General features: G+C 36.6%; 1 protein-coding gene across 1 annotated transcript; it reads left to right on the top strand.

Annotated features, from left to right (window-relative positions):
• The first annotated feature begins 55,597 nt into the window (after positions 1–55,597).
• ZNF804B (zinc finger protein 804B) lies at positions 55,598–266,529 on the top strand. Its single transcript, XM_032234703.1, has 4 exons — positions 55,598–55,705; positions 231,162–231,305; positions 260,550–260,680; positions 263,046–266,529. Exons 1-4 carry the CDS (start codon positions 55,598–55,600, stop codon positions 266,527–266,529), a joined length of 3,867 nt encoding a protein of 1,288 aa, XP_032090594.1.
• The last annotated feature ends 21,829 nt before the right edge of the window (positions 266,530–288,358 follow it).

Here is a 288,358-nt window from a genome sequence, read left to right as displayed (position 1 = left end):
CTAGCTTCATATGTGAGAATTTAATCATTTATATCAGTTTTCTTAAACTTTGAGTACGGAATGATTGGAAACATGGTCCACAGGCTGCATTTGGTCCCAATAGCTGAATTGCATCCTCCTCACATTGGACCAGAAAAAACTGACAAGAAAATATTTTTATTTTCATCTCTCTATAAATATTTTCCTTCCAAAATAATGGGAATGCTCCAGTTTTTAATTTTAATATTCCCCAAATTGTGCCAAATTTCTATAATCAAATTTAACTACTTTGCTGCTGTGATTTTTGGAAATTTTTGATAACTTTTAAAGGTGAAACTGGGGGTGACATTGTCTTGCAGAGGAATCCTGCTCCTACTACTGCCCAATTCCCCCATAACAAATCACCAACAACCAACTAGCCAATCCACAAACTTGTATCATTACTTTTCTGGTGTATTACATACAGCTTCCAGCTTGGTAGAAACTGGTTGCATCTTTCACCTATCAGAAACCTCCCCACCTGTCAAATAAAAGCTCCAATTTTCCCTACAGTACTTTAAAGCCTCTTCAAATCTAATTTGGGAAGGATGGTTAAACCTCAATCTCTCCTCTTCCTTTTCATGCCGCATGCTTTTTTTCATCATTTGTGAGGGAATAACTATAGATTTGCTGTGACATAAATAAAGCACATTTGGAGAGAGAGAAAGAAAAAAAAAGCTACTTTCTGGATGATTACTGTACTTGTGCACCAGATTCAATGGGAGGGGTTTTTTTGTTAGAATTATTTCCTCAGAAACAGCAACTACTGCAGTTCTACTATTTTTGCATTTATAGCACTTAATGTTAAGTTCATATGAAAATCTTGGTCCTAATCCATTGCTGCAAACGACTTCTCTGGACCAGAGGATTAAGGCAACAAAAACTTAGTCATGACATAGAAGTTGGTTATCTGAGGGTCCATCTGTTGCTGTCCATCCAGTATGACAGAGATTTTCAAACTTGGCAACGTTAAGACTTGTGGACTTCAACTCCCAGAATTCCATAGCTGGCTGGAGAATTCTGGGAGTTGAAGTCCGCATGTCTTAACGTTGCCAAGTTTGGGGACCCCTGCAGTATGATGTAGCAGACTTCTGGAACTCATCAATTAAACTATGCCATCTTATGGGACAAAAAACCTGCAACTCTGGAATGATAATTTTCAGAGATTCATATGCCCTCATGCCTTATTTAAGCAAATCTTAAAACCTGGGTATCTCATCAACCTTGGGATAGAGTAGAGCAACTATGGGAATGATTGGTCTGTTGGGATTAGTTATATTTCCAGAAAGCTGCTTTTTTATTTTGCTTTGATAGAATTTTTATATTCCTTTTATCATTCTCTTGAAGTTATATTGTATACCATCCAGAGCTGCAATAGAGTTCAGTGGTCTATAAATTCACAAATCATCACAAATATTTAACAAACTTCCTTTATCTTTTAGACCTGGTTGATCAATACAAATGTCTGGAAAGATTCTGTTGTGGTGTTTTGTGGTTACCCTCAGGCAGATATTCTCTGTGATGACATATTTATTCTGAAATTCCATCACCACTGAAAATCATCTAAAGACAGGTTTTCTTTAAATCAAGATTGGCTGCTGACATAATTCATTTATTCAATTTGTAAAACTGCCCATCTCTCTCATACTTTGGATGGAAAACTATCATTAATTAAAGCAGCTAAAACAATAGAAAAAGAAATAAAATACAATTAGCAGGCAACAGATACACTAATCTTTTGGTGTAAACATAATGAATAAATGGGGCTCTTCGCACATTCATAAACTCAAGCCCAAAGACATAGCTAGGTATTCAATGCTTTCTGAAAGGCCAGCAAGATCAGTACTATCCTAAGGTCTGGAGGGAGAAAGTTCTAGAGAGCAGGGACTATGAAGAGGAAGTGCATGTCCTGGGCCCCACTAGCAACATTTCTTGGCTGATGGGACTTGAAACATGCCTATCCTGCCTCATTGGACTTGAAGATGGAAAGGGAGAAGATGGTCAGGTAACCTAGTCTTAAGTAATGAATGGCTTTACAGATGGCAACTTTGAATTGTACCCAGAAATATACTGGGAACCAATGCAGACCCCAAAGAAGTGGGGTTACATGTGCCAAATAGCCAAAACTGTTTAGAATCAAAGGACCTTTTAGTCACAGGTAGTAACTGCTCTTGCACCACAGGAACCCATCTGTAGCAAAAGTAATAGCACTTAAGACTTGTATATACCGCCTCACAGTGCTTTACAGCCCTCTCTGAGAGGTTTACAGAGTCAGCACATTGCCCCCAGCAACCTGAGTCCTCATTTTACCCACCTCGGAAGGATGGAAGACTGAGAAAGTTGAGCCTGGTGAGACTTGAACTGCCAAATTTCAGGCAGCTGGCAATTGTGGCAATGTGGCTCATATCTATATAATTATATGGACACATCCATATAATATTCTTAACAATATGAAAATAATTTTCTGTCTCAGAGTTGAAGCCTACACCTTGGCATTGGATAGTTCTCCATCCGAATATTTAAAAGTCCAATTCTTTTTATCTTCCAAACCAAAGCTGATCAGCTGCTACCTGCACTTTTTATTATATCTTTAATGTACTTCTTGAAAATATTTTTTTTCCACTGAGACCTTCTCTGTACAAATATTGGATGGCTTCTGTTGGGTGAATTTATCTCTCTTTTGCATACTTTTTTCATAAATACATTCTGTAAAATATTGTTTTAATTTATTATTTTATTAGTGTATTTTAATTTTTTATTATAAATTTATTGCATTCTACACAGTAGGCTTTGATGCTCAAATACAAGCATCTTGGGGAAAATTTATGTTTATTGCCATGTATATTTTTGAAAAGATGAATTCTCATCAATAATACTGATATTCTATGCAGTTATTTTTATAACCGCAGTGTACATTAATGTTGATAGCTGGATATTATGAGTTATAAGGCATACAAAAAGACAATTTATTTTTTGGTCACTACTTGCTAAAATATTTCTGTAATATATACTATAAATACATATAATTCTTTTAAAGTTCCAATCTAAAATAAGAAATATGCAATCCATGTATAAACCATTAGTATACTTATAACTGAATCTTGATTAGTCATGGCACAGTGGTTAGAGTGCAGTATTGAAGGCTACTTCTTCTGATCACTGGCTGCCTGCAGTTTGGCAGATCAAATCTCACCAGGCTTAAGGTAGACTAAGCCTTCTGCCCTTCTGAGGTCAGTAAATTGAGGACCCAGATTGTTGGGTGCAATATGCTGCCTCTGTAAACCACTTAGAGAGGGCTGTAAAAGCACCATCAAGCGGTATATAAGTCAAAGTGCTATTATATATTGAATTGCCACTGAAATCCATTACTCTGTTTTAATTGGAGCTTAAATGTGACTAACTTAGCATGGATCCAATGAAGGGAAAAAGTATGTGGAATTACCTGAAAATCAGAGTGGTGCAAGATACCCTTAATTTGTTATGGGGAAAAAGTATTTTAGTTTCACTTTTCCCTGACAAACAGCTAGATGAATATTTACTAGTTGTTTGAATGATGTATGTTTTAGTCCTATTTACCTCTCATTTTATATACAAGATTCTACAATTTTTGTATGTAATATATAATTCTATATATAAAATGACAGTTTTAATGTACATTTAAGGTCAAGCATACACAATTTTTGACATTTTCTAAGTTGCTTCCAGGAAGTTTTTCTGTGATGTTATCATGGTTTGGAGATCCTCTTTGGAGATCTTTTGAAATATATTTGAAATTGGCCATCATGTTGTGCTTTTACATGTTTTTCTATTTCCCGCGCCAGGCAGAACAATGTTAATTTGTTCAGTTTATCTTCATAGGATTTAATTCCCCAGCTTTCCTTTCACCAAGACTACTTTGTACTTTCACTAAAGTTGGTGGTGGGCTAACTTTCTCCCACTACTCTCTGTATTATGCTCAGAGAAAGAAGAGCTTTCCGCCTCTCTCCCAACTAACCAGTCCTTTATCAGATGCATTTCCTGGGCAGGCAAAGTGGAAAGTTGAGATTCTTTTACCTTCCCAGAGAATTGTTCAAGAGCATATTGGCAATTACGCAAATCATTACATAAACTTTTGATTCTAAATTGTGACACCACAAAATCTCACAAGTCTGATTCACCTCTTTAATAAAGATGGTGACAAACCACTTCAAGGGTTGTAATCTCTCCCCCAGAAATGTCAGCAATGTAGAAACTTGAAGTTTTTTCTTTACTCCTTTCCTCTCTCTATCCAAATTGTTTTATCTCCATCTTTTCTCTTGACCTATTTGAATTTTTATTCCATCTGAATCTCTTCCCAAACATTCTGTCTATTTCTCTGATTTCATTAAACAATAGCTATCTCCCTCTTTAACGGTTCTTAATAACTTGGAGAACTTATTAATGGGTGTGCATAAGTGCACCAGCATGCCTACTGTTCCTGTCCTATTCTCACCATTTATTTGTACTTATTTCTTTTGTTCATGCCCATGTTTACTTATACCTATTATCTTGTACATGTTTGACAAACTAAATAAATAAATAAATAAAATAAAAAGTTCTCAGATGATAACATAAATGGGCTGTCAAGAAGTATAATGTTCCTGTGATAATCTTGGTTGGTTTATTACAGAATGAAAGCTGATCCTGATCAGTTGTTAGCTCCACTTACATGTGAAAATGTGGAACTTACTAGTGACTGTTTATGATAGATAAACACATATTCTTTATTTAGCATTGAAGCCCCACTTGATATCAAGTGGTTTGATATCAAATATTTGCTTGAACATATCTTCCTAGATTAATATGCCAATATCTTAAGATCTGCCTCTTCAGGTATTATTTTTTGCAGAAAGGGAAGGTAGATAAGTTGACATGTAATGTTAAAAAAAAACGTGTCCATTCCTCAGCTGGGTAGATAAGCACAGGATGACTACTTCAAGTGGAAGTAAATTTATTTGGCAGCAAAAATGAATGCACAGTCCAGTTGTTAAGGTAGGCTATGGAGTTAGGAAATTAAGGATGGTAGTATTTTAAAAGAACAAAGATCTTTGACTGTGAAGTATTTGATGATATGCAGTAATATATAAATTGAGATGTTTCTGCCCTGGGAAACCATGGAGAAGAAGCTCCATCCCATGTCCTTAGATGTGACCTTAGATGTATCAGCCTTGGATCCCTTATTTTGAAGGGATTCTGTTTTAGGTTTATTTCCTGGTGTTGGCTGACTTCCAGAAGAGACACATTTAGGTAATCAATTGCAGTCTGAGTGTCTTATTATGGACAGGAAGAACTTTAGTTGGTTCTCTGTATCTGTATTTGAGGTTTGCTTGTAGATCAGAGATGCTTGGTGTTGATGCATGACCTCACCGGGCAAGGGTGACCTAATAATTTTCATTTTCCAGCAATGGGAAAGGAAAATTTTCTGACTACTAGTCTTCTAGCTATGAAAATTGCTTATATTGGGATTCTCCTTACAATTAATAAAAATGCTGCAGGTAGTTCTCAACTTACAACCACTATTAAGCACAAACTTTCTGTTGCCAAGAAAGACAGTTATCCATTTTATGACTTTCCTCATCACAGTTGTTAAGTGCTGCAGTTGTTAAGTTAATAACATGGCTATTGAGTGAATCTAGCTTCTTCATTGACTTTGCTTATCAGAAGATCACAAAAGGCAATCACATGATCCCAGGACATTGAAACTCATACCTGCCAGTTGCCAAGCATCTGAATTACATGGCCATGAGCAGGGACGTGCATTCAGGGGAGGCAGAGACTCACCACTGTCATCATGAAAAGAAAAAAAATGTAAAAGAAAAAAGGCTGAGCTAGTTGCTGCCAGAGTCACAGTGGATGACTCTGCTTAGTGCTTAACTGTTTAAAAAAGCCTCTAAAAAGTGCCCTCTACAGGAGGCTGCAGGAGAACGAGGTGCCTCATCTAGTCTGACTAGTCTGACTCGAGCAGAGCTAAGCAAGGGTTAAAAGGCAAAAAAATTCCTGACGTAATGAGGCACGTCGTTATCCTGCCTCCTGTAGAGGACGTTTTTTTAGAGGCTTTTTAAAACAGTTAAGCACTAAGCAGAGTCATCTGGCAGCAACTAGCTCAGTCTGACCTCAGCTCTTGTCTTTTTCCTTTTACATTTTCTTTTCTTTTCATGATGGCAGGCAAGAGCAGAGTTGAAATCCTCTCTGAAACAGCTGGAAAAGGTACATGTGTGGGTCGGAGGAAGGGGGAACAATTCAAAAAATTTGATTGCATGCAGAGCCATGTTGTCTTTTCAAACACACACACACAAACCTGGATAAAAGTATATAAGCCCATCTTCACTGATTACAAGTTTGAAAAGGCAATGTGGCTCCACCTGCAATCAAAGGCTCAGATCGGAAGGCAGCAGGGGAATTGGGGGGGGGGAGTATGGCAGAGGAGCTGCTTTCAAGCCATTGGAAAATATATCCAATCCAACTTCTGTGTTTGTGTTTGTTTGAGAGTGAGTGAGTGAGAGAGGGATCCAACTTCTCTCTCTGTGTGTGTCTGTTTGAGAGAGGGGGGAGGGAGGGAGAGAGGGAGGAGGGAGAGGGAGGGAGAAGAAAAAGAATGACAAAAAACTTTTTCGCAAAGGAGAAAAACAAATGCTATCGCTTTAAATTGGAATTGAGCATGCCTGGCTGTGGAATTCTGGGAGTTGAAGTCCAGAAGTCTAGAAAAAATTGAAACCCCTGTGTCAGTGCCTCACCAGCCATAAACCTCACTGCATGGGGGATTCTGCAATGGAAGAATGGTCATAAGTCACTTTTCAGTCCTTTTGTAAACAAATGGTTGTAAGTCAAGGACTACCTGTATTTCCTAAACTATTGCAATTTATAAATAAAACCTTTCTTTGAAATCAGCCCAACAATCCCCAGACTAAAAACTAGCAGCAGAACATAATCATTTGTTTGGTTAAGGCATCACATTTATTAGAACCCACACATTGTAGCTTCTTTAACATGTTGATTAAAAATAAGTCATAGATTTTAGAGCATGAAATGTTAATCAGTAAACTTTTAAACTTTTTTTTAAAGACTAAACTAAACTCCATTTAAAGTGATTATCTTTTTCTGTTAGCACCTTAGAAAGTTCAATCAGCATTGATATGAGCATATACTATTTACAAATAAAGCATTATGTTAATCATTAATGACTGAATTTTATAGCATGTATAACCCTAACCTAACCCTAACTCTTGTGTTCCATTATATACTGTGGATCAAACTGATTATAGAAAAAACAATTTTTAAAAATATGACTTCTTTAACCATGTAAATTACCTGTAATAAGCTTTTGTAAATAAAACATTACCAGGGGAAGAGGTAATCATATTCAAGTTTTTAGATAAAGCATGTTTGTTTCTGTTCTTTTTGCTGACATTTATACCCAAATTATATCTTCCTTTTTATTTCTAATCTCAATGTTACCTCATGGACCAATAATAAACAGAAATTGTAACATCCTCTGACAAAGGCTATTAGTATAGGACATTATTTGGACTTCATTTTTCATTATTGGTTGGTAACAAGGTGAAATATAATTGAAGAATTCTTTATTTTATTTCTTACAATATAGGGATATTGTTATCTAAGGCGTAATATTTTGAAAGATACTGATCTAATATTTCAAAGTTCTATCTAATTTTCTTACATACCCAAAGCAGCTTTTCTACCTTTCTTAAAAAGACCCAGGAACAGAAATATTATTTAATGGGGAGACAAGGTCTTTAAAAATGCAGATGTTAAAAAACCCCAAAATATCTACATTAACTCTTTTAATTTCTCTGTATTCAAGATATATAACTCTCTGAAAAATTTAGTAATTGTTGCATCTTGCAGGAGCATTGAATCATAGCTTTGGGGGGCATAATCACCTAGTATGATTTTTACATGGCATGATTTTCCACCTCCCATTTCTTCCAGGCAAATTCAAGGCAGGATATGACTTCACTATTGCCTCCTCAGAATGTAAAAGAATAAAGGATTTTATGAGCCAATTTGTACAATTTAGCTGAAATTGAAAATAGATACTGCTGAAAATGAGATTCAAACTACATCCCACTCACAAATTATCACCGCTCCCGTAGTTAAAACAACAACTACTCCCATTCCACATATACACAATAACACAAATTGTTAGCCATCTTTCCGTTAACCACCATTCCGTTAACCATCTTTCTGTTTCCTACCTCTTTGGGTCCCACCCTTTTCTGCCGAGTCTCCATCATGGATTGTACACTTTGGAAGAGCTCTGTAAAAACATTGATGCCACTGCAGATGCAGGACCAGTTATGTACCTATATTGCATGGCTTTTACCTGGAAATGCGTGACATTTTGTAGTATCACAATTCACTGTGTCCTCTCCAGAAATGGCACCTGCTTCCAGAGGGAGCCTTGCAGCCAAGGGATACCAAAGGGTGGATCAGTTCATCTTCTTTTCCACAACACAAGCTCCATAGATCTTTCAAATGTTAATTTGAAATCAGTAGTTGGGTGTGTAGGGAATCCAATGGGGTGATGGTAAGCACTGCAGGCAATCATAAGGGCGAGCAACCATGTGATGCTGTAGTGGCTGTAACTTCAGAACTAAGTTGTAAGTAGCTTTTTTAGGGGGAGGGTTGTAACTTTGTACAATCGCTAAGCAACTAACCATAAGTCAATTACTACCTGTATTGCATTGTGTTCTACTGTATATGGCTGTCCAGTTGGAAGATAAAGTTGATCCGAAACGCAATGCCATAAGCAGTGATGAGCAAGCTTACTATATCCAAGTAATATTGTTGTTATATGTATCACATTGATGGTGGTCTGGGCAGTGGTGGGTTCCTAAATGGTTTACTAGCAGTTTGCTTGTACTTGTGTGCATGCACATGTGACACTTCTGTGTATACCAAACCCTGTGCAGAAACATCTGGGCGGGTGGACAGAGCCTCCCACCACCGCCACTACTGGTTCGCCTGAACCAGGCCGAATCGGGAACAACCAATCTCTGCTGCTGGGTACATTTCAAGGTGCTGATTATTAGCTATAAGGTTCTACTTGGCATAGGGCTTACCTATTTGAAGGGCTACATTTTTCCCATACTGTCCACCCATTCTATGTATTTTGGCAGATTCACACGATCTGAGTCTCTTCAGTTAAGCTATGTCATCTTAAGGGCCTCTATTGCAGTATCTTCCTTTTGAACAATATCTCCAAAGATTCAAATGGTTCCCACATTAAAAGTGCTTTAAAAACTTGTTTTTTTCTTTAAAGTTTCAGCTGGCTAGGTGGATGGATTCAGAAAGTTATGAGGGATATGGATGGAGGGTTTTCCATCCATCCATCCATCAATCATCAATCTTTGCCTGGATGATGCAAATTATATAATGTCCATCTATGCAATGACATTGTGAATCATATGATACTGTGGTTTCTATTGGATGTCTGCAATAGTATGGAGCAAAGAATACTGGAATATTTTGTAGAAGACTATAGAGACTTACTACAATCACTTCTTTATCATTTACAGGTACCCAGAATCTTAATAATCTAAATAATTGATTCAGCATCTTACTAATGAAGTAGAAAATGGAAGCATTGAAGTTGCATATAGAGTGAGCTGTAAAGGTTATAACTAAGCCACCCTGGTTAAATAAAATGTTGTCAGCTATTGTATTTGAATCACTAAAATTATTTTTATTATTGCTAAAATTTATATGCTGCCTTCTGTTCCAATTTTAACAACTTATTTCATAAAACAATACAATCCATTCATAAACCCAACAAATTAAAAACAAAAGAAAACTACTGAAAGGTACAAGAAATCCATAACTGCAATCCAGTTATGCTTCCTTAAAGAGGACTGTTTTCATCATCTATCAAAATCATCAGGATAGGTCACACCTAACCCTTGATGCCAGCTGTTTCATAGAGAAGGAACTAAAATAGAGAAAGACACTCTCTGGGTATCACTCCTTTTTTTTTCAGGATGGGTACTTAGAATACCATTAACAAATATTTTCACTTTATACAGAAGGCTATTGGCAAATAGTGAAGCTTCTGTAAAATGTAATCTGGTAAATCAGCTAAATTGGTTAGCAAGTGCGGCCAGGGTTCTGTGCTAGTGTGTGTCAAACTCATGGTGTTACATTATCATCATGTGACATATTGCGATTTCCCCGTTCATTAAAATGGGGGTGGGCGTGGTCAGCACATGACACATCTGGCCCACGGCCCACGAGTTTGAAACCTCTTTTCTAAGATGTTTTTAAGGATAATGCCGCATACCGTATATACTCGAGTATAGGCCGACCCGAATATAAGCCGAGGCACCTAATTTTACCACAAAAAACTGGAAAAGTTACTGACTCGAGTATAAGCCTAGGGTGGGAAATGCAGCAGCTACCGGTAAATTTCAAAAATAAAAATAGATACCAATAATGTTTTTGAATATTTATTTCAAAGAAAAACAGTAAACTAGCAGTGTATTCAATGAAATACTTCACTCACCTCATGATGCTGATGTCCCGCTGTGATGATGATGTCCCGTGCAGCCGCGGGAGCGATGTCCCGCCTCCTATGACACACGGCACAGTGATTCCTATCATTGGATCACTGTACCAGAGGAGGTGGGACATCGCTATGTGGCTGCTTGCCATAACAAGGAGGAGGTGGGACATTGTTGCAGAGCGGCAGGAGGGGGAGGAAGGGGAATCGTAAGACAGCCCTGCATTACATTAGAACGTGAGGAGGGGGGATGGTGCGGTGCGCGCTGCGCGGCAAACTGACACAGAGGGAGGGGAAACTCACAGGGGCACTGGGCCATTCACGAGTGTCACCCAGCGGCATGGCCCCGCCCCTTTTTCTCCTCCATTTCGGGCAAATTTTTCACTGACTCGAGTATAAGCCGAGGCAGCTTTTTTCAGCCCAAAAAGTGGGCTGAAAAACTAGGCTTATACTCGAGTATATACAGTAAATCTAATTGAGGGATGGAAATAACACAGCAGTTAATGTACTCAGTGACACTTTGTTCAGGAAAGAAGCCAGCTGGCAATATTAGAGCAAAAGTTGTTTGAAAAGAGAAAAATTATTAGGATTTTTATTCAAGGGACATGAATAATTGCACTGATTTTTTTTCTTTTGGTTTTCAACAGTTAATATGAAATATGGCTGGGTGAGTTACCCCCCCCCCCACTCTCTCTCCCCAACTCATCTCACAGGGTTGTTGTGGGGAAAATAGGAGGAGAACGTTCACTTATAGTACTTATGACATAATAAAGATGGGATAAAAATCAATCAGTCAAGTAAAAGTAAACCTGAACTCATTTGTTTTTTCTTAAGGAAAAAAAAAACAACTCTAGGTTCTCACCAGAGGTGGGATTCCAATTTTTATACTACCAGTTTTGTGGGGGTAACTTGGTGGGTGTGGCAGGGGAAGGATACTGTAAAATCTCCATTCCCACCCAATTCCAGGGGAAGGTTACTGCAAAATCCCCATTCCCTTCCAATCAGTTGGGATTCAGGAAATAGATAATAGATGGGGCAGGGCAGTAAGAGGTGGTATTTACTGGTTCTCTGAAGTACTCAAAATTTCCCTACTGGTTCTCCAGAACTGATAAGAACCTGCTGAATACCACCTCTGGTTCTCTTTATATTAATACAATTTCCAGGGCAAAATCTTTGGAAGTTTCTATATAGATATTATTAAATATTGCACTGAGATACCTTCCCATTTCTCCTTATCCAGAAGATTGCAACTGATTGAATTTATGTACCATAATTCAATATAGGAAAGCTACAATTACAACAGAAAGGGTGAATTTCATTGGAAATAGTATATCACCAATTTTCTCACCTTCTAAACAGTATATTATGTTAAGACCTGAAAGTCCTGTATCGTACCACTTAATTTAAAGAACCTTATTATAAGCAGTAAACAATATCTTACAGATGGGGCACACTACTTCTGTCAAGTTTTTTTTTAATATTTTTTTTTCTTGCTAGAATATTTAAAACATGCAAATAAGTGAAAAGTGAACAATTCCTTCACACATGTTTGTTTTTCTAAATTTAAGTTGGAGAAGGAATTTCACTTTTGTGTAGCAAATTTAGTGAAGTTAATAAGTACCTTCTGAGAGAACTTTAGCAAAACCTGTAATTTTTAGGAACTGCTAAGAAATAGTCTGTCAGCTCTTCCTCAATTTTCCAGTCTTTGCTTAGACTGTATCTTCACAAGCGAGAAAATGAGATGTCAAATCCTGAGGGGCTTAAAGGGATTATACTTCTGTAACATTTTACTATTTTACCAACTGCAGAAGAACTCTTAGAAACACAGAAGACTGTCGTGAGTTTTCTGGTGAATGGAAGATCAAAGCCACCTTCTATTCTAATGTTTTCTATTTAAAAAAAACCCACCAGAATTAGATTAATAAAATTCAAAGTAATTTTCATTTTATTGCCATGTTTATAGCAACATGGGGATAGTTTCTAAATGTATAGAATACTTACCCTCTCAAGAATCCTTTTCTAGATCTTGTTAATTATAGTCTGTCACTCAGTACAGTTCATCCTTTTCTGCTGGTTTCTCTTAACTGTTCTACTGGGTATGTGGTGGGTTGGATATTCTTAGCCATAAACTAATTGTCTCCCAGATGACATATCTGCATAGAGAGAGACAGATGGCTGTTAAAGGAGCTGATGAACTCATGGGCAATTCTCTGTTAACTGGATTTTGCCTGCTATAGTGGCCATTTTATCAATATACTTTTGAGTCAATACAATTATATAAGTGTTTAGATTGTAGCTACTCTTTTCTTTCTCTGAGGTACAGTTAGTAACTTGAGCATTCTGCTACAACAAAGGGTGCCCAATTTTTTCCTACTCTTTCAACCCAGCAACTGCAAGCTTTTCCTATACAAGAGACATGTCATGTGCCCTTAGTAGCTATGTTCCTTATTCTTTGCGGATATTCAGTAAATTTCTTTCCTGTCCTTACCACTTCTTTTTTCTCTCCCTTTTCTTTCATCCACAGAATTTTTAAGACCTATTAATGCATTGGAAATTTCTACACAGTATACTGCTTCTTCCTTGGTTTCTCTCCTTGTAGATATGTAATGTGTGGTGTGCAGTGGTTAGAATGAAATATTGTAGGCTAATTCTGCTGACGGTTGGCTGGCGGCAGTTTGGCAGTTCGATTCTCACCAGCTCAATGTTGACTCAATCTTCTATCCTTCTGAGGTCAGTAAAATGAGGACCCAGATTGTTGGGGGCAATATGCTGACTCTGTAAACTGCTCAGAGAGAGCTGCAAAGCACTGTGAAGTGGTATATAAGAGCTATTGCTATTGCTATTACTAGCAATAGCAGATTTTTTTTTTTTTAGCAATAGCAGATTTTTATATACCGCTTCATAGGGCTTTCAGCCCTCTCTAAGCGGTTTACAGAGAGTCAGCATATTGCCCCCAACAACAATCCGGGTCCTCATTTTACCCACCTCGGAAGGATGGAAGGCTGAGTCAACCCTGAGCCGGTGAGATTTGAACCGCTGAACTGCTGATCTAGCAGTCAGCCTGCAGTGCTGCATTTAACCACTGCGCCACCTTGGCTCTGGTATCAAGTAGTTTATAAACTCTGTTGGACTACTACTCCCCAATTATATGTATTCTGCCAACCAGAATGTGAAGACAAGGTAGATCATGAACCTCATCTATCAGAAACCTACATCTAGCTCAGAGGTGATATTTTGTTGGTTCACCCCGGTTCAGGTGAACCACTAGTGGCGGTGGCAGGAGGTTCTGTCCACCTGCTCAGACATCATCACAGATGCTCTGTGCATGCACAGACAGTTCTGTGCATACACAGAAGCACCACACATGTTTGCTGCAGGTTCCGAACTAAGAACAAAGGTGAGGATTTCATGCCTGAGCTAGGTAGAATCAGAAGGGCCTTCTCTATGGTGGCTCCATCCCTTTGGAGACATGGTTCTGTCAGCGTACTTGGGGATCCCAGATTGACACAGAGATAATCAAGTGGCTGGTATGATCATGCATTCTGCCATTGTAGAAGTGTGAGTGAAGGTAGTTAGCAGTTTTTTACATTATAGGATTAATGGTTAATTGTGTAAGATACTTGGAGTTACCATTTGTTATTTGGGTGGTCATATAAATATGTTAAATAGATAAGTAAAAGAAATATCTCATTTGGGTTTGTGATTGCTTAAGTAAATTTCCATAATGCCCTGAAAAGAAATTAGGGAGATCTGGTCTATATTAGTAGCCTTCTGCATCAGTCTACTACCTTGAATAAAAAGGTTCTAGCCCAATTTTTCCCCAAGTACATTGGCTTTCTAGTCACAAGGAGTTATTAATACCTGGTCTTTCTAAACCTGATTAGCTACCTGCTGTTTAAAGTGCTTGAGGCACTTCAGCATTCTATGGCTTTATTCTGCTGCATAATTTCACAGGACTATTTGCTGAGAACGTAATGGGTGCTTTATCAGAGCAGAAGGGAAAACATAATAGCTTATGAATAATGCCTTACTCAAATTCTCTGCCTTTAGGTAATCTCCCAATTGGATGTTTACTGCTACCTGTTTAACATTTCTCCTAATCTTCTCATCCCTATTATATTAAATCTTGGCTGGGCTGTATGAATTCTTCAACCCACTGTCTCACCACTCCCACCCCCTTGTGTGCTCCTTGCAATTCTATACGTCTGTGCTATTGAAATGTGATGCAAAGTTGTATTCGCATGATTTTTGACAGTTCTGGCAGGAAATAGGATTAGATGCCCCAAATCTAGATGATTTTTTAAAAAGAAATATTCATCAGCTTCAATACACAAACAGTGTGGCATCTGGGTATTGTTCATATTGATACAAATATCAATAGTAACATTAATAATACTTACTACATTAGTCAATTTTTTGTAATCTTAGTGTTAATACATGTTTGTATTAAAATAAAATCATTCATTATTTAATTGTTCAGAGTTTCAGTGTGCTATTCTAATGCCAATCACAATATTATTTGACTATACATAGTAATATCATATTTCAACCTCTAGTCTTTCCATCTAGTTTTTTCTAGTTTGCTTTTATTCTATTATATAAAAATGTGTAATCTAATATTCCCCCTATTTCTTATTTATACATCTATTAAAGCTTCTAGTCAGGCCACTATTAGTAGTCCTAGTGTTGAAATACATATTTGTATTTAATATTCATTGTTTGGTTGTTCAATGTTTAATATGCCATACTAATGCCAAACACAATATTATTTAAACATACATAATAATACCATCTTTCAACTTCTAGTCTTTCCGTCTAGTTATTGCTTTTATTCTATTATGTAAAAACATGTATTCTTATTTCTTCCTCTATTCTAGCTTTTGGTCAAGCCACCATGATATTAAACAGTATTTCCTTTTTATTCATCATCTCTTGCTTGTTTTAATACTTCAATTCTTATTCATTTTTGGCTTGCCTCCCATATTCCTTTCTTGGATCTTTGTATCTGTCTGCATCTTATCTCTTTACTATTTAGTCTGAAAATTTCTCCCATCTTATGCTACCAGGCCCCCAGAGTATCTGCCCAAGCCCCTATTTCCTTTTCGAAAGTATCTTCCTCCTTTTCCAATTTCATTTTTTCTGTTGTCTCCTCCCTTTCCTGGAGATTTTGATCTTTATTCATTGTCCCTTGTGGAATATTTCCCATTTTCTCATCTGTGCTATGCATTAGACTCTATCTCCCTGCATTTGTTTGTCATAGTTGCATCAATGCTTTGGAACATCAATGCCATTTCTTTTAAAAATTCCACTCATTTCCTCCTGGTGGAGCATCTTGTCTTATTTTAGTAAGTCTCACTCTTGCTCAATATTACAAAAACCATATATTCAGGTCTAACATTACTCTCAGAGAGTACAATAATCATAGTTCTTTATATTCCAGGAATATTCAATTAGTTCCATTTAGATTGTCCAGGAAGCTTTCCAAATATCTCCTTATATCCACTCCATAGGTTTAGTCATTTATCTTAACATTCAAAAGTTACTTTACTTAGATATCTTCCTTGTTTCAGAGCTGAACTTCCAATAGATATCACCGTAGTCCTCCAGATAAATGCAGTTTAGTTTTCTTATCAAAAATTTTCACAGATTTGTAGGGGAAAGATACCTTTCATCAGTAGGTGGTGCCCGCAACCTAGGTTTCAGCATTGTCTCAGATCTCACAAGTGTTTAATCCAATTTTAATTCAATTTATGGAAGCAAAGTCAGTTATTAAGTAAGTAGTTCCACCACTTTAAAATGCCTTTCCCCAAAACAACGTGTACCTAGTTTAAAAGTCCAATTTTCTATGTTTTTTTTTTACTTTTGTTCCCTTAGTTTTTTTCTTTTTGGGTCTGGGATTTTTCTCTTGGTAGTTATTCGCTGCTTTAAAAGATAGCTCTGAAAGTCTCCTTTCCTGTTTTTTCTTTTTCTTTTTTGGAGTTAGGTTCTAGGTAAAAAAGGAATAATCTCACCCATTTCCAATCACTGTTCATCTACACTGCTCCTGCACTTTCTTTGTTGCTTCAACTATCCCAGCTTCATGGCAGCCATAATGTTTCTTCTCTTCATCATGAATGAGAGGGAAAAGAGCCCTGGGTCAAGCAGGACAGATGCGACTCTCTGCAACCTACAAGGCACTCCACTTTTCTTCATCACTCCTCCAGGATGGCTTTAGCTCCTTTTGGAGCCCTCCAATGGAGAACTCTGACATCAGCCAGACATCAGCCAGAAGTCCATCTGAATGATTTGAATCTATATACCAATATCCTCCAAATAAATAAATAAATAATCAAAATAAAATGGCTGACCAACCAAAAAAATGCAGAAATTTCTGATCCTGCTTCCAGCAGTAATGTGATCCAACTGTCACAACTTTGCCAATAAATTACATAATTAATAGAAAATGTATACCATAGATGCAACAGCGTTGCTTGATTCCTTTAATACTTAAGAGAGCCAGTTTTGTCTAATGGTTTAGGTACCAGATTAGAAATCTTGAGATTGTGAGTTTTAGTTCTGCCATAACTATGAAAGCCAGTTGAGTGACTTTGGACTAGTCACTCTCTCTCTCAGCCTAACCCACCTTCGAGGGTTATTGTTATGATGAAAATAGGAGAAGGAAGGTGTTGTTGCATATGTTTGCTTCCTTGAATTTTTAAATAAAAATAATAAAAGTGAGAAACAGAAAACTAACAAATATATTACCAAACAATACATATGAGCATTCTATGGTATTCAAACTAAGTTTGGAACTGCGAAAGTATTTCTAAACCTCAAATCAACAAGTTTATTCCTTTCCTGTCTGGTCTCTGGAAGTGGAAAAGGAGGAAGTGGGGGATAGTGGTTAAATAAATGTTTAGTTCTAGTAAATGAAGGAAAGTGAGACTACCCAAGAAATGGAGGCTAAATATTTGTTTGCAGAGGACAACCAGCAATAAGGTTGCTTTTCCATATTTCGAGGACTGAAAGCCATTCCAAATATATAACATCAATAACTTCCTTGCTAACTCACTGGTCATCTGTCTTTCAGAACCTATGTTCTGTCCATATTTTCATGATTATAGCTGTACCACAGCTACCAAATTGACAGCAACCAGGCTGGCCATGACCATCACTTGTGTCGGGGGCACCTGTGGTGGCCTGAGAGCTCTGCCAGTGAACAGCTCTCCCAAGCTCTATTTTCAGCTACAACAGCTTCCTATAATGCTCTGCCAATGAAAATTGAGCTAAGGAGGGCTGCCCCTGGGCCTCATGAATTCAGTTTTTGGCACTTTTGGCCTCCTGCAACCCTCTGCTGGCAAAAAGCCCATGGCCCTCCTGAACTCCATTTTCACTAGCAGAAGCACCATGGGCCACTCCTTTGCTGTTTCCAGGGCAGCCCTATGGGTCAGATCTAAGGATCTGGTCTCTGAGGTTTGAGTTTGACACCCCTGCTCTACCAGGTTTATTGTGCCATAGTTCATAATCCCAAAGGAGAACTAATGAGGACTATAATCCAGAGATCTGAAGGTACCAAATTGTGGAAAACTATTACAGAAATACACAACTTTGAAAAATTACACAGGGGGAAAGTTTCTAAAGGAGTAATAAAAAAAGAATGTTATATTTGAGTCAATACATGTAATTAACATTTAATTTAAAACTAAGTAAAATTAATCTAATTTAATATGATCACTTTACCTATGTCGTACATATTCTATCTTTAAAAAATTAGAATTCAGTGACTGTTTTTGGACAAATTCTGGGATCACATCAATAGAATTTGAGGGCTGCTAGTTGTGCAATTCTACTACAGATCATATAGTTAAATACCATTTGGTGTTAACGATCAGGTTTTCAAATGTCAAACATTAAACGTTGTTTCACATCAGATATTAAGCACTGACAGATGCCTAGTAAATATTGAATTTTCAATACACAACCTCTCCTTGGAATTTAAAGTGACATGTTTCATGATGGACTTTGACAGGCAAAGTTTGTAAGCCAATGCAGTTGCATGTAAATTGTATTACAGAACAGTGAAGACGGGGAATTAGATACACAGATTTTTTTTTTCCTACAGTAAATCTTGAAGGAGGAAAGAAATGAGGACAGTGGATAGGCTTGAAGAGGAGCTGGGGGGAAAAAAGGAAGAATAAGACATAGGAATGAATAGAATAGATTAACTTCTCAATTTTAAGATTAAGAACTCCCCCAACAAAGCAAAATATCAGCAATTATCCATGAAAATCCTTAAAATGAGTAAAATGTATGCAAAAAGGATCAAAACAGCCAATGTGAAGTATGAATTTACTGCCACAGAGATAATCCTCATTTCAGAATTTAGATTAATTAGTTAATGTTATGATAATATTTTCATTTCCCAGGATATTTTATAAGAGTAATAAACTGTGAGATTAAAATATGGCAAGGTGTATTAAGCCTTCATCAGTATATGCCTATTGACTGATGATATCAATATCTGATCGAAACCTTTTAAATTATGAATGTTTTCCCTTAAACCATAGTAAATTCATCCATCATAGCAAGGCCTGCTACATTTTGGGTCAAAAAGAAATACTTTAGTTTTTAATGGGGTTGCATATATAGTCACAGAGGAATGTAAACTGTATCCATATGGAAATAAGAATGACATATATTATTTAAAAACTGTGATACATAGCTGATATGTAATGCTGTTTTGGATGCAATGGCTCAGTGGCTAAGAAGCTGAGCTTGTCAATCAGAAGGTCAGCAGTTCAGCAGTTTGAATCCCTAGTGCCATTTAACCGAGTGAGCTCCCATTACTTGTCCCAGCTTCTGCCAACCTAGCAGCTTGAAAGCATGTAAAAATGCAAATAGAAAAATAGGAACCACCTTTGGTGGGAAGGTAACAGCATTCCATGCGCCTTATCATTTAGTCATGCTATCCACATGACCATGGAGACATCTTCGGACAGCGCTGGCTCTTCGGCTTTGAAATGAGATGAGCACCGCCCATTAGAGTCGGGAAATTACTAGCACCTATGTGCGAGGGGAACCTTTACCCTTAATGCTGTTTTGCTCCTAAACAATTGGAAATGACTAGCTCTTTCCTGTACAGATAATCCTTATTTAGTAACTGGCAACTTGATTGTTAAATGAACTAGTTGCTAAGTGAAACTTTGACTGTGGTTCTGACTCATTTCAGCTTACCTTTACTTTACAGCCCTGCAAATCAACAGTGCAGTCCTGTAGGGAATTTGAGGACTACATCCAAAGGATAGGTAGCTATCATTTAGCAGGATTAGTGAGGATTGTCACCAAGTTATTTTGTCATTGCTGCCGTAACTGCAAATATTTGTTGTATGAAGCAATTGCTAAATGATAACTACTTATCCTTTGGATCTAGTTCTCAAATTCTCTGCAGGGCTGCACTGTTGATTTTCATTCAGGGAAAACTAATATACCTTAGTGGGATTTTTTTCATTTTTAGTATGAAAGATGTATTAAGCTTTCATTAGACTGAACTGGAAAAAAAATCTCAATTTCTTCCTTCTCTTTCACATTAATTGCTCTCAGAAGTCTGAAAAGAAATAAAAAGTGAAGAAAAGTCTTAAGTATAGTTGCAGTTTCATTTAGGCACCAATCCATTTAATGACCAATTTGCAGTCCCAATTGTGGTTGCTAAATGAGAACTACTTTTAGTAGATTTATGGCAAATCTGATAAGGAAAATGCAACAGTGTTATGGAAACAATGCTATTCAAGAACTCCAATTAAGAACATATGTTTAATCTTGTCAACATTCCACTGGGTAGTAGTTGCACCCCTAAGACACATGGCATCATTGCAACTGCTCTGAAAATGGCACCACTTCTGGGATAGAGCCATGTGTCCCTAGTGGCAGAGCAGCCTACCATCCTTTCTGTATGTGATTTCTGGAGATCTACTGAAGTGTCCAGTTTCAGTCCAAACTTATGCACATGATAAGTTTAAGGGCTTTACTAAAATACCACAAGCTCTAATGTACCGTATTTTTCAGAGTATAAGATGCTATGAATTTTAAGACACACAAGCTTTTGGTGTGGAAAACAAGGGGGGGGGAATCTGCTTCTGCCTCCCAGCAATTTGCCTCCTTGCAACAAACAGCAAATAGTACAGACAATATACAGTATTTGTGGTGTTACATTTCAGACTATGCTTGTATAGATGCTGTTAAAATTGATGTGCATTCTGGAAGTATAGTTATTCTCTGCTATTTAAAAGAAGATACAATAGCACTGGGCCTCTTCATATCAAGCATTTATTTTGAAAAGCTTCTTCATTTTGTTAAAATGTCTAGAACAATGATAAAGCAGTCTTTTAAAAAATAAGTCTACTATTTTGAACATTCTATAGGCATTTATAGTTATTGACGTATCTTCTTACAGCAAATAGCCTGATTAGCACAAGAAAAAAAAATCTGCTTCTGCCTCCCAGCAATTTGCCTTGTAGAGCAAACATCAAATTTCACTTTCAGTTTAAGCGCACCTCCCAATCATCACCTGTTTCAGGCGGGAGGGGTTGCTGTAGCCTATTGCAGCCTCTGCAAGCCCCATTTTCCCCGTTTGCTGCAAGGAGGTAAATTGCTGGGAAGCAGATGCCAAAGGGTAGGAGACGGTGGGTGGGTGGAGCTACATTCAGTGTATAAGACGCCCCCAAATTTTTACCCTCTTTTAGGGGGAAAAGGGTGCATCTTTGAGAAATACGGTATTCTCCAAATCCTCTTTGTACACTTGCCTACAAAAATTCCTCAGAAAGTTCCAATAAAGCAAAGTCCCCACGTCAGGCCTAAAGTCACAAACCAAATACCAAAATATAAATTTAAGTATGAGTCCAAAAGCACAATATCCAAATCCTAGATACAAATGAAGATTCCACCCACAAGTCTATAATCCAAGCATAATGTCAAAAAAACCAAAGGCAGGAATCCACAAAGACACAACACACCCACGCAGCAGGGAATTGAACTGTTGTTTCCAGCATCATGCTATTCCACTCATCGGGCTATGTTGGCATGCACCTGCCTCTGTCCAACCCTGTGTGTCCTGAGATCTGGTGAAGAGTGAAATTCTTCCTCATCCCCACTGGCCAGCAGCAGTTGCATTATTTCTTCACTTGGACTTCTTACTAAGCCCCTTAACTGTCCAGCTGCAGCTGAACCTCTCCCTTTTCTTCTTCAGTCAGGCATTTGTCCAATTGCTCTTCTGATGATCTTTCCATATTCCTGGCTTCGCTTCCTCCTCTGGCTCCTCCACTCTTCTGCCCCACCCCACAAACTGGCTCTTCTTTATCAAGATGGCATCGAGGGAAGCTATCACATTAGGTAAATGTACAACAGGAACTGAAACCTGATAGGTGGAAAATAGATCCATGTCCTGTGCTCTCAGGGACAAGAAGTGGAGCACAGGGTCCCTTAAGGAGTGGGAGGCCTTGGGAGGCCTGGAGTAGGGGCTGGGCTTCTGAGGGCCCTTCACCCTTCCCTAAACACCTACTGCTCTGCTTAAGGACCTAGGTGAATGCTTAACACATTAGGAGAGTAGAGGTGGGAGATTGTTAAGTGAAATGATGATGCAGTCACCTTGTTTAATGACAATTACGACTTGCAACCATAATGGATAGGCTCCATTTCAGTCATGAGTTGAGAACCACCTACAGTAGAGATGGCTGAATAATAATAAGCTAGACCAGAGGTTATTGCTAGTTTACAGAAGTATCTAAATAAAGAAGAAACCAGAAGGTGATCCAACTGTACCCTAAACAGCTGCTCCTTGTGAGGAGTCAGTGGGTAGAAACTTTGTGGCTTTGTGGTGAATAGAGCAGCAGGGGATCAACAAATATCTTGCTTGCACTCACTGTGTCTTAAAAGGATACTAAATTGGATCAACCCTTGCTCTCCAAATCACTTAGCATATAATCAATTTAGAATTAAAAGAAAGTCTTTGAAAATAGAGGAACAAAGAAAACTTCTCAGTATTAACCCACCTTCTAGATTACAAAATGTAAAACAAAAGGGGAAATAATACTTTTACAAGACTTTAAAATAAAACCAGAGCACTTAATCAAGATTTTGATTAGGAAAGTTATAAATGAAAAACAGGGACAGTATAAATCTGAAAGGTAAATATTTTAGCTACAGTGCTTTTGAAATTAATTAAATAAATAGACTAGATGTTCCTGGGAATCTGATTGTTTGACATCAAACAGTAAAGATAATTGATGGAAGTTACAAAATAAGGCGATGTATTAATGTGACACAATTATGTCATCTGAAGTATGGAAAGACGGTTTGGACTAAAGCCTTGAGGGTATATAGAAAGTGAGTGGAGGGGGGAAGTAGGCATTTTTTAATCTTAATCTTTATAAATGTCTTACTTTTACTTTTGGATTATAAATTAAAATGTGTGGCCATTAGAAAAGCTGCAAAACAAGGTCAGGAAAAGAGAAGTTCATTGGAGCAACTAACAGTTCAAGAAATAACTCCAGAAATGTTACTAGATTTTAAAGTAAATTTAACATAATAATAAAAAATGAACATAATAAAAAGTGTCTGAATCTGTCCAATCTGTTAGTGAGCTGATTGTGCATTTCTGTTGAGCCATAATGTTGAACTTACATTCCTTCAAAAGTGATAAACATCTTGAAGCCAAAAAGGTGCTTGATTGAAATTATTGGGCTGCTGTAATCTTTCTGGAGTTAAACAGAAATAATGAGATAACTCACATATACTCCATACAGGTGTTTTTTTTTATGAGCAGAAAGTAGGAGATGCATTTTTGTTGTCATCTGAGAGTTACAGGATTCCATCATGTTTATAGCTGCTAATGTTGCCCCCATGGAGTCTAAGTTTGATTGAATTTGTCTCTTAATCACTTTGGACTTTATTGTTTTCCCCTTTGGCATTCTGTAAAGATTGAGAGCCTTTAGATTGACAATTTTTAATTAAATTGCAGAGTGAGTTTTCCTCCATTCCTTTTTTTTAAAATACAATTTAATTATAAATTTAAAGATTTATTTTTTAAAAAATACAGCAAAGGATGGTTATTGTTGGACTTAGAAAGTTTTAAATAGTTTTAAAGCTTTGATGTTGATGTAATTCTTTTTGTCAAAGGAAAATACTTCGTTTACATTCTGAGACTAATAACAAAACATTGAAGATTAGTGGCCACCAGATTTTAAAAGAAATATTTGATTTATGGTGACAGGAGTTTTTTCAACTATTTAATTGTTCATAGCATCAATCGCTGTTGTGGAAGAAGAACAAACATCATTGAATAAAACTGAAACTGACCTAAGGTAGAATTCAAAATTACAATTTGCAGGAAGGAGATTGAAATAATAAATTTACAAATGAAAGATTATGATTTAGAAACTGAAAAAGACTGAAATTAACACTGAAATTAAAAGATAAAGAAGAGTCGGAATATTATGAAATTTGGAACAATTGGTACAAATGGCTGCAAAACAAGAAAAAAATTAATTAAGCCAAAAAACTATATATAAATATATATAGAACTGTGTATAAAGGTGTGTAAATATAGAAGCGAAATATTATATACATGTACAGGTATGATGACATAACAATGTTGATGTAATGACTGTAAGATGTTGTAGAAGGGAAAAATAATAAAAAAATCTGCTAAAAAAAAGAAACTAAAAAAGAAATATAAATTACAAATTCAAAATTATTAGTTATTATGTCAGGAATATAAAACAGTCTTAATAAAAATGAAGACAAGGGATATAAGAGAAGAAAGTGTGAAAAAGCAGATGTTAGATTTTTTTTTTGAGGATTTTAAAGACTGTTTTTAGAAACCAGGAAAATGATTGGTATGTAAATTGAGGAAAGAAAAAGAGAAAAAAATGATATTAAGATTACAAAATAGAATCATTTAAAATAATGTAAGCAATTTGAAATCAAATTTAGCTTGCCTCAGCTCTGCCTATTTTGTTCTATGCTATTTCAACAAAGAAAACAAAATCTATAACTCAATTCAAAATATTTTTATATCCATACATTGCAATCCTATATATGTCAGTCAAAGATGGTATTTAGCAGGTTCTGACCAGTTCTGCAGAACCAGTAGTGGAAATTTTGAGTAATTTGGAGAACTGGTAAATACCACCTCTGATTTGTCCACTCCCCATCTATTGTCTGCTTCCGGAGTCTCAGCTGATCAGAAGGAAATGGGGATTTTGCAGATCTTCCCCTGGGGTGGGGTGGGGTGGGGTGAGAATGGAGATTTCACAGTATCCTTCCCCTGCCACACTCACCAAGCCATGCACACCCACCAAGCCATGCCCACAGAACCGGTAGTAAAATTTTTTGAATCCCACCACTGATGTCAGTTTAGAAGCACATCCGCTGATTTCTAATAGACTTATTCTCCTCATTCTAAATATTTCATATGTCAGATGTACTGTTGTCCAAAAAAAGGGAACAGAAATATTTACGGTAAGTTGGATTTAGTCTTCAAAGTTACTCAGCTTCTTCTATTAGCCAAATTTTAACACTACGTTTCCATTAACTGCTTGTTTACAATGTAGAAAGTTATTCAGTCAGTGCTGATTGTTTTTAATAGGTTTCACTCAATCTATCCAGCACTGAATTGGTTTTCAATGTCAAATCCTTGTAAGAAAAACCAGGAAGGAGATAATTATTTAAGAGAACAATTGCACAGTAATATCTTCCTCTGAAGTAGAATCTTTCAAATTGGCACTAATGAAAGAGCAAATTATTTAAAATTGGGTTTGTGTGTTTTTGACAGAGTAAACAGATATCCCAATGAAGAAAGTACTTCTCATTTACCAAAACAAGAGAACAAAACAAGTGTCCTGGGAAACACAACACGGTACTACCAGTAGGTATCCTGAGGAAAAACTTAAGTCTGGGAGATTTAAAACCATATGCAAATGTTTCCAAAAAGAGGAAGCAAAATTAAAAATTTCTGGAGGTTTCAAAGTTTTTATTAACTTGTTACTATGTCAGGCTGTCTAGTCCAGTTTAAATAAACTTCCCTTTGAAGTCCTGGACAGTATTAAACAAATATGAAATAAGGGTTGTGGGAAGCCCACCCACCCTAGTATAATGAAATATTTGGGGAAATATTAAAAAAGGCAGAATAGAATATTTCCCCCAAAGGAGAAATGGGAAAAAAATCTTAAGGGAGGCAGAAACCAGCCCCAATCTCCCTGCCCCAAAGCCGAAACTGAAGAGGCCAGCGTTTATAAATACCCTGTTTTCCCCAAAATAAGCCCTCCCCAGATAATTAGCCCAATCGGGCTTTTGAGTGCAGGTGCTAAAATAATCCCTTCCCCCAAAATAAGCCCTCCCTGAAAATATTGCAACACAGCAGCAGCCATGAGGTAACCATGCTCACAGTCTGGTGCACCTCAAAAATAATAAGGCCTCCCTGAAAATAAGGCCAAGGGCTTATTTCGAGGGTCAAAGAAAATAAGACCCTGTCTTATTTTCGGGGAAACACGGTATAGATTTGGTAATCCACTCAAGATAGGATATTTTGAAACTTCTTGGCAGAATGGCCGGATTAGAAAGCAGCCCTTAAGCCAAGACCCAACAAAGGACAAAAGCCATTAGACACAATAGGAATTGCCCAACAGCCCTTTCAGAACATGAGCACCTTCATTGCACCACCCCAGAACAGTCCAAACTTCAAAGTCACAGAAACCTTTAAAGATCCACTCACTCATTCAACCATTTTGTCAGCTGCAGCAGAACCACAAACCTTGGTGGTTCTGCTTCATTATTAAACTTTATTTCCAATCAGCCTCCAGCCTCCATTTTATTTCCAGTGCTTTTCTCCCAGCTTTGAACCAAACCAGATGGAGTTTCCCTCCAACAGGGTCATTATTTGAAGAATTGGCAGAAGTTTATCCTTTATATGAGGACCCCCTTATTTGAACAGCTGTCTAATTCATGAATCTAATTCAACTAGATTCAGGCAAAGAAAGAAATAGGGACTTGAAGTTGCTATTTCACAATTAGGGTAGAAGACTGTATGTCCCTTAAATATATAGCTTATCTGTGTAGCCTTCTTCACTGTTTGTCTATTGAATAATAGTATTAGAGGATTTATATATTGGCGTAGGATAAGAAAGTGGCTGGAAGAGATCACTGAACAGAGGATAGAGTTGAAGCTGGAACTGTTTCTCCTGGGTATTTTTGATGGGGAAATGGGGGAAAAACTACAATACATAACATTACATATTCTAACTGCAAGTAGAATTGTGTTAGCACAGAATTGGAAACAAACAGATATCCCTCCAGACCAGTGACATGCAGTGAGGATTATGGTTCGTGTGGCAAGAAGCAACGTCCCCAGCGCTGTGTCCAACAGGCCAGGTGTCTCACGTTTATGGCAGACATAAATGCGAGATGCCTGGCCTGTTGGACACAGCAGCAAGAACGTCCCTGCCGCTGCCGCGCTCCGCCGCCTCGCCCGCCTCCTCCGACCCCACCACTATGTCCAACAGGCCAGGCATCTCACGTTTATGGTGGACATAAATGCAAGATGCCTGGCCTTTTGGACACAGCAGGAGAACTTCCCTGCCGCTGCCACATTCGGCCACCTCGTCCCCCACCTCCTCCAACCCCACCGCTGTGTCCAACAGGCCAGGCATCTCATGTTTATGTCCACCATAAACGCGAGATGCCTGGCCTGTTGGACACAGCGGCGAGAACGTCCCTGCTGCTGCCACACTCCGCTGCCTCACCCCCACCTCCTCCAACCCCACCGCTGTGTCCAACAGGCCAGGCATCTCACTTTTATGTCCACCAGAAATGCGAGATGCCTGGCCTTTGGACACAGTGGGAGAACTTCCCTGTCGCTGCCACACTCCGCCGCCTCGCCCCCACCTCCTCCAACCCCACCACTGTGTCCAACAGGCCAGGCATCTCACATTTATGTCCGCCATAAACGTGAGATGCCTGGCCTGTTGGACACAGCGGCGAGAACTTCCCTGCCGCTGCCACACTCCCCCGCCTCGCCCTCTACCTCCTCCAACCCCACTGCTGTGTCCAACATGCCAGGTGTCTCGTATTTATGGCAGACATAAATGCGAGACGCCTGGCCTGTTGGACACAGTGGGAGAACTTCCCTGCCGCTGCCACACTCCGCCACCTCGCCCCCCGTTTCCTCCGACCCCACCACTGTGAAGAAAGAAACACACACACACACGCACACACACACACATTCCTCAAAATAAAAAATTACAAATTAAATTACAATAATTTTGAATCCCCCCTCCCTCCATCTGATCCACATACCTTTTCCAGCTGTGGATTTCAACTCTCCTCTTGTCCGCCCCCCATGATGAAAATGTAAAAAATTAAATAAAAAAGCAACAGGCACGATTTGCTGCTGCCAGATCAGGAGGCAGAGAACCACGTGCCTCCTTTGCATAAGGAATTTTTCGCCTTTTCACCCTTGCTTAACTCTGAGCAAGGGTTAAAAGTTGAAAAATTCCTTATGCAAAGGAGGCCCATAGTTCTCTCGCCTCCCCCTGCAGTTAGCACTAAGGAGACTCAGAGTCATCCACTGTGACTCTGGATTCTGGCAGCAACTACTTTAGTCTTTTTCCTTTTAATTATTCTTTTCTTTTCCTCATGACACTGGCTCTGCCTCCCCTGACTGCATGTCCCTGCTCCAGATCTGATCATAAGAAGAAAAAATTATGAATGTGCAGAAATGGATAGACTGTCTATGGAAATGAAGGAGAGGAAAGAAACCAAGAACTATTGAATCTGGAATAGATGGTATTCCTGGCTTGAGAGTAAATGTAAAACTTAGGATATAAAATGTTAAAGCATAATATATAGAATGTAAAAGGTATAGTAAATAGATGATATTGACTTGATGCTATTATAACCTAAATAAGGATATACTTTAGGAGAGTGAAATGGAGATAGAATTTTTGTAAATAGGATTGTTAGGAAATATATTGATACCAATATGGAAAAGCTGTTATAAGTGTAATTTGTGTTTTGTGCTTTGTCTTTTAAATGTCGGAAAATTCAATAAATACTATTTTTTTAAAAAGAGGATTTATATATTTAACAGCATAAACACATTTTATGAAAATCTCCATGTTCATTCAGTCTGAGAAGGTGATGTTTTTTCTATTTAGCAAGCAACAAATCTTTGTGTTATTGTTAAGATGAAAAATGCTGAGGAAGAACTTTAAAGATGAACTTTTTCTTTCAACACCTTTTTCTTTAAACTGGACTTGGACTAGTCAACTGTTCAAGCAGAAAATGCCTTGTAATAGAGAATATCTCTAAATACAAATATTCTGATAGTGAATTTAGCTACTTCAATGGCTTATGCTAACTAATGTCAGAGAAAAATATGTTGGTATCTCAGAAAAGGGCACATTTCACTTAACTATGGTACTAAGATTTAACTGTTTTTTTTTATGATGTGGAAGCAAATACCATATTTTTCAGAGTATAAGATGCACCAAGGATTTGAAGAGGCAAATTAAAAAAAAGGTTTTGCACTCTGCAAACCTCCCCAAACCGGCCTGTTTTTTGCAAAAACGGGCTCAGTTTTTTTCCTTCAAAAAAAGAGCACGAATAGCCCTTAGGAAGCTTGTAGAGTGTTACGGGAGGGGGGGAGGCAAAATCGAGCAAAAAACAGCCTGTTTTTTTTATAAGCATTAGGAAACTTATAGACTGCTCCTGGGGGCTAGGGGGAGGATAAAATTGAGCAAAAAATGGGCCGTTTTTTGCTCATTTCTGCTCTTCCCAGCCCCCAGGAGGTCTCTGAAAGCCTCCTACAAGCTATGGCATGGCCATTTTGGTGAAGGGGCAAGGTTTCAGGAAGCAAAAATGCTGTATTTAGTGTATAAAACACACCCAGATTTTCAGCCTCTTTTTTGAGGGAAAAAGGTGCATCTTATACTCTGATTAATACGGTAGGTTCAGCAATATGTTACCGAGTCACATTCGATAGAGTAGCAGTTAGGACCTTGGAAAAGATGTTCATATGAACCAATATGTTTATATGAACAAAGATCTACTGATCTTTGTATCACATAAGCAGCGGTTTTCTCTGTGACATGATATGATTAATAGTATTGAGGAACTTTAATCAGTGATGATAGATGAATGACAATGTAAGTGAAAGTTGGACTTGGAAGAAGCAACAATATTGACACTTTTGGTGTGGGAAGACCAGAAAATAAACAAATAGATCATAGAACAAATCAACTTGGAGTTCTCAGCTTGACGCAGAACTGATCACTCCCAAATTATTACACTTTGGACATCTTATGTAAAGAGCTAATTTTCTTGAGAAGTCTATAATGCCAGGAAAAAGAGAAGGTCAGAAAAAAAAGAGGACAAGCAGCATTATGGTGGATGGGCTCAATTATGCTAATGACAGATGCAATTCCTTGAAATTCTGGAAAAAAAACAGGTTGGGAACAGATTATCCTGGGAAAAAATCTGTGAGGAGTTGATATTAACTTAGTGGCATGTTATCATTATGTCCCACTCCATGGGACAAAAGAGATAATACTTTCTTAGGCTGCAATGGGTCAGGGTATCTGAGGAGCCATCTCACTCCAATGGGATTGGCCTATTAGCTCCAGGAAAAGAGCTTTACATCCCATCTGCCAAAAACTTTCTGCTAAAAGGGTCCAGGAGAACAGTCTTTTCTGCTGTTGTTTTCTTTGAAATATTCTTTCACTGACAATACTTGAAATATTATCTCACTGGCCTTCGGAAAGAGTTTTAAGAGTATTAGCCTCTACTGGCTAATATGGAGCCCTGATAGCAGTGGTGGGTTTCCATTTTTTTTTACTACCAGTTTGCTCGTATGTGAGCGTGCGTGCAATGCTTCTGCACATGTGCAATGCTTCTGCGCATGCGCAGAAGTGTCCAGGTGGGTAGGCAGAGCCTCCACCGCAGCCACTACTATTTCACCCAATCTGGGCCAAACCGGGAGCAACCCACCTCTGTCTGATAGGAGCATTCTCTGTTGGGGATGGCTGATGGTGTAGAGAAAAGATCCCCACCCCTGTGTCATTTGTCCTCTTGGTTTTTAGTTTCTTGTTTAATATTCTTATTTTAAATTGTTTTTATTATGATTTTATCATTCTGTAAGTGGTCCAGGGTCACTGCAACAGTAGTAGTGCATATAAATTTAATAGGTAAAAATTATATATTGTCTTTAATTTGAATGCATAAATTAGTTTGGAGGAGCAATAAGTAAAGAAAGAAAAGAGCTAGTTATTTCAACTATTGTGACTTTTTTTTTTTTAAAAAAGAGAAGCTTTTGATATTATAAACTCCCCTTTTGTTTTCTCTTTTCTTATAATTACGTATGTTTTCCCTGCTAAACCATTCTTCATCCAAGCTACTCTATTACTTTTAGAATTGCAGAAAGGTTAGTGAGTCTCCTGAGTTGTGATTACTTTTTCCAGATGACATTTATTGATCTCATTACCTTCATACTCATATTTCAAAAGTTTTTTTTCATTTTGTAACCATTTCAAAGATGACAGAGTTGCTTGAGGTTCACTGTATTAGAACTGTGCGTAATTAAAATTTGTACTCTGTGCTTCATCAGAAGTTCACTGTCAAAACCTCAGCATGTGTTGTTTACAACTAAGATTGCTATAATTAGAACTTAAATGATTTCTAAAAGCAATAAGAAGTTTATATTCAAAATAGACATTTCATTTTATTCCTGCTGAAATACATATTATGTATATTATGGAAACTGAATCTTACAGCAAACTATTATCATAGATCTTTATTCTGAAAATATTTAGGCTGGCAAGAAATCGTGATTTAATTAAGAAAAAGTTAAAAGAGAAAGTAGGAAGAATATAAGAGTGATTCACTTAAAACTATGAAAATCATAATAAATTACTGCGTGAAATAGTTTTCTTCCCATTTTTGCCCTTGGTTCATTCAGTTGTTTTTCAGTATGTTTACTTTTTGAATATTTAATTCTGCTTTCAAGATGCCTATGATACACTTCATATTTAAAAATTCATTCAAAGCAGTTTACAAACTATCAGGAAAAACTAATATAATATCATAAGAAACCACCATAAAACTACATTACAATTCCGTGCAACACAACTCTTCATTATTCTTCCAAAATATTATAATTTTGATTCTATTCATGGTATTTAATGTATGTAAAAATATACACTAAAACTGGGTGACTGTAGAGCCAAAAGCAAAGTAAAGCATTTGGGATTTAAAACTGAAATTCAAGTTGTTTGTTAACAACACTATATTCTTTAAAAAGCAGAAATAATGTCAACCCCTCCAAACCCAAACATCTCCAAAACTAACATGTAACAAATAAAAGAGAATAAAGTAGTTCAGGGATTGAACTGCTGAGTGCTTGGTGTTCTCTGGGATTGCTGCTTGGAGACATTTGATTACCCAACTAGGTAACACCATCAGTGCTAGAAAGTGTGAGGTTTGCTCCCTATTTATATACAGTAGGCTGTCTTACCAGTATTGATAATTTTTGTCCTTAGTACCATAGTTCTTTGTTGATTGATTTCTGCTTGATTGTTTGCTGCTTATGTGGCTGTGGAAATGTTCTATCTTTTTGTTTCCTCCTTAGCTTTCCCCCCTTTAGAATGATGTATAAATGTAGTTGGCTAATATCCTATTGATGGGTGATGTATCTGAATGCCAATATGCCTAGCATATTTGGATTTAACTTGGTCTGAAGTAACTTCAAGCTGAGTTTGACTACTTACATGGACACATTCAATGCCTTCTGGGCTTGATAAGGTATGGTTTGATATTGCCTTCTTCTATGATGTCTTCCTAATTTTCCTGCCTATACTTTAATCCTGTGTTTCAGGGTGTTTTTTCATGCAAGCACTAATCAGGGCTGATTCTGTTCAGCTTTCTAAATCAGCCTAGTTAGTAGGTTGGCTTTCATCTACTGGTCAACAATGCAAATAAATCAGCAGGAAAAAAATGTTCTGGACAAAATGAAGTGGTCACAAAATAAATAAAACCCTTACAAGCTTATTACAATGGCTGTATACAATTGTGCAAGTTATTCTACTGACAGAAGTGCTATTTTCATAGTAGAACAGAAGTGTGCAATGTTTCAAATGCTAGACATGAGTTTTGAATGTTGTACTACATTCCAAAAATTCCAAAAATAGCCAGAAGGAGGAATAAAATTGATTTAAATTAAATCTAAAGATATATCTGTGTGTGTGTGTGTATATATGTGTGTGTGTGTGTGTATGTATGTGTATATGTATGTATGTGTACATGTATATGTATATGTATGTGTGTGTGTGTATATATATATGTATGTATGTATGTATGTATGTATGTATGTATGTATGTATGTATGTATCAGGGGTGGGTTTCTTGCCCTGTTCCAACCGGTTCGGTTGGAACGGGGCCGGCAGCGTCCTCGTGCACACATGCAGTGCACGCATGTGTACTAGTGCCTGTGCGATGCTCCAGCTGCTCCTGGAGGATCGCGCAGGCACTGTATGCATCCTGCGCATGTGTGGAAGCGCAGAACTCGTCAAAACCGGGTAAGAAACGCGGACGGGCGGGTGGATCCTTCGGCGTTCCCGGAAGTTACTTACTTCCGGGTTCGCCGACCAACCGGTTCGCGGGGACCGCCGCGAACCGCCTGAAACCCACCCCTGGTATGTATGCATGTGTGTGTGTATATATACACACTCCCTCCCATAATTGGGCTTACCAGGGGTTGTAAAAATCTAATAGATACCTTTCACCCTGGCTTCACTGATAAGGGATAAGAGCCTGTGGCCTAATGGCTAAGATGTCTGCCTAATATGCAATATAGCCCAGGTTCAAATCCCAGTAAGAGTATGGCTAGCTGATGAGAGCTAAATAGCTTGAAATAGATCTATACTAGTTTCCCTTTATTTATTTATCAGCACAAATAAAAAACACAAATATAACAAAGGCAACAGTAAAAATATTGGGGTTCTGTCGTGATGGACTCAAAGTAAAAACATAAGTTTGGAAATGCCTGTAAATTTATTTTAAAAAATGAAATATCACATTGGCATAAGTATTCAGATCCTTCACTCAGTGGTGGGATCCTGTCAGTTTAACAACTGGTTTGGTAATCACGTGTTTCACTGTGCATGTTTACTTTCCACTTTAGTTCTTGGGGAGTAACACAGCTGAGGTAAAGCAATCCGCTCTGCCAAGCTAATCAGCTGAGAGGATATAGGTAAGTAAAGTGCAAGGGTGGGCGGGCCCACCTGATTGTCGAAGCGAATCAGTTCATTCTCAGATGATCATCGAAGCTACCGATTCACCTGAACTGATCCAAACCAGCTGAATCCCACCCCTGCCTTCACTAAGTCCTTTGTTGAAGCACCTTTGGCAACAATTACAATCCTTTTGGGCATGATGGTTGCTTTACAAACCTGGATTGGGGAATTTTCTTCCCTTCTTCCTTAAAATCGTCTCAAGTTCAGTCAGGATGGATGGCGACCATTGGGGGACAACCAATTTCAGGTCCCTCCAGAGATATTCAATAGAATTCAACTCAGGACTCTGCTGGGACATTCACAGAGTTGTCCCTGAGCCACTCTTGTGTTGTCTTGGCTGTGTGCTTAAGATCGTTGTTATATTGGAGAGTGAACCTTCAGCCCAATCTAAGGTCCTGAATGCTATGAAATAGGTTTTCATTGTGGATATTCAGCTTTCCCTCAGCCCTGACCACTTTCCCAGTCCCCACTGCTGAAAAACACCACCACAGCATGATGCTGCCACGACCATGCTTCACTGTTGGGATGATATCGGGCAGGTGATGAGTAGTGCCTGGTTTAGAATTAAGGCCAAACAGTTCAATCTTGATTTCATTAAACCAGAGAATCTTGTTGCTCATAGGCTGAAAGTCCTTCAGGTGCTTTTTTGCAAACTCCAAGTGGGTTTTGCACTGAGGTGAGGCTTCCATCTAGCCATTCTGCTTTAAAGACTATATCGATGGAAGGCTGCAGTGATGTTTCTCCTTCTGGAACTCTGTCCTATCTCCACAGGATCTCTGGAGCTCAATCAGAATGATAATTGAATTCTTGATAATCTCTCTTACTAAAGCTCTTCTCCAGTGGTGCAATTCAGCTGGTTCTATCTGGTTCAGGTGAACTGTTAGCATGGGGCAGAAGGCTCTGCCCACCTGCCTGAACATCATCATGTCCCATTTTTGACCCTCTGTGCATGCATGGAAGGTCCTGTGCATGTGCACACTGACATTTGCAAATCAGTAGTGAAGATAAGTTGATTTCAGCCCTGCCATTCTCTTCTGATTCCTCAGCTGTGAGGCCTTTTTATTTTTTCATTTTCATAACAAATAACCACATGTATACTATTACATAACCAACATCATATTATATTGTTAAATATTTATATCAATTCATCTTACCATCAACTCCCAAAACCAATTATTGGCTCTTCTCCTCTCCATACACCATATTTGTACCCTATCCATCACTTTCTTCTCCCTCTTTCCTCCGCCTCCCTATCTCCTTTCTTCCTTCTGTCATCCTTCTTTACTTCCCCTTCCTCTCTCCTTCTCTCCCTTTCCACTCCTTCTTTCTCTCCTCTCCCCCCACCCTCTCTCCAATCATCTCTTCTTCCCTTACCTCTCTCCTCTACTTTGTACTCTTCCTCTCATTTACTTGGTGTATTTCAGCCTCTGAGCAAGGTCCATTTTATGTTGATGGTATTTATAATTCTTTTTCAATATATATATTTAATTTTAACATATTTCTTCCTTCTCCTTTTTTTAAAAGAAAAAAAGTATACATATATAATAATTGTATTTTTAACCACCCCCAGCCCATTTTTGGCCAAAAGGTAGACCTGGTTACAATTCCTAGCTATTTTCATCATTATATTTACTTATGCATCCTTATAGGCCCCAAATTTGTAGTTCTGTCTTTATAATCTCAATAATTTCCCATTGTAAGTATATTTCATGTTCCCTCTCCATTTTTCCATATCTTGGCTTAGGTTACCCTTAATTGTCTTTAAATAACAATCCTTACTGTTCAATGTTCATTACAATTCCATTAATTTACTATATAGAATAACAAGCAGTACACATCTCACTTTGTTTATCATCTTAGAAGTTCTATATGTGTCCATATTTCATATATTTTAACCTATACTTAATTGTTCTTCCATTGACATATTCAATCAGTTAGCAACTCAGTTTTATTATCATGTATAAAAGTGAATCACATAACTCTACTTTACATTCACCACATAACAGTTTCATATTTGTCCATATTTTATACATTTTAACCTTTATTTAATTATCTTTCAATCAGTTAGCAACTCTGTTTTATTATCATGTATAGGAATAAACTACATATCTGTTTTATATTTCCCATATAAAAATTTCTAATTGTCTGATTTTTTCCTAGTAAGTCTTTTATCTCACTTCTCTATTCCTCTCTTCTTCCTTTTCTTTGTTTTGACATGTCCACCCTCTTCAATTTTCTTCAAACCACTGTCAAACCCAGTGAAACCTTTTGTGTTTCCCTTTGTTGGAGTGTAACCCCTCTCTTCAATTTTCCCTATGCCACTGTCAAACTCAGTGAGATCTTTTGTCTGTTTTTTATTTCCTTTTGTTGAGACATATCTGCCCTTTTCAATTTTCCCTATTCCACTGTCAAACCCAATGAAGTTTTTTGTCCGCTTTTTATTTTCCACTGTTTCTACCCCTTCATTATCTCCCCTCTTCTTCCTTCACTTCTTCCTTCACTTCCTGCTTCTCTTCAATATCTATATTCAAAATTCTATTTAGACTTGATTTTAATGATTTATGCATATTTTTTGTAATTTCGTGTAGTTCTTCAAATTCTCACCTTTCCATAATATCCAGTTCCAAAATTACAGTTAGTTATATAGTTCTTATTTCAGAGTTCTGGTCCACCTTTAGTTAATTCAGCTAGTTTGAAGAGGAAGAGAAGCAGAAGCCATCTTGATCTTTTGTTTTTACTACAGAAAAAACAACCTTCGTATTTTCTTGGTTCTTGATTTTATTATTATTATTATTTCCCTTGTTACTTTCCACTTCTCATTGGTTATAGTTGCTCAAAATATATTAACTGGAACAAAATAAAAATACAGCAAATCTCCAAGATGTTTCTCTTTGCAGAATTTCCCAAATTCTGATTTATGGCAATTGGTTAAATAAAACTTTCTACTCAGAGTTTCGCATTCCACTCGCCACGCAGGCAAGATTAGCTTTTCAGTGAGAAAATAGTGCTTTCTTCTTCAGTTTTTTTCTCCCTTGTTACATTCCATTTCTCATTAATTGGAGTTGCTTAAGATATATTAGTTAGAAGGAAACTCAAATGAAGCAAATCTCCTTGGTATGTTTTGGGTTTTGTTTCACCCTCCTAGTCTCTATTAAAAATTTATAGTTTGTGTTTGAATGAGTCTCTCACTTCTCTGCTTTCTCCTTTTTGTCCAAATTGTTTAAAGCAAATGGCTCACTTTTGGGTTAGTGATTCAACCCTCCATTTTTCCCCTTCTTTCTTTTTGCCAAAATCCAGATCTGTCCATCAATATTATTTATTTATACTCTCAAGGTTCTTTGCCTTTTCAAAATTCTAATTTATAACTATGGTGTCAGCATTCCAAATATCATCCAAAATTAAATCAGAATCCAAGGAAGAACTTTCCTCAAACTTCCAATTTATTAAGAGAAACATGTTGGCACATCTGTGGAAATCCAAATCTGAAAGCTTCCGGGGTTTCCCAACCAGCTCCCACACCCACAAGTCTATCACATAGTCCAATCTTCCACTGCCATGCTGGTAATTCCACCCCTCCACTTCCGGCCAGGTGCAGAGGTGCAGAGACAAAGAATGACCTTGGGCTTATAGAAAGGAATGTTTTATTTTGACAACAACATTCTACTCCTTACTATTCCCCCTGGCATGACAGGCAGCCTTTACTCAGAAGAAAAACATTTCCTGAAAAAAAAAACATAAAAGTTAACATAACAAAATTAACCACCTCCCCCCCCCCCAAGGGGACCCTTTCAGGAAACTTCTTATGGAATTGTTTTACTAACTTATCCACTTTTAGGTAGCTTCAGACAAAGGGTACCCCTTCCAATGCACTAAATATTGTAAGTGACCCCTATACAGCTTGGAGTCTAAGATTTTTTTCACCTAATAATATGTTTCCCCTTCTACCACTACAGGAGGAGTGGGAGTTTGGGTGGACGGTCTTATGCTGAACCCAATTACTGGTTTCAACAAGCTACAATGAAATACTGGGTAAATCTTCCCTAGAATTCTGGGTAGACTGAGTTGAACTGTAACTGGGTTAATTATCTTCACTATTGGGAATGGACCTATAAATTTGGGGCCCAATTTCTTACTAGGCATTCTTAATCTTATGTATTTTGTAAACACAAAAACTTTGTCTCCCACACGAAAGGGGGATTGGAGCGAGTGGTGTTTATCAGTTTGCTTCTTGTAGGCTTCTGCTGCATCTGCTAGAGCTTTCTTTGTATTTTCCCATCCTTTCTTTAGTGTGTCCATCCATTCATTCAGAGACATGGAGGAGGGAGGTTCTCTAGGCAGCTCAGGCATGGGAACAAATTCCATGCCACTGGTAATCTGGAAAGGAGTTAATCCCATGCTGTGTATTAATCCCGTGCTGTGTGGACTGCATTGTTGTACGCCACTTCGGCGAAGAGTAGCAAGTCTGACCAGTTATCTTGCTGATAGTCCACACAACACCGAATGTATTGTTCCACCATCGCAATGGCCCTCTCCACTGACCGTTCGTGCTGTGATGAAATGCTGAGTTGAGTCCTTGTGTGGACCCAATGGATCTCGTGAACTCTCTCCAGAACTTGGCGGTGAACTGAACTCCGCGGTCTGAAATGATCCTTTTGAGCACCCCTTGCAGGCGATAAATGCATTTCACAAACATTTTCAATAATATCTTTGTGGATGGCAACCCTGAGCAAGCGATGAAATGTGCCTGCTTGACCATCAACATGGGAAAATCAACCCAGCCAGCAGAAAGGAGCTTAGGCCATATCACCCACTAGTTAGCCATCAATGTTTGGGCTGCAACCTGTGAAACAAGCAAACCCAGAATGGGTTTTTTCCCCAGGTCATGGATGGGAGAGATGCCAGTGGGCACCTGCTCTCCATCAGCAGATGGCACCATGCAGATTCGGGTTAATGTCAGTGTTCCAAATATAATTCAAAATTAAATCAGAGTCCAGAGTTGAGGCAGAACTTACCTCAAACTTCCAATTTATTAAGAGAGACATGTTGGCACATCTGTGGAAACCCAAATCTGAAAGCTTACAGGGTTTCCCACCCAGTTGGAAGTTCATGATCTTTCCCCCACACCCACAAGTCCATCACATGGTCCAATCTTCCACTGCCACGCTGGCAATTCCACCCATCCACTTCCAGTCAGATGCAGAGGTGCAGAGACAAAGAATGAAATTGGGCTTCTAGAAAGGAATGTTTTATTTTGACAACAACTTTCTACTTACTATTCCCCCTCCCAATTCCCCACTAATGAAACAGCATAGTAAAATAAGAAAGAGTAGGCAGGCCAAAGATCCTAAAAAGAACCGGCTGCAGGCCTCACATATGGATTAATTAGATCTTCTTACCAGGCTTTTATCTCATCTTCTGCAAGCTATTATTCAGTTGCTTTTGCCTGAAGTCAGCTTGTTGTGCAGCCATGTTGCCATGCTGCCGCCCCCACGCCGATTCAGAGGACAAATCTCTTAACCTATGAGAGACCTGTTGCACTCCTTCTGGGTCTGATGAGTCATTGCCCCTTCTTCACCCCCCAGGGAGGTTCTGATCCAAAAGAATCTCAGCATTGGTTTGTCAGACAGAATTCATGTGAGGCTCTTCACACACTCCACATCTCTCCAGCTGAAAAGCTTCCAGTTGACTTCCAGCTTTAAGGTTTTCAGTAGAGACATGTGTGCCTTTCCAAATAATGTCTGATCAATTTAATCTACCATAGGTGAAAGTGTAGAAACCAGTCAAAGTGTAGAAACATATCAGCAACTATTAAGAGAAATAGGATGCACTTGAGCTAAATTTCAAGTGTTGTTGAAAAAGTTCGAATGCTTATTCCAATGTAATATTTCAGTTTTTTATTTTTAATAAATTTACAGACATTTCTAAAATCCTGTTTTAGTTTAAGCTAAACTAGCTTACAGCATGTGTTGTGGCCCTTTGTCAAGTGCAAGCAACATAAGATCCACATATGAAGTTAATTACTTTATTGCATTCTCACTATAATATTGGCATAATCCCAGAGTACTTGACTTCTCTTGGGAGGAAACAGATAAAGTTCATTGGAATTTAGGAAGGGTCTTTTTTGACTAATCAATGACTCAAAGCTAACACCTATGTTCCTAGCTGGTATGGTAATTTTCCAAAACTCTGGGTAACTGGGTTGAGTGTGGATTAAAAAAAAATGAAATTAAGTTGGAAAATGTCTTTCAGGCTATATTGTCCATGTGGAAAATTAAGGAAATAGAGACAGTATATCTATTGTCTTGCATATTCTATCTTCCACTTAAAGCATGATTGTTGCCTCTTTCATTAACATTACACTTCTACTATTTTCCCTATTGAAATGGAAGTAGTGGCATCTGGTAATTGGCTGGGGGACACTTTGTTATCTTATAGAAAAAACTGAACCAAGTGGCAATTAAAGAAAATTGCCATACACACATCAGCATTTGGTACACAACTATGCTGCAAATATATTTTCATTAAAAAAGTTAAAAAGTGTGATCCTCTTTTTTATGTCTAATTAATTAGACATATTTTTCTACCTGGAATTCTTTTGGCCTTTGGCTTGTCTTAGAATTAAAGATAAATACTAGGATACATCTGTGAGTTATTTTTTCCTAGGGCTTTCTTTAAAAGCCATCTAATTTAGCAGTCATCACCCCATTCTGGTGTAATGAATTCCATTGCTTTAATAAAGGTTAATTGTGATTGGAAAATATAGATTAGATTTTATAAAATATCCGGAGAACAGGCATTTGTGTATAACTTCATTCTCAGCATTTTCATTTACTTTGGATGCTAATGAAATGCTAAAGGCCATATCTCTCTTTTTTTTAAAAATGTATAATTTTGTATGGAAAATTTGAGGAAACGGGGAAACAATCCATAATTTATTTTATTGTTCCATTCCTGTACATGCTTATTGCTCTGAAAACTTATGATGAAGGCTTGGTCATGAATGTTCTAAATAATAATAAATAATAAAAATAAATAAAAGTGATTTGAAATCTTGTAATCAAACTATAACATTTTTGCCGAAGCAAGATTGCAAAGACGTTTGCCAGGTGAATTTGGAGAACACAAGTTAAGGTTGCCATGAAGAGATTATTTCCTGTACAAATTAGTGTAATTTTTCTCTTCTGCTGTTTCTTTATCTTTTGTTATGGAAACAGGCATTAATACGCAGCATATTTTAGCTGAAAAAACATTTTAGAGTTTAGCTTGTAAATTGTAGAGAATAACATTAATTTTATGCAATGAGTAGAATACTTAATTTATGAAGTTTATGGTAACAAATTCTAGAACTATGAATAACAGTGAAATAAAAACATTTCATAAAGTGTATGGGCAATTTGAAAAGAAAGTTATTATTTTAGGCCAGCCATTGCTGAAATGTTTAGCTCTTTCATTCCATGGTTGAAATTATTGCCCATGGTTTTTTGACACTTTTAAAATGTGTTGTGCATAGGTATTAGTAATAATGGTCTGGGATAGAATTCTGCAAAATTAGAAACATAGACAACTGATGGCAGAAAAAATGATCTATCAAATCTTTGTTTTGATTTTTTTTCTTTTTAATTTATATATTTATTTTTAAATTATTTTTATTTTTTACTTATTTTTAATTTATTTTTTTTAATTTTTGTTGCATGATGGAATGTGTTTATTCCAAGCATGTTTAAATTCAGTTACTGAAGACTGACCCAATATCTCCACTGGAAGTTGGTTCCAAGATTCCACTATTTTTTCCATGAAGTAATACATTAGAAACATTATTTTTGAACTTCTTTCTTGTCTGTTTGAAGATATCCCCTCATGTTCTTGATTTTTGCTTAATATTGAAAATGCCACCTTATAGAACCTTATTCACACCCTTAATGTATGTAAATGTTTCAGTCATATCCCTCCTTTCCCTTCTACGTTGCACAACTGTGATGGGTTTCAAATATTTTTAGAACCTATTCTGTAGGCGTGGCCTGTTTTGTGGGAGTGGCTCAGTGGTCATGTGACAGGGTGGGTGTGGCCTGGTGATTGTGTGACCAGTGGGTGTGGCCAACTTGAAAAATGTGGTGAAACTCACTTAACAATGCTCTTGCTTAGCAACCTCAATTGTGATCATAGGTTCTCTTTATTTTTCTTTCTTTCCTTCCTTCCTTCCTTCCTTCCTTCCTTCCTTCCTTCCTTCCTTTTGTCTCTCTCTCCCTCTTCCTTCTTTCTTTCTTTCTTTCTTTCTTTCTTTCTTTCTTCTTTCTTTCTTTTTCCATCTCTCTCTCTCCAAATTTCTTTTTTTCTTTTTTCTTTTTCTTTCTTCCTTTCTTTCTCTTTCCTTCTTTCTCTTTCTCTTTCTTTCTCTCTTTATCTTTCTATCTTTCTCTCTCTCTCTTTTTCTCTCACTCTCCCTTCCTTTCTTCCTTTTTCTCTTCCTTTCTCTCTTTCTCTCTCTCCCCTCTATCTCACACAAACATCACTTCCAATTATTTTCATAGGTATATTCTATGAACTAAAACCCGTGCCCAATAAATCCTATGATCACGGCATTCTTTATCCTACAAGCCAATTCATAGAGCACCCAATTCAGCCTCTTACTGCTCTGGGAGTTAACTGAGTATGGTTAGTTGTCCTGTTATCTCTTGGCCTTGGTTCCCGTCATTTTAGTGGAGCGGCAGAGAGGGCTAATTTCAAATGCCTTTTTTTCCTTTTGCCAAAGCCAGATTTCTCTGCTGCTCAGCGGGTGACCCTGTGGGTGTCCAAAGGTGTTAGGCATGCCACACAAGGTGCATGTGTAAGGGGGACTGGATCATTTGGAAGGCTAGCAAAAAAGAAGCCTCTGTTTTTCCACTGCTGTGGCTCACAGGAGAAGGAGGCAGAGATGCTGGCCAGTGCTCTCTTCACTTACCGCTTGCTCCTGTGGCCCACCGGCTGCAGCCCTGCCTGGCTGGGTGTCTGGCCAGGAAAGCAACGAGGGGGTGAGTGCCAGCCATCATCCCCGCCTCCTTCCTCTGTGAGCCATGGCAGTGGAGAAACAGAGGCTTCTTTTGTGCCCACCTCCCAGCTGATCCAGTCCCCCTTACACATGTGCGGTATTTGTCTGTCTGTCTTTTTGTCTGTCTGTTTCTTTCTCTCACTCCCTCCCTCCCTCCCTCCCTCCCTCCCTCCCTCCCTCCCTCCCTCTCTCTCTCTCTCTCTCTCTCTCTGTGTGTGTGTCTGTGTGTCAGCCACCTTGTTTCCAACTTTGGGGGGGAACCCCTGCAGAGGGAGGAAAAACACATGGATTTGTTCCCCAGCCCCACTGGAAACCAGGTGGCTATCAAAGACAAGGGACCACATGCTATATAGGCTTCTCACAAAAGCTGAATCCTCATCTCCTGTTCCTTCTTTGGCTGTTTAACAAGAGAAGGGACACTTGAGCTTCTCCAAATTCTCCACTCCGGCAAAGGAAGTGGGTGGGGCAAGCCTGGTGTGAACAGGCGGGGAGGGGGCAGGCCAGGGGACAGAGCATTCTGGTACGGGATCTCCGGAAGCTTAGGTACAGAAGAGCATGCTAAATTTCATGAAGCAGTATACATGTACCGGTGCGTACCGGCTGAAACCCACCCCTGCTGCACAAGTTCAGTTCTTCCAATCTCACCTGATATGTATTATCTCTCAGACTTTGCACCATTTTGTTGCCCAAAATTTATAAACTTGGTCTTATTCATTTTTTTTTTGACTCGGTCTTATTAGTACATTTTTAAAAAGTGACGTTTCCAGAACCAGATACAATATTCCAAATGGGGTCTGACTAAAATCCTAAGTAGTGGGATTAGGACCAATCCTTTTAGTGATGCATTCCAGGAATTTGTTTGCCTTCACAGCTATTTGGCCATATTGTTTCTTCATTTTGCAGTCATCTGCTATGTGAACACTTTAATCTTTTTCTTCTGTTGTTCTGTCTAATAATGTACTCCCGAAACCAGAGGAATATTTTTCTGTAAGAGCATGATCTTACATTAAGGAACATAGAACTGCCACATTTCCACATTTTTGACCAATTTTACATTAATGCCAAATCATATTCCATGTTACAAATACCCCAGCAACATCAACTCTATTACACACTTTTGGTCATATGAAAAAAACAAACTCACCTTACTTCTTTCATTACATAACTTGTACAATATATTGAGTTGTGGTGGCACAGCAGGCCAGTGCAGTACAGCAGGCTACTTCTGTTGACTGCCAGCAGTTCAGTTCTCACTGGCTCAGCCTTTCATCCTTCCGAAGTTGATAAAATGAGGACCTAAATTGTTGTGGGCAATATACTGACATTTGTAAACTTAGACAAGGCTGTAAAGCACTGTGAAGCATACACAAGCCTATGTGCTATTGCTATTGTAGTTACAGGATGTTTTTTATTTTAAAAACAGGTACTATGACACAACACAATATTAGCAAAGTATTTTATCATCCTGTCACAGTTATTGTATGCTTGATCATCTGGATTCCATTGGCGTCCTTTAAAAAAATTATATCCTTTAAATATGCTGAAATCTGGAATCATGATTTTATACTGAACTCAATCACAATCCTTTTTGTGGGAAAAAGTACTTACAGATTTCTGAGAATTACCTTTGGAAGGGATGGAAGGAAGGAAGGAGAGAGAGAGAAAAAGAAAGAAGGAAAGTAAGTAAGAAAGGAAGAAAGAAAGAAAGAAAGAAAGAAAGAAAGAAAGAAAGAAAGAAAGAGGAAGATGGATGGGTCAAAAGAAAGGGTTAAAAAGCAGTGGCATAATACAAACCCCTTGAGGTTATTACAATGAGTTATAACAGTTATTTTAGACCAGTAATACTTGAGTTTATATTGCCTTGCATTGAATGCCACTACAGTACAAAATGAGATTTTTTTGCTGCAGCAATTGCTGTAAAGGATATCAATACTGAAACATAAATATATAAAATTATAGCTAAAAAGATAAAATGTAGAATAAGTGACAATTACCTTATATGTATCCTTATATTTTATTATTTATGTCCAACCTCCCTTCCAGGTATGAAGGTCACTATCTGGTATTGAACCAGATAGTATTACTTAACCTATGGCCAATGTATTTTCTCACGATGAGTGAGGAATACATTTTGGCACCAATTTACAAATTCAATGTAGGACCAACATTCTTTCAACTACAGCAGAGCAACTTGATTATTATCTCTTCTTTCATAAAACTTTTAACCAACTGCAGAACAAAAACAATTGATTTGTATCCATAGCTATCCACTAATGCATGGGTGTCAAACTCAAGATCTGGGGCTGGATCTGGCCTGCAGGTGCTTAGATCTGGCCCATGGGGTCACCCTGGAAACAGCAAAGGGCTGGCCCATGGTGCCTCTCCCATCAAAAACAGAGGTAGGGAGGACCACTTTTTCATTGGCAGAGGGTTGAAGAAGGCTGTCGCAGTTGAAAATGGACTCGAAAGCCCATTTTCTCTGGCAGACCATTCGGGCCACCACAGGTGTCCCCAACATGAGTGATGTAGAGCTGTCCATTCCTACCCTACCACACCCACTCCAGCTCCCTGAATCATACCCAACCCTGATGCGACCCTTAATGAAATCCAATTTGACACCCCTGCACTAATGGGTCAAGCAGATTTCTCCAGCACTGCATGGAAGGGAATATAGGCGTCTGTCATTTAAGGATGGCTGCATAGGTATTCCGTTCATATTTCTGCAGATGTAATGTTTTGGCTAGGGGACACTCAAACAAGAAACCACCGAACAGGAAGTTGGATCAACCAATGCAGAATGTTTATCTCTGCACAATGAGAAATTGGGATTTGTGAGGTATGCATATTGGCCCATTTTCCACCTGTAACCTATGGTCACCCTTTATTTATTTATTTATTTATTTATTTATTCATTCATTCATTCATTCATTCATTCATTCATTCATTCATTCATTCATTCATTCATTCATTCATTAACCACATTTATATGCCGCCCAATCCCAAAGGACTCCGGGCGGCTTATAAAAATAAAGAGAAAAAAAATAAATCTCTTTACAGTATAGATATGCGACAATGCTTACATGCAATTGCGGGCAACTCTAAATCTTAACAGTATACTAGATGAAACCAACACAATTATTCATTAGGTTGCAGTCCTCTGTCCACTTAACTGGGAATAAGCTCCTGGGAAACAATGAGATGTACTTCAAAATAGGCAAGTATTACATTGCCTAGAAGTTAGTTCCATGAGATGATTAAATATGAATTCAAACCAATAATACTAAAATCATACCAGGTCCAAAACAGTGCAGTAAAATTAAAGTTTAAGAGTCATAAAAAATTAATGTTCAATGTATGATCACTGGAAATTTTTACCAAATCTATATCTAACAGACTGGGCTATTGCCTGTTACAATCAGTAAACCATGTCACATAGTTCTCCTGTAATAGGATGAAGAGGACATGGTCATCTAAAAGATGGGGTCATTTTTAACAGGAATGTCAACTTCATCTAACGCATTATCCCTCACTAATCCAAAATGGGTGGATATATATTGGCTAAAAGACTCATGTCAAATGATAAAATGTATCTCATATGTCTCAAATACTGTGCAAATCTTCCATACAGCCAATATTAAAGATGAGAATTCTAAGATCAAGAGCTTTGCTGAGCTAGTTTCTCATATATTCTTGTATTAATCAATCCTATATCTAGAATTTTAAGAGTGGCATACAAACATATGGCAAATGCATATGTATGGCCCTCAAATTATGACTGTTCATGTAATAGCTGTTCAGAATTATAATGGACACAGAATAACTGGTTTATGCTCATAAAGCACTTCCAGCCATTGCAAAATATTGCACCATCATCCCTTCAGTACGATTGTACTGAACATGATCTGGGTGCTTGGAAACCTGTTTTGCACTAACAACTGGTTACAAAGCTCCCCGGGATCATGTGATCACCATTTGCAATCTTCCCTGCGGGTTTCCCCAGAAAGTCAATGGGGAAGCTTGGAGGAAAGGTTTCAAGCTAACTATCATGGAATGGAAATTCTGCCCCAGTAGGCAGCTTTTTGAGAGAAAATTGGTTGCCTGCCAGGAGGGAATTTCAGCTCTATATGGGGCTCAGGTACTCCTCTGCTCCCCACCAAGACAGCTTTTTGAGAGCAAAAAGGGGAAGGGGAAATCTCAAAAATTTGAGCTCCATTCTGCAGCCATTAGAGGAAAGTGGAAAGAGGAAGGAGAATTCTTTCAAGTATGATTGCAGAAATGGAGGTCAGATCCTGAAGAACTTCTCTAAAGGGCTGCAGGAATTGAACTTAGGAGTTTCTTTCTACACATAGAGGGGAAGGAAATTCCTCTGCAGGACTGTAGAAATAGAGATCAGATCCCCAAAAATCTGAGATTCAGGTACCTCTTTCTCTCAATCTGTTTAGATCATTTAAAGGCTGCCACTAGGATTGTCGGACTTGATGATGTTGAACAAAATAGTTGTGTCAGTGTCTCGCTTAATAACTGCTTCACTCATTGACCAAGATCCCAGACCCAATTTTGGTTGTAAGGAGAGGATTGCTTATTGCAATGAAATTGGAGCATGAGAATAACAGCTAGATACCCTTAAAATTGTGCATGATATATACATTGTGGCCAGGAATAAAAGAGGAATAATTAAGTTTCAAGTACTAGCATCATATTATAGAATTGAAAAACACAATTCACTAGCATTTAACTTATAATTAATTGGGATTTCTAGGAACACAACACACATATGTATGTATGTATGTATGTATGCATGCATGCATGCATGCATGTATGTATATAATCTACTTTGACATTAAAAGAATGAGTGGCACAACCTTTTACATAATTTGTTATTTAGAATTCTAGTACTACTACCACATCCACACATTTTTTATTTTAAGGAGAAAACATGTTTTAATGAAATTTTTGTTTATGGTGGTAGTTTTATAATTATAAAGACACAGCTGGGAGAATGGGTTGCCTCCAGTTAATTACTAAGATGGGCGGGGGAGCCACTTTAAGCAAATTAGCTGAATATATGCAGTATTTACACTAGGGCTGCAGAGACATTGCTTGTGCATTGAAGAACGGAAGCTGAGTTTGCATATCAAGCTAAATGAGATTGATGGTGTATATACTCTGCAGAGGAGCAAAATAGCTACCTATTTTCAACTGCCTTAATGTCGGAAACATTTCATGTTTGCAAAACAGTACTAGCTATTCAGTCTGCAAATTATTTCATGTGAACAGACATCATCTTTAAAATGTAGGGATGTGAGAAAATTACAGTTACAATGCATACCAAACCCACTTGTCAAATGCAACCTAAAAGACATATCTATGCCGCAACAACACTTAGACACAAATATAATCTGAATTAAGATTTGTGTGTGTGCGTTGGTGGTGGTGGTCACTAAGCAAGCGAGTAACTGGGAATTTTGAGTTTGTGGGGTAGCTTCAATCAATTCAACCAGCAGGGTCACAAAAATGTGATCTACCAGATATACGCAATGTTTTTCCTGCTGAAAGAGAACAAAATTAACACTTTTTGGAAATACAAATCAGGGAATATGATAAGTTCTGAGACAAGGCAAATGAAGTGAGATGCCAGAGGCATAGTCTTATGAAGTTCTCTGGACTGAGTTCAATTCTGTGACTGAGGAGAGCAGACAAGGCCTCCAATCTGTCAGCTTGGCCATCTGTTTATTACATGCTGCTCACTACCAAGTTCTGAAGGAAGCCCTGGAGGTGACTAAGGATGGATCCATGCAGTGACAACCTCTTTGTTTATGGAGGTGGTGGTTCCTACAACCTTGAAAGAGGCGGCAGTATGTGTGATGATGGCAGTAGGTCTGTGATGATGTCTGGGTAGGTCATCTAGGTGGGTTGGGAGCCTTGTGCCACTGCCATTACCAGTTCGCCTGAACTGGCAGAATACCACCTCTGGGCTGTACTGTACTTGTTTCCATCATTGGTCTTGGAGTTGAACTTCTCCATTCAAGAATTATGCACAGCTTGTGGGTCCTCCTGGACTCACAGTTACTCCTTAAAAACAAGTGGTACCTGTGGCCAGGAGGACCTTTGCATAGGTACATTTTGCATGCCAGTTGCACCCTTCACTCAACTGCAGTGGTTATCTCACAACTGGACTATTGCAAAGGAGTCAAATGTGGATGTTCTTGAAGACCACCCTACAACTGGTTCAAAATACACAAACAGTAATAGACATTTCTCATTGTGGCCATGTGTCACCATCGCTACACAAGTTGCATTGGCTGCCAGTTGACTTCTGGATGCAACTCGCCCAGTTGACTTTGTTCCCAGGTCTGGAGTTAATGTCTTGCAGGGTGGGAGGGAGCTGCTGTGCTTGGGTTTAATGGTTGTTTTTAATCTGGGCTGTCTTCTTTCATTTATGTTTTTAATTGTTTATATTATTATTAAATTTTGTAAGCAGCCCAAAGTCCACTAAAATGGGTGCCTATATTAAACCTAGCAGTAATAAAAACAATAATATTCTAATGTGTTCTGGGACTTCAGAATTCAAACAGACAAGCATCTGTGACATAACACCCCAGACTTAGCCTCTATTGAGAAGAAAGACAAAAATGGATAGTGGATGTTGCACTAGCTGAAGGCAGCAGAATAAAAAAGAAAGCATTGGAAATAATTACAAAATACCTGCAAAGCAGAACTGTAGCAAAAGAAAGCAAAGATAGCACCAATAGTAGCATGTGCCTTGGGCGCAATCCCAAAATAATGGTATTGACCAATGAGTACTACTTAAATAATATCAACATTGACAACATCACTATAAGCCAGTGGCAAAAGATGGCTCCAATTGAAACTGCTTATATTCTGCAACAATACCTTTAATATCATCAGAGAACATATCCTCAGGAAAGACTCGATAGGGGGATAAAAATATGATATCCAATCTAAACATCTGGTGAACTATGTAACCAACTATATAATAATAATGCTCCTCAGAAAGTGGAAGGAAAATGAATGGTAGAAAATACAAACATGAGGAACACAAGTGGAATCTTGTGACCCACAGAAGGAGAACCAAGAGGCGTTCAGTTTAATGAAGCTCAACAGTCAGTATCAGACTTTCACTCTTGAAGACAACTCACAGCCATGTGAGCAAACCTGGCCAACTTTGACTTCACAGAATAAGGTAAAGGCAAAGGTTCCCCTCACACATATGTAGTAGTTGTTCCCAACTCTAGGGGGCAGTGCTAATCTCCATTTCAAAGCCAAAGAGCCAGCACTGTCTGAAGATGTCTCCGTGGTCATGTGGTCGGCATGACTAAATGCCGAAGGCGCACGGGACACTGTTACCTTCCCACCAAAGGTGGTTCCTGTTTTTCTACTTGTATTTTTACATGCTTTCGAACTGTTAGGTTGGTAGAAGCTGGGACAAGTAACGTGAGCTCACTCCATTATGCAGCGCTGGAATTCGAACCACCAAACTGCTGACCTTTCTGATCGACAAGCTCAGAATCTTAGCCACTGAGCCACCGCGTCCCTCTTCACAGAATAGGATAGGTTAAAACACACTTGGACCCTCATGGATCAAAGATATGCCCTTTGTTTGAGAAACAAGAATAGCAATAGCAGTTAGCAATAGCAGTTAGACTTATATACCGCTTCATAGGCTTTCACCCCTCTCTAAGCAGTTTACAGAATCAGCATATTGCCCCCAACAATCTGGGTCCTCATTTTACTCACCTCGGAAGGATGGAAGGCTGAGTCAACCCTGAGCCAGTGAGATTTGAACAGCTGAACTGCCGAACTAGCAGTCAGCTGAAGTAGCCTGCAGTACTGCACTCTAACCACTGTGCCACCTTGGCTCCTAAGAACACTCTGCATTGTGGCAATGCAATGCTTCTTATCCTTGGCAGCTTTAAGATATGTAGAGTTCAACTTCCAGAATTCCCTGGTCAACATGTGCTAGTAACTCATTACTGAAAGGAACTGGGGATGCATTTTATAAACTCGATACAACATTGTGGTATAGCTTTCCTAATGCCTGCATTCATGATATGAAATAGACCCAAACTTGATAACTATTTTTTCCTAGTGATTCATGTGAGATAAGTGACACTGCCCCAAGGGACTTTCAACAGGTCTCCAGAGGCCATAGAGTTCAGGGCAGGAAGCTGAATCTGGTAGGGCTGCAAATACTATTTCATTCTTTCTTCCTTTCTGATGAGAGTATACTAGAAAGAGAGAGAGAGAGAGAGAGAGAGAGAGAGAGAGAGAGAGAGAGAGAGAAAGAAAGAAAGAAAGAGTGGCAAAGGGCCAGAAACTAATATCCTGTCAAGGGGCTGAGGCTAAGAACAAGAAGGAAAGGATAAAGTGTTAGAATGAAGCATGAATTCAAGAGATTGGCTGAAAGCCACAATACTGAAGCCTGTGGAAATCTTGTTGAAACTGTATGGATAATTTTTTTAAAAGAGAGAGTGAAAAGCAACATTGTTATCAGAGTTTATCTGAAACTGCCAGGATAGATAAAAGATTAGGCCTTTCTGGATTAGACAACCAAAATTTCAAAAATATGTGACAGTGATAATGAGATACTTCAACTATCTGCTAGATATCTAATAGCAATAGCACTTAAACTTACATAACTCTTTATGGTGCTTTATAGCCCTCTTTAAGTGGTTTACAGAGTCAGCATATTGTTCCCAGCAATTCTGGGTCCTCATTTTAGCCATCTCGGAAGGATGAAAGGCTGAGTCAACCTTGAGCCCATGAGAATCGAACTACCAAAGTGCAGCTAGAGGGCAGTCAGCAATTTTGCCAAGAAGGCCAAAATAATAACTATTCTGGACCAACTGGTTTTATCCTTGTTCTTTATCAACAGGGAGGAATTGGTTGAAGAACCCAAGGTTACAAAACCCTTGGGAGAAAGTAATAGTATAGTATAGTATAGCCTTTATTGTCATTGTATAAAATAAATACAACAAAATTGGTTTTAGCTCACTGGTGCAATTCATGACAACAAATACAAACTACATAAATAGTATAAAGAATAATCCCAATGCAAGTAATTAGGGAAAAAGAAAAAAGAACAAGAAAGAACAAGAAAAACTAGTCATACATTTCCCCGTGTGAGCAGAGTTTTTGTAGTTGTGTCATGTCTTGATTTTTTGACATCAAGGAAAGAAGGAATTTTTAAAAATATCAGATTTATACACTGGATTTCTAAAGAGTGATGAAGATAAGCATATGCTGGATAACTTGGAGTGTCGATTTTGATAGATATAAACTTGAAATGCTGAAGAATAAATGTTTATGGGGGAATTGGGCAAAATGAAATAGTGAAGCCTCAATCACAAACGACCCCTACGAGATAGAAAATGGGAGAATTTTAGGGAACTGTGTGTGTATATGTGTATAATTTTAAAATACAAAATTTCTAAAATGTTTAACAGCCAAAGAAATATGTACACTATATGGAACAGAAGGAAGGGCACATAACAACAACAAAAAAGGGTCAAGCCAGGCACTAGAGGTTTTGCCAAAAAAGCTGACGTTTACAATGAGCTGAGATGAGTAAGAAATGCCCCAAAGAATGACTGCTTCTTTCAAAAGGAAAAGAAAACATTAGCTGTTCAGCACTGTATTTCCAAACAGACAAAGAGAGAAGAACAGTTAATTAATTTTAATGAGTTCAACTCTACAGGGCCACATGAATACATCTTACAGTACTAAAGGAAGAAGAGAAGGTGCTTGCAAATTTGCTAACTGTAATCTTTGAAAAGTCCTGGAGTGAGTTCCTAAAAAACTGGAGGGAGAGCATACACAGACACGGTTTCAAAAAAAGGGAAGGAGAAGAACCCAGAAAACTATAGAGCTGTCAATCTGACATCTATGGTGAGCAGGTTCCTGAAGCAGATTATTAAATGGCATATTGTTAGCACTTGGATAGGAATATATCAGTTAAGAAATACAAGCTTTGTTACAAACAAAGATTAAATTTATCTCCTTTTAGACAGAGCAACTAACTTCGTAGATATGGGAAATGCTAAGGACACAGTAGCAAAGCATTCAACAAAGCATGTCATGAATAATTTTAATAAAATAATAAAGTAGTCAAGATTAGGATTTTTCAATTTTTAGCTCCATAAAATGTATTTTTTTAAAAAAAAAAAAAGTCCTGAAATCTCGGCTAAGAGAGAAAGTTCTAATGATAGACAACTGGATTGTTTTGCTGTTTTTGCTCATATTCACAGTAGCATAGAAATTCATCAAGTACTTTACAGAAGAAAGCTTGGAAAACACAGGTCATGAGTGTTATAAATACAACTGTTATCAACATGCCTCTAGTATATATTCACAAATGGCTTCACACTGGCTTGGAAAATAGTACTGTATCAACTAGAGTGTCCAATTTATGTACTGTAAATTGGTCATTGAGATAATTAGGAAAAAAGAAGTTTCAGCTTCCAGTTTTTGGGGAATCTGGACTATAAACAACATAAATTGGTATCATGGTTTCCTACATTTTGTTTTTGCACCATGTAAATATGGACTCAGTTATAGTGGAAAAGGGAGACTTGAAGGAACAAGTTTGACGGGATGGTTATGGAGAAAAATCTATGCAGCTCCAAAGTGTTCCTTATGTGTCCCCTAATGACACATAATAAGTTGTGTTGTATAAACTTTACACAGATAAGGCTTTAAAAAAAGCCTCCAGCACTTGAGAGAAATAGACAAAAAGACACTTCTTTTCACTTTATCTCTCCCCTCTCACACATATTGACCCTGGAGACTAAACAGACCTCCTCAATTATCTTGCATGGAAGAAACATTAAATCCACAATCTACAGTTGGTATAAATTATCCTTAAGCCAGGTAAACTTCCTGATGTGGGTTTACTACCGATTTATTTTAAAACGACGTATAACCGGCACTTCGGTGTTGTTCCAGTCAGCATTTCCTTTCTGTTTAGGCTGCCTGCGCACCTACTTCCCCTCACCATCCTCGTCTTGCCACCTGCTTTTCGGGTTCTCCGGCCACCTTTTCAGCTTGGACACACTGAAGGGAAAGTCAAAGAAGCAGATTTTTGTGACTCGGTGCACCTCAGATAATGTGTGGGTTGAAGTGTGGAGCGTTTCAACCGGACCATTAAAACGGAGGGGGCCACCCAAGAGCGGCTGAAGGGGAGGCGAGTACCGAGAGGGGAGTGATTGTCCGCTGAAAGGGGGATAATTTCCACCTTGTTCAGCCTAGTAAAAGCGCGCGCCTCTTTTCGCACAACTGAACTTCCGACCCCAAGGACTTTAGGGACAAAAGGTTTCAAGCCAATGAACAAGGTCGGGGAGAGCACGGCGACTCACTACATACTTTCCTGCCCAACCTTTCAAGAAATACAATAGATACAAACTTAAGGTAAACTGCTCCAAACTCGATTGCAGAAAATACGACTTCAGCAACAAAGTGGTCAATGCCTGGAATGCACTACCTGACTCCGTTTTGTTACATCCTCAACCCCCCCCCCCAACTTTAACCTCAGACTGTCTACTGTCGACTTCACCCCATTTCTAAGAGGTCTTTAAGGGGCGTGCATAAGCGCACCAGCGTGCCTACCATCCCTGTCCTAATATTCCCTTGTATTCGTATCCATTTCATGTATTCATAATCATGTTCATACTTATATCTGTTATCTTATGCGTTTGACAAATAAATAAATAAGAAAGAAAGAAAAGAAGAAACAAAGAAACAAAGAAAGAAAGAAAGTGTGCGGCTGGGAGTGAGTGACTGTAATGGAAAGAAGAGATTTTCATGAACATTTGTTTTCCCTTTGCTAAGGCGAAGGCTTGTACCCTACCTAACCTTCCCTGCAGTGAAAGGAGAGACTTCGGCCAGTCATCCTGCACCGGTGGCTCCTTCTTCCCAAATGTTTAACTTGGGTGAGATTGGGGAAGTGCAGCTGGGAATGAATGCCTGGCTAGAGCGCGCGCGCGTGCGCGCGTGCACCCTTCCCCTCTCCTCGGCTCCATGCCCGCCAAAGGTGAAGCCAAGTGAGCCCCGGCTGACGCGGCTGAAGGCTGGCGGCGACTCGGCGGAGACATTTGGAACCGAGGGTCCCCCCCATTTTCCCTGCGTCTGTAGATAAAGACCGGCGAGAAAAGAACCATGGAAAAACGCTGTTCCCAAGATTTTCCCCTCAGGATGCCTGTGGTTTCTTAGAACCAGCTCGGGAGAAAAAAGGACAAATGCCGGGGTGAGAGGGAAGAGGGAGGGAGGGAGGAGGCGGAGGCTCAGTGTTGCCCCAATCCTGCCAAGTTGAGCGCCAACGCTCTTTCTCCCCGAATCTTCCAGCGAAACAGCATGTGGACTGGCTTCTCGGCTCCCTCCCGTGCGCTCTTGGCAGCTGCCTCCTCCTCTTCCTCCTCCTCCTCCTTTTACCATCCTGCTGCTGGCAGCAGCAATCCAGGCGCTGGATGAGAGAGGGGGAGAGGCGAGGGGTGGGTGGGAAACGGAGGGAGTAGTGACGGTGCCGTCGGGGCTTCTATTCCAAAGGGGCGCAGAAGCAGCGCCTGGTGACTTTGGTCGCGGCAGCCGCTGCACAAGACGAGTCTTCTCGGTTTTCTCTCCGCCCATCCCGAAGAGCCGGTACCTCGCGGGCTCAGCCACTTGCCAGTTCTTAATTGGGTTCGGACCCGCATGGCGTGCTACCTAGTGATCAGCTCCAGGCATCTCAGCAATGGGCACTACCGTGGCATTAAAGGCATCTTCCGGGGACCACTTCGCAAGAACGGATCTGACACCGCGGTAAACCGCTTATCTTTACCTACTTCTGTCGACGCTATTCGGGATATGTTAAACCTGGAGACAAATATAAAATTGTGGATAGATCTGTCTGGTCCGGACCAGGCTTGGAGGGAATGCATGTTGTGGGCTTACCTGGGAAGAGCTTGTTCCTTTCCCGCGTTCTGATCCTATTGATAGATCTTACTGCCTAGCAGCATGACTTTTTAAAAGCTACTTGTTTTGTTTTGCAAAGTTTATTCCTTCCCTCTTTTTTTTTTTAAAGTTGCTGGACAGCGAAGAAGGAAGGGTAGGCTTTGAGTTGGTTGGTTTTTTCAGGAGGGAAGAGGAAAAGATGATCTGTAGAGTGAAAGGTACCTGGTTTTGATGTAGTGGTTCTATATTGTACAAGCAGTGTGTTTTCCAGAAAAAGTTAATAGGGACTTTTGTGTATAGAAAATTGGGAGCAGAACTGTGCATTGAAAGACATTGAAACCAATAAGAGAATGTTGAGTTGGAAACCAGGTGGTCAGATAGGAGTGTGCCACTGAAAGATGAGATCCCAGAAAGGTAGGATCTTTTCAGAGCCCTACATAAAAACCAGGGCAACTAAAGTAAGGGCAACAAGTAAGAGCATGTAGGCCAGAGGGAATCACAATAAGATTCAGTAGAACTAATAGAAAACTAAACAGATTATTAAAGACCCACAGAAAAGCAGGAAAAAGATAATGAGGCAGCTGCCTTCTACTTCACAAGAGGATTTGATAATAGTCCAGAAACAATATACCGCCTTTTAAGATGTTTGCTGTTTCAGATCTGCCTCTTTTCTTAATTAGTCTGTTCTTCTCTTCCCCTTTTCTGGTGCTTTCTTCCACCACTGGTAAACTTTTTTTTTTTAACTTAAAATAAATTCTCTAAACAATTTTTCAAAAAGCTACCATTCAGTGATTTTGCCTCTGGAAAATCAGGACAAATTACCAGTACCAGATCAAGGTGTATCTTGCCTCTGTATCGTGACACAGAAGTAAGTCCTGTTAAAATCAGTGGAGGTTTTCTCCCACATAACTGAGTCAAGGATTGCTTTGATGTCCAGAATACAATAATAGCTATAAAATGATGGTGTCCACAGCAGAGAGACAGTTCATAAATCATTGTCCAATGTTTAACTAGAATAATTGCACTCATCTAAAAATATTTGTTTGTTTCTGTGGTTAATATGGCATTCCAATTCATTAGGATTGTGCATGTAAATTAATATAAAATAATAAAAGACATGAGTGGATACTGTTTTCAAGTGGACTGATTGCTGGATTATCACTTCATCATTGGAATCCCTGAACAATGATAAAAGGCTGTAATTTGTAGCTGCACCCATCATAATGCACCTTTGGGGGAACAGACATTGAAGGAATAAATAGTGGAAAAAACAATTAAGAGATTAAGGGCACTGACAAATTATGGAAAAGTTAAGGTGGAAGTCTGTTTGAATTTGGTTTAATAAAACTTTTTGGTGAGAAAAAAATAAGGTGGAAATAATTATAATGAAAAAGGCAAAAAAGAACAAAAAAGCTGTAGAATTAAAAAAAAAATTGAGGCTGTACTTATTTAGTAAATTATCAGAATCACCATGAACTAACACCAGGACAGTTAGGATTCAGTGCTAATTACAAGTAGATGGGATATTACGATACATTACAACAGATAACATATCAACATTCCATGCAGAATGCATAGAAACTGAAATAAATAAAAACAATATTATGATAATATAGTTCAATGGTAGGGAACATTTTCAGTAAGAATAGCAATTTTATGCTTTAGCCTAAAAATGCTTAACTTCTGATTTGGTAAGCCATTGTGTGGTCAAGTATTAAAGTATTAAATATAAGTAAAATCTCCTTTTAGAATAAAAAAGTAGAAATAACGTGAACACCAGTAAGAACCAAAACTGGAAAATATGTGAAGTCCAATAAGGCTATGAATATTTAACATCTGTAAATGGATGTGATTTATTCTCAGTTCCACTGCATTCTGTCTTAAGAACTGCCTTACTTTATAAAGTTAGTTTACTATCTTTCTCTTCTGAAAAATATTCTTAAGTATGTGTAGCTCTGGAAATTACTACATATTCAAATTCATGTGTTTCTTGAATTATAAAATAATTTAGAATCCCTACAAGTCAATAGCTAGATAAAAGGGTGGCTTAAAATAAAGAAAACTTCACAATATGTATTTGATTTCATAAAAAGATTTCAATGTGAGCGTATACAAACTGATTACAAATAATATATGCAATGGTCATTCCCTAATATAGTCAGAAAATAGTTCAATATGATACTTTTTAAATTTGTAGCCCAATATGGTTAAAAGTTCTGATATTCAATCTTATAATTATCATTGTATATATGAAACTTTGCAAAGTGGAGATTTAACAAGCTCTTATCTCAAGGATGAAAATGTTGTTATTTCTATTACATATGTTTTAGATTTAACTGACCATTTTTTTTATTCTGAAGATGTAAAAACAGTAGAAGCTCAATTCTGAAGACTTTTCCCCCCTAAGATTTGTTCTATGTTTATGATACTTTAGGGTAGTGTTTTCCAATCTGGTGATCTCTATCTCTCTTAGTTAATAGATAATAGAAGACCTTCAATATAGTAGTGATCAAGGCTGTTTTTCGTAAGTAAGATTTATCTTTGTCACGTTTCTCCTCCATCACATAGCTAGGATTATGTGAAGTGGCATTCACTGAAGCAGCTGGTTTTAAGGAGATACCACCTCAAAATATTGAATATGAATCTCCTAACCACAAGTGTTGAGGTATGATGCTTTCTCCAACTGTTGATTTGGCAGAACTATAGTGTATGTCTTCATTTAAGATTATAAAAACTCAGCAGTGGCTAGTTAATATGTTGTCTCCAATTTGGCATCTTGACTAGTTCAAGTTAACATCTTGTCTCCAATTTAGAGGCAGAGCACCACTTGGTAGAACTATATCAAAAGGATGCTAGGTGGAAACTTCTATCAAAAGATAACCCTGCCTTAAAGCTTGCTTAATGGCTATTACTTTAAAAAAGCAGAAAAATCCCTATAAAATGCTTAGTTTATACATATATATTATTTAGCTTGGCACTTAAATCTTTTCATAGAGACTTGACACATGGGTGCAGAGACTGGAACCAACTTAATGCAACTTATTTATAGATATACACATAAGGCATTTCAATGTTTTGCCATGATAATAGACATAAGGGTTCCTGTTGCTAGCATTATTAGAATTATCAGTGCTCAATAATTTTGGTTAAAAAATTTCAAAAGTCACTTTTGTTCTTATCCCAAGTACCTTTGAGAAGATTTCTGCTCTTGATTTTCAAGAAGCAGAAGCTAAATTTAAAGATGTCTGATGGTGATTATTTTGAAATGATATAAATACTCTTAAGAGGTTGCCTTGCAAGCAGAACTCAAGATATTTCAAATGTCAAATTGATCTCAAAATGTGTTTCTGATTACCACATCTGTATTTTTTTCACCACAGAAAATACAATGAATTGGACATACCTTTCTTTATGTGATAATCGCCATGAACAAACTGTCAGACATTTTAGGATTAACATATTTTCTTTATTACTTTTTAAATATTTTTTTGTTTTGCAAACTTTATCCTGATTTTATTTCATTGGTAGAGGTTGAAAAAAGGATTAGTGAGTTTTAAGATTTAACCTTTGAAATTTCAGTTGAATGGTCTGTATATTTTCACATCAACTTAAATGTTCTATTAGGACCATTAAACGGCCCAATTTTTATGCACAGATTTCTTCATATATTACACTGAATAGTTTTTTAATGTATAATGCATACTTTTTTTATATTTCAGGGGTTCTTTCATAACCGATCATGAAATGTCATTAGGCTTATGATTATGCTTTTAGATATGAGAACACTAATGAATATTTTAAATACCTTTATGAAATTTCATAGCTGAGCGAACAAAAAATATCCAACTGGATATTTATGTGTCATTTTGTTTCCCTGGCAAGTATTTCATACAATAGTAAAAAGGGTGGCTATGATTAATCTACGATTAATGGGATTTTTAGTCATTTTTGCAAATAGAAATATAAATATTTTCTACAAATTTCTAGAATTTGGGGCAGTTGGGCATTTTTAATATATATAAATCTGATACTTATTTGTTTAGGGAAATTGGTTATAATAAAGTCATATATTCAATAAAAATTTAATCAGTTAAATAATTTGATTTTCAATCTCCTTATAATATGAAAGAAAAAAAATCATATTTTGCAGAATTTTGAAGCATGCCAAGATTGGATTTGGATTGGATTTATTACATTTATATGCCGCCCTTTTCCCCGAAGGGGACTCAGGGCGGCTCACAATTCAGTCAGGGAAGGGGGTACAGACAGGGGATAAAAAGACGAACATAACAATACACGATTAAAACACACAACAACCATACCATTCGAGGAGGGGGGCAAAAGCTCTTTAGCCCCAGGCCTGTCGGAACAGCCAGGTTGTAAGGGCTTTGCGGAAGGCCTGGAGGGTGGTGAGGGTTCGAATCTCCACGGGGAGTCCGTTCCAGAGGGTCGGAGCAGCCACAGAGAAGGCTCTCCTCCGAGTAGTCGCCAGAAAATACATATAGAAAGTCTGTACATTAAAAAGTCGGTATGTATACAATGTCCTATGGCAATGTTATATATTAAAGTATGCAGTTATATAGTTTGTGAGAGGAATACATGAGAATGAATATATGTGCAATCTTTGTCAGATTTTAACAAATCACAAAAAGAACTTTGGCAAAAATAAAGGGAGAATCACTCTTCTATAGTATGGAACATGTAAAATTATGATGGAATGAATTTTTGTTTAAAGACATGAACATTAGTTAGGGTGGATATCTATGTTTATCAAATTATGAATTACTTTTCACTTAGGTTCAATAGATACCTTCAGATTATTTCTGGGATTGCTATGAATCCTGATTGCACATTGAACAACTGAAATATATAATACTTTAACATCTCAGTGGCATAGGCTACGGAATAGAATACTAAGCAAAACGGTTTATATTAGCTAGCATATTACACAAACTCTGTTCAGGAAGAAGTGTTAACTAATGATGTTATTAACATTCTAGAGTCATTGCACAATAAAGCCATAGATTCTTCTCTTCTTGTTCCTTCTCTGGCCTCCTGTTCCCCCCACCCCCAAGCAATCAGGAACATCTTTTGAGATCACAAAATTCTAATTTTAGAAGTCCTCATAGGTTATGGAGGAGGCTGAGCAGCATTTTGAGGTTCCAGTGAATCTTAAGGCACCTCCTCAGACATTTGTCATGTTTTCTGTCTAGGGTGGAATGTATTTTAAATAAGCGGTATTATAACTACTTTGTATCAATCAATTATTTAGTTTAAAAGACAATTCCAGGAAGGATGGGAAGAGATAAACATTTCTGTGTCTTCATTGATTTGAATCAAATGGTATCTGGTAGGACTGTCTAATAGTTGGGTTCCTCTGAGTAAGGATGTACTATCAACAAGTGAAATTAATCTGTTAACATTGTATCCAATATCCAAACTATGATTAGCTCAACCACAGTTAGCTGAAATGAACCAGCTCTATAACTCAGTATGTTTAAGTAATGGCAATTAAAGCTAACTTTTTTTATCTCAGGTGGGATGAATAGAGAATATTGCAGTGGCTGCAAGAATATTTGGCTAAATATCACAATGGTTTAGTTATTTGACAGCATCTTCAAGTACATGTTTAAGACAACTCTACAAGTTTAACAAGCATTCTCTTTACATTTAATCAAACAAGTTTATTTGAAATGCCTGGATTTTCAATGAAACATTACAAAGGATGCTTTACTTCTCTCTCTCTCTCTCTCTCTCTCTCTCTCTCTCTCTCTCTCTCCCTCCCTCCCTCCCTCCCTCCCTCCCTCCCTCCATCTCTCTCTCTCTCTCTCTTTCACACAAACATAAAATACATAACAAATTCACAGCTCTATTGTATATTTTTTGAATTGGGAATTAATTCAACCACTTTTTCTTTTGAATGTTTATTCTTACAGAATAAGAAGGATCACATTCTCCAAATCCAATCTCTGTATTTATACACAAGGCCCTTTCCTGAAACTAGCTCATGAATAGAAGAAGGGAACACTGAGCAGATATTTAATAGGTAGCTTCTTTTGAAGGAAGGTCACTGCTGCATCTCTGCATCTAAAGTGATTTATTAATGCAATCATATTTGAGGCAATGTTAGGGCAGCATTACCTCCTTCGGCAGAAGATGATTGGAAAAGACAAGCAGAGGTTCAGCAAGCATCACATTTAGTAGGTGTACTTATATTTGTCTAATTATACTCAGAACCACAGAATTACAAATTTGAAATATCAAATATTCTTCACTTTATCCATTACCTATGCATGTATTCTATTTTATTTTTCTTATATACACTGAGAATATATGCACCAAAGACAAATTCCTTTTGTGTCCAATCACACTTGGCCAATAAAGAATTCTATTCTATTCTATTCTATTCTATTCTATTCTATTCTATTCTACCCTACCCTACCCTACCCTACCCTACCCTACCCTACCCTACCCTACCCTACCCTACCCTATCCTATCCTATCCTATCCTATCCTATCCTATCCTATCCTATCCTATCCTTCTTAAGAGATTCCAAGCAAGAATCTTTTTCTGTCAGAAATTCCTGATTAATTTTGATATATTCATTCCTATGATTTAAACCTGTTGAGTTTATGTTTGCCCTCTGGCTCAGCAAAGGAAACAATTGTTCCATCTTTATGATTCATTACAGTAAACAGTAAAGTACAAAGACATTTCTGCTACTTTTAATTGTCTCTTCTCCAGAATCTGTATAATACTTATTGTCCTCTTTTGAATATGTTCTAATTTATTCAGCAGAATGGAATAGTATAATCAATAAAGGACAATATTTGTAGCTCAGGGTTGAAATAAGAGGTCCTTGGTGCTCTCTGAGCTTGATTGTCTTCATGCAGTCATTTCATTACCCAAACTAGGTAACATTATCAGAATAACAGTTGATAAGGTATCTTGGAAGTCTTCTAGTTCAACCCCCTGGTCAAGTATGAGACCCTATTTTGGACAAATGGCTTTCCAATTTCTTCTTTAAAATTTCCAGTGATAGAATATCTCCAACTTCTGGAGGCAAACTGTTCCACTGGTTAATTGTTCTCATTTGCCAGGAAATTTGTCCTTAGTTCTAAGTTGGTTCTGTCCTTGAAGGCTAACTGAATGCTAGTATGGAGTGGGCTTTTCTTTCAGTTACTTCAGTCAAGAAGTTTGACAGATGAAAATTGATGTCATCTAGTTTGAGTAATGAAACATCTGTAAAAAAAACCAAGGTCAGAGAGCATCAAGGACTCCTCAGAGTACTATAATTTCTTACTATGATATGATTATTCTAACATATTGTCATGTACAATACTGATTTCACATTGTGCAATATATAAGTTGGATTAGTACTGGTGAGATCTAGATTCAAGTCTATACTTAACCAATGTGTAATTGTGTCAATACTGCAATTCTGTTATACGTTAGCCACTTAAGACTCCTGGAGAAAAGCAAAATATATATCTAAAAAATAAATAGAAGTTTGTCTCAGTATTGTTTGTCTGATGAAAGATGGAATTACAGGAGATAATGGCAGAGGTCCTTAAATGACATGAGTTCTGAACATTTGAACTGAAAACTAAAAATGGAATAGTCTGCTTATTATATTGTCCTTCATTTATATAATGAAATGTATACTGCATTCCTCTGTATAAAAGTATTTCTAGTAGATGTCTTTATTTAGATGATGAACAAAAATATAATATAAAGATGACAAATGTCTATGGAGATTCTCAGTCATCCAGGTCATAGTTATCCCAAAGGTGCTTTCTTTCAAATGGCATTTGGACTTTCTTGTGAGGACTTTCTTGTCCTCAGAGTTGCCTTTTGAAAGAAAGCACTTTTGGGACTACAAACATGACAGTTTAAAATGTTGTTAGAAATTAAAAGGGTAAGGGAAGGAGAAAAATCGTGTAGGATACATATAAAAAGAAAATACACAAGACAGAAACCACAAGCAGATAAGCTAATTCTACTTTATTGTAAGGCTACACTAACAAATCTGAAAGTACAGATTTCCCATTTCTCCTTTACATCCCGAAATGCCAGAAGAGTTCCTTCTGAGCTTCAGCTGCACATTATCAGCTGAGGGCTATGCCTTCTGCTACCTGATTGTTCTTCAAGCAGCATCTCTTTGGCCTACCATTATATCAGGGGAAGAGAATTATTCTTACAAAAGCAATAGCTGTACAAAAGTGATGTTACTATGTACTTCTAGAATCTTCAAGTGCAAAGCATTCTAGAGAGTTGGTATCATGGCAAAGAAATCTCACTTTGGAATAGCTCAAGAAGTAATTTTGTAAAAAAACATGACTTTATCTGATCATCTTCCTGATTGTTTAGCTCTGTTACTAAAACTGTGAAGCTGTAGCTTTGCTGCCATTAAAATATACAGGTAGTCCTTATCTTACAACCACAATTGAGCCCAAAATTTTGTTGTTAAGTGAGTTTTGCCCCATTTTATGACCTTTCTTGTCACAGTTGTTAAATGACTCACTGCAATTAAGTTAGTAAGTTGGTTGTTAAAATGAATGTGGCTTCTCCATTGACTTTGTTTGTCAGATGATTATATGAGGACACTGCAACTGTCATAAGTGTCTGAATTTTGATCGCATGACCATGGGGATGCAGCAAAGGTCGTAGGTGTAAAAACAATCATAAGTCCCTGTTTTCAATGCTGTTGTAACTTTGAACAATCACTAAATGAATGGTTTTAAGTCAAGAACTATCTATTTCTGCTTTTAAGAACTGATTGATAGAAAATCTTACATTTCTTAGAAGGCCACAGCTGGGATTAAGGATCTCATATGCTTTTTGCTTGAACAATGATGAAACAAGAGGTTGGAAAATTATAAATGACAGGTTCATATTCAATGGAGAAGAGCTGTTTTGTAATCAGAGGACACACCACCTTATATTCTGTTCTTGATTTTAGGCATGCAAAATGTCTTGGGTCAATTCTTCTGAGTCACAACTAAACTAATTGGAAAGATTGCTGATTGTCAGAAGAAAGGTGATGAATGAAACTGAGTATTAAGACAAGTTGGATTATAATGACTGGACAAATATATATATATATATATATATATATATATATATATATATATATATATATATATATATATATATATATATATATATATGGAATGGAATGGAATGGAATGGAATGGAATGGAATGGAATGGAATGGAATGGAATGGAATGGAATGGTGTAGAATAGAATATTGTTCTTTATTGGCCAAGTGTGATTGGAATTTGTCATTGGTACATATGTTCTCAGTGTACTTAAAAAAATACATTCATCAAGAATCATAAGATACAACACTTAGTGATAGTCATATGATGCTAAATAAGCAATCAAATCATACTAGTAAACTAAATAAAATAATATAAATTGTAAAGATACAAGTAAAAAGGTTATAGTCGTAAATGGGAGGAAATAGGTAATAGAAAGGATGAGAAGAATAATAGTAATACAGTCTTAGTAAATAGTTTGACAGTGTTGTGGCGATTAGTTGTTTAGCAGTGTGATAGCATTTGGGAAAATCCTGTCCTTGTGTCTTGTTGTTCTAGTGTGCAGTGCCCTATAGCATCATTTTGAGGATAGAAGTTGAAACAATTTGTGTCCAGGATGTGTTTTTTCTGCAGTTCTGATTATCAGTTGAAGTCTATGTCTGCCTTGGTTAGTTGCAGAGCCAAACCAGACAGTTATAGAGGTGCAGATGACAGACTCAGTAATATACATACATACATACATACATACATACATACATACATACATACTTACTTACTTACTTACTTACTTAACTTACTTAACTTACTTACTTACTTACTTGCATGCGCGCGCACACAGACACACACATATATATGGTCAAGAATAACATTTCAGATGCTTGATTTTGTTCCTTTAATTCTGAGCATCATCCTTGCTGAATGAAACATGTTCCATATGCAGAACTGTAGGTTTTATAGGTTGTAAAGTTCTCGGAAGATTGCTTATGGCCATGAATTTATTATGTTGATCACTGGGTTATCTAGAACTGCCAAAGGCTTTCTCTCTTTTATCGGCAATGACTATATTTAATAGTGCCTTGCTACAAAACTACTTCAGCTAGTGATCTTGCCAAGCTTAATCAGTTTCACAGGAGTGAATTTGCTTGAGGTCATGCAGTTCTATGGATGATTCAGCAGATGGCCCTCCCTTCTCATCCCTTGATCTTGTGCTATGGGCTACTTGAGGCCTTTCCGTTCAGACGTAAAATGAAGTTGATTTTAGTTACAATGATTAAAAATTATTTCATATTTCTGATGGTATATGGAAAACTAAACTTGTAATTCCTGGCAGGCATAATGTATATTCTTTCATAAGGTTTTCTTAAAATTGCAGTAGAATATAGTGTTTGCCTCTTCCAGATACTTATTTTATGAATGATATATTGATTATATTCCACATCAAAGATAAGATTGCTTCAGTGAAGGTCACAATGTCGCCCTCCTGCCCCCCTTCAGTAAACTATTTCATAAAGGATTCATAAAATTTCCTGGGATTCTGTCCTAGGATTTCTAATAAGATTTTCAACACAAAAATTGATATGCTATCATTTATCAAGGGAACAATAGGTTTTTGTAGTGAAAGGCTTTATATCTATTTTTACCAGGTTGATTAGGCTGTAGATCTGATAATACACAAATAAGTGAAATCAGTGGTTTAGAAAATGATTAAAATGGTAAAAGAAAATACTTCTCCTGTCAAGTCTACGAGATGCCATTTTTCAATAAAAGTTATAAAAATGTGCACGAGTTAGAATAAGCTGATTGATTTCAAATGCATTTGAGTTACAGTACGATATGGATTAGGATAGCTCATTTTTTTCACTGCTATTTTATTTTATTTTGGCAATATCTATCAGTTATGGAGTTTATAGAGAATATTTATCCACCTGCAACACAAATCAAGTTGTAGAAGCTTTCATTTGAGGGAATGCTATTTGCCAGGAACATGGATTGGTTCTCGAATTTCTCTGTGTGCAGCCATATCCACTCCAGTGAATTCAGACTTTACATAATAGATTCAGAGCATAAGAAGACTCAGTGACTTCAGTAATCCACTCTGAATTTAAGTAGTAGTTGATTTATTCAGGTTATTTTACATAGTATCTTTACTAAAAAATTTATAGGAGCGGTGAACTATATTTTACTTCTTTGCTATTTTGTTCTCAATTCACACAACATTTCCTAACCTGTCATTCTGGCACAATATCTTTTATTAATTATTATTTTTTGTTTTCATCTTGCTTTTATGATTTTTATTTGGGAAAATTGTTGCTTTTTTGTGCTGCTAAATATTATTGTGCAAATTATTATGGACCATAATTCACACATTTAATCTTCTGGTAGCAGGAACTTCAGCCACAGGGACAGAAAATTGATCTGCAAGAAGACCAAAATAAAGAAGTGAGCTATGCAACAATCTTTATATAAAGAGGAAAAGATGATTTATTGATTAATCCACATCTGCTGTAATTCTTTAAGGAATCTGCAATCTTAGGTTCAGGTAACACAGTTGAATTATTATCTCCCAAAATGCATCTTTGTTTTAAATCAGAGGTGTCAAAGTCAAAGATTTCATTGAGGGCAGCATCAGGATAGTGTTTGACCTTGGGGCGGGCATGGCAGGAGTGGGCATGGTCAGTCTGATACCACTCGTGTCGTGGCACCTGTGTTGGGGCACCTGTGGTGGCCTGCGTGCTGTGCCAGTGAAAATGGGCTCATGAGCCCTGTTTTTGGCTGTGATGGCCTTCTGAAACACTCTGCCAGTGAAAATGGAGCTCAGGATTTGCTGACAGAGGCACCGTGGGCTGGTCCTTTGCTGTTTCCAGGATGGCCCTGTGGGCCAGACCTAAGCACCAGGAGTGTGACATCCCTCTATTAAGAAATGCTACACTTTTGCCCATGAAATAATTTCAATCACCTTTTACCCTCCAGGAGGAGTCTAGTTAACAAATGTTATTAAAAGGATATACACTTTTGGAAGCCTCCACTTAGTTTATCAGATACATGGAGCAGTAGGCTGGTGCAGGACTTAAACAGGGATAGGATGGGGCAAATATAATAAAGTGGTTAAGTAGATACAATATGAAAGGTAGAGGTAAAAAAAATTACAGGTATGTTATGAATTCAAACTGTAATGTATAAAAAATGGGTTTGTTGAGACCTGCTGAGGTAGCCTGAAACATTTGCTTAATCATATTGTTGAAGCTTCTTTATCAAGAATGGCTCCCTTGAGATCTTTAATGGAATGTCCTGAGAGGCTACATTGCTCTGATATACTTTGTTTTGAGTTTTGATCTCAAACTTGGGTTAATTAATTCTTTTGTACCTAGTCTTCCCTGTTTGTTCTATTGACTATCCAAAGAGACATTTCTGACAGATGATAGCATGTAGTTGTTCAGCCTTAAATTAGAATGACCTGGACCTGTTAAAAATTCACTGCAACTGTATGAATTAAAGGAGCCCACACAAGCACATAATGAATATTTTACTTTATATATTTTCTTACAGAACTCAGATTACTGCTTCCTACTCCCTTCATGTTTCTTTTTACTCATTGCCTTTCTCTTATTGAATGTTTTAAATTCCCTATGGTTGTTAACTGTTTAAGATGTTTATATTAGCTTGTAAACCACTTGATTAAATTATTGAATACCAAGTATTTTGATTGCCTGTAAGCAATTAGCCTAAAATACTATTTAACAAATTGAATTGATTGGTTATTTTTTAATATTCAGAATGCATTATTTCTTTTAATAATTGATAGTGTTCAGCAATTCTGTACAAGACTCCAATATATTACTTGACAAAAAGCTCACATTTTATATAATTAAAAAATAGTTCCTTTTATGTGCCTAAATCTCTCTACCTTTTAGTCTTATCTGTTAACATGAGGATCTTAGTAGCTTGTGAGAATAGAGAAAGGCCCCTTTATGTTCACTATCCTGTATATATATTTGTATATAACTATCATGTCTCACTTAATTTTATAAGTTCAACTGTTAACAAAAGTTGTTGCTTCTCTTCATAAAAGAGTTACCCTATTACATAGAGATTTTTTTTTATGGCTTAGAAAAATATATTGTAACAGTGGTTCCCCTTTTATCAAATACTATGTTTGTGTGAAAATTGCAGTGATTCTGATTTATTGAATTATACAAGCAATTCTTAACTTTTACTTAATGTGTTCTTATATTTAGTCACAAAAAGGTCAGTAAACATTGTACTTATGGCACACTTCAATATAGTGTACAAAGAACACGATAGCCAAAAAACCCGGCAGGATCAGATATTTTGTTAGAATGATGAAAACAGCATTGTTGTATTGAATCACAAATTCTGCTCTGATGTGTATGTGATGTCACAATGCACATACAAAAGGATAGGATTTATGTAGTATTAGTGTGATAACTGCCTTATGTATGCCTTTGTCTTAAGTCTAGGCTACATTAATTGGTTGGTTCCTAAGTTTCTCATAGATATGTGGAAGAGACACCTTTAATCATGTCTCTTTAACTAAAATGAATTAACTTGATTTTTTTAAAGAAAAATATTTTGTGTGTATCTCCATAGATCCTTAATTTCCTGATCCTTCTCCTTAATTATTTAGAAAAAATAGCTGAAAATTCATTCAGCAATTTTTCATCTTAAATGATATCTTGCATATAACAGAAATGACTGCTTATATATACCTGATGGACACACTATCCTAATGGGATAAACTTGGTTTAATTTCTTCATTAATAGAATCATAAGACATTAACAAGGCATGCTTGTAGAAATAATCTTTCTTGTGGTAGCATAGCATTGAAAAACTGTGTTTTATAAAAAAGAAAAAGAAAAACTGTGTTGCGAAAATTACTTTTTGGGGTTGTTGGACTGTGAATCTCTTTTAGATCAAAAATGTGTTGACAAGAAGTCAACTTTGCTGGTCAGAAATGAAGAAATATATCCTGTCACGCATCCATATTGATTACTTATGTTCGCAGGGGTTTTGGATAATCTCTAGCTAAAATTCTGTACAGTTCGGTGAACCCCCAAATCCAACTCTTGACAGCCCCCCCCATCCCACCCCTGCCAAGAGTCCCCATGTGGCCCGTTTTGGATACAGGTAAGTTCAGAACATGCACAGAGGCTCAGCGAGGATGAAAAATAGGCTTACTAGAAGTTTGGAAAGGTCAGAAACAGGCTCATTTCATTTCTTCCTCCCCTTTATGACAAAGAACAATATTCTGAAGTAATTTAGGAAGAAGAATGACTTTTCTAAAATTTCAAGGTGAGCTTCAAAATGGGGTAGATTTAATCCTTTCCCTTCTCACTTCTGGGCCACAGTGTTAAGCACATAAGAAATATTTATAAAAATAAAATATATATCTTTAAAAAAAAATTATAAAGAAAATTCAGTGATACTATATTTTCTATTGAATATACAATATTTCTAGGAATCTATATTAAAAAGATGAATAGCATGCCTTTCAATGAAATAAGATATTCCGAAAAAGCTCTAATAGATTTCTGATTTTTTTTGCCACCATAGACTAACATGACTGTGATATGATATGATATTATCAATAGCAAAGAAACCAGTTTTCCTATCAAAGTTCATCTTTCATTCTATGAACAGATTTATGAATATATAACTTTGACTGTGTTCACTGACATGTCTAGTGCTTTGATAGAATGATTTGTTTTAATGGTTTGTTTAAAAACCTCTAGGGGGAACCCCCCCCCCCCCAAAAATATAAGATGTCACAATTTAAGGCGCTGTTATAGGGCACTTTGTTTCCCACCGGAGGGAAAAAGAATGCTCTTTTTAAGATCACAAATGAGCATTCACATAGTTGATTTGTTGAAACGGAGCTTTCTAATCATGAAACTAATAGAGATACATTTTGAATGCAAATTGGTTTTTTGCAAAATCATTTCAAAGGGAAGGAAATGTCTGAATAGCTTTTGTTAAAAAAAAAAAGACATGTACATTAGTTTGTAATGGAAAGGATTGAAAATGCAGTTGTTTCTTAGATGCACATATACAAGATGTATTCATCCATCCTAAAATATATATTATTATTTTACTCAAGATATTTGGGTACCTAGGAAAACTAAATATCTTTCTTTTCTTCTGCAAAGGCTGTTGATTTGATCCATGATATGAAGGGAGGTGCAGTGGCTTAGGGCTAGGATGCTGAGCTTGTCGATCAGAAGGTCTGCAGTTCAGCGGTTTTAATCCCTAGTGCTGCGTAATGGAGTGAGTTCCCATTACTTCTCTCAGCTTCTGCCAACCTAGCAGTTCGAAAGCACATAAAAATGCAAGTAGAAAAATAGGAACCACTCAGTTTCATCCTTCAAAAAATCCATACAAAGCTGACTGATTTGAAATAATATCTCCCCCTGATGCATGCCCACTAGTGACATCCATTTACAGGCAGGGGCCTCACCTGCAATCCTTCTGCATCTAAGATGCTTGATCCTAAGCATGAAACACTTCAGTATATCAGTAAAGTTCAGCTTAGCCTTTTATAGTTTAGAAATTTCTCAAAAGGTTGATCAGTTCCATAGCAGACTGGTACATAAACAAGAAGTCCAAAGTCTGTCTCCTTTCCACCTATGATTACTTCTTTCACTCCGTTTTCAGATTTACAACAATAAGACACATCAACTTTTTCTTTACAGTGAGTTATTGCTCGAACTTCCAACTGGAACAGAAAAGTCAGATCTGAAATGAATTTGCTGTGATTGTATGGATCAGCCCGAAATAAGATAATAGCAAAAATCTCCTGAAATAGATATACATGTAATCCTTGACTTACAGTAGTTCATTTAGTTACCATTCAAAGTTACAACCACACTGAAAAAAAGTGACTTATGACCATTTTTCATACTTACGACCGTTACAGCCTCCCTATGGTCACATGATCAAAATTCAGATACTTGGCAACTGACTCATATTTATGATGATTGCACTGTCCTGAGGTCATGGGTTACCCTTTTGCGACCTTCTCACCAGCAGTCAACGGGGAACCCAGATTCACTTAACAGCTATGTTGCTAACTTAATCACTGCAATGATTCACTTAACAACTGTAGCAAGCAAGTTGTAAAATTGGGCAAAACTCACTTAACAACTGTCTAGTTTAGCAACAAAAATTCTGCCCTCAATTGTGGTTGTAAGTTGAGGACTACCTATACTCATGAAAGTCAAGGTTAACTCAGAAGAATATGCTCAGATTTCTATACCATTTCTCCTGTTTTAAATTCCTGATATTGAACCTTAGTTCCCTTTTGAAGTTTCCAGTCATGATGCTAGAGTCTACTTACTGACAGCTTTGTTTAACTTGATTCTTAGTTCCATCTGTAATAAATTGCCCTGCCCTCTGCCTCAGTAACTTCATCTCTACTCAATTATTTACAGTGTTGTCCTACTGGTTAAGTTGAAGAAAAAATGAAATAATAGATTTTCAAATTACATTTGGGATATCCAGTATATTGTATGGCTGTTGTATGTAAGAAAGTGGCATTAAAAAAAAGTTTAAAAAAATGAAACATTGAAAATTTAAGAGCCAGCATATGTTAAAATATTCCTGAAATATATACTTAATATGGAAAGTTAACAGGATTCATGGACATTATTGAAGAAATATCTCTTTTTGCAGGCATGAATAATACTTCTGAATATAATAGGGAAAGATGATTAAAGTTATTGCAGAAAATAAGTGAAATCCTTAAAAGTGAAAAGTTCTTTTCTATGATGGCTAAAAATGGTGAAGAATATACATTAACATGTTTTTTACAGACATCACAAATTCCTTTTTATATAGAACAATATGCATTTAGAACTACGTTATCAGTTTATTAGTTCTGATTCAGCAGTAACTGAAGTTTATGTAAATTCATCATCATTAAATGACTTCCTTTGAATTAATGACATAGGATTATACGGTATCTCTTTACCAAATCATTCAGTAAAAAGTGGATATTCTGAAATCTCAGCTTTAGGTAACAAATTCAGTCTGCTTCACCACAACAAAGGAGCTAAATACTATAATTTTCATGGTTGACAAAATATGTAAAACCTTACAGTATTTTTTTTAATAAATCTCTTTCTTTTAGACAGTCAGGATAATTCTAACAGTCTAAATTCTGTGAAGCAGAACAAAGAACCCCAAAGCATTAACTATTATAAAAGGCTAGCTTTTTTGATAGAAAGCTCAAGTTGGCAAACTACATTTTTAATAATTATGTCAAAAAAATTTCTCATGGCTAAATGCTTTTTCTAAAACATTTGGAAGGGGTTGCTTTTTCTCCAATAATAATTATTAGCAGTATTATTTCTTAATTTTTTTTAAAAAGAAAATATTTTGCTGACATTGCATGTACTGTTATTACCTTTTTGCCTTTTCATTTTGAAAAATTGATTCAGAAAAGTGCAATCAAGTTATATTTATAGTCCACATATTACTTGCTTAACAATCTTAATTGTGACCAGAATTTCTGTCACTAAGTGAAACAGTGATTTGGCAGAACATTTCGCAACCACCCTGCTTAGTGATCGCAGTCCTGGTCATTTAGATGAGGACTGCTGCTGTTATGTAAGGACCTCACACTTTTCTTGCTCTGCTGTTGTCATGGCCCAGTCAGATTCTGAATCTGAATCAAACCCGAAGAAGTTGCTCCAAGTGAGTTTGGAGAATGTGAGCCTCGGGAAAGACAAAGTCGGGAATCACATAAAGCTGATCAGACACAGGAGCCACCAGCTCAACTGGAAAAGTCCGAGAAGGATGACATAAGGCCTCCCAGTCCCCATCCCAGACAAGTAGAGTAGAATAATGAATGTTTATTCCTTGCCAATCAAAGGAGTAAGCTTATTTATTTATTTATTTATTTATTTATTTATTTATTTATTTATTTATTTATTTATTTATTTAATTTGTATGCCGCCCACTCTCAAAGAGACTCAGGGCAGCTTACAAGTAAAAAAAGGGAAGGGAAGGACATACAAAAACAAGACAATGATTTCTGATTAGTGACAGCCAGCTGCAGCCTTATTTAAGAAACAGCTCTCATGTAGGGTCTTTACTGAAAACAGTGTCTGACTTGAAGTTTCAGAGATGCTTTTTTTCCAAAGTCAGCTGGACTTTCTTAATTTTTTTCCCTTTGAAAACATTTGCTTCTCATCCAAGAAATTTTGAAGAAGCTTCTTGGATGAGAAGTGAAATGTTTTCAAAGAAAAAAAAAAACTCCAAGAAAGTTCCAGTTGCCTTTGGGAAAAGCATCTGTCAGAGCTGCCACCTCGAACCTATGCTCTATTGTTGCTTGGTACCAGTCTGCCATGGACCCTAAAGGGAGGGTGGAAGGGAAGGGGAAATGGAAAGTAATGGAAGTAAATGCATCCTTCCAAGGCTGCATTTCAAGGTCTCTCCATTGCAAGAAGAATGCAGCTGCAATCTAGCCTACGCCCAGAGGGATAATTTCAAAAAAGCATCTTAAAAATTGATTGGATGATTTGGGGGTGGGGGCAGCAATGGGAAATTCCCAAGAGGAGGAAAGTTACACTTGGGGATTTGGCACATGAATTACAGTTCTGGCTTTGCTTCATTGCAATTCACTTGACTTCTAATAAAGATATGCTTTTTGCAATACATGGAGCCAAGGATCATTTTACTTATGAGTCTTAAGATAAGGCATGTCTGACATTACCTCTGGGACTGCAATGACCTGGATGATTGAGAATCTTCATCAATGTCGGGACTTGAAGCTTGTGTGTGTGGATTCTAATCACAAATCCTTGACCTTTAGACTCCATGACAATCTTGATTCAGATTGTTAAAACTTGGACTGACTCTAGATGCAGCTCTTATTTCAAAGCAGATCTTGCAAGCAAGACTGATTCATTTATCTTCCTTTAATTCATTGTTAACTCTCCAACTTTGAAGTAACACTGATAATCTCCCAAAAAAATGCATGTGTAGGTGTGTGTATGTGTGTGAAGCTTGAAGCAGGCAGCCCACCTCCACTTCAAACTCTCCACTAACCTATCTCTCCTCCAACTCTGTCCTTTTGATTTCCCTGTACTCAGCTATAACATCTGAACTGACTGTTGTTTTCTTCCATTGCTGAGAGCCAATCTGGCTGAGACAGCAATAGTGTTTAATGAAGACTCTGTGAAAATTCAATCCTTATTCCTGAAAATATTTTATAAGATTGGGTGAAAACATTCTAAATAACATCCATATCCTCTCTTGAGAACAAAATAACAGCCAGAAAAATACATTTTCCATAACAATTTAGAAAACAATGGGTATCCTTTTGTTTTCTTTCTAAACTTTCCTGATTATAGGTTGCTCTTTTTGAAAGTAACTGATGCTTAAGAATCACTCACAGATACTGAATTTAACCTGAATTTATTTGTATTTTCATCCTATACTCATTTCCATTTTTTCATCTCAATAGAGCTGAGAAATACCATTGTTGGTAATAAGAAAAGCAAATTGTTTTAATGCAAGTTAAATACTACTTCCTAAAATTCAATATTGTCTGTGAGCATTTAACATAACATGATATTGTTTTTCACTTCATATTATGCAGTGATGATAAGTAAAAGCAGAACTAGAGCAAATTAAGGAATTCATGTTTGGATATAAGTATATAAATTCAGGAAGGAGAAGAGATCCGTATATTTTACAATCATTTTAGGTCATTATGTTGATCTGGCTGTACACAGGAAACCCATTCATGTTAAGTTATGAAGCAATGTACAAACTTACATAATATCTACATCTAAATTCTACATCTAACAGCAATTGTCACTATAGTTTTACAAAATTATCAAGAATAGTGACATGTCATACTGATTTGCAGAGGCACCAGACCGTGTAAATGCTAAAATTCTAGTTATTGAGCTACATTTGAAAATGTTAAATGGAATGAATATACCAAAAAAGCCCATAAGTCAAATGTTGAAAATGAGTTTTAGTACTAACTCTTATCTCAGCATACAAATATAAATTGCTCTCCAGGGAAGAAAAAAGTTTGAACAGTAGTGCAAGTTCATTAGCTTAAAAGTGCATCTACATAGGGCTCATCTAGGCAGTTGCTATAACATGTTATCTTTTAAGTCTAGGAAATTATGTTAACATAAATTGTACAAGCCCCACGGCTATACTTAATATGCCTCCACAATAAGACTGGGAGTTGTTGCTATCCTTGTACTTTTATTGCAGGACAGTTTCAGGGTAGCAATTGGTAGATTTCCTGCTGTCCTTTCCTTCCCACCCATCATTAGTTCCTTGTAGGAAAAACAATAATTAACTGAGGTCTTGAACATATGGCAGGATAAGAATGAGGTTAGAAGACTTGGAACAATATAGATTAATTATTTTCTTTAAAAAATCAGTTTTTAATATTTATTTTTTCCTAAACCAAGCATTTAACCATTGAGATTTGGAACATACTCTAGATACCTGTTATTCCCATAGCAAAACCCATCAAGTCAGCAGGATCAACACCAATATTTCATTCACATGTGAATGAAATGTTGTGAGAAGCCTAGCCTATCCTAGTATAGTATAGCATAGCCTTTATCATCAGATTCTGACAGCCTAAGGATAGAAACTACTTTTAAACCTATTTGCTCGGCTGACTATGCTTTGATGTCTTCTTCCCGATAGTAGAAGTGGGAAGAGACAATGACACTATCTTGCCACTAAATAGAAAATACGGTTTGGACAGGGGGCATTGGACTTTGCAAAATTTACTTCAAGGGAAAGGTGCAACTGCTTTGCAATTGATTGTTCGTTCCTTACTTGTAGCTAACAATATACTGTATTTTTAGGAGTATAAGATGCACCCTTCTCCCCCCCAAAAAAGAGGGTGAAAATCTGGGTGCGTCTTATAGACAGCATTTTTGGCCTACCGAAACCCTATCCCCTTTTCAAAAAATGACATGCAGAGGGTTTGGGAGGCTTGCAAAATGCTCCTGGAGGCTGGGGAGGGCAAACATGAGCAAAAAACAGGCCATTTTTTTTGCTCATTTTGGCCCTCCCAATCTCCAGGACCACTCTACAAACCTTCCAAAGGTCTGTCATTTTTTGGTCTTTTTTGCCGCCGCAAATCCCCAGGAGCACTATACAAGTCTCCCAAAGCTCTGCATGCCCTTTTGTTTTGTGCAAAAAATTTGTGCAGAGGGCTTGGGAGGCATGCATAGTGCAAAAACTTTTTTAAAAAATTTACCTCTTCAAAATCATGGTGCGCCTTATACTCCGGTGCGTTTTATAGTCTGAAAAATACCGTGATTTTTTCTGTTCTTAGACGATTAAACGAGAGCAAAAGAGAAGTGGCACAAAACATAGGAAACAGTGGGATTTAATTTAGATCAGAGATATTAAGAATGACTGCAACTTTTCCCACCTGACTCCCTTCAGATATGTTTGATTCTGCTTCTTGTGTATCCTCTGGCTATACTGCTGGGGAGTGATAAGAATTGTAGTCCAGCATATCTAGTGGGCACCTGGATGTGAAAAACTAGGCTGCAGCCATAATCTGTAACAAATGCATTATTGTTGTTTACAGTAAAAATGAACATCTGCTGATCATTTGGAATGGATAGCTCTGTTGCAATGAACCCTAATAAACTTCATTTTTTTCAATATGAAGCATGCTATCTTTTAAAGCAAAAATACAGTTTGTGTCAAGTAAAAATTTCACATTTCTGTCTTTTAGCAATTTTTGAGCGATTATGAACTTTGTTTAGATATTTTAATAACATTTGATGTTTTGTTTTCCACATTGTGTCTTTTTTTGAAGTTGCATGGGATGAGGTCAGCCATTTAATAATTTCCTACATGCCCTTCTGTTCACGTTACAATTAGAATATAGAACATAGAATCATAGGGCTGGAAGTGACCTTAAAGGTCTTTTAATCCAACCCTTTGCTCAAGGCATGAGACCTTATGGCATCCCAGTCAAAAGTTGCCAAAAGATTATTTTTGACAACCTCCTGTGATAGACCACTCACAGTTCTTGGAGGCAAGCTATTCACTAATTAATTGTTCTCACTGTCAGAAAATTTCTGCTTTTAGATTGCATCCCTTTTTAACAAGGTTCTACTCATTACTTCTTGTCCTCCCCCCTGGTGCTTTCGAGAATAAGTTAATCACCTCTTCTTTGTGACAGCTCTTTGAGTCCTGGAACACAATTATCATGTTCCCCCTAATCTTTCTTTTTGATTACTAGACAAGTCTAGCTCCTACAACCGGTTCAACTTATGATTTAGCCTCAAAATCCTTTATCATATTGATTGCTCTTCTCTGCACCCATCTCACTATTTTTTTTGTATTGTGCTGCCCAAAACTGTACAGCATTCTAAGTATGGTCTTACTAGTTTCAATATAAAGTAGTATTATCACATCTCATGAACTTGATGCTAGCCCTCTGTTGATGAACTGCATTGACTTTTGGGGCAGTTGCAGCACATTGCTGGCTCAAATTTAAGTGGTGGTGCAGTATGACTCCAAGATACTTCATAGAGTTAGTAGTAAGTTTAGCCAAGGTACCACCTATTTTGTATCCATGCCTTTGAATTTTCCTGCCTAAGTGCCGGACCTTACTTTTCTCAACACTGAAGTACATTTTATTTGATAAGGCCCAGTGCTTAAGTCTGGCAATATCCTTCTGAACCTTGAGCCTATCTTCCAAAGTGTTAGCAATTCCTCCAAGCTTGGTGCCATCTGCAAAATTGATTAATCCCCCTTTTATCCCATCATGCAGGTCATTTATGAAGATATTGAATAGTGTTGGGCCCAAGATAGAACTTGGAGGTACCCCATTGAATTTTTTCCTCCATGTAAATGTAGTTCCATTAAGGATTGCACTTTCAGTGTAGTTTGTGAACCCATTTGGTGGTGGTGTTATCTATTCCACATTTTTCTATCTCAACAAGAAGTAGGATGTGGTCTACTTTGTCAAATACTTTATTCAAGTATACTATGTTCACAGTATTTCTCTAGTTCATTCATTCTAGTTCATACACTTCATTTATTGGGGTTGAAGATAAATATTTTGTTTTAAAGATTTTCTTAAGATATTTGGTCCAGTTCTCATTAACGTTTGGGAAAAAATATTTCACTTTTGTATGTTTAGACATTTCCAAGACAGCTGGCAAGCTACATTACTTCCTATGTAGGAAAGGATATAAAATTGACTGCCATTTCTTGCTCAGCTGGAACACCGTATTGAAGTTTCAGACAAAATTTAACTTAATTAAATTGGCATAACTCTTATTTTTAAGATGGCAGGAATGAAATATTATGATGAAAAATATATTTTAAACATAACTAAAAGATTACATGTCAGTATCTTACAATTTTGAGATTTTGAAAAGTTAAACTTTTGTTTGATAATTTGAATTTGAAGATACAATATAAGAATTACACAAACTCCCTAAATAAAATTATGAAAAATTGAGAGATGGGGTTCTCCTATTCATTCTACCTGTTTTCCAACTATGGAAAAGCAATTCTTTCTATTCCATTCAGTCTTCTAAGCCTCCTAATTTATGTTTTTTATGAATATATTATATAACTCATAATAACATGATCTCTAGGATTATATTACCTCTGTTTCTACTTGGGCTATAATTCCTTAACACTGGCAGTTTTACTACATCAAGACTACAGCCTCTTTTATCATAAAATGCTATAAAATGTTTTCAGTTGTGATTCAGAGTGCTGGTTATGACCTATAATCCTAACATGTTATGGGAACTGATTATTTATGGCACTGCCTATCTCTTGGGTTATCTTCCTGGCTGGTACAAGCTTCAGAGCCTTATGGCTAAAGGTAAAGGTAAAGGTTCCACTCTCACATATGTGAGTTGTTCCCAACTCCATTTCAAAGCCGAAGAAACAGCGCTGTCCAAAGACATCTGTCTGGTCATGTGGCCAGCATGACTAAACACCGAAGGCACACAGAACACTGTTACCTTCCCACCAAGGTGGTCCCATTTTTCAACTTGCATTTGTATGTGCTTTCAATCTGCTAGGTTGGCAGAAGCTGGGACAAGTAACAGGAGCTCACTCTTTTATGCGGCACTAGGGTTTCGAGCCTTAGCCACTGAGCCACTGCATCCCTAGGCTAGACAGTGTCAATTTTCAAGACCACAAAAATATGCCATTTCTTCATGATACCTATCCTCTGGAATGAGGTCCTCTCGGAAATCTGTGTGGTTCTTTTCCTGATAGAAATCTGCAAGGTTTTAAAAACTTTTGGATGCTTCTCCCAGGCTTTGGACTAGGGTGGAGTGAGACATTTTGGATTATCCCCTCGCTTTATTATAATTCAAGGCGGCAAACATATATTGTATTTCTTCCTCTTGTCTTCCTCACAACAACTCTATGAGATAAGCTGGGCTGAGAGAGAGTGACTGGCCCACAGTCACCCAACTGGCTTCCACACCTAAGACAGGCCTGGAAATCATGGTCTCCTGGTTTCTATCTTGACGGTTACACTAAATTGGCTGTGTTGTTAATGGACTATCTTGTTAGTATTCTTTATTTTTGTATCTTATTCTTGGTCTTTGTTTTTGTTCCTGATTATTTATATTGTATTTTATAGCTGCTAACATGACGTTGCCTGGATATTTATTTATAGGGGGAAAATGTCCAGACCAAACATAATTTCTAATGTTGGATTTTCCCCCTTACCAGAGAGTGTCCCCTTGTGGAGTACTATGAAACTGTTACCATGACAACTCCACTGTAGAAGACAGTAGAAGACATTTTAGCAGAATCCATTTTAAGGCACAACATGCTGTATCTTAACAGAACACACACCTTGAGGGGTGCTAGGGATATCTTACCCCCTCAGTATTTCCCCCCCCCCAAAGTTTAGTTGAAATTGTACGAAGCGTTCCATAGTTATGCTGTAATACACACACACATTCATATATATATATATTCACATATGTATAAATTCCCCTAGAGATGTTATCTCTCAAGCTTTAATACTTCTTAATCAAAATAATTCAACACTTATACTGAGATTTTGCAAAGTGTAGAAGAATTGAACTATACTCCATTTTTTTAATTTCATAACTTTATATTGCTAAGAATTGGAGAAATATTACTTAGCATGACTTTACTGTGCTCATAATAAAACTTTCTGGTGATAGAGATCAAAGCTACCTTCCTCACATCATGGAAAGAGTATAATAAGCAAGCTTTTGAAAGAAAATAAGATATGTGAAGAATTTTGACGGTCAGTAACACGGCATTCTACCTGATAAAGCATTCACAGACAGACTACTTCAAAGGCAGATAGTTCCTTTGAAAAGTTGGATGACTGTACAACTTTTTTTTTTCAGTAAGAAAGGCCCTGATCTATCTAATTCATCTGGCTGGACCTTTTATGGAAAGTTTAACTCCCCATCTCCATGAAGTGTAATCTGAAAGATAGGCCTGCCATTTAATTATAAAAGTTTAGGGAGGACAAGTCTTTTTTAAACAAATCGCACAAATGAATAACGTCAAATTTGTGAAATTCATTTGCCCCATGAGTGATAGTTTCTTATAGACATTTAGAAAAATAAACTAAATATAAATCTATGCAGTGGTTTGATTAGTGGAATATATAGAAAAAGCCCATATATAGAAAAAGGAATATATAGAAAGAGCTCTCTGCAGAGATTGTAATGAATACAGTCTGGAAGGTGTTTGTATCTTACAGTTCAGAATCTTTGATATTGGAATCATTAAATTGGAACTGGGCCATTTAAAAAATAGTTATCTTATAAGGTTTCTCATTAATTTGAAAATTAAGATTTGAATAAAAAATACAGTCCTTTAAAAAATGCGATCGATTTGGTGGGGGTGACGCTATTTCAATTTATATTTTAGAATGTTATAGGAAGCATCCAAAATAAAGTTCAATAGTGTTTATAGAAAAGACTGGGGTAGAGACCCAGGCTCTACTTAAAAAGCATTACTGAAACAACCATATCATTTTACCTTGTACTGAATACATTATAGGATTTAAAAAGACCTTCTGCCAAAACAGCTAGGGTCCACTGATCATTAGAAATTGTGGAATAAGTAAGGGTAGGCACAAAATTCTCCACCAAATTCTGTGTCTATATATATTCCCTCTTAGCAACTACACTAGCACTACCATTGGAAAAGAACAGGGGAATTTATTATTTTTCCTTGATTTGGATGGTGTCTATGGATAAGAATTAGAAACATGTATCCCTATAGAAGTCTTGTGTTTTTTTAATTTAATTTACTTTATTGTAATTATATGTATATACAGTTTACATATTCAACGAAATTCACATGACACCCAGAGACCAGGCCCAACACACATAACAATCCCCAAATACCCCCCACCCACCAAAAAATTCCCCGCCCCTAAACCACCCAAGCATCCACACAACAGACCAAGTAGTGCTGTCCAATAGCTGCCTTTAGTTCATTGTTGAGTGCAATTGTAGCTCTGTGATAAAAGCTATTCAGAAGACATGTGGTCCTAGTTTTAATTGTTCTGTATCTTCTGCCAGAGGGCAACAGTCTAAAAATATTGCAAGCAGGATGGGAAGAGTCTCTGAGAATGTTATGCAACTTCCTCAGATGGCGAGATGTGAAGATGTCATCCAGGGCTGGTAGCTGGAGCCCTGTGATAATCTGGGCAGTTTTAATGATTCACTGTAGAACTTTTTGTCCACTGTAGAGCTGCTCCCATCCGTTGCAAGAATGCCATATGTCAAGACACTCTAAATAGTGCTGCAATAGTAGGACAGAAGTAGATGCTGAGATAGATTTATATTCCTTTGCATTCTCAGGAAGTACAGCCTCTTCTGTGCCTTCTTCACAAGCATGTTAGCATTCATGGTCCATGAGAGGTCCTCCAAGATATAAATGCCCAGAAATTTAAAACTACCAACCCTTTTCACTTCCTCGCCATTTATGTACAATGGTAAATGTACATCTCTCTTTCTCCTGAGGTCAATTATGTTCTTTAGTTTTTTTTGGCATTAAGTGTAAGATTGTTTTCTTTACACCACAATGTCAGTCCTTGTACTTCCTATAAGCAGACACATTGTTCTTATTAATGAACCCCACCACTGTCGTGTTATCCGCAATTTTAATAATTGTGTTGGTGTTATACAATGGGGTACAGTCATGTGTGTACAAAGAATAAAGGAAGGGGCTTAGTACACAATCCTGGGAGGCTCCTGTGCTTAATATCAGAGTAGAAGAATGGTGAGCTCCCATCATTACTGACTGTGGCCTATCTGTCAGAAAAGCCTTTATCCACAAACAAATCCTCTGATTTATACCCACATTTTAAGAAACAACCTATTGGGTAGAATGGTTTAAAAGGCAGAGCTATAATCCACAAATAGCAGCCTTACATATGTTCCCTGTTGTTCCAAATGATTTAATACAGTATGGACAACAATAGACATAGCATCATCAGTTGATCTATTATTCCTATATGCAAATTGGTATGGGTCCAAAGTAGATGGAAGACTAGCCTTAATGTAGTTCAACACCAGTCTATCAAAACATTTAATGACAACAGATGTTAAAGCTATTGATCTATAATCATTAAGAGATACCACTGCTGTCTGCTTAGGGACTGGCACTATAATGGATGTCTTCAGGCAAGTAAGGATAGAGCACTGCAACAGGGATAGATTGAAAATATCTGTGAACACTCCAGCTAGCTCTGCAGTGCAGTCCCTAACAACTCGTCCCATGATTCCATCTGGCCCAGCTGCCTTCCAGATGTTAACATTCTGAAAAGCATATCTCACATCAGAGATCTGCAGTAGAAGTGGTTGTCTATCGATGGTAGGTGTTAGTAGTCTACTATCAGTGATAGATGCTGAATGATAGTTGTTTCAAGCCAAATCTCAAATCTCAAAATGGCTGAAGAATTGATTTAGCTGTTCCACCAAAGAGTCATTATTGCTGGACAATCAATTTTCATTGTTCTGCCCGGTGATTTGTCGCAGACCTTGTCATACCTGACAAGAGTCCGAGTTCTCAAAAAGATGTTCATTCCTCTGTCTGTCTGTAGCTTTAGCATCCCTGATGGCCCATTTCAATTTTAGCTCTGGCCTTGCTATACTGTAGCACATCACTAGAGTGGAAAGCAGAATTTTCAGTTCTTGATAAAAGGCACACTTCTCTATTTATCCAGGGCTTGTGGTTAGAGAACATTCATATTTGTCTGGTGATAGTTACAATAACAATGCAGCTTTTGATATAAAACAGTACTGTTGAAGTGTAAGTATCAATATTGTCCTCCTCAAACAGTGCCCAATCAGTGCTCCTAAAGCCATCTTGGAAGTCCTCTGATGCACCCTCTGACCACACTTGTATTTCTCAAATTGATGGTCTAATTCTGTTGAAAAGAGGTCTGTAGGATGGGATCAAGACTAAAGATATATGATCTGACTGCCCCAGGTGGGTTAAAGGCATAGTCCTGTATCCATGCATGATGTTACTATATACCTGATCCAAGATATTTTCCCCTCTAGTGGGACAGTCAACGTACTGATAGAACTTAGGGAGGACAGTATTTACATTGACTTGATTGAAATTACCTGCAATCACCAGCACTCCATCTGGGTAGGCCTGTTGCTGTTTGCTAATAACAGTTAACAGGTGACTCATGGCTGTAGTCGTATTAGCATCAGGAGGTATATATACTGCAGTTATTATTACAATATTAAACTCACGAGGCAGACAAAAGGGATGGCATTTCACTGCCAAATACTCCAGATCAGGAGAACAGTGAGTGTCCCTTGTTTTAACATTTGTGCTTCAGTTGTTATTTATGTAAACACAAAGCTCCCTCTCCACTGCTCTTCCCGGAGGCAATGGTTCTAACCGCTCGATATACTGAGAGTCCTTGTAATTCAATAAGCTCCCCTGGAATAGTAGGGTCAAGCCATGTTTCTGTAAAGACTATAACACAGCAGTCCCTGATGTTTTTCTGCAGAGAGTAAGTTCCAGCTCCTCAATCTTATTAGGGAGAGATCTAACATTTGAAATAAAAAGACTTGGCAGTGCAGGCTTATGAGAATTTTTACCTAACTTTACATGTAGTCCAGCTCTACAACCTCATTTCTGCCTGTGTTTTCTTTGTTTCCTCCACTTCCTTTTTTCTATATCAGGAAGAGTAATCCACAGTGTCAATCTAACCAGCTCAGCTGGAATGTTATTGATAGATATAGATAGATGATAGAGAGAGAGAGAGAGAGAGAGAGAGAGAGAGAGAGAGAGAGAGAGAGAGAGAGAGAGAGAGAGAGAGAGAGAGAGAGAGAGAGAGAGAGAGAGAGAGAGAGAGGGGATGGAACAACTGTTGAAAGTTCTTTTTATTTGTATTTTCCAGTAGGGTTAAGAGTTGCCTCTTAGTATCCACTATATACTTAAGACATTTGAGGGATAGACTGCTTACATGTCTCTATAAATGGATGTCATCTTCTCTCTTGTAGAACTCATTTGAAGAAAATATAGAGAAATGAGGGGTTCTTGGTGTTTTCTGAGCTTGCTTGTTTTCTTGCAGACGTTTCATTACCCTAATTAGGTAACATCACCAGGGTTAATCTGATGCACTGCTGATGTTACTATTTGAGTAATAATAGAGTAGAATAGACTGGGGGGTAGCATAGAGCAGAGCAGAACAGAACAATGGAACGGAACAGAATAGAACAGAATTGAATTGAATAGAATTATTTATTGGCTAAATGTGATTGGAGACACAAGGAAATGTCTGCATAAAATAAGGAAACCCAGAGCACCAAGGACCCCTTATTTCAATCCTGAGCTACGAATATTCTCCTTTATTAGTAGAGAAATAAGCCCATGAGGAATCCCCAGATTTCTATTTTACAGTTGAAGATAGGGATTGTCAAACAGAGCTATAGAGACTGCTCAGCTGGTATTGATAAACTGAAAGAGCATCCCTGCATCCGTCCCCCAGAAGTCCTAAAAACTGAACATGTATAGTCAAGGATATATGGTCACTTGTAACAAAGACTTTGTAGGACTATGGTTTCCTTGTAGATTGTTATCAGTTATCCCAGCATGGAAGAATGTCTTAGCCTTTCAGCAATACAAGCATGTTATTCTGCTGACAAGTGAAACCCTGCCTGCATTGTCCAATTCCCTGTCTTGCTAGGATCTCAGGCTTCTTTATTTTCCTGCTATGAGTCCTGCTATCAGTCCCACTTTTGACTGATCTGATGTTTGCCTATAATGTACAATCTTTGGCTTTGTGAAATTGTTTTCCTTCTTGGTTCTTCATCTCTGACCCAGAAATTGTTTTTCAGCTGCTAAATAGTCCCTGAATATTTTACTATTAGCTTTAGGCAAGGAAGAAGGATATAGGAAACATGGGAGTTTGTGGCTGCCAGTAATTTATTCCACTATTTCCCATATAGAAACTAATGTTTATTAGCAGACCAACAGGTTTTAAATTTAGGCCATTCACAATTATAATTGATATATCATTTTGAAACTAATTTGTTTTATTCATTTCTGTTGAAAATGAAGTCCTGATTACTCGTTTTTATAACTACTATGCATTCCTAAATCCAATTTAAGAGTATATTTTATATAATGGATGATTACAAACCTTTTCCCCATTTACGTATTTCCCAACAAATTACTTGGATATTCATTTCTGGGTCTGTCTTATATGAAGATTTCATTGAATATGTCAGTCAGTAAAAACAATTTACTGCAAATATTTAAAAGACTGATTTCAGGGATTTCTTAGATTTTAGGAACGATCATGATTGAAGAACAAACTGGTGCTTTGTATATCAATGTAATATATTATATACATACATACATACATACATACATACATACATACATACATGCATATACGTATACGTATACGTATACGTAATATAATATAATATAATATAATATAATATAATATAATATAATATAATATAATATAATATAATATAATATAATATAATATAATATAATACAATTCAATACAATACAATACAATACAATACAATATAATATAATATAATATAATAATACAGTACAATATTGTACCGTACAGTACAATACAATACAATACCATATACAGGTAGTGTATTATTACCAATAATTTAGTGACAAAGTTCTAATGGCTCTGAAAAAATGGCCATTTTTCACACTTATGACTGTTGCAATATTCCCATGGTCACATGAACATGATTCTGATGCTTGGCAACTGGTTCATATTTATGATGCAGTATCCTGAATTCATGTGATCAGCTTTTGTGACCTTCTGTGAAGCTAAGTTCCCAAGTCAATAGGGCAGCAAGATTCACTTAACAACCTTGTTACTAACTTAACAACTCAGAGATTCACTTAACAACTATGGCAAGAAAGGTTGTAAAATGGGCCAAAACTCACTTAACAAATGTCTCACTTAGTAAAAGAAATTTTGGGCTCAGCTGTGGTCATAAGTAAGAACTGGAGGAAAAATAATCACTAGATTATATAATTTTCTTTTAAAATATAAAATGGAGGAAGAGATGGTAAAGGAGACAGTGATTAGCTGAGGAAGAAATTTTGGTCATAATATATAGAGTTAGAAAAATGGGAAAAACTATGGGAAAGAAATTATAAATTTAAAATGGCAGTAGTTTACAAAGAAAATTTCTATAAAATGTTTTATAGATGGCATTTGCCTCCAGCGAGATTTGCCAAAATGTACCCAGATTTATTGCCCAAATGTTGGAGATGCAGTCTAAGCTTGGAACATTCTATCATATGTGGTGGACGTGCCCCATCACAAGGAAGTACTGGTGCAAAATTTGGAAATGGTTGGAAGAAATTATTGAGCCAAAAATAGAATTCAAACCAGAAGCATTCTTATTAGGACTACTGGACCAAAAAATGGACAAACAATCAATACATAACCATACATATACTCACTGCAGCCAGGATTGCTTTCGCACAAAACTGGAAAAAAATCAATACAGATGAAACTATAATCAGGAAAATACTCAAATGCACAGAAATGGATAAAAAGACAATAAAACTAAAAGAAAGAGAAGAATAGGACTTCTATAAAGTATGGAATAAAATGTATAAGTGGCTAGAAATCAGAAGCCAAAACAGAAAATAGAAAATATAAATATATGGGGATACAAATAATGAATATTTTTATAAGTGATAATACTATGTTTGCTACATTATAAGACAAGGTTAAAATAATAGGAAGGCTAAATAGGAAGGGAGAATTATAAAAGCTAAGCGGGAAAGCCGATATAGAAAGCTGTAAAATTACTGTATATTGTTATGTATGTTCTGTATATCAATGTAATATATGTTCTGTGTTACTTTGTCTAGTATTGTAAGAGGTGATAGTATAGTAGGGTTTCTTCTACCACCATTTCTATGGTTTTGAGTGTGTTTAGTACAAAATTGTCCCAGCCACACCACAAGGCTAGTTGTTCAACTTCCTGTCTGTCTGCAGATCCAGACTCAGAAAGGTATTTAAAGGCCAATGCTCCCCTCGAAAAGCCAAATACAAAGCCACTGAAGATGTCTTCTTGAATGGGGATAAAACATTTGCACACAAATCACCAAGCTTGGAACCCAAACCAACAACATAACTAGCAACCCAAGCTACTAATATTCAAAGGCATTTTAAAGTCACATTTTTTAGAAAGGACATTTAATGGCTTTCAGGCTACACAATAACAATGGTTTACTAAACTAATTGTATTTATTTGTTTGTTTAGCTTACTAAATTAATTTTGTTATTTATTTATTTTTATCTCACTTTTATTATTTTTACAAATAACTTAAAGATAGTGAACATATTTGACACTTTTGTCATATTGTTTTTCCCACAACAACAACCCTATGAGTCAGGTTGGTCTGAGAGAGAATGACTATCCCAAAATCATAGTTGGTTTTCATGGCTAAGGCAGGCCTTCTGCTTTGTAGTCTTGTGCTTAACACTAAACCAAACTGGCTGTCTTAATTAATTAATACCCCATAGATGTTCCCATAGGGTTCTGAAGGAACTGGCAGACGAGATCTCAGAACCATTGAACTATATCTTTCAGAGATCCTGGAGAACTACGGAACTACCAGAGGACTGGAAAAGAGCTGATGTGGTTCTCATCTTCAAAAAAGGAAAAAAAATAGGTGTAGGAAACTATAGACCTATCAGCCTGACCGCAATACCAGGAAAGATTCTGGAAAAGATAATCAAGCAACGAATTAGCGAACACCTAGAAGCAAACAAAGTAATAGCCAAAAGCCAACATGGGTTTGTCAAAAACAGACAATGCCAGACTAATCTTATTGCATTCTTTGATAATGCGACAAAATTAGTGGACCAGAGGAATGCCGTCGATATAGTTTACTTGGACTTCAGTAAGGCATTTGATAAGGTAGACCATAACCTACTATTAGATAAAGAAGAATGTGGGTTAGACAGCATCACCACCAGATGGATTTGTAATGGGCTGACCAACCGCATTCAATGTGTAGTCCTCAATGGAACTGCATCTTCATGGAGGGAAGTATGCAGTGGAGTACCCCAAGACTCTGTTTTGGGCCCAGTACTCTTCAACATCTTCATCAATGATTTGGATAAGGGAACAAATGGGGAACTCATCAAATTTGCAGATGACACCAAACTGGCAGGAATAGCCAACACTCCAGAAGATAGGCTAAAGATACAGAAAGATCTTGACAAACTTGAACATTGGGCATTATCTAATAAAATGAAATTCAATGGTGAAAAGAGTAAGGTTCTACATTTAGGCAGCAAAAATGAAATGCACCGGTACAGTGTAGATGGTACCTTGCTCAATAGTAGTAACTGTGAAAGGGATCTTGGAGTTCTAGTGGAAAACCATTTAAATATGAGCCAACAGCAGCTGCCAAAAAAGCCAACACAGTTCTAGGCTGCATAAACAGAGGAATAGAATTAATATCACGTGAAGTGTTAGTACCACTTTATAATGCCTTGGTAAGGCCACACTTGGAATACTGCATTCAGTTTTGGTCACCACAATGTAGAAAAGATGTGGAGACTCTAGAAAGAGTGCAGAGAAGAGCAACAAAGATGATTAGGGGACTGGAGACTAAAACGTATGAAGAACAGTTGCAGGAACTGAGTATGTCTAGTTTAATGAAAAGAAGCACTAGGGGACACATAATAGCAGTGTTCAAATATCTCAGGGGTTGCCACAAAGAAGAGGGAGTCAGTCAAACTACTCTCCACAGCACCTGAAGGTAGAACAAGAAGCAATGGGTGAAAACTAATCAAGGAGAGAAGCAATTTAGAACTGAGGAGAAATTTCCTGACAGTTAGAACAATTAATCAGTAGAACAGCGTGCCTCCAGAAGTTGTGAATGCCCCAACACTGGAAGTCTTTAAGAAGGTGTTGGATTTGTCTGAAATGGTATAGGGTTTCCTGCCTAGGCAGGGGGTTGGACTAGAATACCTCCAAAGTCCCTTCCATCTCTGCTATTGTATTATTGTAAGAGATGTGTTTTTATGAATTCTTTGATTTTTTTAAAATATCAAAAAGACACCATAAGAAATGATAAAAAGCTCCAACTCTTCAGTTTTGATTCCAATGAAATTATGCACCTGAAGTCATGGTGATCATAGATAGAAATATGGCTTTATAAGAAAATAAAGGTAGCTTAAATTCATAAGATGGATGGCCTTTAGAATGCAATGGAGAATACAAAAGAAAAAATCACCCTCAGAATGTAGGTTGAACTTTCTCAAGACGATGAAGGTCTTTGTCCTGATGGATACATTTGTTTTCCCCTAAAAATGTGGAGGGCCAAGATTATAAATTTGAGACCCATTTGATAAAATGGTAATTGTTGACCTCTGGCTGTTTTCTAGGGTCTAAAGAATTTGAGCATTTCATGTCCCTGAATCTGAAATATTGCACCAAGTATTTGCATTGCCTTACTTGCTCAATAACTTGGCTATAAATCTGTCATGTATGTCTTTTTAAAAAGATTATAGCTTTGATTTTAGAGTAATTTATAGTAAGACTTTTCCTCCCATAATATGTGTGAAGGATTGCAGTATTATTATTATAGTGAGAGAAAGAATGATATCATCATAAGGGATTCATTTATTGATAAAAAAAATAGGAAATAGTTTGTGAAGTTGTGGAGTAAACATGTGGAGCTTAAATAAAAGTTGATCAAGAAAAGAGTCACTATCTTGTTCTGTCTCACCCCCTTATTTGATTTGTGTATGTGTGTGTCAGGTGTCCATGAACCAGGGGTGGGTTCCTGCCAGTTCTAACCTCTTCTATAGAAGAGGTTCCACAAATCTACTGTGCCATTTAGAACCAGTTCCAGCTCCCTTCCCCGCCCATCTGCACATCATCAAGAAGAAGAGCAAGAGGAGGAATTCTGGGAGTTGAAGTCCACAAGTCTTAAAGCTGTAAAATTTGAACACTCCTGGGTTTTTTTTCTAAAGGGTTAGGGGTGCAAGGGTCTTGTAACTTGACAGCTTTAAGACTTGCACACTTCAATTCCAGAGTTTCTTAGCCAACATGACTGGTGGAGGAATTCTGGGAGTTGAAATCCACAAGTCTTAAAGCTGTCAAGTTTGAACACTCATGGGTTTTTTTCTAAAGGGTTAGGGGTGCAAGGGTCTTGTAACTTGACAGCTTTAAGACTTGCGTGATTCAAATGCCAGAGTTTCTGAGCCAACATTTTGGTTGCTAAACAAGAGCGTTGTTAAGTGAGTTTCACCACATTTTACAAGATGGCCACGCCCTCCCAGTCACATGGGCGCAAGCCACTCCCACCCTGTCACATGGACAGCAAGCCACTCCCACAAAGCAGGCCACACCTACAGAAGAGGTTCTAAAATTTTTTGAAACCCACTACTGCCATGAACATTATATTGGACCTTATGAAAGTTAAGACAAACTAAGCAACACAGCCCAACAATGGTAACCCTTGGTTCTTTCACCACTTGACTGACAAGACATTAAGACTCAGTAAGCTCTGAAAATGAAAGTCAAGTGTGATAGTTTTAAAAAGTTGAGGGCCTGGTAGTTGGGAAAGAACTCAGTGCCTCGTTCCCTTGGTGCCATAAGCATGTGCTCAGTTTGCTTCTTGGTTAATCCAGGACAAAAATAAACCCTCTGATCTGTCATGAACTTTTCCAGCTTTCTTAAAGTCTGTCACATGTGATAGAATAAAAAATGATTCAATTAAGATAGCTTGAAGGGCTCAATGAGATTTGGCAATGTATTTTCTACCAGATGTTCAAGCACCAGGCAGTGGTACAGACTGGCCACTTCTAAAACCATTCTGTTAAAATATTTTTTTCAGACTTCTATTCACAATAAATAAATATTTAAATAAATATTTAAATAAATATTTAAATAAATATTTAAATAAATATTTAAATAAATATTTAAATAAATATTTAAATAAATGACCTAAATATAGTTTGCTTATTATGCTCTGCAGACTAATGGGAAGATAATGGCAAGGGTCTATGGAAAACTCTTACTTATTTTGAACAGAACTTTTTATTTTTCTTTAAAAAAAACACAAATATGTCATCATTTGTCAATCATTAAGACATTGAAGTACAATTTTTTTTTGTTGTGTGTACCCCTCCCTCCCTCCACCCCCCCACCCCCCCCCTCCTTCCCCCCCTAAACAAATATTTAAATAAATGACCTAAATATAGTTTGCTTATTATGCTCTGCAGACTAATGGGAAGATAATGGCAAGGGTCTATGGAAAATTCTTACTTATTAATGTGAACCATATTTGACAAAGCTTAGTCATTGGAGATTGTTGGGGAAGAATAAAAAAGTGCTGCTAAAATTGGTGCACACCAATGTTATTTTTTAAAAAGTTTAATGTAAGTATAATTGTATCCTACTGCTTTACCTGCTTTAGTCTATGTTACTAATTCCTTCTGAGATTGTAATTGGAGTCAAATTCATTTTTTATTTTAGAAATTTATAAGGCTGATTAGTTATACAATGAGATATGCAGAATTATAAGATAAGACAGAATTTATATGTGTCTTTCAGTTTGAAAACAAAGCAGTGAATGTTGCTAATGTATGACAAATAATGTCCATGACTATTGAAGTAGTGTAGGTCAAAATATGAACTCTTCAGACTGTGAATGGCTACATTTAACATAAAATATATTTAAATTTGGTTAAGCAGACTTTGTATAATTTGATTTTAAATGTTACATTAATGAATCAGCAGGAGATATTCTTCAAATCTATGGGACATAACAGTGAAATAAGAATAAAAGGCTTTATTGAAAGTCCCTAACCTGGCATTAAAACTTCCTGCTATGACAAAATCAGTGTGGATATAATGTACCCAAATTCGTAAATGTTCTTTTCTCACTTTTATTCACACTTGGCTCTTTGAGGTGGACTGAATGGCTTACAATGTACCAGACAATATAAAACAATGTAGTAGGAAACAGTAAAATTAGAAGCAAGAAAAAAGAAAGAAGAGCAATATGATGAACTTGGCGGTCACTTGAAGGCATCCCATCCACATCTGACTTTGAGCAGAAGGGACTCCAGATATCTGAGCCTAAAGCTTGGAGGAACAGCTTAATCTTTATGGTTCTTTGGAACACCAATGCAGTGTGAGTTCTCTGGATCTCAGGGGCACTTTATTCTAGAAAGCAGGGCATGCTTCATAGATCATGTTATTGTTTAACCAAGGGAAGTTAAATTATCGCAACCCTGCCAAATAGAAAGAGATATTTGATCCTTCAAGTAACCTGACCCTAAGTCATGTAAGGTTTTATAACCAGCACATTGAATCAGAGTTGATTCAAAATAACAACTGGTGCAGTTTATTGAGCAGATGTGTTACATGGCATTTTGAGGCATGCCATAACTGCATCCTCAATTGGACTAGTTGAGATTTCCAAGTAGTTTTCAAGGACAGTTATAGATATATTGCATTGCAACAATTGAATCAAGATGTGACTAGAGCATAAATAACTATCACAAGAACCTTCCAATCAGGGAAAGGGCACAAGTACCACCACAGATGCCAACTCCTTGTCTAACAGTAGATAAAGTCAAAGACTTGGTCATGATAGAACTGAGGCAGAAAAGTTCCTCTTTGTCTAGGCCCACACAGACCCCATGTTCTGGGGTAAGACCTTGACTTTCTCCAACTTATCTACATTTGGTAACCGTGCAGGGTTTTCCCCACCATTTTTGTAAGGGTATGCATATAAACATCTCTGAAGGGTCAATTTGGAATAACCTGAAAGCTCCTCAGAAATTTCCATTTTCATATACATGTGTGAAATGGTTGGATGCTTCAGTGCCAAATAAAATACTTTCTTCTACATTGGGCAGGTAAGTCTTTTCAAGTCCACATGAAAACATGGGAAGAATGAATCTGCATTAAGAATAGTGTTTTGTGACATGGATGAGGTGTGTGTGTGTGTGTGGTTTAATAAGTAAATAAATTACTTTAGTTTTTATTATGCTGGTTCCCTGAATTTTTATTATTCTTTACCATTTGTAGGTAAGAGGATTGGTGAATTATTGTTTTTGAAATCCTCTATCCTGTTCCTTTTGCTGCGTCTCAGCTGAGATAAGGATTTGCTATTGTTGTTTCAATCTGGGCTCTTTATTGCTTCTCTCATTTCTTTCATTGATTCCATATATTGTATTTGGTTATCTATATATGAACTGGGTAACTTCTCAGTCCGTTTTCTGTCATTAACTAAATTCATGCTTGAAAAGGACTCTTTAGGCTGTCTATTTGACTCCCATCAAGTTCTGCATAAATGATTCAAGTACCAGTTTCAGTTTGTCAGGTTACAGTTCACAACTGTTTAGCTGCTCAGAGATCAAAATTACAGTATCTGCAGAGAAGGCTATGTGTAGTCAGCAAAGAAGATTGTGTTTGCAGAGAAAGTTGTGCCTGATCAGCAAGACAAGATCAGAGTTGCAGACAGGTGGCACAATGACATTTGGCAGGAGTTTTTTTGCAGCAGATATAAAAACTGGGAGTGTAGCACTATTGATTTAGGTCTGTTTAATCTTTAGTAGTGTTGTTTTCTTCTTCCTCATATAATAAATTCCATATTATTCTGAAAAAAGGTACTGTTCTGACCTAGCCTTAGCAAGAAACAGACTTCTTGTTATGAAAAAACCCTCTTTATTTACCTCTTGTGAATTAATTACATGCACCTACCCAAAAGTCCAGGCAAGAATCCTTCAAGGAATTAACTGCAGTACAGACTTTATCAGTTTCTTGAGATAATTGCAAGGCTGTGAACTCCCAACCAAAAGGCTGCAAATCAGATTCTGGCAAGCAGTCTTTGTGGCACAAAAAACAATGAGCAAAATCTTCATAAATATGAACTGTTGTCTCCTAGGACAACCATTTCCCTTTCCTTATATTTATTCCCCAGCCAGGGAGGGGCCATTCAGCATCTACGTGTGCTTTGCTTCCCGAGTCGACTCATTGTCCTTTGTTGGTCATCTCTTCTAACTTCTTTGGGCATCTGGGACAGGCCCCAGTTGTTCTTCCTCCTCACTCATATCAGTCTCCAAAGGCAGCTGCCTTTCTGGTGGATGGGAAATGTCGGGCAGCCCTGGCTCTATCTCTGAGAGACCGCCTGCTGCCAATTACCTCCCAAAGACCCGTTAGATCTCACAGGGTCGGCCTCCTCCAGGTTCTGTCCACCAGCCAATGCCATCTGGCTACCACCTGGGGGGAGGGCCTTCTCTGTAGCAGCTCCGGCTCTTTGGAATGAACTCCCCGTGGAAATTCGGACCCTCACCTCTCTCCAGGCCTTCCGGAAAGCCGTCAAAACCTGGCTGTGCCGGCAGGCCTGGGGTTGATGAGTTCCCCTCCCCTCTCGACTTGTATGGCTGTGTGATTCTCGTGTATTTTAATCATGTGTATTGTGTTTATGTCCCCTTTCTCCCCCTGAGTTGTTCGCCGCCCTGAGTCCCTCCCGGAGAAGGGCGGCATACAAATAAACTAAATCCAAATCCAAATCCAAATCTGTGTCTGACACAGAGTATCCATTAGAGCCTTACCCAAACTCTAGCACTTGTCCAAGTTCCTCCCCAACCTTCTCATCCTCCGAGTCTGCTGCCAAGTCTGCTAATAAGTATATTTATTACCTATTGTAAATATCTACTAGGCAATCCATTCTCCATTTTATCAGAGTTTCAGATATATTTTGTCATTAACAAAACGACCAAAAAACAAACGAACAATGGAAGCAGAGGTGACTTCTGATTTTATGCCAGCATCCCTATTGCATTTCCTTGTGGGGAGCTGATAGGGAGGATCAGAAATCCTTTCGTTTTCCAGCAAGTTTATAAGTGGCTGCCGCTGTGTGTGGGGAAAAAAGCAAAGGATTGCGAGACGGGCTTGGAAATTGTCATGGAACTTTAAAAATAAAAATCACATGACTGCAACCAGTAGCACTGAAGCAGTCACAACTTTCCAAGTATTATTTCCTCAGGAATTATGGGCCTTAGATTTTGGATACATTCTGTAAATTAGATTATTTTGTTTAACAACTATGTCAATTAAAGGTCACAACAATGGGAATTTTAGTAGCATAAAGATTTGGAGATGGTGTAAAACATTTAAGACTAAGTGGCTCTTGAGAAACCACCTAACCTTCCATTTGCTGCCATTTTGAGCTATAGATTGAGCTGCTTGATGTCCAAAATTCTTTCTGCAACATTGTTTTGGCTACTCTTATTCAATCTACAAGTATTGTAGCTTGACAAATGTCCAAGTTTTTTTACCAGTGTGAGAAGGATAAGAAGCTTCTCAAAATCACAAGCAGACAGTCAAATACTCAGAGCACTATTTCTTTGAATGTAGAATCTGTTACAAAGGTGGTTGTACTTTACACTTTTTTTCAAGCTCTTTCAAAATTGCTTGGAATTTTACTTTAACACTTTTTTCCAAGCTATTTTAACACTTTTTCCCAAGCTCTTTCAAAATTGTAAAATAACGATTTAATATAGTTTAAATATAAACTATTTAAACTATTAAATATATATGGAACTACTGCACACATGTATTTAAAATACTTTAATTTTTGTTGGAACAAAATTCTGCATTTCGTTATTTTAACCCCCTCCAACATTTTGAGGTATGGCTATTAGATGATGCTTAAAGGTTAAATATTATTTTCATTCTGAAAATAGTTGCACAACTGTGAGTATTTTTTTCCTGTTACCCATAACCAAAAATGGTGCTCAAAAATATTACACATATCATCCATTCAACAAATATGAAACCATTGCCCATGCTTTAATATATTCCCTGTCCCAATGCAAAGATAGTGTGGGTAAGAATAATGCTTCTCTATAAATTTTTACTGCCATAATTTGATCCTGTCCTGCTTTTAGTAAACAGAATTCTATATCCCCATGGTAATCATATTCCCGTGAAAGTATAAATACAGAGGTGAAAAGGTTGATTTTCTAATGTAGTTATAAATATTGTATCTGCACATTTTTTAAAGTAGAGAAAACTAATAAGCAATTTCATGCACTATGAAGTCAAGGTTTCCTCAGAGAAACTGTGACCTCATCTTAAAGAAGGAGCAAGCTAGCCCAAGAAAAATTAGAACAAAACAATAGGTTTCAATTTTATGCAACAGCTTTTGATGCAAGGAAAATTCTCCTTCAAATTTGCATCAACCTAACGGCTTACTCAGTCTTATTGGAGTATGATCTATAAGAAGAGAGAGGAGTCTTCCTTATTTACATTACCTGTGAATACATCCATTTTATTTTCAAAGACACTGGAGATGATTAGTAATTAAGAAATTTCAAGAATGTATTTAACAAAATAAACACTTAAACCATTTCACTTTGTACATTTTTCATTTGCATTTAGGTAGAAATTGAAACATGGATAGTTATTTTGGATGGAATATAAATATATTGGTGGAACATAAGCAAACATCTATTGATATTATAGAATGTAGCATATTAATATTTGTGATAAATACATAGTAATATATTTCAATTATCAGCACGTTTAATATGGCATGAGTTTGAATTATTTCATGTTCAAAATATATTTAAGGACAATTTTATTTATTTATTTTTCTCAATAGATCAATGCAGAGTACATGGGTATTTCCCTTCTTTTTATCCCCATAACTGCAAAGTCAGAAGTTGGACTTGAAAAGGGAGAATGGCTGACCATGAGTCTGCTGAAGAGTTTCCATAGTGGAGAGGTGATCAATATTTTAAACATTTCAAGATGTTTTGCTTCTCCCCCAAGAGCTGAAGAAGCTTCTTGAATGATAAGCAAAATGTCTTCAAAGAAAAATAAGAAAGTCTAGTTGTCTCTTGAAAATCAATGACTATGACCTGCATACCGTATATACTCGAGTATAAGCCGAGTTTTTCAGCCCACTTTTTGGGCTGAAAAAAGCCGCCTCGGCTTATACTCGAGTCTACAACTGGATCCGGCAGTGCTGTTGCCTGTTGGAGGAGGAGGAGGCGAACCAGCCTGCCATCGCCAGCCACCGCTAGCCCTGCCGCTCTTCCCACCCCCTTCCAAGCCCCACAGTCCAGCGGATGGAGCAGCGAAGCCCCGGGGCTTCGCTACTGCTCCCCGCATTTTCTGCACGGGGATCCCTTGGAGAGGGGATTCCAGCCTGCCATCGCCAGCCACCGCTAGCCCTGCCGCTCTTCCCACCCCCTTCCAAGCCCCACAGTCCAGCGGATGGAGCAGCGAAGCCCCGGGGCTTCGCTACTGCTCCCCGCATTTTCTGCACGGGGATCCCTTGGAGAGGGGATTCCAGCCTGCCATCGCCAGCCACCGCTAGCCCTGCCGCTCTTCCCACCCCCTTCCAAGCCCCACAGTCCAGCGGATGGAGCAGCGAAGCCCCGGAGCTGCTTCTGCTCCGTCCGCTGGACTGTGGGGCTTGGAAGGGGGTGGGAAGAGCGGCAGGGCTAGCGGTGGCTGGCGATGGCAGGCTGGAATCCCCTCTCCAAGGGATCCCCGTGCAGAAAATGCGGGGAGCAGTAGCGAAGCCCCGGGGCTTCGCTGCTCCATCCGCTGGACTGTGGGGCTTGGAAGGGGGTGGGAAGAGCGGCGGGGCTGGCAGTGGCTGGCGATGGCAGGCTGGTTCGCCTCCTCCTCCTCCAACAGCACTGCCGGATATCCGCCCAACGCTGCGGGGGCGCCAGCGGGAGCTTTGGCGGCTTCACCTCAGCCGCAGCGCTGGGCAGCAAATGTGCTGGTGCTGTTGGAGGAGGAGGAGGCGGCGGCAGCAATAGCACCTGATGACAGGACAAGAAGCAATGGAAACTTGTCAGAAGGAGACTCAAGCTGGAAATAACGAGCAATCTGACAGTAAGAACAATTAAAATCCTAGGAAAATGTCCTTTCATGAAAAATTACTTTTTCAGTTAACTCTGCCTGACATTAGTTGGGTGAACAGAAATATTAGTTGGCCAATTCTAAAAGGGAGCACCAGAAAGAACTTAAAATATTTTTTAAGAGAGCTGGGTTTTTCATTTATATTATATGTATGAACAGAATTAACACAAATTGCAGATACCAATCAAACATAAAGAAAAAAAGGATGAAATAATGCTCATTTTAAAAAACTCAGTGAAAATAAAAACAATATACCAAGAAGGTGGCATACTGGTTGTGATTTGATCTCTTCGGGGGATCCCGGGGATCCCCTATACAAGTATTTTAATATTGCAGACTTGCAGTATTATAAGTCATACTGATATTATAGAACACTTTAATTAAGCGGGTCCCTTGAATAAACATAACTTTGAGTTTCAAATAACACTGATTTTTTATTTTTGAAATTTACCGTAGCTGCTGCATTTCCCACCCTAGGCTTATACTCGAGTCAATAACTTTTCCAGCTTTTTGGGGTAAAATTAGGTGCCTCGGCTTATATTCGGGTCGGCTTATACTCGAGTATATACGGTAATTGAGAATCTCCATAGACATTTACTAGACTCCACACTGACATTCTAAAATGTTATCCTCCATAGGTAGATTTATTCTTATGATCCTATAAAGGAAGTAAAGTAAGAGGAGAATGTACAGTAGTATAAGTGCAAACTTAATAACAGTATAATAATTCAGCAAACTTTGAAAAATATGTCCTATTCATAAGTGTTAGGTAGATGTTTTTAGGTACCCATTTAATTTTTAGTTAAAATCTCATAGGCCATAAATTGATTTAAGTCCATAAAAATTCACGCCATCTTAAAATCACTGGTCACTACTGTGTTTCATCTATAAATGCAAATCTCAGGCTTCATTCAACAGCACTTATTAAAGCTAGAAGCGGCTTTCTCTGCAGAGTACACACAGAAACAGGGTATCCTGCCTGTTTAAGTGACAAGTAGAAGACTTTGCCAGGCAATAAAACGCTTTGTTGAAGCATATCATGTCTGTTTGTTTTGATAAAGAGAATCAGATCATCTTTGCAGTACAAATCTGTCTGTTGAACTGCTTCAAATTTATCTTGCACAGGCCCAGTATCTATTTGGTAGAAGACATGACTTACATATTAAAGTTCCAGGTTTTATTCCTTACATAACCATGTAAGTTGGAAATAATTCTGTCTATAATACTTGTATAGTGAACATAGATACTATTGAGGAAGGTGGATAATTGTCTGATCAATGTTATATTAGAAGCCGCCACATATTAATTGTGGAGAAAAAAAAGTAAAATAATAGAGATATGTTTATTGCTTACATAAAATTAATAGAAGGAATCCATATTTTTGAGCTCATCTTTTACTTTATGAAGACTCCTGACAAAGTATGTTGTTATATCACAATTACCAAAAAAATATTATGTAAAACTGGGTGGGAGAGTTGATAACTCAAAAGACAGAAATAAAATTCAAAATAATCTTGGCTGTTCAGGGGAATATGCATTTAATAATTATACCTAAACTCCTTGGGAAGGACTTGATGGGTGGATAAAAATGCAAAATCCAGTCTGAATATCTGGCTGACTGTATGGTGAAACAAAACAACAATAATAACATTATTAGTTCAGAACTGAAGATGCTTCTTGGATGACAAACAAAATGTCATCAACAGAAAAAACACAGAAAATCCAGTTGCCTTTTGAAAAAGCACCTTTCAGATACTCAACAAACTATTAGAAAAAAAGAACTGGATGAGCAGTTCAAGTCTACTAAAAATAATCACCCAGAGAGGGGATTAAGTTCCACCATTGTGTATTTTAGGCTGAACTGCCATCTGTTTGTGATGTTTTCCTTCAAACTTTTGCATTGATTAGAGATTGGACTCGGTACCTTTTGCCTTTTGTCATATTTTGGCATTTTTGTACATAGCAATACGTATCTAGATTAACTAGAGAGACTGTAGAAGAATTACAGTTTTGAAAATTTTCCTGGTCTAAAAAGAAATGCTTGTTTTAGCAGATATGCTCATTTTTGTCTCTCGGGCTCATATCAGCAGAATGTGATTATTTTGTTTTATTTGGATTGACGTTTCAGATCATGTCAATGAAAACCAATTTCATTTTATTTAAGTACAATTACAATAAAGATTATACTTATACTTAAAAAACTGAACATCAGAACCACTTTCCTAGGCAAGTGCCAGTACCATGTATGCTTCTATAGCTATTTCATTGACAATGAATATCAAATACACACCTGTTGCATTGGCCAAAAGTATCAATTGTCTTGGTGATAGCTGATTTATTAGGAACTTCAGTCATAGACAATGTCTTTTTTTTGGCTTTTGACTTATAGATAGCAAAAGGAATTCTGTCTGAGTGTCTGATTATAGGTAGCTCGCTTTCTGTTATTCAGGATGTGCTATAAGAATTGTTAAAGACCCCATACACCAACTTCACAGTCTGTTTCTGTTGCTCCCCTCTGGAAGGAGGTTTTGAAGAATTTGTAATAGGACTTTTAGATTCTGTAACAACTTTGTTCCCATCTGATAAATGATTCATTTTTCTCGTGATGCACATGTATATATCTGAACTAAACTGTTTTGTTTCTCTGTGCCATAATATATGTGGGCATATACATGTCTGTCTGTCTGTCTGTCTGTCTGTCTGTCTGTCTGTCTGTCTGTCTGTCTGTCTGTCTGTCTGTCTGTCAATCCGTCCGTTCGTCCATCCATGCATCCATCCATGCATCCATCGATCGATCGATCCATCCATCCAGTAAAGGGGTGTCAAACTCAAGGGCCAAGGGCTGCATCCAGCCCATGGGGTGCTTAGATCTGGCCTGCGGAGCCTCTGTAGAAGCAGCAAAGTACTGGCCTGCAGTGCCGCTGCCAGCGAAAACAAAGCTTGAGAGGGCCACATGCTGCCCTCCCAAGCTCTCTTTTCACTGGCAGAGGGTTGCAGAAAGCTATTGCAGCCAAAAACATAGCTTAGGAGCCCGTTTCTCTGGCAGAGTGCTTAGGCTGCCATAGCCAACATGAGCTGGACACACCCACTACGCCTCCCTGAGGTCAAACATAACTGATGCAGCCATCAATGAAATCGAGTTTGACTCCCCTGATCTAGTGTATATTGGAAGTGTTACATATTCAGCTCTGTTTGATGACTTCTCCACGGGCAGGAGCTATGTTGGACGCTGATTGGCTAAGCCATCTGACAGAGAGGTATTTAAGGAGCTGTCAGACAGGGAAGCCTTGTTCGTTGTTCTAATGCAGTTGCGATTAGTTAGCAGTTGGTTAATAAAACTTTTGACTTAAAGCTGTCTCGCCTCCTTTGTCCATCACCCACCTCCAATGTTCACAATATTGAATAGGAAGTGGTGACTCTTTGAAAACTGCATGCAACGAAATTTCATTTAATGTATGCCGATTTGTGTACATTTAGAGTGACAATAATATTCTAAGTCTCTCTCTCCCTCTGTGTTAAGGCTACTCTAGGACTCTAGTACAACTTACCATTATTTCTGGCTATTAAGTACAATTAATTTTGGTCATTATCATTACATTGGTTTTGCTATCTCTTTTGCAAAGAAGATCTAAAGACTGGGGACATCTAATTGTTCTGAATGCTTAATGTGTATTTCACATACTGCATAGAACTTGAGAGCCACAGATTTTTGCTTTGATAACTCACAATTTCTGTTGAGTTATTATGCCCTTTTCTGCTTAAGACAAGCAGAAGAGGGCATAATTTGAAGTGGCCAGGATGTGTGTTTCAGATCATTAATTATTTAAACAAGGTGCATTTAGAATATTTTCAAAAAAAGGGTTTCTTTTTGGTTATCTAAGTACATTAACCCATTCTGGAGTCCCATGACATAGCAGTAATACTCTTATGTATGGCCTCAGTTTATTTTGATCCCTAGATAAGTGAGATGCATTCTCACTTGGTAACAAGGCAATCGTGATATTGTTTTTATAGACAGGAAGGAGTATCATAATTCTAAGGAATGAAAATTAATTAGTAAAGTCATTTCTATGTCCAACTTTTTAGTGAGTTATTCCTCATAAAGTTCTCTTTACATTTAATGTATAATTTAACACAGAAATATTTCAGGAACAGAATTTATCTAAAATACCATATGAATGGAAGCTAAGCATTTGCAGCATTTCAGCCCCAATGTTTCTTTATATTGGAGTTAAGCCCAAAAATTAGTGCATTCACTTGATGAGTAAGTATTCAGATTCTAGATATGAATGAAAGTGTATTATCACTGAGAATAGGACTATTTCAAAGGCTCTATTACAGCAAAATTTTCCCTCTTCCTCCTCTTGAATTTATTTTCTACTTCACCTGGCTTTCAAAAAGCTACATTTTATGTTCTGGACTCAGGTATATTGATAAGATTTTCTCTCTTATAAAAATGTGTCATCTGTACAAAAGTCACATTATTCTTGTTTCTATTCTTAATGCCTCACTGCATTCTCATGTTTGTTGAGAAATAATTAAATGTTTTGTTTCCTGACTCAGAATAGACATATTACATATGACCTGTTTTAAAAGCTTTGATCCTGGAGATATGAATATTGATACTCAGAACAAGAATTAATCTCATTCTCATCTAGACAACTATTTCTGTGATTTATCTACAGCTACACCTTATTCTTGATTAATAAAGGAAACTTCCTATGCTTTCCAACTGCAATCTCACATTCTTAGAAGAAGTTTATTTCAAATATTATGAGCAGGGACACAAGTACCATTGTTCCACATAGGATAAATAATAAATAATTGCAGTATTTTTGATGCACAAGGACTCATTTATATACCAAATGTAGGTTTTTCTAACATGAGTCAAACTGGCAATTAGAACAGCAGTAACACAGATTCAAAATGCATTGTTTCAGCGTTCTGTGTCTGGCATTATACATTTAACTACCCGTGTAGGTATACCTGATATTGACTGCACATATCCAAAGATTTTCAGGAGGAATTTGGGTTGAAGGACAAATTCTTTAGATATTGATTTCAGTATTATTGCACATTGTAATGAAACACAAAGACCTTAAAACACTGTCCTTGAAACATAGCATTGCAGTGAACACAATTTGGATTTGATAAAATGGTTTAAATTGATAGTCTAAACCTAGAGATTGGGAACTATGGCCCTTTAGGACTTGTAGACTTTAATTCCCAGAGTTAAGTGGTGGCAGGCTGCATGGTCACACGGGTTAGGGCGAGCCCTTAGGTTTGATTGCTGGCTGGGCCCGCCCACCCACCCTTGTGCTAAGCTACCCATTTATAACTAACTTTCTGGCCCATTTTCTCCACTCTCGCTGCCCAGCTGAGTTTCATGCCGCCCCTGCCTGAGTTCATTACCTGCTTCTTTGAAGATCCATTTGACTCCCAAAGGGGCACGTGCAAGCTCACAACCAGCAAACTACTTGTGAACATAAATGCATCCTACCTCTCCCAGAGTTCCTGAACCGGAATGGAAGTCCACAAGTCCCAAAATGGCCACAGTTCACCACCCCTGGCCTAAACTGATCCTGATGGCTAAAATTAAATTATTGTTTTGAATGTGTTCTTTAAAAATGGAATTTCTGTGCTGAAAATATAGATTAAATATTACAAGTAACTTGTTCCTTTGCATTTCTCCCATTTTGAACACTCAAAAGTATACTGAATAATAATTTGAAAATATTATTGTGGAGAGGAAAAAAGTAGAAGTTGAGGTGGATTCATAGATGACATTTTCTCACTTGCCTACAGCAACATATGCCTTGGCAATATCTTCACTTGTTTGTCATATTCCTGTGACATAACTTTTATTTTGCTTCTAGCCATATGTGATACAGCTTTAAGATGTCCTTACCTATTCAGTATTAAAATAGCCTTCTCCTTTTTAAGCTGGCCACAACACATGATACCTTGGCTATCAATGCAATCAGGTATTTTTCACTGAGCAGATGAATCAATCCTTGAGAAAGAAAAAGGAACAGCAAAGGAAAAAGAATCTTATGGTAAAAATTATAGAGATATGTAACCTTTTCCCAAATCATTTCACTGTACATATTTTAAAGAATTTTAAATGCACCAAACAACCTGAACATATCTACCCCGAAAGTTACTGCAAAAAAGTCTCTGTTCATGTTATAGTACCATGATGGCGAACCTATGGCGCACATGCCACCTGTGGCACGAGCCATCTCTGCGGGCACATGAGCTGTTGCCCTATGTCAGCTCCAGCGCACATGCACATGCCAGCCAGCTGATTTTTGGTACCTCCGAAACAGCTGGGGGGGCTGTTTTCGCCCTCCCCAGGCTCCAGGAAAGCTTTTGAAGCCTGGGGAGGGTGAAAAACAGGCCTACCAGACTTACTGGAAGTTCAAAAATGGATCATTTCCACCTACCAGGGGGCTGGGGGAGGGCGAAAATGGTCCATTTCTGAACTTCCAATAGGGCCATTTTTCGCTCTCCCCAGGCTCTGGAGGCTTTCCTGGAGCCTGGCAAAGATGAAAGTGGCATCCCCCAGCCCTCCAGAGGAAATAGCATGCTCAGCTTGGTGGCGAGCAGCATACCGGCAGTGCAGTGTGTGTGTGTGTGTGGGGGGGGTGATTGTGCATACATGCGCATGTGGGGTGTGCTATGCATTATGGGTGCTGCCACGGACACATGCTATCGCACGTGCACTCTCGCATTTTTGGCATCCAACAACAAAAAGGTTAGCCATCATTGTTATAGTTGTTATTCTATTAATAATATTCTATTATTAATAGAATAAATGGAAGGTCTGGCCAGGGGGGACTTTTTTTTTTTTTTTTTGCTTTATTTTCCAAATAACTTTGTTAGAGATTACAGTTAAAAAGAATATAAATTATATAAACTAATTTTTAAAAAATAGTGTTAAAAAAAGAAAAAATAAGTACCTTCCCTCTTTCATCCCATAGATTTATTGTCATCTCTTAAGTTATAATATATACTCTCTTCATCCCATAACTCATCTTTTAGCTAAAAACAAAATACTCATTCATTGTCTGCATAAGTCTAGAAAGAATGGTCAAAAATAGCTAATTATTTATTGATTAAGTAAGTCAAACTTGTTTTGTTTCTCATTCTTTTAATGGTTTTGATTCTTAACCCTTCGGCTTGAGTATTGCTGCTTGTTTTCTTGTCATGTTCCTATATCCTTCCCAAAAAAGTTTTTCAGTACTTTAGCAAGTCTGTTTTGTATATCCAGGAATTTGTCTTTTTCTGTCACTTCACAGTAAATCCTCCACAACTGTACAAATGTCTTTTATACATTCATTTATTTAAAAAAATAGCTCTGTTTTCTGGTTTGGTAGTTGTATATTCCCTTTAAATATCACCCGGTTTCATTTGAAAGTCCAATACATCCTTTTCTGCATATCTTATTAATGCCATTTATATCCATCTTCTGATTAATTTCAAAATTATCCAATGCCTTGTTCTTCTTCCATTGAATCCTTAATTGTCCATCTAAAACAATCTCTGAATTTAACATTTAAAAGGGTCTTTACATTTAATACATACAGTATTACTAAAAAATGCAGATCAGATTGCTTGGGATGACAATTAGGCAGGACCATGGCGTACCAGAAATTTAATTTCTGCTAAAAAAAACCTTTTGTATTATTGTTAGCTCCTGTAAACATTCAATGAATGAAAGTTGGTATATACATTGAATAAATAAGAAATAAAAGAAGAGTTTTGTATTAAGTACATAAAGGCATAATATTTAAAATAATTTTATAAAGAAAGCAACTTTCAGTTGAATATTGTAGTTTGTTTAGGACAACAAATGTACATATTCTTATTATTCACATATTTACATTGCAAGTTTCCTATGGGGAAGTGTTTGTAAATACACCCCCATCAGGTTATTTATCAAGTACAGAAAGGGAATAAATATGAGTAAACCAAAGAAAGATGTTTTGGTATATAGCTGGTCATTGACTTACAACCATTTGTTAGGTGACTATTCAACTTACAACAACACTAAAAAATGATTTAAAGTTCCTGAATTATGTGATTGCGATCCAGGCAATTGCTCACATTTATGATAGTTGCAGTACCTTGTGGTTACATGATCACTATTTGCAATCTTCCGAGCTAGTTTTCAAGAAGCAAAGTCAATAGGGGAATGAGGTCACAAATCACAATCAAGTGATGTCTTGTTTAATGACTATGACAAAAAAGTTGTAAAATTTCTGTGGTCAGATGATGGTTACTTAATGAATGCACTGCTTAAGGACAAATTTTCTGGTCCGAATTGGCATCCTAAGTTAAGTTCTATTCTAGTGACTAAGGCAAAACTGAGAGATTCTGATCTAGTCCCATTTTAGGCACAAAGTTAGAAGTGACTGACCTTGAGCCAGTCACTCCCTCTCAGCCCAAAAAAAGAAACCAATAGCTAACCACTTCCAAAAACATTTTCCAAGAAAACCTCAGGAACAAATCCTGATGATCACTAGGACTCACAACTCTCCTTCCCCAAAGAAATAAAGATTTAAAATATAAAAAAATATTTTTTTAGATAAATCTGGGTAAGTTTAGGTAAATTTATATCAGGGGTAATCCCTCCAGTTTTCTATATCTTTTGGTCCTTGCAAACCATTTTTGCCATAATTGTACAAGAATTCTACAGTTCAGGACTATTCATTCCATCATGCCTTTACTTTTTATAAATCAACAGATGTGCAATAAAGCTTCCTTTTCACATCCATAAATTTTTACATGACCTGGTGAAGTACAAAAATCTGGTTTTTACGCTCTCTGCCTGGCACAAAGTTCCTGTTATATTTAGTTTGCTTCGTAACAATGGGATGTTCACAGTCATAAAGCTGAACTGCACTTTCCAGATTTTGCTCATTGTCAGTTCTCTTACCCTTTTGATCATAATTCTGTCAAACACCCACACATGGTCAGGAAACAAAACCTCTGTAGATTTTGCATTCATTTCTCTCTGCTTACAAAAACATGGTCTCATTCTTCCCATTGTTACACTATGAACACCTTTTTTTTCCCAACATTCTCACGCCATTTTATTTTTTTCTTGAACACCAACATTTCTGTTATGATTTCTAAGATGCTTCTTCCAGAATCTCTCATCCCACATCATTTCAGCTAGTGCTCCTTTTTTAGCCATCCTCATCCACTCTTCGAACAACCTTTTATTTTAACTAAAAGTACTTAGCTTTTTATGACTCCTTGCTCTTCAATTATATTGCTTGCAATGATCTTTCTCTACCTTTTATATAAAAGGGACGCTGTGGCTCAGTGACTAAGATGCTGAGCTTGTCGATTAGAAAGGTTGGCAGTTCAGTGGTTCAAATCCCTAGCGCAGCATAACGGAGTGAACTCCATTACTTGTCCCAGCTTCTGCCAACCTAGCAGTTTGAAAGCATGTAAAAATGCAAGTAGAAAAATAGGAACCACTTTGGTGGGAAGGTAACTATGTTTTTATGCACCTCCGATCATGCTGGCCACATGATCACAGAGACATCTTTGGACAGCACTGGGTCTTCGGCTTTGAAATGGAGATGAGCCCCCCTAGAGTGAGGAATGACTAGCACATATGTGCGATGGGAACCTTTACCTTTTATATCTTTCTTTCATCCCTGCTTTTTGTATCAATCTCGTATAAACATTTTTCTACATCCCCAACATTTTTCAGACTACTAAATGTCTTTTTCATACTTCTATTTATGTAACGCCATATGTTTCTGTCTACTGGACCAGAAAATTCTTTTCCTTTGTTTCAGGTAAAGTGTTCTATTCCTGAATTTATTCTACTTTCATTCTAGGTCTCCCCTGAACACATATTTCTTTTTTTCCTAAATAAAATTTAATACACTGCATAGCTTCCCCTTTCAAGACAAAATAAGTTTTCAACCCCTAAACATTTATTAGATGACTGAAATAGTTAGATAAATGGAATATCATACTGTGTTTTCCCTTTTATCAGGAAAATAAGAGATAGATGTTCTGTTCAACTTCTACAATAGCCAAGTTAAAAAACTAAGTTTTCAGTCAGGCTCAATACATTATAAAGGAAGAGACAACATTGGCATACATAAAATATAACAAGCTCTTTTGGTTTCTGACATGAATAGGAGAATAAATTTGGCACAAGGGTAAGCTAAGTGGATATATTCTTTGATTTCAACCAAGCACTTAATATTATTTCAGAATCTTACAAGGGTAAGCTAAGTGGATATATTCTTCAATTTCAACCAAGCACTTAATATTATTTCAGAATCTTCAAAGAAATAAAATTTTACTCTAAAAAAAACTAAGTTTATATGCAAAAGGCTAGACTGCAATAGCAATAGCACTTAGACTTATATACCGCTTCACAGTGCTTTACAGCCCTCTCTAAGCAGTTTACAGAGTCAGCATATTGCCCCCAACAATCTGGACACTCATTTTACCCACCTCAGAAGGATGGAAGGCTGAGACAACCTTGAGCCTGGTGAGATTTGCTCTACCAAACTGCAGGAAGTCGGCAGCCAGCAGACGTAGCCTGCAGTACTGCACTCTAATCACTGCGCCACCATAGTTCATAAGTTAATTGGATATCTCCCAATGGGTTTTTACTGTTGGATAAAATCCTCACATAAACATGTGTGGTTAGAGTTAATAATGTGTTTGCAATGGATCAATGCTCAAATACTGGAAATAAAAGATGTGCATTGTAGTTGTCTTTATATAGTCTATTACTTTTCCCTACCCCTGTGCATCATGATTGAATAAAGCGATTGCATCCTTCCCAAAGAAAACTAGTTGATTTTGTAAGAGCTACCACCATGAATATTTATTATTATTATTATTATTATTATTATTATTATTATTATTATTATTATACAATTGTATCACAGCGGCCAGTTGTTTCGCTGGATTTGGCATTGGTTACTAGTCGGGCCCCACCCAGGGGCCTAGGACGTCGTAACGTATTTTCGTAATATGCGTGCAGATCCAAGCAGTGCAGCTTTTTGCATTTGACTGATGGTGATTTTGTCAATTTTTAACTGTTTTAAATGTAATTCCAGTGCTTTTGGAATAGCACCCAGTGTGCCAATTACCACTGGAATTACCACTGCTGGTTTGTGCCATAGTCGTTGAATTTCGATTTTTAAGTCCTGGTATTTTGCAATTTTTTCATGTTCCTTCTCGGCGACCCTGCTATCACCTGGTATTGCGATGTCTATGATTGTGACCTTATTTTTCTCAACCAGTGTGATGTCTGGTGTATTATGCGCCAGTATTTTGTCGGTTTGTATACGGAAATCCCACAAGATCTTGACCATCTGATTTTCTGTGACTTTTTCAGGCTGATGTTCCCACCAGTTTGTTGCTGTTTTAATATTATAATTTTTGCACAAATTCCAATGGATCATTTGTGCTACTGAATTGTGCCGCAATTTATAATCAGTCTGCGCGATTTTTTTACAGCAGCTGAGTATGTGATCAACAGTTTCGTCAGCTTCTTTGCAAAGTCTGCATTTGGCATCATCAGAGGATTTTTCGATTTTGGCCTTAATGGCATTTGTGCGGATAGCTTGTTCTTGCGCAGCCAGGATTAGTGACTCTGTTTCTTTCTTTAATGTACCTGTTTTTAACCATAACCAAATTTGTTCCCTGTCCACTTTATCTTTTATTTTTTCCAGAAATTGACCATGCAGTGCTTTGTTCTGCCAACTCTCCATTCTTGATTTTATCACATCTTTTCTGTATTCTTGTTTCGTCTGTTGGGCCTTCAGTAGATTTTTGTTCTTTACTTCGATTAATAGATGTTCTTGACTTTCTTTTAAATAATCAGCCAGTGCACGTTTTTCTTCTTCAACTGTTTGCTTCACTTGTAATAATCCTCTGCCACCTGATTTTCGGGGCAGATATAGTCTATCAGTATCACCACGTGGATGTAAACTGTAGTGCATTGTCATTAGTTTCCTGGTTTTTCGGTCCAAAAGGTCCAAATCAGCTTGTGTCCAGTTAACTATGCCAGCTGTGTATCTTATAACTGGTATTGCCCAGGTATTTATGGCCTTGATTGTATTTCCACCATTCAATTTAGATTTCAAAATTTTCCTAACTCTGTTGGTGTACTCTCGTCTGACAATAGTTTTTACTTCTCCATGCTTGATGTTATCCAACTGCAGAATGCCTAAGTATTTGTAGGCTTCATTTTCTTTGCATTTAATTAGTTGGCCATTGGGCATTTCAATTCCCTCAGATGCAGTGATTTTGCCCCTTTTTATGGATACAGTGGCGCATTTTTCCATGCCAAACTGCATTGAAATATCGGTGCTGAATACTCGGACTGTATTTGTCAATGATTGGATTTCTATTTCTGACTTTCCATAGAGTTTCAAATCATCCATATATAGTAAATGCGAAATTTTTTCAGCTTTTTTGGCTGTTTGGTAGCCTAATTTCATTTTTTTTAAGATTACTGATAGTGGGATCATTGCGATGATGAAGAGAAGAGGTGAAAGTGAATCACCCTGGAAAATTCCTTGCTTGATATTAACCATTCCGTAGCTCTCATTCCCTACTGCCAACTCAGTTCTCCATTGTTTCATTGCCTTTTCAGTAAAGGATGTAATATTTTTGCTAATGCCAGTTGTTTCTAAGCATTTTATGATCCAACTATGTGGCAGTGAGTCAAATGCCTTTTTGTAATCAATCCAGACCATATTCAAGTTCGTTTTTCTGTTCTTACAATTTTCTAATATCATTTTATCAATTAGAAGCTGATCTTTTGTGCCCCTGCTCCTTCTTTTGTTGCCTTTTTGCTCTACTGGCAAGATGTTGTTTGTTTCCAAATAATCCATCATGTTATCTGCAATAATGCCTGTGAGTAATTTGAAGGTTGTTGGCAAGCATGTTATTGGTCTATAGTTTTCAGGTGTTGTTCCTTTAGTTGGATCTTTCTGAATCAAGTATGTTTTTCCAGTTGTCAACCATTCATCAATTTGGCCCTTTTGTAAAATTTCATTCAGTTGCCTGGCCAATATTGCATGTAAACTGGTCAGATATTTGAGCCAGAAACCATGTAATTGGTCCTTTCCAGGTGATGTCCAATTCTTTACCTTTTTAACTCGATTTTTGACCATCTCAGTTGTTATTTCTAATACTTGCATTTGTTTGTTGCCAATGCTTTTCTCAAAGTCATGTATCCACTTTGCTTCCTTGTTGTAGTCCTTTGCATTTTCCCACAATTCTTTCCAGAATTCAACTGTGGCCTGTTTTTTCTGGTTTTTCACTTTTGGTGTCACCATTTACATTAAGACTTTGATAAAAACGCCGTTGGTCTGATCGAAATTGCTGATTTTGTTTATATTGGATGTTTCGTGCCTCATATCTTTCAATTTTTCTAGCTGTTGCTGTTATCTGCTGTTTTACAATCTCTACAGCTTCATTGATGTTTCTTGTATCCAATCTATATCTCCTGATTAGCCGATCTATGATTTTGTTGTTTTTAAGCCGTTGCTCATGCATGTTCTTTAAGTTACTAGCATCTGCCCTTAATTTTTTGATTTTTTGTTCTAAACGGATTTTCCACTTTGGCTTTGATGCTTTTTCTGTTGTATGACTAGGTACTTTAATTTTAATGCCTAGTTCATTAGTGACTATTACAGCTGCGCTGTACATTAACTGGTTTGTTTCCAAGATGGATCCTGGTTCAATTGTTGAAAACACTGCATTAACCATTTTCATGATAGGGGACAAAATTTTCTTCGGCACAGTTTTTAGTGATGGTAAACGTTGCCTTTCCTCATTAAGCATAATAATAATAATAATAATAATAATAATAATAATAATAATAATAATTATTATTATTATTATTATTATTATTATTATTATTATTATACAATTGTATCACAGCGGCCAGTTGTTTCGCCGGATTTGGCATTGGTTACTAGTCGGGCCCCACCCAGGGGCCTAGGACGTCGTAACGTATTTTCGTAATATGCGTGCAGATCCAAGCAGTGCGGCTTTTTGCATTTGACTGATGGTGATTTTGTCAATTTTTAACTGTTTTAAATGTAATTCCAGTGCTTTTGGAATAGCACCCAGTGTGCCAATTACCACTGGAATTACCACTGCTGGTTTGTGCCATAGTCGTTGAATTTCGATTTTTAAGTCCTGGTATCTTGCGATTTTTTCATGTTCCTTCTCGGCGACCCTGCTATCACCTGGTATTGCGATGTCTATGATTGTGACCTTATTTTTCTCAACCAGTGTGATGTCTGGTGTATTATGCGCCAGTATTTTGTCGGTTTGTATACGGAAATCCCACAAGATCTTGACCATCTGATTTTCGGTGACTTTTTCAGGCTGATGTTCCCACCAGTTTGTTGCTGTTTTAATATTATAATTTTTGCACAAATTCCAATGGATCATTTGTGCTACTGAATTGTGCCGCAATTTATAATCAGTCTGCGCGATTTTTTTACAGCAGCTGAGTATGTGATCAACAGTTTCATCAGCTTCTTTGCAAAGTCTGCATTTGGCATCATCAGAGGATTTTTCAATTTTGGCCTTAATGGCATTTGTGCGGATAGCTTGTTCTTGCGCAGCCAGGATTAGTGACTCTGTTTCTTTCTTTAATGTACCTGTTTTTAACCATAACCAAGTTTGTTCACTGTCCACTTTATCTTTTATTTTTTCCAGAAATTGACCATGCAGTGCTTTGTTCTGCCAACTCTCCATTCTTGATTTTATCACATCTTTTCTGTATTCTTGTTTTGTCTGTTGGGCCTTCAGTAGATTTTTGTTCTTTACTTCGATTAATAGATGTTCTTGAGTGTCTTTTAAATAATCAGCCAGTGCATGTTTTTCTTCTTCAACTGTTTGCTTCACTTGAACTGTTTGCTTCACTTGAACCAAATCAGCCAGCAGACGTAGCCTGCAGTACTGCACTCTAATCACTGCGCCACCATAGTTCATAAGTTAATTGGATATCTCCCAATGGGTTTTTACTGTTGGATAAAATCCTCACATAAACATGTGTGGTTAGAGTTAATAATGTGTTTGCAATGGATCAATGCTCAAATACTGGAAATAAAAGATGTGCATTGTAGTTGTCTTTATATAGTCTATAAGTATCAGTAGATTTTTGTTCTTTACTTCGATTAATAGATATTCTTGACTTTCTTTTAAATAATCAGCCAGTGCATGTTTTTCTTTTTCAACTGTTTGCTTCACTTGTAATAATCCTCTGCCACCTGATTTTCGGGGCAGATATAGTCTATCAGTATCACCACGTGGATGTAAACTGTAGTGCATTGTCATTAGTTTTCTGGTTTTTTTGGTCCAAAATGTCCAAATCAGCTTGTGTCCAGTTAACTATACCAGCTGTGTATCTTATAACTGGTATTGTCCAGGTATTTATGGCCTTGATTGTATTTCCACCATTCAATTTAGATTTCAAAATTTTCTTAACTCTGTTGGTGTACTCTCACCTGACAACAGTTTTTACTTCTTCATGCTTGATGTTATCCAACTGCAGAATGCCTAAGTATTTGTAGGCTTCATTTTCTTTGCATTTAATTAATTGGCCATTGGGCATTTCAATTCCCTCACATGCAGTGATTTTGCCCCTTTTTATGGATACAGTGGCGCATTTTTCCATGCCAAACTGCATTGAAATATCAGTGCTGAATATTCGGACTGTGTTTGTCAATGATTGGATTTCTATTTCTGACTTTCCATAGAGTTTCAAATCATCCATATATAGTAAATGCGAAATTTTTTCAGCTTCTTTGGCTGTTTGGTAGCCTAATTTCATTTTTTTTTTAAGATTACTGATGTGGGATCATTGCGATGATGAAGAGAAGAGGTGAAAGTGAATCACCCTGGAAAATTCCTTGCTTGATATTAACCATTCCGTAGATCTCATTCCCTACTGCCAACTCAGTTCTCCATTGTTTCATTGCCTTTTCAGTAAAGGATGTAATATTTTTGCTAATGCCAGTTGTTTCTAAGCATTTTATGATCCAACTATGTGGCAGTGAGTCAAATGCCTTTTTGTAATCAATCCAGACCATATTCAAGTTCATTTTTCTGTTCTTACAATTTTCTAATATCATTTTATCAATTAGCAGCTGATCTTTTGTGCTCCTACTCCTTCTTTTGTTGCCTTTTTGCTCTATTGGCAAGATGTTGTTTGTTTCCAAATAATCCATCATGTTATCTGCAATAATGCCTGTGAGTAATTTGTTGGCAAGCATGTTATTGGTCTGTAGTTTTCAGGTGTTGTTCCTTTAGTTGCATCTTTCTGAATCAAGTATGTTTTTCCAGTTGTTAACCATTCATCAATTTGGCCCTTTTGTAAAATTTCATTCAGTTGCCTGGCCAATATTGCATGTAAACTGGTCAGATATTTGAGCCAGAAACCATGTAATTGGTCCTTTCCAGGTGATGTCCAATTCTTTACCTTTTTAACTCAATTTTTGACCATCTCAGTTGTTATTTCTAATACTTGCATTTGTTTGTTGCCAATGCTTTTCTCAAAGTCATGTATCCACTTTGCTTCCTTGTTGTAGTCCTTTGCATTTTCCCACAATTCTTTCCAGAATTCAACTGTGGCCTGCTTTTCTGGTTTTTCACTTTTGGTGTCACCATTCACATTAAGACTTTGATAAAAATGCCATTGGTCTGATTGAAATTGCTGATTTTGTTTATATTGGATGATTCGTGCCTCATATCTTTCAATTTTTCTAGCTGTTGCTGTTATCTGCTGTTTTACAATCTCTATAGCTTCATTGATGTTTCTTGTATCCAATCTATATCTTCTGATTAGCCGATCTATGATTTTGTTGTTTTTAAGCCGTTGCTCATGCATGTTCTTTAAGTTACTAGCATCTGCCCTTCATTTTTTGATTTTTTGTTCTAAACGGATTTTCCACTTTGGCTTTGATGCTTTTTCTGTTGTGTGACTAGGTACTTTGATTTTAATGCTTAATTCATTAGTGACTATTACAGCTGCGCTGTACGTTAACTGGTTTTTTTCCAAGATGGATCCCGATTCAATTGTTGAAAACACTGCATTAACCATTTTCATGATAGGGGCCAAAATTTTCTTAGGCACAGTTTTTAGTGATGGTAAACATTGCCTTTCCTCATTAAGCAGAAAATGCTCCATGATCTTATCCTTCAATTCTTTTTGTTTTTGAGTTAGTTCATCAGTTGGTTCAGTGATAAGTAAGACCTTTAAATGATATTTGCTTCAAAATGCTTAAGAAACTTGGCTTCCCTACCTTTCAAGGAAGGCTTGGAGTTTAACTAGTTCTAATCCATCTCAGTAACAGATGATATTTCTTCAGGCAACTGGCAAACTATGATTTAGGTTTAAGGATTGGATTCTGAAATGTTTTGCTAAGATGGCATATCTGCCAAATCAAGGAACAAAATCATGCCCCCACCTCCAAACAATTTTGTCCTGTTTAGTTTTGTTCAGTTCTTGGTTATTTTCTGTGAGTTTGTATTTTATCACTTGAATAAAAAAATGGAAAAAATATGTGAAGTTACTTAGCCTAATATACTAATGTAACACATCTTGTTTACACATCATGATCAGTTCTAATCTATGGATTTATAAATCACAATTGCTGTGTTCATACAATAGGTTAAGCCAAAAACAAATCATATAGTTGATTGAGCCAAACCAATATGTCCCTTGATTTATACTTTATAACAAAATGAAGCCCGTTTGCTTCATGTTCATACATCTTATTCAGCCCTAGGCAAATGAAAGATTATTTCACTACTTGATATATGGAAAAGAGGAAGTCGCCATGAAGTTTTAAGACACATTAACTTGCTGTCAGGAATCTTTCCAATATCCCACAAAGAAGACATGATTTTTTTGTTAATTTGTTTAAGCAAACAGTTGAAATTCCTTCAAGTGTTTTGGAATAGATTCTTCTACATATAGCTCACATTTCTTATTTAGCTGATGACACTTCTGTTAACATTAACAGCACTTGAATGTTTTACCACAATCAACGCATTACATGACTGGAGTAAAGTTAGCAGCAGGGCGGCTTTTGCCTCTTGAAAGCAGGCAAAAACCACCCTGCCGCCCCGGCGCTATGTCCGACATGGCATCTCACCTCTGTGTCAGATATAGCACCGGGGCAGCAGAGCAGCTTTTGCCCGCTTGCCTCACCAGCCATAAACCTCATCGCACATCACTTATTGTATTCAATTTTGCATTATCTGACAATCTGATAAGTCTAGGACTGTCAATACTATTCCAGATTGATGAGGAACTAGTTCTAACTAAATGAAATATTATTGTGTATTTTATCAGATGCTGTGCTGGCATCAAGATGTGTTATACTCTACTCTATTGTGTTACACAAACTATTCTCATGATCTATTAAGAAAGCTACCGACAAAAAAAATGAGAAAAGATCAACAAAGACTTGTTCATGACATCTCCATGTTTATTTCTAGTAATTCTTGCATTGTTTTCAAGAGGCTTGTATGTTGCTTTCTTTATGATCTATTCTAAAGTTATCTTTTCTAAAACTTTCCTCCTAATACTTCATTCATTTCTTTCCCATTTCCAAGGTTTGCCCTGCATTATTCCATAATACATCCTAACCAAGTTTTTCTCAACATTACACTTCTGCCTTTTCATCCTCTTTTCACATATCCTTTCATTTTGAAGGAGCGAAAACACAAAAATGAGTTGAATAGATTCTTTGTGTTACCTTTACAGAGAAACTGATATATTGATTCTGTCCTTTTTCTCAAATTTTGAATATATCTTGAAGATAGCCACCATCGCCATTTTAAGTATATTTTGCCAACCTCATCTTATTATGAGCTTTACTTATCGTGAGGTGGCGCAGTGGTTAAATGCAGCACTGCAGGCTACTTCAGCTGACTGCAGTTCTGCAGTTCTGCAGTTCGGCTGTTCAAATCTCACCGGCTCAGGGTTGACTCAGCCTTCCATCCTTCCGAGGTGGGTAAAATGAGGACCCGGATTGTTGTTGGGGGCAATATGCTGACTCTGTAAACCGCTTAGAGAGGGCTGAAAGCCCTATGAAGCGGTATATAAGTCTAACTGCTATTGCTATTGCTATTGCTATTTTGACAGTTTTGAATTACTTACATGTTTTTAATCTTCCTATTTAAACCAAAAAGACAAGATTGATTATATTTAGTTGCTATTTAGTTTTGCTTTATATGTAATATTATAATATTACAATAGCATGCAAGCATTTATGTTTAAAGAAAATGCCAAATCAAGCATTGAAAATTATCTGTCTTGCTGTTATCTCAATCCAATCAACTTGTTCTTTGTTTAGGACAATTGTTTACAATCCTGTTTCTCATTGATTGAAAGTCAATAATTTGACCCACATATGTATGCTAAGAAATACTCATTCTTTCCCTTTCTTCAAATTATAAGAAGAAAAACCTTTATTTTATGTGCTTTCTGATTAATATTTTAGCAATGCATTTCTTAAACCTATATGGACAATTTGGTTTTTTAATTTAAAATTACTAGACTCCCCAATGAGGGATTTAAAAAAGACTTTGATCTAGGGTTGTTGGAAGGGAAGAAGCATTCTTTCTAGATGTTTGTGGTATTCAAATAAAAGCAGGCCAGTATGTATAAATCAGAGGTGTTATTCCGCTGTTTCTGTCCAGTTTGGGCAAACCGTTAGCGGCGGCTGTGGGAGACTCCGACTATGCACCCCAATGTAATGCATGACCTGCGCATGCACAGAGGGTGGTGTGCATGCACAGATGCGGCAGATGAGAGTGAAGCAAGCGCACATACGTGTGCATTCACATTTGTGAACTGGTAGGGAAGATAAGTGAATCCCACCACTGGTATGAATGCTCACCTTACCTGTCAACAACTTCTTAAGGATGCTGAATCTTTTCCTGGTCATCTCATGCAGCCATATGGTCCCAGGAAAATACATTTTTGAGCTAAGGAGATGGCCATGGATAAAAATAAGATAGCATTTGGATATCAAAATGAAATAATGTATATTTCCATTGTTGGAAAATACTTATAACGCAGACATATATGTCACTAATAAGTGAGTTCAATTGGGGATTGCAACTTCATTTTTCTGATTAATTGGGCCCTCAGCAACCACCTTTATTTCTCTAATGCCAGCCACATTGAATGAAATGTATATGAAACAGAGAATCCTCTTTCAGAAAGTGATGTTTTCTTATAAAGAATAGATAATTAGGGAGCTGTCTTAGAAGTGTTAAGAAGGCAACCTGGTGCAAAATTCTTTGGGGGAAAGGCACAGTAATTAAATTGGAATGAACGTCATCTTTTGCCTCAAATAACAGCTGTTTAAACCAGGAGAAGCTTTTTCAGTAAAGTACTACATGCAGTATATGTAGAGGAAAAAAATGAGAAGGAATTTATTTCCCACTTAGCTGGCAACGAAGACAGTGCAATGTAAGATTTATGTTACAGTTCAAGCAATTCTTTCTGATTGTGAAGAGAAATGTACTCTACAGTGATATGTTTTTAGTTTTGTTTGCAACGATTTATCTACATGGATCAGCTGTAGAATTTGCATTTCTTACTATACCATAGTTTCAATATTTTTCTATTTTTTAAAATTGTGTTACATTTTAATGTATTAATTTGAAGAATTATAGAGAAATTATAGAGAGGAACAAAAAAGGTAAAAAACGTAACCAGGCAGTTCTTAAATTTGTGCAAGATATAAATACATAATAAAAAATTAATGATGGCATTTTGTGTCAATTTTTATCATGAGAATATAGTTGTATTGAAAAAACATCCCATGTTGATTGACTATAAGACAGTTGGAACAAAATAAAGATTGTTTTCTACTTTTTACAGTTTTTCACTTGATTTTTTTTAATTAACTAATTTTGTTGTTAAAAACTGCTGACATTAATTTATCACTATGATGGTCAACATTTTGTGAGAGCCAGAAGTCACACTATGACTATTGTAATTCTACAACATACCAATAGTTTAATGAATGGTCGTAAGTCAAGGATGACCTGAATAAAGAGAGAGAGATTTTAAAAGCCACCATTCATAACAACTTCATTGATTATCTCTAGCAACTACCAATTTTTCCCCAATGTATTTTCCATATCTTATACTATTTTTCCTCATAGAAACATTTGGCTGGAAGAAGATAGAAGACACTATATTGGTACTATATTGGTACAGATTTCTCTTTTCACCAGAACTTTTGGAATTTTATTAGGTACCTTAATATTAAAATCTATCTGAAATTGCACACAAATTATCTGTACAAAAATTGTAATATTGCTCTTTTAAATATCTTCCCTTTATTAGTACATTTGCCTACTAAATTTACTAATAAGGATTTATAAATGGTGCCGTAATGACATTTTGCACACTTCGTATCAAAATTGGTTTAGGGCTGACCGTTTAATGATGGTCGGGAGTTACAATGGCTACACAATAAGTGCTTTATGACTTGCACCACCATCCCTGCGGTGACAGGATCTCTGTGTTTGGCAACCTGTTTACACTTTGGCAACCTGTTTACACTTGCCAAGTACCTATGACCATGTGATCTCCATTTGTAATCTCCTCTGCCAGATTTCCCTGAAAGTCAATGGGGAAGCCAACAGGAAAGGTTGCAAGCTGCTGCCACCTGCTGCAGAGCTGAGATTCTACCCTGGCAGGCAACCCTTCAGAAAGAAAAAAATGGCTGCCTGCCTGGAGAGAATTTCAGCTGGAAGGAAACTTCAGTTCCAAACTGGGCTTAAGACAACTTATTTATCTTTTGGGAACAGTAACATTTATTTTTATGGCTTGTGGATGGTTGTTTTATTGAAGACAATTTTTAATTATAATACACTGCTGTGAACTCCAACTAAAAAAACATATATAAACAAAATAAAAAATACAATATTTTTAAAAGAAGGATAGTAGTTGAGATGCCCTTAATATCTCCTCAATTTGCAAAACACAAATCAGCTATCACAGCAACACATAGGCAAAAATTATTTGACTCTCATAAAAGAAAAGTGTTTTGGTGATTCATTAAAGATTAAAACAGCAATTAATGTTACAAATTCAAAATTGCTATTTTGAGATACTACCTTCTATTTTTCATGATTAAAGTACAATGAAGCACATTTTTCTCTGTTATATCACTGTAAACCAATAGAAGCCAATGATTTTGTGCTCAGGTAAATATATTAATTCTAATTAAAGAGTAGCATTATTGGTTCTTCTGTGTCTATTTATCAGCTAATGATTTTGAAGATGTATTTTCTTGCTTTGAAAATATAAAAAACTAGCTGAAATGGGCCTGAAGAAGCAAAAATGCTAACTTTTACTACCTTTTCTATATTTTAAATTAGAAGATAAGTATTTTTTCCTCCATATAACGAAGAAACCTTTTATGTTTAAATTCTGAATTGGCTGACTGAAGTAAAAACAGAGCAAAGCCAATACTGAAAATATATATTATTCAGTGATATATATTGGCAGCAAGGATCTTGATGCAAGTTGGGGAAGGTTGATATTTTTTTATATGTAAGTAAAACAATCTCATTGGATCTTTCTTGAAGCTAAAGGAGAATCTTATATTTGAGTCAGGAGAAACTTGTGATGAGAAATTTAAAGAAAAACAGACAAAGAAAGCTAAAATTAAGAATCAGCAACTAGCAGAAACAAAGAATGTTTATCCATTTCTTTGCTCCTTTTTGCATTCAAAGCCTATCAATCTGTTGCTGAATGTTTTCCATTCTTACATGAGTTCAGAATATAATGTAAAAAAAGGTTTATTTCACCAGTTGCAGCTATGTAAGTCACTAAATCTCTGGTTCATAGAAATGGAGTTACATGCAGAGCCCTAAAATCCTGGCTAGAGTTTTCAGAGATCAATAAGAACTGCTATCAAATTTTAATTTTAAGTGTGACAGAGAGGACAATTTTTCATATTGAAAATATTTCATTTTAATTATACTTACATGTAACACAAACACACACTACATCATCATATTATGTGATGAACTGTGGGAATAACTTTGGGAGATAGGAGGAAGAACAGCCACCAGGATAATACTTAGTAAGGTGACCAGACATAACGCTTTTGGCGGGACACCCCCGCTTTTTGATGCATTTTCCCGCGTCCCGCCCGCTTTTTTAAAAGGCACGCTTTTTTGGGCGCTGGCAGCTCCCGCCCATCAGCTGCTGGGCTGGCTCATCGTTCTGTTCTATGCTACCTACAAATTTAAGCCAGCCCAGCCTGCCGCTCACTGATTTGATTGGCTGGACTCCAGCCAATCAGTGAGCTGGCCAACCAGCTCACTAATTGGCTGGACTCCTTAGCTGAGGACGCAGAGGAGTCTCCATTTTATTTTGTCTTTCTTGTTGGGGTTGCAGCTGCACTTACTGGTGGTGAGTAAAATTAATCATGTTTTGTAAAAAATTTTACTCGGGAGTAAATTTTACTTACTCCCGGGTAAAAATTTTACTCGGGAGTAAAATTTACTCCCGAGTAAAAATTTTACTCGGGAGTAAAAAGCGGCTGCCGGTCGCGCAGAGAACTTCCACGTGGTTCCATTCAGACTTGCCGCCCGTGCTGGCTGGGAACTCCGCAAAGCCAAAGGGGGAGAAGGCAGGGGGCTGTCTCCTCCTCCCAGCCCAGCAAACAGTCCTATTTTCAGCTGTGCAGACAACTTCCACGTGGCTCTCGCAGCCCGGCAGAAGCATTTTTTCGGGGGAGGGCTCTGCCTTAAGCAAGAATTGCATTAAAGACCAGAGCAACAGGTATTTCCTTATTTGCCTGGAGAGACAAATAATTCCTAGGGATACTTGCCATGTTCTTTCATCACCATGACGATCTTATTTTTTTGAGCTAAATGTATTTTTCCAGTTTGAATTGGGCATAATCTTTTTTTATTGATCCACTGTCAGGAAGAGGGATTATAATTTAAAACAGATGATTTCAGTGGCATCTTTTTTATTAATTTAAATTTCTTTCCGTTCTCCATACCCATCTTCTTGTATCAAATAATAGCTGTGGATTCATTGGTATTAAGTGTATATGTTTGAAGAAGTGCAGGAAATCTTGAAAACTTATGAATTTCTCTCCCCTCTGTGGCATTAGGCCTTAGTATCTGATTTGCTATATAACTTAGCAGTAGTTATTAGCACTCTTGGTGAATGATTCCCTTTTCTCAAATTATCTTGAACAATAGTTTGCAGTGTTTTCATATCTTGCACCCAGCTTTTTAAATTTATTATTAAATAATTTGTATTCTATCAGGGGCTTTCAGCAGTTTACAGCAACAAAAATGCCAAATAAAATTATATTATTATAAAATCATTGTAACAATTCCACAAAAACAATAAAAAGAAAATCCAGTGATAAAACCATATTAAATCCCAATGGCTCTAGAAGACAGAATAATTTGTACAGCCTTCCTGAATGGACAGCAGGTTAGGGCTCCCTGCTCTTGGGGGAGGTTTCCAAAGGATGGGCACCAGCTGAAACCTTCCTCCTGAGAAAGCCCTACCTTTGTCATGAATGGGATTACAGGGCCTCCCCAGAAGATATTTAAAGCTCTGGTAAGATAGCTTTGAGGGGGGTGGTCTTTAAATATTTGGACTTTAAGCTGATTTTGGAACATCTGTAAATTTGAAAGCACAAAAAATGCTATTGGCTTGGTTCCAGATGAGTCATTTACTGTAAGGAGTATAGGCTCAATGTATTTTAAAATAATATTTTATTTATTGTGCATATGATTTTTTAAAATAGTGGTATTCTGTGTTGATTCTTTTTTTAAATTGTCTTAGACTATTTAAAAAAAGATTCTATCCAAAATAAATTGAAACAAGCCATTTTTAAAATTTCTATGCACAATACTTTGAAATGGACTCAGGAGTCATGATTGACACTGAGTGAATTTGCACTTTTAATAATCAGGAAGATACAATGGCATTGAAAAAAGTGACTGATGACCATTTTTCACACTTAGCGACCATTTTCACACTTAGCGACCGTTGTGGCATCCTCATGGTTACGCGATCAAAATGTTGATGTTTGGCAACGGATTCGTATTTCTAATGATAGTTTGAAATGGTGACAGTATAAATTATTGCTGGTGTAATACTTAACAATGGTTTTTAAGGATTTCTTTTATTTATAGAATACCTTTTTTATTATTTTGGGGGGATTTTTACTTTTAAATTGTTTATAAAATGTATTTACTACAAGAAATGTTCCTTTTTGCAAATGTGATCTTTGCAAATCTTTGTGATGCAATATGTTCAGACCAGGTTTATGTGTCTCAAAGTGGCTGCTATTCTATGGGCAGGCCAGGTTGGTGCAAGGCTGCTTTGCCAGATTTGGTGTGTTTCACCCTCATTGAATTTTATATCGTATAAATAATGGAAGGAGGAAGGAAGAGAAAAAAGGAGGAAGGGAGTGAGTGAGGAAAGAAGAGGATGGAAGGAGGGAGGAAGGAAGGAAGAGAGGGAAAGAGCAGAAGACAGATAAGGTGAAGGTAGATAAGCAAGAGGAATGAAGTGAGGAGTCTCGAGGAGGGGGAAAACATTTAGTGACCAAAGTTACAATGGCATTGAAAAAAGTGACTGATGACCATTTTTCACACTTAGCGACCGTTGCGACCATTTTTCACACTTGGGGTGACCTTTTGACAAAAAATTTTTTTTTAATCAAGCCCCCCCCCCCCCCCAGTCAAGGGTGTCCCTCTTTTCCAATCTGAAAATCTGGTCACCTTATACTTAGCCAAGAAAGAACAAAGGTGAGAAAGCATCTGAGAAATGACAATCCTTGTTTTTCAGGAAGTAAAGGAATAGGCGAAGTCAGGAGTGGGCTGCTATGGGTTTTCCTGGGTTCGCGAGAACCTGTAGCTAACGTTATGGCCAGTTCAGAGAACCTTCAAATCCCACCCCTGCCTGGCCCCACTCACCCCGCCACTCCCCTCCCAGGAGTGAGGTAAGTGCAGGGCCCATGGGATGGGGAAAAATAGTCCTCCTGGAAATTCTGGAAGGCCAGAAACAGACCCGTTTCCAGTCTCCGGAAGGCCTCCAGAACCCAGGGAGGCAGTTTTCACCCTTCTAGAGGATCAAGGGAAGCTTCCAGAGCTTGGGGAAGGCAAAAATAGCCTCCTCACCATGGTGCAGAAGGCCACCCACCCAACAACTGGGCAGGAAATGGCGTTGCTAAAAATTTTAAAGCCCACCCCTAGGCAAAGTGTTTATAAGCTTGCAAGATACTGTCACTGTAATCTTTCAATAAAGATAGTGTTAGCCTCATAGTTTGAGTTTCCTCTGGTCTGCCTCAAAGACTCTTAAAATTCTTTTTCAGGATAACAAAATTATGCAAAAGTACAAAAAAGGAGTAGTAAATAATAAATATAATAAATTAAAAGCATGAGATAAGAGAAAAAAAGGGAAGGAAATCAAGTTTACAATGCTGCCATTGACAATATCTTCAGATCTCTTACTATCCTTGCAAAGTTTCTTTGCCTTTGGCTCTTTAAACTTATGATTTTATTTTATTCATTTTCCAGTTATTAGCAGAATCAACTGCTACTTTTCATTTATGATGGCTACTATAGCTTCTTTCAGAGCAAACTGAAATTATTTACTCTTTTGTAACAAGAAAACATTAGCTAATAATTAAAAACTTGAGGGAGTATTGTTTAAAATCATTGTTAATTTTTCAAGACTGGAGATAAAGCTTAGTATTTTTTTTTAATTGAAACTGAATAGCACTGTCCTTTTGTGTAAATAAATATGATTTCTATTAAATGTATACATTTATATTATTATTGAAAGCATATTCACCTTTTTATATTTCCAACACACAATTATTACTGATCAAATTGGAATGGATTTGTTCCAAACTGGAACTATTATATACAAGAACATGTGTGAAATCACCAGCAGTAGTGCAAGGGACAGAAATCAGCAGAAATGGATAAATGTTGAGTAGATGGGAGTAATTAAAAAAATGGAAAGAAATCCATTTCAAGGTATAATGATATGTCTTAAAGAAAACCTCATGTTATTATTGTGCTATAATTAAAAAGGTAATGATTTATATAGGCAAAGCTGGAATTTACTTTCTCTGGGGGGGGAGGGGCAACCAAGACAATGTGAATTAAATGTACATAAGGGAAATTTGGATAGGTGTAGTTGAGAAAATGAGCTGAGAAAATGAGAAACATCTGCTAATATGAATATATAAGAGTGTTACCTAAAGCATCCTCAAACTGCATTCAAGAGCTTTCACAAGAAGGTTAAGATTCACACTGAGTTGATAAAAAACAACTTCTATATACACAAAGAATCCAATTCTTTATCTGTGTATGACCCAAGGTTTCTAATTCTAATTTAATTTTGTTGTAAAAGTCTGCTTACAGCCTGTTTATCATTCTGGTCTCTTGATGGAAACTGCATGGCACTTAAAAATAGTTTTGCTTTGTCCCAAGTTCCTTGTTCCTTGTCTTGCTAGCTGTAGTCCTCTAACCTATGGGTCAAAATCAGGGATGGGTTCTGGCCAGCTTTACTGCTGATTCACTTGTGCATGTATTTCGCTTGTGCACATGCTTCACTCATGCATGTGCTTTATCTGTGCTGCACACGCTGGATGTGTGCTGCACATGCATACACAATTTAATTAAAATTGTTCTGCGTATACACAGAACTCAAAAACAAGATGGTGGCAATGGCGATGGGGGCACCAGTTTGGGGATGTGGCAGGCCTGGGTCGCTACCAGTTACAGCGACTCAGGCTGTCATACCACTGCCAGTTTAGCTGAACTGGGCCGAACTGGTAGGAACCCACCTCTGTCAAAATATGTCAAAATTGGCCTTGTTAGGAAATTCTGTATAGGTATAGTTAAGAGTAGTCACCTTTCTATACATAATCCTTCTAAAAATGATTGACTAAAACAATAGTGTGTGATCAATGTCACTATTAGCTATCTGGTCAGTAGTGGTATTCAAATAATTTAACAACTGTTTCACCCAAAGTCAGATTGGCAATTGTGGAAGACGTATCTCATCCTCCAACTCTGCCACACATGCGGGACAAGCCTCCCACAATGGCCAACCAGATGCTGGGTGAACCAGTTGTTAAATTACACACACACACATACACACACACAATCAAAGTGGATCCTGCATACGACAGGGAGAAATGCGACATATAAATTTGACTGACCTGAAAATAAAGTAGGTAATGCTTTTGGGGAAGTGGGGGCATCTGGTTGCCAGGTCCTGAAACGGGCCCGTCTTTCTCCAGCAGTTGCCCAGAGTGAAGTTTGCCATCGACCAGCAATTAAACATGGTGGCATTGTAGCTCTGACCAGGAAGGGGCAGACAGCATGCACACTGCAGGCAGGATGTCCACTAGCTTCAGCACCTTCCCCAACTTTATGGTGCTCCACCAGCACTTTGGCCCTGGGCTGCCATCTTATGCATAGACCTCGTGGACCAGACCGAGGCACCCCAGGCCAGAGAGATTGAAATGGACACTATTCAGATAGTTCGCTGAACTCCACAAAAAATTAGTTACTGGTTCTACCGAACCAGTGCAAACTGGTTGAATACCACTGCATCTGGTGATAGCCCTGACATATATATGATTGTGGAAGGCTAGAAGAGTAAATGGTAAAGAAGAAAATAGTACTAAATAAATCTGAATTGAACACTAGAATGAATACCAGTACAAGTACATTGAGGTTGTTCAGTCCTATAGAAAGAACAAATAAGAATCAAATTACAAAAGAAAAAAAATGAGAGAAGAGTGACTAGATTCAGAGGAAGGAAAGGATTGAGAATTTTGTTAGTGTTAAATTGGATAAATTGAAAAAAAAATCCTCATAGCAGAGTGGTATGAAATTTAAAAACTAATCTGTAATGTATAAAGTGATGTATGGCCTGATGGGAAAAAGACTGTTGTAAGAAAAGAAAGCTATGCAGCATTATTACATATGTTTTGACTACAGGAAGTTTCACATGGTTTAAGGATTCCAAAAATCTAGAAACTTTGAATTTTAAATACTGAGATTTTGAAATTAATTTTAAAATATAAATGTATTTGATGGGAAAGAAAATCTGTTTTTGATAACTGAAGATACAACAAGACAAGACAATATTGAAACTGTTTTTGATATTGATGATAAAACAAAAGAAGTAGCTTATAACAGTGTCCAGAGACATTTTTGAGGAGCTGCATTGGGATTTTGGATCAATAATGTCAGCTGTATTGTTTCTTTTTGGGAATAGTTTGTGCCCAGGAGAAAATGTTACAGAAAAAGATGTGCAACAAAGTCTAGCTAAGATCAACAATTTGAACGGGAATTTGTCGTAAAAAATGGATGAGGCTTCAGAAATAAAGAATAAAATAAAAATGACAATTCCAGAGAACAATTGGAACAATTTCTTTTTGCTGTTTAGGTATTGAAGAAATTTGAAACAATAAATCATCTGAATGAATTAAAGGGCAAGGTTGTTTTATGTAAAAAGAAGTAAGAAAAAGTTTATTTGATCAGGATAAAAATAGAATAAATGGTTGTTTTGGGTGGTTCTTTTTGGATCTCTTGACATCCGAACTGAAATATGTTGTGTATTGGACTTGCTTACATGGTTTTAAAGCTATTTTTCCCAATATTATAACCTGAGCTGTAAGAGAGACCAAACTGTGCTGTAAGAAAAACCAAGTGAACAATAGAAAAGAGACATAGCAGGCAAAGAATAGAAAAGATAAATGACCAATACATTTAAAAAGAACTTGGAAAGCAAGCAGATAATAACATGACCTAGCAATGGCTAAGAGCAGGAACATTGAAGAAAGAGATAGAGGAACTAATTCTGGCTGCACAAGACCAAACACAAATGCATACAAAGCCAGAATTGAAAAGACAGCAATAGACATTAAATGCCACCTCTGCAAAGAAGACACAGAAACAGTGGACCACATAATTAGATGCTGCAATATCTCGCAGATTGAGTACAAACAACACCATGACAAAGTAGCAACAATGGAGCACTGGAAAATCTGCAAGAAAACTATTTGCTTGGAAGCAAAAACCACTGTGACCATAAAAATAGAGGAAGTAATAGAAAATAAAGAAGTTAAATTGCTTTGGGACATTAGATATCAAACAGGCAGGCACATGCCACATAACACTACAGACTTAACCATTGTCATTTAACAAAAATTTGGAAAGTGGAAGTGGCATTATCTGTAGACAACAGAAAATAAAATGTTCTGGAGAAATTCACAAAATATAAAGACCTGAAAATAATGGTATAATGGCTCTGGCAAAAAAAGAAAAGAAAGGTAATAGTAATAGATGCCTTGGTCACAATCTGAAACATCTGAAACACTGCTGGAACACTATTTTCATGGACAAAAATTACTATTACTCAGTCGCAAAAGGCAGCTTTTCTTAGAATAGCTTATATCCTATAAGCTATATCTTTAATATTATTAAACACTTGTCTATTCCAGATCTTTAGGAAAGATAAAGATAAGATATGATATGTAAGTGGACAAAAATGCCAAATTGTATCTAAACATCCTACTCAATATATATCGCAGTCCTCAAGGCCATGCAAAAGACCAACAGAGTTGGAGTCATCTTTAGTTTTGAGGGAAGAATGTTCCAGAAGCTAGGGGCTATGTCAGAATAGGCATAACTACTAGTGTTAACCAGGGGAAACATTTTTTGGTTGACAGGACATGTAGCATCCCAACCTGAAAGCTTACTATGTTGATAATATATTCCAACATCCTAGGTTCTTAGAAAGAATTCTGTGGATGAAGGCCAACACCAGCTAAAGAACTAGCAGCTGTGTTTTCAAATTGTTCTGTAAATGACAATAATTCTAAATGCTGGCAGAGAAGCGTGGAGCACCCTGTGTTGGGGTTAAGCTGTTGGGGTTATGGTATACTTGTCCTTATGTTTAAAATTTATTCCTATTCTTCTGTGTTACAATTGTCAACTACACAGGCAAAAAAAAGTCTGGAAAATGTTGCTTTGAATAATCTTTAATATGCAGCAGAAAGAAATATCTCCAATGTAATGAATAATGCAGTAAATCTAAATGCTCTGCTGAGGTAATAACTATACAGAAATTACTACATTGCAACTTGATTGTGTAGTCAATGTCCTCCAAATTCCTCTAGGGATTTAAGTATTAAAAATATTGTATAATTCTGGAGGGGGAGGGAGATAAATGGTATTTCATTTTTATGTTTACCATATTTCAAAGTATTATTTCATTTAGGTGGGCTGCTATTGATTTTAAAATGTTTGGAGAGTTTTAATGTTCCTTTAATACGTTGATGACAAAAATGCAGCTTCCCTTTTTTCATTAATACTATTTGCTACACTTTATTTGCATGGATAGTTATTTCATTCAATTATACAGAAAATTCTCATGCTCATTGTGCCTCTGGGATTCTCAAAGCACTTAAATTCATATATTTCTCTCTCTCTCTCTCTCTCTCTCTCTCTCTCTCTCTCTCTCTCTCTCTCCCTCCCTCCCTCCCTCCCTCCCTCCCTCCCTCCCTCCCTCCCTCCCTCTTCCTGATTATCGAGTATAGTCTTGGCTTCCCTCTCATTAAAAAGAAAGCGATGAATTATTCCTTCTGTATGAAAACACATAAAGCTGGTATTATTTCATACACTTATGACAAGTACTAGTCTAAAGAAACAGATAAAAAGAATAAACACACTGACTCAGTAGAAACCGATAAAGTGTAGATATTGCCCGCAGCTATCACAGCATATAACAGCCATAATCTGTACATGAATTTTATCTCTTTCTGGGTATTTTCTTTTGCTTGCCTTTAAACTAGGTCACTAAGATATTCTGTGTTTCTGGAACAATTTCTGCACACCAATGATAAGCAGAGAAATCTTTCCCAATTTTCACGATAGTCTACAGCTCAGCTTTTGTTTGTAATGAGCTGTGGAGTATGGAGAATTTGGTGCTTTGGGGCTAGTGATGACAAAGCTGCAGCCATTGAATCAAGTTAAGGAAAGAAGATCTGTTCTACTAGAAAGCTTCTAATTGTGTGTTTACTGCATGCCTAAATGCATGTCTTTTTTCTCTTGGGAGTTAGGAAACAGATTTTATTTTAACAAATATTGAAGAGTACATAATGTATGAGTGCACTATGGAAAAAGTTTTACATAAAACACATGGGAAAAAAACCAAACAATTCCCCCTCTAACTATTAAAAATTTTAATTTAAATTCAGCTATTTAAATTTTGATGTCCTGAAATAAATCTGTTGACAGATTGGGAATTTTCATTCAGGTGATAAATTTGACATGGTTGTTCTAGATTTTATGATGAGTAAAACTCATTTGCTGGTCTTTTGAATTGAACTAATGTGTGACACGAATCTATAAATAGAACATTAAAATAAGGAACATCACAGAAAAAAATATTCCTAAGAATAGGAATTGCTTTGTAACTATTTTGTTTTAAGAGGACAGTGTAGATTTTAGGAAATGGATCTGGTAAACAGTGAAGAGATTGGAATTCATTTAAATTGCTGATTCTAGAACAAAATCAGAACTTTTGGGGTTTCTTCCACAAGAAATGATGTTTTTTAAAAGAACAAGAGGCTAATGGGATCTGTAGTTGTCCAAACAGAATTAATTGTCTAAATTCATACTTCATTTCCCATGAATTTGACAAGAAATAGATGCCTTTCTCTATTGACATTTTTCTGATTTAAATTTGTTTTTTCCAATTATACATCATTTTGAAATTTTTCTTCAAGTTCAAAATTTGATGCACGACAAATTCATTTTTATGCACAAATGTTGTTACATTGTACTTTTTCTACTTATTTGCATACTTTTTAATTCTAGGTTCCATACATTTTGCTTTTTTTAAACATGCCTTTTCACAACATCTGGAATTATGTAAAACTAATTCTACTCTAATTCTTGCATTGCCTATTAATTAGCAACATACAGATCTGTTCACTGTTGACATAGCAGCATCCTTCAGAAAAAAGATGCAGCTTATTTAGTTTCCAAGAAAATGGTTATATTTAAATTATTTAAATGCTTTTTTTCCAGTCTTTCAAAGGCTGTGAACTAGGCACCTAAGCCTTATTCAATAATTGCAGTTCTCCTTAAATAATAGATATTGGCAGTGATCCTTCTTTCTTTCATACTCTTACTGCTATTCTTTTTTTAATCCAGTATTCCACTTTTAATAACATTAATTTACCAGTAAATTAAATAGAAAATGTCATTCAGCAATAAAGTTTAAATACTTCTAATAGAGCCTCAAGAGCGCTGCAAGGAAAAAAAGCAAAAGCAAATAATAAAAAGGCCAGGTAATCTTTGAGCTCTCATTTAACTCTTATTAAAAGAAATATTCCTTCACACTTTCTGAAGAGCGCTTCTCTGATAGGTAAGAACAATCTCTTCCACTAGTTCTGGATAAAAAAATTTTAGAAGTACTTTTACATAAATTACATTTATGTGATAAGAGGAATTGCATCTTTAGGTCCCAAATATGTAGCTTTTAGGAATGTAATATGGATAGAATCTATGGAAAATCACATCCTTCTCTTATCTCTGCCCATTATTGAAATATTTGACTTGTGACTATTGACAATGTCATCACCCCATGTGCTTCCTTAAACCTCATAGAACCGTGATGGTGAAACTATGGCACACATGCCCAAAGTGGTACATGAAGCAATGTTGCCTGTCACGCATGGCCTTGCCTGTTTGTCTTCTGGGTTTCTGGTGCTCATGCATGCACAACAATCAGCTGTCATTCGTGTGCATGGCAGTGCTGAAAAATGGTGTGCGCATGCGCACCAGCCAGCTAATTGTTTGGTGCGCATGCGTACCAGAACCCAAAAGTTCAGCTTTTCCAGGGCGCGATCCCTTCACATGCATGGCAGAGCTGAAAACCGGCTTGCACATGTGTGCTGATCATCGGGCGCACATATGTGCTAGAACCCGGAAGCGCAGCTTTTCTGGAGTGCAGCCCTGATGAGCGCACGCACATGCAATGTTTCCATGTGACTTTTTCGGCACTCTGTGCAGAAAAAGTTTGCCATCACTGTGATAGAACAATGTGGAGTCTTTTCACTAGCAAATGCAAATCATAAGTTCTGAAAATGTACATGTGCTTCAAAAATCAAATTTCTACTTATAAAGGTTTCTCATATATTTTTCTATTTTTTAAAGTGAGAATATTTTACTTTTATACTTTATTCGATATTTAATCATTTTAAGCGTGGAATGCAAGCCTATCAAGAAAAGAATTATCCAAGAACGTTTTAAATATTCTACACTTAATTTTTATATTCAGAAAATACTATGCTCAAAAGAAGTATAGTGTACAGATCACTGGATGAGGCAACTCTATCTGATTTTTTGCAACTCATAATTTATCTTTAAAAACACATTTTGTATGCTTTATGGAACAAGAACTCTATTACACAATTGGAAGCATTTGATTCAAAAGTAAAATCTCATTCTAGTGTACATTTATAATCTTTTGCTTAAAAAGATGCAGAAAACAAAAAATGTCTACTGTGCATCTGTTCCCTGATGCAGGAATGTACCGTATGTATCCTTTTCTGGAAATGTATTTCACCCTGAACAAATAATATCAGAGTGACAGTCCCATATTGCTCAGAGCTTCTTTTTAAAGAATGTTATTGGTTTAGGTATCATTGATTTATAGCATTAACAAATGATTTATTTAATATGCATTATTCTGAGATCTTTGATTATTCTGAAAATTTGTGAAACTGGTTAATATAAAATTGATTACTTTGATGTAATAATTCAATGCATACTGAAATATAAATATTTATGTTAGCTTCTAAATTATTTTGGATTGTAGTTGGATATAGTTTGGTTATTATGAGGCACTATTGTCTTAATAAGGTAAAATTAGTCATTTTAATTAAATACCAATAGCCCTTAAAACATCCAACAAGAGTTTTGACATTGCATATGATTGAAGGAGCAGGAAAAAAGCCTGGTGGTCTTGTTGAGACATTATTTTTATTGTTCAAAAACCTAGAAAATTCAATATGTAGAACTCTAAAAGATGTTTATCTAAGCCTCAATGAGTCATATAGAGAATATTACTAGAAATACATGTAATTGAAGGATGCTGTGTGTTCAGTTATGTGTTCAATTGTGATAATATAGATTCTGGTTTTCTTGCTGAAATTTAAATATTGTTCTCGCATAGATATGATGATGATTTTAAAAATGAATTAAAAGTTCTTGTTTAATTGTATCCTATATCAAGTTGTTCCAACAAGTCTGAATTGTGTTTTCCAGGAAGATGATATAATATTACAATATATTTGTTTTGCTTCCATTACTTCTTACCCTACAACTCAACTCTATTTCTATAGATCTATTCTATCTAGCATAGGTTGCCCCATGCATAGTATCCAGAGCACAGCTACTTAAAGCTTAGCATCTTTTGTTGGTTACACATGCCTAGACACAACTTGATGCAAAGAAATGCCTAAGTTTGTCTGCATGTTACAAATAGGATTATAGGTTCAATGTCATTTTTGTTGTGAGATACACAACTCTTTTTTAACCTCTTCATTTGTGTATTTTCTTGCAATCTACTCATCCGTTTGCCATCTCACAAACTCTACTGCAAGGAATTAAAAATTGCATTTCCAAGATATCTGTAAATTGAAAGCCTTCAGACTGACTTTGCTATAAACCTTTCTGCAATGCTTGGATTAGGTGATCTGAAATGGTGGCACCAGATCAATTCCACTGTTTACATATGCTGAATTCTGTGTAAACAGAGCATAGCAGGCTTGAGAAAATTGGGTATATCCTTTCTATAGTAAGCTTATTCATTTTTATAAGCAGGTGTGCATTACATGCTCTATCACGCTTTAAGATTTAATACCAGGTAATTATAAAATATGAGATTAAAATAAGAAAAATACTCAGTTTTGAAATGTTATGTACCTTCGGATGGTGAGTACCTAACAATCCAGGAAATGAAAGCAAGACTTGCTTATATTTGGAAATTTACCATCTGGTTTTATATCTGTGATCTGAACTATAATGGCAGTTTCATCATAATGACGGAAGTCTGTGGAGTTTGAGGACAATGAAGAAATATTGTCAAATATGGGAGTGCAAGAATTACTTGCATAAAAATATTTAGCCATGGAATAAATCCTATTGAATAAACTCCTTATATAAAAGCTTGGGTTTGCTTTTCCAGAAATTATTTAGCCAGTGATAATGGTAGTGATTTTTTTTCCAAAAGGAATGTTAATGACAAAAACAATTGTATAATACAAACATCCTAAAGAGTACATTATCCTTGTCTTTTGCAAATGTGTTGGACAACAAAATGTATTTTAGCACATAATTGTGGAAAACTGTAAATACTAAAACTGTGAAACAGCAAATGACATAATTGAGCAGCCACCAGTCAAGTTGATGAAGATGTTGGACTGGCACCACAGAGGCTCGGTGCTAATTCATCCACAACTGGGGAAGTTCAGTGGCTAATTGCTTTCTCAGCCTTTTCTACTTCACCGAGTTTGTATTGTAGAGAAAAATGAGGAGTGCATATTTTGAATGATGTTTTGAGCTCCTGCATTAAAGGTAGGATATAAATCTAAGAAGTAAATAAATATTTAGGGACCTGGTATTGGCAGCATTATTTTTCAGAATGCTAAAAGGACATGACTATACTACACAGATTATTTATTTACAAGGAAAGCTAAACAAGGAAATATTATGTACTTTTACATATGCCCACAAGACTCAAACACTGTAATATTTCAGCTAGTTTTCTCAAAAACTGTGGTGATGAATTTGAAAAATTTTGCAACCTTTGTAGAGTTATGGGTAAAAGAAAATACAGTAATCTTCAAAATTATGAAAAAGAAAGTGAATTGATTTGTTTGCTCTCCAGCATTCTCCATTAAAAATGATGAGGTTAATGTTTAGCAGCAGTTAAATAAGATGATATATTGTATGCTAGCAACTAGATTCTGAAGGACCGTCTCTCATGGAAAGAAACTGATGATCATATTAATAATCAAGGTAAAAAAGGTTTTTACCCAAACAAGCACATAAAATTCTATAGAGTGCCTTTTTTGGTGTTACAAGAAACTTTGTATTTTGTTAATTCAATTTTAAATTGAATTAACAAAATTCAAATAAATAGCAGTAAATTCCTAGCTAATAAATAATTATATGTATGGAATACTATATGTCTAGACACCATAAGGTTAAAGAATATGATTTCTGTATTTCAGTAACTTAGTTCTTTAATTCCTATCATACCGTCTGCATGTTTTTGAGATCAATATATGATTTTTATTACTTTATTACTGGCTATAATATATGTTGCAAGGTAAGCCTAAATCACATAAGATAATTAAAGTTGAATAATGAGCAAGAGATATTCTGATTTCGTGTCTATCCTAATAAAAGAACACTAGCCTATTAAAAAGGAGTGGTTGTGGAGAAATGAAGGGCAACAAATTTAAAGTTTATAAAAAGAAATATTGAATTAAACTGGGGTTATGTAATAATGAATTGATAGTTTGTAGATAAAACTGTAGTAGAAATTTTGGAGCGCTTATGTGTTAAATACATGAAGTGATCAAGGATATAGAGCATTGAAAAGGTCAAAAGATACTACCTGAAATGCACAACAGTCTTTTGTTGGTAATAACTAAATATTTAAAGCAAGTTGACTGCATTTAAAAAAGAAAAAGTTTGTTTTCTTTTCTTGGAATGTTCTTTTTTAATTGAGATTGCTTTTAGCTTCTTTACTTGAAATGTTTGGGAATTAGTTAAATTGCTCAATTGCCTAGTACATACAGTGTCCCTAAAAAAACTTTTGATTTTAGTTGCTTTTAGCCAATGCTTACTTTTTTCCTATAGAAGAACATCTGTTTCTATATAGAAAAGCAGTATAGCTTTTATGTTGCTAACAGTTATATTTTAAACTCTTCTATTTTCTGTTACCAAGAAAAATAAAATAGTATAATTAATTAATAAGTAGCTTCTGTCTAGGATGCTTACAAGAAAAGGTTTGATTCACTCTATTTTAAGCTACTAAGATAAAAGGGAACATTGAGACTAATAGTCACCCATAATTACTCATGAATTATAATTCAGCTAGGTGCTTTTACCTGTCTGGATAAATGATAATGTTAGGTATGTTTTTACAGCTAAGGCCTTAATTAATTCTAACTATAATCTCTATGAACAGTGCCTAAAAACAGAAAAAGAATAATTTTAACCAAGACCTCTAGATCTCTGACAAGTAACAATTATTTTCATTTATAGCTTTTAGCTTTCTTCTAAAGACAAGAAATTGTCAAAACCAAGAAGAGCAACTCTATTACCATTTTCCCAATTACATTCAACAACTTTCTGCAACAAACAAAACCTTCCACTTCCAGAATTTAGTTTGATAATTGTGTTTAACTTTATTCTTCTGGTTTTCTTTTCAAGTTTTCACTCTCAATTTCCCCAGTTTGCTTCTGCATGCTTTTCTGTTTATAATCACAATGAGGTAAATATTTATGATTTTCAATTTGCAAGTGATAGAGGAGGAGGAGGAGGAGGAGGAGGAGGAGGAGATCAGGCCTTTGTAATCAATAACATACACTATGCAGGAAAAATTAAAACAAAAAATAAAAAGAAAGCTTACTACAGAAGTACCATTAAAAACCTAAACAGCCATAAATCCAATCAGCAATAGCCTACATACCTTTTCATTACCGGAAAATAATTTGAAGATTAAGTTGAAGATAGTAATCTTAGGCTGCTACAGTTATTGAACTATATTTGAAGATCATCAAAGAATGGTTATTTCATAGCAAGAGACAAGTTTTACAACCCAATCCTATCTTGAAATTCTAGATATTTAATCTCAGTTTATGGCCATTGAAATAATACTCTGTCAGGGGATTTGTAATTTTAAGGTATAAAATATAAAGCTCCAATGGCTAAAAGTTACCATTGAGGAATTACTGGTATTTAGTGTGAAAAAGTGATAAATCAAATAATGCCACTGGAAGGAATTTGCTGGAAAAATAAAATATTTATTTGAAAATATTGAAAGAATTTAGTTTATGGATGTCCTGAAAACAATAATTGATTTCCAGATAAAATGTCTAATTTGGCTTTAGGCACAGCTTTTAATAATTTTGACAGTCGTTTTAAGGTTGTTTTTTAAAAATGCAATATAATAATTGAGAAGTAGATTGGTTTTAGCAAAAACTCTATTGCAATATTTTGGAACTTAAATCTGAATAAAATTATAAATAAGATTATATATAAATTTGTGTGTGTGTGTGTGTGTGTGTGTGTGTGTTTGTATGTATGTATACTCCAAAGGCAAATTTGTTAATTTAATGGGTTGCTTTAGTAGTTCAGACCATACTAGAAATATTTAGCAGTATTGGGTTATTTTGTATATATTTATTTTATTTATACTTCATATTTCATTGTTCTTAACTTTATTGTTCCATTTATGTTAAGGAGAAATTGAAATAATTTGAATTATGTAAAGGTACAATATTTTAAATTTGTAAATAGACTGGAAAGTTGCTAGCATATAAATTATGAAAAGAAAAATAAAGAAAATGATACTGATATTACAAGGGGAAATCTATATTAATGGATAATATAGCAACAACAAAGCATTTCATTAGGATTGTTCTAATTTGTATAATATATCTAATTTACTTAACAGACAGTTACAGAACAATGTGAAAAATGTATTGGCATTGGAATATTTGGAGCAACATTATGAAAAATAAGCCTCATTTATCTTCTTAGATGCAAAAAAGGTCCTTGACAATTTGAACTCGACTTAGATAAGCAATCTAATATTATCCAAATATTAATAACTATGAGTCTTCTGTCCTTTGCTTTTGGCTATTGTAGATAAGGATTATATGAACAGAAAATTGAAATCTAAAACACATGGGTAGCAAATAGCCTATTCTCTAAAAATAATCATTCCCACATAGATACTGAATAAACCTTACCTTAGATGGGATTGAGACAGAGGTGGGTTGCTCCTGAATCGGCCCAGTTCAGCTGAACTGCTAGTGGAATTCAAGCCTGGGTCACAGAACCAGCAGCGACCCACACCTGCCTGAACCAGTTCCGTCACCACTGCTGGGTCATTGCCATTTTGGTTTTTATTTACTGCGTGTGTGCAGTTCACTGTAAGTTGTTCTGCGCATCCGTGAAGAACAATTTACATTGAACAGTGCATGCATGCAAGTTGCAAATCATTAGTAAAACTGGCAGCAACCCACCTCTGGATTGAGAGTGGTGACAATGTCAAGTATATTATATTTGGCACACTTTATTATTAAATAATTGCAATGATTTAATGAATTACCAATTAAAAAATAGTTATTTGGCATTATGTTTTAAAGAAAGAGAGGGAAGGGAAAGTTTAATCTTTCAATGTCGTAGTTAAAATTAAGAATTCTAACACAAGCTAATGTAATGCATATGTTGGATTGTTACTATTTTTATTATTATTTACTACAATTTATGATTCATTTATTCACCCTAATTTATACTTTGTGCTTCTCAGCAAGGGATGCTTAAATGGTAAAAGCTAAATTATATGTGCACATTATAAACAAATGTCTTTTAGTCTATATGCAGTTTGCTGTAAAAATGTCAAAGTACTTCAAACATTATAATTTTGACTACCATGGAAATCTACAGCATAAGTATTCTCTTTGATCAAGGAGCTTGCATAAATTCTAGCTGGAACCTATAATAAGATGAACTATTTTTGTATCTTAACAAAGATTATTTGAAAAGGAAACAAGTTTTCCATTAATGGGATGCCGTACCATGGACTCAATATTTAATTGTGTTTGTGACAGCAATTTATAAATCATTAAATGATTCACTGATTTACAAATATAACAAGTTTCTCCAGAGATGACCATTTACTATAAATTGCAATTTATAAAAGTCACATTATTAAGGCTTGTTGCACACAAAAACCACTGGGACAAAATAATTATTTTACAGTGTTGCATCAAACCACGGGGTTTTTTAATGGTATTCTTCATTTCCAGCAGATGTCTTTGGGAAGGTAATTAGGCATCCTGAGCTATTATCATTTCTCACTCCAATGACTTCCTAGTTGAAAGGTTCTGTTCCTCACAGCAAAGTACATGTGTAAAAAGCAAGATATCTTCTATTCAACCCTGGAAAAGCTTCTGTCTGATACTCTGGAAAAGTGCCAGTCAGAGTCAGCATTTAGATACTGTGACTAACTTAGACTATACCAATGGAAGAAAATATTTGTGGTTCAGGATTGAACTATGTAGTCCTTGATAGTCTCAGAACTTGCTTGTTTTGTGGCATTTCAATACATTAGGTAACATCATATTATTTATTTATTTATTTATTTATTTATTTATTTATTTATTTATTTATTTATTTATTTATTTATTTATTTATTTAATATTGCTGCCTATTCGCCCATGGCAACTCAAGGCGGCTTACAGAATATAAAACCAGATTTTAAACAATAAAACTAATAAAAAGAAACAAATAAATTAATATAGTATAATATAATAAAATCACCCTGTCCCTCCCCAGTGACAGCCAATCACACGAGCCATTTAATGGGCTCCATTGTGTTCTTGGTTCCCCAGGTCCCCTGGCAGAAGCATGCCTTCAGCGTCTTCCAGAAGAGTATTAGCATGGAGGCTGTTGTAATCTTTGGGGGAATGATGTTCCAGAGAGAGGGAGCCACCGTGGAGAAAGCCCTTCTTTCCAATCAGGTGTATCTCCTTCGGAAATGGGGCCCACAACATTCCTTGCCTCCCTTCTAGTGCTAGAAGGGAATGGGTTTGTAATTATTGCTGAAACAACAAAGCTCAGGGAACACTTTGTGGAGCTTTGGCTTTTTCAGTATAAGATGACTTCTTACATAGTGGTATTTGCACTATGTTTGTTCTATGCTTATTGAGACCAGTGTCAAATGCACTTTTAATGAGGAAGATCTCTTGGAAGTGTAAAGTAACCTCAAGTAAAACCTGGGCTAGCATGTCATCTATGCTGGTTACCATTTTGGGGAAGAAAAATTATCTTCCACTCCAAGGGGAAGGATGAGTGAGTTTTTCCTACGTTGCAAATATAAAAAGATGCATTTCTTTAGTAAATGGAAAATTGACAGGCAGTTATTGGGGAATGTAAAGACACACACTTTTGGAATAAAATCTGCTTTCCCCTGGTATTGTCAAGGTCTGGGTTACATTATGCCCAAGGAAGCAGATAAAGGATAAAATAAGATACACTATTAGATTTCAAAGGAAAAAGTTATGGTAGCTATTGTGTTATATTTATATTTCATTTAAGCAATCTGAAATGTGCCTTAAGGAAAACCTTTACAATCCCTAATCTACTTTTTCTGTTTCACTAAATTATCAGGGCTTTTTTTTATACATCCAAACTTTAATAGAGATCCAAAGTATAGTTATTAGCCAGATAGCCATTCCTAACAGAAACTAAATAACTTTTGGAATCCAAAAGAGCCTTCTCTGTTGCAGTGCCTGCCCTTTGGAACATCGTACATTCTAGGGTAAGATCTATTCTCACCTTCCTATCCTTTCCCAGGAGTTTGAAGATCTGCCCCTCCCAATTGGCCTGGGGACCAGATGAGAGAGTTCCAAGCTAAACGTGGCTGCTGGATTGATGACAGACTCCCCCCCTCCTCCCCCCTTGTGCTCTGCTGCCCAACCACCTTGTTCTGACCTAAGGTTTCCCAAGAGCATGAAGCAAATTCCTTGTCCTGGCAAAGATCCCTTTTATTAATTTACTGTGAATTCTGCTCATTCACATCCAGCAAAGTCTTTTAAGAGAGGATTTACAATCACAGACCTTTTCTTGGAGAGCTGACAGATCAATATCTGCAAAAGTTGGCAAGGAATCTCGGAGAGTCATGAACCAATTAAGTGAACTAATTGTCTCCTGCAAACTCCACTCTCCTTTTGCTCCTCTTTTAGTTTCTCTGGGAGGGGGCCATTCATCATCCACCTGTGGCCTTCTTCCCAAGTTGACCCGTGTTCCTTATCTGTTCCCTTTGTCTGCCAATTCTGCACATGCACACATTGGAAACAGGTTCCAGCTTTTGGTCTGCCTGATTCTGAAGGCAGCTGATAATTGGCATACGGCCCTGGCCCCTCTCTGCTTTCAACACAGAACCCTCATCAGAGCCTTCCCCAGATTCCATTCCCGGACCATGTTTCTCCCCAACCTACTCACTATCCGAATCTGCTGCCAGCTCCACTGGCCGCTGTTGGGCCACAACACATCCATCCTTTTGCTTATCATATTGATGTATTCTTATTGTAGGCTTTTTCACTGTTTATTTTATTGTTCTATTAGTTCATTTCAGATTTGTTTACACTCATAATTTCTTTTTTATTGTTGTAAGCCATGGTGAGATAGGCAGCAGACATATGTAACAAATAAATAACATGGCTGTTGGATTGATGACAGACTCCCCCCTCCTCCCCCCTTGTGCTCTGCTCCCCAACCACCTTGTGGTAAAAACTACCTCTACTGAATGTTTTTTATCAGTGTCTTTCCCTACGTTATGCAATTATTATACGATCACAGGAATACATAAACTGAAACCTAGGCTGCATATGGGCAGCAAAGCCTTGGTAGTTTCATCACTGAAACCTTTTTAAAAGTGTTGTACAACTGGGATCATTAATGAGCAGAAGCTATAATAATAATAATAATAATAATAATAATAATAATATATATATATATATATATATATATATATATATATATATATATATATATATATATATATATATATATATATATATATATTACCTTATTTACTTTGGGAAAGTAGTCCTAAAAACTCAAAGACAGAATATTTTATATCTATTTGCCTATACATAAAATAATAATAAACTTATTATTTGAGCATTGAATCCTAAATTGCTAAGATATTGTTATATTGTCCCTAATGCTGCTATTATTATCAGTGATATATTCAAGAATTCATGGATTCATTTCTACTCATGCATGATAGAGGAAGATCATCCTGGAAAAATGTTAAGAGTTGCAGAAATATATAAATTTTAATAATAAATACAAGAAGTAGGGTATGCTAAAACAAGACTAGTTAGGTATCAGCTAAAAATGGTGTATGCTAATATGCTCTATGTTTCAGTATGCTAAAATACTTCAGTGAAGAATAAGCATTTCAGGGATCTCTGAAATACTTGCAAACAAATATCAGAAAAATGTAGCAATGAATTAAAGTATCCTGTAAAAAGGTGATGGTTAAATATGCAGAATCTTGGATGGAAGCAATCCATAGCATAGAGTTTTTTTCTAGATCCAACATTAATTTTCTAACAGATTTTATTAATTCAAAGTTGATTTCACTGAATTGCATTGTACTGCACAGGTTTGAAAAAAAAACATTGTATGTTAGATGATACTTGATAGCTTCATTAAAAAATTTTTTTTTTTCAATAGTCACCTTAGACAAATGCTTGAAAACATATGCAACAACATTTTGGCTTACAAATCTGTAAGATGGGCTATGTTAAATGATATAAGCGGTAAATTACATTTTATTGAAGTCTAAAAGTGTTTTTCTTTTACTTGAATTAACTGAAGGTTTGATGTCGGTGAGGTGAAGTGGGGGATAGCTTGAAGAATTTTATTTTCTCTAAGGCTAAAGCACTGACTGATCATTTGCATAATGCTTTGAAGCTTTATCCTATGAACCAAGATCTTTAAGCACTGTGTATTTTATATGCAGAGGACTTTCAGTCTGCTCACCCTGAACATTGATGTCAGCTCCTCTGACTAAAATATCAATTCAGATTACTGCCTTCCTCTTGGTAAAAAGAATTTTTTCTTTTTTTAGTTTTAACTAGGAAAAAAAATCATGATATCATCAAACTTCAATAGACAGGTTTGGCCATAGTTATTAAATACAGAAGGAATAGTTTTCTTTGAAAGGAAGAGTTTTGGTGGTCCAATGGGGTTTAAACTACCAACATGATAGTGGCAGTTTATGTAAGATTGCAGATAGTACACAAGATAAACAACTGCAAAATTAGAACACATTTCTGATATATTTTGAGTTGTGAGTCTGGTTCAGTAGCCATTTTAGATGATTTACTAAGTGATATAGATTTTGCCTTTTTTACTACAGGTGACAGATAAGATCCTTGTTATATTGTACCTTGGATTCAAGAAAATATATAATATTTGCTTGGTTTCTATGCTGAAATATTTGTGAAGTATTATATCAAAGAAACCAACTAAGAATGTTATTCCATAAACTTCAAAAAGATGGTTCACATTTAACAATAACTTGTTTAGTGACCATTTGAAATTACAATCGCGCTGAATGAGTGGTAGTTACAACTGGACCTTATTCTTAGCATCCCAATTGTGATTGGTTGGGAAGCCAGCAGGAAGTTGAAAATTGCAGTCACAGGAGGTCTTCACTTAATGACTTGCCTGTTCATTGCACAAAATGGCAATTGGGACTGCCAGAAATGCTGCCACTAAGTGGCTTGGTTATGTTATTTTTTTAAACTTATGACTGTGTTGTTTAACAGCTAATTGCTGATCCCAATTCAGTATCATTAAATAAGATCTACTTTATTATCGGTGTTCATTCCTGCTAATGTATGACATAGTAAAAGTTGGTGCAAATGATGAATTACATCTACCTGAGGGATCACGGGAAAATAGAATACCCTATCTCTAGCTTTTCACAGAAAGATGTGTTTGGTGATGATTCACCATTGATACAAGTTCTGCATTAAGTGTAAGTCAGTGCTGATACAGTACAGACCTTAAATAGAGAATCTTTGTTAAGTTGACTGTATACCTCAGGAAGCAGATATCCAAATGACACGACTTCTAAAAAAATTACCATTTTCCATTCCAGCAATTATGTGGCATGTCATAATTATAATCATAAAAATGCAGAAATCATGATAACTTCCATTCCTGGAAAAGAACAAAGATGGGACTATAAGTGACTTTCAGATTAATATCTAATGTGCATACATCTCAAATCATAATATATGAGGTGTTATCATCACATTCCTGTCCTACAAAACTGCAAAGGAGGACAAGATAGATATATAACATTTTTCTGTACTTCAGAATGGAAACTCATGGGAAAGGGAATTTTATATGACATAACAGAATATGAACAGGAAATGTCCAGGCAGGTATTATGTGCAGAGAACCAAAAACTTTCACAATTTGATGTTCATAGTGACTCGGATGAAGAGCTTTGAACTTTATGTGAGAAAACATGGCCTAGACTAGAGAATGAAAGCTGTATGAATAACTATATATTGTCAGGTTTCCAAAAGATGTCCTAATTGATTTAGGAGCCTCGAGCCAAGTTTCAAAAGAAAACCAGTCATTTATTAGGAGCACCATTTTGGCAGTGTCCAACTATTTTCAGTTCAAGAGTTTAACTCAAACTATTTAAAGGTAATTTTAATTATTATAGCAAATATTTAAAAACAGTATATGTATTACTAGAATAAATACTATAATAAAATGTTACTCTTGCTTGCCATCTTCTCAACAATTTAAGTTTGGGAATAGCAATAGCAATAGCAGTTAGACTTATATACCGCTTCATAGGGCTTTCAGCCCTCTCTAAGCAGTTTACAGAGTCAGCATATTGCCCCCAACAACAATCCGGGTCCTCATTTTACCCACCTCGGAAGGATGGAAGGCTGAGTCAACCCTGAGCCGGTGAGATTTGAACAGCCGAACTGCAGAACTGCAGTCAGCTGAAGTAGCCTGCAGTGCTGCATTTAACCACTGCGCCACCTCGGCTCTAGAGCCTGAAATGATACTCATAAAAGAATGCAAATGTTTATGCTACAAATATTGATTAATTACATTGGTTAAACTGGGATGTATGCTTACAATTTAATGTAATATTTTATTTATTGCTTATTGGATTTATTTAATTACTACATAAAAATATAATACTTAAAAACTGAATTGTGGAGTCCTTGGTGCTCTCTGAGTTGGCTGCTGGTTTGCAGATGTTTCATTACCTGACTAAATAATGTCATGAGTGCTAGTGATTATGGTGTGAATTCCCTGTTTTATTTGTGTTCAGGATATGCCTACATAGAAAGCATAAACTAGAAAAACTGTTGGCACTTTAAGAAAATGCATCCAATGATAAATATGTGGAAGGACAACCTACTGGTTCACCCATGTGGAGAAAAGAATTTTTAATTCCATGCAAACTTTCTTATTCCTTGAAGATAGTTTGGGATCTCCTGGTGTGGGAACAGATGCTAGTCTAATAACTGTGCTGAAAAAAATGCAATTGACAGACTAGTTGGCATTTGTGCATGAAATATTCAGAAACTATCTTGATAGAAGATGTAGTAATAGGGGTAGAATGTATTTTGGAGGACTTCAGATGCAACCCTTACTCATGCACAAGATCCTGTATCATTCTGGCCAAATGGCAGTTCAGTCTCTTTTTAAAATCTCCAGTGATGGAGCACTCACAACTTCCGGAAGTAAACCATTCTATTCAGTGGTGGTTCCTACCGGTTTCTACTGAACCAGTAGTAGTTTGGTGGTATGAGTTGCTGGAACTGGCAGCAACCCAGGACAGCATGCCCCTGAACTGATTCTATAGGTGGCACCTATGGTGTTGCCATCTCGTTTTTTAGTTCTGTACATGCACTGAACAATTTTAATTGCATTGTGCACACACAGCACGCACACGAGAGAATCGGCAGTAGTGCCTGCTAGAAACCACCCCTGGTTCTACTAATTAATTGCTGTCAGGAAAAATTTGCTTAAGTCTAGGCTGGAACTCTCTTCAATAAGCTTTCATCCATTACTTTTTATCCTGATGCTTTGGAGATGCTTTGGAGAATAAACTATTCTTCTCTGTTACAGCCCCTCAATTATTGGAAGACTACTATCATGTCAGCCCTAGTCCTTCTCTTTGTTAGACTCTTTGTTAGAACTAACTGTTAGTTCTCTCAATCATTCATTGTAATTCTTTTCTGTCTTGGACCAATACTGACAGATCATTTACAGACTTAAAGAGAATTCAATAAAATCTCAGCTGCAAAAATCCTTTTGCCATTTGTCAGTAGAGCAAAGAATAAAAAGTGAGTTGAATGATCGACAAGCTGAATCTAAAAACCATGACAACTGTTCTATTATGGCATTTAATTTCTTACACCATGGGCTTTCTAATTTGGTTTTTCACCGTCCCTTAATATTCATATTCATATATCAAAAATCCCTGTAAGCTGTCAGGACCAGGGAATTTGTTTAGCAGAAAAGTTTGTACTTGCTGTGTTGTCTCTCAGATTGCTGCTGTTCCTAATTGCCTTGTTGATTGATTTTTTGGGGGAACGACTGATTATACTAATATATCTAAAATTGGCATATGACATCTCCATATTTTTATTTTATTGTACAAGTGATTTTTTTCTGATGAATGCACAAGTCAACTCAAGCACTTTTTTGGACATATAACTCAACACCGGTACATTAAAGCATAAATGTATTTATTGTATATATGTATAACCTGAATAAGACTAGCATTCCTTACAGATCATAGTATTTCCAACTTCAGGATATCTGTCATATGCAATAGCTTTCTAGGCTTTGTAATACTTGTAAAGTTCAGTACAAGAGACTGGCAGTCAGAGAAAATCTTCTGGGAAAGTATGGAAAACTCATGGCCCGAAAGCTGAACGCTATCACCAATTCAGCCTTCTGGTTTTATTTATTTTATTTATTTATTTATTTATTAGACTTATATACCGCTTCATAGGGCTTTCAGCCCTCTCTAAACGGTTTACAGATTTTTAGCTAATTGCATCAGCAAATTGCCCCCACAGTCTGGGTCCTCATTTCACCCACCTCGAAGGATGGAAGGCTGAGTCAACCTTGAGCCGGTGAGATTTGAACCGCTGAACTGCAGATAACAGTCAGCTGAAGTGGCCTGCAGTACTGCACCCTAACCACTGTGCCACCTCGGCTCCTCATAATTTTAACATAATCTTCCTTAAAATTTCTCCACTCTCTTTTGCTAAGTATAAAGAAACCTTGAAATTTCAGACCATTTTCAACATACCTTAATAGCATTACTTCCATCTGCCTCTATAATTAGAACATATTAGTTTTTTAAATAATTAGTAGGATTGTTTGAAAAACAACATTACTAATTCCTTGAGAATTATTACATTAGTAAAAAAAAAGTTGTCCTTTACTGATTTTTGTAACCATAATAGTACTAAAACACTTTCCTTTACATTTTTTTTAATTTAAAAAGGATCAGGTTACTACATATTTCTGTAACTTAGGTTCCTATATTGATTTAGCCAGAAATTGAATCATAATTATAACTTTGTAACAAAATACACACATAAATTACTAGAAGGTACCAAATCCAAAATTTTGGGAGCTTACACTTTAAATATAACATCACAGAACTGAGAAAACAAAGTGAAGCTGTCCCACTGAAATTTTAGAAGGACTCAATGAAGTCAGCATGTTAATCCAGGTGTCTATTACACTTTAAACAACATTATGAGTAAACTTCAAAAAAAAAATAGGCAAAAAGAGAGAGAAAAAAAGAAACATTCATATTTCAGACCAAAAACTGAATGATACAGATGAACAATAGTTCTGTAGGATGGAAATAATTTATTTCTGACTTCCGGGGGAGGTATGGGAGAGGTATGATGACACTCTGAAAGCGGGCCTGATGACTTCATCATCTACCAAGGAACTATTGAGTAAACTAGTTTCTTGGAATCTCTCCTGATAAGAGAACAGGAACACATATGTGCTCCAGAGGGATAGTTCTTATGATGAGATCCCAGGACAATGGTTTTCCATGGGTTGAATGCCAGGAAACAATAGGATCACCCATTTTGCTCACAATTGTGATGGAGGCTTTTAAAGGACACTAAGTTCCCAAATCCTGCTTTCTCTCACTTTCAGAAATTTCTTTTTAAAGGTATTAGGGCAACAAGTTTGAAAAGTCTTCATTAAATGAGTTTATCTTCAATTCTGAACAAAATAAATCTTAATTATAAACTAAGAACAAAGAGAAACACCAAAACCTGGATAAGATTTTGATTATAGAAATTTGTAAATGGACTAACAATCCAAATAAATTTGAAATATTGAAACTTTTACAATAAGATTTTGGCATTAATTATATATTAAAAATAGCTTCTTGTAGAAAATATATATGTTTTAGATTTTGGAAGACATAATAAAGATAAGTAATTTCATTATTTAAAAGCTAGAGGAGACTAAATATTTTAGACAGATGAAAAATACAGACCTATAAAATGCAAAACATTACAATTATGAAAATACTGAAGGAGACTTTTGAAGAATTGGAACAACTACAATACCAACAGTGTCCATAATTATATCTGCTTCTAGGACAAACAATGTCCAAAAGTTGTTGTTGAAGAAAATATAGATATAAAACTAATTTTATTTATCAAGAGCACAATGATATCAAAAGGAGACAAAGAGAATAGATTTGAAATGGCTTATAGGATGTAGATATAATTGTCTGTTAACCTTACACAGGTGGAGAGTCACTAAATAATTTATTTATACTTATTGTAAAGTCAATAAGTCAAAGAAGATTGAAAGTCACTTATTTATGTTTCCCTTCCCTAATCTAATACTTTGGATTAGATATTATTATCTAATTATTATTGTATTAATATATGCATTGCAATATTGTCTTAGTTTATATTAGATTTCATAATTATAATCAAAATTATTAATAAAATCATATATCTAAATGCAATAGATTGATAGTCAACTTGTCAACTTGTGAATTTTTGCAGTTCCTGCCCAGATCTCATGAGTTAGACTTGTAAAAAAATAATTAAACGGTCAAAAGGCTCAATTTGTTTTCTGGCGCAACTTCCTCATGTTTGTCATATATTCTGAATGTTTCATAACATGTTATCCCGAGGAGGAAAAAAAATAATAGTTATTATTTCCCCAAGAAAGGTCAAACGGGAATTCACACCACTATTGCAATCATTCTTTAATTTACTAGAGAGAACCAAGTATTTTTTCTACCTGTTTAAAAAATTGGTATTTAACCAAAGTCCAATGATCAAGTTCCAAGGTTAATGTATAATGTATCGACTAATATATTGTTTTTCATTCCAAAGCATGATTATTTTTTCTCCTTACAACACAAAGCCAGGAATAGAGCAGAATGAGAAAGAGAAAAAAAAGAGAGAAAGGCAACAAGTAGTTCCTAATATTTCTTTCTTCTTTCATCCCTTAATTCATTGAGTGATGTTTTTGGGTGGTTTATTTTTCACTGTTTTCCCATCAGCCATTGTTTTTAATTTAAGAAAAAAGAAATCCTTTATTGAATCTAACTACTTTCCATCCTTGAAAAACTAGGAAGCAGAAGTATTTGGTGTGCCATAATGGAATGGAGAAAATAATATGGGACATTGCCCATTGACAATTATATCAGTCTTTGCAAGCAATCAATTGGAATGGAAAATATTGAAATTGTTGTGGTCTGCCAAGTTTTGAGAGAAGAGAAAACATATAAAGCAAAGAGAAGAGAGGGAAACTGGGACAGGATTACTATTAAAATTAGGATAGATTTATATAAATGACTGAAGTTAACTAGAATATTTTTTTCAAACTTAAAGCATTGGGGCTGACAGCTGAACAGGTTTTTATGTATATATTTTTTGGAACATTAGTGGCTGGAAATAGCCTTCAAACACCAAAGACTTCATACAATGGCCTGGTTAAACAGTGAGACATGCCACTTGATCTGAACATTGAGCAAAATGATGTGGGGATAATATGAAATGACAGAATGAATTTTCAGTTTACCAAAATAATATACTTGAAAATTATATTTATTTAAAAGTTAAAGGGTTTTGTTAGGAGATGGAAAAGCATAAAAGAGAACAAAAGCAATTCATTTATACAATAAACTGTGCAACATTAGGATGCAGTCCTCTGCTTATGCTGAAGTACAGTGTATTTGTTTTTAAAGTGCAGGAAGTATTTCTAATTTGAATACCTTAATTGGAACTTACTAAAGTTTTGCAAATTTGTATCTTCTTCCTTCCTTCTTTCAATATTTTTTTTTTCTTTTGAGTAGATGCAAAAATAATCAGACTATTTTGATATATGACTTGACCACATTGTTGAATGAGATTTTGAACCAATTTGATGTATGTATTGTTTAAGACAGGGGTGTCAAACTCACAGCATCACATCACATGATATATCAGGACTCCCCCCCCCCACTTCACTAAACCAGACTGGGCATGGCCAGCATGTAATGCATCCAGCCCACTCGGGCTGGAGTTTGACAGTTGTAGTTTAAAATATCAGGCTAGAAATGGGAGACTACGACTTTAGGGACAAAGCCATTCTCCCTCAGCCCTAAGAAGGAGACAATGGCAAATCACTTGTGAAAAAAATTGCCAAGGAAGCCTCAGGTACTAAGTTGCCAGGAGTAAAAAACTGATTCGGGGCAAAAATAAAATAAAATGAATTATAATAGCTATTATGAGATCATAAGCGAGTATATTACATACATCATATATATACATCAGTGACGTGTGGAGAGCTTCACCGCCGCTGAGGCAACCTGGCAGGACCTCTATATTCTCCCCCCCCACCCCTCCAATCTAGGCAGGGTCCAAGCCACTCTGGAAAAAAAAACCTGCCCGCCTCTTGACTTTGAAGGAGAGGAGGAGGGCACCCACTTGGGGAGGGCGGTAGGAAAAGCTGCGGGGTTCATCTCCCCACCGCATAAAGATCGGACGGCTTGCCTCAGAGCCCACCTCTCAAAGCGCACGCTTGCTCACTATAGCTGGGTGAGGGGGGAAGTGGGGGGCTTTAAGCCAAGCGTCTGAATGCAAGAAATGAATAATCTCCCTGAGCAGCCTCGCACACCAGAAGCACTGAGGAGGGGCAGCAGTGGCTGGCATTGGCAGAGCCCCCTGCCTCTGCCCACCCTCACATGCCAGGATTTTCTTTGTGGCATTTCGCCTGCCGGAATAGTGCGCGTGCACATGCCATCCACCCCCTCATGCCAGCTGCACCTGAGGAGAGGGGGAAAATCCAAGCAGAGCCCCCCTTCCCACGCAAAGCCCCCTTAAAGCAGAGAACAAGCCCACTCTATGGCGGCCAGGCGCGCTGGAACTTTAAAGTGCATGCAGCCGCCCCACTGTATGGCCAGGGCGGCGGCATGCACTTTAAAGTGCCAGCGTGCCTCCCGGCCACAAACCAGGACATGTTTCGCTCTATGGTGGGCTGAGATGGCATGGCTTTAAAAAATAAAAAAATAAAAAATAAAAATAAATATGTCAGCCCGCGCGCCAGCAGAGGCGGGTAAAAACACACACACACACACACACACACACACACACACAATAAAAACAAATTACAATTACTTACATTACAAATAATTTTGAATCCCCCCCTCCCCCCTCCGATCCACATACCTTTTCCAGCTGTGGATTTCAACTCTCCTCTTGTCTGCCCGCCATGATGAAAATGTAAAAAATTAAATAAAAAAGCAACTTACTTCGGCAAGGCTGCCAAGACATGATTTGCTGCTCCCAGATCAGGAGGCGGGAGAATCATGTGCCTCCTTTGCATAAGAAATTTTTCGCTTTTTAACCCTTGCTTAACTCTGAGCTAGGGTTAAAAGGCGAAAAATTCCTTATGCAAAGGAGGCTCATAGTTCTCTTGCCTCCCCCTACAGTTAGCACTAAGCGACTCTGGAGTCTGGAAGCAATTACCATAGCCTTTTTAATTATTTAAAAAAATCTTTTCTTTTCCTCATGACACTGGTGAGGCCCCACCTTCCCCGCCTCTCCTGACTGCACATCCCTGATATACATACATATAGAATGAAGAGCTGTATGTCACCTTCACTATGGATTATTTTTAGTTTCATTCCTCCCCCTTTGAATTTATTATTTAGGTGACCTTACCAAAAACGTATATGCCTGCTACTATGTTAGGACTGCTGAATTACTAAGCCCTCTACCATTTCAAGATGGTAATTCTGTGAAGAGGTTTAAACTGCAATTGCAAGGGAAAAGATCTTAAAACAAAGTTGTGTTGAAGAACATGAATACATAAAATTGCAAATAGATAGAAATTAATATTAGTTACATTAGTATTCATGTACTTAAGTTCTATGGTATAAGGAATCTTTTCTAAAGTCTGAACCCAATCCATAGTGTAAATAATTTAAACGAGGAATAAAAAAGAAAAATCCACATACTGTGATTAAAAAGCACATTTGATGGTAAAAGGTGTAAGAGATGGGTATGTTTTACAAGATGTTAATACTAAAAGAGTTAAGGATTAATTAGTAATAAATGATTCTCTCTCTCTCTCTCTCTCTCTCTCTCTCTCTCTGTGTGTGTGTGTGTGTGTGTGTGTCTGTCTCTCTCTCTCTCTCTTTTTCTCTCTCTCTCTCTGTGTGTGTGTGTGTGTGTCTGTGTGTGTGTGTGTGTGTGTGTGTGTGATTTTAATTCCAGGTAACTCCCCTTTGAATCATAATAGAAACTCATATAGTGGAACAAATGGGTGGCAGAACCAAAACATGACAATTTATCTCATTCAATAACTCTTGTATCTTATAATGGTTATGCAAGCTGTTTTTTCTCTGTCATTTTTCCTTGCCTTTTACAAATTAGGTGTCTACTCAGCCAGTGGGAATATTGTTAAGTAGCTTCCCACCATGCATTAAACAGACCAGATCTCACTATAGTGCATTAATGCCAAGAAATCTAATTTGAGATGCGTTCAACTCCTTATCCACTCATGGAAACTGGTAAGAAATCCAGTATAACCTAGAGTTAAAACAGAAAGTGCTAACACAACATAAATCATTTCAATTTTTATTTCTTTTCAAGATCTACCTCATTCACAACAGATATTTAGAACACTTTTATACTAATCGCAAAACAACAAAGGCTTAGAGAGCTCTAAACATATTATTTAAAATGAGTTTTATTAAAACTAGTACAACCATTTGTTTTCAATATGTTTCTGTAAGTTTTTTGTTCAGTTTTCCTGGTCAGGGGTTTGAATATTGTCCAAATGAGTCTTCCTGTCTGTTAAAGGTACTTCAAAAAGTGTGTGAATATTGTGTGAATATTTTTCTACCAAACCAGACTGAAAATTGATTACAAAATTGTTAAAAATTAAAAATGGGAAAATCTTTTCTATACATGCACAAGTTAGCCTGCCTGCCTGCCTGCCTGCCTGCCTGCCTGCCTGTTTGTCTGTCTGTCTGTCTGTCTGTCTATCTATCTATCTATCTATCTATCTATCTATCTATCTATCTATCTATCTATCTATCTCCATCTATCTATTTGATTTTTATCTTTATTATTTTGGTACCTATTCCTACTTACATTCATTGTACATAATATACATACATAATATTCCTTCTTCCTATTTTCACTACAACAACAATAACAATAACAACAATCATGTGAGGTATACCCTAGGTTGAGCGAAAGTAACTGGTCCAAAGTTACCCAGCCAGCTTTCATATCTAAGGAAGGACCATAAATCACAATTTCCTATTTCTAAGTGAACACCTTAACAACTACATTAAACTGGTTCTCCAACTTTTTTTCCCTTCACTTTCTGAAAAGGGTTATTATCGCGTACTAAGAAAATAACATGTAAATCTTGTAAATAAATAAATAAATAAATACCCTCACAATATCACCAGTCGAGGAGTCCAATATGTACTGGATTTTGCTTTTAGCAAATAAGTAATTTGTGAGTGTTCATACTCCCACATGAAAGGCTTTCAATGTTCTAACTATGTTTACTAAGCAAAAGCATTTGGCAATTCCTGCTTTAGTGAAATATTTGAACATTCCCCTGTTGTGATTTGCAATCATTCTCCTAATCTTGTAATTTCTTATCTGAATATTATTTAAAGAAAAATATAATTGCACAGATATTTGCTTCATAAAAAATAAGAATGTTTTAGGGATGTCTTTATTTTTTCAGTGTATACTTAAAAAGTAATCCTTTCTTAGACAATGAACAGACATGTAACCTGTAACTTCATGTATTCATGAGATTTCTCTTTTTCAGCAAGTTGCTTGCAAAAGGCTAAACACTAATGAATGTGATTATTGTGCCTTCCTTTTTGAAATCCTTTCCTTGCACAATATCTTGACATTAGAGCAAATACTGTCAACATTTTACATTAAAAACTGAGTTCCATAATTTTTCATGCCTTAAATCTATGGATTAACATTTGCAAGAATAAGCTTGTTTATGAAAAAATCATTCCCATTTCAGCCCATATTTTAGTTCAGGATGAGAAGCATCACTGATTCCATTTTTTCCAAAATCTACTATATAAAATTGCATTATAATAGAACTTGCTAGCGTACTGAAGTTGAAATATATTTTTCCTATGGTTCAATAACCGGGATTCAATTACTCTGTATGTGTCTGAGGCAAGACACTGCTTGTTTACTTGTTTGTTATATATTTTGATTTAAAATCAGGAAAAATAGGAATAGGAATTTAAGCAAAATCGAACACATTTGCAAACCCTACATAGTGTAGATTGGTTCCAAGATTGAATAAAGATCAGGAAATTTTATGTAAACAAACTGCTGAAGTCTATGGAGATTCTCAGTCATTCAGGTCAAAGTTATCCCAAATCCTGTTCAAAATGCAACTGCACCAGAGGTGGGTTCCTACCAGTTCGCACCTATTCGGTAGAACCGGTTCGTCAAATCGGTTAGAAGAGGTTCCACCAGTGGACCCGTAAAGCAGGCCACACCTACAGAAGAGGTTCCAAAATTTTTTGAAACCCCCCACTGGTCCTTGGATATGATTATTCTACACTATCATGCTTATATTTATAAAACTCAGTGTCTCTGTGAAAGGTAAGGATGACTACTGCATTTGTGGTGCAATCAGAACATTGTGTGTGTTGAAGTTGTTTTAACGCAAACCAAAGATGCCTTTTAAAAAACAAGTTTATATCATATTCTTATGCATGCCAGTGCTGTGTGTGAAGTAATTTAAGGTGGTTCTGACAAGTGTCGTCGGCATTTTCATATCCAGTCACATGGGCGGCAAGCCACTCTCATCCGGTCACATGGGTGGCAAGCCACTCCCACAAAGGAGGCCACACCCACAGAGTAGGTTCGAACGATTTTTGAAACCCACCACTGAACTGCACTTTCCAGGTTTTTTTCCTTGAAAACATTTTACTTCTCATTCAAGAAGCTCCTTTTAAAATCTGAACTGAAGAAGCTTCTTCGATGAGAAGCAAAATGTTTTCAAGAGAAAAAACCAAGATAGTCGAGTTGCATTTGGACATGATCTTTGGGACAAATTGCTGAAATACGATCATAGATAAAGAGATCCACCTTCTTTCCATGGTAGTGGATCTGCGTACTTGAGAGACCGCCTCCTGCCAATTACCTCCCTGTGACCAATTAGATCGCATAGATTAGGCCTCCTCCGAGTACCATCTGCCAGTCCGTGTCGACTGGCAACCACACGGAGGAGAGCCTTTTCAGTAGTAGCTCCGACCCTTTGGAACGATCTCCCCGTGGAGATTCGTACCCTCACCACCGTCCAGACCTTCCGCATAGCCCTTAAGACCTGGCTAGCCCGCCAGGCCTGGGGATAAAGATAAGCTGTCCCCACCCGAATGATGAATGAATATTGCTTTTATTTTTATCTTTATGTATTATTTTGTGTCTATTGTTTGTACCCCCCCTTCCCCCATTTTATGTAAGCCGCCCTGAGTCCCCTCAGGGAAAAGGGCGGCCTATAAATGTTAATAAACATTCCAAACAAACATTCCAAACATTTCCAGCTCATATATTAGAAAGAAAATTAAAGTATATACATGGAGAGGGGGAAATGATCCTAAATGAGAAATAGGTTAATTGCTGGAGTTCTAATTCCATCTCCCTCTTTCTACAAATCTTGTTAAAGAAAACTCTCAAAATCATGTCTGGTTTTAAACAGTTGCCTGACATTGAATAGGTCTAGTTCCATCTTTAGAAGTGGAGCAGCTGTTTCAAATAATACAGTCCTTGACTTACACTTACATTTGGGAACAAAATTTCCATTGCTAAGCAAGGGAACTAAGTGAATTGCACCTGATTTTACAACCTTATTTGCCATGGTTGTTAAATGAATCACTGCAATTGTTAAGTGAATTGTACATTCATTAAGTGAATCCAGCTTATCCTATTGCGTTTACTTGTTGGAAGACAGCTGGAATGGTCACAAGTAAGGATCATTTGATCCTAGGACACTATAACCATCATAAATATATGTCAGCTGCTAATTTTGCTGATGTGACACCTGGGATACTACAATGAATATAAGTGTGAGAAACACTTTTTCCCCAGTGCCATTGAAGCTTACAAGGGTCGCAACATAAATGGTTGTAAATTGAAGGCTAACTGTAAACAGGATCAAAAAGTGAATTAGATTAAGCTGCTGCTTTTTTATGCAACCAACCAGAGCAGCAATGTTATTGTACCTAAATAAGTAACTCTTTGGAGCCATGCAGCCATATCTCGAAGGAATCCTTACAGCAATTCATTGTGAAATGCTGGTATGACTTCTAGACTTGTCTGGCTACTTATCTAAGTGGCTTGGGGCAGCACTGCCGATCCTAGAAAAACACTGCACAAGAGGATCACATAATAAAGATGAGAGGGGGAGATCTATTTCTGCCCCAAGTGATAGACTGGAGGCTGAATTCTAAAATATTGAAGTTAACTGAAAAAAAAATCAAGTTTTATAATATCCTGTATTAATAAGTTTCTGATTCTTATGCCATTTTTGGGTCATCTGTTTCCTGGACTATGTTTTATTATTTCTATGACTTAACATAAGGTCAAATTGTTATCTAGTGATATATATTTTTGCTCTTTTCTCTGAAATAACATAGAAAGAAGGAAGGCAGGAGGATTATTTTTAAGACCCGCTTGCAATAAGCATCCTTGAATTTAGCCATGACATTCCTTTACAGCTCTTTAAAATGAAATGAGTTTTCAAGGTAGGATTATAAAAAGAGCATTTGAAATGAATTTCATAGACTAGAAAGTCTTGATTGTGCAATATATCTCACTTTTTTCTATCGTTCTCCTTCTATGATATATATTTGTCCCTGTTGAGTAGAAGATATTTTTAAAAGGCCACCTTCATTGTGTATAATTAATAAGCAGGAACCATGATTGAGGTATAACATAAGCTGCATCAGAGATAGCAAAAAATAGAAAAGAAATTCTCATAACTCAGCAATCTAATGCGGAGAACAAAGGAGAAAGTTATCTTAAAATAACGGTTCCAAGATGTTGCCAAATTTCATACATATTTTTCCTGTGAGAGCAGAATTTACTTAAAGAATGAAATAGTGTATTATCAGATATTTCTCCCACCTGCAGTATAAGTAAAAAGCAGCACATTATTGTAGATAGTTTTTCTTAGAGGGGTACTTCCCCACCGCGCTTAAGACAGCGGTGGTAAGACCCCTCCTGAAGAAACCGTCCTTGGATCCAGCTGTTCTTAATAACTATCGTCCAGTCTCCAACCTTCCCTTTGTAGGGAAGGTTGTTGAGAAGGTGGTGGCTCTCCAGCTTCAGCGTACCTTGGAGGAAGCTAACTATCTTGACCCCTTCCAGTCTGGCTTCAGACCCGGTTACAGCACAGAAACCGCTTTGGTCGCATTGACTGATGATCTCTGGAGAGCTAGGGATGGAGGCCATGCTTCCATCCTAGTTCTCCTGGACCTCTCAGCGGCTTTCGATACCATCGACCATGGTATCCTTCTGCGACGACTGCGGGAGATAGGGGTGGGCGGCACTGTTTTGCAGTGGTTCTCCTCCTATCTCTCGGACAGGTCGCAGTCGGTGTTGGTGGGGGGGCAGAGATCATCCCTGAGGCCCCTAACTTATGGGGTGCCGCAGGGGTCGGTCCTATCCCCCCTACTATTTAACATTTACATGAAACCGCTGGGCGAGATCATCCGGAGGCACGGGATAAAATACCACCAATATGCGGACGATACACAGTTGTATCTGTCCGCCCCGTGCCAACTCAATGAAGCGGTGGACGTGATGAACCGGGGTCTAGAGGCCGTTAAAGACTGGATGAGAGCAAACAAGCTGATACTCAACCCAGATAAGACCGAGTGGCTGTTGTGTTTTCCTCCCAAAAATCTGACCAACATACCATCGCTCAGGCTGGGGGGACAAAACTTACACCCCTCAGAAAGGGCCCGCAACTTGGGAGTCCTCCTGGATCCACAGCTGACTTTTGACCACCATCTCTCAGCTGTGACCAGGGGGGCATTTGCCCAGGTTCGCCTGGTGCGCCAGTTGCGGCCCTACCTGAATCGGGAGGCCCTCACAACAGTCACTCGAGCCCTTGTGATCTCCAGGCTGGAATACTGTAATGTGCTCTACATGGGGCTGCCCTTGAAGAGCATCCGGAGACTTCAGCTAGTCCAGAATGCGGCCGCGCGAGTGATCGTGGGCGCACCACGGTTCGCCCACATAACACCGATCCTCCGTGAGCTGCACTGGCTACCTGTCGATCTCCGGGTGCACTTCAAGGTCCTACTCACCACCTATAAAGCGCTCCATGGTAGTGGATCTGGCTATTTGAGAGACCGCCTTCTGCCAATTACCTCCCTGCGTCCCATCAGATCGCATAGAGTTGGCCTCCTCCGTATTCCATCCGCCAGTCAGTGCCGACTGGCGACTACCCGGAGGAGAGCCTTCTCTGTTGCGGCTCCGACACTATGGAACAATCTCCCCGTGGAGATTCGTACCCTCACCACCGTCCAGGCCTTCCGCACAGCCCTCAAGAACTGGCTAGCCCGTCAGGTCTGGGGCTAAGCCTATTTTCGCCCCTCCCGAATGTTGAGTGAATGTTGAGTTTTATTGTTTAATTTATTTTTTGTTCACATTTCTTTTTGCACTGTCCTACACTCCCTTTCCTTTGTGATTGTAAGCCGCCCTGAGTCCCCTCAGGGAAAAGGGCGGCCTATAAATGTTCAAATAAATAAATAAATAAATAAATAAATAAATAAAACATGCAGTGTAATTGCAGCTGTAATTTTTCAACCTCAGGAAACATCTGTACATTTATATGTGCAATAAGGGGTGTATGTGTGTGTTGTGTGTTGTGTATATGTACATACACACTGTTGAGTTGTGTCTCATTCTCAGAGGCTGCCTGGACAAGTCCCTTAGCAAGACTTTTCAGTGATTTGCCATTGTCTTCTTTCTAGGGCTGAGACAAAGTGACTGTCCTGAAGTCATCCTGCTGGCTTTGAGCTTAAGGCAGGACTAGAACTATAGTCTCCCATTTTCTAGCCTGATGCTCTAACCACTGGTTTTCATACAAGTATATATCAAGCAGACTGCCTCTTTGTGGTGCTGTTTCTGCTTTCTTTATATTTGTCCTTGTAGTTGTCTAAATATGTCCACTAGGAAAAAGCACAGAATATAGTCACATAACCAAGAAAAAAAACACCAAGAAATTTGACAGCATGCAGATCTACTGTCCAACTGCTTTACTATGGGGCAGTGATGGCTAACCTTTTTCTAAATGTGTGCCAAAATTGGTGTGCCATAATCGGGAACAAACTTCCGATTTGCCCGTTGGGCCATTTTTCATCCTCCCTGATCTAGGATACCCCATGGACTTTTCATTCTTATTTTCACCCAAGCGAAACTTCGGTTATTAATCTGTACCTCCCACACTCATTGCAGAACCATTGGAGAGAAATCTGGTTAACTCTTTCAGCATTTTGTCAAGGTGGGGGCAATTTGACCTTACAAAATTCCTGGATAATGTGAAGAAATTAGTAATGATAGCTTTCTAAAATTAGAACAGATGCAGATTGAGGCTTCAGGAAAGTCTCCGGAGCATGGGCAGGGTGAAAAATGGCCCAATGGCCCAATTGGAAGTTTAGGAATGAAATTCTGGTTGGCCCATTGAGCTGTTTTTTGCCCTCCCCAGGCTCTGGAGGCTTTCCTGAAGCCTGGAAGGGTGAAAATGGCCAGCCCTCTGGAAATCAGCTAGCCAGTACGCATATACACACTGGAGCTGATGGCTGCCATGCCGACAAATATTGCTCCATGTGCCACCTGTGGCACGTGTGCCATAGGTTCTCCATCACTACTATAGGGAGTCATTCGGATATATTTTTTTCAGGAGTTTTTTTTCAGAGGTCCAAGACAGCTCTGGCTATTTTTGAGTTCAATTTTTTTAAATACCTTCTCCCTTCTGGGTCTTTTCTTTTTTTAATTTTCAGATAGTTAGCCTGATGAAGGACAGACAGATGGGCACAGGAAGAGTCCTGAGCTGCTTCATGCAATTTCTGTTCAACATTGCGTTTATTGGAAATAATTTAATGTTACTGTTTCCAGCAATGGCATAATAAATCTAGCTAGAACCAGCAGGAGCCTTGATGCATTCCAAATCATGAATAGTATATCCATGTAACATTAATATACATGATTTAAGTAATAAAGACTTAATGCCACATACCTGTTTCATTCTGCAATCATCTTGCAGATGTCCCTGATCTCAATCCATGAAGTTGACAAAAATGGCTACTATCTAAGCACAAACACATAGATGCAAACAGAAAAAGAAATATTATTGAAATTTTTTTCGTGGGATCCATGACTAACTTTGAATCAGAAGAGATAAGCTTCAGTTGTAAGAAGCTTGTATCCCTATATAGAGTCACAATGACATTGATTGCTGAAAAAATAACTGACAGAGGAACAAAAACCTAGAATTGCTAGTCCTCGCTATTACTTGTTTTTAAACAACTAGCCTAGAAGATGTTCTTCAATGAAATGTTTCAACTATCATTTTTACACTCTTTTTTAGTCAAGAGATTAATTGTTGTTCAATTGTTCTATGTTTTTACTGACACTTCTATTGGTTATTTCTGCTTCACAGTGTTTTTTTTTTTTAAACTGAGCTGATTTAATTTTCATTAGTTTATTTAAAATAAAGATGCTGACATCCTCACAATTCCAGTCTGGAGAAAATAATAATTTTAAAATATCCAAAGTCTGTATAATTAAAGTCTAGAATAATGTACTTATCTTACATCACTGATGCTCGTTCTTTCTCACCTCCTCTGAAGTTTTCTATGCACTGTATTTGGAGATCAAAAGGTTGTTCTGAATATCCTGTGATTATAATTTATGAAATCAGGTTATCATGACCTCTGTGGTTGCTATTTGTTGTTATATCATTTATGTCACAATATATTTAGGAAAGCACAAGGCAGAACCAGATCCAAACTAAGGCAATGGAATTGTGTAGTGGCCTTGAACTAAGTAGAGTGTACAGGATTAACATCTGTCTGCAACTCTTTAAAACAGCAGCATCTTTCTTGTGATTTCCTGGCTGTTCTTTACAATTATCATTTGATCATAGGCATAATTCCTTAAACATTAGCATGGAAATCCTATATTGACTTCCCCTGTTCACAAACCCTTTTTGGAATAGTTGTAAAAGACACCCACTAACTGTGTAACTGTGGAGGAGTAAATTATTTGAAATTTGAAAATAGATGATAAACCACCAGCTGTAAACTACCAAATATTTTAAACTATTATTTCCCACACTGCCATTGGGAATTGGAGTGCCCCTGCCACTAGCTTTCTGATTCTTTTAAATAAGAAAATCAGTGGGTTTTTTGTGGCTGTTATGGTCAAAGGCAGATTTGGCCATATCATCTAGCAGCAGTCCTGTAACTGATTTCTTTAAAAAAAAAACACTGGGAGAAGGATTCAGAAAGATGCATGCATGCCATCTGCTTCAGTGGTGGGAGTTAATTTTTTTTACTAGCGGTTCTGTGGGTGTGGCTTGTTGGGCATGGCAGGGGAAGGATACTGTAAAATCTCCATTCCCTCCCCACTCCAGGGGAAGGTTACTGAAAAATCCCCATTTCCTCCCGATCAGCTGGGACTCGGGAGGAGAGGATAGATGGGGGGTGGTCAGTCAGAGGTGGAATTTATTGGTTCTCCACACTACTCAAAATTTCTGCTACCAGTTCTCCAGAACTGTTCAGAACCTGCTAAATACCACCTCTGATCTGCTTCTCTATTTCCTAGGAATATTTTATAATAAGTTCCTTCATCTCCAACCAGTAAATGTGATAATGTCACCTGGAGAGCACCAAGTTTAGATATTTCATCTCTTATTGTTGCAACAGAGTCAGTATATTACTACAACAAAACCAGTGATTAAGTGACTTCCCAAATGTATTGGCTAGAGAAAGAGTCCAACCTTTTCTAACCCATTTCAAAGTTTTTACCCTTGTAAACCATTGAATCCACTAGAAAAATTAATTTATAGATTGACTTCAACCTTAAAAATAATAGAAAAAAGTTTAAATATATACCATATATGTATATGGTATAATTTACTGTAGATACTTTCCACATGAAAAGAATTATGTCATTGTTGCTTTAAAGTTTTTTTCTAAGCGACTCTGCAAACTAGATTTTTAATTTGACTAGCACCTTGTCTCTTCAACAATAGAAGCTGGTCTTGAAAGCTTCTATGTACAGAATTATTTGATATGTAGCTTTATCTCAGTAACAATTTTTCCGACATATGATTCAATAAAATATATTCTGGTGTCTTTTTAAAATATATAAACTATTTTTAAATAAATATCTTGGACCTATATAAAGAACTGAGCATGTATCAAGTTCTAAATCTCTTAAATTTTATTAAATCAAATTAATGTATGATACTTTACAGTAACCAAAATGTTCTTACAAAGCACATTAAAAAATACTCTAAAAGCGCAATCAGTTTTATTTCAGAAAGCATTATACTTTTTGCTTATTTTACATTATAATGACACGAATAGCTTACAGTTTTATAATTTTTACATTCAGTGTTATGTATTTATTTTTAAAAAAATGTTTAGACAGCAAGGAACATTTATCATGCCCTATACTAAGAAGTGATGAGTTTTCCAGAGAAGGTTAATGCAAGGGGTAAAATAAATCAATTTTCAGATTTCCACTAATGGCCTTAATAGTTGAACAAATCACTGTAAAATATTTCTCCAAGATAGCAGTTGTGGCTTGTGTGACAGAATGCCCAATATTAAGAAACAATTACTGACTTTAAAGTTCATCTTCCTTTAAAAGGCAAATCAAGGGACAATAAGATGTTATAAGTTGAATGGAAATGGGTTGCTTTCTAAATCAAACAATTTGTTTTGTTTGTGAATAGTTTGCCTTCGTGCACTTTGGCTTCACTTCTAGCTCAATATGATTCATGGGCTAATCCCTACATTATGGTATGTACAGTAGATATGCATGCAGTAAATCAGCTTCTATTTTTGTGCAATAATGTTTCACAGACTTCATGTTTATCCATAATGTTGAGCTTCTTATGTAAGAATGTGATATTCCCCAGTATAAGAAGTGGTATTGTGCATTTATTGCCATCACATTTGATATAAGGAACACAACCATGTCACTGTCAGTAGAAATTTGCTGTATATTTGTTGTGATGTAAAGCATCTGTTTTGAGTAACCCCACTGAATATATGCATCTCTAAGCAATGCGTTGAAGTTATCAAAACAAGCCTTCTCTCGACTTTTCAAAGAATTCCATGATTTAAAAACTCACTGGATATGCACAGCCCTATAAGATACCTGTCAAATACATTGTGAAACACCTATGTTCCCCAAATAATATTTCTGGAAAAAACTGTTAAAACTATTAGTAAACAAAATAAAAGCACATAAATCTATCACTCTGCAAACTCAAATAAAAATATATTATAACAATTGTTAATTGTTGCTTGTTAATTAAGATTGTTAATTGTTGCTTGTTAATTATGATTGTTAATTTTGCTTAACAACTTTTAAGCAAAACTCTCAAATGAAATAAAAGCAATATTAAATTCTATAAGCAAACTTTTGGCAGCAATGTAATTACAGAAACTAGAGTCCATGCACCTCTGATTTACAAAACAAAAGAGCATATAATAATTGCCAACATACACCGTAATTTTTCTGATTGGGGAAAATTATGGGGTTGATACAAAAATATGATTTGTATTTTCTTTTGGTTCTGTTTTTTGCAGGCAGTCCTCAATTTACAATAGTTTGTTCAGTGACTGTTCAAAATATTTGCAATTAAAAAAGTGCCTTGTGACTAATTTTTTTACACTTATGTCCATTGCAACATTTCCATTATCACATGATCAAGATTCAGACATTTGGCAATTGACGCATATTTATGCGTGGGTGTGTGTGTCATAATGAGGGTTCATGTGATTACTTTTTGTGACCTTTTGACAAGCAAAGTCCATGAGGAAGCAAGATTCACTTAATAACTGTGTTACTAACCTAACAAGTGCAATGATTCACTTAATCACTGTGTTAAGAAAGGTCATAAAATGTGGCACAATTCACTTAACAAATATATAGCAACAGAAATTTGGGGCTTAATTGTGGTTGGAAGTTGAAGATTATTGTACTCTATTTTATTATACATGACATTATTGTTCTTTGATATGACAGCTAATCAATAACATTTTATTATTATGGTTGATAACAAAGCCAGATGTTTAGTCTGGATTTTGTCATTTTTATCTGCCCATCAAGTTCTTCCCAAAAAACTGGGATAGGCAAAGATTGTGCTAAAAGTATCTTTGCAGAATGTAAATTGTTCCAAATAAAGCTGCCTTTTGCAACTGACTGATAGTGATGTTGCCAATGTCAAAGATATTCAATTGGTGCTCCAGAAAGTAGTTACAAATAGCAAATGGAGCAATGAAGCTGAAGAATCAGTGGACCATCAAGTTCAGCGGTCCCCATTATTTCTGGCTCCATGGTTCAATGGTGGTGGAAGCAGTAGAGTGGACAAGATGGTTTCACAAGAGCAATCTAGCTCCCATGCATACACAAATGAAACCTTACACAATTGTCTGCCACTTACATGACTAGTTTTCGAACAGTCTGTAGACCAGCACCAGAGGGGTTGGGGACCTCTGACCTAATTAACATTGCACCCCAAATCTTTATTGGGCAGCTGCACTAAAAACTTTGAAAACCCCTATGATACATTGTTCAAAATTTAATTAGTAAATAGCGGATGTATTTATTTCATGCATAACCTGGCCCTAATGAAATCATTTGTTTTATTAGTAGAGGTGGGGTGCCACACAAATTTATTCATCATTTTTAGCAAGACATGTTCTGCAAAGTTTGAGAATTTCCATACAAATCATAATTTTCTAAAGTGCAATTTATTGAATTAATTATAACTGATTGGATCTGCAAAAAAGACAAATCATAAACCATATTTTTATATTACAGTTACATCAGATTCAGAAAGCTGATAGAGAGGATAGTTCTGACAGTTATAATAAATAGTCAAAAGGAGGGAGTTAGATGTTTACGGATAATGAAGAAACAAAATATTTTGCTTTGAAGCTTGTCAAAGGCTTTAACGATGCTACATCACTTTCCCAGAATGTTTCCCTCTTCAGGATTCTTTAGAAATACAAGATTACATGAAGTCAAATGTGTTGAAAGGAAATGATATGTTTTAAAAATTAAATAAAGTAAAATGCTTTCTGTACAGCAGAACTTTTAGGAGAGCATCAGTGCTTAATAAGTTAGGAAATAATGGAAATGCATTAAATGCAATAACAATATGCAGAAGAAGGATTTAACTTACATAAAATTATAATGAATGTTTTTTGAATTAAATAAGTTGTGAAAGCAACATGTATCTGGTATTTGTCTATCAGAAACAAGAACACAATGTGTTCTTCATAACCATAAAAAGAATCCCCATGCTTCATTAATTTGTCATTTTCATTAGGATTTCTTTCTCCTGGTGCCAATTCAAAACATTGCATAACCCACCTAAAAACTGGTGAAAAGGGATTTTATTCAAGTGATAAAATGTGATGTGTTTTCCTTCTGCTGTAAGCTTTATTTCTTAATCTTCAAATTAGAACGCTTAGGTCCTTTTAATCTATCAAATAAAGTAGTAAGTAGGTGTAATCAAGCAGATTTTATTGCTTGTTCCTTTTTAAAGCTAAAAGTCTTTCAATAAATTGTGGCATGGTGGCAAAAAAAAAAGGAGTTTTGTAAGCTGAAATAGAAAAAGCAATCTATAACAACCTCCAAGTTAGAGAAACAATTCAATAAATCAAAACTTATTAAGAGTTTTTGCTTTTGCTTGTTGAATTATCATAGTAATTGTAGATCCAATATATCTGCTAAATAATTGCATACAACTAAGGTGCTGATATGAATAAACTTTAGAAAGCTTTGCTTTTGGTTCTCTACAAAAGGCTTACCAGAGGACTATTAGAAGACTCTCAGGCATATTTGGAAGAAAACATATTATAAACTAAGCAGCCAAGACTTGCTTCCAAGTTGATAAAAGCCATTGTAAGTTTTCCCCTTTCCATTATATCTCCCACAACAGTAGCTATATAAATTGACATGTTTAATTAATATTTATTTTTCAGAATTATATGCAGATGATTAAATAAATTTTGACCACAAACACTTAAATGATAATAGATTTGTTAGGTTTGAAAATCCTAAATAACCTTAATTTTAACCAATGTACACATCTTTATCAATTGAGACTGACCTGTTAGGGCAAGAATAGAATAGAATAGAATAGAGTAGAATTTTTTATTGGCTAATGTGTGATTTGTGATTTGTCTTTGGTGCATATACTCTCAATGTACATTAAAAAATATAATACATTCATCAAGAATCATAAGATACAACACTTAGTGATAGTCATAGGCTACTAATAAGCAATCAAATTATAGGTGCGAACTGGTAGGAAACCACCTCTGGTATATAGATATTTCCACAGCCCTCTTTTTGACTTGCGCAGTATACAAGTCATATAGCTGGGAAATTACCTACAAAATTCATCTACCCACAACCAGTCACCTATTTTCATCTTTACTTGTAAAAATAAATCCCTATCGCAGTCTTAGATACAAGCTTCATTTTCAATAATTCTTTCAGTGAAGTATTTATAGAGGCCCCCAGGACTTTTAGACACTCGAAGTTTTTCTATCAATGAAGAAGCAATGCAAGAATTGAGAAATCTGGGGAATCGGAGGACAAAAATGCAGCAGGGTCATATTGCAAAGTTAGTGGAGCTAATTTTTTCCAATAATTAGAGGCCTATTAAAAGCCCATTGAAGCTCTTATTTCTACTTCAAAAATATGAGAAATTGTGCAAGCTAGCTATAAAGATATAGTCAGGGGCTAAATATTGTCCCATGTCTATTATAGAAGATATTGATCGATTGTGGATTGCAAAAATCTTTGCTCTGGCCAATGAACTCATACCTGTTAGGAGCTGGTTTAGAACCAGAATCTTACTGGCCATTTTTTTCCTTTGCCTTACCAGTTCCAACAAATACCAGCTAATGTCTACTAAGAATAAATTAGGGGTGGGCTGCTGGGGGTTTGCAGGGGTTCAGGAGAATGTCTAGCTAAGATTTTGTGCAGGTCGGAGAACCCCCAAATCCCACTCCTGGTGGCCCCTGTCCACCCCACCCTGCCCCTCCCCGGAGTCCCCACGCGACCCATTTTGGATGCAGGTAAGTGCAGGGCATGCACGGAAGCTTGGGGAGGGCAAAAAGCGGGTCTACTGGAAGTTAGGAAGAGCCTGAAATGGGCACATTTTGTGGTCTCCAGAAGGCCTCAGAAACCTGGGGAGGCTGTTTTTGCCCTTCTGGAGACTTAAGGAAAATCTCCGAAGCCTGGAGAGAACAAAAATGCCCCCCTCCCCTGTTATGATACAGGAGGCCGACTAGGCCATGCCCACACCCACCCAGCAACTGAGCAGATAACTGGTAAGATGGACAGTTTAAATATGTGATAAAATAAAAGTAGAACTGCTACTGCTGTGCTACTTTCAGGAGAAGTGAGAAGAAGCACAAATCCACTTTTGAGTAGATAAGTCTCAAAAGCATAGAGATTATTTCCAGAATGTTATGCCCATCCCAATTGGAGTTAGGCTGGAAATGGGCCTGAATTTCCTGAACTTCTGGTAGGCCCATTTTTCACCTTCCCTGAGCTTTCGTGGGTGCCTTGCACTTACCTAAATCCAAAATGGGCTGCAAGGGGACTCTGGGAGGGGAGGAGAGGGAAGGGGTGGGAAAGGCCAGCCAGGAGTGGGATTTAGGCTTTTTCCAAACTGCACAGAATCTTAGTTAGAGATTCTCCCGAACCCCTGCAAGCCCCCAGCAGCCCATCCCTGCAGGTATCTTATGCCAACTCAGTCAAATAGGTCTCCAGTCTCTTTTTGAAAATTGCCTGGTGATTTCCTTGTTTATTGAGGGAAAAGGTAAGAAGAGAAGCATGGAACTATTGTTTGTTGTTTAATAAGAGACAGACCTCTGTCATTGTGAGTTATCTATGCAATGGAGCGTGAAGTCTGCTTAATATTTAAAAAGTGACCTACATAACGATGATGGAGAAAGAAATTATACAATTCTATAATCTTGTTTTTTGAGCTTGAACATATGTGCATGTATACATATATGTGTGACAGATAATAATATAGACTGAATGTATTCAGTAAAAATCTAACAGCAGGGAACTTCAGCAGAGGTGTCTACGATAATTCCTTTTAAGAGAATAATGGGTTTCTGTCAGTGGTGGGTTATGATTTATTTTACTACCAGTTCACTTGTGCATGTACGATTGCTCGATACTTCTGCGCATGTGCAGAAGTGTCCGGCGGGTGGGCGGAGCCTCTCGCCATTGCCACTACTGGTTTCTGGGCTAGAAATTCCAAAAGCAACCCACCTCAGCTAGAAAGTCAAATACTAGCAAATAATTTTTGGTCCTGAATAAAGCTTTTTGTTAGGTTGCTATAATACTTCTGTCTGGATCCAGAAAACCCTCAGCATACTTGGATGCCATAGATAAGAATAAATCCTCACAAATTTCCATGAATATCCTGTTTCGGGATTTAGCATCTTTTGGCTCTACTTTAATTTTTATGTTTAATAATAGTGCAAATTCTTGAAAGGAGACATCATTTCCAAGCGTTGCAAGGAGAGTGAAAAAAGCCAAAATGGCAGTGATGATACAAAATGCAGTAGCCATGCCCCTTTTGTGCAGATGCATGTAGAAAGACTACTGCAATCAGAACCCCATAAACCAGGGAAGGCCTCTTTATGACCTGTGGACTTCAGTTCCCAGAATTCCTGAGCCAGCATGGGAGGAAGTTGGCAGTTGATCCACAGGTTATAAATGGGCCATAGTTGCCCCTTTACCGCTGCCATAAACAGTGAAGCCACCTTTTCCAGCACTTCAGCACCCTGCATCATTAATAAAAATTAGAAGAGATTTCTGATCTGCAACAGCTGCACAGAAACTTCTCAATTTGTTTGTGAAGCTGACTTTTTTCTTTTTGCTACTTTTCTCTGTGGCTTGAAAATTGGAGGCAGAGAATATATTTGCAGCTCTCTTGAGTGCCACAAAAGCCAGAAGTAAAGCAAAGGGTTCCATCAAGGTAAATCAGATTGGTTTTTTTGCTCTGACAAAGAGAATCATGAGGGGAATCTGAGTCACCTTGTCTCAGCTAATAATAAAGTGCAGTCTAGCCCTCTTCGTGTTCTTCCCACCCTCTCAGTGGGCATTTAGCAAAGCCCTTCCTTTCAAGCTATTCTGGCTTTTTTGCTGTTCTCTTTTGACAAAAGCAGCAATGAAGTGAAATTCTGCAGGCAGTAACCCCGAACCAATCAGAGGGGAAGCCATATAACAGGAGATAGATTAAAAATATGCACTTGCTCAGAATATGACTTTAAAGGCACCTATCATCCTGTCATATTTGGAACCCATGATTGGAGAAGGTGTTCTTACTGTAAACTTGTTCTTAACCCAGAGTTTTCTCTGCATGGGACAATGACCTAATTAGACGACATAGATGGCTGGAAGGAGTGGTAGAGAGATTATATTTTTCTCCTCCATTGGAGGATTACCAAGACAGAAAGCTATTCAGTTAAATGATTTAAAAAATTGTACTACATTGTACTACAAGATTTCTTATCTTCTTGGCTAGGAAAGAAGATGGGGATAAAACCAATATAGTATGCCATTCTCCCCCCCCCCCCCTTTGCGCTATCAGTCTCAATAGATATTGCTTAATTCTGCAGGGAAGTAGAACCCATTTAATTTAATTGGCTTACTCCCAAATAAAATTGTATTCCCTGGTACCTAAAATTATGTTATTGCTTTGTTCTACTTTCTACTTACAGGAGTGATTGGTAGTGTACCATGATCACTATAATCTATCATTGGGATAAATTGTCTCCCTCTGTCCTAATTGACCATAGCCTATGGATTGGCTATGCTTGGTACTTTTTCTGTCTGCCTAAATTCCAATTTTGCTAATGGCATTTATGTTATCAGTCAGGATTGAATGTCAGAACTGAATTACATATAACCTCTGCTTTCCATTCTATCCATTATTTGCTATTAAATTTATCCTTCCATGCATGGTATATGAGTTATGATGTTTCTGTCCTGGTATATAATGTCATATAGGTTGGCACCAACAATCCTTTTAAAATCTTTTGTGTATGCTCATTTAGTTCATTGTTTTAAACCTTCTATAGCTATTGACATTTTTATTCTTGACAGTCTAAACTGTAAATTTAGACTGTCTAAAATGTAAATTCAACACAGGTATGGTACTGCCGTAAATTGTCATTTTCCCCACTGCAGCCAGATTTTCATTGCTTGTGAAAGTTCCATGTCCAACGCATATTTCTCCAAGCTAGACAGAGAAAACTTTTAGGACATTCATTTTATCCTAAACATTGAAATAAAATGTCTTAAATTCTCCTACTTTGATAAGAGTTGTTTTTCTCTGAAAAATACCAAAGCTCTTTCAAAATCAGAAAAAGCCCTTCCCAATCAGTCCTGCCAATCAATGGCATTACTTGCTATCTCCCTTACTATTCTCAAGAGCTACATAAAACAAAATAAAATGAACATCCCTGACAAAAAATATTAATAATCACTGGGCTCAATGGAAAACTAGTCTGTCAGGTACAAAGTTAAAATAAATGAAGGTGAATGAAGGTATCTCAGGGTAATGTTGCAGGATCCAATTTGGATCGGTTACCAGGACCAGAGCTTTTGTTTTTCAAACTTTCAGGCTCATCCTGGAGTCCGCTTTCAGGGAACTTCTCTCTAGTACAGTGTGTGTTGTCCTGTGTGTGGTACTTATAGTGCCTGTTGTAAGTGGCTTTTTAGATGTTGATAGGTGTGTGTGTATTGATGGCTACCTTTTAAATCATTAGCTATCATTTACTCCTGCTGCTGAGCCTTCACCTTCTAAGTACTTAATAGACTGATGGTAAATCAGCACTCCTGTTGACTTATGTGGGGCCTATTTCCCAGGATTAAATCACTTCCATGGCTGGTTTTGTGCCTGTTCATATGACATTCATGATAGTTGCAAAATTGAATGTTTGGGTTCCACCACAAATGTGCAAACGACAAAAGCGCGCCTGACTAAACCGCGCTGACAAAACCGCGCCGACAAAACCGCACCGACGAATGAGCGCTGAAGCGCGCCGACAACAGTGCGCTGACAGAAGCGCGCTGTAACCCTAACCCTAAACCAAACCCTAAACCAAACCCTAAACCAAACCCTAAACCTAATCCTAAACCTAACCCTAAACCTAACCCTAAACCTAACCCTAAACCTTATCTTAACTTAAATCGTGCTTCTGTTGGCGCACTTTTGTCGGCGCGCTTTTGACATCGCGGTTTTAGCGCCACGCTTTTGTCGTTCGCACATTTGTTGGGTCACGGAATGTTTGTCCTTGTTCATTGCAGTGTGAGGCTACCAATGAGTTCTGGTCTCCTCATCTGACTGCTCACTTGTGTTCTTATAATCTGAAGGTTGTACTCTCCTGATGGTGTGCGATGCCCACTTGCAGATCTCAGAAGCTGCATTCTGTAGCTTCCAAAAATGTTTTTGATATATGGCAGGGTATGGCATGTGGTTGGTCTTGTATTTTGATTCTTCCTTTTTCTCCCACCATGTTGCTCAGACATCTGTGAAAAACGGTTGTGAATACAAATGCTAATGGGGGCTTCACAAGTTATTTTTAATAGTTGAGCAGCTAAACCTAAAAATTGTTATAAACTTGACCATATGCAGCTTATAGTATCCTGCTAAACACTATGAAAAGGACTTTGCTAATCACAAGCAAAGAGTCAGGAGATATAGATGGAATAATAGGGAAAAATTGAAAAGGGGCATCTGTTTCCTGCAATAGTATTCTACTATTAAGATATTAATATGTCAGTTCTTGATGACAGTTCACAGAACCCTCAATCTTACATGTTAGACTGCACTGAGCCATCCAACCATAAAATCCCTAGAAAAGAAAATCAGGCACAGTGAGTATGCCAATGTGTGTCTATGTTTCTCTATATTTTATGAAATTACCAGCTCTTCAAGATAATTGCTCATATTCTCTAATTTAGCCAATTTCATTTTTATTGCTTTTAGTCAACACACATAATTTCCGCTTTTAGATCAGGACATTTTAAAAAGCAAATTTTATTAATTTCAAAAAGATTGACTCAGGAAGCTAAACTGCTACATTAAATGAATTGTGGTTGATTCAATGTAAAACCATTAGTTACTGACTTTTCAAAGTATTACACAGGGAGAATTCATATTAGCTACCGAATTAGAAAAGAATTGGAGTACTGTTGCTTTCATCAGTGTAACTTAACTTCTCTCCCTCCTATGAAGTCTATTGATCCAAAGAAAATTTAAAATATGACAGTTAATGAAAAGGTCTTTATCTACTGTCTCAAAGACTATTGGGAAAATATAAGACAAACTCTCTAACTTTAAGAAAGGAATTTTTTAATAAAAATATTCTAGGCTATTGCTGTTTGTCATCGTCCTTGGCCATGTGTTATGACATTTGTCCAAAGAGAAACTTAAGGTGTAAGCTATGAAATTACATGGAAATCTTTCCAAGCTTTAATTAGAGATCCTCTATTGGAAATTCGGTTTAGTGGATTTTGGAGATGTTAAATATATGATTTATTGTTGAGCTGTGGTCCTTTTATTCAACACAGACTTATTCCTGTTCTCACATATGCATACTTGTTAACTGAGAATAATATATTTCGGGATTCTATAAAATAGTTCTTCCTTCCCCACTCTCTCAATCCTTTTTGCAAAGTGTGGTTTAAGAGAAATCATAAGTAGGAAAGTTATAGTCTCTCTGAAGATTTTCATTATACTTTCAACATTTTATGCATATTAAATAATTGAAGAGTTAACTTAGTTGCATTCACTTCTGGTTTTGATCATGTAATTGTAGAAATGTTATAAAATATTGTAAAAATTGTTAAGGCATATAAAAGTAAGTTCCACTGAATTCAATAGAACAGTTGCTGTATTTTATCTATTTAGATAGATAATACATATATTATTGTAAGCTACTTTCAAACTGTTTGATGGAAAAAGATGGTGAATGTTTTAAAATGATAATAATAAATAAAAATAATAGGCTGGACCCATACTTATACACACATAAGCACAAACAATATACATACATACGTACGTACATACGTACATACCTACATACATACATTCGTACATAAGTACATATGTATGTATACATATATAATTTAAGTCCCCGTAATTTCAAAGTGTGTATGCAAATATATTTACACATGCATATTGAAATTACAGGGACTTAAACTTTAGTAGCTTTTGTTGGAATCTGTCTATCCTGAGATTCAATAATTCTTGCATTTCAGCCAATATAGGCTCCCAAAGGAGCCTATTAAGATCTGAACAAAATATACAACGATTAAGATATAATAAAGAAAAATTTACCGGCTTCTTTCTTTTCCTGGAATTTGTGTTACATTCTAGGTTCTCTTCAGACAAGGATAGATTACCAGATATCTATCTCTAGAGATATTTTCAAGTTGTGGTTGATATTACTGGGCTACTAATACAAACATACTTTTAGGTTACAATACTAATAAAAATTACAATAAGATCAATATAAATAATAGAATGAATTATTCTGGAAAGTATTTTGTATTTGCAGTTGATATAGAGTTTCATAAGAGCAAATAGTTGAAAACATTGTAAAACTGTAAAAACAGGAACAATGCAAACAAAGCGGAGGTGACTGCGACTGCATTCTGTGATAATAAAAGGAAATATTTCCTTTTAAATATATTTTATTAAAAATAATTGCAATATAAAAATTTATACAAATTAAACTTGGAACAGAAAAGAATTAAAAAAAAAAGTGCAGAACAGAAAAGAAGGAAGGAAGAAAAAAGAAAGGAAGGAAGAATTACTTCCAACTTTCATCAGAAGCATAAAAAATTTATAACTCTTTATCCCCTGTACAATTAATCATTTCTTCATCCCATAGCTCATCTTTTATCCATAAGCAAATCCATAAAACATTTTTAAATCCTGGTGTCAGCAAAAAATCTAGAACACTGCAAAAAAAAAAAGATTTATTGTTACTTTGATCAAATAAAACAACATTATTTTGCCTCTTTTTACTTTTAATACTTTCTGTAATCTTTAATTTCATCAAATATTGTCATATTTGGATTTGATTTCTTCCAAATTCTTCCTGATCTCATTCCACTAAAAGGCACTTTGATTGTCATAAGATAGAGCTTATCTGAATAAAATAAAGTGGTATTACAAAATTATGTTATTGAGGTAGCTGATGATCAAATCACAGTACAGTTGTGAAAATTTGAGAAATTCAGAAATCAACTCTAAGGAGAATAACCATGCTGATGATATTTAGGAGGCCTTTATTATTTTTATAAATAACTTAAAGCAGCTAACATATGTAACACTACCTCCCACTCCTGTTTTCCCCACAACAATGACCCTTTGAGGTTGGGTTGACAAAGACTGACTAGCCCAAAATCAAATTAATCAAATAGGCCAAAGGCAGCCTTTATGCCTAAGGTAGGATTCTTTTCAAATAAGAGAGAATTCCTCCTCCCCTCAGCAATGAGAAAGCAAAGTGTTTTATGTTTTTACAGAACTTCATGGCTACAAGACAAGAATATTAGAGATCTGATAACTGGCCAATTTTGGAGACATTAAACAGGCCTTTGTTGATGTGGCTCAGGTTATTTCTAGTGTTAAGCAAATCAGCCCTTTTAGAAGGATCAAAGTGAAGTCCCTTCTTAAAGGAAGATGAAGTGTTGATGTAATCAGGCTGAAACCATCATAAATACCTTTCTGTTGCCAAACATAAAAATTTTGATCACGTGGCCATGTGGATGCTGCAACAGTCGCTAAGTGTGAAAATGGTCGCTAAGTGTGAAAAATGGTAATCAGTCACTTTTTTCAATGCCATTGTAACTTTGGTCACTAAATGAACTGATTGAAAGCTAAGGCTAGCTTGCGTTATAATGCCTTATGCTAGCTTACATTTTCAAGAGAGAGAAGCTAAACTCCTTATTAGAATTGAAATAGAAATGAATAGAGTAGAGTAGAGTAGAGTAGAGTAAAGTAGAGTAGAGTAGAGTAGAGTAGAGTAGAGTAGAGTAGAGTAGAGTAGAGTAGAGTAGAGTAGAGTAGAATAGCTTATTAGCCAAGTGTGATTGGACACCCAAGGAATTTGTCTTTGGTGAATATGCTCTCAGTGTACATAAAGAAAAATAAAATAGAATACATTCATCAAGAATTATAAGAAGCACTCTAAGTCAATTCAGAATGATGTAGATGTTAATACAAAGAACTGAGCAAATTAAAATGGTGAAATTAGTCCCAGGGAAATATTTTTCAAAGAAACCTTGAGCTCCTTGCGTGCCACCATTTTTCCCACAGGAGCCGACCTCCAACCTCTGTGCCCCTCCCATCCGAAAAATCCAGGAAGGAACAGTCGCTACTTCTCTAGCCAAAGTATTTCCTGGAGCTCTATGGTACTGGGTCATCTTTTCTTATAAAAGGAAGTAAAAGGGCAGGGGGTTCTGTTTTCTTGCTTTAACGTTTTAATATCTTCAATGAAAGTACTGAGACATAGAGAGGAGTTAGACAGAGTGTCTTTTGTCTTGCCCTGGTTAGGATTTCTTAAGCAAATCCACTGCGCTTTCAACATGAAGCCAAAATTGCGACTTTTTTAAAACGCTGCGGGCCGTGGGACAAATTGTTAGAAATCGTGACTGTCCCGCTGAAAGCGGGATGTCTGGTCACCTTATGTTAATACCACTTTATAATACCTTGGTAAGGACACACTTTGAATACTGCATTCAGTTTTGGTGGCCACGATGTAGAAAAGATGTGGAGACTCTAGAAAGAGCAACAAAGATGATTAGACGACCGGAGGCTAAAACATATAAAGAACAGTTCCTGGAACTGGATATCTCTAGCCTTATTAAAAGAAGGATTTTTTTTTTACTTTTTGTTACATATTTTAACTTATTTTATAAATAAAGTGTTGTCTGGGTTTTCCCCCTTTACATTTTCTGTTTTGCATAGTTTATTTTACATCATATTTTCATTTCACATTTCAGTCATCTTATTTTCTTTCCATATTTTCCAGCTTAATTTTAATTTCTTCTTAATATATAAACAATACCATTATTTGCCTCGCCAAGTTAATCAAATTTATCATACCATCTATTATTCTGTTTTATTATCAATAACGTATATCCTCAAATTTAATTTTATATAGTAAAGATTTCATTTAGTTAATTATCTACCATTAATAGTATTCATCTATTTCCCTCACATCATATTGACTATGTATTGGCTATATTTACCAAATGTCATTCTATTCTACTAGTAAATCTTTTCCTTCTTTTCTCCTTTCAACCATTTTTCTTAGTCTGTCAGGGGGTAATTTCCCCTTTGTCTCCTTTTGGTGTGTAACTGTAAATCCCAATACAATCATCCAAGTATTTTTCTTTTTCAATCTCTTTTTTTCTGTAGTATCTTCTTGTTCTTCATTTAGTCCTTTTATTTTTCCTTTTCTTCTTCTCCTTGTTCTACCATGTTTTCCCGAAAATACAACCTGTCCTGAAACTAAAGCCTTGCCACATTTTTCACGTGGACAAAAATATAAGCCCACCCCCGAAAATAAACCCCCTGGACAACACCTCTCCCCTCACCTCCAGGCAGGCAAAGCACCACTCACCGACATAGCGGTATCCTGAAGGTGCCAAACTGCAGGAGCCGGGGGGGAGAAAGGCGCTCACATTGCTTGCCACCTTCGGGATACTGCTAAGTTGGGGAGTGGCGTTCTGCCTGGCCAGAGGGGAAAGTTGCCCAGCTCTCCCTGCAGCAGCCGCCACGGTGGCACTCCAAGCATAATGCCTTATCCGGTTCCAAAATCCCAAACTCGGCTGCCAAGTCTTCCAGCAGCACCTGCTCTAGGAGTGCACTTTATGGTTGTGGGCTGGCTGCTGGAAGACTCTGTAAGAGAGTCTTCCAGACAGAGAGTTTTCCAGCAGTCAGCCCACAACCATAGAGTACACTCCTAATGCGGCCACTTCTGGAAGACTCAGCAGCCAAGTTTGGAACCGGAGAAGAAGTTGTGCTCGGAGCACGGCGGCGGTTGCTGCAGGGAGAACTGGGCCCGGACATGTTGAGGCTAGGAGGCATGCCTGTTGGGAGCAGAACAGGTGCTCACACAACCCCCTTCTCCAGCCCGGCAGAGCTCCATGCACTAACCTAGGGGGTATCCCTAATGTGCTAAGCCGCAGGAGCTGGGGAGCGGGCAGAGCACCACATGGCTTGGTGCCTTAGGGATACTCCCTAGGTCAGTGAATGGTGCTCTGCCCGGCTGGAGAGGGGGTTTGCCGGACGGTTGCTCATGAGCTTGGGCACCTCATGGCTGCTTCATCCCTGAGGTTGTGCCCAGCTCTTCGGGAGCCAGTTTGCAAGGAGCAGTCGCCTGGCAACCCCAAAACAATAAGCCCTCCCCTATAATAAGCCCAAGGCTATATTTTGTAAGTAAAAAGAAAGTAAGACCCTGTTGTATTTTGGGTGTTTCTTCCAAGTTTCCCCTATTTTTTTTTCCATTTAGCATTTCCCATGCATTTTTAACATATCAAGTAGTTCATTGTACATCCAAAATTCCATAGTGTCTCCTTAGTTAATTTAATAAATTGTTTAGACTTTTTCTGCTATATCACATTTACTTAAACTTAAAGTTCATTAATTGGTTTCTTTTTTCCTTTGTTATTTCCAATTTCTAAAGTCCAGTTCCACTTTCATTTTGCTCTTTCTCTTCCACCAAAATAGAAAGCCCAATCCACAACATTGTTATAAAAACAAATCCTTTTTTTTTGTTTCCCACTGCTTCAAAGTGTCTTTATCTTGCTACAGTCAAGATCAGGTCTACAGCTGTACTTTCCCCTGTTATTTTCTATTGAATCTGGTAGTATCTTTTCTCACCATTAGATGTGAGAAAAGTACTAGTACTAGGGCCATAGTACTAGTAAGCTAGCTGTCAAAAGCTGTCAAAGTCTGTATTTAATCCACAAAAAATAGAAAAAGGTAGAAAAAGAAAGAAAATAATTCCCCCCGAGTTCTTTTATTATTTTTAATGTTTCCAAGTCCAAATTTGGGAATAAAAATCTTCTAGGGCTTTCTGTTTTAATCTCTGACTTTTCTTTCTTTTTGTCTATTAAATCGCCCATCTGCCAGATAATCGCTAATTTCCATTCCGGGTCTCTTTTTTAATCCAGTTTTAAAATTTCTTTACCTTGGGTTGATCACTGTTTCACCCAAGTCCAACACTTTGTTCCAGCATTGCTCCTGTTCAAGTAGCTTGGTTCAGTTGCCCTGACTTTGAAGTGGGCATTTGTGTGGCCACTGCCACTTTCACTGTTAGTTTGAAGAACTTTATCTCAGACCTTTTGAGAAACTGCCAGTTCCTCTTTGGTTGTCAAGATCTTTCTTCTTTTTTCCCTGTTCCTCTAGGACAGTTCTGACCCAAAGGTCTCTGGAAGTGGTTTGTCTGGTTGGGTTTTTATGGAGCCCTTCAGCGCTCCCCTATTTTTCTAACCGGTCTCGTTGTAGTGCTTCCAGCTTCTCGATATCAATGCTCTGATATCTCAGAAGCTGCCACAAAGAAGAGGGAGTCAAGCTATTATCCAAAGCACCCAAGGGCAGGACAAGAAGCAATGGGTGGAAACTAATCAAGGAGAGAAGCTTAGAACTGAGGAGCAATTTCCTGACAGAACAATTAATCAGTGGAAGAACTTGCCTTCAGAAGTTGTAAATGCTCCAACACTGGAAGTTTTAAAGAAGAGATTGGATAACCATTTGTCTGAAGTGGTATAGGGTTTCCTGCCTAAGCAAGGGGTTGGACTAGAAAACCTCCATGGTCCCTTCTAATTCTTTTATTATATTTTATAGAAGGCATAGAAAACCAATGCAGCCTCCATTTTATTTACTGAATCTATTTTCTCCATTATGCAGTCAGTGACCTGATTTCCTGTTGACAATCCACTATAAAGCAATAAGCAGAGAAAAGTCCCTCTCCCCCACACACACCCCTACAACTTTGAAAGGTTGTGGTCTCTATTCAGTTCATGGACCGATATCTCCTACTGCAAAGCCATAGTCTTCAACTAATTTTAGTTGAACTTTCTATGCTTTGGAGGGGAGGTGGCATATTTTATTTAAGTAAATTCATTTATGATATCTTGAATAATGCTTACAATAACACAGGGATTAAAAAGCCATTAAAATCTCCAATAAGAATATTCATGAGGATGATAACATAGAAATGGTATATTTGCTTCTACATTCTGATGACAGAGCGAGGTCTGGAGGCCTCTATGAAAATCATAATTCTAATTAGTCATGAGTGCAATCAGCCATGAAGGCTTCTGGGATTTGTGAGAAGATAATAGCAGCAACTTCCATGTCTACCAGTAAAAAAAGTGTTTTGCAAATCACATAAATCTGTACTATATGGGTAAATATCAGAGTAGGATGTTAAATATGCTAATTCATTTCTCTTTATCAGCATTTCTAAATTCTGACAATAATGTGTAAATTAAATGACAGGGAATAGAAATGTTGCAGAATGAGTTAGCTATTATGCTAAACTAAAAGCTTTCTCACTGGTGGTTTGGTTTTGACATTTTATTTTAAGTTTTTTCCCCACATTCTACCTCACAGTTCAGGCTCCCATGTTCACTCGGAGTAAGATTTCAAGAAATGTGATAGAATATAGTTTCTTAAGTTCAGCTAGAATTCATTTAAACTGAGTTTTTATTTTACTACAGCAATCCCCCACACTTATATTACGCCAGGCACTTATTGGGGAATTGCAGAACTCACCATATGATAAGATTCAAAGTTGTCGTTCCTGAAGCTAGGAAGGAGCATAACCTATTTCTTCTACAGTATGCCATTTATGACTCCCAAGTGGGAAATAGAGAACTGTCTTTTCAGGTAAATTTATATTTTCAAAGTAAATTTGCTATTTTGTATATTTCTACTCTGGCTTTTAAACTGTAAATCTATAGAAAAACGCTGAAGGTTAGACTGGAGTAAGTCAAGGATTTTAGGGCAGGGTTAAGGAGAGGAGAGAGAATGAGGGAAATGACATTCAAAGCATCCTTTCAGTCTTCTCAATAAGTTTAGAGAATAAATACCTCCTGGTCACTATAGATTATTTTTTTATTCTGGGAAAGCAAAATATAAAAAAATATTCATTTCAGGCAGTACAGTATCAATTTTGTCATAGATCCAATGCAAAGTATCTACTTTCTTTTTAATCCAGAATCCTGACTGGAAACATATCCTAAATTTGCTACTAACCATTGCTTAAAATGCATAAAATAACATTTTTTCCTGTCCTCAATGCATTTTTTATTTACTATCCAAATCCAACTTTGGACATGAGGGCCAGCAGATAATGAAACTGCTTCATTTTCTTTCCACATATGGTGTTTTCCCCAAATAAAACCATAACTAGAAAATAAGCCCTAGCATGATATTTCAGGATGCTCATAATGTAAGCCCTACCTCCAAAATAAGTCCCAGTTAATATTGTCAGCCAGCCAGTCGCATTTAGTACAGCATTTTCCCCAAAATAAACCACAACTGGAAAATAAGCCCTGATGCATCTTTTGGAGCAAAAATTAATTTAAGACTGGATCTTATTTTCAGGGAAATATGGGTATGTAGTATATAATTCCAGGATTCTGACATTATTATGCTTGTCATCCCTCAATGTGACTTCTTTGGCTGCCAAGCTGAAAATACTCATAGTTCGAGTTAACCCAGAATTCCTGAATTAATATATGTGGGATGATATATGTGGGATCATATAAATTCTGTTTACAGGGTTCTTATTCTACTTTTTAAAAAATCCCATTTTGAAATTAATATACATTTTCTTAAGATTGTCAAATCCAAACTTTTATTTTTCCTTTTATATTACATTTTCTTCAGATTGTTATTTCAAGGACATTTTTTGGTTCAGGACAAATACAGTTCACAGAATAAAGCTTCCTTGATAAATAGCCAGTTTTTAATGCTTGCATGGCTATATAGTATGTGTGTATATAAAATGTGCATCTGAGTAGTTTATGCTTAAGCCTTAAAGCAATCTCCTCTTCCAATATCTTGGTTTTGAACCACATTTCCTTTACTTTTGGTTTTCTTTGAGCATGAATAAAAGACTTCCAGGTTTCTTAGCCTGCACATAAAACAGTTTTGATTTTAAAAGACATAAGCTACTAAAAGTGATAGGGCCAGTAAGACTCACCTGTAATACATTTTGCAAAATATTTTTTATTTTATAATATGGTGCTTAGTTGTAACATTGTTAAGTCAGAAGAGCAAAAAGTCCTGTTTTTAGTTTTATTGCAAAGGATCTATGTTTCACGAAGATCAATAGCTACTTACTGTTCCATTCTCTTTGAAAAAGAAATCAGGACAAAACAACATACAATATAGTTTTTATCACAATTTATCTTTTTCAGTCATAAATCATCTGTTTGCAGTTTGATCTGGATCAGGGCCTCAACTTTAAACAAGAACATCTTTAATCCTAATTTTGTTCATGCAGCAATGCATCTAGGCTGGCCTTCAGTACTGAAGTCCAGTGTTCTGGAGTTAAGCAAATTATTATAACAGACAGGTGTTAAAAGAAATGGTCCCTATCACTATGGCAGGAATTCCCGATTGAAGGTAATTAATTGCAAAGTATAAATATATATATTTTACTGCATTTTATTTTATTTATTTTAAATAACAACAACCTAGGATTCTCCTACTGAGCATTTATATAATCTTTTAAATGCCTTAAATATAAATTTGCTACCTACGCTGAGATTTGTCCTCTTTTTCCTAAGCTTCCAAATGGAAGTTAACATTAAATTAACAGTAGATAAATTGAATAGAATAGTTTTGCATCTATTTTGCATCTATATATTAATTAATAAAATAATTGATTAATTAATTAATATATTAATTATTATTATCATTAATTATCATTATCATAATTCTGCATGTACCTTTAAATAAATATATTTTCATGGTATGCTGGACAGCAATGAAGAGATTTATTTAAACTTTTGCACTGTTTCTAATTATTCCATTTCTAATTATTTTAATTTGGAATTTCCTATTACAAGGAGGTATTTTTTATTGTTTAAATCAAGGGTGTCAAACTCAGGGCCTGTGGGTCAGATCCGACCCATGGGGTGCTTAAACCTGGGCCAGCCTGAAAATAGCAAGGGACCGGCCTGCAGTGCCTCTGGCATTCAAAATGGGCTGCGGGGGATGTGCATCTCCTGTGGGGATGTGCACCTCCTGCACACCATTTTTGGCCTGGATGTTCTCCTACAGTAAAGTGTCAGCAAACTGCTGCAGGAGGCCACACAGGCCGAAAACGGGGCACGGGGGCTTGGTACAGCATTCCTGCCACCTTTTGGCTAGAAGGGTGTTGCAGGAGTTATCCATGCAGTCTATTCCCCCCCCCCTCCACTCCCCAGTCATCCCACGGAGGAGAACTACAATGCTGATCTGGCTTTCAAAGAAATCCAGTATGACACTCCTGGTTTACATCATCTGCAAATATCCACATATATTTGAAATTTTGGGCTAGGTACAGATATATTTCATATTATGCTAAAATATTCATTGAAAACTATTCTTTAAAATCTCTTTATTTTCATGTGCTTACTTGCACTTGGTTATTGAACAGTTTCTGCTCATCTAGTAAGAGCAGAGAGAGGGAGGGGCACTTGAGAGCATGTCAACTAAACAATGTGATCAAATGGCACCACAAAAGCACACCTTCTTTGTTGGAGGATCTATGCTCTGTCTCAAGTTTTTTTCTGCCATGCTCTAGATAATTTTGTCAGGCCTTTGGTAGATTTTCTTTCGTAATGCAGTATATATGATGATTTGATCTAGGCATATATTTATCTCTCTTTCTCTCTCTCTCAGCCCTGAGCTATAAATATGCTCCTTTATTGACCCCCCCCCCTCTCTCTCTCTCTCTCCCTCCCTCCCTCCCTCCCTCTCTCCCTCCTTCCCTACCTCCCTCTCCCTCTCCTTTTTAATTACAAAATGTCAGCTGTTCAGAATCATTTTAGAATCAAATAGCCAGTGGAATGGGATGGAATGGGAAACACAAAGTTTCAATATCTCTAATTTTAATGTTTTGATATTATCTGCTATGTGTTTATATGAAAATGGTTTGGTCAAGATCTCCAACCTATTTTTTAACTAGAAGCAGAGGCCACATCAAGTGCAACTGGTTAAAATGAAGGCTAAATGAGAGAATGCTCTCAGACCTTTCTTTGTAAGAATCCCAAATGGCTGCTCTAAAAGTGCAATACAAAACAAATAACTTACTAGAATCCTCTGCCCAAAGGTCACTGCTATACTGGTGGACAAATTCAGTGATGGAAATTCATAGACAGTACATTTTATTTACGCAGGAAATTTTAGTTACTTAGGGACAGCCAGTGGAGTTTCTGTTACAGTAGATATATTATTTATTTAGCACATGATGAGAATAAAGATATATATATATATGAAACACACACACACATATATACACAGTCCATGTAATTGTAAGTAAAACCTCTGTGGGGACTTGGCAGTGGCATCATAACTATGTCCAATTCATGATGCATTCCTTCATTCAGATCTTCTAGGGAGCCAGAACACACATGTGATGGGAAATCTTGCATAGTTTGCATATCAGAACAGAGTGAATGTAGACACAATTTCAACAGGGGAAATTGTTTCATCCCCACTGATATAGGGTAAGAGGTACTTCTTTCAGTACCACACCTAATTCTATTAAATTTCAATTACACCAGGGGTTGGCAACTTTAAACACTCAAAGAGCCACAAAGGTTGTAATCTGAAGCCCCCCACTCAATTCTGAAGCCAACCAGAAGTCTGGTTCCCCTACCATAGAGTCTCCTTCTTAGCACAATGTCCTTTTTTCTCTCCTAAAGCCCAATTGTGGAGCCAACCGGTGACACGGAGCAGGAACAGAGGGATGAAAGAGCCACTTGTGGCTTAAGAGCCACAGGTTACTGTCCCCTGAATTAGACAAAGTAAGACAGGTTTGGCAGAAACATCACTAATGATTAGACCATAAGAAGGTACTTTGAACCATTCCTCTCTCCAGGCATTTTCAGAGTTAAGCTTGGAGGATGTTAAGTGAGTAGCTATTTTCCAGGTTAGTTTATGGGATTTCAATCCTGTGAGGGTTAGAAACACAGTAGATATGATATAGTAGAGAAATTGTTCCATTATGATTTTGATACTAGGGATTTCAAAGACAGTAGCAAAATTTTTTTTCAAATTCATGAAAATATTACTGTGACTTGTGCAGTCAAATTTGTCTACAAATTCAGCAATCAATATACTTCATGCTAATAACAGAACCCAAGGTATACCATTCAGAATATATACCAAAAAGAAAAGCGTGGAAAGGAAGAAACTAGATTTGCAAAGAAAACAATAAATACCAAGAGCTAAAGTAAAGTAGCAACTAAAAAATGTAAGTGGAACCATTTAAACTAGAAATAATGAAAAAGAAATATCCATTTAACTTTTTTTATAACCGTAAAATACTATGATCTACCCAAATAAATACTGTAGCATGAATGGCAACAGTGGATGGGATCAGTTATGTATTTGAGCTGTGCTTGGTTTCATTAAATTGTAGGATCAAGAAAGTAATTTAGAACAGCAGACGCCAACTTTTTGGTCTCCAGGGACTGGTTCTGAAGAAGGTGTTTTTTCCTGTGAACCAGAGGCAGTGGTGGGATTAAATTTTTTTACTGCTGGTTCTGTGGACGTGGATTGGTTGGCATGGATTGGTGGATGTGGCAGGAGAAGAATACTGTAAAATCTCAATTCCTAGCCCATCCCAGGGAAGGGTACTATAAAATCCCCATTCCCTCCCTAATCCAGGGGAAGGTTACTGAAAAATCCCCATTCCATCCCCATCAGCTGGGACAAAATTCCCATTCCCTCCCAATTAGCTGGGGAGGATGTTAAGTGAGTAGCTATTTTCCAAGTTAGCTTATATGATTTCAATCCTGTGAGGAGTAGAAATAGAGTAGATATGATACAGTACACTTCCGTCAGAGAATAGATGGGGGTAGGGCCAGTCAGAGGTGGTATTTACCAGTTCTCCAAAATACTCAAAATTTCTGCTACCGGTTCTCCAGAACTGGTCAGAACCTGCTGAATACCACATGTGCAAATTGGTCTTCGCTCGGTTGTTGATCCACAACCTAGGAGTTAGGGACCCCTACTTGTACACATACTAAAAAGTGCACAGAGTTCATGATAGGCATTGTTGTGAAAAATGAAGCAGCTGCTCTGACAGTGGATTGGGATAGGAAGGGATGGAATCTATTGATTTAGCCCCAGGACATTTTCTTCAGTTGTCCCAAATCTAGATACTGTCTGGAACACTTTGTTTTTCTTATTATAGCAATATACATAGTAGATGCCCATAGTGGCAGCATAGACAGATATCTGTTGTTTGCACTTCTCATTGTCACATTGTCACTAAGCCTTGTGGCTTAATGATGTATAACTTGTGGGAAAATGCATTCTTAATCTCTGTAATAGGAATTGCAGATTTTTAAAAAATCTACAAATTAGTGGAACATATTAGAACATTAGTGTAAGCTGCAATGACATGAGCTAGGTCTCCAATGATCTCTATTTATAAAATCTACCTTTCTTTTTTTTTTTTTTTTTGACATTTGCATAAGATTTATAGGGCTAACCCACACATGAATTCTTGTCTCCCGAACTTCATTTAATAAAAATGTATTTTTTAAAGTAATAGATAGCTTATGGGAACAATTTCAATTTCTGGATTTAATTCTTTCCTCACTCCGTCTATAGTCACTCTTTTCTATTCAACTAAATGCCATTTAAATTTGATGCATGTTGCAAATCTCCAATGCCCAAAGCATTTTTGCTACATAAATCTACTCGTCCCGCTTAGCTGGCTGTTTCTTTGAATTTCTCATATTCTCTTTTTACTTGCTTGTTTCATCTAAGTATAAAGTGCTTCCTAACTTTCCAAGACTTTGAGGACCAATGTAATCAATTTAAAGGAAATGTACTGAAACCATTGTTAATATTGTACTCATTTTAGTAGGCCATGCAATCTTTGTTGTTATGACTAAACATTTACAGGGCTCTAATTGTTCCCAGCATCTTCCTTATTGCTTGAGTGAAGCCCAAGCTTTTGGAAAGGTTCTCATCAGGCCTTTATTTCAGTCAGCACTTCCATATGCCCAGAGTGGAAATTTAATAGTGAAAATAATTTGTTAAGCTATAAACACAACCCCTAGGCTATGAAGCCTGTGAGAAATGCTTTAATTGCTGTGTCACAGGGACAAGTCTGTTTCTTTGAAAAGTTCAATTAATAGAGAAAAAGTATGTAAATTAATGCATCCTATTGTTTTTTCATAGGTATGTAAAAGTGGCATTTTAATTTTTAAGTGTATAATATGACTAGGAGTATTAAAATTATCTTTAATGTAGCATTGTATAATTCAAGGATCTCTGTTAGTGCAGATATTCTGAAATTCACAGTAAGAAGCCATTTAAAGATACCTGCTGGCATTTTAAGACTATTGTTTCAGCATCAGCCTTCTGATCTCTATTATAGTTATTTGTTTATTTAAAATATTTATATGACCGTAATTAGGGATTCTCAAACGAGGACTATGAAAATTACTGAACATAACAGATGTGAAGGCAGCAGCTGCATGTAGTAGGATCATAATATATCAGAAGAAAATGTAATAAAAGAGGACAATTTAAAGCCCTCAAGAACAATGTCAATGTAAACAAACAGTGAGAAATTGAAGAATGCCAGAACATCTACAATGACCTCTTCATGTCCAAAGCACCACCATTCAGATAAATATTTAATATTACCCAAAAAAGAAACCAGAATTTCTCCATCCAATTCAATTCAACAGTATTACCATATTAATCCTAAAAACTGGTGGAAGAATACTTATGAAAACTCCTTAATACCTGTCTAGAAGCAAAGAATGCAAAACTTCAAAGACAATAACAACATTTTTAAAAGGTGACTCAACCACATCCAAATACATCAAGGTTTTTGACAAGTAGACACAATCTCTTCAGAGTTCTTCCTAGCTGTTCTTGAATAAATTTTGAAAGAAAATTATCAATTGGGGAAATAATTGATGGCAAGAAACTTAATCCAGCTATTTTACTGGTTGAAGTTGTGATAATCAAACAGTATCCAAGAAACAAAGTTTAAAAAACCGCAATATGGTGAGCACAGAAATAAAGATCAACAAAATATTTCCTAATGCTTATAAATCCAGTTTTGTCCACACCACAAGCCAAATTAGATTATAAACCAAGAAAGGTTATTACATCCTATATGTACCTCACCCAATGTCGTATCCACAATTATCCAAGAAACACTGTGCTGAAAAGTATCAGCATGGCTCACCTTCAACAATATCTGTCTTCCAACTGATAAAAATCCCTATAGCAAGAATAAATGCCTTTAACACTATAGTCATACTAGTGATGAAATGTGAAATGTAAGAAACTTACAGCTGTGGAATTTGAAAATTGAGAAAATCAGAAGCAGAGAATAGCAATAGCAGTTAGACTTATATACCGCTTCATAGGGCTTTCAGCCCTCTCTAAGCGGTTTACAGAGTCAGCATATTGCCCCCAACAACAATCCGGGTCCTCATTTTACCCACCTCGGAAGGATGGAAGGCTGAGTCAACCCTGAGCCGGTGAGATTTGAACAGCCGAACTGCAGAATTGCAGTCAGCTGAAGTAGCCTGCAGTGCTGCATTTAACCACTGCGCCACCTCAGCTCTAAAGAGAAGATTGAAGAAGTAGAGCATGTAATGAAAAAGCAAACATTTATTTGCACAAGCAAATTTAAAATATTATCAAAAGCAGAACTATGAAAGGGTGGGCATACAAGGCAACATTTGGGCAAAAAATGATATACAGTAGACACTTGCAAATTGAATCATGTATGATATGAAGATACAAAATACTGAAAAAAATGGACTCAGATGCGACACTGCCACATTGGTCCTCATGCAGCACAAATAGCTATTGGTATCACTACAGTGAACCTATTCAAATGAATACAATGACTAAGGAAAAGTTAGTAAGACGTAACATTTCAGAACTGGGAAGTGTCAGGGAAATGGAGAATCAAGATAAAAATAGTATTTGATTTAATTAAAATAGAATTAATTAAATACATTTATTATTTGGTCTGTTTTAATGATTTTCCTATTAAAAATCCAAATTAGAGAACAAAGTTAGATAAAGTTGTGGCATGTCAGCTCAAGACTTTGGGAAATTGTTGACATGTCATAGATGATTCTGCACAAAACTCAATATTCCAGGGATAGGATGTTTCAAAGAAGCTTGCAGTTTCTGTTTTTCTTCCAGAATATACTGTTCCACAGATGGTTTTCATAAATAAGTCTTGCTGTGATGAAACAGTGTTCTAAAAGTGATCCAACACCAAACAACTATGATATGTTTTGCATTTTGCTAAACATAAGCAATATGTGCTGACCATATGATTTTTATTACCCCAAAAAAGAAGAAAACTTCATGTAGTACAAAAATATCAACTTTTTAAGGTTAATGAATCAGTGACCTGCTGCCTAATTCCCAACTGGTATTCCAATGCACAGGCTGGGTAAGAATTATGTGGTTGATTCTAAACCAAATCTCACACACAAAATAAAAGTTATTCTAAAAGAGAAGGTTTTTATAACATTTAAAGTTTCTGGATTTTCATGACTTTACACCTTCATGTCTGTCCACAATGTCTTTCTCTATATCAGTTTTAACTCTGGACAAGAATTATCTAAATAGGTTTTTGGAAAACCTATTTGGTGCCTTAATACATTACAAACCCTCAGGGTTTAAGGTCTGCCTATCGTTTCTGCCGAGATCCAATACATATATCATTTTCTTAGACATACTAAAAAATAAATTATATAGGATTGTGAAGGCTTCTTTCCAATTTAAATATGCTGAAAATCTTCATGACTTACCAGTTACGTTTATTGTTCACTCACATGTATTTACAAATACTATTTCCATGTTTAATACTATTTAATCCTCTTAGAGATTACTTAGCACTACAGTAAATACAATTTTGGTTTCAATGTTTGACAGTTGTTTGAACAGATATTTGTATAGAGAAAGGATTAAGTGCTGTATTCTGAGGCTGGTTGAGAATTCTCATAATCAAATTCCACTTCTGAGCATAATTTAAACCATTTCAAGTTGTTCTATATTTATCTTTGACATACATTTAAAATAATATAAAAGAGAATTTTTCCTATAGCTGTATAAACAGCCTTTATTGAATAGTTTCTGACAAGCTTTGGATTAAAGAGCTGTAATAACTGTGGTGATTTAATGACATTGGCTTCAAGAATTTAGGGGAGACAAGCAAGAAACTATCAATAAATTGCATAACTAAGGTGACCAGATGACCCAATTTCAGTGTGACAAGCATGCTTTATAACAATTTTTCCCGTCTCCCTCCGCCTTTTAAAAAAGTCCCAATTTTCTGGCTTCATGTTGAAAGCCCAGTGGATTTGCTTAAGAAATCGTAACCGGGGCAAGACAAAAGACACCCTGTCTAACTAACCTCTCTCTCTGTCTCAGTACTTTCATTGAAGATATTAAAAGTTTAAAGCAAGAAAACGGACTCCCCCCGCCCTTACTCACTTTTATAAGAAAAAATGAACCATTACCATACAGCTGCAGGAGGAAACACCCAGCTAGAGAGGGAAGCAACTGTTACTTCCTGGATTTTCTGGAGGGGAGGGGCACGGAGTTTGGAGGTCTGCTCGTGTGGGTGCTCTTCTTTTTTCTTTGAAAACTATTTCCCTGGGACTATTTAACCATTTTAATTTGCTCAGTTTTTTGTATTAACATCTATATCATTTTGGATTGACTTGGAGTTTCTGCCTGCTGGTAAGTGTCCTGGGTTTTTTTCTTTTATTTTTTTAATGCATTTTAAAATAATGTAGGTTTTTAAAATGTGCAGCTGCTGTTTTTTTATTCAAAACAATATGTGTAACACTATGATGTGCCATGGAAAAATCATTAAAAAAACCCTGAAAGAACAAAAGGTTTTTTTTAGGGTATTGTCCTGATCAAAATTTAAATTGTTTCTGCATGACACCCTTAATTACAAATAGCCAACTACACTTCATTCTAAATAGTTTTATTTCCTTTATTGTATGTGATTACTCAAGTCCAAAAACTGAGTTAATTGGATAACACAATTTACTAAATATACAGTTACAGTTTCATGTATAGTATGCTGTCTCTTAGGGTTTATTGAACATAGGAGAATAATATGAGAGGGATTTGATGTAAAATAAGCTCTTTTAATGAATTAAAAATCAACGCAGCAGACAAGACATGGGAGTGAACCAGGGGTGGGTTTCTCGCCCCGTTCCAACCGGTTCGGTTGGAACGAGGCCGGCGGCGTCCTCGCGCGCGCGTGCGTACTAGCGTCTGCGCGATGCTCCAGCTGCTCCTGGAGGATCGCGCAGGCGCTGTATGCGTTCTGCGCATGCGTGGAAGCGCAGAATTTGTAAAAACCGGGTAAGGAGCGGGCGCAGGTGTGCGGGCGCGCGTGGGCGCGGGGGGGGGGGGGCTTCACCGTTCCCGGAAGTGTGTCAGTAATAATAGCAAGACAGGCATGGGATTTTCCAGCCAGGTTAATTTTACTTTTTTATGGTTTTGATGTTGTATTTAATTTTATTTGTATTAGAAACTTATGAAGGCTGTGCAACATTTTGAGGTGATATAGAGTATGTAAACGCATGAATACAGTAGAACCTCTGGTCACAACCATCATTCGTTCCATAACTTTGGTCGCAAACTGATTTGGTCATGAATCAAACCTAATTTTGGAAATTTGGCGCTTACAAAAAAAATGATGCAGAAGGGGAAATCAGCAGCGGGGGGGGGATGTGAATATTTTGGTCAGAAGCATTCGTGACCAGAGGTTCTGCTGCATAACATCTTCACTTAAGACTTAAGATTCACTTAAGATATAACATCTTCACTTAAGATTCACTTAAGAACTGTGGCAAGAAAGGTGGTATAGTGACCAAAGTTACAATGGCATTGAAAAAAGTGACTGATGACCATTTTTCACACTTAGCAACCATTTTCACACTTAGCAACCATTTTCACACTTAGCGACCATTTTCACACTTAGCGACCGTTGCAACATCCTCATGGTCACGTGATCAAAATTTTGATGTTTGGCAACAGATTCGTATTTATGATGGTTTCAGTGTCCTGGGGTCATATAATCACCTTTTGACAAAGTCAAATGGAGAAACCAGATTCACTTATGCTACTAACTTATCAGCTGCAGTTATTCACTTAAGAACTGTGGCAAGAAAGGTGGTATAATGGGCTTAGTGACCAAAGTTACAATGGCATTGAAAAAAGTGACTGATGACCATTTTTCACAATTAGCGACCATTTTCACACTTAGCGACCATTGCAGCATCCTCATGGTCACGCGATCAAAATTTTGATGTTTGGCAACAGATTCGTATTTATGATGGTTTCAGTGTCCTGGGGTCATATAATCACCTTTTGACAAAGTCAAATGGGGAAACCAGATTCACTTATGTTACTAACTTATCAGCTGCAGTTATTCACTTAAGAACTGTGGCAAGAAAGGTGGTATAATGGGCTTAGTGACCAAAGTTACAATGGCATTGAAAAAAGTGACTGATGACCATTTTTCACACTTAGCAACCATTTTCACACTTAGCGATGGTTGCAGCATCCTCATGGTCACGTGATCAAAATTTTGATGTTTGGCAACAGTTACAATTTATATTTGTAAATTGTAGTTATGTTGAAATAAAAAAAATACAATACTATTTTTGCGTTGTATGAAATTTTTTGTTTCTCCGTATAAAATTTTTAATCAAGCCCCCCCCCCCCCCCGTCAAAGGTGTCCCTCTTTACCAATCTGAAAATCTGGTCACCTTATGCATAACTCATGCAAACCATATTAAAATTTTGGAGGAAGGCTGTACTTTAATTTTCCTGCAATGTTCAGTTCTTTCTGTCTTGGGCATTAAAAAAAAGCTTCCTTCACAATCAGAGCAAAACAGAGCAAATGAGTTGGATGATATCAACATTTAGGTAGCCTAAATAAACTTCTTCCACCTTACCTTAGCAGAACCCATGGTAACCCAGATTTCTACAGGATGTCAGTTTTCTTTTTTGCCAGCTTGAAAGACAGATATTCAAAGATTCATGATGTCATAGGATTATAGCCTGAAAAGCAGTTTCACCATTTCTCTCAGGAATACTGCCCTTTATCTAGTCATCTTAGAGAAGAACAAAAAAAAGTGTGTATTTATGATCTTGAATTCAAAATATTTCACCTCAGCTTGATTGTTTGAATATCACTTGAAATTCACTAGTGGCTTAATTCCCATTTTCTCATCTGGCCAAGCTGAAAAATTACTTCTGTAAAAAAAACCTGCTTCTTGACTATTCCAATATCGTTTTGAACACAAAAAAGAATTATGTTTATTTCTCCTGACTCATAACCATTATTTTATATATAAAAATAATAATTCTAAAAAAAAATGTCTGGAACTTTTTAAGCCATTGTTTACAATAAAATTTAGGAGTGTGCTTTCTCCTGTCTCATTGACCAAAATAATATGAAAAAAAACCATGAAATGACAAATCACTGGTACTTTTTTTTTGATTCACCAAGGAATTCTCCTTTAACATTCTCCATAGTAGTATAAAAGTTAGATTGAAGTAACAAATATTTCTTAGCAGTAAGCATCACCTCCATTTATATAAATGTGTCCATAATGTCCAGGTCTTAATAAATGCTATGTAGGAAATTCTATTGCATCGTTTTCCTGTCATTCTCATTTATGTAAACAATTTTTTCTTTCACTCTCTTTCAAAGCAAAGCAAAGCAAATTCTCATTGTTGAAAAATGGTTCTGCTCACATTTCAATCTTGAAAAATTAAAAGGAATCTGTATCAGTGTCTGTAGGCTTCTTGGCTTTTCAAACTTCAACCAGCTCTCCAAAAAGGCTTCTTGTGCAACCTTTTATGTCCGGTAATGAGGGAATCCTGAAAAACTTCAGGAGAAAGGAAATATAACCACCAATATATCAAAAAGAAGATGGTAGTACCTTTTCCACATTTAACACATTTGATTAAAAATTATCAACTTTTCAGAGTGGGTTTTTTGCAAGTCTGGACTAAAGCCTCTGACAAAGCAATAGCATCCTTGCTACCATTATTTTGAAATATTATTATTTCAAAAAACGTTACCCAGAAAAATTCAAGGATTATTTTGGGAATAAAATGAAATAAGTAGTTTAAAATGAGTAGAGAGAGAGATCCTGTTATGTGGTAAAGCATTTTTTCCCAAAGGGAGGCCGATATCTGCTTCATAATTTATTTAACTATTTCTAAGCATTATTTCCTGATGAATCAGCAAAGGGTCTCTGATTTACCAATTGGAAACCAAGACTATTATTTTCCTCTTTGGTTGCGTTTTCTGTTTCAATTCAGTGTTCATCTAAGGATAGCATCAAATGCCAAGATTAAAATAACACAAAATAAAGCAGATCTAAATATTAATAGGCAGGAACACCAAGATATAACATGATTAAAATGCAGTTACCTTAGCTTAGTTTCTAAATACATATAATTTGGATGTGAGGCAGACTTCCTTAGGGAAGAAGAGTACTGTGTAGAATGGGGAGAGGGGTGAAAATGCCTAAGTTTATTCCCTCAAGTCCACCATTTTTCCTGCCAAGTGTAACGTGACCTATGCTTGCCATTTCTTACATCTTCCAAAGTGTTTTTTACATGTTCAAAAGGGGTCAGAGAGCAATCTCACAGGATAACTTAGCATTCCAGCCACAACTATTTTTCTTATAATACTACTTCAGGGCACAAATGACCTTTCTTGCCCTCAGCACAATAACACTTTCTCTCAGTTCTTTTCCAGTCCAAACTGCAAGTCTTTCATGTTTTTTTTTAGCTCAACAATGATTACTTCTATGGGGACCTCAGTTATTCATGTTGCTGCTATAACTAAAAGCACAGAAAGCAAATTTGTGGATAATGCTAAAACTTGAGGCAGAATAAATAATGAGAATCAATGCAGCCAGTTTAAACTGATTTTATTTGGAGAAGAAAAGTTTGACAATAATAACAACATAACGAGAATTATGTTAAATGGTGGCAAATCTAAAATAATTATTATAGTTCTAAAGAATCAATCCATGTGACCTAAGCTAAAACCAAGAATCAATCTGAATACTGAATAGGATGAAAGATTTAAGGTATCAGAATAAATGGAACGAAAAATGGTAGATGAACCGAAATAATTGCTGTATCCAGCTAATTGAATCAAAAGATATGAAAACGCTTTTTTATTCTGAACTTAATTTTGTTCAGATCTTTGTTCGTCTGATTGAATTCTGAGGCATATTCTTGTTGCTTATCTTGCAACTACCCCAGTATATGATACAACAAAGATTTGTATCTATTCTCTGGCCATTTTGGTTGATATTCCCTGTGGAAATTTCAGAATTACACATACTACCTAGAACACCTCAAATAGTATCCCTGAACTGTAATAGAAAATGAGGAACTGTATTACTATCAATGGTAATAATCATGTAATTTTGTATGCAATTACATAAATATATTTTAACTATATTTAAATCAAACATTTTTCCTAAGCTCATGTCTTTTGATTGGCATATTATAAAATACCATCCATCAAGTTCCTTAGTTGAAACCCATTTTCTCATGTGAAACAAAGTACTGTTCTCTTTGCAATTCTGTTTCGAAGGTTTATTTAACATAATCTTTCATTGAAGCACATTGGTGCTTCAAAGTTTGCTCAGCCTAGGATTTTCTTTCTCTTCTGTTCAACATGTTATGACAGAACTATGCTACATTTTAGGATAAGGTACTCAATTGTTTTGTTAGAAGGCAGAATGAATTAAATTTGCCATGTTGGATAATATGCAATAGTTTTGTAGCCTACTTCTGTATTTTATAGTAAATATCATCATCATTCAAACCAGCATCTTCAGAAAAAACAAATTGTCATTTTGAATCCTTTTATTGTAAATAAGGGGGACAGAATTGTAATGTGATATTTGGTAACTGAAGAAAGCAACTGACTGTGAATAAAGTCTATTAAAAAGTCACTGTTTGGCTCAGATGGGTGAAGAAAAAAGTATGTTGCGCCAACTGGCATTTGAATGTTTCCTTGCATATGACATACCTGACAAAACCATTTCCCTGCAATATCATTCTGGTTACTTCCTTGGCCTTGGACAAGAAGATACCCTATGATTGCAAGTTTTTGTAGGGATATTTCCAGAAGGTGCTTCACTTTTAGGAGCACCACAAGACATCCTCGGAGCTAAGGGCCTTCCGTTTTATTTCTGTATGGTCTATGGAAGTACACTGCCAATATGCTACATGGGATGATCTAATGCTAAAATTATAGTGGTATAGGAAAAGGGTAGGAAAATCTAGATTAGCCGTGGACTTATATGAAAAGATAGCAAATATAAATGGCCTGGGAGTGAAACACTGAAATACTTGGCAAGAAGAGATATAGCAAAAAGACTTAACTTGGCTATTGTAGAAAAATGAAAGTAGATTGATGGCAGACCTGGCCTGCTTCCAAATCAAAAGATCCTATTCTCCAGACAAGAACAGGCAAGTTCAGTTGGATGAAACTGGATGAAAGTGTTAACTTGTCATATACTACAATTAGTATATGACAAGTTAACACTTTCATCCAGTTTCAGTACTAGTACTATTAGTGCTAGTGTTAGTACTATTAGTACTGTTACTACTATTAGTACTAATATGTACATGTAACATACATCTAACAAATTAAAAGAGGGAAGTTATCTCTCCCGGGAATAAACAGTACAAAAGGTTAGTATGGCAGGGCAGAGAGAGGAATCAGTTGTAGTGGCATCATTTTAATCAGATGTTCCATTCAACAATATGCCAATTTTATGTCTGCTTATGGCTGATACATGTAGAGATGCTATTAGTGTATGATCCATGTTCAGATCTTTTGGGCATTAAAAAGAGGAGACTCCATTTAATAGTCTCATTGGAATTATTTGAAGAATGGCATTGGATCACCCTTAGTTTTTTGTTTTCACCAAACCGACCCTCAAAATTTCATATCCACATCAAGTCTGTTTCAACTACTATCAAATTATCATTTGTATCTTAACTCTTGTAGTGTGTACTATATGTTGCTACCTTCATAAAATGTTTGTTGATCAGTGCATCTATAAGGATGAGAACTAAGCGCAATTGCCACTATAAGTCTATAAATGACAGGACCTCAGTATCTATCAGCACCTCTCTCCTGTTTTTAAAGCTTTTGCTAATTGTCTATGGAGATTTTCAGTCATCCAGGTCATGAGTGTCCCAAAGGTGCTTTTTCAAGAGGCAACTGGACTTTCTGGTTTTTCTTGAATGAGAAGCGAAACATCTTCAAAGAAAAACAAAAAAGTCTGTTGCTAATCTTTAAAATGTCCTTAAAATGTACAATCATTAAATTGAATTTCAGAAAAACTCCTTTTAAAGATGCTCTCATTGTCTGATATTTATTTTTCTAGTATGTGGGAGCAAATATTCTCCTGCGTTGCTCCCAGGGTATGAAATATTCCTTTGGGAAGTGCTCCCTCTGCATAGACATTATGTTACCATGTATCTCCTTCATTATATTTTAATATTAATTTTACTTTTCATCTTAATTTTTACTTTTAATATTTATTTTGTATTTACATTTTAGGTTTCTTTTTTACTTTTTTTTTTAAAAAAAGGTTTCTTTGAACAAGAATAGAAAGTTGGAATATCAATGAAATAAAATTATATATTTTTATGTAATATTCCTCAAATACAATGAGATAATAGTGTAATCTCCAATTTTCTCAAACACAGTCACAAGTTACCATTAATTTATGAGAGTAACATTTCATTGTTGCTTTCAAAAAGAAAAGTAAAACTCTGGATCAAACAAAATGGTTACAGTCAGTTTCAGTTGAGATGATAAACAACTTTCTCGGAAATCAGTGAGGATAGCACCAGTGGTGAGATTCAAGATTTTTTATTGTCAGTTTGTGGGCATGGCAGGGGAAGGATATTGCAAAATCCTCATTACTACAAAATCCCTACTCTCAAAATTTCTGCAACCGGTTCTCCAGAACCTGACAGAACTGGCTGAATACCAGCAGAGTTTACCTATTTTGCCTTCTTCTAAATGGCTATTTTGTGATTGGGTACTTTAACAAAAGAAAGTCTATGGTCAGTCATTCTCAGATCTAATCTTCTATGGTAAAAAGATTTGTTGTCTCTGTTCCAAAATAACTACTCTTAAGAGTTTAAATATTTGGCTGTCATGTTTGCTACTTAGATGATTCAGTATATGTATGTTGCTAGCAACCATTTATATTTAATTGTTACAATACAAACATTACACATGGAAGTGTCAGAATATTTTCATTCCACTAATTAAATATTCAAGAAGTTTCTGTTTTTGTGGCTATAGTGTCTTATACAAGTCACATTGGCTTTATTTTAGCTCCCACTGAAGAGTTCTTGATTTAATTACTGCATATGGTGCAATTCATCATATAAAGGTGAGTTATGAAGGCAGCTGACATTGCAATACAGCATTTGGAAATACAATGGGCTTCAAAATCCCTAATTTTTTATTAGCCAAAATGCTGACAGAATTATTTATTTTATTTTTCTCTATTTCTTGTTTTTAATCTAAAATAAAAAAAAATGAAAGATGCAAGAATGCTTTCATGTACCTAACTTTCTATAATATTCTGTAGCATACAAATTTAATAAATAAAATATATTAATCTTATTTTTGCCCCAGAGATGCTTTTTCAAAAGGCTGAAACAGTGGGAAACAGAGGGCTGAAAGCCCTATGAAGCAGTATATAAGTCTAATTAATAAATAAATAAACTCGACTTTCCTTGTTTTTCCTTGAAGATGTTTCACTTTTTCTCTAAGAAACTTCTTCAGTTCTTCAGAAACTTCTTGGATGAGAAGCAAAACCACTTCAAAGGAAAACAAAGAAAGGCCCGATGTCTTTTGAGAAAGCATTTTTGGGACAACCATGACCTGAGAATCTCCATAGATACTCAGGTTTAGCTAATACTCTCCATTACAAGAAGAGATTTGCACCTATGTTATTATACTAAAATATGTCTTCCTTACATCCTTACTTAGCTAAATTACAATTCCAATCTTCTCTCTGTTGGTCATATTGGCAGGGGCCAGTGGGAATGATAACCACCAATATATAGAGAACAAATATTCACTAGCTTAGGAAAAGGGGTTACTTGAAATGAAAGGTGCAATCCCAAGCACCACATAATGTATTCAACACACTTTAAAAAAAATGGAATTTTAAATTATAATTTTAAAAAATTGGAACTTCAGTTATGATCTTTTAAAAAAAATCATATTCCAGACATTCTGTGTGAGTGCTTTTCTGAAAGGACTTTTTGCCCAACTGGGCAATTCTATGCTTACCTTATATGAAAACAAATTGATTGCTATTCAATGCTTTTGATAGCTAGCTAATTGAAAATCAGAAGTTTTGATTTCTAAAATAATATTGACAATCAGAAATGATTAGGAACAAGATCAGTTGAACTATTTTATAAGCTAAAATTTGACTGCAAAACAGAGTGGGCTGTTGTTGCCCAATCTTGGCATATAAATTAATATATTTAAATTACTTCATCATTTGTTAAGACATCAAAAGCAAGGAGTAGAGGGCAAACATACCTTTCAGAGAAGTGCATCCTGTAACTTATGAGCAATGAAAAAGAAAACTTTCTTACAACAGAGAGCATTCCAGAAAGGCAAATTATATGTATAAAAAAATGCTTATAAAGTACAACCAGATTGTGAAGGTGTTTTTGACCCCAGCTTCCAAAAATTGGTTATCTTAGCCGAGGAGCTGGAAAAGAACCCTTGCAGGGTAGGGCTGAAGAATTTGTTCAGTATCTGCAGGATAAAATCGCTCAGATCCGGACGGGCCTGGACTCTGACTGGGTAGATTCGGGCGAGTCGACGGGGATGAATCTTGTGGAGACCATCTGGGATGAGTTTGATCCTGTGACCCCCAAGGGCATGGACAGGATTATGGGTAGACTCAGTGCTGCCACTTGTGTGCTGGACCCGTGTCCCTCTTGGTTAGTCTCGGCTTCCTGGGAGGTGACTTGAAGCTGGCTCCAGGCGATTACCAATGCTTCTTTGAGAGAGGGGTTCTTTCCCACCGCCTTGAAGGAGGCGGTGGTGAGGCCCCTCCTTAAGAAGCCTTCCCTGGACCCAGCTTCTTTAGCCAACTATCGTCCAGTCTCCAACCTTCGCTTTGTAGCGAAGGTTGTTGAGAATGCGATAGCACGTCAGCTTCCCCAGTCCCTGGATGAACCTGGATCCGTTTCAGTTGGGTTTCAGGCCCGGATACAGCATGGAGACGTCATTGGTCGCATTGGTCGATGATCTCTGGCGGGCCCGGGATAGGGGCTGTTCCTCTGTCCTGGCCCTCCATCTCACTGGGTGAGATCATCCATGGTTTTAGGTACGGTATCATCAATATGCTGATGATACCCAACTTTTCATCTCTACCTCAAACCACCCAAATGATGCCCTCGATGTGATGTCCCGATGCCTGGAGGCTGTGCGGATCTGGATGGGGAGGAACAGCCTCAAGCTCAATCCCTCCAAGACGGAGTGGCTGTGGTTTCCGTCATCCCGATTTGTGCATCTTGTTCCATCTTTGATGATAGGGGGAGAAATTTTAGCCCCCTCAGAGGAGGCCCGCAATCTGGGTGTCCTCCTGGATATGCGGCTTAGTTTAGAAGAACACCTGATGGCCGTGACCAGGGGGGATTTTTACCAGGTTCGCCTGGTATGTCAGTTGCGCCCCTTTCTGGATCGGGATGCTCTGTGCACAGTCACCCATGCCCTCGTCCTTTCTCACCTGGACTACTGTAACGCTCTCTACATGGGGCTGCCCTTGAAGAGCACCCGGAAGCTTCAACTGGTCCAGAATGCGGCTGCGCGGGTTGTCATGGGGGCACCCAGGTACTCCCATGTTACACCCCTTTTAGGCGGCCTGCACTGGTTGCCGGTTGTCTTCCGGGTGCGATTCAAGGTACTAATTATGACCTTTAAAGCGCTCCATGGCTTAGGTCCAGGGTACCTGCGACACCACCTACTGCCACCGGTAGCCTCCCATTGTCCAGTGTGATCCCACAGAGTTAGCCTCCTCAGGTGCCGTCGGCCAGACAGTGTTGACTGGTGACCCCCAGGGGGAGAGCCTTCTCTATGGGAGCACCTTCCCTCTGGAATGAGCTGCCCCCAGAGTTTCATATAATCCCCGACCTCCAGTCCTTCCGACGTGCCCTAAAAAGTTGGCTTTTCCAGCAAGCCAGCCTGGCCTGAACAAAACAAATCAAAGTATTGATTATTGTTAATTTTAATTTTAATTCTTTTTAAAAAAATGTGTCATTGTTAATTTTAATTGGGTTTGGGGATATCCTATTTAATTTCTTTTTAACTTTTGTAGTATGTGTTTCTTTTAATGTTGTATGCCGCCCTGAGTCCTTGGGAGAAGGGCGGCTTATAAATCGAATAAACCTCAACCTTAAACCTATCTAGCTTTATATTGTTTTGAAGGGCAAATTATACCAAAACTAAATGTCATGTCCTCAGATCAATTTAACAGAATTTTATAAGCAGTGGTGGGATTAAAATAATTTAACAACTAGTTCCCTACCCTAATGATTTCTTTCAACAACTGCTCAGAAAGTTAACAACTGGTTCTCCTGAAGTGGTGCGAAGTGGCTGAATTCCACCACTGTATAAGCCAAAGACTTTCACCTTTCCAGATCTATTCTTGTTTATTTTTTTATTAGAAAAAAATTCAAATCTGCAAATTAGATAATGGTTAAAAACAGTGGTCTCCACTGAATTATCTAATTAAACCACATATAATTTATTTCATTTTTCTTCTTTTTGAAGAAGTCAAGCATTGCATTTCCGTTTTATTGAATGTAGGCTACATCTAGAGTGTGTATGGCCACAACTAGAGTTTCCTTTTATTGTTATCCTTTTCTCTCACATTAGCTTTCAATAGTTCTCTAGTTCTCCAGAACTGATATGGAGGATGCTTAGTGGAGGGAAGAATTATTTTAACAATTTTCTATGATAACGTTGTTGGTAACACAAAAGTTTATGCTGTGTGCAAACTTTCACTGATGTAATAAAGATACTACCGTAATGCCAATTCTGATTTTTTTCCCCTTAAAGTCAACACATTAGTTTTTGCTTTTTGCTAAAATACATTAGCAAACAGTATAACAATTTTTTTCCATGCATCATTCATTTATTTTATAATAACAAGTTATGCTGAGTGAACAATTTAAGTCTGCTGCTGCTGTTATATTGTCAATGCAGCTTCTGAAAACTGCACTTCAAACTAAACAAGACAAGTAGTTCACCATAACTTGGTTTTGAGGGTACAGAATAATAGATCTGAAAGGGACTTTGAAGGTCTTTTAGTCCACCCCCTCCCAAGCAGGAGACCATATAGTATATTATTTCAGACAAATGGCTGTTCAGTCTCTTTTTAAAAGTGCCAGTGATGGAGCATCTACAACTTCTGAAGGTAAGCTGGTTAGTTGTTCTCAATTGTTCCTCAGTGGTCTTGTAGGCCAGCTCTTACACTTTCTACTATATGGGTCTTCTGCCCTTCAAAATAAGCCATTGGCCCTGAGTGACTTCTTCCTCCTCATTTAGCAGTCTAGCACAATGTCTGTTCCAATAACTATAAATCCAAATAAAAATGAAGCATTCAACATGCTGCTCTTTCTCTGAATGGCAAGATCATTGAGCTGTCAAATAAATGTTCCAAGCTGAATATTTTTTTTGATGAAGAAATATTGAATTATCACTCACTGGGAATATTATTACAATTTTGGCAGCTAGTATAATTCACCTTGGCCAAATAATTTCATTTGACCATTCCTCAAATATTATTACCTATCATTCAAAAATTAACTATTTATGATTGCCATATAGGACATGAGAAAAATATTTTATCACAGTGTATGTATGTGACCTCAAGTGTGCAAATTGCCCTTGTTCCCATTTGAATTATTAGAGTGGGATTGCTGAGATAGTTTGAGCTGAATCATTAAATCAATTCAGATTGAATCTACCAAATTGAATCAATTTGATACTAGTCTCTCTGTGCTCATCAAAACTCATTACAAAATTCATTCAAATCAGTTTGAACCAAATAATAGAATAAAGATAAATTTGATCTGATTTAGATCAAATTCAGAGAAATGAAGATTTATTTACAAAAGAAAAGGTCTAAATTATCTACCTGAAGATTTTTTTTCTAATTCCCAATTCTATCCCCAGTATTAGTATTTGATTGAAATAGCACATAACTGGTTCACAAGTACATGAGATAGGGTGAAAATAGATCTGCGTTTAAACTCAGCAGTAACCATAATTCAATGAGTACATGTTAGCAGTGAAAGTAAAAGTACTTAAGTAGATTTCACTGCCCAAGATTGCATCTATCAGTGTGGCAATTTAAATCAGAATAAGTAACTAAATTCATAAGATGTTCTTATGTTAATAGAACATAAAAATAAAATGACCTCCTAAGATAAGACGGTACATTTTAAGCTTTTAACTGGTAAACAGTACATAACACAGTTCAATGTTCTATGTTCCCTTCTTTTATAATGCAGCTGTAGAACTAAGCTGATTACAAAATACAATATAATTAATACTGTCTGATTAAGAAAGAAAAATGTCACGATCTTTTGTGATTTAATTCTTGCTAGCGTTAAATTAGAACAAATAATTCATTAATTTTTCTTGATGCATGTATTTTACAAAATACAAACAATATTCTTCTAATTGGATGTTGCTTGCAACTATAATCACAGGTATTGATTATCATTTAGATTGGCTTATGATCTCCATTATGCATTGTTATCTATTTCTCTTTGGATTAAGAAATATTCTCTGTTTCATGTCCTGTTGCACACAGACACTAGCTTGATTTACAAACAGTTTATTGAAGAGCAGCACTCCAGGAAGTTACAAAGGCTGGCAGAGTGCTGCCAGTGCAAATACATACAATGCTCTGGAAAATTCAGTGGAGTGAACCTTGCCTAGCAGCTAGGCGGTTTGAGATTTCAGTCCAAACAGAGTGTGGATTCATAGAGGCAACACAGATCATGACAGTCCAAGAATCAAACATTGGAAAGGTTAGTCAGCTGATGTGACTAGAGTGCCAAGAGCCAAGAAGCAGAGAAGGAAGTAAGGATACAGGAATACAGATGAGAAGAGGTGAGTTGTTCTCCACAAAGAGCTACTCTTCAACGGGCTCACATGCCACTGTGGCTCAACTGTGGGCAAGGGCACCTTTCTTCTTGAGCAAGTGCCCCCTTCAGCATTCCAAAGAAATTAAATGACTTCTCCGAAACCTATTCCTGCTCCTCATTTTCTGTAGAATCTACCTCAATAAACTGGCTGATTTTCTGCCAGCTCTGGTAAACTGGCAACTTGAAGAATTAGGCCCCTCAACCTCTGAGTCTGAGCAATGAAACTATCTCCTAACATTTCACCTCTGTTTCTTAAAAGGATAGGTATAAATGCCAAGTTGTTGTTAAGTAAACCTCTCTTTTGCACAATATTATACTATATGATAAAATTGATGGATTTGAAAGCTAAAAAAAGAGTCATAATTACCTAGATTATTGTAATTTTTAGTAAATATCAGCTATCGTTGGGCCTAGATTTGTTTGTTTCTCATGTAGACTGTTGAATTCCAGGTGACTCAGGAGTTCACAAAGTTTAAAAAATAACAGTTCTAAAAAAAATCCAAGGGAACAAAATCATCTTTTCCTATCTCTCCATCTTAGAGGGGCCAATGCTGCCATTTTAAACCAAGGGAGCAAGATCCAGTTTTTTAAAAAAAAGAATGCATAAAGAAGGGTGAGAAAGGACAGGCAATTATAAAATGACCAGTACCTGCACTGCTGTTGCCCTGTCAATTAAAGTCTCTCCTTAGCCAGCACAACAACTTTTGTCTATAAAGGTTGAGCAGAGGCAGGTGGCGGTGATGGTGTGTGGGAGAGAAGGAAAAAGCTATATGGTCTTCCATGGAAATAAAAAGCCTAAAGCAGATAGAAAAAGATACTGTTTGCCAGTAGTAGGACTCAAGGAATAATAGTTGGAGGAGCAATAGGAGAATGGAATAGAGAGCAGTAAGTACTATGTTTCAGGGCTTGGGTATGTGTTGCCTAGGAATCTGTGTTGGCTTTCTTGGGCTTTGGAGCCAAATAAGTTGGTCATACATAAAAAGAACCCATGACTTTGGGCAAGATGGGAAGCATTCCATTCTCTGTGGAGATATTACTCTAAAAGATGGGAGCAGAGCCAAAAAATGTCAGTAATAGAGAAGAATTTAATAGTACTTAGATAGTATTAGCACACAAATGTGCTAATTAGCCAGCAAACTCACATAAATTTATGAGCTAATGGCAGCTTATAATTTACACTGCAGTGGACCACTAATTAAGAAGTAGTCATTAATATGAACTTTAAGCATTTGCATACTACAATGCCTTCTTCAGACCAACATGTAATAGATTAGAGCTATAAAGACTATCTTTATCTTGTGTTGATATGTATGTGTGTATGTATGTATGTTTCTGAACTTAAAAGCTTTTTCTCTGATTTGAGAATTCTTGAGTTCTACAGAATTTATATTAAAAATGTTAGTTTATTTTCATTTCGGTGATCTAGGTGACTGACATGCATATTTGTGTAAAAATTAAATAATGCTTTCAGCTTCTTACTATTGTGAAATTTGGAGATTTGTAAAGAAAAAATGATATAATTTACAGATAGTTTTTAGATTATGATTGGAATTTCTATTGTCATGTGGTTCTAAAGCATAGTTTCAAAAGTTTGCAACTGACTTTTGAGTGAGTTCAGCCATTATCAACTGAATAAAGAAGAAAAATGAATGTACTCCTTAACTTTTTCTACAAGAAGTCATTTTTCATTGTCATTGTCTCATTGAGAGCATGAGCATATGAAAGTTATCCACATTACAGGATTGCCCATAAGGAGTGTAACACAATCACATCTAAGAATACCTTTGAATTTTACAAACACTATTCTTATGCCAAATATTGAATGGAGTGGTGGCTATTTATGGCAAATTATAAAGTATAATCCATTGTAATAAAAAAAAATATGTTGTATTATGGGAAGAGGTTGTAAGATTTGTTTTAGAAGAGAATCTGTTTCAAGAGTGAATTACCTAGCAATAGATCAGCTGCTCAAAATGATGTGCACCATGTGCTTGCTGAGCCTCTACAGTTGGCAGCTTCATTGCTCTGAGGAACAGAGCTGTCAAAAGAAGTCATGGTTTTAGAGAGACAGATGGTCTCTATGGTAGACTGAAAACATGAACAGCTTTGAAAATTAAGATAAAAAGATCGATTTGTCTGAGTACTCATCAGGGAAGCAAGTAAAGTTAGGGAGAATTGCAAAGGTTTTGAGTTTTCCATAACCTGTGTCACAAAATAGACTGTCTCCTAAATACTAATTGTCAAATTTGTATTGTTTTCATTGCAATTTGTATTTTTAGGTGTTTTTAAGTGTTACTAGAGATTATTCAATCTGGTCAACTCCAGGTAGAAAAACAATGGAGTTTGGTATTGATTTAGTTTTAATAGATTTCTGATATATTCTAACTCTGCCTTACTTTGTATGAGTTGGATTGGATTAATTCAGATTAAAATATCTATCTGAACTTTGCAGTTATCTTGAGTGCAACCTAGCACGGGCGTTCACAGAAAATAAAGAAGTATCTAAAAATAATTAATTTCCATGGGAAGTAAAGCAACAAGTGTAGTCTAAAACCAAACTATTGTTTGTGGGTTTGTATATAAACTTTTATCTCTACTTTTTGAACAGTAATGAATTATTATTATTGGATTCTTCTACAACAAGGTTACCCAATCCTACATAGATGGATTGTCCAAAAGCTAGTTGAAAGGACTTGAGTCAAATCTTTTTGTTCTGCATTCAAAGCCTTTCTGGCTCAGTAAATGATAGTGAGTTTTTGTCAGTGGATTCAATTATTGAATTGAAACTACTGAAGTTGAAATTATTATAGGACTGTCCTCAATTTTCCTAATTTTAATTATGTGCCTTCCCTGTGGTTTTCTTTCTGGTCTTGCTGAGTGTTGGATATAATCTGCTTAAGTTCTTTCTTCATTTCACTACCTTGTTCTACCAGCCTGTATATTCATTCTGCTGCCATTTTTCTCTGCCAGTAGATCCTGAGGTCTCTTGGCAGAAGACATTCTCATCCAGCAAAAATGATTTCACTTTGCCAAACTACCTCATCCTAACTTCCTTCAAAGAACCTATTATTTTTAGTTAGGTTTGCACCTTTTGGCTGCAATCAACTGAAAACCCACCTGAATATATGCGTCATTGAACATGGCAGGACTTTCATTATTTGGCAACAATACTGATTTCATTTTCTCCTATCTTATTTGATTATAGGGAATCATGGCAAGGCAATTTTAATTTTGCCAGTTATTAGACAATGGAAAGTAGAGAAACGGCTTCCAAACTAATATTGTGAAAATGAAATGTACACATGAAAACAAGAGTCTGTTTCTTCCTTCCCAACAAGCACATAATTATAATTTTGACTTTTTAACGTATATTATAAGCGAAAAAGGAATGAAAAAGGAACAGGACACAGTGGCTCAATGGCTAAGACCCTGGGCTTGTCGATCAGAAAGGTTTGAATCCCTAGTGCTGTGTAATGGAGTGAGCTCGGTGTTTAGTCATGCTGGCCATATGACCACAGAGACATCTTCGGACAGTGCTGGCTCTTCGGCTTTCAAATGGAGATGAGACTGCTCCCCGGAGTCGGGAACAACTGGCACATATATGCGAGGGGAACCTTTACCTAAAATGAACGAATATTGAAATAATAGAGGCTTAACTAAGCTGGTCCACTATTTGCTTTTTACTACTCCTAAAATGAAGCTGACAAGAAAATTTGATGCTAAATCATGAAACATTCCATTGTTTCATATCAAGTCACTGGTTGGACTGCAACTAAAGAAAAAAGACCAATTCATAAAATAAGAAGCTGCCATTTCTGATATATCATAAGCAGGCAAAGTTTTCATCCCCAAAACGTGTATCAATTGCCAAGTAAATCTGTTGGGACACATATTTATTATATATCCATCAAACATCAAATTGTTTCACTTGCCAAAGCTTTGGAATTGTGTCCCTAGTGTCTGGTCGTAAAGGTGGATATAACTTGTGAAAATAATCTTCTGTCTATTTAGGGCTAGGTTTTATTTCTGTCACCATGTCAAGAAGATGGGAAAGTAGACTGGACAAAGCTGAGATATTAAGATCTATGTTGAACATTAGTAGTAGGATTTTGAACATACTGAAGAATAGAAATATAATCTGTAACAAGGATTTACATATGTGGCTGTAAATTATTAGAGACTACAATATAAGTCTGAGCTGCTTTCGGATTCTTCCAAAAATGTTATTGCTTGCTTTCATTCTCATTTTCAAATATGAAAATGAGATACAGTATATGCTAATATTCTACATTAAAAAAAAAAACCACGTATAAAATAAAACTTCCTAACACTTAAAAAAAAATATGTCTAAGTTTTTAGTGTCCTTTCCTGTCCTTCACTTTAGTGTTTCCAAATCAGGCAGAGGGAAATCAGGTGTGTATGTGTCTGTGTCATTGTTTGTGTACAACTATAATCTTCCAGGAGGAAAGGTTATGTGAGACCATGGAATAAGCACTTATGTTTTTCTATATTTAGACTGAATGGAATGCAATGCAATGTTATCAAAGAAAATCATCTGCTGACTGAAAAAAGAAAACCTATAGATTTTGATCACTGCTTGTGCATGAGGTTCAATGTTTATTGAAGGAATTACTAATCCCATTCCACAGGTCAACTTTTATCTGCTTAACACTTGCTAAATGTCATTCACTACTTCTTCCAATACTACGAGGATAATTTCTTAGAAAATGGAAACATAGAAGCCTTAATCAGGCACACAAGTAAGAGATAATACTTCACATGTTCTGAATGCCAATTATTAAAATAGCTTTTGTTGTTCTAATTATGAAGAACAGTAAGAATTCATTAAACTGAAGATTATTTAGCGAGAACTGGTATAATGGCTGTGCCTGTAAGATCAAATTAAGTAAAGATCTAGCAAAGTGTTTTGTGGCTTGAAAAACTGTTGGATAGAGATATATAAATATATCTATAAATATATAAATATATCTCTATTGGCAAGAGACAAAGAGACAAAGTCAGCATCCTTGGGATAAGGGAGAAAATTAGAGTTACCATTCATTCTGTTAACACTATAAACTTCTTAGACTAAGCAGTTCATCATCAATTGAAAGAAAGTACAGAGTTACTTTAATCAAATTAAAAAAACAGGACTATTGGCTAATATTTAAAGTGGCCTATTATATTATTGAATGCTATAAAAGAACATGGATACTAACATTTCCAAAGGTATGAATGGATTTACAATGTGTTGATTGGGAAGTGGCAGAGGGAAAAAAAAGAGGGTGATTGTTATGGAACAAGAGACAACAGTGGCAAAAACAGATCATTGACTAGAAAAACTCCCAGGATCCCTTATTCTAAGCCATCCTGACATACTGTTGGGAGAACATGATCTGGAAAGATATCCATTCCATATCCCTTGTTTTAAATGTTATAGTCTTTGTGTTCTTCAACTTAAGATACTTTGGCTGAGATGTTACTCTTAAGTATCTAAGTTGTTGTATCAACCCAAGGTTTAATAGGGCTATCCATTATTGTTGATATGGTTGATCTCATAGTCATTCATGATGTGTTTGTCCACATAATTAGTCCTTAGGTAAAGGTCCCCCTCACACATATGTGCTAGTTGTTCCCGACTCTAGGGGGCAGTGCTCATCTCTGTTTCAAAACCAAAGAGCCAGCACTGTCCAAAGATGTATCTGTGGTCATGTGGCTGGCATGACTAAACGTCGAAGGCATACAGAATGCTGTTACCATCCCTCCAAGGGTGGTTCCTATTTTTCTACTTGTGTGTTGTTGTTGTTTTGTGCTTTTGAATTGTTAGGTTGGCAGAAGCTGGGACAAGTAATGGGAGCTCACTCCATTACCCAGCACTAGGGATTCAAACCACTGAACTGCCAACCTTCTGATCAACAAGCTCAGTGTCTTAGCCACTGAGCCACTGCATGCTATATAATTACTTCTTCTTAATATTATTATTCAGAGTAGTATTTAAAGTTAAAGGGGTATTTATTAAATTATTTTCATATCATAACTGTTTGGGGACTCAATGAACAATCTGAAACTTCTTGAAGGGGCCAAATAGGTAAAGAGTTTGGGAACTCTTCATATGACTGCACTTCATATTAGGATTGATCATGGCTCTATATTACAAGGAGGGCAGTATGTCGGTTTACCAACAAATGCGCGCTCGACAAAAGTGTGCCAAGAAACCGCAGCGAGAAATCCATGAGTTCGAAAGTGCGCCGATGAATGAGCGCAGAAGCGCGCCGACAACAGCGCGCCGGCAAAAGCGCGCTCTAAACCTAAACCTAACCCTAAACGTAACCTTAAACCTAACCCTAACCCTTACCTTAACCCTAATCGCGCTTCTGTCAGTGCTCTTTTGTTGGTGCGCCTTTGTGGGCGCGCTGTCGACATCGCAGTTTTACCGCCGCAGTTTTGCCGGTGCGCTGTTGTTGGGCGTGCATTTGTCGGGTCACGAGTATGTCATCTGAATATAGTAAACATTGGAATTACATAATAATTGTAATTCTAAACCACCTCCCCAGACAATCATGTTGTATGAAATCTTTTTCCTTGCTGCTGTCTTATAGAAAAGTATATAAAAGGAAGCTTTTGTAGATTCTCTTGTGTCTCTAATCTTTTGTATTTAACCCTATGTTTCAGCTCACAGAGAATTGTTGGATATCGAGTACACACAGAGTATGATGTGTATTTTAACAATAGTGGCATTTACAACTGTTTTTACTTGATGTTAAATCAGTTTTCTGTCCAGAATCATTTGTTGAGATGGGTAGCTACATAAACTGGATAAACAACCAAACAGGAATGGAAGCAAAATTATTTAATGGAGTTAAATAATTCCTTTCTGACCTGAATAGTTGCCTCCGCCATGTTTTGCTTTTGCAGAACTAAAGGTAGGAAGAGGCCATACTGTGGTGGCTGTTTGTCTGGGACATTCATGGTGACCTTCCACAGTTCACTAGTATAAGTGGTTACCCAGCAGAGCAGAGCAGAATACTCCCTTAGTTATATCACATGGACAGTCCTTTCCAAGAGCAGTTCACTTTTAATTGTCTTTGCAATTGAAATTAATAAAGCAGTAATTCAGAGAACATTCTATCAATTAGCCCTGCATTTGTTATTAAAAAATTAGAAGGTCAGTTAGGAGCAAGTTATTGGGATTTTAAAGGTGATAAGGTTGTAGCAATTTATAAAATTTAAAAATAGCAAAAAGCAAGCAATAATCATTTTTATTCTATTTTATGCCCATTAGTTTTCCTTTGTCAATTCTTAGAATTCTCCCTCCAGAGGCAGGTGACACAATCTGCCCCTCTGCCTCCCCAAAAAACCCATTTGTTTCCTATTTTTCATGCAAGTGCCTTCACAATGCAAATATACTAAAGAGACTGGCAAAGCAACTAATAAAATATGGGAAATTATGTATTATACATGCATAGCTGCTATGTTTATTAGCTATTGGAATTGGAAGCCATTGGCTGATGCATGTTTTATATCTTTGTGATAAGAGTATCCAAAATTAAAATATGAATATTGTGGAAATTATTTATTTATTTATTTATTTATTTATTTATTTATTTATTTATTTATTTATTTATTTATTTATTTATTTATTTATTTATTTATTTATATAAATGTAAATTTAAGAGCTGACTAACTACAGTGGACTCTGTGTAAGAAACAAAAGCAGAAAAAAGACAAAGACAACTAAAAATGAAAATCAGGCAGACAACCCAGACTTAAACAATAAACAACAAAATCATCATCAACAACGAAGTAAAACAGGTGCCTTAAACAAATGATAAGTGTCAACCCCAGGCCTGGGACCAAAGTCAGGTTTTTAGAGCTTTCTGAAATCTTCAAAGATAGTTATATAAAATCAGAAATATATACATCCTGAATTAGACAAATTTATAAGTAACTTTATTGTTATATGGTGTATCATATTATATCATATTTCATTTTATATTGTATTTTTGTTGTATTTTTCACTTTTTTTGCTATAGTATTCTTTATGTGTGTGTTTTCTTTAGCAATATATCACACAATCCCATTACTTATATATTTTGATTTTTCTTCTTTTCTACTATTAATATAAAAGTTATACAAACAAACAAACAAACAAAAAAGAAATAAATTAAAAGCTTTATGAAATAGCAATAACACTTAGACTTATATACCGCTTCACAGTGCTTTACAGTGTTTTGCAGAGTCGGCATATTGCCCCCAACAACTATCTGGGTCTTCATTTTACTGACCTTGGAAGGATGGAAGGCTGAATCAAGGCTTGAGCCGATGAGAATCAAACTGCCGAACCGCTGGCAGCAGAATTAGTCTGCAGTACTGAATTCTAACCATTGTGCCACCACGGCTCAGAATTTTATTTCTGGGCTTTATTTCTTTGTTCCAGAAAATGGGACTACAATAGACATGGCATGTATTAGTATCCTGCAATGTTGCTATATTTAAAGAAGATGTCCTGGAGACACAAGCTCTGCTGGAATATACAGGAATATAAGAATAATTGAAATAGAAGAAATTTTTGGCTGGAATAGAATAGAATGAATTGATGGAGTGAAATAGAATTTGTATTTGTTCATACATAAATTCAGCTTAAAATACATTTTGCCTTAGATCTGGTAGTCATTATTATCATCATTAACATCATTATTAACATGGGGCTGTATTTTGAATCAGGAAAGGAACATGAAAACAGTATCCCTACTTTTTATAATAATTTAAGCAGACTAGTTTTATAAAATTAAGAAAAATGTAACAAAATTTTATTTTGATAATGTAATTTATTTCTATATATAATACTTATTTAAATTAAACCATCTAAAACAATTTACTTAGATCTATATTTACTGCAATATTTAATAATGCAAATTCAGTTTTTTTTAAAAAAAAATTCATAAAATTCAGCTCTCCATTCCAAAGCAATTCCCATAAATTCATATTAGCATTCTATTTCATTTCATTGATTACATAGATATTTGCCCAATTTTTGTTAGAATTCTCATTAATATATAAATCATCAACACCATATATATTGGTATTTATTTAATACAATCCTATTACTATAACTATAAAAAATATCGCTGACAGTATTTATAAAATGGTAATTTATAAAATGGTAAATTTGATTGAAAATTGTGTTTATAAACTTAATTCATAAATTATATAAACCAGTGGTGGATTTGTACCAGTTTTACTACTGGTTCATCATGTGCGCGCGCTCTTGCGCTCATGTGACGCTTCTGCACATGCATAGAAACTTCTGTGCACAATCAGAAGCATCCGGGTGGGTGGGCGGAGCCTCCTGCCACAGCCACTACTGGCCAAACTGGGCCAAACTGAGAGCAATCCACCTCTGATATAAACCCACTTAATGATAGTTAACAGATGCATTCATTCATGGTGCAATCATATTTTAGAGCATTGATCAGAGAAAATTAAACCATTTTTATCAAATTAAAACCAATGATTTGTAGTAGCATCTTATAGTAGAATTGGTCTTATTATTGGTGCCAATTGTAGGAGATGACCAGGCTGAGCTTGAAGGTGGGATCAAACGTCATCGGTTAAGAATCCTTATTTAACCACAAGAAACTGAAGTCCAGTCTCCTGTGAATTTTGTGGGCTCTTGTCTAGTGCCAATTTGACTTGACCGTTAGTAGATTGGATTCTTGGGCAGTATGAGTAGTATGTAATAAACTTTTAGTGCTTTGAATTAAATTCCTGTTCTTGGTTACTTGCTCCTGACAGCCACTCCAATAGCTACTTAAAGATAATCGTAAAGCTTTGGTGCATTTCTTTATTGTAGACTTTCATTTTCAGACATTTTCCCTCAGTAAAACTATTCTATCAATAAAACTTAATAGTGGGTAAAATGACCTAGAGCAACTCATGTTGTGATCACAGTAACTGCTTTGATATAAGAAAGAAGACTGATCCACGACGTTTTACTTTGTTACAATCCCACTGAGAATTTAATTCATTAGTCACAATGTCTAAGAGTTTAAATAATTTGAACAATAGAGTTTATTTGGCCCGGCATTGATTATTGTTACTTAGATTCCAGGATGTTGTTCGCGTGTAGATAATCTAAGATACATTCTGCCACTTGTTTACAACTGTAAACTGCAGATCTTAAATAGTCCACTTTGAATAAAATAGGCTATAACAGCATCAGATACAGCTGATTTGGATCTTTTTCACAAGGAAAAAAAAAACCCAAAACTTTCCATGCAGTTTTTATGCAGATGGTTTTGCATGTGGAAAAAGGAACTTTTTATTCAGCTTTCTCCATGTAACATGATTTACTTGAGTGCCAGTTTGGCATTGTTTATAGAGCTATTGAAAAGGTTATGGTATTGTTTAATATTCCTAGGAACATGACACAGCATAAAATTCCACAGTTTCATAAGATGCTATGGAATCTGAAATGTGTGCTTGTGCATTTAGATAGCAGGAGTTCTAAAATGAACTCACAGATGGAGGTATAAATCTAATATGTCTGTAGCTGCTTTTTAAACTCTCTTCATAAAATATGTGCAGTAGCTCTAGCAAATCTTGTCATGCTATTTTTGTATAGAAGGCTATGTGATTTTTAATGCATGAGAATTTCTGTTTATATATTCAATAGAATACTAACTCAGAAGCAGACAAAATGGCTCTGTTTTATATTCATCGTTATTAATGATTTTTAGATATATCATGTTCAATCCAACTTTTGATAAATTCATTTATTTGCCATAAATCAGTAAGCTTCGAGTGAGCATATATTTGCATACTTTCTTCCCATCTAAAATCAAAAGAAATTTGATTTTCCAAAATAAAAAAGTAATTTAGTAGAATTAATTTTTTTTAAAAAAAATGTGTCACAATGATATTAATATACTAGCTGAATACCTGTGCTCCGCTACAAAACTAGGTGATCAAGCTTGATAAATCAACATTTACAAATTGAAAATTAATGAGTAGTTACGATCAGCTTCTCCTTTCCTCTTCTCTCCCTTAGGCTTGCCCCACAGAAGCCTCCTCTATCTTATCCCTTGTTCCCCCTCAGGCTTTCCCCACAGAATCTTCCCTTTCCCTCTCTCAGCCTTGCCCCACAGAATCCTCCCTTATCCTTCTCTCCCTCAGCCTTGCCCCATCGAATCTTCCCCTATCCTATTTCTTTCTCTTCTTCAGGCTTGATACCCAGAATCCTCCCCTATCTTACCCCCTTCTCAGGGTGACCCCATTGATCCTCTCCAAACTCTCAGCCCACAGGCCAGATAAGTCACATGCTGGTCACACCTAAGGGGCAGTTGGAACAGAGATCTTTTCAGGTGAGGAGATGGGAGTAGAACTCCTTAGCATCAGAGCATATTAATAATAATATAAAATATTTAATATCAGAAATATATCTGGTGGTTAAGAGGAACCACCAGATATATTTCTATATATTATAGAAGCTAAGAGGGACATACGCACCATATTTCAAGTTTGTAGGTTTTACAGTTCTGGAGATTTTATGATCACAGCATGAACAGTTTATGCCTTTAGATAGATAGATAGATAGATAGATAGATAGATAGATAGATAGATAGATAGATAGATAGATAGACAGACAGACAGACAGACAGACAGACAGACAGACAGACAGACAGACAGACAGACAGACATCTGATACACCACAATCATTTTCTTCTTTCTTTTTGTCTTCATTATCTGATAAACAAAGACCTTTATGTTATCTTTAAAAATATATATAGTTGATTTGAAACTAAGGTGGTGTTATACCTAATAGTACAATAGTTTACCTAAATATTAACAAGTTTTTCAAAATATTGTTTTAATGAGAATTACATAATATCAAATCATTCTATGTGTAGTTGTGCTTTTTCTATTTATCAATCAAATGATTATGTTGCTTTAAATCTAAATAAATCAAAAAAATTTTAAAAAAGAAACATCCAGACTCAAGCAGTACATTAGATGCAGCAAAGTTGTGAGGGATTAATGATATAAACATAATTGCAGCCAAAAATGGGGGGGGGGAGCCAAACAGAATATTTGAATATCATAACTATGCTATATTCATACTCCATTATTGATGCTGTATCACAACTTTGAGAATTCAAGTGCTGAAAACCTTGGACAAACTCTGCAGGTCACTGTATTGGATGTCTGGTTAAGGAATGAAGGAAGAAAAGAAGGAAGGATAGATTTTTCAACCTTGTTTGACCAGGGCATTTCTCCAGCATCTACTAAGATGTTTGAAGCCAGTCAGATAAATGGCAAGTCTATAAGTATTTAATAAATGGCAAGTCTATAAGTATTTAATGCTAGACTGAAAGAAGATCCAGTCTTCCATATTCTCATGATTTCAGTACTGTTGTTTTATTTTTTGCTCAACTACAAGGTCATTGAAAGTATTGAGAATTTACAGTTGCAAGAAAGGGAAGAGATTGTTCAAATTATATGGCTTTCTATCCAATTGGAAATATGGCTTCATCTCCACTTCCACTGTCTTCCATGCTCTTGAGAATTCAGTTCCTGTAAGAGATATGTTAGTGTGAGATTTTTGTAGCTGTCCCTCAACAGTAAGGACAGAAGAAGAACTGACATTAACAACCGCTAGGTCTGTTTTCACATGGAATTAGTTGGACTGCTGTAGATTTAGTTATGGATTGTTCTCCCTCACTCCCATATTGTTCTGTGGTGGAATGGATGGAAATCAATCAAGGGAAGAATCAATCTAGAACTAAGGAGAAATTTCCTAATTATAAGAACAATTAATCAGTGGAACAACTTGCAAAACATCCAGAAGTTATTGGGTGTTCCAACACTGGAAGTTTTTAACAAAAAAATGGACAGCCATTTCCTGATTGAGCTTCCAAGGCCCCCTCCAACTCAGTTATTCTGTTATTTTATTTCTGAAATCCTCTATTTTTTCATTACTGTATCTTCTCTCCCGAACTTCTTTGTTTTCCTGGCCATTAAGCGATCTAAAAAGGAAAAAGGGTCTAAGTTATTCATAGAGGTGAAGTTTTTTTTAGAAATCAAGAAAGAGCTATATGTGTGTCCAATGTTTTCAATGTTTATTTAATAAAGACTTATATTTATAAAAATGCTACTAAAAGATAGGCAAGTAGCTTTAGGATCATAAATGTTCTGCAGTAATTTCAGATTGTATTGAAGATTCCTCGAAGGCTGTCTAGGATAAGAAAATGTGTGTAAATGTATTTCCAAATCTTGCTGAAAATATAAAGTTGAGTTGTTATTTAGAGCTGTAAGTATTTTCACAATAAGTGAAAGTTAAGTTATTTCTGGACAAGGGAATGACCAATAGGAGTTATTACTTCAATTATGTTAAAGAATTAAAACTATCTAGTCCAAAATGAATTAGTTCAGTGAAATGAAGAAATCCACAGTGGAGGGATATAACAATTCAGTAATAAATAATTCAATGTCAATGAGTTTTCACTTGGGATCTTAGCTATTTATCTTTAAATTCTATTAGTCTTTTTTAATATGAACTGTCTTAATTTTAGTCTTTTTAAAAACTGTTAATCAATTTCAACTAATACAATAGCTTAATACAAAGCAAACTGATATTCGGAAATTGTCACTGACAATAATGAAAATCACAGAACATTTTTAATCAAAGGTTCACTGATAAAGGTAGCATGAAAAATAAATTAGAAGATATTGGAATTATTAATCATGACATAGCACAACATTAAACCATAAACCTTTCTGCTGTTATGGTTAGGGACTTCTAAGTATTAGGTGCAATATTGCATGCATAGATGTGCCAATGGTTTGGCATTTAAGTAATCTAACCATATTAATTATAATATTAATATCAGTTGAGAAAAGTGAGTATGCTTGGATTTGCAACTATTTCCTTATATTTATAAAGTCTAATTAATGATTTGTGTTAATATAGTTTTAAGTGTTCATGTTTTATGAGAAAGTCAGCCTTAGATAATCATAAGCACAATCAAATCTTATTGTTTAGTTGTGCATAAGTGCTATACACTCAAGATATGTATAAATAATTAATTTCTGTGCAGTTAGTACTATAGACATTATTTAGAAAATGATTTTATACATTACTGAATCAGAATTTCACTATATTTAAATCCATATCTTTTGGCTATGTTCACATAACAGGCTTACCATAATTAGCCATTAACACTCTCTAATCTAGGGCCACAAATCTGACCTGCAGAAGTTGGGTCATGAATGAAATAAATAGAATAGAATAGAAAAACAGAGTTGGAAGGTCTTCTAGTCTAACTCCCTGCTTAGGCAGGGAGCTCTATACCATAAATATAGGGCTATCATATTCTTTTTATATTTGGTCTCTGAACACAAGATCTTAAAAAATATTATTCCAATTGACTTAGTTATACTGGTCATACATTTCTACTACACAGGGATCAGTTAGTTTCTTAGGGAAGTGCTGTCCCAATCATATTACAGTCATGGACTATCTGTAATAGGCAAACTGATTGAAGAAGAAAGAAAAGGATGTAATGTTTTAAATTAAATGATATAAGATTAACTAGTATGCAAATTAAAGGAACTGACAATAAATTAAAAGCTTCTATTATAATCAAGCTCAAAAACTCCCTCCAGGAAATTAAAATGGATAGAAAAGAGACAGGAAGAGACAGTACTTAATTCATTATTACAAAATCAGGAATCCCCTTCTGGATTGCTATGTGTTTAGGCTGTTCTTTATCTTTAGAATTAGTTGCACTTGTCATCTGTGGTCATCCTTGATGGCATGTTTAATCATTTATAAATTGCTTGTTGATTTATGTTATTATTTGCATGACATTCAGAGCTAGATTCTTCATAGGATACCTTACAAATTAAGCATTTAGAATATAATAAGTATACAGCTACTCAACAGTTTCAGGTTTTAAAACATAGGTCCAAGTTGAATAAAAGAATTTCAGAAGCTTTTGAAAAACCACTAAATGCTAGCTGGGGTAATTTTGGGGTAGTACCTTCTAAAAGTAGTAGTTTTTCACCTGTTTTTTAAAAGATAGTTGTCTTCTTTTTCTTCTTCTTCTTTCCTCCTCCTCCTTCTCCTCCTCCTCCTCCTCCTCCTCCTCCTCCTCCTCCTCCTCCTCCTCCTCCTCCTCCTCTTCTTCTTCTTCTTCTTCTTCTTCTTCTTCTTCTTCTTCTTCTTCTTCTTCTTCTTCTTCTTCTTCTTCTTCTGCCATATCTGTCATCAGACATTGGTGATCATGTTGGCAATCCTATTTTTGTCAACAGCCTCATGAAAAAGTGCTACTGAGTTTTGTCCAAACCAGTTCCTTAGCTTATGAAGCCATGATGTTATTCTGCCTGGACCTCATTTGCCTTCAATTTTTCCCTGGAGAATTAAGTGGAGTATGCCATATTTTTCTGGATGTTGCATCACCTGTCCAAAATATTCCAACTTTCGCATAGTTGTCTTTGAGTCAGAGGTATCCACAGAGAGGAAATCAAAAAGTCAAGATAACAGCCAACCAAGCAGTTGAAGCCTTGTCCTGTTTTATATGCATCATACTTTATGTAGAACAGATTGGGGCTTTGATTATATGACCATCTTCATGCAATTGACACTTCCGCAGATATTCCTGCCTTAAATTAAGTGTGGATTACATAATCATTTAATCTCCAGACAGAATTGTATTGAATAATGAAAAAGTTCTCTTCAAGGGCTATCACCACTTTAAAAGCTAAAGCCTGTTATTTATTGTTTAGTAGAACACAATATAATTGATTTAAGTTAGATAAATTACAGTTAAATATTAGAAACAGTTCCATAGTGGACACTATTACTTCCCTTTACTGATGATATTTAAGCTTGTTTATTTATTTAATTAAAAATGCATATGGCTCACCCTGAATAAATCTGCGTTTATATCAGTTATGCTTTAATTTAGTGAGGCATGAAGACAAAAATCTAAATAATCCCACTTAGGATAAATAAATATTTATATGTTCATATTAAACTTAAAAGTTTGGTTTGTAATCAAATATAGTATGTTACAATTTGAATCAGTGCATTTCTTTTGCCAGTTCATTTTACTGCTGGAATATACATTCCTATAAAAAAATAAATTTGTAAGTATATTTATTAGTAGTTTTTTTTTCTTTAGTGAAAACTACTAATTGAAATATAAGTCTATATTTATTTCTTCTTTGAATATGAACCCAGTTTACAAAATTATATTCCAGATTGCAAGGCTCATAGTGTCTTTAAGAAAACTAATCAGAAACTTGACTTTACATTGGATGTCTTCAGTGGAAAGTCACTATATCTAAATCTATAGAAAGCATAGCACTTTTTATGTACCAGCATGTTTATATGAATAAAAATATAGGCAATTAGGAAATCCAATCCACCAGTCTAAGAGTCAAAACTTGGAAATCTGACTTCTGAGTCACAATGTGGGTGTATCTTGTGCAATTTTGGTTAGGTTGACTGACAAGAGGCATGCAAGAGTTTTCCCATCATCACCAAATCCGGACGAAAGCCAAATCTGAGATCCTGTATTGGTTAGATCCATTTTCTGGCAGTAAATTGTAATAAGCTTCTAATTTAAAATTACATTTGATAATACAAGAAGTTCTCTACATTAAGAAACAATTGAACAAACTCCACCTGACTGATAGTCATCTTTCAGCTATTGAAAATAACTTATGAAAATGAAAAATGTTCACCTTTTTACAGTAAACTTTTAGTACAAATAAGATTTTGAAGAAAAAAAGTGGGGGAGGAATCATTAGGCTATTTATTTGATTGTATCCATCCAGTTCTTGGTCAAGTGACCTATGTGCCCACTTCAGCAGATCAGGAATTCTTAATTTATGGAATCAAATGTCTTTTGTTTTTGTCTCAATCAGCATATTTTGATGGCTGTGCAATTTCTTAAAAATCTCTAACAAATCTCCATACATGATTTCTGATTTATTATGTATTGCAGCTACATTTGAGATGTTACGTTTATTATATTTTTATCAAATAATACAATGTCAGAAGTCATTAGTGATATTATCACTATAAGGACATAAAATAAGAATGGATATAGAAAGCAAGTGTTCTTTCAAGCAAGAATATATTTGCTTATGACAATACATCAATGTTTACTGCAGTGGCATGTATCTTTAAGCTAAATATAATATCTGTTAATTTAATTGTCTTTTTTATAACTTATGAAAAATATCATTAACAGGAAGTTATATTAAACCTTATAATTGTCTGAAATAATATATGTAGGCCAAATAGCCAGGAATGAGTAAAATACATTATAATGGACAGCACATAAAGAATATCAAATAGATTGTATTTTAGACAGGTGGTGCCCATGGAATTTTTATATATTTGAAATTTCTCACATCATGACTGTCAGCACTCCTTCATTGAGTAATTAGGAAAGAAAACCACGAGACTCCATTGATAGAAATCAAGTGTACTTTTACTAATTATAAATGATCAGAAGTGTAGCAAAGCGAAGACTGATTATTTAGGCGCGAAAGCGAGTGATATATAAAATAACCCATTCCCCACCCCTTGGCATCCCAGTTGCATCCAATCATAATTCTCCCAAGTGTCAGGTGTGAGATAACTTCGAAAGGCATCACCAAGATGGAATGTCGGTGCCGTTGGCCTTGGCGGGAACCTCCTCCGCATGCGCAGTCCGACAGGCAGCAGAACTCCAGAAGCTTCCTCCAGCACAATTAGTAAACCCCTCCCAAATACCATGCCCACCCTCCCCATTTCAATGGCAGCTGAAGCTGCAGCAAAGCAGAGGCTGACAATGTCTTTCTGTGGTCTTGTATCACAGCACTGGAGACATTCCAGGATTACTCAGCAAAATACTAATATGTATTATGAGATAAAAGATATTGCTTTGAGATTTCTTTTAAATAGCTGGATACGCTGAAGCAAGTGTGGACTATGCATTCTTCATTGTCATGGGACCGAGAATCAAATCATATCATTTAAGAGAACCTGAGCATGCCATCAGAATATTAGTGATTTCCAATATACTGCAAAATATTAAGATTCCTAGAATTTAAATCTGCTAGAAATGTGGAGAGCTTACAGTGCTGTTGTTGAATAACTCAGCAGGGAAAACCATTTCAGACTTCTAGGAACTGTATACTATATTATGTAATGATCATGTCAGATAAATAAACAAGCTTAAAAATATGGCTTTTCCCTCCCATAACAAAACAAGCATAATTAATCCATCAGGCAATAGAGGTGGTTGTTGATTATCTTTAAATGCACATAGGAGTTAATTGGTTGATATTTTGAACCATCTGTATAGAAAGCAAGGTGTGCATTAATTTCAGAAAAAGATAAGTTATGGAAGGATAAGGTGCTTTTGAACAAAATATTCCAGTTTAACTTGTTCATTATAAAGTATATATTGTTTATCCTCATATAATTATATTTTTGTCATCAATGGAATGCAATAAACTGTAAACACTTAACTGAGCATTTATCAACATTAAAAAAATGATGAAAATATCAATTTTATGTGGAAAATTAACAGTATGATAAAACTTCCCTTTTTGACCCGTTTTCCCATGGATCTGGCATATGAGGAACCACTAATGCAGTATGTGTCAATACTTCACTAATAATATTACATCAACTGAAAGCTTTTAAAATGCAATCAGCAAGTTCAAACATGGTTTTTTTTTCCATGTAAATCAGGATAACTTAAAAACAAAAGCAAAATTAATCATTTCATTACATGAATAGGGGTTTAGATTATAGGGTTAACAGTCATCAATGAGCAATCAAATGCATAGTAATCATTTATATTTTGACATGGAATATTAAAAACTCAAAATACTCAAAATTAAATGGCTTTCTAGGGAGTCTCATGGACATTTACTGAGAAATCAAGTCAATTGGTTTCTGTGGAACGTTGTCTCTAATACATGTGATATATAACTCCGGAGTTTTACATGGCTAGAATGGGACTTCAGCAAAATCGTAAAATATATTAGTAGAGAAGGGATATTGCTTTGAGATTTCTTTTAATGGATAATAGGAAGCCATATAAAAGTGGTATAAATAAGTAAACTACTGGAGGGAACAATTATATGAAAATTCAAAAAGCTGATCCTATTCCTTTCCCAATTAGCAGTACATAATGACACTTTTTTGGTCTGTGAAATAAATACCAAGGTGGGTTACAGGAAGATTGCATCAGAGATTAAATGAAAGAATTCTATAAAGTGAATTAATATGGCAGGGAAAAGGTTTGTGCTTCTGGTTTTATATGCACATGCACCCATACAGTTGCTATGATAATTAGCAGTTCATTCAAGATCAACTGATAGCAGCAGACAAGGAACACAAGCCAAAACAAGAATTCCTTAAAAGAGACTGCCCAAAAGGTTAACAGGAGCATGCAGAAGAATATTAATCCTGAGAACTAAGTCAAAATTGTCAGTAAGTACAGAGGCCAGAAATCCACAAACAGAGACCAAACAAATATTACACAAGAGCCAGAGCTCTGATGATTTCAACAAAGAACACAATTCAGAGCTGTCTCTTAAATCAGACTGCAGCCAGCTGTCTTCAATCAAAGGATTTACTCCTTTGCTTGGCAAGCAGCCTCATAGAATATCTCCACTCTGCTCTTTGTTCTGCTAGCTGGGTGCCTGGGTTGAGGTCTCATCATCTGATTGTTCCAGTTGTGGTACCTGTGTTTGATCAGTCTCGGTATTTTCTTGGCTTTGTATCTCCTGATGCTAACATTCAACAGGTTGTGTTGCACCTCATTCACATTCAGAATCAATTTAACTGAATTTTTATTGTACGGCATCTACAGAAGTCATGCAATCATTGACATACAAATTTAGTTTAAATAAAGCATCAGCAAATACATGAGAAGGCTAGATTCAATAAGAGCCCATCAATATATTATGTATACACCGTATGTGCTATTTCTGTATTGCAGGGATTTCCAAATTATGTATCACAAGGAAGAAGGAGGAGGAAGATTTTATAGATGCAGAAAATGATTGTTCCAGCAGAGTCAATCAGTTCTGCTTCTGAAACAGAATACTTCAGTAATTATTTAAGTTATCAGAGTCTGAACTTATTTTACTTAATAGCCTCCTTTAAAATTTTCAAGGGAAATGAATTCTGTAGCAGAAAAATAAAATAGAATAATACTTCCAAATTTCTAAATATGTGAGATTGAGTGTATGAATCCATCAGAAATCATTAAGAGGAACAGTAAATTTATGCTGAATGTGGAGAAAATTCTAAAAGCCTTTCCACGAAACTTTATCAAAATATTAAACAGATAAAGTGTCATATGAAAAAATACTGAACTAATTTGACTTATTTACCAGGTTTCTTTCATGTCTAAAATTTTATGATTTTTAGCTCATATCCTTAGGAGCAAAGAATATACTGTATTGTTTCTAAGAAATATATATGCTTGTTATGCTGCTCCAATTCATACATAGATTGATGCTTCACTTTGTACCCATTTTTACAGCATCATTCAGATATTGTTATAACCTGAAATCAGGACAGAGAAGAATGATGGACCTCTGATGATGATGGTTCTCTAGTGCTTCTCCTATAGCTTCCTATTAGCCAGGAAAGTCTTAAATCTCACCCATATTCAGATGTAGTCTCATTCTGTAATCTAGGTAATCTAGTAACCATGTAGAGTCAGACTTCCCTTATGCAAATGTCAGGGCTGGATTGAACAAGTCTTTATTCCACACAAGACTAATAATAATTGAATAAATTATAGTACGATATATCTTCACTGATTTTTCAGTGCTTTAGACACTTTAATTTTTTATGTTTTAGACACTAAGGTTATTCTTTATTCTATTCTTTATTCTCTATTCTATGTAATTATTCTACAATTTTCCTCATCAGTGAAAATGTACAAAATGGCAGACTGTGCTCTACGTGGGACCTTATGAGGATGTGATTATATTGCCCATACATTCATCACAAGATTCATCCAACAACCAGACAAGAATTTGGGGACAATGGTACTGACTTCTGGCAAATGGCAACCCCACTCAGCTACATTAATATTACTTTAACAAGCTACCTTCTTGAGGGAGGAATGAGGCGGGTTTAAGGAAGGACAGTGATTTATTAAAGACTGATGCCAAGAAATACAACCACAAAATACTGTTTTAAGTGGAACATATTTTACTTATTGTATGTGTGTATTCAAGGCAGGCTACTAAATAAAATGAAATGGGGAAAAAATAAATGAAATAAAAGATATGAAATAAAAAGTTTAGTATTACATCTAAACGGGTTTTAGAAATACAGTGCTTATGTAAAATGTGTCCTAAAGTAAGCCTGTTAACCTTTCTAAATTGTTTCACTAATCAAAAAAATTCTGCAGTAATGGAATTACCCTCTGACATTACATCCTGGAATTCATATTACAGGCTTAAAACCACTGAAAACATGGATAATTACTTTGATAATTGTAGTTGTAAAGGAAAAACATTACTCAAACAGAAGCAATAAGTAGCAGTAAGATTATTGCTTAAATTATCATGCTCTTTAACCTTATTGTAAATATTTTGAATTTGGGTGGTGATGCTATAATATTTTTGACAAGACTTCAGAAGTGCTTTGCCATTGCTTCCTAAAGTTGAGAAAGAGTGACTGACCCAAAATCTCACAGGTTGCCTTGTGCCTAATGGAACAAATAATTAGAACTTACAAGCTTCTGGTTTTTAGTATCATGACTTTAACCACTACAGCTGCGTGCAAAAGTCCTGCACGCTTTACGGTTTACGGTTTATGACATTTTTGGGATAGACCATTGATTTTATGATATTTTATGCTAACTGCTATGCAAATATTGTTATATTTAAATAAATACTGGTAGTTTTTAAGTAAAAAAAAACTGGGGTGGGGATTGTGAATTTTCTTGCCTGCTTACAATGACTATGAAAACAGATTAACTGATGCACACCCAGTGGCATAGGTGTTGCAATACTAAGGCCGATTCTAGTGTTTTGTTAACATTTTTATTGTTTATGGCCCTGAAAAGGACCGTTTAGGTAATCAAACATGGTTACTAATATGAAATTGGCCAGCCCTTATTGCTTATCACCAATTGGCATTGCTTTGGCATAGATTGTATAAGCCTTTACACGTGATCTTTGGTGACAATGTGGTGCCAGGCTGTAATAATGGATTCAACCAGCTCCTGCTTGGTCTTTGGATGCTTCTTGCTTATTTCGTAACCAATCTTGGCCCACAAGTTCTCAATTGGGTTCAAATCCAGGCTCTGAGCTGGGCAATCCAGAAGTTGAACACCATGCTTCTTCATCCACTGCTGGACAGACTTGGCTTGATGAAGTAAAAGTCCTTCCCTACAAGTTGCTGAGCTGAAGGAAGCATGGTCCAGGACTTCAACATACTGTTTGGAATTCATGATTCCCTGCACTATTTGTATCCAACCAATACAAGAAGCAGCGATACAGCCCCAGATCAACACGTGCAATGGATGCTTCACAGATAGATTCAGGAATTACGGCCTAATTTCTTCAGCTGGAAATCTTCTGACATACTTATTGCACTGAAGTTGATGACAGCACAGCTTGTCATCAACTGAACCAGTTATTTGGTATTTTTCTACTACTCTACTCACTGTGGTGCGATTTCACTCTCTTGGCTATTTCTGTACAGGAGTAACCCTCTTCATGAAGCACAATGATGAGATGCTGCTGGTGAAAGCAAAGGCCTTCATCCTTGCCCGCAGCTAGAGCTAAATTAAATTTCTTTATGCTTTTCATGCCTATTTATAGTCAGAGAGTATGACAACATTGATTGGCTCATAGATTTAGCCTCTGTGTATTTTGATTGGTCAGCCAAAGCTCGCTGCTAATTGGCTACTTTCGATCCTAATATTCTCGAAAATTCAAGTTGTGTTTGTTTTAGCACATAAACCACTCAAAACCTAAAAAAGACTTTGATAATATTAATAAAAATTATGCACCTCAATCCGACTACAGAAATTTTCATCAAAATACTAATTTTGTGTGGTTTCTATGAGTGAAAAGTTGATTAAACATGTAAATACATGTTTTAAAAATGAAAGTGTGCAGGACTTTTTCACACAGCTGTATATCTATATATCTGTATAACTATCATTATTTAAAATTGCCCTCATTAATGGCGGACAGATGGGTGATATGTTTATGGTTGGTCACAAAGTCAACCAGATGATTAGACTGGCATTTTGTCCACCTACAAGGCCTTTCCCAAGGAGCTGAGATAGGCAAATGTTGTGTTTTGATAGTGGCAAATGTTGTGTTTGATAGTGTTTGATGGTATTAAAGGTATCATTGTAGGGTGTAAACTGTTTCAAGTAAAGTTGCCTTTTGCAATTGTCTACTGGTGATTTTGTCAATGTGATGGTATTCAAATAGTATTCCAGCTTTTTTTTGGAATTTAAAAAAAATCTATTTGAATTTGAGTTACCATATTTTTCAGAGTATAATAAGCACCGGCGTATAAGACGCACCAAGGTTTTGAAGAGGCAAATACAGTAGGTAGGTAGGGTGGGGGAGAGAGAGAGAATAGGTAGGTACATAGGTAGGTAGATAGAAGGGAGAGAGGAATACAGTAGGTAGGTAGGGAGAGAGAAGGGGTAGGTAGGTAGGTAGATGTTTCCAGGTGTAGTTATCCATGTGCTGGAGAAGGAAATCACTGACAATCTGCAGCACCTAAGACTTTGTTTCTGCTGGCACAGCACTTGATCAATCTATCTTTCATCAATCAGTTAAAGAACTTTCCAAAAGGAAAAAAAAACAAATGTCCTTAAAAAGGCCTGTTTTTCATGAAAATTGGCCTTTAAAAAAAAAAAAAAAAAAGGCAAGAATAGCCTTGCTCCTGTGAGGGTGGGGAGGCAAAATGACAAAAAAACAGCCCATTTTTCATGAAAATGGGCCTGATTTTTGTCAAAGAATTGCATGCATAGCCTTATGGGGGCTTATAGAGTGCTGCTGGGGGCTGGGGGGGGCAAAAATGACCTGTTTTTTGCTCATTTCTGGCCTCCCCAGCCCCCAGGAGCTCTCTGAAAGCCTCCATAAGGATATGCATGGCCATTTTGGTGAAGGGGGTAGGGTTTCGGGAGGCAAAAAATGCTGTATTCAGTGTATAAGATGCACCCAGATTTTCAACCTCTTTTTTGAAGAAAAAGGGTGCATCTTATATTATGAAAAAAATGGTAATTAATCTAGCAGTTTTAATCCATTTGTTTAGTTTGTATCTATCATGTGTTATTCAGAAACCTATCTGCCAGCTGCCTGCAGTTTGTCAGTTCAAATGTCACCAGGCTCAAAGCTCTCAGCCTTCCATCCTTCAGACGTTGGTAAAATGAAGATCCAGATTGTTGAGGAGAATATGCTGACTTTGTAAACACTTAGAGAAGGCTGTAAAGCCCAGTGAAGTGGTATATAAGTCTAAGTGTTATTGCTATTTAAAGGAATCCCTGACTCAAACTACTGTATACAAGATTACTGCTTTAGTCATGACTGATTTTGAGGATGGCATGGCCAGAAATTTAAACTTACAGTATACCATTCTGCTTGTGGAATTCTATATTATTCTTTTATATTTAAAATATAAATTCAATCACTTGAGATACAGTCACGAAGAGCAATATATGCTTAGAAAAACCTAACATACAGTAGCTATCAACACTTCTAATATTATTAGCTGATTTCAACCATATACGTGCTTGGTCCTTTTACTGCCCTTAATGTATAAACTGCAAACAGGGTTGGGGCCATGATCCCTGTACAGTAATTATTATGTTCTTATTATTATGTTCTTTTGCACTGTCAGCTGCAGTATTTAAGTATGGCTGGAGCAATAATTAAGCTAGGGTAATATTTTTTTAACATGCATGCATAGATTTATATCTAGTAAAACATCATATTAGATAAGTTTTTCTCAGCCTGGACAATTTTTGTGCAGACTTCAACATATAATATTCCTTAGAAAATATGGTTGAGAAGCACTGCTTTAGATTACCTAAGGAACATATTTCCCATATCGTAATGGTAAATAATGAATCTCATTCATTTTGAGCTCTTCATCACACTTTACAATTTAAATGCTTTTTATTGCTGATAAAAGCTAGCAGAGACCTTTGGTCCCCACAGAAAAGGGGGTACTGCCTCTTTCTCAGACAAGGTGCATAGAGCCCAAATAATTAAATGATTGTGACACAGCATACATTCCACAGGTTTATCTTCCCTAGATCAAAATTAACTATAAAAATTAACAAGAAACTTGTTTGTACCATTCTTTTCCCTATGTGTTGTAACAAAAGCACTGTCCCTTCATACATAGAAAATTGTGGGCAAAATTTTTTGATACTAATCAAGTAATACTCATCTGCTTTTGCCCTTGCAGGATTTTGCTGAAAAGGAGAAGGCAGCAGCAAGGGCTTTGGAAGATGTGAAGGCTAACTTTTACTGTGAATTATGTGACAAGCAGTACCATAAACACCATGAATTTGACAACCACATCAATTCCTATGATCATGCACATAAGCAGGTAAACCTAAAAAGCCATGTCAAATATTTTGCTTTATTGCATCAATCCTGGCAAACCAGCCGTGTAATCAGTTTGTAGGAGGTGATTATTGTGTATGTTCAAGTGCTGTTACATAACTTGTTATACTTACACCAATTCATATAATCAGTTCAATAGTTCAGCCTCAAGTGAAATGACTTTTTAAGATTACCAAGGCTCCCATATCATAGTATCAATTTTTATTATAAAAGAGGGAAAGTTTAATTACAGATTTCTATTGTTCCTATCGCAGCATAACTTTGGAAATAAATTATGCAAAGGAGTTCAGGATTATATCTATTTGTCCTTCAGCAGAATAACTTTATAAACACTGAACTGACAGTGATCACAGTTAGTATACTGGGAGAAACCAACAGAAAAAAGGTGAAATTTGAAAGTAGGGTAGGTCCTTGCCTTCAATGGCCTCAGGGGGATTGAAAAAAAAAGAATGTCCAAAAACTATACTGATAATGCTTTCCTCCTTGCAACCAATGAAAGGTTGGAACGAAAATATGTAATTGAAATTGCAGTTCACTCCATATTTCTGTCAACACACATATAGGTAGAATCTCAACTCCAATTACATAATTCTCCATAGCTTGATCAGAATGAGATAAATTGTGTATCTGTGGAAAATAAGTGACAATAACAACAAGAATAAGATTGAATTTGAAAATAAATCGAATCAGGACAAAGGTTGTGGAACAGAAAAAAATTAAAGAAAAAAAATTACATAGTCAGGTAACAGTAGGAAAGTTGCTGATTTTTTTTTGCATCCTCCCAACCATATGACCCAAAACAGACATTTTACTTTGTGATGTCTTTATTGCTGCAAAAAGAACTGCTTCTAAGCACAAAAGAACCAAGATTTCTTATTGATTTAATTTCATCTACTGGCATTAGGTGATTTCAGATTGCAATGATCCAACAGCCATAAAATTTTATTTTCCTTCCCATGGCTGCCTTTTTTTTTATCACCAAGGAGACAAATTTAAAATAAAAATATAAAACATTTTATAAACGTATAAAACCATGTTAAACAGATTATTCTTTTTTAAATAAAAAATATAACTACTTAATTGATCCATAAAAGGCTTATAATGATATAAAATTCATTTTATATTCAATTTATATGAAGGTAATCCTATAATCTCCCTTTTATACAAAAAAAAGCATGTATTTCCAAAAGTAACTTTTTCTGTTAATCAGAATTGTTTGCTTCATATTGATCGAGTCCAAGCATTGCTACTCTTTCCTTTCCTTTGCATATACTTCCTACATAGACAAATATTCTAATATGTTTCTCAGAAATAGTGATTTATTTAAAAATAGAAATGTCAACTTGATGCATCAGTTGTTTTTTCTTGGTTGCTTTTCATCATAAAAAATCATAGTTAAAAGCAATAAAACTCTTTTTTAATTTTAAAGCCTGCATTTAATGCTATAAGAGAAAATGAAAAATTAGTAGTGAAACAAATGGCCTATATTTTTAATCAGACAACATAAACCTCACACAGGGTAGGAGTACATGTTTTTTACAATGCTGCTCTACTAGGTAAAGTATAGCTGAACTAGCTGATCCATAGTGAAGGAATAAATATGAAAAAGACATATTCAATTATCCAATTCTACCAACCATTTAATAATTACCAAAGTTATTACCAAATTACCAAATGTGTAAATAGTTTAACCTTTAATTTGGTATAGCTGATGACCTATTTTTCTTTATTGTAAAATTATAATTAGGCATTAAAAATTTCCATTAGATCCACATATCAGGTGTAAAATGACTGCTTCCCTGGGCATAGAGAAGACTAAGTAACTTATTTGCTGACTGAAATTCATTTTAAACACAGCCTGAATGAGAAAATTAGTATAAAAGTTCATGAGAAAAGAAGCAATTATGTACTTTTACTTAACTCCTTTTAAAAAGTATATTACTGCACAATGTCCCTTAAAATTGGCATAAGTAACCTGCAGTTGATATTTTCATGCTGCATTATAATCAGAGAAGATAGCAATCTATAGTTCTGCCAATATCTTCTTTCTAGATATTTAATTAAAGACCACTTTCAAATAAAAAAGTAGCATAAAGGATTTCTTCTCATCAACTAGAATACTGTACTTTTTAGTTAAATTGTGCAGTTCAAGATATTAATCAAAATTCAACTGAACTTGTGTTCTTGGGTAATATCTTATTTGCATTAACCAATCAATAAATTTCCCACATAGATGTCATATGATTTATTAAGGTTAATTAGCTGAATGAGAGGCAGTTTGAAGTAGTGATTAAGGCACCAGGCTTAACATAGGGCACTGAGCTCTAGCCCAATCTTAAGCACACAACCAGCATGATGCCTAGGGCTTTCAAGCCTAAAAAGAGAGAGGTAAGCTACTTCTGAAGAGTACAACCCAAAAAGCAACATGGATTTGTTCTTGACCTGAATAATTAAGACTAAATAATTTCATATATAGATGTTTCCCATTTTTGACCACTGTGAAGCATTAAAATTCCTTAAACTGATTTCAATGGAAAATATTTTAAAGATTTTAAAGATATCATAACATTGCAAAAAGGAGAAATAGTTGTTCCTCTCATAAATTGTACTTTGATTATATGCTGCCAAATTGTTGTTGAGTCTTACAGGGACATAGAACTTCTTCAGGAATATCTGCTCTTGACATAGTCATTTAAGTCTTCCAGCAATTCATCCATAATTCCAACAATCAGATGGTTCTCCTCTTCTTCTCATCTTTCTCCAGCACCATACAGTTTTCCATAGAAATAAGTTTAAATAATATGTCCAAGGTGTGGTAATTTAAGCATGGTCATTTGTGCTTTGAATGAGAATTCTAAATTGAATTGTTCTGGGATCATTTTGTAATTTCCTTAGCTATCCATGATATGTTTATTCATTTTCACCAACTCCACTACTCAAAAGTATTAGTATGCTATCTATCTTGCTTCTTCAAAGATCACTTTTTGCTTCCATGAGGTACTACAGAAAATGTCATTCCATGCACTAGCTCCGTATTTGTGAATGTGGCCATACCATAGTATCTAAATTTATTTTCAAGACTTTCATTGCTCACCTATCAAGAGCTGATCTGAAGTACATTTCTCAACAGCTGGCTCCTTCACTGTTGATAATCAATTAGAAAAGACAGCATATTTCTACCAATTCACAATTTTCATTGTCAGTTTTAAAGCTACAAGTTGTATGTGTCATTATTTTGATATTATTTAAATTTACTATTAATTCCTTTTTTTTACTATAGGCATTGACTTTCATTACTAGAACTAATAGAACATTTGCATTTTCAGAAGTTAATGTGTCATCAGCAGACCTACATATATTTAGCATGTAAATTGAACAAATAAAGAGAAAATATTATATATAACTTTGTCTCACTCCTTTGCTGACCTGGACACAGTCTGTTTAACTTCTGTCATATGGATTGCTGTTTCCATTCCTACTTATGGAGTTCACATGAGATAGTGAGCTGTTCTCCCATTTTCCTAAAGACATTAACAGGTTGACATGATCAATATATGGAAAGCTATTATAATCTCTATACTACTAAAACTCTTGTCATGATCTTTAACTGGGTGCATCAGACAACCATTTTTGAATCAAGGAACCTCTAATGGTTCAATTTGTATACAAAATCTAGACACATAACTCCCAAGGTAATACAATTTAGAAAAGTTGTGGCTTCTTCAATACTATTGCCTGCCGCTGCATCATATGATCTTAATTTCAATGTTCTGTGACAGTATCCCAGCCAGCCTCACAATCAATTGCTCCCCCACCTTGTAGCAACCAATTACCTGTCTGTTTGGAAGGAAGGGAAGGAAGTTTTGTGATGCTTATAAATCCTTATAAGGTACCTTGGATGTTGAGATCTCTGCTAACCATAATTTTATTTACACTCCTTCCATGTTATTTCATCATCTTTAAATAAATTATTATTGTCCATTGTATCTTTTTGCATGCCAATTCAAGAGTGGAACTCCTTCTGAATTAAGACAACTTTGGAAATGTCTGTTTCCATATTTTATAATTTTAGAGATGTGGTAATATTGATTCTTGTGTCTTCTATCATTTGTCTGAAATTCCGATAAAGAAAGTATTTGCGCTCAGCATTGAAGTTAGGATCATTGTTGATCTCTGAACTTGATGGTTTTCTTGCAGGTGTTTCATTATTCAAACTAGGGAATATCATCATTGCTAATAAGGAATGGGTTTGCTCTCAATTTATGTACTAGTAGCTTGCCCTGTCGAAGTTGGTGGGAGTGATCTTGGAGTTTCTTTTGCTGGGTTGTTTTCTATTAGCGTGTCTGACAGTTCCTTGGTTTGAGTACTATTTATGTCTTGATTGTTAATCTGATGTTAATTTGAGTGTTAATCTACACTTATCTGGCTGTTGATTGCTGGTGGGGAGGTGTTTTCGTCTTTTTGTTCCCTTCTTGGTTTGTTGATTGTCTCCTTTGCACACTATCTAAATGTTGTTTATGTCTCTGTGTCTATTGATGCCAATTTGTCAGAGTGCCAGGTTTCCAGGAATTATCTAGCAAATACACAAAGATTAAAACACCACAATCATGGATTTTGTCAATCTCTGCCTAACCATATACTTTCAACTCAACAAACCTATTTGCCTATTATAGAAGCTATTTTGAAGTTTTGTAGGCTAAAAGAATCTTGAGGAGGGAGGTTAGAATGTTGTTGTTAAGCTGGAAAGTATGAGGAAATGTGGGTTTTGTCCCAGATGTTTCTGCTGCTTTCCATAGAGCTAGCACTAAAATTCCATGTCCCAATTTTCATTTTCACTAAAAGCCAGACTTGCATATTTGCCACCACACATTCAGATTAATTATAGTTAATTATTTAGTATGCACAATGTATTGAAAATGTTAAATGAGTCTCCAGAAAGAGACACCTTGGTTACTTATGAAAATTAAAATCAGCAGTGATTGAAAGAAACAGAGCAGCTGTTTGTACAACATGTTCACTTGTGTATGAGGGCAATGCTGAATGCTAATTATTCTAAAGTTTGGGAAATTGATGTTTTATACAGAGATGCAGAGATTTAATCTGTGATGGTAAACATTTCTAATGGAGAGTTAACTTTTTTTAAAAAATCTTTCACCTATCTATGAATATTGGGGTGTCAGGAAGGGAATCTGGCCAATAAATATTCAGTTCAATTCAGTCATCCTGACTACATTCAATGCAAGGAATTACAGGGTCATTAAAAGAAAAAAAATCTATGAATCTTGTATACAGGCATATGTATTCTTGTACAACGTATAGATATAAAACCTTTCCACAGATCAGATGATTTCAGGTGCTCAAATTTTTGAATGGGAAGCATATAAAGAATGTAACTGAATTATTGGTTAAGCATTATACAAAAACAAGATTAAAGATAAAGGGAAAATAATTTAAAAGATTAACTGAAACATTTATTGGCACAGATTGTTAGGTGCCTATCTATGAAATATATAATAGCAATAGCAGTTAGACTTATATACCGCTTCATAGGGCTTTCAGCCCTCTCTAAGCAGTTTACAGAGTCAGCATATCGCCCCCACAGTCTGGGTCCTCATTTTACCCACCTCGGAAGGATGGAAGGCTGAGTCAACCTTGAGCCGGTGAGATTTGAACTGCCGAACTGCAGCTAGCAGTCAGCTGAAGTGGCCTGCAGTACTGCAATCTAACCCCTGGGCCACCTACTATTCATAAGTAGTATGAATTAATTTGTGTAATATAACAGCAGGCAGAATTCATGCTAACCTATTTATGATGCTGAGAAAACAATGAAAAACCCAGTTTCTCAGCTAATAAAAAATAGAGCAATTATTCTAATTATTAGACCCGAAAGAGATGAAACATATAAAACTTCAATGGATTTGAGTAAAATAGCAGGATACCCTATTAACTGGTCCAAATCAAAACAATATTAATACAGTGAAAATTTGGTTACCCATCCATTTAAGGAATGTCAATTACATATTTGTATCGAAACCATTATACATCTAGGTAAATGTATACCAAAAGATACTATAAAACTCAGCTAAATATGTAATATAAATAAAATATGTAGAGATGGTTCTTCAAATATCAGTAGTTGGGTATCATTAAAATTCACCCTTTGGATATAGGTAGGCCTTCTCAAAGTGAGTATTATTCCCAGATTTTTATATTCTAAGAGGAATTCTAGTTCATATATCTGGGAAATATTTTCAAAAAAAAAATTCCCAGAAAATTTTATAGGGTTCATCCTGTTTTGAGAATATTTTTATAGAAAGTACAATTACCAATTAATGAGAAGATTTGGTTTTTTGAATCTGGAGTTACAGCAACATGATATTAAATATTAAAAGCCAACAACTGAAAATAATTTTCTGATTTGGGCAATTATGGAATATGCATATTAGTGATCTTTCATTTTATGGATATTATTTGTACCTCAAGAAACAATTGTCTAAATCAACTGTATGGGGATCCCAATTTTAAAAATTGGGAAATTTGTGAACCAAGGAAAAAAAATTATATGGAAGCAATATATTGACTTTGGATGATAAATGATGATAAATTTTGAACATTGGCTGTGTTAAGATATAAATATCATCCATCAGATGTTACCCAATGGCATATTTATAGTTATAAATTATTCTTTGGACCAATAGCATTTTCAGCTTGGCAATATCTGTGATACTATAACAACTTGTTAAATCCTTTAAAATAAAAAGCTATTATTTTTATAGATATTTGTTATCAATAAATCAGTTTGATACGCAGATAATAAGTGAATAAATAGAGGTTCCTGTATTTCCTATAAAATGGGAGAATGCTTTAAAATTTCAGAATATTCTCTTGAACATATATTTTACAACTAGAAAATATAGTGTAAGTAGATTCTTTGGGCCCTTATTATGGCCAAAACTGCAGCATTGGAAAATTAAATATTTTTATTTGGATTGAGAAGTTGCCATTTATGAACAGATTTTCTATAGACATAGTCCTTGTATAGGCAAGTATAGTGAAATGTGGGACTCATTTATGTAAATACAGTAAGTTTAAAAAATGTGATAATTGAATAAATTGGAAACATCCGTACTTGGATATTTGCTTTAGATTAATTTAGATTTCTAAATTAATTGCTTGATAGTGTTTACAACACTATCAACACCATTATTATCTTATCTTTATTCTCAGAGTTCAACCTGGCATAACTGCATCCCCACAGCAACCATGTAAAGGGAACTGGGTAGAAAAACAATGTTTGCTGCCATCCCTCAAAATTTCAGAACTGCATTTTAGAACTGTATGTTCTGGAAGTTCTAGATCTAACCAAAGCTAGAATGATTGATCCTGTCTCGCTTCAGGATCAATCCTACCTTGCCAGAATCTTAAATAAGCCAGCTTGATATATGGACCTTAACTGGCTATTATACAACTCTGCGTATGAATTAATAAGTTGACAAAAGAAATGAAAGAATAAATGAGATAATATATAATCTCTATATGCAATATAGGTCCTATATTTTGAAATTATAGATAATGAGATGACCTAATGTAGCATCTCATTAATGAATTCTATGTTTTATTTTCTTTATTCCAATATTATTTTGAAATAGAAATCAATATTACATCCTATTCTATAATGAATTTCTTTCTGAAATATGAATTGATTGCCTAGTTCTGCCAAAATACTTAATTTCTGCATTAATACAATCACATTTATGAAATCAGTGCTTGGGCAAGAGGAATGAAATTATCAAATGCCACTGAACACAATCTTCTCACTTGTTATGACTTCAGGCACTACATCCACATTTTAAATGTCAGTTTATACAAGTCTTTCTTTTAAACTCATAAATCTATATAGCTAGATGTGGTTTATTAAGAACCAATATATCTTATGCAAAAGACCTCTGCTGATACTTGTTTATTGTGCAAATAAATTAGCTGAAGTCATTCTTAAAGAGACAGGTTGTTCAAAATAATAGGATTTTCTTGTCATCAAGCCCTCAGAAAGCTCTAGCAAGAAATGAAAGAATCTTTAGTCTGTAATGTCTTGATAAGCTTTATTGTTAAATGTTTGATATGCTGTGAAATTATATTTACCACTTTTGAGACTGAATTTAAATTTAAATGATAAAATAGTAGTTTAGTCTTCTTGGAATTAGAGGCAGGAAAACCCGCAAGATAGTTCATTTCATGATTAAGGAAAGAGCCTTCACTTTACAACAATTTGATGTATTACGTTATACACAGAAGTACAGAATTCTATTATCTGATTCTAGTATCTCAAGCTGCTGTGTATGTCAGGATGTGATCAATGTTAACATTTTCACTATCCTCCTTTCCCATTTTTCTTTAGATGTGCACATTTTTCAAAAAGTAAATGTACTGTGCATCACAAGAAATTAAAAATGGAGCCATTAACCCATTGCAGTCAAATGCACAACTTGTGTAAACTATACTTTAACAATAAAATACCTATGTTTATTAACAATGGTGGCAAAAGTGCCAGTAGGAAATATCTGCCTTTTTATTTTATTTATTAAATTTTTGTGCCACCCATCTCTCCTGCTCTAAGTGACTAAAGACCGTAGAACAAATGAGCAAGTAACAGAGAACACAGAAAACCTGGTTTCTACCTCCGAGGCCAAATCCCCATACCTATAGTGGATGTAATCCAGATTTTATTTTGTAGAGAGAAAAAAACCCAAGAACAGTTCAAAAGTCTGGAACAGATGATGGACACCAAGCTATGGATGCCTCACCTCAATTCAATTAATAGAAGATAAACATTAATCAAGAGAATCTTTTTCCTGGCAGAATCTACTAGTGTCTTTCATTTGAATGGTCTAATCATGAACAAAATTAAGTTTACGTTGATATTGAGTTAATATATAAATGTATTGAACTAGACCTATAGAACTCAACACATCTGTATTCCTCTGGAATGAGCTAGCAACAGAAGAGGTAACAGCATTTTATTAAAGCCTAGCTGCTATATATTGGTCAAGGGACTGGAGTGATCCTCTTTATACTGGTGAATGTAGCACATATGAATCATCTGAAGACTAGTACACCTAATCCTTTTTAAATATAGTACACAGTCAGTTTGAGTTCATGACTTCAGAATGTTCTTATGTTATGCTTTGGAAACCCATGTTGTTTAAGTTCATTTATCCTTTGGGAATTTAGGGCCTTAGTTTGGGTCAATCACTTACACCCAGTCCAACCTACCATATAAGTTTGTAGTTGGTGGCGCAGTGGTTAAATGCAGCACTTTAGGCTACTTCAGCTGACTGCAGTTCTGCAGTTCAGCTGTTCAAATCTCACCGGCTCAGGGTTGACTCAGCCTTCCATCCTTCCAAGGTGGATAAAATGAGGACCCGGATTGTTGTTGGGGACAATATGCTGACTCTGTAAACCGCTTAGAGAGGGCTGAAAGCCCTATGAAGCGGTATATAAGTCTAACTGCTATTGCTATTGCTATTGTTATGAGCAAACAAGACAAGAGATCTTGGTATAAAACTCTAAAGCTTCTGAAGGAAAGATAGAACTGAAATCTAATTAATAAATAAATTAGGTTCTTTGCAAGGTCATTTCTGTTCTGTTCCATTCCATTCTGTTCCATTCCGTTCTCCTTCTTTGTAACTTCTAATTTAATTTCCCCCTGATCAAAAATCTTCCTTCTTCCACTCATCACCTGTAATACCAGTCATACATATACATACATATGCCAAAAGTTAGGTCCTATAACCAATGCTTTAGAGAATTTAATAGAAACCATCATACAAGAATCTTCAGTCATCATAGAAAATGTTACTTTAAAAACTACTTTAGTTTTTTACTTCTTACTGTAGTTAGAAATGTTCAAAGGTCATGCATCAAATGTCAGGAAATATGAAAATGGTTACCAATTCAAACATTTCATGTAATCTATGTAATAAATTGTCTATGGCACCTGACATTTGGTTTGTGTGCACATGGATGTTTTGTGTGGATGTGGATGTGTCATGAAAGTTATATTTAAAACAAACCTTCTCACCCTTATGGATACTCTCTGACTTCCTCAATTTCAGATCTTTCTATCAGAGGTCTGTCACTTTGAGGGATCTGCACATAATGTGAGCTGTTTCTAGCAGTGCATTATTTTAGAAAGAGTGGTCTGATATCATTTCTGGGATCTGTTGAAGCCACTCTCTCAACTTAGGGGTCACAGACCTGAGTGCTCCTACCACTAATGTGGCCACTTTGGCACTTACTTTTCACATCCTCTGTAGTTACTCCTTCAGACCCTGGTATTTGTCATGCTGCTCTTATCTGCTGTTGCTGTCACATGGTAATGCTACATCTATTACCTCACTGCCTTCTGGTCCTTGTTTACTACTGTAATGTCTGATTGGCCAATATCTGCCTGAGTGTCTGGATCTGAAAATATCACAGGATCTTAGCCCTCTTATTTTCCATAATGTGGTCCCCAATGTCAGTCTGCATGGAGCTTAATGCTAGCTGCTCATTTATCTGTGTTGCTAGGCATCTATGCACTGCTGTTAATTGCTATAGCCCAGGGATGGCGAACTTTTTCCGGCACCAAGTGCCCAAACCGAAATGCACATGCATGTGCATGTGCCTGACTGCTGAAAACCTGAAGACCAGCTGGCCGGTGCGCACATGCCTGTTTTTTGGCTGGTTTTTTGGCCGTTTTCAGACCATTATTGGGGCTGTTTTCAGGCCATTTTAGGGCCATTTTTCAGCCTGAAAGCAGACCGAAAAACATCCTGTTTTTTAAATCAGATGAGCAGCTGGCGACAGCATGCATGCCCACAGAGAGGGCTCTGTGTGCCACCTCTCCCGCGGTGTGCAGAGAAGGACCCTTCAGGTAAGACCAATGGTCGTTCGCCATCATGGCTATAGTCAATAGGTATGGATCAGTGGTGAGTGGCAGTTGGTACGTCCTGGTACGGGCATACCAGATCCTGCCCAGGGCACTGGGTACCATTTTAGTACGATGCTCCAGAGGGCCCACCTGCCCCCTCTAGCTTCTTACCATCTTTTAAAGCTGTTGGTGCTTCTGCGCATGCGCATGGTGTGTACAGTGCCTGCACGATGCTCCGCTGAACAGCTGGAGCGTCACTGAGGTTTGCGGAAGCATTGTTTCCAGCTGCAACACATGCACGTGCCATGTACTGGTTGGAACGGAATCCGGAACCCACCACTGTATGGATCATGTGTCAGCCAATTGCTGTCCAGCTTTTCATGTTCTTACACCCCCACCCATCCACCCATTGTTGGATATCTGCTATTGTGATGATGACTGTTTCATGTTCTGGGAGATTGCTGTGGTTTGCTCTCAGCTTTTGCAGCCATTTTGCACTAGTGTTATATGTCTTCTCTTTCTCTCATCTATCCTTCCAGTACCATTTTTGCTGTTGGTGGCTCTGCTGTTACTGTGTTATTGCACTACAGTTGGGAGTGTACCTTGGATAATTCTTTGGAGAACAGGGCATTTATCTTCTTGGCCTTGACTTTCCTATGTATCTCGTTAGCCTAGTAGCCACTGATGTCAACCTTTGTTTAGCAATCTCAAGGACTTCAGATCCAGATTCTCTTGCCTTCTCTATTTATGGTTTGTACCAGTTGTTCACTTATCATCAGATTGTGCTGGTTCGTCAACATCTGATGAAGACCTAATTAATTTGGGCAACATCCGAGCCAGCCTGATCATCCTAGTTTGTGCCATTCTCATATTTTGAAGTAAGCAGATGAAATATTGGGGGGGGGGGGTGGTTCATCTAAAGACCTTTGCCAAAGAATCCCTAAGACCTACCAACCAGGATTTAAACCTCAGTCTACAATATCAAAGGCTGTGCTCTAATCACTCAGATTTGTATATAAACCTTAAACAAGTAAACCAATTCCATATTTCTTTATTATATACAGTAACTTATTTTCTCTAAAAATATAACAAAAACATTTTCTTTCCATGTCTTAGATGTACTGCATAAACAAATCTTTAAAGCATAATTCAAGCTTAATCAAGAAAAAGTCTATTAAGAGCTACCAGAAACAACAACATATTGAATTTTTTAATCTTTAATCCCTTCACATAATATACTACAAATTAATTTCTTATCATCTTTTCTCTTCATCTTTCTCTTTTGCAATTTTAATACTTTCTTCCAGTTTTAACACCACAGCTTATCACTTCCTCTAAAACTACAACAGAAATTCCTTCTTACTAAATCTTATCTACAAACTAATCTGTAAAGCCTAGTTCAGTCCTGATTTTTAAAAAAAGATGCTAGGAAAAAAGCCCCATAATTTATATGTAAACTTTGATTGAATAAGTCAAATTTATTTTAAAAAATTACTTTAAAAACGCTTAATGTTTATTTCTTTTAAGCAAGATCGCCAAACCTGATTTCATTTCATTTTATCTTTATGTTTTCTCAGGAACTCCTTGATAAATGTAACACATCTTTTTTGTAAATCCAAAATAAGAAAGTTCTCCAAGTAATTCTTCTGAATTGAAACTCATATATCTAAATACTCCTCTAATTTATAATTTCTGTGTTCCTTTCAGTTATTAAAATATTAACTGGTATTAACTCATATATAAGTTCTGTAAAACATCACTGTCGGTGTCATTATGATATCCTGTGAATTTTAAATCCACATCCAAAACAATCTGATTCTCAGTTTTATCCTCTTATATATCCTGTTTTAAATTCATTTTTTAGTAAATGAATTTAAAACATTTTTAAGAAAGAATTCCAGGAACATTGTTGCCAAATATCCTTGATTTCTTCCAGAATTAAATTATACCTCTCCATTCTTATTAGTGGGTCTCTTCTTCCTTCATTATAATACTTAGTTTATTTTCTGCCTCTAGTTTCCAGTATCCAAACTCTCCTAACCATATTTTCTCTAATTCACATTTTCCCAATGAAAATGTCTTACTCTCAAGTTCAAAATCATATATTTTAATAGAATTGTAAGCAAACCACAGAAACTATTCTTATATTTATTTCACAATTTTATTTCCAGTTAATCTAGTCCTTTAATTTGTTATGGAAGCGAAATAATAATGCTTCATCCTCACTAAATTAAAACTGGATCAAAGTTAGTACAAGACAATACTTATAAAATTTATAGGATGCTCAACTCATATATGTTATGGATTCAGTAATGTTACCAAATTCTGGTTTTCTAATTAACTGTAGGAATGTAAATTGCTATAAATCTATTGGCTCAGTGCAATGTGGGCAGGGAGGAATTTTTATGGGAAACCCAATTTAGAAAGCCATGGTCAGATCTCCTAAATATTAATGTGTGTAGCAATTAAAAATAATGACCTTTATTGCTCAAAATGGAGGTCCCTTGAATGCTAGTACAGGTGGAGGAGACATCAACTTTAAAAGGCATATGTGGTGATAAGGATTGTAACCATAGCAATAGCACTTAGACTTCTATACTGCTTCACCGTGCTTTACAGCCCTCTATAGAGTCAGCATATTGCCCCAACACTCTGGGTCTTTATTTTACTGACCTTGGAATGATGGAAGGCTGAGTCAACCTAGAGGTGGTGAGTTGAACTGCAGGCAGCTGGCAGTCAGCAGAAATAGCCTGCAGTGCTGCATTCTAATCACTGTGCCACAGAGTGGTGAACTTCTTGCAGATCTCTACTTACTCAATAACAACTATGGACCACTATGGATAATTTCATGCAATTCAAAGAGGCACAAATCTCATTGGTCAACTCTATACCACTCTTTCAATGCCATGTAAGAAAACCACATTGACAAAGCATGTAGGGCCAGATTTTTTTTTATTAAAAATGGATGATATATCTCCTTTTAATTAATTCAATTATTAGATGGCCATATTTTAAACACTTATCATGACCCCTATCCATTCCCTATCCCCTACCATCTTAACTGATTTAGAGGTTTAATACAAAATTAACAATATGGGTTGCAAGTGAGTTTCAGATTTTGCTTTCAAATGCCACTTATTGACCCTAAATTAATATAAAAGCAAATATTATTCAATTTGAACCCCTATGATCTGGCATTGTATCTGAGCCAGCTCTCAAATCTTTTATAAACTCCTATCCATGGGCACAAATGGTTTGACGTTCAGTTTTCATTTCTGTCATTCAAATTTCAGCTAACTTGAAGAGAATGTTATAAATTTAACACTGATAATGCTATTCTGGCAGCTATTTGCCTTCATATTGTGGATCTAATTCATTGCCTCCTTTTTACTGCCATTCTGTGCATTTTAAATGTATGCACTAGTTATATCCTCACTTTTATTCTGAGTAAAGATTTTTGCCATCTATCTGATTAATATGCACAATTTAGTAACGTAATTAAGACCAATGGAGTTTAAAAATCTTGCTGATCTTAATGCTGTAAATAAATGAATTACAAATCTTCAAGGTATGCTTGCAGCAAAACAAAACAACACAGCAACATAACACTTTGTTATAATGCATGAATGATCTTTTTTGTGTTTAATGAAGGCTGCAAGGTGGACATTTTTTTTAAATCTTCAATGTGCTTCGGAAGTATTAAAATCTTTTTAGGTATGTGTTCTGTCCCCCCTCGTCCCACACCAACACACACTCCGAGCCAAATATAAGTTATGGCATTTAATTAACAGACAGACAGGTCCTTGGCAGGAAACTGGCACAGACAAGCTTGGGCAGCAATCCAACACAGATAAGGCTTGGCAGCAATCCAGCCTACCAAGCTCACAATAATGTTCTCCGACATTAATTCCTGCGTTGACTTCTGCAAGAGGGGCGTGTGCACAAGCAATCTTTTTATAGTCTGGAGAGGAGCCTAATGACCACCAGCTGAGTGCAATTACCTCTTGTGCTTGCGCAACTGTTCCTGATGCCTATTAGAGTTTCTATGCCAGGCATCCAGGAACAACTTACTGCTGGCTTCTGGATCACTCACCCTTGTCTCCTCCTCACTGGCACAGGCGCCTTTTGGTGGCCAACCAGTCTCTCTGCGCCCTGCTCGGAGTTGGAACCCTGTCCAGGGTCCTCTACATCCTCCAGAGCTGACTCATAGGCCCCCTCACTGTCAGAGTCTGGTGGCAGCTCCAACGGCTTCTGCTGGCCCACAACAGGTATGCATAAATACAGATTCAGAATGGGTCAATATGGTGCAGGTAGTTAGGCATGGACGGTCAGTGTGGCTAGTTAGCCACTGCCAAGTTGCCTCTGCTAAGTCACTTGGACCAAGTTGTTGCAGGACAACTCAATATATCCAACTTGCCCTGGAGACAACTTGCTATGGGCAGCTGGAGGAAAACTGGGTAGATGACAAAATAGGTAGGCAGAGTGCAGCGCATCAGTTTCCCATTTTCACCCCAGTTGCTGCCACCACTATAACCATTGCTGCAGGCTATTCAGCAGTGGCAACAGTGTTAGGGCCATACAGGGTGGAAGCGGTGGACAAGGGGGATGGTAGGGACACAGTGGAGACTGGAAGCATTCCATTTTCACACACCCCGCTGCCACTTCCAAGTTACCATTTGGCTCAACAGCAGTGACAGTGGGGTGTGTGAATATGGAATTGGCTCAGTCCTCAGCCGAATGGCCTGCAGCAGTGGCAACAGTGGATTTGAGTGAAAATGGGACATGCCCGGCCAACACCACCACTCTGTGCTCTGCTCACCCACCCTGGTTCTCCCTCCAACTGCCTGTAGCAAGTTGTCCCCATGATCAATCGGCCATGTTGAGTTGTTCTGTGATGACTTGGCATTGGTGAGTTGGTAGAAACAACTTGGCAAAGGTAAGTTGTCCACACCAAGCCAGTTGTGCTGAATTGTCCTAGATTTATACATAAATACATTTTGATTCTTAGACTAGCAATGCCTAATTTAGTTAGATTCTTATAAGAAATGTTTAATGACTCTTGTGATCAAATCCACCATGGTATTTATTGCCATGATGGCTGTGAACTTGTGCCACTTCTTTCCTTTTAGATTATTATTGCATGTGCAAAATAAATGTTCATTGGGTAAGATAAGCAATATCATGCAGTTTCTTTCTCCATAAGATCTCAAGTGTAATTGGCCTTTACATTGCTTTAAGACATAGTTTGCTTTATAATATATGAAATAAACCATAACTTCCCATTTTCTGCTATTAAAAAGAAGTGAAAACACAAGCTAAAACAATGGTTGGAATCATATACCACATGAAGACAAAGCCAATCTAAGTGACTTCCTGAGATGAGGAAACCTAGTCATGCTATCTTTCTCTGTCAGAAAGCTTTTCAATATGTATACTTTTCTATGAAGTTTTTTCATTCTGCCTCATTCTTTTTTTTTAATCCTCAGTTTTCTCCCCTCTTATTATCATTCTCTTTCTTTTTACTTCTGTACTGCTTCACAGTGCTTTACAATCCTCTATAGAGTCAGGATATTGCCCCAACACTCTAGGTCTTCATTTTACTGACCTTGGAATGATGGAAGGTTGAGTCAACCTAGAGGTGGTGAGTTGAACTGCCAAACTGCAGGCAGCTGGCAGTCAGCAGAAATAGCCTGCAGTGCTGCATTCTAACCACTGTGCCACAGAGTGGTGAACTTCTTGCAGATCTGATTGGGAATCTCTACATACTCGATAACAACTATGGACCACTATGGATAATTTCATGAAATTCAAAGAGGCACAAATCTCATTGGTCAACTCTATGCCACTGTTTCAATGGCATGTAAGAAAACCACATTGACAAAGCATGTAGGGCCAGATTTTTTTTTTAATTAAAAATGGATGATATATCTCCTATTAATTAATTCAATTATTAGATGGCCATATTTTAAACACTTATCATGATCCCTATCCATTCCTTATCCCCTACCATCTTAACTGATTTAGAGGTTTAATACAAAATTAACAATATGGGTTGCAGGTGAGTTTCAGATTTTGCTTTCAAATTCAACTTATTGACCCTAAATTAATATAAAAGCAAATATTATTCAATTTGAACCCTTATGATCTGGCATTGTATCTGAGCCAGCTCTCACATGAAGACAAAACCAATCTAAGTGACTTCCTGAGATGAGGAAACCTAGTCATGCTATCTTTCTCTGTCAGAAAGCTTTTCAATATGTATACTTTTTTATGAAGTTTTTTCATTCTGCCTCATTCTTTTTTTAAAAATCCTCAGTTTTCTCCCCTCTTATTATCATTCTCTTTTTACTCCCACTGTAATTCACGGTCATATGGTGGAACATTCTGTCACCCTACAGTACTTTTTCCAAAAGAGGAAAACTTTAATCTCTCTGATCCTCATCAGCTACAAGATCAGGCTGTTTCTGGAGTTTCCAGAAGATTCATGGGAGCATCCAGTTTCCCCATTCCCCAGTTTAGGAGGAGATGTGTCCTGGCATTCATTGTCCTCTTCGTGTACCACAGACCCATATAATGAAAATAACTCAGTTTTGACTGCTTGTAGCGGACTACCTTTGGATTCTAGAAAGGCTTATATGAATACCATTACAGAGATTAGATGCTAAAATGGAATTTTCTCTGCATGTGGCTGGATTTATAACCAGATTGCTAAGAAACAAACGATGGACTCCATTAGAAAATGTATGTAGAGACATGGGTTTGTCCACATGAACTCTAATAAATATATGTGAATTCCAAAGTTCAGGTCACCTCATTTCAATTATAACATTCAGCTGCGCAGAGTCACTTCGATTACTGAGATAGGCAACATATAAACTTAGTAAATAAATAAAACAATAATTTTGGGGGGTGGTGAATGAGGAGGAAATGTTATTCATCACTCACACCTGCAAACCACTGGTACACATAGAAAACTTTATGATAAATTCAATACATTTTAGATAAATTCAAGGCATACCAAGTTCCCCAGATATCAATGATTTGACCATCAAGCAGCTGTAATCACATTAACTTCTTTGCAAGAGAAAGGGATGAAAAGCAATGTCTGCTTGTAATGCTGCTTCTAGTTTGCAGTAATTGGCTGGAGGAAGAACATGAAGCTTTGTGGACATAAAAATTGTTTGGGCACCTTCAACTGAAAAATTTCAAGTGAACATTTGGACATAATATTATCTTCCTGGGATTTTTTAGATCAGGACTTTTGACTAGGCACAGCCCTTTAAATAAATTATTTATAACATTACTAAAAAGGAATAGCAAAATAGTTAGAAAAATAAAGACATTTGCATTTATCTACTAATTTATCTACAAGTAAAATAATTAATATTTTGTTTTTTCATATATTACCATTTACATAGTTTGCATTGTTTCATAAGGTTATTCCTGAATATAGCAATACTGTTGTAACAATATAACAGTAATAACAAGAACATTGTTTTGTGTGTGTATGTATTTTAAATAAAGAACACTAAAGCTAATATAAAGTAAGAAAAAGAAAAAAATGGAAAGAAAGCTAAAGATGTGAGAGGAAAAAAGGAAAAAAATAAAAAAGAAGGAGAAAGATACAAGGAAATGTCCAATTACCAACAAAGCTAGAGGAATCCATGAATTAGAGGATAATACATCTATCTAATATGTAAGTAGCTCAATTTCGAATCCCGGAATGGTAGGGCTAGCTGACGAGAGCTAAATAGCTTGAAATATATCTTTATTAGTCTCCCTTTATTTCCTTATCAGTAAATATAAATTTAAGAAATACAAAAAAATGGCTTCCCAAGTTCTCTAAAACAGTTATAGGTACAATTACAACCTTCTATTCTATGTTACAACGTAATGTTCTTCTTTCTATATATCTATCCTGTCTAATAATAATCAAAATCATAAATTCATTTTTATTGTTTTATGAAAAAATTCCATAAGAGATTTCTAGACAGCAATAAATATGAACATTAACTTTAAGGACACATTGTTTCCAAAATAAAACAACAACTTGAAGAGAATTTAATTCCCTCATTTCCTCTTGTCTTTCAAAATAATGCTACTTTGGTTTGCCTGCCCACAAAAGATATTAAATCATCCTTATGTTGAATCTGCGGCATTGAATATTTTAAAAAGATCATAGTTCTGTTTTGATATTTAAACTCAACAAACTTTCCTTTTAATCCAAATAATTCAGATTCTAGGTTACAAGGAAGGTTGTATATACCCTGGGGGGGGGGGGAGATGTTCTGCTTAAACAAAAGATTAAATTCCAGCATTCAAAAAATATTTTCTACATCACAAATTTTCAAGGAACAATTAAAAGATTAAAAACTCATTTGTAAGCTAATTAAATCCAGGGGAGCAAATTAAAAAGAAATACATATTTTAAAAAATGCGTTGCTGTCCAACTAGTATAAATGGCAGTTTATAAATTCTTTGAAAATCAACTGGTTTCTAAAACTCAACTTTTAAATGTTTCCCTATTTCCCATTAACTGTAGATGCTTTCTTACATCTATATAATCCTAATAAAACCTACTTTTCTCTAGAAATACAAGCATGGGCCAAAAGTAATATAACCTAACACATTTCAGCAATATAATGCAATTTATAACTGATAATTTGTATTTCAAATGTTCAATCATTAAAAAAATTGATAACTTTCAGGTGAGGACTGATGACAGGTTGGATCTTCCATGAAAGGTTACGTGAGTGAGACAGCACTGAGGTTCTAAACTTCCATCCAGGAGCATCTCAGTTCTGGCTGAGGAAAATATCTCTGGCGATAAGGAGAGATCTTTGGAGCACTTGAACTCTGGAAGAGCTGAAATTGTTTTTCATGATGAAATTCAGTTTCTTGTGGCTGATCAGGAGTTGAATGGCTTGGCAGCAGTGGTGGGTTCCGGGAAGTACGGCCCGGTATGGTCATACAGGGAGTAGCCAGGAGAAGCCGCCACCGTACCAGTATGGTGGCTCATTTGGCCCACCCGTGTTCCATGACTGTTTAATAATGCAACAGGGCCCATTGTGCACGTGCGCACAATGTGCGGCACCTGTGTGACTTCCGCCGGGAAGCTGGGTGTTGCAGGGGGGTGGCGTATGCATAAGGTGACCAGATGTCCCAATTTCAGCGGGACAAACATGATTTATAACAATTTGTCCCATGTCCCGGGGCGTTTTTAAAAAGTCCCGATTTTCTGGCTTCATGTTGAAAGCCCAGTGGATTTGCTTAAGAAATCCTAACCGGGGCAAGACAAAAGACACTCTGTCTAACTAACCTCTCTCTCTGTCTCAGTACTTTCATTGAAGATATTAAAACGTTAAAGCAACAAAACGGACACCCCCCCCGCACCCCTTTTACCTCATTTTATAAGAAAAAATGACCAAGTACCATAGAGCTGCAGGAAATGCTTGGCTACAGAAGCCGCGAGTGTTACTTCCTGGATTTTCTGGAGGGGAGGGGCACTGAGGTTGGAGGTCGGCTCGTGTGGAAAAAATGGTGGCAAAGTTTCTTTGAAAAATATTTCCCTGACTAATTTCACCATTTCAATTTGCTCAGTTCTTTGTATTAACATCTATATCATTCTGGGTTGACTTGGAGTACAAGCCTGCTGGTAAGTGAGCTGGGTTTTTTTCTTTTATTTTTTTAAATGTATTTTAAAATAATATTTTATTTATTATGCATAGGATTTTTTAAAATTCTGTATGGATTCTTTTTATAAATTGTCTTAGACTATTTAAAAAAAGATTCTATCCAAAATAAATTGAAGTGAAACCATGTTTAAAAATTCTATGCACAATTCTTTGAAATATATTGTGCATAGAAAGAATAGTTTGAAATGTTTTACTTCAATTTATTCTGTGTGGATTCTTTTTTTAAATTGTCTTAGGCTATTTAAAAAAAGATTCTATCCAAAATACAAAATACCACCTGCAGTTATTCACTTAAGAACTGTGGCAAGAAAGGTGGTATAATACCAAACATAGTGACCGTTGCAGCATCCTCATGGTCATGCGATCATGCGATCAAAATTTTGATGTTTGGCAACAGATTCGTATTTATGATGGTTTCAGTGTCCTGGGGTCATATAATCACCTTTTGACAAAGTCAAATGGGGAAACCAGATTCACTTATGTTACTAACTTATCAGCTGCAGTTATTCACTTAAGAACTGTGGCAAGAAAGGTGGTATAATGGGCTTAGTGACGAAAGTTACAATGGCATTGAAAAAAGTAACTGATGACCATTTTTCACACTTAGCGACCATTTTCACAGTTAGCAACTGATGCAGCATCCTCATGGTCACGCGATCAAAATTTTGATGTTTGGCAACAGTTACAATTTATATTTGTAAATTGTAGTTATGTTGAAATAAAAAAATATTACAATACTATTTTTGCGTTATATGAAAATTTTCATTGCTCCGTATCAAGCCCCCCCCCCCGGTCGAAGGTGTCCCTTTTTACCAATCTGAAAATCTGGTCACCTTACCTATGCATGCGCGAGCAACACACGTGCTTATCTAGGATGCCCAGTCCCATGCGCAGCATACTGGCTGTGCCGGGGTCTGGAACCCACCACTGCTTGGCAGCCACAAATGGACATTAGACCAGCACAAGCTTCACTTTCTTAAATGCTTTATGATTTAAACTCTTTACAAACTAAGGAGATATTTAAATACTAGTGAGGATTAAAGACTGCCAATGAATGCTTTCTTTTTTAAATTGAGGAGGGGGAATCCATAATCTTAAATGATTTTAATTTAAAAACAAACAGCTTAACACAACTGTGATCAAAGAGAGTTTTAAACAGATAAAAGAGACAGTGATTTTTTTAACAAAAGACTTTTTAAAAATGTAAGTGCCTCTGAAAATAGAAAAATTAATTAGACTAACAGACTTGTCCTTCCTATTGATGGTTTATTATCAAGAACAGTTGATAATTGGTGAATTTTTCAAAACAAAAAGATAAGGAAAATGTCAGCTAAATGTGAAACTGTAAAAAAAAAAAAATCGACCACTTACTTTTACCATCATAATTGACAGACTTCCAAAGATGTGAAAGAAGTTAAGAAGATTGTGGAGTTAAAACAACCTAGTGACAATTTTCAGACAGCTTTATCTGAATGACTGGGAATCTTCATCAACATGTTGCAATACATTTTGGGAAGAAACCCTGAGATTGGTGCAGAAGGACTTGGTATATTCCAAAGACTCTCTGCCTAACTTTTTCGGACTGATAAATCTGCTGGGATGAGCAACAAAACATCTCAAATTAGCAAGAAAATAAGTGCAGTTCAGCGGTGGGATTCACTTACCTTCCCTACCGGTTCGCAAATGTGAGTATGTGCCACATCTGTGCATGAGCAGTGCTCGTGCATTACATTGGGTGGGGGACGGAGCTTCCTGCAAGAGCCAAGGTGGCGCAGTGGGTAGAGTGCAGTACTGCAGACCACTTCAGCTGACTGCTATCTGCAGTTCAGTGGTTCAAATCTCACCGGCTCAGGGTTGACTCAGCCTTCCATCCTTCCGAGGTGGGTAAAATGAGGACCCAGACTGTGGGGGCATATGCTGACTCTGTAAACCGCTTAGAGAGGGCTGAAAGCCCTATGAAGCGGTATATAAGTCTAACTGCTATTGCTATTGCAGCTGCCACTACCTGTTTGCCCACACCAGAGAGAACTGGTTGAATACCACCTCTGGTGCAGTTGCCATATCTTAACTTTCAGATAACCTCCCAGGATATTTTCTAATGCGTCAAATTACTTTTCCTTTCCACCCCAAAAGCTAGGTACATTTCAAAGCACTCCAGCAGCTTCCTGCCATTTTATCTGTAAAATAATATTGATATTAGAGATAAGTGCTTTGCTTTTGGAAAATGCCAGCTTTCAAATTATATTTTTTTTTAAAAAAGTCAAAGAAGGAGAAGTAACAATTACATAAAATATAAAAAATGAAAAAAAAAACCCTTTCTTTAAAAATTAACAATGATACTGGTAAATGAATGGAAATTAATCTGGCTTTTTAAACAATATAATTAATCTTGACCACATGGAGTCATGGTAGCCAGTCTTTCCTTTGCAACAGTAAAGAGCCCATTCAAATGCATTTATGCATATGGTGAAGCAATTTGGCACGCTGTCATAATACAATATTATAGTCACTAGATTACAATCAGATATGTATATATATTTTTTTATACTAATATCAGAGTTTTGTTGTCCAAGTTAGCCTGAGGCCTCAATGGAGTATCGTGTACTAGTGGCGGTTAATGAACTGAGATAAGACGACTCCTCCAGCCCTGAGCCATCTTATGTTAATTTTAAGTAAATTTTAATGTTAATTTATTATTTTAATTTTTCTTATGTTTATTAATATTTATTATTTTATTGCTGTCACTTGCTTGTAAGCCACTTAGAAGTCATGTCCAGAATGATGGCAAATGAATGAATGAATAAATGAATGAGTGAGTGATACCTTCCAAATAAAAAAAATGTTCCCCCACCCCAGATACTTACCTGTGATTTGTAAGTTTAACTTTTCTGAATCTTATATTTGCTGATGACAATAAATGTTGAAAAAAAAGAGAATGGGTAAAGGTAAAAATGGCAATATTTTTGCGCAAAAGTAAAGTTAACTTTGAAGATTTGTCATTGTTTCTGAAAGTCTACTCTTTTGGCATCTATTAATTTTTGTGATGGCTAAACTAGAAATTGGTCATTTTCTCTTCTTTGAACCCAGCTATTTTTTTATTTTTTCCTTTTGTTCATATTTTCCTTTTTGTTGCTGCTGCACCTTTAACCCATCTCATATTCTGTCTGTGCTGTTTCCATCTTTGTTTCTGTTGGAAGGAAGAGGAAATTGCGTTTGTGTGTATAAGAATGATATATGAGAAAGAGATGGCTGGCTGGTATATGGAATTGCAAGATCAGTTAACTCTATAATTTTATATTTGGAGGCACTTAATTAGTAGTATTAATTCAATAAATTGTTTGTTTAAATGTGTTATATCTATAGTAGGCTCCAGGTAGCTTTAAATACCCCGAGGTCAGCAAAAACAGTTGAAAACAAACAATGCAAACAGCCAGAGTAATTTCCAAACACATTAAAGCCGCATCTTAAGGGCTTTTTGGAACTCTAGGATAGAGATGCTGTTCATATCTGTGAGAGCCATGGTGGTGCATAATGCAGTATTGATAATTCTACCAACTGCCAGCAATCCGATTCTCACTGACTCAAGGTTGACTCAGCCTTCCATCCTTACAAGGTCGGTAAAATGAGGACCCAGATTGTTGGGAGCAATATGCTGACTTGGTAAAGGATGGATGTAAAAAGGGATATAAAGTACTGTGAAGTGGTATATAAGTCTAAGAGGTATTGATATTTTGGGGGGCATGTTGCTTTGGGGGAGAGATGGTCATGGGAAAGCATATTTCCTTAGTCCTGCTAGATGGCAATATTTAATAAATAGGATATGGAAAGCATGCATTCTGTCAGAATGTAGTGGGCAGGGAGAAACAATTAGAGATTAGCAGTCCTTTACCTATACCACAAAAGACTTTATATGTAATGATCGAGACCTTGAATTGCACCCAGAAGCCAACTGGCAACCAATACATCTCATGTAGCAATGATGACATGAAAAACAACTCTTACTATATGTGCCGTGGGATTGTGGATCACTGCAGTTTTCAGATGGTCCTCAGAGAGAGTGTGATGTAATAATCCAATCCATGATATGACCAAGGCATCAGTAATTGTCTGAAGAGTTTACCAATTAAGGAAAGAGTTCAGCTAGCAGTTAAGATGAACCAGAATATAGATAAATCGACTGACCAAGAGACCAAGAGATAAAGACACATTGTCTTGCTCTTATGGGATGTATGTCTCCTGGCCAGTGGTGGGTTGCCAATTTTTTTGCTACCGGTTCGGGAGCACAACGCTTCTGTACATACACGGAAGCGTCCTGGTCAGTAGGCGGAGCCTCCTGCCACCACTACTCCAGTTTGTTCGATCCAGGCTGAACCAAGAGCAACCCACCTCTGCTCTTGGCCGGCAAGGATATGTACATGCAAACTTTTTTAAAAGGAAATTCCGAGGAAAAGATTCAGCCTGAGGAATAAGAAAGTTGAACAATGCACAAAATTGATTGTGTGTGTGTGTGTGTGTGTGTGTGTGTGTATGTATGTATGTATGTATGTAAAAGTAGAAGTTTCCCTTGTCCAGTCATGTTCGATTCCAGGGGGCAATGCTGAAGAAACCAGCATTGTCTGAAGACATTTCCAGGATTATATGGTCACCATGACTATACACCAAGGCACACAGAATGCTGTTACTTTTCTACCAAAGTGATACCTATTTATCTACTTGCATTTGCATGCTTTTGAATTGCTAGGTGAGCGAGAGCTCGGCGAGTAATAAGAGCACACCCCATTGCACAGCACTTTGGAATCAAACCCCAGAAAGCTGTCTGCTTTCAAGTTCAGTGTCTTTAACCACTGAGCCACTGTGCCCCCTAATTTGTGTGTATGTACGTACGTACGTACATACATACATACAGTACATACATACATACATACATACATGAGTATTTCTACTTTTTCCTTTTTTTTTTTTGAAGGGATCATCTTTAATTTAGTATTTTGTTCCTTTTAGATAAATATATTATTATTACTGTGGTTACTTAAAACAAATCAAAATGTATTGGTTTAAGTTAAAGTTACCTTTCTCATACATTTAATCCTGAAAAATAAAAAGCTTTTGAAGTTATTTTTAGAATATCAGTTACCATGGTAAAAGCAATTTCTCGCACTGTTCTCTTCACTGATTGCTTAGATGGCTAATATTGTATGCTTCAGTAATACATCCAAATTATGTTTTTTAATAACTTTATCTTATTCTTTTTATGCTTTGGATTTCTGCTTAGAAAAACATTTTTTGTTTTGTATCTGCACATCTAATATACTGTGTTCATCATGTAAACACAGCTTGTAGATTCAAAAAAACACCTTGAAAACCTAAGGCATTTATTTAAAGGAAACTTTTGCTACTGGGACTACAAAATGACCCGAGCTCATTCACAAAGGTACTTAACTCTTCGCATCAGCTAGCCTGCCTGTCAAAACATGCTCCTTTCCTGGTATGATTTTCTGTATATTACTGCTCTTTGAATGTACTAATGGCCTCTAACTCTGGCAATAGGATATTGAGGGCTTCTTAGTATTCTTGCTGGTTTAATACTGCTAAGATAAGGCCACCCACTGATAAGATCCAGATGACTTTACAGCTCATCTTATACATCTTTTGACCAATACAATGGTTTTTTCTGCAAACATCTTGCTATTTTTATTTATAGAAGCCAAAGTACAAGCAGTGGGATTCTATAAAATAAATAATACTTTGGCACATTTGACAAGATTTATCCACCCAGTTAGGTACCCTAATAGCATGTAAAATGTAATTGCACACTTAGAGCTATGTTAATCCTCAAGTTCCTTCTCTTGGTTGAGCATCCTTATGAATGAGCACAAGTATTTTAATGTTGTTGGCTTGCTGCCCACAATACCAAGCACAAATGCTTAGCTACACAGATACTATTGTTGTGTATTTTGTTTGTATGTTCTACATTACAAATGGGCATATAGTAAATATTGTTATTGTGCTGAGCTACTTTTCTGGTGTTATTTAATTAACACTAAAGGGTGAGTACATTTCCAACAATGCAATTCATTTCTTGAGTTGCATTCAGTCGAGCTATTCTGAGTACAGCCTTGTAAAGTCTCATCAACAATTATATGGCCAATTTATTGTTGTGCAAAGCAGGAAGTTTCAAGCTTTTCAAGTTGCATAACATGTTTCCTGGAAACCCTGATCAAGAGACAAAGCTCTAATGACAGAAAATTGGCTGTGTTTGAATGTGTTTTTTTTTTTCTTTTCCTCCTCAATTCTCAGGGGATTTGGTGGTTTTGTGGAAAAAAGTTTGGAAAAAAATCTGTGCTGCAACATGGAAATAACCATAAGATTTTTGGTAGCATAAAATACAGACGCGAATGTGTGTATTTTGTATCTACAGTAGGTATACAAATAGTCCTCAAAGAACGGTCACAGTTGAACCCCAAATGTTTGTTGCTAAGCAGGACATTTGAGTGAATTGCATCCCATTGTATAACCTTTTTGTCCCAGTTGTTAAATGAGTCATAGTAAATCTGTCTTCCTCTATTGACTGCTTGTTGGAAATCATCTGAGAAAGTCACAAATGGCGATTAGGGGATCCTGGCACAGTCATAAATGTATGCAGGAGTGCATGCGCTTCTCATTTTACAGAGAAATCACCAGCCGCAATACTGCTGGGAAGGAAAACAGCTGAGGTGTGGCAATCCACTCTGCCGTGCCTATCAGGTGGGCTTCAGAAAAGGGAATATACGTGAATATAGTGCAGGGGCAGGCAGGCGGACCCAGCTGAAAGTTGAAGCGAATCAGTTTGCTCCCAACTGATAGTGAGAGCTACCAGTTCCCCTGAACCAATCAGAACCGGTAGAATCCCACCCCTGAATGTAGGCCAGTGGTTGAGCACCAAAATTGAGATCACATGTCCACAGGGATGCTGCAGTGGTCTTAAATGTGAAAAGTGGACATGTCACTTTTTTAAATGCTGCTGTAACTTCAGATGGTCACTAAACAAATGATTGTAAGACAAGGACTACCTATACTACATTAGAATAAAACCAGAGGTGGGTTCCTACCAGTTCACACCTATTCGGTAGAACCGGTTCATCAAATCTACTGAACCGGTTAGAAGAGGTTCCACCAATGGACCGGAAAGCAGGCCACACCTACAGAAGAGGTTCCAAAAATTTTTGAAACCCACCACTGGTCCTTGGATATGATTATTCTATACTATCATGCTCATATTTATAAAACTCAGTGCCTCTGTGAAAGGTAAGGATGACTACTGCATTTGTGATGCAATCAGAACATTGCGTGTGTTGAAGTTGTTTTAACGCAAACCAAATATGCCTTTTAAAAAACAAGTTTACATCATATTCTTATGCATGCCAGTGCTGTGTGTGAGGTAATTTAAAGTAGTTCTGACAAGTGTTGTCAGCATCGTCATATCCGGTCACATGGGCGGCAAGCCACTCCCATCCGGTCACATGGGTGGCAAGCCACACCCACAGAGTAGGTTCAAACAATTTTTGACACCCACCACTGAATAGAACCATATATAAACTGTGCCTCACTAAGCCTGTTATAGAGCACAGTTTTCTTCCACATCATCTCCGTTTGCCAGGATATGCAAAACTTCAGATGCTTCTTTTTCCTTTTCTTAAAAAAGAAAAATAGCCAGGATACATTTCTTTTTCCAGATTTTAATCATTAATCAATTTTGATTTTTAAAAAATCTATGTATTTTTAACAAGTTCCCGTTTGTATTTTAATTCTTGTCTCAATGTGGAAATGCCAGAGTTCAATATAAGTCTGCAAATGTTGTGCTCAAGTCAGTTATAAGCTTCACATTCTTATGATGTCCACTGTTTGCTTTCTGCATACTTGAGGGAAGAACTTTTGGCATTTTTAATTACTTAAGCTTCGTGAAGAAAACAGTTTCTTAAGTTTAGAATACACAGAATCTTGTATTTGCTTTGAGTACTTTCAGAGTTCCTGTAGTCTTCCTCTCAGTGTTTCTTGACCTTGGAATCTGTAAGACATGTTGATTTCAGCTCCCAGAATTCTGGAAACTTAAGATTGTATGTATTAAAGTTGCTAAGAAACACTGCTCTACCAATGGCGGGATTCATTTTTTTTTACTACTGGTTCTGTGGGCGTGGCTTGCTGGATTTGACAGAGGAAGAATACTGTAAAATCTCCATTCCCTCCCCACTCCAGTGGAAGGATACTGAAAAATCCCTATTTCCTCCTAATCAGCTGGGACTCAGGAGGCAGAGAATAGATGGGGGCGGGGATAGTCAGAGGTGGTATTTACCGGTTCTTGGAACCACTCAGAATTTCCGTTACTGGTTCTCCAGAACTGGTCAGAAGCTGCTGAATACCACCTCTGCGCTCTACATAATGTAGTTAGAAATACAATTTTGTGTCAAAATAAATTCTCCCCCTCAAAAAAAAAAACTGTTAAAGTTCTAACTTATTTATTAAATTATACTTGCATAGAATCAGCTTCTCATCTGTATGTATTGTTAGATTGAATTTATGAGTGCTTGGAGCCATATAGGCATGCTAAGAAATGCACCATCTTTTTATTCTTTATCTCCTCATATAGAGATTGAAAGAGCTGAAACAAAGGGAATTTGCACGAAATGTGGCTTCAAAATCCTGGAAGGATGAAAAGAAGCAGGAGAAAGCTCTCAAACGACTTCATCAGCTGGCTGAGTTGCGGAAGCAGTCAGAATGGTGCGTCTTTGGAACTAATATTACATCTTAATCTTGTCTCTTTTTTTCCCTGATAGTCCCAGGAGAAATCTTCATGGCTTTACTTCTACTTTATATATCACAGAGAATTTTCTTCATCCTTCATGCCAACACCCTTATTGTACAAACAATAAAATTGGAAGCCCTGCAATAATTCCTTGGCATTTGAATGTTGGACTTTTTACCCTCTTTCTAATCTCTATGAAATTACTTTAATAGTGCTGTGATGAATTTTTCAGAATAAACATTTTATATGCCACAAATAAAGGAGAAGACGTCTGGCTAAATATTCCCTCTCCCACAATAAACTGTTTTACTCTTAGAAGAGAATATTTGTAGCTCAGAGTTGAACCTAGGGGTCCTTGAAACTTTCTGAGTTTGTGGTTTACTTGCAGATGTTTCATTACCAAACTAGGTAACAACATCAGTTTTGAAATAAAACTTCTTCAAAAACAACAACAACAATACTACCACACCCAAAGAAATCTAAAGATCCCAATGTTTTACTCTTCCTGTTCCTGTTTGTAGCCCCTCTCAATAAATTTTTTGATTTTTTAAAAATTCTTCTTGCTTTCTTGTCTAGGCAAGGATTATTTCCTTAGTGATGATCACATAGCTAATCAGATTTGATTATGTGATGGTCACAGTGAAAAGCCCAGATAGCCCATTGCTTAGAGATGGGTAATCAGTTTAATAAAGAATTTTTATAAACATCATTTACCTTCCTAAATGGGATGAAAAGAAAAAATCCTAATTATTTCAAATTGTAGATAAGATTAATGAGTTGATACATTCTTCCAAAGAGGCAGAGGATTTGGAGTGTTTCATTCTTCAATTAGCTTGACACTTGTCATATTTGTAGTCCTAGATTTACAGTATGGGTCTTTACAATCTACGAATCTTTAATAGCTACAAGTGGCAAGTGGCAATAACATGGTCCCATCCATGCTGAACACACTTGATTTGAATATTATTTGTTAAGATATTATCAATTTTTACAAAATTGTTACAAAGAGACAGAAAGATTTTGATATTTTAAACAATTTTGATTGTTGTACAAAATCAAATTGAATTGTTCTCACCGAAAATGTAGAGGAAGAAAGGAATACATTGGGCCACCATCTTGTCTTCTTCTCCTAATGCTGTGCTCCTTATCATAATACATGTCTATAATATTTCATTTCACTGAGCCATGATGGCGCAGTGGTTTAGAATGCAATATTGCAGGCTAATTCTGATGACTGTCAGCAATTCGATTCTCATTGGCTGACTCATCCTTCATCCTTCTGTAGTCAGAAAAATGAAGACTCAGATTGTTGGGGACAATAGGCTGACTCTGCAAACTGCCTAGAGAGACCTGTAAAGCACTGTGAAGCAGTATATAAGTCTAAGTGCTATTGCTACTAGTGCTATTTTCAGTGCCCATCAAAGTAGCTCAGCTTGGTAAGAAATACTGGATATACTGTTTCAGCAATGGGGTGATTTATTATTTATATCACTGACAATCAAAACAATCAATTGGCCATCATACCTCTTACTGCTTTCCAAAGCTGATGTTTCCCGAATGGCTTTTAGTATAATTCCCAACAGTCATAGCCAATGTATCTGAGATGAGATCAAGAGGACAGAATGTATAATTTTACAAATGTGAAGGATACCATATTGGAAAAACATATGTATGTATATTAATAAACTATGATTATGTTTTCAAGTCATGAAATGTTAACTGAAGACTGTAAAAGGTCTTATAAGATATCATACATGCAAAAAAAAAAAAGATTTTACAACAAACCAATGCCGAGTTAAGTATTAAAATACAGACATAATAAAATTCTGATCCAAAACTTCTTCCATTTGCAAAATTTCTACAAGTTTATAGCCTCTTAGTTCACTAGTATTAGAGATATGGATGAAGTTATTCATAGTACTATAATAAAAAGCAAACCTTTGTCTGTAAAAGCAGTGAGGATAGTAATGTATGTAGATTTCTGTAGATTTGCACATTTCATTTTCGGGCACATCTTTACTTAACTATACATGCCTATAGTTCAGCTCATTGGGCTGCACATCCTATCTACTACATTAATTCAGGCTTCAGTGAACCTTCATGGCATGCTGTGTTCATTAACTACCTCAAATGGAATGAGACCGAAGACACCATGTTTATGTTGATTGTGATCAGTTCAGCATGTTATTATTACATTCTTTCCAATGACATATTGGGTCCTGATGGTGATGAATTCCATTTCATTATCCTAATTACCCAGGCTAATACTTTCTAACAGAGTATGCTGAAAATTAAATTCATTTTAACTTAAGTTGTTTTCATTATATTATTTATTTCTAGTGTTGCCGGATGCAGACCCATGTTTAAAAGTCCCCAGGTAGTTGTAGAACAACCACAGCAACAAGCACAAGACACTTTTCTCTTAGCTCAAGAAGACATTGCCAAGACTGCAGATGAAGCGAAAAGCTCCACCAGCCACCATTCAGAAAAGCTACAGGAACCTTTGCTAAACAAGGATCAATCGTGCATAGAGAGACACCGTTTGCTTAAAAACCATATGTCTCCAGCATTCCCCTGCAGCATGAACGCTTGTAACAGGACAGGGGTGTCCTTTTCCTTTTCTAAAAAAGTCCACTTGAAGCTTGAGTCATCAGCATCTGTCTTCAGTGAGAATGTGGAAGAAGCACATGACCACATTGGGTCACCAAAGCAAAAATTGAATCAAGCTGCCAAGGAATGTTACACTTGCACACATATGAGTAGCAAAAGGAAAACCAATGTGCAAAAGAGATTAAGCACACTTCATGACCAGCGAGACAGCCCGGAATTATACAGTCTGGCTGGAAAAAATAAACCACATAAAGAAAATAACCATAACCGTAACAGAGAATCATTGGAAACTCACCTTCCATTTTATAAGGAGAAACAGCATTCTCTAGATTTGGAATGTCCCAGCTCTCCTGACATAAAATCAAGACAGTTGGTCAAGACACGGAAATCTATACAAAGTTTCATCACATCTCAATGCCAACCTACCAGTGCTTGTCTACAGCAAACAGATTACAGACACAGCAACATCTTGCTAACAGAATGTGACTCTGAATTTTCAGGCCAACAGTCATCTGAAGGAGAACATTCATGTGCAATACACTTTAATCCCTGTATATTCAAATGCTCTCCCGATTCTTCAAAAAATTTGGCTTCAGATAACGAAACATCAAAAAATGATGGTTTGGTTCATGAAATTAAGCCTAAACCATTTCCTTTTCTTCACGTACTGAGTAAAGATGGCAGTAAAGCCTTCCATTGGCCCATAGAACTTCTTTTGTTTACAAAAACAGAACCTTCTATTTCTTATGGCTGCAATCCATTATATTTTGACTTTAGACTTCCCATATCCAGTAAAGACAATGGGCAGCATGAAGTCAATCCAGATGTTTCTATAGAGTATTCAAGAACTATGGATATAGATGAAAATCATGTTTTGGATCTTACTAAGAAGCAGCAATTGTCCATTAGAAAAGATAACATTTTAAAGCCAAAGAAGAACAGTGCTCTGTATCTCAAAAAGTGTCAGCCAAAATTATATAAAGAGAAAGAAAATAAAATAAATTGTACTGCTCCAAAATACATTTCAGATGATTTGAATGAAAATATACCCAATGTGCCTGCTCACCTTGATTGCTCACAAAGGCATTGTACAATAGCAACAAGTCACCATACAGAAATGTGTATGAGATCTTTAGCACAACACTTTCATAACTGTGAAACAACGATACAGGATGAAGTTGGTGAAAATGTTTGCATTTATCCTTTGGCGTCTAGGGCAAAAAAGGAAAAATGTGGAAAATGTGATTTAATGTATTCCCAGGAGCAAACCAATCTGGATTTGGTCACTTGTACAAGTAACATAAACGAAAGTGGAAAAGATATGCTTCTTGGTTGTAAGTTAGACTGCCCTGATGAATGCTTAGAAAAGGAAAACAATGTGAGTTTTGCTAATGATTTTTGGAAATTCTGCCCTTTGCAAAAACCCTGGTCTGACAGACAGTCTAATTATTCTGACATCTCCACCAATAGTGAGAGTAGCGACACAAGTTGCTACTGTAATCATAGATCAAACAATCATAGTAGAGGTAATCTGCCTTTTTGTTGCAAAAGGAAACACAAGTCAATTGGAAGACAGAAATGTAAACACCAAAAGCACAACTGCATTTCCTCTTCTGATGAAGCAGACGTGGACTGCTTTATCCACAAAAAAAGCCAGCGCCCTGCAGATTGTACTCAGAGGAATACAATAAAATGCCAGCGATATTTGAGATATGGGCATTTGCTACAAAGAGAAAGAGCAAAGCAAAGTAGAAATAGATACCCTGTCTGTAAACACAGTAGAAGCAGATGTACCAGCTCCCAAGGTTCTTGCATCCATGATTCAGGAAACAGTGACACATCATCATGTTCCACTCAATCTAGAGGTAACAATTCAGGATTGTTGATGAAGGAATCAGTGAATATCTGGAACAAACACAAAAAGACTATGAGAACAGGCGAAGAAAAAAAACCCTGCTCTGCTCATTCAGAGAATCAGAATGTGAACTGTTCCTCTAAGCATAAGCATGGAATTTGCTCTGTCAACTGGTTAGAAAAGGAAGCAGCAAGACAGAAGTCACTAACTGCCAAGCTACTTTTACAAAAGGTAAAATCCAAAAGAAACCAGGGGCAAATTGGAAGCACTGGGAGCTTTTCGGAGGCTTGCAGGATAGATGCCCCCTGTAATGTGCCTGGCACATCTTCCATGGAGAGTGAAACAACACTGCCTTCGCAGGAGAACAAACACAGTGCTGACATGAACTGTGTGTGGAATCATGAAACTGGGGAAGTGGAAAACAACAGAAACCAAGGTTTGACTCTAGATAATATTATGGGTGACACTACCTACAATAATTGCCTGCTCCAAAACTTAATTCAAAGAGGAACCACCTACCAAACCCTAAATATGGAAGCCAGCACAACAATAAAAGAGAAGACAGATCACTTAACCGATGAAACACAAGTTCTTCTGCCAATGACAGGTGATTTTCCTGGTGCTTTTGTTTCTCATAGGTATTCTCTTGCTCCAAATTTTACTGACACCAAAGAAGAATACAATGCAAGGGCTGACTTGCATCAAGCAGAAGAGGAGCTAAACTATTTCCCTGACAACACTATGCATAAATTCAATGAAACAGAATATGAGACTGACCTTTATAATAAGTGCATCTCCCCCCCTTTGTCACAACATCCTATAATATTTTCCCCTGATGAAATAGATAAATACAGGTTTCTACAGCTACAGGCCCAGCAGCACATGCAGAAACAACTTGTAGCAAAACATCTCAAGGTTCTGCCTACTACTGAACCAGCCACATTCTCTGCATCTCCAGCAGTTCAGCCTGTTCCAATCCAGCAGCACACTTCTGTTGCCACCCTCCACCAAACCTTTTTGCAAAGCTTGGCTTTGTCCAATGGGACTCATCCACACAGCAGTAATCTAACCCATATACATCCATTCTCACAGGCTCACCTTGCGCCCGTATCAATTCCGCCATTTGCTTCAACCTTCTTGCCAACTCACGCAGCGCTATTGTCTGGTTATCCTTTCCACTTGGTATCAGCCACTCCTATTCATCCTGTCACCCAACTGGCAATCCCATCCCTGCCTCCTACTGCCTTTATTCCTACTTGGTTCACTCCACCACTGAATGCAACTGCATCTTCCACAATGCATTTCAATCCTTTAATTCATCCATTTTTCCAGGGGCAGAAACTTCCACCTTATTCTTGAATGTGGCATGCACACTGGTTCTCTGAAATGAGGGGGGGGGGGGGGAAGTAAGTTAAAAAATATAGTTAAATAGCAAGGTCACTGTCCTACATTCCAAAAAGCAATTTAGAATGGAAAGTCCCATTTAGTAATGTAATTGTTTTCCGTATGAGAAGTCATGGTTTATATACTCCAAATATATCAAGAATGCTGAGCAAAATCAAAGTTGGGCTGACACAGCACATAAATTTGATCATTAAACTGTTGAGAAGAAAGTTATTTGTCACAAAGCCATGTCTACTTCTTACTGCAGCCTTTTGCAATTTGGCACAGTCCAGATACAATTTGACTGCAGCTTCCAAAATTCCCAAACTATTTGGAAGATGCCTGATTAGGAGGTATTGTCTGACAACTCCTTTTAAGGGTTAGCATGGTTTTTGCATCATAGTAGGTATTTTATTTTATTTTTAAATCTATATGTACTTTCAAAAAAAGATTCATGCAAGAATGATTAACCTTGGAAAGCTTTTGGAGTACATAAACTCCCTATTCTCCCATCACCATTCAACTGACAGCACATAACTGATCTTAAGCAATGCAATTTTTCTTGTTCTTTTAAAAAATGCAATAAAAATGAAATAAGTACCCAACTCGCCACAGAAATACAGGCTGGAATTTTTGCCCCCCCCCCTCCTTCAGGGACAAGATTGCATCCATGCTCTTGCTTAATCAAAGATGTGTGGTCCACAATCAAAAAATCAGGTCTCTTTCTCCACATGCTTGCATTTAAAAAATCAATAAAGACACCACAAAAGCAACCTTCACTGCTTATCATGAAATTGTGCACACATCTAAAAAGAGCAAAACTTTCCTGCTGAACACTTCTGTTTAGCTTCCAAGTCCGGAAAGATTACTAAGGTGTTTCCAGGAATGCTCAATCACTTGTGGCCTTTTATGCTAAAAGCAAAATCTAGTTTTTTCTTGTCCAGAAAGATTCATAATCACTGATTCAGATTAGCAGCCTGTGAATATAATTACATTACAAATGTACTTATACATTAAGATTACAAATGTGGTCACAGATTCTTCGACTAAACTATGCTTTTCAAACTGTGTTGGATTCTCACACACACACACCAATTCCTAGTTTCCAGTTCAGACTTTAAACAAAGATTATACGGAACAAATTTTGTGAGGCTTGTATCTATTAAAAATCAACTGAACCATTATATATAGAAATCATTTGTTATTTTGGTATGTTTGCATTTCTTTTAAGTTGAAGCTGTATATATGAATATATATTGAGATTATTAATTTAATTTAATTGTTTTTTAAATTATGTGGTTCAGGATGTTGCTAAGGACAGCTATTAGAAATTACCCCAATAGACTAAAAGAGTAGAATAGAAATATTTCATAGTTTTGTCCAATCAGAAAGAATTTTTCACTACTGGTAAGATCCAAAAGTAGGTACTGAGGATTTTTAACCAGATTCAAGGTTAGTTTATGGTTTTAAAAGACAAAAAATAGTCCTTTATATTTTATAATTTCCTTTACTTAAAATAGCCATCAAACTTATTATTTGACCATCTTATATAAGGGAAATTTAAAACATAAAGTGACTGAAATTTTAAACAAATCACCTGCCGCTAGATATATGTCCCTTCTCTTGTCATGAACTAATCTAACAATTAGAAGATTGAATGTACATTCAGCTATTCAAATTGGCTTGCGTTCTGATATGCTGAAAAATCTTGACCCCAGTGCAAAATGCAATTCCATGCTGATCTCACCATAAGTTGGTAGAAAATAATTGCTTTGTAGTGACATAAAAGTGATTAGATGAAGCTAACCAATGAACTATAATGGTTTTCCTGTTAATTAAATTATATACGTAATTCTGGACACAGCTATTTGTTATTGCAAAAAAGATAAAATATAAAAATCATAAATATGCCATTTGATTCATTTTTCAAGTATTTCATTTCTTTAAAAACTAGTTTTCTGGCTAAAATGCTATATAATTATTCTGTTTTTTTATTCTCTATAAAAGGTTTTATATTATACAGTAGCTATGTGAATTGCACTATTGAACATCAGATGCAGCTTTTTTTTAGTTAATTCAAGTTTTCTTGGGAATGTAGTTTTATGCAATAAAGTTTTTCAATAAAAGAAATGATATAAATAGCGTTGATAATGCATTTTTTAAATATCATATGTAACAATGGGACAAAGATATTTTTATTTAATTCAGGACTTGAATGCATTTTATTTATCCAAACTGTAATGTTGGTTATTAATGCTATTTCTTTTTAACAACAAAAACAACAACAATAATACTTGGAGACAACAGAATAGAAGAAAACAAACTGGAGAAAAATCATAAAAATACAAAGACCTGCAAATAGAAATAAAAAGATTTTTTTAAAAATTTCAAATCATACCTTGGCAAAGGAAATCAAAGGTAGCTCCAATAGCAAAGGAACCTGGAGCATCTAAAACACCATTTGAACACCATCAACGTTAACAAAGTTATCATCAGCCAATTGCAAAAGAAAAGCTTACATTCTGTGATGATACATTTAACACCATCAACCAATGACATCTACATTTCCTGGGTCCATTGGGGAAAAAAATGATAGTTGGATAAAAATGACAAATCAATCTAAACATCTATTTGACTGTGCACCCAACCATAATCATAACAATATGCTATTTGGAATGGGTATTATACATTCCATTGACACTAATAATATAGCCAATAAAACGCAGTTGTGTATAGATCCAATAATTATAGTATTACCTCCTGCCATATTCTCAGACATAATGATGAGCAGTATCCTAGAAAAATAATCCTCAGCTTGGTTGCTTTTCAACTTTGTAGACTTCAATTTCTAGATTTGGAGGGGGGGGAGTTCCTTTGAGTAAAGTTTTTTTATGACTGGTAACTGCCTGGGTAGGTCCCTGCAGTTTTCTTGGCAAGATTTCAGAAGCGGTGTGCCATTGCTTCCTTCCTGGAGCCTTCTTGATCCTTGGACACGCAGCCGGCTTTGTGCCTATAACGGGACTATAAATCATGATCTCCTAGTTCCTAGCCTGATGTTATAACTGCTATACAAAATTGTCTCCATCAACTATAATGTTCAACTACAACATACTGTCTGGCAATTATTGCAGTTAGAGGGCCCACATACCACAGTATTGACTCCGTGTCAACAAATTATCTCATTTTAGTTTCACAAACAGTAGATGTTAAACACAAGCAGAAGGAATATAGACCTTGAGGAACTCCATAAGGAAGGACTAAGACCAGATCTCTTTCCATTCAATGCCAACTGAAGGTCCCAAAAGTAGAAGGAGAATCACTGGAACATACTATCTATCCTTCTTAATTTGTGAACCAATCCAGAAGGACACTGGAGATATCAAGAAGAGCTAGCATGGATGGACGGTTCTACCAAAAGTAATCTACACATAAATCAATATCTTCTTGATACTGTACACCAGTCAAACACCTGAAAAGGATCCAGATAATCTACTTTTTCAGGCATTTAAAGCAACCAACTTCTCAACTTCTAAAAAAGAAGGTTGGAAATTCAGTGAAAATTGTATAACACTAACAAATCCAGGGATGACCTTCTTGAACAAAGGATAAACAACCACCTCTTCATAAACTGGAGTACCCCATCATCCTCCCTTCACAACATTGCATTCATCTAACTACGTGAAAGACCAATCATAAGTGACATTAATATAATATTCAGGTACTTGTATTTCCATCATTGAGAACTCTGTCATTCCTTTGGGACCAACAAGTTTAAATTCTTCCCCATAATTATGCTATAACATTCTTCAGTCAGCTCCAAAGGACTTGCACAGCCAGAGTCCAACTCAAAGTGGATCTAAATAACTTTCTCCACCAGTGGCATTGCATACACACACACACACACACACACACACACACACAATTGAATGGAACAATTGTTCTTATCACCATCAGGTAATCCTTATGAAATCCTAATGTAAATCTCTTACCTGTACTCTATCAGATTCATTTTTCAGATTCCTTCAGGCAAACTCCAGGCATCCCTGCTGCCATTTTGTCTCCTGGAATTTCTAAGGGCAAGGAAGTTCTCTGTAACTCAAAAGTGTGATATAATGATAACTATAAATGTTAATAGTATTTAGTGTCTGTTTAAGTAGTACTTGGCCAATTCACACACTTTCAAAACTCCAAGAAAGTTGGTATGTATGTATGACTATCAACTATTTATATTCAGAGTTCTTTGGTAAGCTTCATCGCTAATAAGGAACTTCCTCATCTTATATTATAAGCATTGATGTTTCTTTTTAATTTCAACAGTAAAATTTCAATTTCAACTGTACAACTGCAGTGAGGAGGCATAAACCTACCAGAATCCAAATCCTGCATGGTGGTTTAGGAAAAAATATTTATTTATTATCAGTCCTTGGATTTAACAACAGTCTAATGACCTTATCAGAAAGATTGGAATTGCTTTTCAAATATTCTCTAGCCAAACTAATGATAGTAAAGTGATTTTATGACTTGTATATAAAGTCATCAAAACAGAATAAAAATAAAATGTTTGATAGCCTTTCAGTGATGTGACCATGCACACCTAAAATTATATGGCATATTAAATCAATACTGAATTTTGCTAAACCATTAAGCTTTCAGTAACAAAGTGTGGCCATGGATTCTTTGAAAGCTTGGTGTGCATTTAGTATTGAAGAGAACAATTGTAACACATTGACAGAGACCGTGCAAGCTTTTATGGGTCTTTTACTATATCTAATGATTTGCAGAGACAAGAACTTCTATTTACAAAATGTCACTTTTGCAAACCTCTTTCTCAGTAAAAAGGTAAAGATTCCCCTGCACATGCATGCTAGTCGTTTCCGGCACTAGGGGAAGTGCTTATCTCCATTTCTGAGCCAAAGAGCCAGCGCTGTCCGAAGACGTTTTCCGTGGTCATGTGGCTGGCATGACTTAGTACTATTCACTAATAATTACTCTTTCTTTTGCTTCTTCAGTTCCCTCCCTTTTCCTCCTTCTCTGCCTTCCATGTCTTCCTAATAGGAAGGAAATTACTGCAGAATATGGTCCATGAATCTTGCCTTCTTGGATTTCATCAGTCAACTTTGCATTGATGTTGTGTTTTGCACCTCCCTCTGCCTACCCTACCAGCCATTTCTCTCCTATCTACCCTTGATCTTGGGAATTCTTCTATCTGGGATTTCACTTCTTTTCTGCCAATGGAAGCCTTGAATTGACTTTCTCATTCCCTTCTCCTTCTCAGGGTGAGAAAATCACGACTGCATGAGTAAACTCTCCCACACACTTAATGTGGTTTCTTTCCAGTCAAAATGTCTAAGACGATCTTTTCAACAATTTACAATAATTGCTGAAAGGGGTGATGTATATTTCTTTTTCTTTTCTTTGCAGGTCAGACCAACAGTATATTCCTCAAGAATAAAAATAGTGGCCTCCCCTCCAGGCCTTTATTCCCCAACACCTATGCTGTATATGGGGCATGACCAAAGGGAATCCTTTCCATCTGCCCCATAACAATCCTGGCTAGCAAATCAGATCAGTTCATAAATCATTGTGACAGCACACCTGCCCTCAAAGACCATATCTGGACTTCTCCCCTTTCTCTCTCCTTCTGCTGACTCATGACTGCACCCATAGCAGCCAAACCAGGCCATTAAAATCCATCATAATTCAGAACAATTAAAAATTGCATTTCAACTTTATAAATTGTATTTGCTTATTTTTATTTATGAAAAAGCTCCATATAATTGTATATGTGTGTCCTTAAAAAGGAAACCCGAGAACAAAACTAAATAAAAGTTTCTCTTTTTTGAAAATATTCAAAGAAAGGGAAAATAAAAGTAAAAAGAATGAGTTGTGTAATTCTGATGTGTAGTGTGCCACTATATTTTGCTTGAAAATAATCTAAACTCTATTCATAGCAATGCTTGAAGGAGAAACAGGAGAATTAAAACAGTAAGTAGCCAAATTTACACTGATAATAGAAAGATGAAGGAAGGAAAATCTATAGGAAACATTAAAGGAAGCTATTCAGGAAGGATATTTTGTCATATTTTTTTTAAAGGAATCCTGGTGGAGACAATATTAATATCCAGAAAAAAACAGATTAAGAAGATACTTTGCAGTGCTGAAGCTGAGAGACACCCTTAGGCTTTGGAAGAAGATACTAGTTCTGAACCTTCAGACAAGTAAAAAAGTTAAACAGGAAAGGGCACACAGTTGAATAGGATACAGGATATGGTATCCCTGAAGCAGTGGTGGGATTAAAAAAAATACTACTGGTTCTGTGGACGTGGCTTTGTGGGCATGGTGTGGCTTTGTGGGCGTGGCTTTGTGGGTGTGGCAGGGGAAGGATACTGCAAAATCTCCATTCTCTCCCCACTCCTGGAGGAAGATTACTACAAATTCCTATTCCCTCCACACGCCACTAACCTGCTTTCCAGCTCCATTCTCCTACTCAGGGCAACAAAAGAAGATCAGTTGAGAGGCAGCGGGGGCTGCGCCAGCCTATATTCCAGTTCTCTGAACTACTTAAAATTTCCACTACAGGTTCTCCAGAACCTGTCAGAACTGGCTGAATATCACCACTGCCCTGAAGTGATACATAGCTTGCTTATTGCAAACAGTTCAAAAATAACATTTCCAATTTCCCTTCCTGCTAATCCAGGCAGAGATGCATGTAATGAAAGAGTAGCAACAACTGATTGGAGTGGATTGTGAAAATCCAAAGAAGTTCAAAATCCTGGAAGTTTCTTTCTCATTCATCCTTCATGGTTCAGGAATGAAAGAGAAATATTAATTCTGCAGGTGGGTGACTGGCTGTGCCAGACCACACTTGACTTCAATGGCCATGATCTGAATCTCCTGAATAGATGACAGCTAGTACATGTTTTACTTAGCAATGTTAATTTTGCCCTCAGTTGTGGTAGTGACTCGAGAACTACCTGTATGTCATTGGCTAAAGCATTACAAACCTAATTTTGTAGGGATTAAAAATAAAAACCATCAGCTATAGAAGGAAGGAAGTGTGTTGTTCTTGTGAAAAAAATCAGAAAACATTTGGCTCATAAACATTTAGAGGGTTCATTATTTATGAAAAATCAATACTTCCTCTACTTAAAAACAGAAAACAAATGCATAGATGTAGAATTGGAAACATGGCTTGTTTCTTGCAAATATTTAAAAAGGACCCAAACAAACTGGAAGTGATAAAATAGGGCAGCAAGCATGACTGGGAACTATAAACCAAGTACTATGAAGAGAATCTGAATGCATGAAAAGATAAGATCGTATGGGAGTATAGTATTGTTTCTCATCTGAAACATTCTACAAATGAAAACCAAGACCTATTAATCATCTTTCTGGAGTGCAAGATATAAAATATTTAGTTACAGAAAGGCAGATCCCAAGTCAATGGTCTTAAAACTTCACAGAAAAAGTAATCTTAAGAGTGGAATCAATGATTCAAAGAGATGGGCTCTTGATAGAAATACTTAAAACAAAGTTCTGTTTGAACTTGATCTATAACTGATCTATATGTTCTTTCTGCCTTGAGTTTTGTCTCTTAAAGGTATGGGAAAATACCTTAATAGCCAACTGCAGGCCATCCAACTCTTTGCATATTTATAATAAATAAATAAACACACACACACACATTTACCAATATGTGAATATTTCAATCCCTGCTGAATGTTTATATCTTCTTTCTACATTTACTGTTCTGAGATACATACGCAAACACACATATGTAAGTTGTGAGATTTGATATGGAAAGTAGCTTATGGAAGCAGTGACTCCTTCAGCAGGTTCCTTACTTAACCTTTCTCACTGATCTCTTCATTGGCACAACAGAATGTCACATCTGGTTGCTTGTCCTATTCTTTGAATCATATGCCTATCTAGTTACTCTTTAGGGAACTGGAGTTATGGTATTAGTTCAGGCTACTTTTACATCTGAGTGATCTTGTTTATTTTAAGCTGGATGGGGCTGGCTGAACTAAACACAAAACTAGGCAGTAATCTATAATATCCATCTGTTTAAATTACTAAACCATCATATATTTATTCTCACACCCATCCCATAAGGAAGGCTGATATCATGAGAACATTTATATATTTATGCAAAGCAACAATTGTCATCTTGATCATTATAATCATCTTATTTTTATATGCAAGATAGAACCATCTAACTCAGGGGTGTCAAACTGGCAGCCTGTGGGCCAAATGCGCCAGTCACAGGTCATGCCTACCCCAGCTCCACGAAGTGGAAAAACATTGCATATGTCACGTGATGGAAATGTGAGACAGCAGGTTTGGCACCAGTGATGTACATTATACATTAACCTAAATATAAAAATAACTATGAATGAAAGGAAACTCATATAGTAATAGAAAAAAAACCTAATAGATAAAATGAAAAGAAAAAAAATAACACTATTTCTATATAACAATTATTCAAATTTGTTATGGCTACCCATTTAAAATCATAATTATATAACTACATCAGCAGAATAAGTTAAGCTTTCTTCTGAGCAGACTTGCATAAAAGCAATAGAAATAACTCTTTTTTAATCTAAACAATACTTTATTAACTAGCTTATGTGTATGCAGTTAATACATGCACAATATATTTTGTATTTTTTCTGTTTGCATTTTAATGCATTCATGTTAACCTCAAGAAGTACTTTAGAACTCTGTCATATTAACATAAATCCTGTTTTAGTGCATTTTTCTTTCTATAATTTAGTATAAAAGAAATCTTTGTAAAATAAATGTGCATATTTCAATGCTTTATCCACCTTCTAAATCAATAGTCACAAGGATCATCAAACACTTTGCTTGCTCTCTCTCTCTCTCTCTCTCCCTCCCTCCCTTCCTCACTCACTCACTCCCCCCCCCCTCTCAATTTTGCATCTGGCTCATTCAGATTTAAAGACCAGATAAATATTCACAGTAAATAACTGCATGGGGTCATTTTCCAAGGATAAAGAGTTTTAAAAATATAATTCACATTTGAGTCAATAGGATTTGATTATTATATGTGCTCTGGATATAAACTAGAGCACAGCAGCATTGGTTTTTTTTGTGGTGTTCACAAAATATAACACAAAATAATCTGGTATTGTAATAAAGAGCTGCACAGTCTAGGAATAAGGACCATATAATCTCACTGGTTATTGAGATATCCATATTTTCTTTGTTTCTTTCTTTTCCTGCCCCTATTGTATTCTGAAGCCAATGGCTTCTAAGAATTCCTTTTCAGAAATCTTACCATATGAAAATTTCTAAACTTAGCATGACATGACCCAAACTAAGTGACTCCAGGGATCAGTCTCTGACTACTAAGAGCCAAGGTGGCGCAGTGGTTAGGGTGCAGTACTGCAGGCCACTTCAGCTGACTGTTATCTGCAGTTCAGTGGTTCTAACCTCACCGGCTCAAGGTTGACTCAGCCTTCCATCCTTCCAAGGTGGGTGAAATGAGGACCCAGACTGTGGGGGCAATATGCTGACTCTGTAAACCGCTTAGAGAGGGCTGAAAGCCCTATGAAGCAGTATATAAGTCTAACTGCTATTGCTATTGCTACTAAGCCATCTTAGTTCTACCCAATAATGTCCACCTCCACCAACATCCAAACAGCCAAACAAATTGAACTACTTTAGCAGCAGGAGTAAATTTATTACTGCCTTCTGAATGCAATGAAAAGGTTTAAAAATAAAGGAAAGTAAAGCAAAGCTTCAAGGTTTGCTGGAACACTCTCATTTTGAAACACTTTAAGAAGGACTCTGATTGCTTTGCTTGTGACATTGGCTAAATTGCTTTCCTTCAGCCTTGCTTTACTGTATTTTTGGAAAGAGAACGCCTTACAATTTACAGAGCCGAAGGCCTGATTGCAACAAAAACAATTAGGTATTATTTTGAAAGAAAGTGTGAAAGCATTTATCAAGGTATGAGCAAAATTGTTCTTCTATTAAAGTGGGTGGTTTTTAAAGGTTGGAACGGACATCTCCAAATGATGTTTCTTCCCAATACTTCAGGTTTTTGACAGGGAAAACAGTGGAGTAAAGGATCCTCTTTTAAAAATTCCAAATAGTATCTCGCTCTAGAACAGTGTTTGGGGAATGCTGGTTGGGAAATTCTGGGAGTTGAAGTATGCATGTCCAGAAATTGCTAAGATTGAGAAACATTGCTTTAGAAGTCTCACAGTGCTTGGGAGTCAACTCATATTCTCTCAGCTCCCAATTTAACTCTTTGGAATCACAATGACAAATAGCCCTATAGATATAGCTTTTATGAACAACCTGTTCCATGGGTAGCTGTTTAGATCCAATCATGTAAGGGCAATGCCTTGTGCCATTTATGAAGCTCTCTGAGTGAAATGATTCTCAGTGTGATTTTTAACTATTTGTTTGTATTCTGGCTTCACTATTTTTGCATATAACTAAAGGTAGCAAACATATCCAACACACTTTCCTCCTCTTATTCTTTCCATAACAACCACTCTATGAGGTGAGTTGGGCTAAGAGAGAGTGGCCAGCCGAAGGTCAACTCAGATGCCTTTCGTGGCTGAAACAGGACTGGAACTCATAATCTCAGGCTTTCTACCCCATTGTCTTGACTACTAGACTAAACTGGCTTTCTTCCTTCCTTTTTAAACATTTGCATTTTTTTTATTTATATGTTATAATTGTTATTATGTTGGAAATCAGTTCACTTTATGGAATCCCTTTTGCCCAATCTCACTTTAAGTAGTCATCCATCTGAAAGTATTAAAGGCATTGATACAATGGTAAAAACAGAGTTTGATTTTTCAAATGATGGGGACGAATATCTCCTAGATTGCTCTAACACAACTTATTTAATTTAGTGTTTTCAATTAGTAATAATTAGTGGTAGTATGGTTACTGATTCCTGAGATACTTGATAAGTTTTTTCCTTGTAATCTATTTTTTTCCTAAACATACCAAGTAATATTATCTCTTCTTTTGCATTGTGATTTTTATTTTTCCCATTCCAAAATATAACTTTGCAATTGACATTTCCAGAAAAAATGACAGTTCTTTGTTTTGCTATTATTTTAAGTATCTATATTCTGTACTCACAGAAATGTTGAAGATTTAGGAATTGTTTGCAAATGTGCTTTTAATTCTTGGTGTGGACAGCCATGGCTATTAAAACTGGCAGCAAGAAATAGATTTTTCTTAAGCAAAGTGTGACCAGCTGGGTCATCTGTATCTCTAACCCTGCAGGACAGGCTGTCAGACCTCATTTGTCATATTTCCCAGGCAGATACTTTGCCTCAATTCACAGCAATTGGTCAACAATTATCTAAAGGCTGAAGAATGGATGGAGGGAAAGATTATTAATATATCCCATTTTGAAAGTCCTTCTCTCCAGATGTAGTCAGTAGCTATTCCCCAGGCCAGACAAATTTATTCCAGTTTCTAAATCTCTACACGTTAAATAATCCAGCAGGCAGCAGGCAGATTTCACTAATTAAAACTTAGCCACCTAAAGGTGGGGAAATGTAGAAATATTCTGAGATTCCACAGCACCTTTACATTTTGGACATATTTGAAAAGAAAATAGGTAATTTAAGTTAGATGGGGAAAGAGTATACTACAAGGAGAGAAACTAAAACTGATATTTTAATGACTTGATGTGTCATGTTTCCAGATGATTCCTACAGTACTTATTTATTATGAGTAAAACATAGTAAAATCAGGAAAATGGGATATGGTCATATATGGATTTAGGCCTGCATATTCCTCAGGATAGCCTTGGTTAAGGAAGGAATCTAAATTGTTCATACCATTTTTTTTCTCTTCCTGATTAAGAGCCCATCTACCTAAGGAGACCAGACGTCCCAATTTCAGTGGGACAATCATGCTTTATAACAATTTGTCCCATGTCCCGGGCCGTTTTTAAAAAGTCCTGATTTTCTGGCTTCATGTTGAAAACCCAGTGGATTTGCTTAAGAAATCCTAACCGGGGCAAGACAAAAGACACTCTGTCTAATCCCTCTCTCTGTCTCAGTACTTTCATTGAAGATATTAAAACATTAAAGCAACAAAACGGACCCTCCCCTGCGCCCCTTTTACCTCATTTTATAAGAAAAAATGACCAAGTACCATAAAGCTGCAGGAAACACTTGGCTAGAGAGGTCGCGAGTATTACTTCCTGGATTTTCCGGAGGGGAGGGGCACAGAGGTTGGAGGGCTGCTTGTGTACAAAAAATGGTGGCAAAGTTTCTTTGAAAAATATTTCCCTGACTAATTTCACCATTTCAATTTGCTCAGTTCTTTGTATTAACATCTACATCATTCTGGGTTGACTTGGAATGCAAGCCTGCTGGTAAGTGAGCTGGGTTTTTTTCTTTTATTTTTTTAATGTATTTTAAAATAATATTTTATTTATTGTGCCTAGGATTTTTAAAATTCTGTGTGGATTTTTTTTTAATTGTCTTAGACTATTTAAAAAAAGATTCTATACAAAATAAATTGAAGTGAAATTATGTTTAAAAATTCTATGCACAATACTTTGAAATATATTGTGCATAGAAAGAATAGTTTGAAATGTTTTACTTCAATTTATTCTGTGTGGATTCTTTTTTTAAATTGTCTTAGGCTATTTAAAAAAAGATTCTATCCAAAATACAAAATACCAGCTGCTGTTATTCACTTAAGAACTGTGGCAAGAAAGGTGTTATAATGGGCTTAGTGACCAAAGTTACAATGGCATTGAAAAAAGTGACTGATGATCATTTTCACACTTAGCGACCATTTTCACACTTAGCGACCATTGCAGCATCCTCATGGTCACGTGATCAAAATTTTGATGTTTGACAACAGTTACAATTTATATTTGTAAATTGTAGTTATGTTGAAATAAAAAAATATTACAATACTATTTTTGCGTTGTTTGAAATTTTTGGTTGCTCCGTATAAAATTTTTAATCACTCCCCCCCCCCCCCCGGTCAAAGGTATCCCTCTTTACCAATCTGAAAATCTGGTCACTTTACATCTACCCCTCATTTTAAATCTGGTTTCCTTGAAATATTTCATTCTCATCATGTGGGGTTATAAAACTGGCCTCATTCAATAAGCCATAAAAAGGGATCTTTGGGTTTTTTTTTTTTCTTTTCCCTAAATTAGATTTATAACAAACAGAAGTGAAAACTTTGAGTTTCTTCCATTTGGCTGCATTGCAGTATGAAAGGGAAAAAAGAGCATATACTAGGTGATTTATTCATTCTGGCAAATAATAGTTTATCATCACTTTGAAAGGGCCTTAAATAGTGACAGTGTGGGAAGACAAGAAAGGGAAGAAAAGGAATTAATCTGAGAAACAAAGCAGTAGATATGAGAAAAACTAAGTAAACAACACTTTAATTCAGTTGTCAATAAAGCTATGTTCTAAAGGTGCTTTCTTTGGTGTAAACCCTATTTAGCACAGCAAGTCTTACTTCTGAGTATGCCTTAAATATGAGAGTTTGACTGAAAGATCAATTCTGCATTTGAGCTTGGGAAGGCAGCCTTCCAATAGTTGGAGTGACAGCTGAGTTATCAAGCTTTGTCAGTATTTCCAGGAGCTAAACTTTTAAATAGACCTACAAATGTTCTCTTACCAAAAGGTCATATAAATGGCATTTGTGACTTCAAGGTTATTCTTTTTCCTGAAGTATTATAAAAGTTGTGTAAAATACACTTTCAATATTTAAATATCAATAGATTTACATGTTTATTACTGCAATTCTTTTAATGTATGTCACCTAATGAGAATGGATTATGTATTAAATATCTTATCAATCAATCTCATGTAAAGGCCATGCTTTAGATTCACAATTACTTTCAGCAACCAGTATACACACAGATCTGATGTGGGTGATTTTCTTCCTGCTTAAGCAGAGAGGACAGTAACATGCAGAACTGACCTTCTTTATTTTCCCCCCAATCGGTCAAGTTCATAACATAAATCATACTGAATATACATTGAAGGCTTCAAATGTCAGAGATAGAGACACTCATAGAATCAAAGTTCAAGCAGAATAATATGAAAAGCACCCATATAGTTTTTAGTTCCCTTAAGTCAATAGATTCTGTAGTTCCTGCCACTGTACTGACTCTTTAAGTTTTATTGTTTTAGTTGCAGCTTCTGATATCTTTCATGGACAGACAGCAGCGAAAAAAATTAGGGCATCTGACATAATAATGCTTTATCCCTATTCCTGTATCAAATGGTGTAGCCATAGTGGTTTATTCCTCATTCCAGCAATGCCTTCCAAATATCTACCAAACATTTTCCCCACACTCTATAACCATGGTGGTGAATCTATGGCAAGCATGCCGGAAGTGGCACGCAGAGCCATCTCTCCAGGCATGTGAGCCGCCACCCGTTGCTCTTCTGGTTTCCGACATTCTGGCCAGCTGGCCTTCACACGTGTGAAAGCACTAGAAACTGGAAGTCTAGGTGGCCGGTGGGCATGCATGTGCCGGCCAGCTGGTCTTCAGGTTTCTGGCATGCATGCATGCATGAAGACCAACTGGCTAGTGAACATGCACATGCTAGAAACAAGAAGATCATTTTTCCGGCACATGCATGCAACCAGGTGGCTGTTTTTTCCAGTTTCTGGCACACGTGCACACACCAGTGGCGTGCAGTCAGGGGAGGCGGGGGAGGCAGGGCCTCACCACTGTTACCATGAAAAGAAAAGAAAATGTAAAAGGAAAAAGGCTGAGGTAGTTGCTGCCAGAGTCACAGTGGATGACTCTGCTTAGTGCTTAACTGTTTAAAAAAGCCTCTAAAAAAAGTGCCCTCTGCAGGAGAACCACGTGCCTCATTTAGTCTATCTTTATGATCACTCGAGCAGAGTTAAGCAAGGGTTAAAAGGCAAAAAATTCCTTATGTAGATGAGGCATGTGGTTCTCTCGCCTCCTCCTGTAGAGGGCACTTTTTTAGAGGCTTTTTTTAAACAGTTAAGCAGAGTCATCCATTGGGAACTCTGGCAGCAGCTAACCCAGCCTGACTTCAGCCTTTTTCTTTTTACATTTTTACATTTTCATCATGGCAGACAAGAGCAGAGTTGAAATCCTCTGTGACACATCTGGAAAAGGTATGTGGGTTGGAGGGAGGGGGGAGGGGGGAGGAATTCAAAATTATTGTAATTTGTAAGTAATTTTTTATTGTAAGTAATTTGTGTGTGTGTTTGTTTGTTTCTTCACTTCACTCAAACAAACTCTCAATTTGAGAGAGCGTTTGTTTGAGAAGAGAGGGGCAGCCCGCCAGCAGAGGTGGGTCTTTTACCCACCTCTGCTGGCAGGCTGGCACTTTCTTTCTTTTGCCCGCTGTGCCCCCCTTCCCTTTCTCCTCTCCCCCCACTGGGAGCCCCATCGCCACCAGCAGCTTGGGTGTTCCGGCTCCGTCCAAGCACGCTGCTTCTCACCGCCGCTTGAGTGGGGAGGACAAGGAGGAGGAGGAAGAGTGGTGAGGGCTTGTGCCAACCAGTCGGCGAGGCAGGAAGTAGGTCAGGCGGGGGGGGTGGGCTGGCTGGCTGGGAAGGGGGGATAATGGCCGCTCAGGTGGCCCCTGCTGCCAGCAGCTTGGATGTCCCAGTTCCATCCAAGCATGCTGCTTCTTGCCGCCACTTCAGGGAGGAGGAGGAGGAGGAGGAGGAGGAGGAGGAGGAGGAGGAGGAGGAGAGTGGTGGGAGGTTGTGCCAGCTGGCCGGCCAGGGGAGAATAGGTCTGGCGAGGGGGGGCTGGGGATGGGGGATCATGGCCACTCAGGTGGCCCCCAAAGCCCCGCTGAAGCCCTGCTGCCATGTCCGCCATACAACGGGACACATCGGGACTTCGGGGGTGGCTTCTGGAAAGCCACGCTGGGGCTTTGGCACGGCTTTCTGAAAGCCCTGCCGAAGCCCTGGCGCTGGCAGACATAGGGTGGCAGACATAGGGCGGCTTTTGCATGCTTGCCTCACCACTCATAAACCTCACCGCACGTCACTGGCACACACACACCCATTTCAGCACATGGTGCCAAAAAGGTTCACCAACACTGCTATATACCATTAAAAGTAATTGTGTCCCTCTGTCTTTATATTCTTTTGACTGTTTATGATGCTCTGTTTAAAATTTTGAATTCTGCTAATGCAGTTCATCCTTAACTTACAATCGTAATGGATTCCTGAATTTCCATTGCAAGCCATAATGACTGTAGGTTAAGGCACCCACATAACCAACCTCATTTTATGACCTTTTTTTTTTTTGCAGTGATTGACAAAGTCTGGAGTTTGATCATGACAGAGTTCAAGGTTAATTGCCTTCTATCCTTCTGAGATTGATAAAATGGGGACCCAGATTGTTGGGGGCAATAGGCTGTCTCTGAAAAATGTTCAGAGAATGTTGTAAAGCACTATGAAGCAGTCTATAAGTTTAAATGCTATTACTAAGTGGATCCATGCCTATGAGCAGGTTTTTCTGGAAATTGAGCAAAGAGGCCAGTTTCTGGGAGGAAATTGTAAATTGTGTTATGTGAGCAACTAACATTGCAACTAGCTAGTTGCTAAGCACCCTAACTGCAGTTCTCTATAATACTAGATAGCAAGAAAGCTGCATTGTTGGAATCTGGAACATATGAGGACCGTCTTAATATTGAAGAGTTGATAAGCAACCAGTCATTAAGCATGGATTAACTATATTTAAACTCCTTTGGCAAGCAGACAATATTCACCAAATTATCCCAGAAGGCATGGGATCCTATGTTTCTTACCTTTCCACATCCATGTAACTCATATAGGTTGATGTCTTACAGTGGTATATCACTGAAACTGCCTGTATAGGCAAATCCACTTATTTCAAGATAATATTCATCATAAACTCATATCATGTGTTTATTACACCTTTGGCAGCCTTACACAGATTCAAAAAAATTAGAATTCAAAGGAAGCCAATCAAAACATCACCAACAGATTGCTCTATAGTCCCTGCCTGCACCTAATTAGGGGGAATCCATAATTTATTTGGCTAATTGATTCAACTGTTAAGCAGGGTTTTTTTCTATATAAATTGAAATAAATAAATTGAAATATAAATTGAAATAAAAATATCAGTTAGAATCTGCTTTCTTGTAACTTAAAGCCATCATTTCATGCTGTACTCTGGAAAGTAGAAAATAATCTTGACCTTCTTACATATGACATTCTGAGAGTTAAAAAGATAAATGTTCCCCTCGCACATATGTGCTAATCATTCTGGACTCTAGGGGGCAATGCTCATCTCTGTTTGAAAGCCAAAGAGCCAGCACTGTCCAAAGACGTCTCCGTGGTCATGTGGCCAGCATGTCTAAATGCCGAAGGCACACGGAACGCTATTACCTTCCCATCAAAGGTGGTTCCTATTTTTCTACTTGCATTTTTACATGCTTTTGAACTGCTGGGTTGGCAGAAGCTGGGACAAGTAATGGGAGCTCACTCCATTACGCGGCACTAGGGATTCGAACCACTAAACTGCCGGCCTTTCTGATTGACAATCTCAGTGTCTTAGCCACTAAACCACCGCATCCTGCCGTCTCAGAGTTAAACATTTCTAATTCCTTTCATCTTTCTTCATGGGACTAGTTATCTTAAATAATCTGAGCTGTGTTGGCTGGACAAGTGGCTTCAGAAAAAGTAATCATTGATATACTCTCTAACTCCAGCAGTAACAGTTACCTGATAAATGATATATCTAGCTTCTTGACCCACAGATTAAATGTGGTCCTTCGCTTTTAATCACTTACCACCAATAATCAGATGAAAAGTAGCTCATGCTTGAGACAAACTACAGTCCTTAAAGGACTGTAGTTTCCAAAGCATCAAGTCTTCATCTAGATCTGGCACACAGGCATCTGTAGGCTTCAGCTGTTTTCATGACAAAGGGATGATTGCATCATATGCTCTGCAGTGATGGGATTCAAAAATTTTTATTGATGGTTCTCTGGGCATGGGGGGCATGAGGCAACTTGGTGTGTGTGGCTGGGAGGGTGTGACAGGGGAAGGATACTGTAAAATCTCCATTCCATCCCACTCCAGGGGAAGATTACTGCAAAATCCCCATTCCTCCCAATCACCTGGGACTCAAGAGGCAGAGAGTAGATGGGGACGGGGCCAGTCAGAGGTGGTATTTAATGGTTCACTGAACTACTCAAAATTTCCGCTACCGGTTCTCCAGAACTGGTCAGAACCTGCTGGATACCACCTCTGCTCTGCCTCCTTTGCACAAGCAAGCAAGCAACATCACAATGCCAATCTCTGAAGGACAAGAATTGCCTCCTGATGGAAAGCACTGCTTTTATAACACTGATGTGTTTGACAACAATCAGATGGTGGGCATTACTTCTCTGACGGCTGGCTTTCTCTACATTTCCTCTACCCAAGCTAGAAGCAGAAGGCATATGACTATTGACTCCTTCCTCTACAAACCTGGAAGATCCTTTGAAAATACAAGCAACAGTGCCGTGAAAAGATACCCTTCCAGTCAAGTTGGCTGCAACACCCCAGAATATTCTGGTTAGGCTTAGGTTTAGGCTTAGGTTTAGGAGAACAACTACTGAACAAAACGGCTTCAAATACTGTCTCCCAAAATCAGAACTATTGAAAGTGGTTTCATGTCCATGCAGGAGGAAAACAAAACAGCAAATAGTTATTAATGTGATCAGTAGAAATAGTAGTACAGGTAGTGGTTTTATTCTTACTACTTCAAAGTAAAGAAATTCTGCTGAGATTTTTATCCTCAGACTTTAATTTATGTGTTTGATTTAGAGTGGGTTGTTGGCATCATTGAATAGCCCTATGGACAAACAGACACACACACCCCTTCACATGACCGAATGACCACATGACTGTTGCTCTGTTTAGCAGATTATTTGTGAAATAGTGATGTTTGTTTCAAAAGAAAGAGAAGCAATAACAAATGAAGAGCATAAAGGTTCCCTTCTAAAATGAAGTAAAATAAAATTCAACCTGCCAGCTTTTGTTAAATAAAAGCTTTGACTCTGACAATTATAACTAGAGGTGGTAGATTTAAAGGGAAAGAGAAAGGATCAGATGAATATATATTTAAAAAATGTCCCAGCAGTAAGCAGTAATAGACTGTGGAATAATTTCCCTGGGGAGGTGAGGAAAGATATACCGGTATATACTTCAAAATCCACTGCACAATACAGAATACTTACTTCTATAATCCCAATGTGGGAGAAGAATAAAGAAATGAGACTTTTGCCTTAGGCAGCCCAATCTGATATTCATATATAGGTTGAAATGGTAGAATTGATCTCCTATATTGGACAAATAGCTCTTCCCTCTTGATTTCCAGTGACCCTTAAAATTCAAAACAAGAAGATATTCTTGAACCATTTTGTCATGGTACTATATTATGTCAGTGCCAGAGTGGACAGACTATCTGATATATCATATTTCAAAGACTGGCCTCTCAAAACCATTTATATCCCAAGATTAATGCAACATTAAACACACACACACTAGATTGGTGGAGATTATGGTAGCAGTAAAATTGAATTGGTGCAACACATTTAACACTGTCTAATCACATCTAATTATAGATAAATATATTATTTTGCTTTTGGATCCCACAGCTGAAAGTCAATTAATTGATCAAAGACCACCCTTTTGGGCAATAAAAAGTCCTGTCCTGTTTCCTCAGGAACAGGAATGGGAAGATTCAATGTACCAACACCCCCATATCAGTGGTGGGTTTCAAAAATTGTTCAAACCTACTCTGTGGGTGTGGCCTCCTTTGTGGGAGTGGCTTGCTGCCCATGTGACCGGATATGAAGATGCCGATGACACTTGTCAGAATCACCTTAAATTTCCTCACACACAGCACTGGCATGCATAAGAATATGATGTAAACTTGTTTTTTAAAAGGCATCTTTGGTTTGCGTTAAAACAACTTCAACACACGCAATGTTCTGATTGCACCACAAACGCAGTAGTCATCCTTACCTTTCACAGAGGCACTGAGTTTTATAAATATGAGCATGATAGTGTAGAATAATCATATCCAAGGACCAGTGGTGGGTTTCAAAAAATTTTGGAACCTCTTCTGTAGGTGTGGCCTGCTTTCCGGGTCCACTGGTGGAACCTCTTCTAACTGGTTTGGTAGATTTGACAAACCGGTTCTACCGAATAGGTGCGAACTGGTAGGAACCCACCTCTGCCCCATATCCATCAGTTAGACAGGAGCAAATGTGGCTGAGGCATTGTAGCTAGGGTTTGGAAGATCTACTCTGTCTTGGCAGTGAGTTTCAGAAATTTATGTTGTGCTGCCCTTGTATCTCATGGTCTGAGAGGACAGAATGGTGAAGTTTCGTCATTGCCAAAGGCCAAAGAGTGTGGCTTTGTGTTTGAACAATATAAATGGTTATGGGAGAGTATTAACTCTAATATTGCCCTAATATAGCTCTGGGGTAAAGGGTCTTGCCCAGCACTGACTAAACTAGTGGGTCAATGCCACAAAACAGACACTAAATTCAAAACATAACAGCCAGTAGGAAAATAAATCTTCTATAATAGATTACTAACCACAAAGCAGGAATTGTGCAACTCCACAATATGCAGAACTTTGCATCTTTCAGTGATAGGTAGACAAGACATCATTGATTTCACATGCATAATTTACACTTGGCTGTAGTAATTCCACCAAATCTGGAGGCTTTGAAAAGTTAATGAGGACATTTGAGGCAAGCTACATGGGGATCTCTGCACTTCCAAGCCAAGCTGCTGACTACATTGTCTTTCCTCCTACTGCCAACAAAGTTGTGTCTCTAAATTAGTTAATACACAGGAGAAGAAGCTACTGATAAAACAAGTATTGATTTTAATTTTGTGTGATGCTCGGGTTCAATTAAAAGCAAGCTTTTCTTTCCTTCTGAACTATCACTGTCGAAAATATTCAGTATAGTAATCATAAATCTTAAGCAACAAATACAGTACCCTGGAAAAAAAACTGTAGTCAAAAAGAATAGCTAACTACAGGTTAGTTATGCAAAGTGGGGAGCGATTTGCCATTATTTATATGCTTAAATAGAAATGTGGAATCTGCTAAGCTATTACTGAACTACATCCCTCACTGTTGCTCAGAATGACTGGAACTTGACTGAAATGACTATACTATGGGTATTGATGCTAGTTAGATGTTGTCACTCCTGCAGCTTACTAGAGTAGAATGCAACAGTAGCTTACTATAGTAGACTGTTTGAAAGTGCAGCCAGTTCTTGGAAGTATTTTTTGGATCATATATTCAAACATGCTATTTCTGAAATTGGCTACATATGATTGTGGTCTTCTCCAACTTATATTGACTTCATATCCAGCTGAAGCAAGAAATGACCTTTTCAGCACTGACAATGTTACCTAATTTGGGTGATGAACCATCTGCCAGAAAACAACCAAGTTCAGAGCACACCAATTAGGTTTTCAAATTTCAAAGGAACCCTCTATCAATTCTGACCTACAAATAATCTCCTTTATTAGGACTACTTTCTTACATGTTTCAATGTAGAGCTTGTTCTATGTCTCCAACTATGCCGAAGTGGTTTGTCAAAGGTCATCTACCCTGATGGTTATAGCAATAGCAATAGCAATAGCAGTTAGACTTATATACCGCTTCATAGGGCTTTCAGCCCTCTCTAAGCGGTTTACAGAGTCAGCATATTGCCCCCAACAATCCGGGTCCTCATTTTACCCACCTCGGAACGATGGAAGGCTGAGTTAACCCTGA

This window comes from Thamnophis elegans, chromosome Z (assembly GCF_009769535.1).
Source record: "Thamnophis elegans isolate rThaEle1 chromosome Z, rThaEle1.pri, whole genome shotgun sequence".
Lineage (NCBI taxonomy): Eukaryota > Metazoa > Chordata > Lepidosauria > Squamata > Colubridae > Thamnophis > Thamnophis elegans.
This window is presented reverse-complemented; position numbering and strand designations above follow the sequence as displayed.

Excerpts from the sequence above, each read along its gene's own strand:
- ZNF804B (XM_032234703.1), top strand. The coding sequence starts at position 55,598 with ATGGCGTGCTACCTAGTGATCAGCTCCAGGCATCTCAGCAATGGGCAC. Across the intron at positions 55,706-231,161 it reads AGAACGGATCTGACACCGCG|GATTTTGCTGAAAAGGAGAA; the intron begins GTAAACCGCTTA and ends TTGCCCTTGCAG. Across the intron at positions 260,681-263,045 it reads TTGCGGAAGCAGTCAGAATG|TGTTGCCGGATGCAGACCCA; the intron begins GTGCGTCTTTGG and ends ATTTATTTCTAG.